Source organism: Molossus molossus, unplaced genomic scaffold (assembly GCF_014108415.1).
Source record: "Molossus molossus isolate mMolMol1 unplaced genomic scaffold, mMolMol1.p scaffold_m16_p_10, whole genome shotgun sequence".
NCBI lineage: Eukaryota > Metazoa > Chordata > Mammalia > Chiroptera > Molossidae > Molossus > Molossus molossus.
The window spans coordinates 109,134,759-109,391,815 of NW_023425345.1; the positions used below are offsets into that span (position 1 = coordinate 109,134,759).

Below are 257,057 nucleotides of genomic sequence, written 5' to 3' on the forward strand. Positions count from 1 at the left end.
TACTATACATAGAAAACCCCAAAGACTCCATCAAAAATCTACTAGACTTAATACATGAATTTTGCAAAGTAGCAGGATACAAAATTAACATCAAGTAATTGATGGCATTCTTTTTTTTTTTTTTTATCCTCACCCGAAGACTTTTTCCATTTTTTGTACAGATAGAGTGGGAGGGAGAGAGAGAGGAAGAGAGAGAGAGAAACATCGATGCGAAAGGGACACATCGAGTGGCTGCCACCCGCATGACCATCCAAGGCTGGGGACAAACTGCAACCGAGGTACATGCCCTTAGTGGGAACCGAACCCGGGTCTCTCTGGACCGCAGGCGGACGCTCTAACCGCTGAGCCAAACCGGCCCGGGCAATTGATAGCATTCTTATACACCAATGATGAACTCACAGAAAGAGAAACTGAAGCAAAATCCAATTTACCATCACAGCAAGAAAAATTAAGATACCTAGAAACAAACTTAACCAAAGAAATAAAGGACCTATTCACAGAAAACTATAGGTCATTGAAAAAAGAAATAGAGGAAGATATAAAAAAGTGGAAGCACATACCTTGTTCATGGATTGGAAGAATCAACATCATTACAATATCCATACTACCCAAAGCAATCTATAGTTTCAATGCAATCCCCATCCAAATACCAATGACATACTTCACAGAAGTAGAACAAATACTTCAAAAGTTCATATGGAACCAAAAAAGACCTCAAATAGTCACAGCAATCTTGAAAAAGAAGAATAAAGTAGGAGGGATCACATTACCAGATTTCAGATTATACTACAAAGCCACTGTAATCAAAACAGCCTGGTACTGGCACAAGAACAGACATATAGACCAGTGGAACAGAACAGAGAACCCAGAAATGGATCAAAGGCAATAAGCTCAATTAATATTTGACAAAGGTGGGTAGAGCATACAGTGGAGTAAAGACAGCTTGTTTAAGAAATGGTGTTGGCTACGAAGAAAGAAAACTACAAGCCAATATCCCTGGTGAACATAGATGCCAAAATCCTGAACAAAATACTAGCAAATCGGATCCAGAAATACATCAAAAAAATTATTCACCATGACCAAGTGGGATTTATTCCAGGGATGCAAGGCTCGTACAATATTCGCAAATCAATAAACGTGATACACCACATCAACAAAATGAAGAATAAAAACCACATGATCATATCAATAGATGCTGAAAAAGCATTCGACAAAATCCAGCTTCCATTTCTGATAAAAACGCTCAGCAATATAGGAATAGAGGGATCGTATCTCGACATAATAAAGGCCATATATGAAAGACCTACAGCCAACATCATACTCAATGGACAGAAACTAAAAACATTTCCATTAAGAACAGGAACAAGAAAGGGATGTACACTTTCGCCACTCTTATTTAACATTGTACTGGAAGTCTTAGCCACAGCAATCAGACATGAAGAAAAAATAAAAAGGATCCAAATTGGAAAGGAGAGAGTGAAACTGTCATTATTTGCAGATGACATGATATTGTACATAGAAAACCCTAAAGACTCCATCAAAAATCTACATCAAACTCAAAAGCTTCTGCACAGCGAAAGATACAATCATCAAAACGGAAAGGCTACCCACTGTATGGGAGAACATAATTGCCAATGATATATCAGATAAGGGGTTAATTTCCAATACATATAGTGTGCTCATACAACTCCACAAAAGGAAGACAAAGAATCCAATTATAAAATGTGCAGAGGAACTAAATAGACACCTCTCCAAACAGGACATACAAATGGCTAAGAGACATATGAAGAAATGTTCATCATCACTAATCATCAGAGAGATGCAAATCAAAACATCAATGAGGTATCACCTCACACCTGTCAGAATGGCTGCCATCAACAAATCATCAAACAACAAATGTTGGCGAGGGTGTGGAGAAAAGGGGACTCTAGTACACTGTTGGTGGGAATGCAGACTGGTGCAGCCACTATGGAAAACAATATGGTGTCACCTCAAAAAATTAAAAATTGATCTCCCATTTGACCCAGTGATCCCACTTCTAGGAATATACCCTACGAAGCATAAAACACCAATCAGAAAGAATATATGTACCCCCATCTTTGTAGCAGCACTATTTACAATCGCAAAGATCTGGAAACAGCCCAAGTGCCCATCAGTAGACGAATGGATCAAAAAGCTGTGGTACATATACACAATGGAGTACTACGCAGCGGTAAGAAAGAAAGATCTCTTATCCTTTGAGACTACATGGAGGGACCTGGAAAGTATCATACTAAGTGAAACAAGCCAAACAGAGAAAGACAAATTTCATATGATCTCACTGATTTGTGGAATATAATGAACATAACAGTTTGAGGACAATCCCCTAAAGAGTGGGGAGGTGGGAGAGGGATGAACCACAGAACTTATATGCATGTATGCATGAACAGTGGATATGGACAACAATCTGGGGAAGGGGCAGGGAGGGAAGGGGGAGGGGGGAATCACTGGGGGAAAAAAGGAGAATCATCTGTAACAAAAATTAATCAATAAAAAAAAAATCTACTAGACTTAATAAATGAATTTGGCAAAGTAGCAGGATACAAAATTAACGCCAAGAAATCGACGGCATTCTTGTACACCAATGATGAACTCACAGAAAGAGAAACTGAAAAAACAATCCCATTTACCATCGCGCCAAAAAAATTACGATACCTGGGAATAAACTTAACCAAAGAAGTAAAGGACCTATTTGCAGAAAACTACAGGTCATTGAAAAAAGAAATAGAGGAAGATATAAAAAAGTGGAAGCACATACCCTCTTCATGGATTGGAAGAATTAACATCATTAAAATGTCCATACTACCCAAAGCAATGTATAGATTCAATGCAATCCCCATCAAAATACCAATGACATATTTCATAGAACTAGAACAAATACTTCAAAAGTTCATATGGAACCAAAAAAGACCCCGAATAGCCACAGCAATCTTGAAAAAAAAGAACAAAGTAGGTGGGATCACAATACCAGATATCAGGTTATACTACAAAGCGACTGTAACCAAAACAGCCTGGTACTGGCACAAGAACAGGCATATAAACCAGTGGAACAGAACTGAAAACCCAGAAATGGACCCAAGGCAATATGCTCAATTAATATTTGACAAAGGTGGAAGAGCATACAGTGGAGTAAAGACAGCCTCTTTAATAAATGGTGTTGGTAAAATTGGACAGCTACATGCAAAAAAATGAAACTAGACCATCAACTTACACCATACACAAGACTAAACTCAAAATGGATAAAAGACTTAAATGTGACCCCTGAATCCATAAAAATTCTAGAAGAAAATGTAGGCAACAAAATTTCGGACATCATACGGAGCAGAATTTTCACTGATACATCACCTAAGGCAACAGAAATAAAGGAGAAAATGAACACATGGGACTACATTAAACTAAAAAGCTTCTGCACAGAAAAAGAAACAACCATCAAAATGGAAAGGCAACCCACTGTGTGGGAGAACATCATTGCCAATGATGTATCAGATAAGGGGTTAATTTCCAATATATAGAGAGTGCTCATACAACTGCACAAAAGGAAGACAAAGAACCCAATTAAAAAATGGGCAGAGGAGCTGAATAGACACCTCTCCAAACAGGACATACAAATGGCCAAAAGACATATGAAGAAATGCTCCACATCACTAATCATCAGAGAGATGCAAATTAAAACAACAGTGAGGTATCACCTCACACCTGTCAGAATGGCCACCATCAACAAATCTTCAAACAAGTGTTGGTGAGGGTGTGGAGAAAAGGGGACTCTAGTGCACTGCTGGTGGGAATGCAGGGTGGTCTTTGTCTCCCTGGCCTCCCCCTGGCAGGGAGGGCTTCTTGTCCCCTTGCCCTTCCCCTTTCCAGGGTTCCCTGTGCTCCTTGATCTGCCCCTTTGTAGTGCCCCTCACCCCTGCCTTGCCCCCTTCAAAAAGTTGTTCTGTCCTTTCTGCCCTTCCCATTTCACGTAGGGTCCCCTTGCCTCTCACCTTGCCCCTGCTCAGACTTCTCTATAGAGGGTGCTCAGTACCTTTGCTTTGGCCTCTCCATAAGGGATCCCATGTCCATGTGGATTTTCCCCCTTTGCAGGGTCCACGGTCTCCCTGCCCTACCCCCAGCATGGACAGTTTCCAGTCCCCCTTGCTCTGCCTCTTTCCAGGGTTCCCTGTGCTCCTTGTTTTACCCCCTTCTAGGGCCACTTGCACCCTTTATGAAGTGTGTCCAGTTCTTTCTGCTCTTCACACTTCATGGAGTGTCCCCTTGCCCCATGCCTACCCTTATAATGGCCCATTTCCCACCTGCTCCATGCCTCAGTAAAGGGTCAGCTGTCTCTCCAGCCTGCCCCTGCCTTTAAGTGTCTTCTGTCTTACTGGCCTGGACAGACCCTGAAGGGTGCTGTGTCCCCATGCCCTGCCTTCCATAGAGGGTGCTTTGACCTTTTTGTTCTGCCCCTTCCATGGAGGGTCCCGTCCCACCTGCTCACTCTATGGAAAGTGCCCTGCCCTCCTGACTTGTGTCTTACATTCAGGGTCTTTATTCTCCCTGACATGCCCTTGCCATGGAGGGTCTCATCTCCCATGTCCTACCTACTTTCATGGTCTTCTGTAGACCAGCCCTTCCCCTTCATGAGGTCACCTGTCCCTCCTGCCTCATCCTCAATGTTTGACTATCTACCCAACTTGTCCTTGCCATAGAGGTTTTTTGTCCCCATGCCATACCTAATCTCTAGATACCCTTGTGCCATGTGCCATGCCCCTAAATGGAGGATGCTTTGTCCTGATTGTTTTGCTTCCTCCATGGAGTGTCTTCTATGCCCCTGTTTTGTCCCCTGTTAGAGTCCCCTGTATCTCTTGCCCTGTCTCTTTCATGTATGGGCTTCTGTTACCCTCATCTACCCCTGCCATGGAGGGTGTCTTGTCCCCATACCCTGTCTACTCTCAGTCCTCAGTCATCCTGCTCTGCCCCTCCATGGAGGGCACTCTGTCCTTTTTGTACTGCTGCCTCCATAGAGTGTCCACTGTCACCCACTTTGCCTCCTCTAAGTGTCTCCTGTATCTCCAGCCCGGCCTCATACGGCGAGTCCCCTAAGCATTATGGGGGGTTTTCTCTCTCCCTGGCCTGATCCTGCCATGGAGGTTTTGTCTCCCACGCCCTGCCTACTCCCAGGTCCCTGGTCAACCTGCCCTGCCCCTCCATGGAGGGTGCTGTGTACTTTCTCTTCTGCCCCTATGGTCTGTCCCTTTCCCCCTGCTATGGCCCCTCCTTGGGGATTCTTTGCCTCCTGCCATTTGCCCCATATGCAAAGCCCCCTGTGCTTCCTGCCCTGCCATTTTATTGTGGGTCCCCTTACTCTCCTGCCCAACCCCCATTAAAGGGTCAACTTCCTCCCTATGCTGGCCCTGCTATGTAGGGCTTTTTGTCACCAGACCCTGTCTACTCCCAGGATATGATGTACTTGTCACCAGCCCTTCCATGGAGGGTGCCTTGTCCTTTGTGTTCTGCTCTCTCCATGTACCCTTGCCTTGCTCTGCTTAGGATCCTCCATCTCTCCTGCCCTCTCTATGGGTAGTGCCCTGTCCCTCCTGCCCTGACTCCTGCATGGAGGGGCTTCTGTCCCTCTGGCTCACTCCTGCCATTGAGAGTCACTTGTCCTCCATACCCTGTGGAATTTCAGGGTCCCTGTAAAACAGCCCAGCCACTGCATACACATTGCTCTGTGCATCTTCTGCCCTCTCTGTGGACTGTCCCCTCTACCCCTGCTTTGCCCCCTTTAGGAACCCCTGTCCCTCCTGCCATTTCCCTTTTATGCAGAGTCCCCAGTGCCCACAGCCTGGCCCCTCATGGAGGGATTTCTGTCTCCCTGGCCTGATCCTGCCATGGAGGTTTTGTTGTCTCCCCTGCCCTGCCTGCTCCCAGGTCTGCTGTCACCTGCCTGTCCTACCATAAAGTGTCCCCTGCTCCTTTAGATTTTACCATCTATACAGAGTCCCCATTCTCTCCTGCCCTTCCTGCTCCATTTAGTGTTTTCTGTCCCCCTACCTTCACCTGTGTTGGTTTTCTTTTTAAATATTATTGTACTTTATGTGCTGCATTGTCCCAGGTTCTCATGTCCAACTGCCCTGCCCACCCAGGGAGGGTCTCTGTCCTTTTGGTTCTGCCCCCCATGGATTGTCCATGTCCCTCTGCCTTGTCCCTCTTGGGGTCACCTCGACATCCTGCCCTGCACCCTCAGTGCAGAGTCCCTTGCGCATTCTGTTGTGTCACCTTTCTGGAGAGTCCCATCCCTCCTGCCCTACCTCCTCCATGGAGGGTCTGTCTTCCTGCCATGCGTCATCCGTGGACGGTCTTCTATCTCTCTGTCCTGCTCCTGCCATGGGGGGTTTTGGGTCTCCCTTGCCCTGCCTACAAGTAGTGTGCTCTGTCTGCCTGCCCTGTCCCTTCTTGGGGCCCTTGGTCCCCACTACTTACCCTTCTATAGGGGGTGGTGCCATCCCTCCAGCCTTGGTACCTCCATGGAGTATCCCATATTGAAGCAGTGTTTCCCCCATGGAGGGTCCACTGTCTCCCTGCTGTGCCCCAGCCTGGAGGGTTTCCTGTCCTCCTTGCAGTGAGCCTTTCCAGGGTCCCTAATGCTTTTTGTTCTGCCCCCTTCTGGTGCCTCCATCCCCATCTTGCATCCTTCAAGGGGTGTGTCCTGTCCGTTCTGCCCTTTTCCTTTCAGGGAAGGTCCCCTGGCCCCAGTCTTGCCTCCTCTCAGTGTCCCCTGTACCTCCAGTCTTGCCTCCTCTCTGGAGTGTCCCTGGTGCCTGGCACCCTGCCCTCTCCATGAATGGTCCTACCATTCTGCACTGCCCATCTATGGACAGTCCTGTCCCTTCTCACTGCCACCTCCATGGAAAGTACTTTCCCTTCTCTTAGCCCTTTCCATGGACAGTCCCATCCTCCTGCAATGTGCAGTGTCCCTCCATGGACTGTCCTGTCCCTTCTTACTACCCCTCCATGGACTGTCCTGTCCCTTCTTACTACCCCTCCATGGACTGTCCTGACCCTTCTTACTACCCCTCCATGGACTGTCCTGTCCCTTCTTACTACCCCCTCCATGGACTGTCCTGTCCCTTCTTACTACCCCCTCCATGGACTGTCCTGTCCCTTCTCCCTGCCCCCTCCATGGACTGTCCTGTCCCTTCTTACTACCCCTCCATGGACTGTCCTGTCCCTTCTCCCTGCCCCCTCCATGGACTGTCCTGTCCCTTCTCCCTGCCCCCTCCATGGACTGTCCTGTCCCTTCTTACTACCCCTCCATGGACTGTCCTGACCCTTCTTACTACCTCTCCATGGACTGTCCTGTCCCTTCTTACTACCCCTCCATGGACTGTCCTGTCCCTTCTCCCTGCCCCCTCCATGGACTGTCCTGTCCCTTCTTACTACCCCCTCCATGGACTGTCCTGTCCCTTCTTACTACCCCTCCATGGACTGTCCTGTCCCTTCTCCCTGCCCCCTCCATGGACTGTCCTGTCCCTTCTTACTACCCCCTCCATGGACTGTCCTGTCCCTTTTACTACCCCCTCCATGGACTGTCCTGTCCCTTCTTACTACCCCTCCATGGACTGTCCTGTCCCTTCTTACTACCCCTCCATGGACTGTCCTGTCCCTTCTTACTACCCCTCCATGGACTGTCCTGTCCCTTCTTACTACCCCTCCATGGACTGTCCTGTCCCTTCTTACTACCCCTCCATGGACTGTCCTGTCCCTTCTTACTACCCCTCCATGGACTGTCCTGTCCCTTCTCCCTGCCCCCTCCATGGACTGTCCTGTCCCTTCTTACTACCCCCTCCATGGACTGTCCTGTCCCTTTTACTACCCCCTCCATGGACTGTCCTGTCCCTTCTTACTACCCCTCCATTGACTGTCCTGTCCCTTCTTACTACCCCTCCATGGACTGTCCTGTCCCTTCTTACTACCCCTCCATGGACTGTCCTGTCCCTTCTTACTACCCCTCCATGGACTGTCCTGTCCCTTCTTACTACCCCCTCCATGGAAAGCCTGACCCTTCTCCCTGCCCCTCATGGACAGTCCTGACCCTTCGCCCTGCCCCCTCATAGACAGTCTTGTCCCTTCGCCCTGCCCCCTCTACAAACTGTCTTTCCCCTCTGCCCTGCGCCCTCCACAGATTGTCCCATCCCTCAGCCCTGCTTTCTCCATGGACTGTCCTGTGCATCTGCCCTGCCCTCTCGATGGTCTGTCCTGTCCCTTCTCTCAGGCGTCTCCACAGATTGCCCCATCCCTCAGCCCTGCTTCCTTCATGGACTGTCCTGTTTATTTGCCCTGCCCCCTCCATGGATGATCCTGTTTCTTCTCTCTGTCCCCTCTATTGACTGTCCTGTCCCTTCTCCCAGCTACTTCCATAAACTGTCCCCTTTCCCTCCACAGACTGTTCTTTAATTCTTCCCTGCTTCCTCTATGGACTGTCCTGTCTTTTCTCCCTGCCCCCTAAATGGACAGTCCTGTCTCAGCCTGGCCCCCTCCACTGATGGACCTTTTTATCTGCCCTGCCCCTCTATGGACTGTCCTGTCCCTCCAGGGACAGTCCTGTATCTTCTTCCTGACCTCTCCATGGATTGTCCAGTTTTCCTGCCCTGCCCCTTCATGGACTATTTTATCCCTCTGCCCTGCCCTCTTTATGGGTGGTCTTGTCCCTTTGCCCTGCATCCCCAATATGCTGACCTGTCCCTCCACCCTGTCACCTCCATGAACGATCTTGTCCCTCCGCCCAGCCTCCTCCGTGAATGGTCCTGTCCCTCCACCGTGCCCCATCTGTGGATGGCTGCAGTTTCCCTGCCCTGCCCCTTCATGGATGGCCCCGTTTCTCAGCCAAGCCCTTCACAAACTGCCCTTTCCTTTCTCTCTGCCCCCCATGGACTGTCCTGCCCCTTCTCCCAGCTACTTCCATGAACTGTCCCCTTTCCCTGCTCTGCCGCTCCACAGACTGTTCTTCAACTCTTCCCTCTTCCTCCATGACTGCTCTGTCTTTTCTCTCTGCCCCTCCGTGGACTATCCAGTTTCCCTGCCCCTCCATGGACAGTTCTGTTCCTCCACCCTGACCCCTCAAGGGACAGTCCTGTGCCTTCTCCCTGCCTCCTCTATGGACAGTCCTGTGCCTTCTCCCTGCCTCCTCTATGGACAGTCCTGTGCCTTCTCCCTGCCTCCTCAATGGACAGTCCTGTGCCTTCTCCCTGCCTCCTCTATGGACAGTCCTGTGCCTTCTCCCTGCCTCCTCAATGGACAGTCCTGTGCCTTCTCCCTGCCTCCTCTATGGACAGTCCTGTCCCTCCACCCGGCCCCCTTAGGAACTGTCCTGTTCCTTCTGCTGCCCCTTCCACAGACTGTCCAGTTTTCCAGCCCTGCCCCTTTTTGGACTGTCCTGTCCCCTATTTCTGCCCCTTCCACAGATGATTCTGTCTCCCCACTTTGCTCCCTTCATGGATGGTCCTGTCCCTTTTCCTGATCACCTCCTTGGACTTTCCTGTTTCTTTGCTTGGCCCCCTCCATTGACTGTGCTGTCCCTTCTCCTTGCCCCTTCCATGGACTGTCCAGTTTTCCAGCCCTGCCCCTCCATGGACTTTCCTGGTTCTTCTCCCTGCTTCTTCCATGGACTATCCTGTCTTTTCTCTCTGCCCCTCCACGGACAGTCTTATCTCTCCGCCTGGCCCCTTCATGAACTGTCCTGTTTCCCTGTGCTGCTTTCTCCATGGACTGTCCTGTCCCTTCTCCCTCTCCCCTTGATGGACTCTGGTGTTTCTTTGCCCTGCCCCCTCCAAGGACTGTCCTGTTTCCCTGCCCTACCTTTTCCATGGATTGTCTTGTCCCTTTGCCCAGTCCCCAAATAGGTGGTCCTGTCCCATCCCTACTCTCTCCTATGATGGTCCTGTCCCCCTGCCCTGCTCCTTCATGAACGGTCCTGTCCCCCTCATGTAATGCCCCATCCCCCTATGTGCCACCTTAATGGACGGTCTTGTCCCCCTGCCCCTCCATGGACTGTTCTGTTTTTCTGCCCTGTCCTTTTAGTCACAGGCTTCTGTGGGGCATGTGGTCCATTCTCTGGCCTTCACCTCTCCTGCCTCCAAAATGGGTCACAATCTCTGTATCTGAAGTACTTTTCTCATCCTCCTTATCTGTCCCAATTCCATTTGTGCTCTCAAGGCACATCTCAAATATCATTTCAAATGTCAAATCACAAAGTGATCTTTAAGAATTATAAATCAGATTATGTCATTCTTGTGACTGGAGCTCTTCATGGTTCTGATACATTTTTAAGCTCCTGGAGGACCCTTTACCCACCCGTCCTCATTTGCACCTGCCAGCCTGGCTCTTCTGCCCACGGGCACTTGCTGTTCCATTGGGGTGACTTCCTTGGTTCTCCATGTGGTCGCTCTGACTCAGCAGCTAAGTCTGAGTTTACATATGACAGGATCTAGGGGAGCTCTTTACTGAGTTTGCTGGGGAATCACCCTGAAGTGGCCCACACTTAGCCCTTTGGGTATCCTGTGGCAACAGGTCACAGAGGTGAGACAGATCACAATGGCAAGACAGGTCATAGAGGTAACCCAGTGACCATCTCAGTTCAGCTAGGTGGGCCAAGGTAACCATGTGTTTTGCTTTGTTTTTTAATTCTCACCTGAGGATATATTTATTAATTTGAGGGAGATATAAACCATTGATGTGAGACAGAAACATTGATTGGTGTCTTCCATATGTGTCCTGACTGGGGATCAAACCCAGAACCTATTTATGTGCCCTGACCAAAAATTAAGCCCACAACCTTTTGGTGTATGGAATGATATTCCAAGCTACTTATCCACCTGTCCAGAGCAGGGTAACCAGGTGTTTTTGAAAGTGGGAAGGCGGTTAGGTGGGGTCAGAAGTGCTGTAAAAAGGAAAGCCCATGTTGCTGGCTTTGGGGCTGGATAAAAGGACCCTGAGCCAAGGTCTGTGGAAGCTCCTGGAAGCTGAAAGTAGCTTTGGCAGAGACATGGAAGGGAACTGTCCCATGGGAGCAGATGCTCCCAGCACCCATGAGTTGGGCATGGGGAGGGGTGCAGCCCAAAGAACCAACTAGTTTCTGCCCCACAGCGCCTGTGATCACACTGGTGTAAGTCACTTTGTTTGAGGTCATTTGTTAGGACGCAGTAGAAAACCCATATGGTCCCTGTCTTTCCCAGGTCACATCAGCTGGGTCTCTATTCTCCATGGCTCCTAGTATCTTCTCATATAAAGTTTTGTGTCCACCTGTCTGTCTCCCAGTCCTCTCCATACCTGAAAGTTTACCTGTAGAGGCCCCGCCCCTGAGGCACAAGCCCAGTTCTACCACAGAGGAGCAGAGGGCACACACTTTACACTATGTTGAAAGAAATGTTGAATGAGTCTGGGAGTAAAGGGTTCTTTTCTGACTTTATAAAATTTAATTTGTGTAATCAATCCAACTCATTAACATATAAATACATATGATTTCTTATACCTCTTTAGGGCATCCAAATAAACTCACAAATAAAAAATTCTATTTATTTGTCAAAATTTATGTCTGTTTTTCATTCAGGAATGCAGTTGCTGCTTTGTGAGCTGCCTTATGGAGGGAGGGGTCTAACTGCAGCCCAGCCTGTCACCAGGATTTTCCTCCTGTCCCTCCCCCCACAAAACAGCCCTGTGGCCCTGGTGACCAATTGACCCATGGTGCTCCTGACACATCATCTCATGTTCACCTGCTGGTGGTGTTCTGGCAGGGCCAGGGGACTCCTAACCCAGGGCTGTGGCAACCTGGTGGTCTTAGTCCCTGGAACTCTTGTTCATTTCTTACTTGGGATCAGGAATTGCAGACAATGGAAGATAAAGCAGCTCAGATGCTGTTTGCTCCTGGCTGAAGGTAGGACATGAATGCGACATCCTCACTGCCTGACCAGCCTGACAGCAGGGTCGGCCCAGTGATCATGGTGGAGTGGAACTCTGTGACCACAATGCACAGGGAAAACACCAGATGGGCCAGAGGGAATGTGACCCCAGGACTGTCTAGTGCGTCGACTTCACCGAGCCTTTGGTGAGGCCACCACCAAGGTACAGAAAGAAGGCCAGAGGATTGCTGTCTTGTAGGCATCTTGTCAGCAGGGTTAAGAAGCTTTTTTGGAAATGCAGTTTCCATGCTCCTCCACTCACACTCCTCCTCAAAACCTGCCTTGGGGACAGTTCTGCACCTGGTCCCATTTTACAGCTGGAAAAACTGAGAACAGGGCTAGTGGCTCTCAGGCCCCAGCCTTTTCATGCCTTCAGCAGAGCCTGAGATCTCAAGTTGGTGTAGTCCACCAAAGTCAGCACAGGTCAGTAAGCAGCCCTTCCCCCTCAGGTGTTGGGGGGTACTTTGGAAACTGTGACTTCCAAAGACTTTGAGCTCCCAGGGGACCATCTACCCCCAAATCCCTGAAGCACACCTGTCCATGCACTGAGGGTGTGGCTGACAGGCACAACATTTCATTGGCCACTGGTACACCAGGTGACCAGCCCCACCCCCTCAGGGAGCTGATTGGCCAACCTTAGGTATTTGAGCTGGCACTGGCCAATGGACTCTGGGACACCACACCTCCTGCTCCATCCTCAGCTTCCAGGTACCTGGGCTCTACCCCAGACTGTGTTCTCTCCAGCAGCAGGGCTGACTCTCTGAGCCTGCCCAGGGTCGTTGCAACACAATGAACTACAAGCTTGGATAAGGGGAACATCACAACGGAGCAAATGCTCCAGATCCCTGGATGCAGCCCAGTTTATTTGCAAAGTGGTTCCCTGAGTTCCATGGTGCTTTAGGTAATTAAGTCCTTGAGACATCACAGCCAAGCCCAGCATACTTCCTGTTTCAGCTGTCTCTCACTGTTTCCAGTGCAGATACATAACACATACATTCACGCTTGGGCGATAAGCCCATTGGGCATGTTCAGGGTGAGTTCCAGCTCATCATGCAGACCTATCTATTCACATGTACACTGTACATTCAGGCGGCATTCCAGCCCTTATCATGCACACTCAGATGGATACTTTCAGGGCTGCTTTCCAAACCCACCGTGCAGACCTTACCTATTCTCATGTATACTTTGGTCCTTGGCTGGCCAGACCACATGAATACATACCTCCAGGTTATATTTTGTTCATCCACCAAACCCCAACCCTACAGGCAGGTGGGTGCCAGCTGACATTGACCTGTAATGTGAACTACCCCTCCTGTGGCTCCTTCTAAGGGGCAGCTGCTGGTCGCAGGCCTCCTGGCTCCTCTATCTCCTCAGGATGGTTGGTCCCTGGAGCACAGTCCATGGACCTCCTCTTCTCTCCCCAGACCTTGTGCAGTCTTATATTCCACAAGGAGCTGCTACTTGTGAAGACATGTTGCTGACCCACCACCAGCCCCTTGCCTATGCACCTGACCCACCTCCTCACCTAGGGGCAGCCTCACCTGGGAGTCATCCCCCATCACTGGCTCCACCTGCACCCACTGAGACACTGGGGCTCTCCATCCCCACTGGAACACGCAGGTGGCCTCTGCTGGGGAGCCACCCCCAAGGTCCCTTTGAACAGCTGAAGCCAAACCTGACAGAGGCCAGCAGCACTGTGCTGCCCCCTCTCCAGGAGGGGAACTACCAGAAAGGGGCCCCTGCCCATGTCACCCAGTTGCCCAAGACAAAAACATGTCACGCTTGATGTATCTTTCCTGCTCTACATCCAGTGTGGAGGCCCTCTGGCCAAGCCAGGACTGAACCCTGTTCCCCTGCTACAGGACCCAACCCCTGAGAACTATCCTCTGACCAGCCCCCAAGTTCTCCAAGTCATCCTGTCCAGCCACCTCCCAGCCAGTATTATATAGTAGTCTTCTTTGTCTCTAGTTATGGCCTCCATTTTGAAATCTATTTTATCAGATATGAGTATTGCTACCCCAGCTTCTTTTCCTTTTCGTTTGCTTGGAAGATTTTTTTTTCCATCCCTTCACTTTCAACCTATGTGAGTTTTATTGTGAGGTAAGTCTCTTTCCAGGCCTCCCTTGCTTCCTCTTCCCCAGCCACCTGGATTTGCCCCTTTAGCCACACAGTGCCTGGGTCCCCCACCAGACCACCAGGTACCTGTGACACCCCCCCACACCGCCAAATTCAGGTCAATATGCAGTGCTCTGGTGGCCCCTAATTGGAAATGCATGTTGATGACCATCACAGGGACTGTGGGAAGGAAGGGTGGGCTGCTCTAGAACCTTTTGAGTCTGACTGGAGGCCCCTGGTGTGTTTCTCAGACTCCAGGCCCAGATGTAGGAGCACCTGGACTCCCAGCCTAGTAACCCTGCCCCTCACTGCTGGTTTCCTTCTCTAGGCCAAGCCCTCCTGCTGCCCTCTCTGGTCCCCACTTTCCAGCCCCATGCCTTTCAGTTCTCTGCTGACTTGGCCGCCTCCTCCAGCCTCCTCAAGAAGATTTCAGTCTTCTTGAACTTGTGGAGAAGATTTCGTTTGTGTACTAACATATGGTCCATCTTTGAAAATGTCCATGTACACTTGAGAAGAATGTGAATTCTGCAGTTTTGGGGTGTAATTCTCTGTAGATATCTGTTAAATCCATTTGATCTAGTGCTTCATTTAGAGTCTCTGTTTCCTTGTTACTTTTTTGTCTAGAGGATCTATCCAGTGATGTCAGTGGAATGTTGCAGTCCCCTGCTATGATTGTATTGCTGTTGATTTCTCCTTTGAAGTCCTCCAGAAGATTTTTAATATATTTTGGTGCTCCCATATTGGGTGCACAGATGTTTACCAAGGTTATATATTCTTGTTGGATAGATCCTTTCAATACTATGTAGTGGCCTTCTTTGTCTCTAGTTATGGTCTTCATTTTGAAATCTATTTTTATCAGATATGAGTATTGCTACCCCAGCTTTTTTTTCCTTTTCATTTGCTTGGAAGATTTTTTTCCATCTATTCACTTTCAACCTATGTGAGTCTTGTTGTGAGGTGGGTCTCTTGTAAACAACATATAGATGAGTCATGCTTTCTTATCCAATCAGCTACTCTGTGTCTTTTGATCAGTGTGTTTAATCCATTTACACTTAAGGTTATTATTGATATGTACTTATTTATTGCCATTTTTGTTTACTGTCGTTATATTTTTCTTTCTATTTCTTCTACTAATTATAGCAGTCCTTTTAACATTTCTTGCAGTGCTAGTTTGGTGCTAATATATTCCCTTAGCCTTTTTTTTGGTCTGGGAAGCTCTTTATTTCACCTTCTATTGTGAATGATAGCCTTGCTGGATAAAGTGATTTTGGATTCAGATCCTTGTTTTTCATGACCTAGATTACTTCCTGCCACTCCCTTCTGGCCTGTAGTGTTTCTGTTGAGAAGTCAGCTGAGAGCCTTATAAGGTTTCCTTTGTAGGCAACCTGTTGCTTATCTCTTGCTGCATTTAAGATTCTCTCTCTGTCTTTAATTTTTGGCATTTTAATTATTATGTGTCTTGGTGTGGGCCTGTTTGGGTTCTTCTTACTTGGGGCTCTCTGTTGCTTCTTTTTTTCTTTTAATTTTTTTAATCCTCACTTGAGGACATTTTTGCATTTATCTTGAGATAGAGTGATAGGGAGAGAGGAAGGAAGAGAGAGAAACATGGACATGAGAGAGACACATTGAGTGTTCCCCACCCACATGACCCCACTAGGGCCAGGGACAAATGGCAACCAATGTACATGCCCTTAGCAGGAACCGAATCTGGGCCTCGCTGGTCTATAGGCCAATGCTCTAACTGCTGAGCCAAACCAGCCAGGGTGCTCTGTGCTTCTTGAACTTGAATGCCTTCTTCTTTCACCAAGTTAGGGAAATTTTCTGTCACTATTTCTTCAAATATATTCTCTAACTCTTGCTACTTTTCTTCTTCTGGAACTCCTCTGATGCAAATGTTGCTATGTTTCCAGCTGTACCACAGTTCTCTTAAGCTGTCTTCCTGTTTTGTAATTGTTTTTCCCTTTTGGTTTTCTGATTGGTTGATTTTTTTTCTACCCTGTCTTCTAATTCACTGATCCAGTCCTCAGTTTCCTCTACTTTGCTGGTTATTCCTTTCAGTGTGTTCTTTATTTCTGCTATGTCATTCTTCATTTCTTCCTGGTGATTTTTCATTTCTAATTGGTTAATTTTCAATGTTTCTATATCGTTACTCATGCTGTTGAGCTCCTTACTCATGCTGTTGAGCTTCCTCAAGATCATGGCTCTGAACTGTACCTCTGATAACTTGCTAACTGCATTTCATTTATCTCATCTTCAGTGATTCTCTTGTTCTTTTATTTGGATTTATTTCTTTGTTTCACCATTTTGGCTCTCAGTGGGTTTTGAAGCCTGTCAAATTTTCCCTGTGGGTGTTAGTGTTCTGCAGTTTGTGGTTCCCTCTACTGGGTTTAGATGAGTGTGGGAGAACCCACATTAAACACCATTGTCAAGTCTTACTTTCCTGGGTAGATTTGCAAGCCCAGGAAAGGTTCAGATATCCTCTAGCTTTTGGCCTGGAGGCTATTAGTCTCAATTACTTGATTAGCCTTGGGTTGTAGCTCTCAGCTGAATGAAAAACTTCCTCGGGTGTTCAGTGTAAAAGGATTTCCAGAGGGTCGAGTAGATGCTGGTTGTTAATGAGCCTCAATTTGCATTTCTCTGGCCCAGCTTAATGGGGTTAAATCTTTGATGAAGGGACTTCTGTTTCTCCCCAGAGCTCCAGGAAAGAGCTCCCCATGCAAGATGGCACTGTTCTTTGTGGCCATGACTCTGCAAAAACTCTGAGCACCCTTCAAATCTTGAGTGTCCCCACAAGGTTCCAGTCCAGTCCACCTGCCCTCTGCCAGAACCCAGTGGGCTATAGCTAATTTAGTGCTCTGTCCCAGCCCTCTGAACTGTGGAGCCAGCTTGAGATTTTAACCCTCAGGGAGCTGCTAATGGCTAAATCAGCTGCTGTTTATGGGCTTCCAGCCTGCCCTCTGGCACCTCTGCAGACCTAGCAGGCTTGATTCAGTGTCCTTTTTCTTGTTCATGGTTATATGGGTCCTCTCCAGCTTTTTTTCTGTTGGTTTTTCCTGAAGATTTGTCTTTATTTTAATTGTAATTCCAGTTTGGTCCTGTGTAGCTTCCATTCACTCCACCACCATTTTGGAATTTTGCAGTGTGATGCAGGTGAAGGCTGGGCACATCTCTGAAGTGAGAGCCACTGCTTTCCTGGAGAGGAACTGGGACCAGCCAGTCAGCAGGAGCTTTCCCAATGGCATGCTCTCTGCTCAGCAAGAAAGTACCCTCACTGCTCTGCTTGGCTTCCCCAGAGGAGTGGCACTTCAAGAACTCTACTCACAGCATCTCCTCCTCCCCACTTCCACCCCCTTCCAGAACACATGGCCCATTCTAACTAGTCCACATATGTCTTTCATAACCTTAAAACATTTAAACACAAGAAATCTGTAATACCATAATTTTTATTTTAGTATTGTTTGTTCATTAAAATAATCAATTCTGTTTCCATTTATTTTTAAGTGACTTATTGCTACATTTGATAAAATCATAATCAAATTTCATTATAGGTATCTATTAATATTATTATTTTATGGATAGAAGCATGAAAAAAGCTTAAAATACAACTTCATCTGATTCAGCCTTGACCACAATTAAGAGCTCTATAAAGAGGAGAGCTGGTGTTCATTGGTTGGATTCCCAATAGTTGTTTAGTGGCACAGTCCCAGTCTTGACCCAATTCAAGCCTTTGGCAGATAGATGGATATTGTCCTTCAGTTCTTCTTACCCATTCGCTTGCTTTCTTTATTTTCTCAAAAGCCCAGGGAGTATTTCTAGATTTAAAAAACAATGTTTCCATCAATTTCAGAATATAATTACATGTGAAATGCAATTGGTACCAAATCTAGTACGTTAGCTCCGACAGAATAATTCTGTCAAAATTAAGATATTTAAGAAAAGCAGTTCTGCCCTGGCCAGTTTGGCTCAGCGGTTAGAGCGTCAGCCTGTGGTCCCAAGAGACCCAGGTTCGGTTCCTGCTAGGGGCATGTACCTCGGTTGCAGTTTGTCCCCAGCCCTGGTTGGGTCGTGTGGGTGGCAACCACTTGATGTGTCCCTTTCATGTCGATGTTTCTCCCTCTCTTTCTCTCTCCCTCCCACTCTATCTGAACAAAATATCAAAAATTGTCAAGTGAGGATTAAAAAAAAAGACATGCATTGAAATCCTTCTTCTGCAATTACACAGTATTGCCTGTGTGATATTAGGCAGCTTTCATTCCATACTGAAGTCTGTTTCTTCAGTTATGGTAACAATATGAGATGCTGTAGGTTTGTTGGGGGATTAACAAAATTCATGTTTAAGAGTCCCTGGCACAGAGGCAGTCAATGAATATTGGCTGAATATCATGATGACATGAACATACCAATTAGCAACAGGCTTAAAGTGGTTAAAAGATTTGTTTCTCAGTAGTTATTAGTTTACTTATAGTTACTAACTGCTGAAAGCAACAAAACTGATTTTAACTATTCTCACTAATTCAACTGGCCTTCCTTTAATCCAGGTGGCCTTGAGACTTCCGACTGACCCAACTGCTAGTATGAAATTTTGTTCCTATACCTCCATGCCATGTGCTACTGCATTAACATAATGTACATCATGAAAGAAAGAAGTTTTAAGTGGACGTTAAATAGGAAATAAAAACTATTAAAAAGTTTTTTTTAAGGTTTATTTAAATTTATATATTTTTATTATTATTGATTTTTTAGAGAGAGATAGAACACCGATGCGAGAGACACTGATTGGCTGCCTCCTGCACACCCCCTATTGGGGATCGAGCTGGAAACCCAGGCATGTGCCCTGACCAGGAATCCATCTGGGACCTCTCAGTCCATGGGACGATGTTCAATCCACTGAGCCACAATGGCCGGATTAAAAGTTTTATTTATTGCCCTGGCCAGTGTAGCTTAGAAGTTAGAGCATCAACCTGAGCACAGAAGGGTTGAGGGTTTGATTCCAGGCAAGAGCACATACCTGGGTTGCAGGTTCTATCCCTGGTTCCAGTCAGGGTGAGTTTGGTAGGCAACCAATCAATGTGTCTCTCTCACATCGATGTTTTTCTTTCTTTCTAACCCTCCCTTCCACTCTAAAAATCAATGGAAAAAATACCTTTGGGTGAGGATTAACAACAACAAAGAAAGTTTTATTTATTAAAGTACTAAACCATTCTGCTCTCACAGTAACAGGAATATAGTAAGAGCCATATTTTTCTTTTTAAAATCTTGCTTTAATACTTTGTGATTTGCAATTCAAAAGTAGGTTCAAAGTTGTTAATACTTGATTTAGAGGCTATCATAGTTGGAGAAGATCAAAATAGAAGTGTCTCTTTGTGAGAGGGTAAAAATAGGTCTACTTGTTCATTTTAATTTAATGTGTAAATATATATCTCTAAGGGTTAAGAACTTTTTCTTAAACATGACACTTAAAATAGTTACAAATAATTCTTTTTAAAATTTTTTATCATCACCCGAGGACTTTTTTTTTTTTTTTTTGCATTTATCTTCAGATAGAGCAGAAGGGAGAGAGGGAGGAAGAGAGAGAGAGAGAAACATTAATGTAAGAGAGACACATTGACTGGCTGCCACCCTCAGAACCCCAACTGGGCCCGGGGAAAAACTGCAACCGAGGTACGTGCCCTTAGCAGGAACCGAACCCGAGACTCTCTGGTCTGCGAGCCAACACTCTAACTGCTGAGCCAGACAGGGCAGAGCAGTAATTCTTTATTTATTTATTTATTTATTTAATTGATTAATTTTTGTTACAGATGTTTCTCCTTTTTTCCCTTACTGATTCCCCCCTCCCCCCCCCTCCCTGCCCTTCCCCAGATTGTTGTACATGTCCACTGTTCATGCATACATGCGTATAAGTTCAGTGGTTCAACCCTCCCCCACCTCCCCACTTTTTAGGGGATTGTCAGTCTGTACCCCGCTTCTGCGTCTCTAGGATTACCCCATTCCTCAAACTGTTATGTTCATTATATTCCACAAATAAGTGAGATCATATGAAATTTGTCTTTCTCTGTTTGGCTTGTTTCACTTAGGATGATACTTTCAAGGTCCCTCCATGTCATCTCAAAGGATAAGAGATCTTTCTTTCTTACCGCTGCACAGTACTACATTCTGTATATCTACTGATGGACACTTGGGCTGTTTCCAGATCTTAGCTATTGTAAATAGTGCTGCTACAAAGATGGGGGTGCATATATTCTTTCTGATTGGTGTTTTATGCTTCTTAGGGTATATTCCTAGAAGTGGGATCACTGGGTCAAATGGAGGATCAATTTTTAATTTTTTGTGGTGACACCATATTGTTTTCCATAGTGGCTGCACCATTCTGCATTTCCACCAGCAGTGCACTAGAGTCCCCTTTTCTCCACACCCTCGCCAACACTTGTTGTTTGATGATTTGTTGATGGCGGCCATTCTGACAGGTGTGAGGTGGTACCTCATTGTTGTTTTGATTTGCATCTCTCTGATGATTAGTGATGATGAGCATTTCTTCATATGTTTCTTAGCCATTTGTATGTCCTGTTTGGAGAGGTGTCTATTTAGTTCCTCTGCCCATTTTTTAATTGGATTCTTTGTCTTCCTTTTGTGGAGTTGTATGAGCACTCTATATGTATTGAAAATTAACCCCTTAACTGATTGGCAATTATGCTCTCCCATACAGTGGGTAGCCTTTCCGTTTTGATGATTGTATCTTTCGCTGTGCAGAAGCTTTTGAGTTTGATGTAGTCCCATGTGTTCATTTTCTCCTTTGTTTCTATTGCCTTAGGTGATGTGTCAGTAAAAATTCTGCTGTGTATGAGGTCTGAAATTTTGTTGCCTACACTCTCTTCTAGGATTTTTATGGATTCATGAGTTACATTTAAGTCTTTTATCCATTTTGAGTTTATTATCATGTATGGTGTAAGTTGGTGGTCTAGTTTCATTTTTCTGCAAGTAGCTGTCCAATTTTCCCAGCACCATTTATTAAAGAGGCTGTCCTTACTCCACCGTATGCTCTCGCCACCTTTGTTAAATATTAATTGAGCGTATTGCCTTGGGTCCATTTCTGGGTTTTCAGTTCTGTTCCACTGGTCTATAAGCCTGTTCTTGTGCCAGTACCAGACTGTTTTGATTACAGTGGCTTTGTAGTATAACCTGAAATCTGGTATTGTGATCCCTCCAACTTTGTTCTTCCTTTTCAAGATTGCTGTGGCTATTCGAGGCCTTTTTTGGTTCCATATGAACTTTTGAAATAATTGTTCTAATACTGTGAAGTATGCCGTTGGTATTTTGATGGGGATTGCATTGAATCTATAGATTGCTTTGGGTAATATGGACATTTTAATGATGTTAATTTTCCCAATCCATGAACAGGGTATGTGCTTCCATTATTTTATATCTTCCTCTATTTCTTTTTTCTTTTTTTAAATAATTTTTTATTTATTTTTTTGTGACAGATATTTCACCTTTTTTACCCCATTGGCACCCCCCTCCCCACCCCACTCCCTCCCCGTCCCCGGCTTGGTTGTCCATGTCCATTGGTCATGCATACATGCATATAAGTTCTGTGGTTTATCTCTTCCCACCCCCCACCCCCTCTCCTGAGGTATGTCAGTCTGTGCCCTACATCCATGTTTCTGGGTCTACTGTATTCCTCAGACTGTTATGTTTATTATATTCCATATATAAGTGAGATCATGTGGTATTTGTCTTTTTCTGCTTGGCTTCTTTCACTTAGGATAATACTTTCCAGGTCCCTCCATGTCGTCTCAAAGGATAAGAGATCTTTCTTTCTTACCGCTGCATAGTACTACATTGTGTATATGTAGCACAGCTTTTTGATCCATTCGTCTACTGATGGACACTTGGGCTGTTTCCAGATCTTAGCTATTGTAAATAGTGCTGCTATGAACATGGGGGTACATATATTCTTCCTGATTGGTGTTTCAGGCTTCTTAGGGTATATTCCCAGCAGTGGGATCACTGGGTCAAATGGAAATTCAATTTTTAATTTTTTGAGGTAACACCATATTGTTTTCCATAGCGGCTGCACCAGTCTGCATTCCCACCAGCAGTGTATTAGAGTCCCCTTTTCTCCACACCCTCACCAACACTTGTTGTTTGATGATTTGTTGATGGCGGCCATTCTGACAGGTGTGAGGTGATACCTCATTGTTGTTTTAATTTGCATCTCTCTGATGATTAGTGATGTGGAGCATTTCTTCATATATCTCTTGGCCATTTGTATGTCCTGTTTGGAGAGGTGTCTATTCAGCTCCTCTGCCCATTTTTTAATTGGGTTCTTTGTCTTCCTTTTGTGCAGTTGTATGAGCACTCTATATATATTGGAAATTAACCCCTTATCTGATACATCATTGGCAATGATGTTCTCCCACACAGTGGGTTGCCTTTCCATTTTGATGATTGTTTCTTTTGCTGTGCAGAAGCTTTTTAGTTTGATGTAGTCCCATGTGTTCATTTTTCCCTTTGTTTCTGTTGCCTTAGGTGATGTATCAGTGAAAATTCTGCTCCGTATGATGTCCGAAATTTTGTTGCCTACATTTTCTTCTAGAATTTTTATGGATTCACGGGTCACATTTAAGTCTTTTATCCATTTTGAGTTTATTTTTGTGTATGGTGTAAGTTGATGGTCTAGTTTCATTTTTTTGCATGTAGCTGTCCAATTTTCCCAACACCATTTATTAAAGAGGCTGTCTTTACTCCACTGTATGCTCTTCCACCTTTGTCAAATATTAATTGAGCATATTGCCTTGGGTCCATTTCTGGGTTTTCAGTTCTGTTCCACTGGTCTATATGCCTGTTCTTGTGCCAGTACCAGGTTGTTTTGGTACAGTTGCTTTGTAGTATAACCTGATATCTGGTATTGTGATCCCACCTACTTTGTCCTTCTTTTTCAAGATTGCTGTGGCTATTCGGGGTCTTTTTTGGTTCCATATGAACTTTTGAAGTATTTATTCTAGTTCTATGAAATATGTCGTTAGTATTTTGATGGGGATTGCATTGAATCTATAGATTGCTTTGGGTAGTATGGACATTTTCATGATGCTAATTCTTCCAATCCAAGAACAGGGTATGTGCTTCCACTTTTTTATATCTTCCTCTATTTCTTTTTTCAATGACCTGTAGTTTTCTGCAAATAGCTCCTTTACTTCTTTGGTTAAGTTTATTCCTAGGTATTTTAATTTTTTTGGCGTGATGGTAAATGGGATTGTTTATTCAGTTTCTCTTTCTGTGAGTTCATCATTGTTGTACAAGAATGCCATCAATTTCTTGACGTTAATTTTGTATCCTGCTACTTTGCCAAATTCATTTATTAAGTATAGTAGATTTTGGATGGAGTCTTTAGGGTTTTCTATGTATAATATCATGTCATCTGCAAATAATTACAGTTTCACTTCCTCCTTTCCAATTTGGATCCCTTTGATATTTTCCTCATGTCTGATTGCTGTGGCTAAGACTTCCAGTACTATGTTAAATAAGAGTGGCGAAAGTGTACATCCCTGTCTTGTTCCTGTTCTTAATGGAAATGTTTTTAGTTTCTGTCCATTGAGTATGATGTTGGCTGTAGGTCTTTCATATATGGCCTTTATTATGTCGAGATATGATCCCTCTATTCCCACACCGCTGAGCATTTTTATCAGAAATGGATGCTGGATTTTGTCGAATGCTTTTTCAGCATCTATTGATATGATCATGTGGTTTTTATTCTTCATCTTATTTATGTGGTGTATCACATTTATTGATTTGCAAATATTGTACCAGCTTTGCATCCCTGGAATGAATCCCACTTGGTCATGGTGAATAATTTTTTTGATGTATTTCTGGATCCGATTTGCTAATATTTTGTTCAGGATTTTGGCGTCTATGTTCATCAGGGATATTGGCTTGTAGTTTTCTTTCTTTGTAGTGTCTTTTTCTGGTTTTGGAATTAGAATTATGCTGGCCTCATAGAACGTGTTTGAAAGTCTTCCTTCTTCTTGAATTTTTTGAAATAGTTTGAGGAGAATGGGTGTTAGTTCTTTTTTGAATGTTTGGTAAAACTCCCATGTGAAGCCATCTGGGCCTGGGCTTTTCTTTGCTGGGAGAGTCTTGATTACCTCTTCAATTTCCTTAGTTGTTATTCGTCTGTTCAAGTTTTCTATCTCTTCCCGGTCCAGTTTTGGGAGACTGTGTGTTTCTAGAAATTTGTCCATTTCACTTAGATTGTCGAATTTTTTGCCATATAGTTTTTCATAGTAGTTGTTAACAATCTTTTGTATTTCTGTGTTGTTGGTTGTTACTTCTCCTATTTCATTTCTGACTGTGTATTTTGGTTCTCTCTCTTTGTTTCTTGGTGAGTCTAGCTAAGGGTCCATCAATCTTGTTTATCTTTTTGAAAAAGTAGCTCTTTGTTTCATTGATCCTTTGAATTGTTTTTTTTTGGTCTCTATGTCTTTTATTTCTGCTCTGATCTTTACTATTTCCGTCCTTCTACTTGCTCTGGGGTTTTCTTTCTTTTGATTTCTAATTCTTTTAGTTGTGAGGTTAGACAGTCAATTAGAAATTTTTCCTGTTTTTTTGAGGTAGGCCTGTAGTGCTATGAACTTCCCTCTCAGAATTGCTTTCGCTGCATCCCATAGATTTTGTGGTGTTGTGTGTTCATTTTCATTGGTATCCATGAAGTTTTTAATTTCTTCCTTGATCTCCTCGGTGACCCCTTCATTGTTTAATAACATGCTATTTAGCCTCTATGTGTTGAAATGTCTTTGCACGTTCTTGTTGCAATTGATTTCTAGTTTCATGCCATTGTGATCTGAGAAGATGCTTGATATGATTTCAATCTTCTTGAACTTGTAGAGATTTTGTTTGTGCCCTATCATGTGATCTATCTTTGAGAATGTCCCATGTGCACTTGAGAAGAATGTGTATTCTGTAATTTTGGGGTGTAATTCTCTGTAGATATCTATTAAATCCATTTGGTCTAGTGCTTTATTTAGAGTCTCTGTTTCCTTGCTAATTTTTTGCCTAGAGGATCTATCCAGTGCTGTCAATGGGGTGTTGAAGTCCCCTGCTATGATTGTATTGCTATCGATTTCTCCTTTGCAGTTCTCCAGAAGATTTTTAATATATTTTGGTGCTCCTATATTGGGTGCATATATGTTTATCAAGGTTATATCTTCCTGTTGGATAGATCCTTTCAATATTATGTAGTGGCCGTCTTTGTCTCTAGTTATGGTCTTCATTTTGAAATCTATTTTTCAGATATGAGAATTGCTACCCCAGCTTTTTTTTGCTTTCCATTTGCTTGGAAAATTTTTTTCCATCCCTTCACTTTCAACCTATGTGAGTCTTTTGTTGTGAGGCAGGTCTCTTGTAAACAACATATAGATGAGTCATGCTTTCTTATCCAATCAGCTACTCTGTGTCCTTTTATGGGAGCATTCAATCCATTTACATTTATGGTGATTATTGATATGTATTTATTTATTGCCATTTTTGTTTAGTGTGGTTCTATTTTTCTTCCCATTTCTACTGCTAATTACAGCAGTCCTTTTAACATTTCTTGCAGTGCTGGTTTGGTGTTAATGTATTCCCTTAGCCTTTTTTTTTGTCTGGGAAGCTCTTTATTTGACCTTCTATTTTGAATGATAGCCTTGCTGGGTAGAGTAGTCTTGGATTCAGATTCTTGTTTTTCATGACTTTGATTACTTCATGCCATTCCCTTCTGCCCTGTAGTGTTTCTTGTGAGAAGTCAGCTGCAAGCCTTATGCAGTTTCCTTTGTAGGTAACCTGTTGCTTATCTCTTGCTGCTTTTAGGATTCTCTCTTTGTCTTTAATTTGTGGCATTTTAATTAATATGTGTCTTGGTGTGGGCCTGTTTGGGTTCTTTTTACTTGGGACTCTCTGTGCTTCTTGAACTTGAATGCCTTCTTGCTTCACCAAATTCGGGAAGTTTTCTGTCACTATTTTTTTGAATATATTCTCTATCCCTGGCTCATTTTCCTCTTCTTCAAGGACTCCTATGATGCGAATATTATCACATTTCCAGTTGTCCCACAGTTCTCTTAAGCTGCCTACTTGTTTTTTAATAATTTTTTCGTTTTGTTTTTATGATTGGTTAATTTTTTCTACCCTGTCTTCTAATTCACTGATCCGGTCCTCAGCTTCCTCTACTCTGCTTTTTAAACCTTCCAATGTGTTTTTCATTTCTGATATGTCATTTTTTATCTCTTCTTGATGGTTTTTAATTTCCAATTGGCTTATTTTCAGTGTCTCCATGTCCTTACTCCTGCTGTTCAGCTTCCTCAAGATCATGGCTCTGAATTCCAGCTCTGTTAACATGCCTAATTGATCCACATTGATCTCATCTTCGGTGGAGGTTTCTTGCTCTTTCATTTGGCTTCTGTTTCTATGTTTCACCATCTTGGCTATCACTGTGGGCTTTGGAGCCTGTCAAGTTTTCCATTGGGTGTTGGTGTTCTGCTGTTTGTGGCTCCCTCTCCTGTGTTTAGATGAGCGAGGGAGGACCCACGTTAAACACCACTGTCAAGTCTTACTTTCCTGATTAAAGTTGCTAGCCCAGGAAAGGTACTGTTATCCTCTAGCTTTGTGCCTGGAGGCTAGCAATGAGGTTACTTGATGAGTTTTGGGTTGTCAGTTGATTGAAAAACTCCCTCAAGTGCTCAGCACAAGGGTGGGGCAGATGCTGGTTGTTAATGAGCCTCAATTACCACTTCAATGGCTCACAGGGTAGGGTTGGATCTCCCAGTGAGGGGCTGCTGCCTCTCCTCAGAGCCCTGGGAAGGAGCAATATGGCCACTGTCCTGTGTGGCTGCAACTCAGTGAAAGCTCTGAGCGCCCTCCAAATCCCGATTTTCCTGACACAGTTCCAGTCCAGTCTGCCCTCCCTCTGCCGGAGCCCAAGGTGAGTGGCTGTGCCTTTTTTAGCCTCTGTCCTGGCTCTGCGTTGTGGAGCCACCTGGGAGTGTAACCCGAGGGTGCTGCTCACAGCTAAGGCTGCTGTTGAGCTGCTGATCATGGGCTCCCAGCCCCCGTCTCACGCCTTCACAATCCTACCAGGATCGAGTCAGTGTCCCTGCTTATATGGTCCTCGCAAGCTGCTTTTCTGTTGGTTTTCCCCATCGATTTGTCTGTGTTATAGTTGTAATTCCAATTTGGTTCTGGGAGATGGTCTGTGTAGCTTCCATTCACTCCGCCGCCATTTTTCTCTTGATCTATTTCTTTTTTCAATATCTGGTAGTTTTCTGCGAATAGGTCCTTTATTTCTTTGGTTAAGTTTATTCCTAGGTATCTTAATTTTTTTGCAGCAATGGTATATGGGATTGTTTTCTTAGTTTCTCTTTCTGTGAGTTCATCATTGGTGTATAAGAATGCCATCGATTTCTTGATGTTAATTTTGTATCCTGCTACATTGCCAAATTCATTTATTAAGTCTAGTAAACTTTTGATAGAGTCTTTGGGGTTTTCTATGTATAGTATCATGTCATCTGCAAATAATGACAATTTCACTTCCTCCTTTCCAATTTAGATCCCTTTTATTTTTTCTTCCTGTCTGATTGCTGTGGCTAAGACTTCTAGTACTATGTTAAATAGGAGTGGTGAAAGTGGGCATCCTTGCCTTGTTCCTGTTCTTAAGGGAAATGCTTTTAGATTTTGCCCATTGAGTATGATGTTGGCTGTAGGTCTTTCATATATGGCCTTTACTATGTCTAGGTACGATTCCTCTATTCCCACACTGCTGAGCATTTTTATCAGAAATGGATGCTGGATTTTGTTGAAGGCTTTTTCAGTATCTATTGATACGATCATGTGGTTTTTATTCTTCATTTTATTTATGTGGTGTATCACATTTATTGATTTGCAAATATTGTACCAGCCTTACATCCCTGGGATGAATCCCACTTGGTCATGGTGGATAATTTTTTTGGTGTATTGCTGGATCCGATTTGCTAGTATTTTGTTCAGGATTTTGGCATCTATGTTCATCAGGGATATTGGCCTGTAGTTTTCTTTCTTTGTTGTGTCTTTTTCTGGTTTTGGAATTAGAATTATGCTGGCTTCATAAAACGAGTTTGGAAGTCTTCCTTCGTCTTGAATTTTTTGAAATAGTTTGAGGAGAATGGGTATTTGTTCTTCTTTGAATGTTTGGTAAAACTCCCATGTGAAGCCATCCGGGCCTGGGCTTTTGTTTGCTGGAGAGTCTTGATTACATCTCCAATATCTTCTGTTGTTATTGGTCTGTTCAAGTTTTCTATCTCCTCCTGATCCAGTTTAGGGAGACTGTGTGTTTCTAGAAATTTGTCCATTTCGCTTAGAGTGTCAAATTTGTTGCCATATAATTGTTCATAGTATTTGTTAACGATCTTTTGTATCTCTGTTGTGTCAGTTGTTACCTCTCCTCTTTCATTTCTGATTTTGTGTATTTGAGTTCTCTCTCTTTGTTTCTTGGTGAGTCTAGGTAAGGGTCCATCAACCTTGTTTATCTTTTCAAAATACCAGCTCTTTGTTTTATTGATCCTTTGAATTGTTTTTTTGGTCTCTATGTCATTTATTTCTGCTGTTATATTTACTATTCTTTCCTTCTACTTGCTCTGGGGTTTTCTTTTTGTTTGCTCTCTAGATCTTTAAGTTGAGGTTAGATAATCTATTAGAGATTTTTCTTTTTTTTCTTTTTTTAGGTAAGCCTGTAGTGCTATGAACTTCCCTCTCAGAACTGCTTTCGCTGCATCCCATAGACTTTGTGTTGTTGTGTCTTCATTTTCATTCGTTTCCAGGAAGTTTTTGATTTCATCCCTGATCTCCTCGGTGATCCATTCATTGTTTAATAACATGCTATTTAGCTTCCATGTGTTCAAATGTTTGTATGGTCTTCTTGAAATTGATTTCTAGTTTCATGCCATTGTGATCTGAGAAGATGCTTGATATGATTTCAATCTTCTTGAACTTGTAGAGACTTAGTTTGTGCCCTAACATGTGGTCTATCTTTGAGAATGTCCCATGTGCACTTGAGAAGAATGTGAATTCTGTAGTTTTGGGGTGTAATTCTCTGTAGATATCTATTAAATCCATTTGATCTAGTGCTTCATTTAGACTCTCTGTTTCCTTGCTAATTTTTTGTCTAGAGGATCTATCCAGTGATGTCAGTGGGGTGTTGAAGTCCCCTGCTATGATTGTATTGCTATCGATTTCTCCTTTGAAGTCCTCCAGAAGTTTTTAAATATATTTTGGTGCTCCTATATTGTGTGCATATATATTAAGGTTATATCTTCCTGTTGGATATATCCTTTCAATATTATGTAGTGTCCTTCTTTGTCTCTAATTATGGCCTTCATTCTGAAGTCTATTTTATCAGATATGAGTATTGCTACCCCAGCTTTTTTTTCTTTTCTGTTTGCTTGGAAAAATTTTTTTCCATACCTTCGCTTTCAATCTATGTGAGTCTTTTGTTGTGAGGTGGATATATATGTAAACAACATATATATGAGTCATGCTTTCTTATCCAATCGGCTACTCTCTGTCTTTTTATGGGAGCATTCAATCCATTTACATTTTAGGTAATTATTGATATGTACTTATTTATTGCCATTTTTGTTTAGTGTGGTTCTATTTTTCTTCCCATTTCTCCTGGTAATTAGAGCAGTCCTTTTAACATTTTTTGCAGTGCTGGTTTGGTGCTAATGTATTCCCTTAGCCTTTTTTTTTTTTTTTTTGTCTGGGAAGCTCTTTATTTGTCATTCTATTTTAAATGATAGCCTGCTGAGTAGAGTAGTCTTGGATTCAGATCTTTGTTTTCATGACCTTGATTACCTCATGCCATTCCCTTCTGGCCTGTAGTGTTTCTTGTGAGAAGTCAGCTGAGAGCCTTATGCAGTTTCCTTTGTAGCTAACCTGTTGCTTATCTCTTGCTGCTTTTAGGATTCTCTCTATGTCTTTAGTTTTTGGCAGTTTGATTACTATGTGTCTTGGTGTGGGTCTGTTTGGGTTCTTTTTACTTGGGGCTCTCTGTGCTTCTTGAACTTGAATGCTTTCTTCCTTCACTAAATTTGGGAAGTTTTCTGTCACTATTTCTTTGAATATATTCTCTAACCCTTGCTTATTTTCTTCTTCTTCAGGGACTCCTATGATGCGAATATTATTCCGTTTCCAGTTGTCCCACAGTTCTTTTAAGCTGTCTTCCTGTTTTTTAATAGTTTTTTCCTTTTACTGATTGGTTGTTTTTTTTCTAGCCTGTCTTCTAATCACTGATCCCGTCCTCAACTTCCCCTACTGTGCTTTTTAGACCTTCCAATGTGTTTTTCATTTCTGATATGTCATTCTTCATTTCTTCTTGTTGGTTTTTATTTTCCAACTGGTTGATTTTCAATATTTCTATGTCTTTACTCATGGTGCTCATATCCTTACACATGCTGTTTAGCTTCCTCAACACCATGGTTCTAAATTCTAGTTCTGTTAACTTGCTTAACTGCACCTCATTTATCTCATCTTCCGTAGAGGTCTCTTGTTCTTTTATTTGGCTTTTGTTTCTGTTTTTCACCATTTTGGTTATCACAGTGGGCTTTGGAGTCTGCCAAATTTTCCCTGTGGGTGTTGGTGTTCTGCTGTTTGTGGGTCCCTCTCCTGTCTTTGGATGAACCAGGGAGGACCCACTTTAAACACCACCATCAAGTCTTAGCTTTTCTGGTTAGTGTTGCTAGCCCAGGGAATGGTAGTTATCCTCTAGCCTTTTTTGCCTGGATGCTATTAGTAGAGGTTACCTGAAGACCCTTGGTTTCTGAGTTGCCTCAAAAACTCCCTCAGGTGCTCAGTGTAATAGGATTTCCAGAGGGTGGGGCAGCTGCTGGTTGTTAATGGGCCTCAATTAGCATTTCAATGGCCACCATGTGGGGTTGAATCTCTGAGGGAGGGACCTCCGCCTCTCCCCAGGGCCCTGGGAAGGAGTAAAATGACCACAGTCCTGCATGGCTGCACCCAGCGAAAACTCTTAGCACCTTCCAAAACCCCAGTGTTCCCACACAGTTCCAATCCAGTCTGCCTTCACTCTGCCGGAGCCCAAGGGAGTGGCTGCTGCCAATTTAACCTCTGTCTAGACTCTGTGTCGTGGAGCTGCCTGGGACTTTTAACCCAAGGGTGCTGCTTTCAGCCAACGACATTGCACTCAGCAGAAACCCCAGGACTAAGCCGCGGTAGCTTCAGCTTCCAGCAGAGTCCCCTGGTCCCTGTGAGTCTGTGCGGCACCAGCCGAGGTCTTAGTACGCAGAGTTCGCAGGACTCAGCCTCGGTAGCAGCGTCCTGCCAAGTCCCCTGGTTGCAGCCACTCTGTGCCGGTCCATGCAGCACCATCTGAGGGCTTAGCAGGCAGCAGAGTTCACAGGACTCAGGTGGGGTCGCAGCCGAGGCAGCAACTTCCTGTCGAGTCCCCTGGTCCCTGCCCAGGCTGCTGCGGACAGTGGGCTCCCGGCCCCCTCTCTCTTCCTCGCAAGCCTTCCAGGATTGAGTCAGTGTCCCTGGTTAAGTGATCCTCTAAGTTGTCTTTTGGTTGCCCCTTCCTGAAGATTTGCCTTTATTTTCGCTGTAAATCCAGTTTGGTCCTGGGAGATGGTCTGTGTAGCTCCTTTCACTCCGCCGCCATTTTTCCTTCTCAGTAATTCTTTATTATCACAAAATATCTAGGAAATGTTTAAGTTTCCCTTATTGTGGGTTTTTTTTTCAATATAGGGGATTTTGTTCAAATCAGGATCCAAAGTCTACACATTGCCTTTGGTTCATATTACCATTAATTTATAGGTTCCAACTCTCTCCTCTTTTCTGTCTTGCCATTTATTTCCTGACATCCCTGATACTGCTGAGCACATACCCATGCATAATTTACCATGTTCAAGCTCTATTCTCTGATGTTTGATCTTTATTATGTAAAATATTTACAGTTTCTAAGTCAAAACTATAAAACAAGGCACATTAGGCCCTGGCTGGTTTAGCTTAGCAGTTAAAGTGTCAGCTCGTGGTCTAGAGAGTTCCGGCTTCAGTTCCCGCTAAGGGCATGTACCTCAGTTGCAGTTTGTCCCGGGCCCCGGTTGGAGTCATGTGAGTGGCAGCCGGTCGATATGTCTCTCTCAGATCGATGTTTCTCTCTCTCTTCCTCCCTCTGTCCTGCTCACTCTATCTGAAGATGAATGCAATAGTGTCCTCAAGTGAGGATAAAAATAAAAATAATTTTAAAAAACAACAAGGTACATTAGGAGAAACCTAGCTTTCATTCTTGTCTCCTTTCCCTCCTCCTATAGATAATATTTTTATTAGTTTTATTAGTTTTCCCTCTACCTAGCCTTTAAAATATACATATAAGCAAATTACATTCGTGTGTGTGTGTGTGTGTGTGTGTGTGTGTGTACACACAAGGGGAGCCATTTGCATGGGGTAGGGATGAAGTTTTGATGGGTAAGGAAGGGGTATTCATACATGCACTTGAGGCCTCTTGTGGTACCAGGGGTCAGTCAAGGGCTATCAGTCAGAGCCTGAGAACTGGATCTCTCTACACTGCAACATTTTGGCATAAAATGTCATGTGATCCCAGAATTCTAAATTTCAGTCTGGTCTTCTAGGTGGTTATGAAGTTAGATTTGTCAAGGTAAAACTTTAGAACATACTTTATTTAACAACTTCCTACTTTAACTTTTAAAGATGTAGACTTATAGCATGTAGGTTTGCATTTGTATTGTTGGACCTTTTCAAAAACACACAGAATCTACACACCATAGTGAAGAGAGTTCTAAGCCAGGAGCCAAAGCTCTGGGCCCCAGTGTAAGCTGCACTTCAGCTCCCTGAGTTTCCCTGTGCAACCAAAGAGGCAGAAATACTGTGTCTGCCCCACCCACAGAAGAGTGAGGGCAAGTCAGGCCCTGTGAACAAATTCTCCTTGTACTTCCAGTTCCATGTGGCTTCTTATTAGATTTAGTTAAGAAATGGTTGAAAATAGAAGTCATTTGCTTAGTAATAGAAAAATGGAAATAACTTATAAATATAAGTTAAATGGAAAAATATAGTTAAATATTAAATAATATTTAAAAATAAAAATATACAGTTAAATGGGTAAAGAAAACACCTGTAAATGGAGGCATCATCCAATTTCATCAGGGATTTGAAGACTACTCCTGTTTGTTCCAACCAGGTGCGAAGAAACTGCAGAACCAGCAGTGTGGCAATCAGGTCCAGAAGACGTTCTCTTCCTTTTATACCTGAAAGTAGAAAACACTTTTATGTCTGTGGAAACCCTGCACCTCAAACTATGCCCATTTATGAAAGTTCAGTGAAAGAATTATAATACTGTGAAGCCATACCACAATAGCAGACCATAAAACTCTATCATTTTTCAAGGTCCTTATTAGTATGCTCTTTAAATAAAAAATGAGGACAATTTGGAACATGTGCCTGTCATATTATCCTGAAGGTTGTCAGGAAACTGAATTAGATCCAGACCTCCCCTCCCTTCCCATCTTTAATAACCAGAGAGGCATGAACTATGCAGAGATAAATTCCATTTCTAGGCTCCGGCTACAAATAGCTCAGAAGAGAAAACCTAAATACACAACACATAATCAATATGGCTGATTAGATCAGTGTATCAAATTATTTCAAGCTCTGGACTCTATACTTTGACCTTTCTAAAAAAGGTCATACATGCACCCCCAGCCAAACCAAGTACTTCTTCCTTGTTTCCTGCTCGCCTCTTGCTACAAAAGCCTGCAGCCCTTGCCCCTGACTTGCAGTTCTCTGGACTCGCGAGGGGAGGCGGCCTCTTCATCAAGCAGGAAATTTAAAAATTTTGTTTTATTCATTGAGTTTAGAGAGAAGGAGAGAGAAAGAGAGAGAAACATCAATTTGTTGTTCCACTTATTTATGCATTCATTGTTTGATTCTTGTATGTGCCCTGACCGGGGATCGAACCTACAGACTTGATGTATCAGGATGACACTCTAAACTAGTTACCCAGCCATGGCTCTGAAATAAAATCTAAAAATCCTCATCTGAGATTATTTTTATTTCCATTTATCTTCAGATAGAGTGGGAGGGGGAGAGAGAGAGAGAAACATTGATATGAGACATCAATTGGTTGCCTCCCGCACAACCCCAACCAGGGCGGGGGATTAAACTGCAACTGAAGTACGTGCCCTTGACCAGAATCGAACCCGTGACTCCTTGGTCAGCAGGCCGATGCTCTAACCACTTAGCCAAGCCGACCAGGACTGAAATAAAATTTTTTAGATCAAATCAGTTGTTCTGTTTGATTATTTTAATAGTACCTACAGGTAACTCGTGTGATTTATCCAAATCAAGATATTTTACTATATTATGAAATACCAAAATTGAAAATGGAAGTTAACACATATTGGACCCAGAACAAGCCACCCCAGAATGTGTCACTTTGGCTTGTGGGTAATTTTGAGCTGAAGGTAATCAAACCCGAGCAGACTCAGGAGAGCTTTGTACCTCCTCCTTAACTGCTTAAAAGAAATTGGGAAGGGGCCTGTATCAGGACCAGAGTTACTACCAGAACTAACTTTTCATCTGAGAGACTTACCTCCAAGTCTGGGCAAACATCTGTTTACCAGACATTGCCTCCTGCCACCTGTAGGTGAATTGCCTCCCCCACTGTGAACACCCAGACCACTGTCCCTTTCCTCAGCTCAGCTGCCTGGCTATCTTTTGTCTCCTATCTTTGTGGGATTTCCATTGGTATAGGAAAATATGTGTGTATATAATAACAATGTCTTTTATTATGGAGGTGGGGGTGGGGGTCTAGAATGGTACAGGGAAAATTGTTTCCTCCTCCACAATTTTCATCAATAGAACACAGTGAGTCATCTGATAATTTCCCAGGTATAAATTATCTTTATTTCCATCTAAGATATTTGATACATAGTATCAATGTTTACATGACTACAACACAGGCACTGAATTTTTTTTTTATTACGAAATACTTTAATTATGAAGAAAAGTAAAGTCAAGTATAAATATCCCTATCACTGCATAGCAGATCAACTTTTCTTTTAAATCCTCACCCAAGGATATGTTTTTATTGGTTTTTAGAGAGAAAGGGAGAGGGAGAGAAACAAACACTGATGTGAGAGAGAAATATCAATCGGTTGCCTCCCATATGCACCCTGACCTGGGGGTGGAACCTGCAACTTGGGTATGTGCCCCAACTGGGAATCCAGCCTGAAACTTTTTGGTGTACAGGACAATGCTCCAACCAACTGAGCCACACTGGCCAGGACAACAGGTCAACTTTTAAGTTTCCTACATATGCTTCAGATTTCTCTCTTTTCTTTAAAAGAAACAAGATATTACAAAGTTGAAGCCCCACTTTGTCCTTCAACCCATCCCCCAGCTCTTCAAAGGTAAACAGTATTCTGATTTGGGATTGGCCATTGCTTTTGAAAGTGATCTTCAATAGGCTCCTTAAACAGTATTCAGCTCCTGCAACTTTCAATTCATTTTCCAAGAAATATGTAATAAACTGTGTTAAATTCCTTTTACTTCCTTTTTAGGATTTCTGTTAGTAACTTCCCTAAGTATCGAAAATAAGGCTGTTTCAGGCTGAGTGCTCTCCTCAAGAGAAACCTTATTATAAAAAATAAAATAAGAGAACACTTTACAATACAAAATATCTGTAGATGCATAATTAGTTAGTTATTAATATGAATAGTAGAAAAAGAGCAAAAAGGAGGCCAGAAACTATGCACATGGTCATATGGGCAGCTTCACCAGGAAGCTGCAACTCCACACTCCCCAGGAAACCACCAGTCCATTTCCTCCAAATCACTGGGGAAAGGGGTCAAAGAGAGAAATGGACTCATGCACAATGAAGTCAGTGTGATGTAGGGAAGGTACTTACTGTCAGTTTAACCTGGGGAACAAAGATAACTGACTAGATGAGGTGGAGCCACTGCAAGCCCCGAAATCCTGAAGGCTTAATTGGATAAGCTCCTGGTGAGAACTCCAAGACAAACAAAACACATCTCACTCTCCTTGTTCCTCTTGCTTCACTCCTGCTTCTTTTCACTCACTTGCTCCATGACCCACACTAGCCCACCATGTGGCCCCAAAAGCCGCATGGCCCCCACACACAATGGACTTCAGGTAGGAACACAAGCTAAGCCAGCCAGATGCTGGACTGGACTGTGCTTTAATATAAAGTGAAGACTCTGGGCAGTGGCTTTGATCCTAGGGAAGGAGGGAGATGGGACTTTGGAGGGAAACTCCCTTAATGTTACATGATCAATAAATCTTTCCATGATACCGCACCTTCCCCTCGGGGCATCAAGAAACTCTTGTTCCTGAGGCACCCCACCGATAACAAAATATGTCTCCTTTTCTGGGTGACTGATTTGAACAAAGTCCTGTCTTATAATTAAGAATATACAACTTATGATTTTGGAAGATCCTGGGTCTTCCCTGGGAAGAGGCAGTGGGAGCAGCTAGCGCCCAGCAACCTGAGCCCACCAGTGCACCTGGCACCATTGGACCAGTGGACACTCTGTGTCAACACAGACCAGTGCACAATAGTGGAGCTCCCAAGTGACAGTCGCAGAAGCTGCAGACAGCCCAGAGCCCAGCACCATCCCCCATAGTAGCAGCCCAATCAGAGTCAAGATATACCCCCAGCAACAGAGGCTGGGGAGCAGACATCCATCCCCAGGCAACAGCAGCACAGACCAGCAACTGAGACCCATCCCCAAAAACTACAGCAAAAGCGGAACAGGAGTTGAGCTCCATGGGGCAACAGCACTCCCCAGCTGCCAGCGGTGGGACCTGGGGCTCCAAAGAGGCCTGTGCGGTCCAGTAGCCCACAAGAGCAGTGGAAAGCCGGAGCCCAAGAGAGACTGGTGCTATCCAGCTGCCCGCCCATGGGACCTACAAGGTGCGGGGGCACCAGAGAGGCCTGTGCGACCCAGCAGAAACTGTGTGATCCAGTTACCCTCCGGACCTGCGGGGTGCTGAAGAACCAGAGAGGCCTGTGCGACCCAGCAGCCCGTAACATAGGCAGAGAGCCCAGTTTCCAAAGGGACTGTGCGATCCAGTTACTGTCTGGACCTGCAGGGTGCGGGGGAACCAGGAAGACCTGTGCGACCCAGTTGCACATAAGATAAGCTTAGAGGATGTGAAAATGGAGGTAGACTGAATAGAAGCTACACAGACGATCTCCCAGGACCAAACATGAATTAAAACTGAAACAAAAACAAATCCTCGGAAAAAAGCCACAGAAAAGTGGCAGGACAGGACCATATAATCAGGGACACTGGTAGGATCTGTGGAAGTGTAAGAGGTTGGCAGACTGTGAGCCCATGGACAACAGCAGTCTTACCTGTGAGCAGCACCCTTGGGGAAAAAAGACCAAGCCTGCTCCACAGCGCAGAGAGCCAGGACAAAGCACTAAAATAGCCACAGCCACTCACCTGGGGGCTATGGGAGAGGGAGGGCAGAATGGGCTGGAACTCTGAGGGGACACCCAAGATTTGGAAGGCACTCAGAGTTTTTGCTGAGTTGCAGCCACAAGGGACGGTGGCCAGTGTGCACCTTCCCTGAGCTGTGGGGAAAAGCAGCAGCCCCGCGCCCTCGAAAATTCAACCTTTCCCAGGTGAGGCAAAGAAATGCAAATTGAGGCTCATTACTAACAACATCTATCCCACCCTCTGGAAATCCTCTTATGCAGAACACCAGGGTTACATTCCAAGGCACTGAGCAACTGAGACTACTAGCCACCAGGAAAAAGGTAGAGGATAACTGAACCTTTCCTGGGCTTGCAAATCTACCCAGGAAAGGAAGACTCGACAGTGGTGGTTAACATGGGCCTTCCCAGGCCCATCCAAACCCAGTAGAGGGAGCCACAAACAGCAGAACACTAACACCCACAGAGATAGCCAAAATGATGAAACAAAGAAACAAATCCCAAATGAAAGAAGAAGAGAACTCTATTGAAGATGAGATCAATGAAATGCAATTAAACAAATTATCAGAGGTAGAGTTCCGAGCCATGATACTGAGGAAGCTCAACAGCATGAGTAAGGACATCAGCACAATGAGTAAAGATATAGAAACATTAAAAACCAACCAAGTGGAAATGAAGAATGACATAGCAGAAATTAAGAACACATTGGAAGGACTAACCAGCAGAGTAGAGGAAGCAGAGGACAGGATCAGTGAATTAGAAGACAGGGTAGAAAATATCAACCAATCAGAAAACCAAAAGGAAAAAACAATTAAAAAACAGGAAGACGGCTTGAGAGAACTGTGGGACAACTGGAAAGGTAATAACATTCACATCATAGGAGTCCCCGAAGAGGAAGAAAATGGGCAAGGGTTAGAGAATATATTTGAAGAAATATCAGTGGGGGGAAAAGGAGAAACATCTGTAACAAAAATAAATGAATTATGGAAAAAAAAAAAAAGAAATAGTGACAAACTTTCGTAACTTGGTAAAGGAAGAAGGCATTCAAGTTCAAGAAGCACAGAGAGCCCCAAGTAAGAAGAACCAAAACAGGCCCACACCAAGACACATAGTAATTAAACTGCCAAAAATTAAAGAAAAAGAGAGAATCCTAAAGGCAGCAAGAGATAAGCAACAGGTTACCTACAAAGAAAACCCCTTAAGGATCTCAGCTGACTTCTCAACAGAAACACTACAGGTCAGAAGAAAGTGGCAGGAAGTAATCAAGGTCATAAAAAACAAGGATCTGAATCCAAGACTACTCTACCCAGCAAAGCTATCATTCAAAATAAAAGGTCAAATAAAGAGCTTCCCAGACAAAAAGAGGCTAAGGAAATATATTAACACCAAACCCGCACTGCAAGATATGCTAAAAGGACTGCTTTAATTAGAAGAAGAAACAGGAAGAAAAATGTAACCACACTAAAGAAAAATGGCAATAAATAAGTACATGTCAATTATCACCTTAAATGAAAATGGTTTGAATGCTCCACTAAAAACACACAGAGTAGCTGATTGGATAAGAAAGCATGACTCATCTATATGTTGTTTACAAGAAACCCACCTCACAACAAAAACTCACATAGGTTGAAAGTGAAGGGATGGAAAGAAATCTTTCAAGCAAACTAAAAGGACATAAAATCTGGGGTAGCAATATTCATATTTGTTAAAGTAGATTTCAAAATGAAGGCCATACCTTAGCTATAAGCGGCGCCCGCAGGTTACACTCCCAGGCGGCTCCACAGCGCAGCCTGGACAGAGGCTGAAACAGCCACAGCCACTCACCTTGGGCTCCGGCAGAGGGAGGGCAGACTGGACTGGAACTGTGTCGGGACACTCGGGGTTTGGAGGGCGCTCAGAGCTTTGGCTGAGTGCAGCCACTCAGGAAGGTCGCCACATTGCTCCTTCCCAGAGCTCTGAGGAGAGACAGCAGCCCCTGCCTCGGAGATCCAACCCCACCCTGTGGGCCATTGAAGTGCTAATTGAGGCTCACTAACAACCAGCATCTGCCCCACCCTCGTGAAAGCCCCTTGGCTGAGCACCAGAGGGAGTTTTTCAATCAGCTGACAACCCAAAACTCATCAATTAACCTAGACTGCTAGCCTCCAGGCAAAAAGCTAGAGGATAACAGTACGTTTCCTGGGCTGGCAACTTTAACCAGGAAAGTTAAGACTTGACAGTGGTGTTCAACGTGGGTCCTCCCTCGCTCATCTAAACACAGGAGAGGGAGCCACAAACAGCAGAACACCAACACCAACACCCACAGGGAGAACTTGACAGGCTCCAAAGCCCACAGTGATAGGTAAAATGGTGAAACATAGAAACAGAAGCCAAATGAAAGAGCAAGACACCTCCACCGAAGATGAGATCAATGTGGAGCAATTAGGCATGTTAACAGAGCTAGAATTCAGAGCCATGATCTTGAGGAAGCTGAACAGCATGAGTAAGGACATAGAGACACTGAAAATAAGCCAAATGGAAATTAAAAACCAACAAGAACAGATAAAAAATGACATATCCGAAATGAAAAACACATTGGAAGGTTTAAAAAGCAGAGTAGGGGAAGCTGAGGACCGGATCAGTGAATTAGAAGACAGGGTAGAAAACATCAACCAATCAGAAAAACAAAAGGAAAAAACTATTAAAAAACAGGAAGACAGCTTAAGAGAACTATGGGACAACTGGAAACATAATAATATTCGCATCATAGGAGTCCCCGAAGAAGAAGAAAATGAGCAAGGGATAGAGAATATATTCAAAAAAATAGTGACAGAAAACTTCCCTAATTTGGTGAAGGAAGAAGGCATTGAAGTTCAAGAAGCACAGAGAGTTCCAAGTAAGAAGAACCCAAACAGGCCCACACCAAGACACATAGTAATTAAAATGCCAGAAATTAAAGACAAAGAGAGAATCCGAAAAGCAGCAAGAGATAAGCAACAGGTTACCTAGAAAGGGAACCCCATAAGGCTCTCAGCTGACTTCTCACAAGAAACACTACAGGCCAGAAGAGAATGGCATGAAGTAATCAAAGTCATGAAAAACAAGAACCTGAATCCAAGACTACTCTACCCAGCAAGGCTATCATTCAAAATAGAGATCAAATAAAGAGCTTCCCAGACAAAAAAAAAGCTAAGGGAGTACATTAGCACCAAACCAGCACTGCAAGAAATGTTAAAAGGACTGCTGTAATTAGCAGTAGAAATGGGAAGAAAAATAGAACCACACTAAACAAAAATGATAATAAATAAGTACATATCAATAATCACCTTAAATGTAAATGGATTGAATACTCCCATAAAGAGACACAGAGTAGCTGATTGGATAAGAAAGCATGACTCATCTATATGTTGTTTACAAGAGACCCACCTCTCAACAAAAGATTCACATAGGTTGAAAGTGAAGGGATGGAAAAATTTTTTCCAAGCAAATGGAAAGCAAAAAAAAGCTGGGGTAGCAATTCTCATATCTGAAAAATAGATTTCAAAATGAAGACCATAACTAGAGACAAAGACGGCCACTACATAATATTGAAAGGATCTATCCAACAGGAAGATATAACCTTGATAAACATATATGCACCCAATATAGGAGCACCAAAATATATTAAAAATCTTCTGGAGGACTTCCAAGGAGAAATCGACAACAATACAATCATAGCAGGGGACTTCAACACCCCGTTGACAGCACTGGATAGATCCTCTAGGCAAAAAATTAGCAAGGAAACAGAGACTCTAAATGAAGCACTAGACCAAATGGATTTAATAGATATCTACAGAGAATTACACCCCAACACTACAGAATACACATTCTTCTCAAGTGCACATGGGACATTCTCAAAGATAGACCACATGATAGGACACAAACTAAATCTCTACAAGTTTAAGAAGATTGAAATCATATCAAGCATCTTCTCAGATCACATTGGCATGAAACTAGAAATCAATTGCAACAAGAACATGCAAAGACATTTCAACACATGGAGGCTAAATAGCATGTTATTAAACAATGAATGGGTCACCGAGGAGATCAAGAAAGAAATCAAAAACTTCCTGGAAACCAATGAAAATGAACACACAACAACACAAAATCTATGGGATGCAGCGAATGCAGTTCTGAGAGGGAAGTTCATAGCACTACAGGCCTACCTCAAAAAACAAGAAAAATTTCTAATTGACTGTCTAACCTCACAACTTAAAGAATTAGAAAGCAAACAAAAAGAAAACCCCAGAGCAAGTAGAAGGAAGGAAATAGTAAAGATCAGAGCAGAAATAAATGACATGGAGACCAAAAAAACAATTCAAAGGATCAATGAAACAAAGAGCTGGTTTTTCGAAAAGATAAACAAGATTGATGGACCCTTAGCTAGACTCACCAAGAAACAAAGAGAGAGAACCCAAATACACAAAATCAGAAATGAAAGAGGAGAAGTAACAACCAACACCACGGATATACAAAAGATCGTTAACAACTACTATGAACAACTATATGGCAACAAATTCGACAATCTAAGCGAAATGGACAAATTTCTAGAAACACACAGTCTCCCAAAACTATTCCCGGAAGAGATAGAAAACTTGAACAGACCAATAACAACTAAGGAAATTGAAGAGGTAACCAAGACTCTCCCAGCAAACAAAAGCCCAGGCCCAGATGGTTTCACGGGGGAGTTTTACCGAACATTCAAAAAGAACTAACACCCATTCTCCTCAAACTATTTCAAAAAATTCAAGAAGAAGGAAGACTTCCAAACACGTTCTATGAGGCCAGCATAATTCTAATTCCAAAACCAGAAAAAGACACTACAAAGAAAGAAAACTACAGGCCAATATCCCTGATGAACATAGACGCCAAAATCCTGAACAAAATATTAGCAAATCGGATCCAGAAATACATCAAAAAAATTATTTACCATGACCAAGTGGGATTCATTGCAGGGATGCAAGGCTGGTACAATATTCGCAAATCAATAAACGTGATACACCACATAAACAAAATGAAGAATAAAAACCTCATGATCATATCAATAGATGCTGAAAAAGCATTCGACAAAATCCAGCATCCATTTCTGATAAAAACGCTCAGCAATGTAGGAATAGAGGGATCATATCTCAACATAATAAAGGCCATATATGAAAGACCTACAGCCAACATCATACTCAATGGACAGAAACTAAAAACATTTCCATTAAGAACAGGAACAAGACAGGGATGTCCACTTTCGCCACTCTTATTTAACATTGTACTGGAAGTCTTGGCCACAGCAATCAGACATGAGGAAAAAAATCAAAGGGATCCAAATTGGAAAGGAGGAAGTGAAACTGTCATTATTTGCAGATGACATGATATTGTACATAGAAAACCCTAAAGACTCCATAAAAAATCTATTAGAATTAATAAATGAATTTGGCAAAGTAGCAGGATACAAAATTAACGTCAAGAAATCGACGGCATTCCTGTACATCAATGATGAACTCACAGAAAGAGAAACTGAAAAAACAATCCCATTTACCATCGCTCCAAAAAAATTACGATACCTAGGAATAAACTTAACCAAAGAAGTAAAGGACCTATTTGCAGAAAACTACAGGTCATTGAAAAAAGAAATAGAGGAAGATATAAAAAAGTGGAAGCACATACCCTGTTCTTGGATTGGAAGAATTAACATCATTAAAATGTTCATACTACCCAAAGCAATGTATAGATTCAATGCAATCCCCATCAAAATACAAATAACATATTTCATAGAACTAGAACAAAACTTCAAAAGTTCATATGGAACCAAAAAAGACCCCGAATAGCCACAGCAATCTTGAAAAAGAAGGACAAAGTAGGTGGGATCACAATACCAGATATCAGGTTATACTACAAAGCGACTGTAACCAAAACAGCCTGGTACTGGCACAAGAACAGGCATATAGACCAGTGGAACAGAACTGAAAACCCAGAAATGGACCCAAGGCAATACGCTCAATTAATATTTGACAAAGGTGGCAAGAGTATACAGTGGAGTAAAGACAGCCTCTTTAATAAATGGTGTTGGGAAAATTGGACAGCTACATGCAAAAAAATGAAACTAGACCATCAACTTACACCATACACAAAAATAAACTCAAAATGGATAAAAGACTTAAATGTGACCCGTGAATCCATAAAAATTCTAGAAGAAAATGTAGGCAACAAAATTTCGGACATCATACGGAGCAGAATTTTCACTGATACATCACCTAAGGCAACAGAAATAAAGGAGAAAATGAACACATGGGACTACATCAAACGAAAAAGCTTCTGCACAGCAAAAGAAACAATCATCAAAATGGAAAGGCAACCCACTCTATGGGAGAACATCCTTGCCAATGATATATCAGATAAGGGGTTAATTTCCAATATATATAGAGTGCTCATACAGCTCCATAAAAGGAAGACAAAGAACCCAATTAAAAAATGGGCAGAGGAGCTGAATAGACACCTCTCCAAACAGGACCTACAAATGGCCAAGAGACATATGAAGAAATGCTCAACATCACTAATCATCAGAGAGATGCAAATTAAAACAACAATGAGGTATCACCTCACACCTGTCAGAATGGCAGCCATCAACAAATCATCAAACAACAAGTGTTGGCGAGGGTGTGGAGAAAAGGGGACTCTAATACACTGCTGGTGGGAATGCAGACTGGTGTAGCCGCTATGGAAAACAATATGGTGCTACCTCAAAAAATTAAAAATTGAATTTCCATTTGACCCAGTGATCCCACTGCTGGGAATATACCCTAAGAAGCCTGAAACACCAATCAGGAAGAATATATGTACCCCCATGTTCATAGCAGCACTATTTACAATAGCTAAGATCTGGAAACAGCCCAAGTGTCCACCAGTAGATGAATGGATAAAAAAAGGTGTGGTACATATACACAATGGAGTACTATGCAGCGGTAAGAAAGAAAGATCTCTTATCCTTTGCGACGACATGGAGGGACCTGGAAAGTATTATCCTAAGTGAAAGAAGCCAAGCAGAAAAAGACAAATACCACATGATCTCACTTATATACGGAATATAATGAACATAACAGTCTGAGGAGTACAGTAGACCCAGACACATGGAAGTAGGGCACAGACTGACATCCCTCAGAAGAGGGCGATGGGGGGTGGGGGGGTGGAAAGAGATAAACCACAGAACTTATATGCATGTATGCATGACCAATGGACATGGACAACTAAGCTGGGGACAGGGTGGAGGGGGGGTGGGGTGGGGGGTGCCAATGGGGTTAAAAGGTAAAATATCTGTAACAAAAAAATAAAAAATAAAAAATAAAACAAACAAAAAAAACCAAAATGAAGGCCATAACTAGAGACAAAGAAGACCACTACATAATATTGAAAGGATCTATACAACAATTGGTAAACAATATGTACCCAATATAGGAGCACCAACATATATTAAAAATCTTCTGGAGGACTTCAAAGGAGAAATCAACAGCAATACAATCATAGCAGGGGACTTCAACACACCGCTGACATCACTGGATAGATCATCTAGACAAAAAATTAACCAGGAAACACAGACTCTAAATGAAGCACTAGATCAAATAGATTTCATAGATATCTACAGAGAATTACACCCCAAAACTGAAGAATTCACATTTTTCTCAAGTGCACATGGGACATTCTCAAAGAGACGACATGTTAGGGCACAAACTAAGTCTCTACAAGTTCAAGAAGATTGAAATCATATCAAGCATCATCTCAGATCACAATGGCATGGAACTAGAAATCAATTGCAACAAGAACATGCAAAGACATTTGAAACAATGGAAGCTAAATAGCATGTTATTCAACAATGAATGGGTTACCATGGAGATCAAGGAAGAAATTAAAAACTTCATGGAAACCAATGAAAATGAACACACAACAACACAAAATCTATGGGATACAGCAAAAGCAGTTCTGAGAGGGAAGTTCATCGCACTACAGGCCTACCTCAAAAAGCAAGAAAGATCACTAATAGAATATCTAACCTCACAACTTAAGGAACCAGAAAGCAAACAGAAAGAAAACTCCAGAGCAGGTAGAAGGAAGGAAATAGTAAAGATCAGTGCAAAAATAAATAACATGGAGACCAAAAAAAAAAAAAAAAAAAAACCAATTCAGAGAATCAATGAAACAAAGAGCTGGTTCTTTGAAAAGATAAACAACATTAACGGACCCATAGCTAGACTCACCAAGGAACAACGAGAGAGAACCCAATTACACAAAATCAGAAGTGAAAGAGGAGAAATAATAACTGACACTACAGAAATACAAGGGATCGTTAACAGATATTATGAACAATTATATGGCAACAATTCAACAATCTAAGTGAAATGGATAAATTTCTAGAAACACATAGTCTCCCAAAACTGAACCAGGAAGAGATAGAAAACTTGAACAGACCAATAACAACAGAAGAAATTGGAGATGTAATCAAGTCTCTCCCAGCAAACAAAAGCCCTGGCCCAGATGGCTTCACAAGGGAATTTTACTGAACATTCAAAGAAGAACTAGTACCATTCTCCTCAAACTATTTCAAAAAATTCAAGAAGAAGGAAGACTTCCAAACTCGTTTTATGAGGCCAGCATAATTCTAATTCCAAAGCCAGAAAAAAACACTACAAAGAAAGAAAACTACAGACCAATATCCCCGATGAACATAGATGCCAAAATCCTGAGCAAAATACTAGCAAATCGAATCCAGCAATACATCAAGAAAATTGATCACCATGACCAAGTGGGATTCATCCCAAGGATGCAAGGATGGTACAATATTCGCAAATCAATAAATGTGATATACCACATAAACAAAATGAAAGATAAAAATCATATGACCATATCAATACATGCTGAAAAAGCATTTGACAAAATCCAGCACCCATTTCTGATAAAAACGATCAGCAATAGAGTGATCATATCTTGATATAATAAAGGCCATATATGAAAGACCTAGAGCCAACATCATACTCAATGGGCAAAAACTAAAAGCATTTCCCTTAAGAACAGGAACAAGACAAGGATGCCCACTTTCGCCACTCCTATTTAACATAGTACTGGAAGTCTTAGCCACAGCAATAAGACAGGAAGAAACAATAAAAGGGATCCAAATTTTGGAAAGGAGGAAGTGAAACTGTCATTATTCGCAGATGACATTATATTATACATAGAAAATCCTAAAGACTCCATAAAAAAACTACTAGACTTAATTAATGAATTGGGCACAGTAGCAGGATACAAACTTAACGTCAAGAAATCAGTGGCATTCTTATACACCAATGATGAACTCAGAAAGAGAAACTAAAAAAAACAATCCCATTTGCCATCACGGCAAAAAAATTAAGATACCTAGGAATAAACTTAACCAAAGAAATAAAGGGCATGTTTGCAGAAAACTACAGGTCATTGAAAAAAGAAATAGAGGAAGATATAAAAACGTGGAAACTCATACCTTGTTCATTAATCGGAAGAATCAACATCATTAAAATGTCCACACTACCCAAAGCAATCTATAGATTCAATGCAATCACCATCAAAATACCAACAACATACTGCACAGAGCTAGGACAAATACTTCAAAAGTTCATATGGAACCAAAAAAGAGCTCAAATAGCTACAGCAATCTTGAAAAGGAAGAAAAAAGTTGGAGGAATCACATTACCAGATTTCACATTATACTACAAAGCCACTGTAATAAAAACAGCCTGGTATTGGCACAAGAACAGGCACATAAAACAGTGGAACAGAACAGAGAACCCAGAAATGGATCCAAGGCAATATGCTCAATTAATATTTGACAAATGTGGCAAGAGCATACAGTGAAGAAAAGACAGCCTCTTTAATAAATGTTATTGGGAAAATTGGACCGTTACATGCAAAATAATGAAACTACACCATTAACTTACAGCATACACAAGAATAACCTCAAAATAGATAAAAGACTTAAATGTGACTCATGAATCCATTAAAATCCTAGAATAAAATGTAGGCAACAAAATTTCAGACATCATACACAGCAGAATTTTCACTGATACATCACCCAAAGCAACAGATAGAAAGGAGAAAATGAACACATGGGACTACATCAAACTCAAAAGCTTCTGCACAGCAAAAGATACAATCATCAAAATAGAAAGGCAACCCACTGTATGGGAGTTGCCATACGATATCTCAGATAAAGGGTTAATTTCCAAAATATATAGAGTGCTCTTACAACTCCACAAAAGGAAGACAAAGAATCCAATTAAAAAATGGGCAGAGGAACTAAATAGGCACCTCTCCAAGCAGGACATACAAATGGCTAAGAGTCACATAAAGAAATGCTCAACATCACTAATCATCAGAGAGATGCAAATTAAAACAATGAGGTATCACCTCACACCTGTGAGAACAAATCCTCAAACAATAAGTGTTGGCCAGGGTGTGGAGAAAAGGGACTCTAGTGCACTGCTGGTGGGAATGCAGACTGGTGCAGCCACTGTGGAAAACAATATGCTTTTACCTCAAATAATTAAAATTTGAACTTCCATTTGACCCAGTGATCCCACTTCTAGGAATATATCCTAAGAAACCTGCAGCACCAATCAGAAAGAATATACGTACCTCCATGTTCATAGCAGCACTATTTACAATAGCTAAGATCTATAAATAGCCCCTCAGTAGACAAATGTCCATCAGTAGACAAATGGATAAAAAAGCTGTGGTACATATACACAACGGAGTACTATGCAGCTGTAAGAAAGGAAGATCTCTTATCCTTTGAGACGACATGGAGGGACCTGGAAAGTATTATTCTAAGCGAAACAAGCCAAGCAGAAAAAGACAAATATCACATGATCTCACTTATTTGTGGAATATAGTGAACATAACAGTCTGAGGAATGGAGTAGTTAGTCCCAGAGATGTGGAAGTGGGGTACACACTGACAATCCCCAGAAGAGGAGGTGGTTGGGGATAGATAAACCACAGAACTTATATGCAGTTATGCATGAACAATGAACATGGACAACAATGCTGGGGACAGGGGGAGGAGGGTGAGGGAGGGAGGTATCAGTGGGGGGGGGCATCTGTAACAATAATTAATTAATTAAAATAAAATTAATTAATTAATTAAATTAAAAAGCATCAGCTTGTGAACCAAAGAGTTGGGTTCAATTCCAGTCAAGGGCACACACCTCAGTAGGCAATCAGTCAAGGTGTCTTTCTCACATTGATGTTTCTCTCTCCCTCCCTCCCTCCCTCCCACTCTAACTGAAGATAAATGAAAAAGTATCCTCGGATGAGGATTAAAAAACAGAATATACAATTTTGAGGGTAAAGACAAAAGGACCTGAGCATATGTACATAGCTGCACATACGCCATCAATTTAAATCAGCAAGAGAGCCGAAACTACTTACAAAATGATATTTTCTTAACACAGAAACAAGGGCTAAATACCTTTTTAAAACAAAACAACACTATGAAATCAATTCATTATCTCAGGAAAAATGGAGACAGTTTAATTTATTGGGTCCTTTTTTTTTTTTTTTGTATTACATATAAAATCTTAGACTAATTTTTTAAAATTAATTTTAGAGAAAAGAAGAGAAAAAGATAGAGGCAGAGACAGAGAGACACTGATGCAAGAGAGAAGCAGCGATCAGCTGCCTCCCTACACGCCCTGACTGGATCAAACCCTCAACCTGGGTACATGCCCTGACTGGATTGGACCCTCAACTCGGGTACACACCCTGACTGGATCGAACCCTCAACCCAGGTACACGCCCTGACTGGGGATCGAACCCTCAACCTGGGTACACACCCTGACTGGATGGAGCCCTCAAGCCGGGAACACGCCCTGACTGGGAATTGAACTTGTCACCTTTCAGTGTAGGGATGACGCTCCAACCAACCAAATCACACCGAGGCTTAGGCTAATTTTTAAATGATATTAATAATAAGTAACATATAACTCATGAATATCATATTTATGATATTCAAGAATATCGTAAATAACAAAATTATAAAATATCTAGTATATGAAAGTCACTTAAATTCAGAAGAAAGAAGAAAGACAAGAGAAACAAGGAAGAGTATAAAAGAGAAAGGACGCTGAATGGAGAAATTAAAAACAAATCAGAAAAAAATTAGACATCTTGAGACCACATATGGAGGAAAAGGCAGAAAAGCCCACACATACAGGAAAATAACGTGGATAATGTGGAGGTCCACAGAGCAGCACCAGAAAACCCACATGAAAAGTATACCCATAAAAAAATTTCAACTCTTGGCATCTGGGACACCATATTTTCTAGCTTTCCTCTTATTTCTGTGCCATTCCTTCTCGGTCTGTTGTGGTTGCTGTTCTGTCTGACCACTAAACAGTGGTGTGCCCAAGGATGGCCTGATGTCCTCTTCTCTGTCCTAGGCTACACTTTCTTTTTATTTTATTTTTTCACTTTGAGGGTATGTTTATTAAAGATGGGGACAGTGACCCCGGCCCTGGTTGGTTGTGCGGGTGGCAGCCACTCGATGTGTCCCTTCACGTCGATGATTCTCTCTCTCTCTCTCCCTCCCACTCTATCCGTACAAAAAATGGAAAAATATCCTCAGGTGAGGATTAAAAAAAAAAAAAAATGGGGACAGTGAAACAAGGAAGGACTTAGCTCTAGAAGAACCAAACAGGAGAGACCCAGGAGGGGCTGCTTTAGCTCAGTGGAAGTCAGAGTAAAGGGGGCCTTGGAGACAGCTTCAGCAGGTCAGCCAGGGATGAGCTGCCGCTGCCCATTGCTCCCTTGGTTGCAAGTCTGGTGGGGACCCTAGCATTTAGGAAATGCGTGCCTGTGGGGGGAAAAGAGGGGAGGGGAAAGCATGGGCAGGCATGCTCCCACAAGGGAGACCATGCGCAACCCTCTTTAGGTGTTTCATACAAGCCCATAGTCCATGGCTTCAAATACTATTCTGACCTCTTTCTGAGTTCTAGCCTTATATCACAACTACATATTTCTTTCCAATGTCTAAGCATCTCAACCTCTGAATGTCCCAAACCTAACTCTACTAGCATTTTTCCAGGCTCGGTGTCCAGTTGATGTTTTGTTCTTCCCATGGTCAACCCTCTTTCCTCTCGACTGTCCACCTCCAGTCAATCACCAAGGCTTGATGTTCTTTCTAAAAAATGTATCTCTTCCTGGCTGGTTTGGCTCAACAGTTAGAGCGTCAGTCCACAGACCAGGTGAGTGTCCAGTTCAACCCCTGGCCCCTGGTTGGAGTCAGAGTTGTAGTCATGTGGGAGGCAATAACTTGATGTGTCTCTCACATTGATGTTTCTCTCTCATTCTCCCTCCCTCCCTCCCTCCCCCCTACCACTCTATCTAGAAAAATATCCTCTGGTGAGGATTTTTTTTTAAATGTATCTCAAATCTTGTCAAGTATACACTTACATTTTAAAAATTAAATATTGAGTAGATACACCCAACAATAATATATACATTTGTAGGGTATAAATAATATAACAAATACTGAAGTATGAACTCTGTACCCATTAAACAATAACCCTTCATCCCCTACTCCCCACATCCCATAGCAACCACCATTCTACTTTCTGTCTCTATGAATTTGACTATTCTTTTTTCTTTATTTCTTTTTTTCCTGGCTGCTTGTCATTTATTTTCCATTTGGTACAAGGCACACGGCTATGGGGTGTCAGAAAGGCTCGTATATGGCTTGGGTAGTAAAGAGCGGGGCTCTCTCAACTTCCTTTTTGGTGTTTTGCTCTTTTGATATAAAGGAATGCCACTGCTTCTGCTTGCTGCAGGCTGCCTAGTCTATGGGGTGGGGTGAGGAGGGGGAAGGGGAGAAGGGAGAGGGGGATGGCTCAAGAGAGCCCAGCACCTCCAGAAGTCTGGTGGCTGGTGACGTTCAGGATGGAGTCCTGCTCTGGCTTTGCTGGGCTGGCGGACAAGCTGCTGCCCGTGGCTCCCGCTCCAGGTCGCAGGTGACCATGTGTTGGTGGCCTGGGGAGATCCAAGTGCCCTGGGGATTCCACATTGTGGCCACGAAAGGGAGAGTGGACTTCCCAGAAAAGAAGCTTGCCCACCAGTGACCCGAGTCGGCCTTAGGGAGACCAGGGTGGTAGGGGATGGCTCCCCCAGGGTATTCAGCACTTCCACAGGAGCTGTGACTGGAAGTGGAGCCCAGGCGGCTGGTAGTAGTTGTGGGTGGCCACGTGTGAGCCGCTAAGGGGATGGCTGCCTTGCTCTTGCTTGTGGACTGGTGGAAACCTCTGTGGCAAACCCTTGTGGGCTTCAGTGCACCATCCAGTGGCAGGAACAAGGGCACTGAGGCACGGATCCCGTATGCAGAGATGGTGGAAGGCCACTCTACCACCCATAGGCAGGTGCTAAATTAGACTATTTTTGTTCCTCATATAAATGGAATCATACAGTACTTGTCCTTTTGTTACCGGCTTATTTCATTTAATATGTTTCTTTCCTTTAAAAAAATTTTTTTTCCTTCATTGATTTTAGAGAAAGAAGAAGGGAGAGGGAGAGAGAGAGAGAAACATTGATGAGAGAGAACATCGACTGGCCACCTCCTGCACGCCCCCCACTGGGGATCAGGCCCACAACCTGGGCATGTGTCCTGATTGGGAATCCAACCAGCGACCTCCTGGTGCGTGGGTTGATGCTCAACCACTGAGCCATACCGGCCAGACTGTTTCCTTACTTTTTAAGGCTGAATAATACTCCACTATATGCATATACCACATTTTCTAACATCTGGGTCACTTCTATTTAACTATTGTGAATAATGCTGCTATGAACATAAGTGTACAAATGTCTCTTTGAGTCCCTGCTTTCAGTTCTTTGGGGTATAGTCCCAGAAATGGAACTGCTGAATCATATGTTAATTCTATTTTTAACTTTTTGATGAACTGCCATGTTGTTTTCTATAGCGACTGCATGTTTTTACATCCCCACCTACAGGGAACAAGGGTTTCAATTTATATCCTCACCAACACTTGCTATTTTCTGTTTTTTTGATAGCAGCCATTCTGATGGGTGTGGGGTGGTGGCCTCTCCCCTTTGCAGGAAACAGAACCTGAGTCCTTGGCAGTGTGTGAGCCGTGGGCTGGCTCCCTCCGAGACAAGCCCTGCGCTGGCGTCTGCGCTCCTCAGTTCTGCCGTAGGTTTGTGCCTGGTTTATACGTTGTTCACTGCACTGCCAATACTGCATCCCAGTCTGTGGCATGTATTGCTCACATTTTAACTATTATTTATTTACTTATTATTTTTTAACAATCCTCACCTGAGGATAGTTTTTCATTTGTCTTCAGATAAAGAGAAACATTGACATGAGAGAGAAACATCGACTGGCTGCCTCCCACATGACTCCGACCTGGGCCGGGGACCAAACCGCAACCGAGGTATGTGCCCTTGACCAGAATTGAATACGAGACTCTTGACAGTGGCTGAAATTTCTGTTCAACTCTTGCTTTTTCCTGGGTTCCTTAAAATCATGCCCTGTGACTTCAAGGCTAGCAGACAGCCTAGGGTCTGAGAGAATTTATATGCAGATTTCAGAGTCCCCCCTCTCTAGGGATTTTACCCTTTGTGTCCAGCCACTCTGGCAGCCTAGAACTCCAAATGTATGTCGTCGTTCCACTGAGACTTTGTTTCAGTTCTCACCTCCATGTGCCTCCACAACTGAGAAGTGCCTTCAAGTGAAAAGCCAGATACTGGCATTTGCCTCCCTTCTTTCAAGGACTGTGCCGTCTCTAGTTCTGCCTGCTTTTAATTGCATGCCAGACCTTCAGAGAGAGGCTTTCAAATAGATGTCCAGGGCTAGTAAATGTCATTGGCAGGAGCATTAGTCAGATACAAGCTCTTCTATTGTTCCAGAAACCAGAACTTTCTCAATGTGTAAATTTTCATTATTCCTTTTTAGTCTAGTGCAGGTCAAATAGGTGAACATTCTGCTGACCTGGGAATGGGCCTGGAATATGAAAACCTTGGCACTTCAGAGGTGATGCAAGGGAATTAGACACTGCTATTAAATGAATACTAGCTAGTTGTTTAATAATGTTTCTTTTTATTTAAAAAAATCTCTTAACCTAGGGCTAATTTTGGCCCTCAAACAACTTGCTGGTTTGAGGATGCCCAGGATCTCCTCATCCATCTAGATCATTATCATAAAAAGAAACAGGTCCTATTGAATAACCTGCTCTGGCAGAGAGAGACTGGCTGTCCATCAAAGCTGTCTTCTCTTCCTGGGCACAGAGCCCTATCTCTGAGTGGGGCTCTGTGACTAGTTCTTGCCACATTTTTTCTCTCTCTTTCCTGTCTACCTGGTAAATGATGCCTTTTTATTCTTTTCTTTCACCACAGTAAATTAAAAAATATGTTCTTATTGATTTTTTTTTAGAGAGAGAGAAAGGGAGCAAGAGATAGAAACATCGATGTGAGAGAGAAACATTGAGTGGCTGCCTCCTGCACGCCTCCTACATGAGCCTGCAACCTGACCATGTGCCCTGAGCAGGAATTAAACCAGGACCTCACAGACTGTGGGATGATGCTCAATCCACTGAGCCACACCAGTTGGGCATCAGAGTAAATTTTAAAGACACATGTTGATGAGCCGCAATATAGAAAGAGCCTGGGTCTCTAAATGACTATGTGGAGTAGAACTTCCAGACTGATATTTGATTGTGATGTGGGCAAGAAAGTAATCTTTGTGTTAAGTGACTTAAGATTTGGATTTTTTAAAATAGCAGTTATTGCTACTTAAGCTAGTAAATTTGCACAGGTGATAACCCAATTACTGGTAAAGATATGACAAAAAATTAGTCCCCTATTTCCTTTGATGATTAACAAATATAATTTTATTTATATGTAACTTACTAATTAGTAATTCTATTAGTACACTATCTTACCAGAAAAATTATAATTAGAGCTTGTCATTTAATGAGTAGAAAAATAGTTGACTTACCTAGAGATCGAATGCCTTTTTGTTCAAGAAAATGATTTAATATAGTTGTATTAAGGTTTAACATAAGTCCTAGTGCTGCAGTAAGTTTCCAGAAGCCATCCTGTGAAGTGTAGAAAACAAGTAACATTCTTAAAAATTTCATCCATAAGAAGTTGTGGGATGAATAAGTTTCCAATTATTTCAGTTCAGTTTACTAAGACATGAAACTGATAATTTTTTACTCAATATAAAATTATGTTGAATATGCTTTTTAAAACTCCTTCCTTGTGCTCACTGTCCCCCATCTACCCCAGCAAAGGGTCACTGCTTTTCAGGCTGACCTTTGTCTCATGCTGTGGGAGTGAGGTGAGCCTCCATGTGGGGACCCTAACCTTGAAGTAGACAGAGTCTGGGTCTCAGGGGACCCATACAGGGAGCAGAAGGTGGTGCCCCAGGCAGTGCACATGTTGAAGGGTCTGTGGCCATAGTTTAACAATGCCAGCAGAGGGGATATGCGCCGACCAGCACTGCACAGATGGCAGGTTGCATTTCATCTGTTCAGCCATTCCTTGTGGAGCTATTACTACTATTACCCACTTTGCAGACTGAGCACACTGGGGCACAGCAAGGTTAGGCACTTGTCTAAAGTCACACAGCTAACAACTGGCACAGGATTTAAGTCCCAGCAGTCTGGCTCCAGGGTCCACACAGAGCAGTGGCTGCTGCACTGCTCCCCACACTGCTCCTATGTGCACCTTCCAGGGGAGGGCAGCTGTCACATATGAGTTAGACACTGTTATATTCCCATTATATGGAAAAGGAAACCGAGGCTGAGAAAGGTTATCTGACTTGCCCCAAATCACCAAGCAGCAGGGCTGGGACTCAAACGTAGTCTTATACTAAATCAAGTTGGTTTTGCTACTGAGCTACTTTACATCAAAAGAAATAATTACAGATGTGAGAGAGGGCCTGTGCAGGAGGTAAGTTTTTAGGGTATTTATTAGCTTCACAAATGGAATGATTTGTGAAGTTAATAAAGACAGTCATGGATGCTGACACATATTCTAACACAGTCTTACATGAGGAGTTATATCCCCAGCACTTCTGTAGAAATATTTAGAGTATGCTTACAGTATCTGTGCTTAGCATCACAATGGGAAATTCACCTGACTTACAGTTCATCAGTTCTAGAACTTAGAAAATTAAGGTCTTTCTCTTGACCCATTCAGGAATGCTCATTTTCAACTGAGGAATATTACCATTCACTAGCATGATATTCTGGCCTAAGAGTTATAAGTAAATAGATAAACAACAGTCATCATCAGGCACAATGTTTTGTGCAATTGCCTTTTATTTATTTCTTAGCAAGATTTTCTCAATGAAGGAAGCAGTGTGTCGATTACACTCTGGCACAAGCCCCTTAACTCACTGTGACTGGTCATACACAGTTCAACGACCAGCTACTTTGAGTAGCACTGTTCTCAACTATGAAGTAAATTCCCCACACACGTTGGTGAAATACGACTAATACCTCGGTTTGCAGACTGAAGAGTTCAGGCCCGGGCACAGAATTCCTCCAGCTTTCTCTGCCGCCCATGTCATCCCCATCGTTGCTTAGTCCCAGGAAGCTTTCAGGAAAGTCTCTTGTTATATCAGATTTTTCTACCTCTTTAAAAACCGTGCTAGCCAGAAATCCTGGTGTTTCATCACTTTCTGTTTCAAAAGAACTTGAGGCAGCCAAACATGTATGCGGGAGAGACTCTGATGATGCAGTTCGCACAGAAATAGCTGATGGAGAAGCCCCATAGTGAGCAAGGCCAATTTGATGTATTGGCTGCTTGTAACTGGTGCTCAAGGGAGCTGAAGATTTTTGAAAAGGAAGAGGAAAGGAACCAGGAAAAATATGAAAGCTAGAGCCTCTGGGTGGATCAGAGGGAGCAAGTCCAGGAGAAGAGAACAAAAGATTCTGCTGAGGGAGAGAGTCCAACTCAAGGGAATTGTCAATATAAGGGCAGACCTCAGGGCCTTCATATATTTTAGGTAGATCAGACTGTCTGGAGCTAAACAAGTCACCTGAAAAAGCTGAACTATTGAGAGATACAAAAGATGGGTTCTCTAGGAAAGAACCCTCTAGGGGAGACCTTATAGAAGAAGAATCCCACCCAGGGGAAACGCCAGTAGAACGGCCTGTCTTGAGGCCTTGGTCATTCTTAGATGGACCACACTGTTTGGGACTATCAAGAAAACCAAAAAGAGAGTGTTCAGAAAGTAAGTTGGGAGGAGAGAGGCTAGCAGAACCAAAAGAGGGAGCAGCTAGGGAACTGGCTGAAGCAGGGGCAGCAAAAGAGTTGGAAACATCCAATTTTGCTGAAATGGCTTTTGCAGATACTGGTTTAATTCTTGCGTATTTCAGTGAATCTATCTGACTTAAATCCAATGGCCTTTCCACATCTCTACAATCAAAACTGTGTGTTAAAGGTTTTTCTGGGAGGTGGGAACCTAAGCCAAATACTTGAAAGCCTTCAAAAACTTCCAGCTTAGGTGATTCACGTTTTTTTTTAGTCAAACGTCGAAGTTTCTCTTGTTCATGCCATCCAGAGAATGCTGAAAGATCCTGCCCAGAAGAAAAAAGTATGATGTCAGGGAAAACAGAATAAAATGAACACTCAAGCAAATGTCCTTCCTAGTAGCTGACTTCCCAATAGTCAAGCATTTGCTTATCTCAGAGCTTTGTAAAGAGAAGCTATTCAAGATCATTTAAATGAACGCCCTCATATTATAGATATAGAATCTGAGATTTGGAGAGGATATTAGCAATAAATATATTATAGATCTTAATCTCTCTTAGTTCTCAGAATCGTGGAATTTTTGAACACCCCTTATTTTACATAATAGGAAACTGAGGACCATAGCAGTGACTTGCCCAAGATTTTACAATTAGCAGTATCATGGTTTGTAAATTAGTTCTAAAATAAGCTGGTACGTTGAAATAAATTGTTCTAGTCCATTTTACTGCTTTATAGCAATATTAAGAAAATGAAAAAACTGAAAAAAATTTTCAAAAGCTTTAAAGTAACTAAATGAATATATCTTTATACCAGAATATAAACAAAGTATATAACAAAAAGGATTGAAGGGCACTATGTTACTATTATTGTTTGAATATGATTTACCGTATTCCTTAAAAAGTTGCATGGAAATATAATGCAGTTTTATATGAATTACAAGCCCTTAAGGTATTTTGGAATTGGCTAGCCTCTAATTTTACCAATGTAAATGAGCTATTCAAAAAAGGGAATAGCTCTTTCCCACTCAGCCCAGTTTTAAGTATACATTTAAGTAAGTAATATTGAAGAACATGTGACAAGGTACACATTCCAAAATAATAGTTAAGAGAATTCAGGAGAAGATGGCAGCAGGCAGGACCGGAACAAGGGTGAGTGTGAGAGAGAGTGAGCAAGTGTGAGAGAGAGTGTGGGTGGACATGAGTATGGATGAGCAACCTTAAGCAGGGCAGAGATGCAGGGCAGAGGGTTCCTGTGATATGGACGGAAAGCATCCGGCTACTATGGTAAGCAGCTCTTCAGCGAGCTTCTCCCTGCACAGTAGGAAGAACCCGCCATTTTGGAAGATCCCTGGTCTTCCCTGGGAGGATGAAGCAGGGAGTAGCTAGGGCCAAGAGACCTGAGTCCACCAGAGCACGTTGCACCATCGGACCAGTAGACCTTACTGTGTCAAGATGGACCAGTGCACAGTAGCGGGCTATCCAGGTGCCTGCTGCAGTAGCCACAACCAGCCAGGAGTCGAGCACCATCCCCCACAGCAGAGCCTGACTGAAGCCCAGCACCTCCCCCCACAGCAGGAGTGACTTGGAGGGAATGGAGCACCATCCCCAACAGCAGCTGAGGCTCAGGAGCCAAGACACACCCCCAGCAGCAGAGGCTCCGGAGCACACATCCATCCCCATCCAGCAGCAGCACAGATCGGCAGCTGAGACCCATCCCCAGTGGCATCAGCAGAGGCTGATCAAGAGCAGTGCCCCAACCCAAGCAGCAACAAGACGCAGACAGCCAAGACCTGCATGACAGACCTGTACCAGCCACCAGTTGTCAGTCCTCCAGGACCCACAGCAGGGAAGAGGCACCACACACCAAAACAGTTTGGGAGGCACAGCAACCTTATTTGATACACACCAACCACCTGCCTACACATTCCAACATTCCTCACTGGGCCTAGAACTACAAGATTGCTAAGATGGTGAGACAAAGAAATAATACACAAATGAAAGAATAGGAGGAATCACCAGAAAAGGAACTACATGAAATGGAAGAAAGCAATTTGTCAGATAAAGAATTCAAAGCAATGATGTAAAGGGTGCTCAAAAATTTAGTGAGAACTATAAGCAACTTAAGAAGAATTATGAAGAGCTCAGTGGGAACTACATCAGCTTAAAAAAAGAGGTAGAAGCTATGAACAAAAATCAAGAGGAAATAAAGAATGACATAGCTGTTATGAAAAATACCTTAGAAAGATTCAATAGTAGATTAGAAGAAGCTGAAGACCGAATCTGCAATTTAGAAGACAAGGTAGAAAAAAACCACCCAAATAGAGCAGCAAATGGGAAAAGAAACTTAAAAGCAGGAGGAGAGTTTAAGGGACTTTTGGGACAATACAAAACATAAAAACATTTGTATTATAGGGGTACTGGAAGAAGAAGAATCAGAGAAAGAAATAGAGAACCTGTTTGAAGAAATAATGACAGAAAACTTCCCTAAAATGGTGAAGGAAAAAGTCACACAAGTCCAGGAAACACAGAGAGTCCCAAGCAAGATGAACCCCAAAAGACCCACAGCTAGATACATCATAATAAAAATGGCAAACATTAAAAGACAAAGAAAGAATTTTAAAGGAAGCAAGAAAGAGACAGAAAGTTACCTACAAGGGAGCTCCCATTAGACTGTCAGCTGACTTCTCAATAGAAACACTGCAGGCCAGAAGGGAGTGACATGAAGTATACAAAGTGATGAAAGGCAAGGGTCTGAATCCAAAGACTACTCTATCCAGCAAGATTATCATTCAAAATTGAAGGAGAAATAAAGAGCTTCACAGACAAAAAAAGCTACAGGAATTTACCACCACCAAAACAGCACTGCAAGAAATGCTGAAGGGACTGTTGTAAGAAGAAGAAGAAAGAGAGAGAGAGAGAGGGAGAGAGGGAGAGAGAAAGAAACACAGGCATAAAATAAAAATGGCATCTAATAAGTATCTATCAATAATAACCTTAAATGTAAATGGCTTAAATGCTCCAATCAAAAGACATAGAATAGCTGATTGGATAAGAAAACACAACCCATATATATATACTGCTACAAGAGACCCACCTCACAAGAAAAGACTCACACAGGATGAAAGAGAAGAGATGGAAAAAAAATTTCCAAGCAAATGAATATGAAAAACAAGCTGGTGTAGCAATACTCATATCTGATACTGTACTAGAGACTTCAAAACAAGGGCCATAATAAGAGACAAAGGAGGTCACTACATAACGTTAAAGGGATCGATCCAACGAGAGGATATAACCCTAGTAAACATATACGCACCAAATACGGGAGCACCAAAATATATTTAAAAACTTCAGGAGGACTTCAAGGGAGGGATCAATAACAACACAATCATAGTGGGTAACTTTAACACTCCACTAACACCACTGGATAGATCTTCTAGATGAAAATTAACAAGGAAACAGAGTCCTTAAATGACGAAATAGATCAGTTGGACTTAACGGATATTTACAAAACATTTCACCCCAAAGCTGCAGAATATGCATTCCACTCAAGTGCACATGGGACATTCTCAAAGATAGACCATATGTTAGGACACAAAGTAAGTTTCTACAATTTCAAGAAGATTGAAATCATATCAAACATCTTCTCAGATCACAATGGCATGAAACTAGAACTCAATTACAACAAAAACATTCAAACACATTGAGGCTAAATAGCATGTTATTAAACAATGAATGGGTTACCAAGGAGATCAAGGAAGAAATTAAAAAATTAAATTAAAATGAACACACAACAACACAAAATCTATGGGATGCAGCGAAAGCAGTTCTGAGAGGGAAGTTCATAGCACTACAGGCCTACCTCAAGAAGCAAGAAAAATTTCTAATAGATTATCTAACCCCACAACTTAAAGAACTAGAAAGCAAACAAAAAGAAAAACCTAGAGCAAATAGAAGGATAGAAATATTGAAGGTCAGAGCAGAAATAAATGACCCAGAGAGTAAAAAAAAACAATTCAAAAGATCAATGAAACAAAGAGCTGGTTCTTTGAAAAGATAAATAAGATTGATGGACCCTTAGCCAGACTCACCAAGAAGCAAAAAAAAATGGACACAAATAAACAAAATCAGAAATGAAAGAAGAGCAGTAACAATGGCCACCACAGATATAAGAAGGATAATTGAAACATATTATGAACAATTATATGCCGACAAATTGGACAATCAAGGCAAAATGGACAAATTTCTAGAAACACACTGTCTACCAAAACTAAATGGGGAAGAGATAGAAAACTTGAACAGACCAATAACAACTAGGGAAATTGAAGATGTAATCAAGACTCTCCCTGCAAACAAAAGCCCAGGCCTGGCCAGCTTCATGGGGGAGTATTACCAAACATTCAAAGAAGATCTAACACCCATTCTCCTCAAACTATTCCAAAAAATCCAAGATGATGGAAGATTTCCAAACTCATTTTATGAGGCCAGCATAATGCTATTTCCAAAACTGGATAAAGACACTACAAAGAAAAAAAAAACTACAGGCCAATATCCCTGATGAACATAGATGCCAAAATCTTTAACAAAAGGTTAGCAAATCAAATCCAGTGATACATCAAACAAATTATTCATCATGACCAAATGGGATTCATCCCAGGGATGCAAGGATGGTACAATATTCGCAAATCAATAAATGTGATATACAACATAAACAAAATGAAAGATAAACACCTTATGATCTTATCAATAGATTCTGAAAAAGCATTCAACAAAATCCAGCACCCATTTCTGATAAAAACACTCAGCAATCTGGGAATAGGGGGGTCATATCTCAACATAATAAAGGCCATGTATGAAAAACCTACAGCCAACATCATATTCAATGGGCAAAAACTAAAAGCATTTCCCTTAAGAATGGGAACAAGACAGGGATGACAACTTTCACCACTCTTATTTAACATAGTACTGGCAGTCTTAGCCAAAGCAATTAGACATGAAGAAAAAATAAAAGGGATCCACATTGGAAAGGAGGAAGTGAAACTGTCATTATTTGCAGATAGCAGGATATTGTACATAGAAAACTCTCAAGACTCCATCAAAAATCTACTAGATTTAATAAATGAATTTGGCAAAGTAGCAGCACACACAATTAACATCAAGAAATCGACAGCATTCTTATCCACCAATAATGAACTCACAGAAAGAGAAACTAAAAAAAAAAAAAAAAAAAAAAAAAATCCCATTTACCATCATGACAAAAAAATTAAGATACCTAGGAATGAACTTAACCAAAGAAGTAAAGGACCTCTTTACAGAAAACTACAGGTCACTGAAAAAAAATAGAGGAAGATAAAACAAAGTGAAAGCATATACCTTATTTATAGACTGGAAGAATTAACATCATTAAAATGTCCATACTACCCAAAGCAACCTATAGATTCAATGCAATCCCCATCAAAATACCAATGACATATTTCACAGAACTAGAACAAATACTCCAAAAGTTTATATGGAACCAAAAATCCCGAATAGTCACAGCAATCTTGAAAAAGAAGAACAAAGTAGGAGGGATCACAATACTGGATATCAGGTTATACTACAAAGCCATTGTAATCAAAACAGCCTGGTACTGGCACAAGAACAGGCATACAGAACAATGGAACAGAACAGAGAACCCATAAATTGACCCAAGCCATAATGCTCAATTAATATTTGACAAAGGTGGCAAGAATACACAATGGAATCAAGACAGCCTCTTTAATAAATGGTGTTGGGAAAATTGGACAGCTACATGCAAAAAAAAAAAAAAAAAATTAAGCTACACTTCCAACTTACACCATACATACAAAAGAATAAACTCAAATGGATAAAACACTTAAACTTGACTGATGAATCCATAAAAATCCCACAAGAAAATGTAGGCAACAAAATTTCAGACATCACCTGCAGCAGAATTTTCTCTGATAGAATGCCTAAGGCAAGAGAAACAAAGGTAAAATTGAACATATGGGACTACATCAAACTAAAAAGCTTCTGCACAGCAAAAGAAACAACCATCAAAATGGAAAGGGAACCCACTATATGGGAGAGCATAACTGCCAATGATACATCAGATAAGGGGTTACTTTCCAAAAATATAGATTATTTACAGAGCTCAACAAAAGAAAGACAAAGAACCCAATTAAAAAATGGGCAGAGGACCTAAAGAGACACCTCTCCAAACAGAACATACAAATGGCCAAGAGACATGAAAAAATGCTCAACGCCATTAATCATCAGAGAGACGCAAATTAAAACAACAATAAGCTATCACCTCATGCCTGTCAGAATGGCTGCCATCAACACATCATCAAACAACAAGGGCTGGTGATGGTGTGGAGAAAAGGGGACTCTAGTACACTGCTGGTGGGAATGCAGACTGGTGCAGCCACTACAGATAACACTATGGTGTTACCTCAAAAATTTAAAAATTGAACTGCCATTTGACCCAGTGACCCCACTTTTAGGAATATACCCTAAGAAGCCTAGAACACCAATCAGAAAGAATATATGTACCCCTATGTTCATAGCAGCACTATTTACAATAGCTAAGATCTGGTAACAGCCCCAATGTCCATCAATAGATGAGTGGATAAAAAAGCTGTGGTACATATGTAAAATGGAATATTATTCAGACGTAAGAAAGAAAGATCTCTTATCCTTTGAGTAAACATAGAAGAACCTCAAGAGTATTATACTAAGTGAAACAAGCCAATCAGAGAAAGACGAATATCACATGATCACACTCATTTGTGAGATATAATGAACAAAACAAACTGATGAACAAAATAGACCCAGAGACATAGAAGTAGGGTACAGAGTGACAAACCTCAGAAGAGGAGATGGAGGGGAGGAAAGAAATAAACCACAGAACTTATATGCATGTATACATAACCAATGGACACAGTCAACAAAGCTGGGGATGGGGCAAGGGGGATGGGGAGAAGGGTGTCTAGGGGGGGAAAGGAGAAACATCTGTAACAAAAATAAATTAATAAAAAATCAATTAATTAATTAAAAAATAATAGTTAAAAATAATGTTTATCTGGTAAAAAAATAACTTCTGAATTAGATAAGTAAACTAAAAAACAATAGTGATGGGCTTATTAAAGCATTTTGTGAAATTACAGTAATGAAAACAGACAGACCAACTGGACAGAACACATGGTCCAGCGATAGATCCTAAAACATGTGGAAATCTAATAGATGATAAAGAGGGCATTCAGGCCAATGGGAGGAAAACGAAAATTATTCAATAGATGGGTTTGAAAACATTGGCAGCCACCTGCAAAAGAATAAGGTTGGTTTCAGACTTATACCAGGATAGATTCCAATTGGGTGAAAAAGAAAATGTAAACGTGAAACCATTTTAAGATTAAATAAGGGGAAAAATTTAAAACATAATCTCTGAAGAGTAAAGGTGATTCTAAATATGACAAACAAAACAAAAATAATACAAAACAAAACCAAGAACCCCAAAGATTTAAAAATCTGACTGCATTAAAAATCTGTGACACCCTGGCCAGTTTGGCTCAGCGGTTAGTTAGTGTTGGCCACAGACTGAAGAGCTGAGGGTTCAATTCCGGTCAAGGGCACGTACCTCGGTTGTGGTTCGGTCCCAGGCTCTGTTTGGAGCCATGCAGGAGGCAACCAATCGATGTGTCTCTCTCACTTCGATGTTTCTCTCTCTCTCCCCTTCCCACTCTATCTGAAGATAAATGGAAAAACATTCTTAGGTGAGGATTAAAACAAAAAAACCTGTATGACAAAAAGATGATAAGTAACATCAAAACACAAATGGCAAGTCAAGTTTTTTTTTTTTTTTTTTCCCTATTTATCTTCAGATAGAGTGGGAGGGAGGAAGAGAGAGAGACATCTAAGTGAAAGAGACACATGGACAGGCTGCCTCCCGCATGACCCCGACCAGGGCCGGGAACGAACCACAACAGAGGTAAGTATCCTTCACTGGAATTGAACCCACGACCCTTTGGTCCTCAGGCCAACACTCTAACTGCTAAGCCAAACAGGTCAGGGTTCAAGTTGGTTTTATATAAAATTTCCAGCCCTGGTCGGTTTGGCTCAGTGGTTAGAGAGTTGGCCACAAGTTCGATTCCCGGTCAAGAGCACGTACAAGGTTACAGGTTCATCCCCGGCCTCTATGTCAGGGTTGTGCAGGAAGCAACCAATCAATGTGTCTCTCTCACATTGATGTTTCTCTTTCTTTCTCCTTTCCTCCCTTTCACTCTATATAAAAATCAACGAGCCCTGGCTGGTTTGGTTCAGCAGTTGGAGTATCAGCCTGCAGTCCAGAGAGACCTGGGTTTGGTTCCTGCTAAGGGCATGTACCTCAGTTGGGTTGTGTGGGAGGCAGCCACTCGATGTATCCCTTTCACGTTGATGTTTTTCTCTCTCTTTTCCTCTTTCTCCCGCTCTATCTGAACAAAAAATGGAAAAATGTCCTCAGGTGAGGATAAAAAATCAACAGAAAAATAGCCTCAGGTGAGGATTACCTAAAAATAAATAAATTTCTAGGAAGATTACTTTCCAAAGCATGGCTATTACATCTGTGACATTCTCCTTAATTTCCATGTAGCCACTTGGAAAACAATATGGAGTTTCCTCAAAAAATTAAAAATTAAACTTCCATTTGACCCAGTGATCCCACTGGGAATATATCCTAAGAAGCCTGAAACACCAATCAGAAAAAATATATGCACCCCTATGTTCATAGCAGCACTATTTACAATTGCTAAGATCTGGAAACAGCCCAAGTGTCCATCAGTAGATGAGTGGACAAAAAATCTGTGGTACATGTACACAATGGAATATTATGCAGCTGTAAAAAAGAAAGATCTCTTATCCTTTGAGATGACATGGAGGAACCTGGAGAGTATTATGCTGAGTGAAACAAGCCAGTCAGATCTGGCTCATGATCTCATGTATTTATGGTATATAATGAACAAAATAAGCTAATGATCAAAATAGATCCAGAGACAAGGAAGTAGGGAACAGACTGACAAACCTCAGAGGGATGGTGGGCGGGAGGGCAGGAAGAGATAAACCAAAGAACTTATATGCATATATGCATAACCAGTGGACACCTCACTCTTGTTAAGGGTAGTGCAGATGTTGTACTACACTGCACAGAGGTGGCACTGACCTCCTGGGCCCTCAACACTCTTTCTAATGAAAGTGACAGCTCATACTTACTGAAGACCTCCAAAGAGGCAGGCGTGCTCTACAAGCCCTATGTGCGTTAGTCCCTTCACCCTTCACAACAACCCTGTGCGGTAGGTTTTCTTACTACCTTCAATCACCTCCCTTTTTTTTATCTTTGTCAACCTGACAAAAGAATACACCTTACCTGGCCGGTGTGGCTCAGTGGTTGAGCATCGACCCATGCACCAAGAGGTCACTGGTTCGATTCCCAGTCAGGGCACATGCCCAGGTTGTGGGCCAAATCCCCAATGAGGGGCACACAGGAGGGGGCCAGTCGATGTTCTCTCTCATCAATGTTTTCATCTCTCTCTCTCTCCCCCTCTCTCTAAAAATCAATGAAGTAAAAAAAAAAAAAAAATAGACCTCAATGCAGTTTTAATTTGACTTCTCTTAGCCACAATAACACGGACCATTTTCTCTTATGTTTAAGAGCCACATTATTTTCTTTATTCATGGTGATCAAACGCTTTGTCTCTTTTTTGCTTGAATGACTGATCTTATTCTTAATTTATGAAACTCTTTATGTATTAAGGAAATCAACCTGTCTTTGGTGGAAATTTTTTTTTTCTCAATTTATCACTGTCAGGATTTTATCTATCATATGCCAAAAGCTTCTTCACCTTTTGGAAACACCATTCAAAGACCTCCTGGATGTTAGCCTTTCAGTACAGTGTTGGTTTATTTACTGCCCTGGCTCATGTGAGGAAACATTTGTGGTTTCGTTTTATTGATGTTGTATTTTATTTCCCATCTTAAAACATACTGAACATTACTGTAATGTATGTTGCCAGGTTGGTACTAGACTTATCAGGGTGATCACTTCATAAGTTACGTAAATGTCTAATCACCATGCTGGACACCTGAAACAAATATAATATTGTATGCTAAATGTAATTAACAAATAAAAAATATTTAAAACATATACTAAACATGACTTTATGAGCAAAGCAAATGACATCTAATGTGTTTTTATGTTCTTAGCTGACATCATAGCTTTAAAATTGATCCAAGAAAATGAATGTTGCCTATATTGTATTTTCCAAAAATTCCTCTCCTCACAAATTTTTCCCCTTAAATTCTAAATTCTTAGAATTTAGTAATTTTACTTCTCTAACCTGGATACCTGAAAGCACTGTCTTGTTCCTGTGCTTTTGAATATGCCTTTCAATTTATAGTTAAGTCACATTTCTCAATTTCTATTATGTCTCTGGCTGTAAAGGCCACAGAATAAAGCACTGTAAACTGGAAGACATAGTGATGAATACTTTCAGTCAAGATGGCGGGCAGGTAAACAAGGTCTTGTCTCTTCCCACAACCACATCAAAATGACAGCTAAACTACAAAACAACCATCATTCAGAACCGCCTGACATCAAGCTGAATGGAAGTCCTACAACTACGGAATTAAAGCAGCAGCCACATCCAGACTGGTAGCAGGGGCGGAGGGGGACAGGCTGGGCCCACACCCATGTGTGGCGGATAAAAATCAGGAGGACACCTCGGCTGGGAAGGTCCTCCCTGAGGACTGAGGGGTTCCCATCCCACACCAGGCGCCCTGCTCAGGGTTCCAGTGCCAGGAAGAGAATCCCCATCACTTCTGGCTGGAAAACCAGCAGGAACTGAGGCTCAGGGAGGCTGAGGCCCCTGGAGCCCCAGGCAGGTCCTCTTAAAGGGCCCGCACATGGACTTACTCAGACTTGCATCCTCCAGGTTCCAGTGTCAGAGACATACCTAAGTGGCCCCAGGCCTGGCACCAGAGACCTACAAGGAAGAACTGAGTTGTTTGGCATTGGAGAGAGAGCTGGAGGGACAGCTTTCTCCTGGACAGATGTGCTGGATGAGGCCCTTGCTCCTTCAGTGAGCCCTTCCCCCATGGGGCAGGCAGGCAGACAGGAACCATACCTGGGACTCCAGCAACCTGGCCCATACTGTTCACCTCGCCCTGGTGATTCCCTGAGGCCCTGCCCCACCCAACTTTCAGGCCCACTCAAGCTGTTTCCAGTGGCTTTACCTTAGGAATGGCCTGTCTTGGTTTCTGTTTCAGATTTTCCTAAATTCTCTCAAATAAACAGCATCTGGCCTCAGAAAGTCCCATACCTCTGGCTAAGTGGCCCCAGCCCTGGTTCACAACTTGACTTTGCTGGGGCATCTCCAAGCCCAGCACAAGAAGCAGCCATCTGCAGATCACTTTGTAGCTTATGCCTGGTGGACCCAGGCAGAACAGAGGCAGTGGCTGATCTTGCCCCAGAGCCTGCACACCCAGTGGAGAGCTTCAGACCATGTCAAAGCACCACCACCCAACCACCTCCACAATTGATACACTCAAGGAGTGGACTCAGTGGGTACCAGAGCCCTGATGAAGTAAGTCTTGCTCTGTGTGGTGGGCCCTGCACAGTTGATCCTCCAAGGTGGTCAGAGGTCAGTGGTCAGTGGGCACAGACAGTCCTTGCAGCTGATCAGCCTGAGTAAGTCCCTCCCATTGATGTGCCAATAGCAATCAAGACTCAATTACAACAGAAGGGTGGACAGTCCACACGAGGGGTGCACCTCAAGGTCACAGCTGAAGTGATCAGGGAGGCTGTGCCACTGGACCCTACAGGACACCTACTACAACAGGCCATCATTGTAGAACCGCCTATGTAGCCTAGGAGACTGAGCAACTCTACCTAATACATAGAAACAAACACAGGGAGGCAGCCAAAATGAGCAAAGAAACATGTCCCAGATGAAAGAACAGAACAAAACTCTAGGAAAAGAACTAAACAAAATGGAGATAAGCAATATAACAGATGCAGAGTTCAAGACACTGGTTATGAGAATGACTTGATGAACTTTGTGAGGACCTCAAGAGCATAAAAAAGGATGAGTCAGAAATGAAGGAGGCACTAACTGAAATTAAGAATAATTTACACAGAATCACTAGTAGAGCAGGTAAAGCCAAGAAGCAAACCATCGGTTTGGAATATAAGGAAGCATAAAAACACCCAATCAGAACAGCAAAAAGAAGAAAGAATCCAAAAAAATGAGGATAGTGTAAGGAGCCTCTGGGACAACTTCAAGTGTACCAACATTTGCATCATGGGAGTGCCGGTAGGAGAAGAGAGAGAGCAAGAAATTGAAAACCTGTTTGAAAAAATAATGACAGAAAACTTCCCTAACTTGGTGAAGGAAACAGACATACAAGTCCAGGAAGCACAGAGAGTCCCAAACAAGATGAACACCAAGACACATCATCATCAAAATGCCAAAGGTTAAAGACAAAGAGAATCTTAAAAGCAGCAAGAGAAAAGCAGTTAGTTACCTACAAAGGAGCTCCCATAAGATTGTCAGGCAATTTCTCAAAAGAAACTTTGCAGGCCAGAAGGGAGTGGCAAGAAATATTCAGAGTGATGAAAAGCAAGAACCTATAACAATTACTCTATCCTGCAAAGCTATCAATTAGAATCGATGGACATATAAGGAGTGTCTCAGACAAGAAAAAGCCATAGGTGTTCATCACCACCAAACCAGTATTATATGAAATGTTGAAGGGTCTCCTTGTGGAATAAGATAAAAATATGAACAATAAAATGGCAATAAAAACATATCTATCAACAGTTGAATCTACAAACAAAATGAGCAAGCAGAACAAAAACAGACTCATAGATACAGAGAACTTTTTGATGGTTGCCAGATGGGAAGGGGGGTGGGGATGTGGGTGAAAAGAGTAAAGAGATTAAGAAATACAAATTGGCCCTGGCCAGTTTAGCTCAGCGGTTGGAGCATCAGCCCAAGGACCAGAGACTCTCAGGTTGGATTCCGGTCAAGGGCAGGTGTCTTGGTTGCAGTTCAGTCCCTGACACTGGTCAAGGTCATGTGAGAGGCAACCAATCGATGTGTTTCTCTCACATTGATGTTTCTCCCTCTCTATCTTTCTCTCTCTCTTCCCCTCACATTCTATCTGATGACTAAAAAAAAAAAAAACAACAACAAAAAAAATACAAATTGATTGTCAGACTGATAAACCTCAAAGTGAAGGGGGAGATAAACAAAAAAACTTCTATGCATATATGCATAACCAATGGACACAGACAACAGTATGGGGAAGGCAAGGAGGGGGGTGGGAGCAGCGATGAGAAGGTCAATAGGGGAAAAAGGGGTGTATCTATAACATATTCAACAATAAAGATAAGTTTAAAACAGGACATATTAGTGGTGAATTTAGATTAGGTAAGACTTTATCACTACTTTCGTGACGAACCTATGATATTACTGAGAATAAATGGCTTTAGCTTTTTATGTGACAGTTTACTTGTCTATGAATGAGCAGAACCACACTTGTTCTGTTTTGTCCGCCATAGCTACATTTATACATGGTGACTTCCTTAGTCATGTAACAGCATTTTTATAAATGTACAATTGTTTGTATGTGTGATCTGCACACACAAGTAACAAAGGTACTATTTTAGCAGAGGGTTCCCCTCACCATAAAAATATGGAAATACAATACCAACCTCTGTGGTGACTAGTGTTTACCTGGGGCAGGCTGGCATCTGGGTGCTCTTCCTGCCAGCTCATGTATGGCAGGAAATCCACATCTTCTTTGGCAATAAGTTCCAAAATATTTGGAATATTAGGAAAAGGTGACTCATTACCATCCTATATTGAATCATAATCAAGTAAAAGAACAAAAGAGACGTTATCAAATGAAATGATTATCATATATTCTAAAGCCCTGTGAACGGTCTGGGACATGTGCAGGTGTCCGAGCGGGTCCTGGGTCCTGGGCCACAGGTGAGAGAGACAGAAAGAGGCCCCTCCTGGACATGGCACTGCACTGAGTGCCTTACACTCAGGGAGGAGAAGGGCTTTTCAGAGCTCGGCTAGGGGAGCCCAGCCTTTTCTATTTTTTGAAGGTCTTGGATTAATAAAAGATGAGAAATGCAAAAAAGGTAACAAAACTGTAGTAAATCTTAAAAGTACACATGTAAGTAATTAATAATTATAACATTAAAAATAATAACATATGTATCTCATTTATAGAGGTTACCATGAGCCCTCCCGCTGAAGCCCTGGCTCGATGATCCTCCAGCCCTCCCTTCCCTGTTCATCACAGGCCAAGGATGCAGATGTTGTCAGCGACAGAGTGAGAGTGATTTTGTTAATATGTAAACACAAAGAAAATAGCCATGAATTAACAAAAGTACATACCCTTTTCTCAATTGCCACAAAGCTTGTAAACTGTGATATGAGAGAGTTTTCTTTACTGAGTTGAATAATCAGAGATTTTAAGATTTGCTTCTTCATCTAGGATAGAATAAAACAAATGCAAACATGTCCTGTTTTATTTTTCATTAAATAAGTATTAAATGATCTAAAAGGTTTTTTCTATAACTAGCAAATGATTTCATAACTAGAATTTCAAACTAAATATTGAATCAATGGCCCTATCTAAATATCTCAAGTTGGTGTCTAAATGTTCTCTACTCAACTGAGGGGCCAAGTCATAGAAGGATTGATTCTATTTATTTATTTATTTTAGTAATCCTCACCTTGGGGTATTTTTCCCATTGATTTTCAGAGAGAGTAGAAGAGAGAGAGGGAGAGAGAGAGATCAGTTGCCTCCCACACAACCCTGACCAAAGCCAGGATTGAACCTGCAACCCAGCTTCATGCCTGACTAGAATCAAACCCAGGACACTTCCAGGCCCACTAACTGCTGAGCCAGGGAGGAATAATTCTATTTATAGAGCCCTTTGTAAATTACAAAGAAGTCTCACTCTGGAGTATGCTGAGCTTCCAAAATCTTTTAGACAGTCTGTGCCTCCCATTTTCTAGGTGAGACTCTAAGGGTAGACAGGTGGAGTGACTTGCTCAGGACTGTCTGATGGCAGAGCTGGTTGTGACCCCAGAGATAAGAGGGACATAAGCACAACAGAACTCCAGGCTGCTAACAGAAGGGCAGTGAAGGAGGGCAGTGAAGACACAGGCCACTCCTTACAAGCTGTCATTGTTTGCAAGAAGTCGGTGGCCCGTGTGGCATGCTGGTTCCTCCCTTTGAGGATGGCACTGAGTCTTAATGCTCCTAACTTCTCTGAAAACCAGAGCCTCAGAGGCACCAGCAGGGCCATGGTGGCAGAATGGCTGAGTGGGACCCCAGCCAGGCGCCTCGTCAGCTCAGCTGAGAGGGAGCATAGTGGCTTTGTCCCCGCTGTGTGTCCTTAGGCAAGTGATCCCCGACCCTGCACCTGGCTCTTCTTCAGAAAGAGGACAATATGACTGTCAACAATACACCAGTGACAGACGCCCGAGCCTCCTACAGCCCCTCTGATGGCACATCACCAGAGTTCGAGGCAGCTACAGAGCTCCTGCACCCCAGATGTGACAGCACGTGCCCGGAATGCGCACCACTCTCCACGTCCATGGATAAGTCAACTTAAGAAACACCACGTACAAAACACAATAGTTTTTGCTATGAACAGCGCAAACCTCGTGATGCGTTGCATTTTCGTGGAGAATGCCGTCTTCATAATCTCTGATCAGAGCCCGGGCAGCCAGCCTGTGAATCATCTGTTTAAGTAACAAAGGAAAAGAAGATTTCAATGTCTGCTAATTACAGTCATACATAGAAAACTTTTAAAACTGAGGTGTAATTTACAGACACTAAAATTCACCCGTTTTAAAGTGTACAGTTTGATAAGTTTTAAATGTATCCAATTGTGTGACCGCCATGGAAATAAAGACACAGAGCAGTTCCTTCACCTTAAAAACCCCTCCAGCTCCTGGCAACAGCTCATCTGTTTTCTGTCCCTGCAGTTTTGCCTTTTCTATAAAGGGTCATTTTGCCAATTCGATTTATTTCAAAAAATGTGAACTGCTCTACCGTAGGAGGGGCCAGCTCAGTGCCATGGTGCCCAACCATGACTGTGGGCTCCGTGCTGAAGGGTTCTCTCCTCCTTTCAAATGGCTGCAAAAGAGACTGATCTTAAATGGCAATGTCCGCTTTCCACGCAGTCCAGCTCTTACCATCGTGTTGTTGGTCAGACCACAGTTCATAGAGGAAGTACAATTATAAAAATTGTGACTTTATGAAAAATGACATCTTCCCAGGTAAAATCCTTTTACTTTATTTCTGCCTTAGATTCCATTTTTTAAACAATATGGAAATTCCCTCAAGTTCTATACAAAGTCACTGGCAATTAATAATTATAATTATTGAGTCAGTGTAAAAAAAGCCACATTGTATTTTAAACATCTAAAAAAATCACCCAAAACTCAGCAATGTCTGGGAAGTAGTTTCTCTGGCTTTACAAATACTCCCATGAAAAGCAAGCTACATATAATACAGCAGAGACAGGCCAGGAATTTCCAGATCTTACTATAGTAGATTCAATACTAATGGAAATACTCCAAACTTGTTGGTGCTAATTTATCTGCTTTTTATTTTTAAATCCTCTCTCAACGATAGGTTCACTGAGTTGAGGGGTGGGAGGGAGAGAAACATTGATTGGTTGCCTCCTATATATGCCCCTCCAGGGATGAAACCTGCAACCTAAGTATGTGCCCTGACCAAGAATCAAGCCTGCAACCTTTTTGGTATATAGGATAATATTCCAACTAACTAAGCCATCCAGCCAGGGCTCATTGCTTTTAATTCAAAAGTAGAAAAATCAAATACAGCCTCAAAAAATGTTTTATTTAGGCTATTACTGTTATTTACTATTTACTGTTATTTACTATAGGTAGTCCAGTGGTACTTAACTTTTATTGAGTCATGGACATCTCTGAGAATCTCCCTGAAAATGTTGCATGCATAAGATACACACTTTAATTGCAGGTATTCACACCCACTGATGCCTATACAAACGTGGCTAAACTCAAGAACACAGATGAAGAACTGCTACGTTAGAAACTGAAGTGTCCTCATTGTGCTGAAATGTCAACACAGGAAGCACATTGAGCATTCTATATGAAAACATAAAATTATTATTAGCTTTCAAGCACTAGGTCCACAGTTTACATTTTGAATCTTACAATTCCAGTTGTCTTCTGTAGTTCAGTAGTTGACACCATCGTAGAAAATTCTTTCTCATGAATTAATGCACATAGAGTTGCCTGAAATAGAAAAAAAAACAATCTTTATTAGCTTTTCTACTCCACGGTGCTTTGCTCAGGGCCCCTGGTTAACCATCCATTGTATCCCGGGAAGAGAAAACCTGCCAGGATATTATGATTCAGGGAAGAAGGAGAGGGGAAAAAACAGAAAGAAAAATTACTAGCAAAATACCTCATTCTTCCCACAGTAAAACAAACTGGGTGCCTCCTTACCTGAGTACAGTGAGGAATAAAGCCATAGACCAAGAGCCGGTCATTGTGGAACAAGGCCTGCACCTGAGCCGGGGCCTGCAGGGGCTCAGGTGCACCAGGACTGAGCTGCTGCCACTTCACAGAGATTGAGTGGCAGCTCGGGGATCGTGCCCGAGTCATCTGGTCTTCTATCTATTAATAAAAAAGGAATTATTTCTCTTTCAGTGTGGTGTCCAAAAAATAGTTACTGAGCACAGAAACATGACATTCTGGCCTTTGAGATTTGTAGCTCTCTCCCCTGACCCCTTCCTGCTACAGGACACTTTTCCAAAAAGATTTTAAGTAGAATTTTTAATAATAGCACTAGCACATAATTTAAAGGTACAAAACACCCTAAAAGTGTTGCATTAGTTAATTCCTAGTATACAGCTCTGATATGGAGTAGATTCTAGTTATAAAAATTAATCCTACAAAGACTTGAGCAGACATTTCCCCAAAGAAGATGCACAAATGGCTAATAAGCACACGAAAAGATATTTAACATCATATGTCATCATGGAAATGTACGTCAAACCCCCAGGGAGATACAACTGCACACCCATTAGCATGGTTGTTATAAAAAACAAAAAAAAAGGAAAATAAGGATTGACCAGAATGTAGAAAAACAGTACATTGTAGAATCCTAGTACATTGCTGGGGATGTACAATGTGCAGCCATTGTGTGAAAATGGTGTGGCAGTTCCTAGAAAACTAATCATAAAATTACCATGTGATCTGGCAGTTCCACTTCTGGGTGTATGCCTAAAATAATTGAAATCAGGGTCTCACACCATGCTTGTCTACCAATACTCATAGCAGCATGGTTCATAAGAGCCAAAGGTGGAAACGACCCAAATGTCTACCAACAAATGAATGGACAAAATGTGGTAAATATAGGCAATGCGTATTATTTAGCCATTAAAAAGGAAGGAGATTCTGACACAGGCTACAATGTGGATGAACCTTGAAGACATTATGCCAGGTAAAATAAGCCAGGCACAAAAGGACAAATACAGTATGATTCCACCTATACGGGGTATCCAAAGTCGTCAACTTTATAGAGAAGATAGTAGAAGGGTGGGTGCCAGGGGCTGGGGAAGGGAGAGTCGGGAGTTGTTTTATGGGGACAGGGATCTGTTTGGGAAGATGAAAAGTATGGGATGGATGGTGCTGATGGCTGCTTAACATTGTGAATATACTCAATGTCACTGAACTGCATGCTTAGGTATGATTGAAATGATACATTTTATGTATATTTTGCCACAATAAAAATTTATTTGAGGTACTCTCCCTCCCGTGAGCATGCCCAGGCACACTTCTTGCCTCTCTCTCCTAAGCTCCAGGCCCTTCTTCTGCCTCTGTAACTTGTTTCCTGTGCCCATTTCTTCAACTGCTCATTTCTTCCACCTCTGTGACTTTCTAAATAAACTTTCTCTTACAGTTTGAAAAAAAATTAACTTTAGCAAAACATGTATAATACTTTCCTTTAAAAAAATCAATCCATGACATTTTATAAAGCAGAAATCAAACTATTAGCTAGGAGAAGGACCCAATTTCTTCTCCACTGTGCTCCTGCCAGGTAGAAAGTCAGTGGGCACCAAGGTGGGGGGCACGCCGGGGTGCCTTTGCCTCTTTCTAGCCCCCATTCCCATTAGTAAAAACACAGATGTATTGGTTACTGCTGATACATCAGTACAAAGATAACATTTCCATATGTAAACATAAGACTAGAACTAAGATGTTTGAGAAATGTACCTGTTTTTTCCAACTGTGTTTGGATTTTGAGTTAAAATATTCAAATAGTCCAGCACCACACTGGGACAGCATCCTTAAGATGTGACGATTTGCTGTAGAACTGATCACATTTCACAGGTATTACTTTTTAAAAAATTTTAGAAAGTCCATGTAGTTAACAAGGTTGACACAGTTCAAAACTCAACAAAAGACATCACATGCAGAAGAAGCTACTCTCTGTCGCTGAGGCTCAGGAGATTAAACAGGACAGACAGTATGAAACATTGAAAGGTTTGGGTAACTTAAGCTCCCACACATCAGAGGGCTAAACTCTCACAACAGAATAAAAGCACAAATTCTTGACTTCTGATTTATTGAAGGAGGGAGCAGATGATTCTGAAAACCCCCCCAAAGGGTACCAGAATGCTGATTCAGATCGACCTACTTTTAAGGACTGTCAAAGCTGCTCAAATTTGACTCCAAAGCCAAGAACTGGCAAAGGGTTATAAAGTCTACATCTTGAAATTTGCCCCACATCTACATAGCAAAAGGTATAAAGAAGTAACTTTCATTCTAGCAAAGATAATCTCTGATATTTAAATGACAATGTCCTATTAAATTTCTCTTGATAATAATTCTACACCTATCAAGAATGACTTTCTTACAGAGTTTCCTCCTCAGACATTAAAGAAATAATAACTTTTCAGAAAAACAGCTTAAGAAAGTTATCTCTGACACTTTCTCATGGATCAAGACCAGATTTGTCCTCAGCTCTCGAAATCAACTGGTAGTGATCACAACACTGATTAGAAAACCCTTCAGCTGGGTTTCTCTGTATTTTATAAATTCCATCAGTTAGTAAGGCTACTTAGAACTTTTTCTGTGTGTGGATTCAGAAGACAACGTGTTACATGGCGGGAGGAACAGCCTCTGCTCCTGGAGAACTCACAGCATCTTGCTGGAGTTTTCGAACACAAGTGAGGCAGAAATATTTAGAAAGATCCTAAAACTGGACAAAAAGTCAGTAATAATTCAGCTGTCACCCAGCACAGTCCCCCTCACATTCCCTTTCTTTCCTTCGAGGTTCTGGATTGCTGTCTGCCTGTCTGTCTATACCCCACACAGGACTGTGGCCTGAGCTGAGCAGGGTCTGTCCCATGACAGATCCTCAGCAAGGACACAGCAGCCTCCGCTCTGAGGGTCTGAGCCCAGCTGGGCCCCGCATGGGGGAGGGGGGACAAGTGTTGCTGTGACCAGGAGATGAAGCAGGGTGCCGACTGCAGGGGGAGAAGACACCTCCCATGGCAGGCTCATGGCTCCCACCCCGTGTCCACAAGTGCACACTATTCAGACGACATTCTGTGAGGAACAATTCCTGGGGGAGTCCGCCATGGGTTGGACACATTTCCTGGCTGGCCTGTGATGCCCTGTTAGGCCTCAGGTTCCAGAGAACAGGAGTAGGAGCTGGGACTGAGGAGGGGCAGAGAGAAGAGCCCTCTGGGCAGGCAGGGAGGGCCACCCAGGGTCATCGAGGGCCCTGGATCACGGCAGAAGCCCAGGGCCTAGGATAGCAGTGTGGGGAAGGGGAGACCTGATGGCCACGCCAGGGCGGTGACTATAGGGGGAGCACAGGAGGCGCAGACTGGCAGTGTGTGCAAACCCCGTCCAGCCCCTTTGGTTTGGTATGTCCCTTATATGTACAGTACATGCCTCAGCTCAACCAGAAAAGCTGACTATAACTGGGGAGGGGCTGATTCCAATAGTCACTGGGTCCGGCCTCCCCAGAGACAGATTCTCTGTGCATCTCAGGGTCTGACAAAGCACACCTCCCAGGAAGCTCAGCGACAAGGTGTCCTACGGAGCAGAGCAGGCGGTGGGGCCTCAGGCAGCAGACCCTCTGTCCCGCCAGAAACTGCTATGGGCTTGCTTTTCAGAATAGGCTGGACATTTGGATTTTTATGCAAAATGACAGACATTGCTTTGGTGTCTGCCATGGGCCAGTCTGTTCTAAGTGCTTTCCATTTGTAAGGTTCACTCAATCCCCAGTGTTTCTGCGTCGACGCCTTCATTTTATAGAGATGAAGCAAGTTGGCCAAGGTCATAGCTAATACGAGGCCAGCTCTCGGCCTGAGATCCAGGCAGCCTGGCACACAGTACAGAGCTCCGCATCTGTACACTAAATGGCTTCTGTACACAGGTGTCAACCTCGCAACTGCCAGGAAGCCCATGTGGGACAAGATGCCTGCTCCTAGGCTGCTCTTGGCGGCCTGGTGGTGCAACTCACCCCACACCACAGCAGAACAGCCGGGTGTGCCCCACGTGTCTCCGCACGAGCTGCAGCGTCAGGCCCTCCTCCCGGAGGTGGCCGTCAGACACCAGGAGGATGTTCCGCGTCCCTCGAGAAGGGGGCAGCAAACTTAGATAGCGGAGCGTTTTCCAGAAGTCGGTGTTCCCCATGGTGGGCGAGGCAGACTGCAGAGAGTGAGAAGAACAATCTGTCCCTTTCTGGGACCTTCACCATTCACTCTGGTCATTTACTGAGCAAGTCTCTCATGAGGGTTTATCATGAAGTATCATCCCTGAAAAGGTCTTTTCCCTAATTACACATTTGTGGAACCTCATTTACATCCTTGGAGTTTATTTCACGTCACACTCATCTGCTTTTTTATGGTTTGCAAAGGATTGTTAGATCGAACACCTCCTGCCAGCCTGGACTGAAAGGTGACTGGTCATTCTGCATTCGCTCCATTTAACACAAAGAGGAAAAGGGACAGAAGAAAACACTGCAAAACTGTTCATGCTGGTTAGACCTGGGTGGTGCAACAGTGGGTGATTTTTTTCCTACACGTTTTAATCTCCAAATTTTTTTCAATGAGTTCATATTGGTTTTGTCAGTGAAATAAAAGAGCCCACCCACACACATGGAAGGCCAGGGAGCTCTGACTGGTCTCGGGCAGCGCTGGTGGGACTGGACAGAAACAGACTCGGGAGACGAAGGGCGGCGCTTTCACTCACCGCAATGAACTCGGCGGGCACGTTGCTGCTTGTGCTGTACTTAGGGAATGAAAATAACTCCTGGTAACCTGTGTAATAAGACTGGAGTGAGTTGCTATTAAATATTCACTTTATTGACCACTAACAAGTAAAAATGTTTGATCAGTATTCCTTTCAATAATACATTCTGGCGAAAGCCATGCACTTCACTGTGCAAAAGGTTCTGAGTGAAATTACGTGTGAGCTGTTTGGTAGCAGATTGCGGTCAGATGCGGGCATCATGAGTTAGAGGCAGCGTGGCCACAGGGACACACTCTCCTTCCATGGCCTCTGCCTCCAGCAGTAGCAAACCCTGGCTCCTTCATAAAGGGGCTGGGCCTTCTGCTAAATGACATGGAAGAACCAACAGGACATGATGTCCCCTCACTCCACTCTGTGTGCCTTCTCTCATCTCTCAAGTGCCTCCTGCTGGTGCCTGAGATGGCCCTGGGCCCCCACCTGGAGAAGGCATTACCTGTCTTCTGATAGGGCCAATCTGATGCTTGCTGAGATCATTCCTTATAAACTTCTACTACTGTGCTCATTTCATGTGTTCTGTCCATATCCTTGGACCCTCATACTTGTCAGACCTGGGGTCTTGCCTTTGGTTCAACTGGTGATAACTGTAATGTTTATAAAGCACTTACTATGAACGAGGCTGTTGCAAGTCCTTCGCACACATTAGTTCACTCCTTACAACAGCACTGTGACGTAGGGACTATTACCTCCAGAATACAGATGAGGAAACGGAGGCACAAAATGTTCAAGTAACTTGCTCCAGGTGACACCTAGAGCTAGTATGTGGTTGATCTGGGATTTGAACCTAGGAACCTGGGTCCAGAGTTCCTAAACACTATGCTATGCTACTTCTCACTCCAAAGATGAAGCCAGGAATGCAGACAGCCATCACCTCTACCCCCAAATATGCTGAGAGTCAGGAGGAAGCACACTGTGGCCAGGTCAAAGAGCACTCACCTGAGCCAAACTTGACAACGTTCATCTTCTGCCTCTGACCCACCAAGGACAGTGCATATAAGGCGATCTGCTTGGCTTGCAAGAATGTCGCACCCTCCATGGAGCTGGAACAGTCGAGACAAATGATCACTTCACACTCCTCAGCTCTGTCGGGGGCGGTGATGCCAAGATCTGGGTGGAACACAAGCATGCAGGCCTGAAAGAAGAAAAAGGCGCTGGACTGATGCTTCTTACAATTTACACGGTCTGGCTTGTTCAAATTGACATGAGTTCATGTGTCAAAAGACCACAACATTTTGATCCAAAAACCTACCCACACAATCTCTCTAAACAATGGATGTGATTGGGACAGAGCACTGGGGGTAAAGGAGGCGCCCTGCAAACTGGATAAGGCCCCTGGGCTAAGGCCCGTGCTTCTCCCGAGGTCTCCAGCTCTAGTGGCAAGGTGTCACCTGCCATGGGAACAGCTGACACAAGAACTCCAAAAGCCTCACAGGGAGAGGTAGAAGCACAATGATGGGGGCATGTGTGTGTATTTCATTTAAAGCACACACAATGTACAAAAAACCATGTTTACAGAAAAGGTGAATTAAATCGTGCTTATTCCTGAAACTACAGGGGTCATCAGTTTACCATGCTCAACTGTGGCATTTGGAAGAGAATTTAGTTTATGTGTTACCAATATTTCAGGCATCCCTCCAAGGTACAAAGCAAGATATACATAGAGCTAGGGTTTGTAGGATTTGGCATAAATGTGTCATTTTTATTAGAAAAGACCTACTTGTAAAAGTAGAACATGAGCCCTGGCTGGTTTGGATCAACTGCTGGAGCATCTGCCCACAGACAGAAGAATCTTGGGTTCGATTCCCAGGCAAGGGCATGTACCATGGTTGTGGGATCAATCCCAGCCCCGGTTGGGGTACTGCAGGAGGCAACCAATTGATGTGTCTCTCTCACATTGATGTTTCATTCTCTCTATCTGTCTCTCTCTCCCTCCCTCCCACTCTATCTAGAAGTCAATGGAACAGGTGAGGACTAAAAAAAAGAAAAGGAGAATGTGAGATCTGGCGATCCCAACATATAGTCCATAAATCCCTGAGAGGTCAAAAATTAATATAGAATTAATATCTGAAAATTTATATGGTATCAACACTATCTGAAGAATGAACAAATAATGTGTCTGTTTCTCTCACATATATCACGTGCTATTCTAAAAGGAATAGCTACTATTGTGATTAAAATATACATAATTCTATATATTTTGGAAATTAACCCCTTATCTGATGTATCATTGGCAGTTATGCTCTCCCATGCAGTGGGTTGCCTTTCCATTTTGATGATTGTTTCTTTTGCTGTGCAGAAGCTTTTTAGTTTGATGTAGTCCCATGTGATCATTTTCTCCTTTGTTTCTGTTTACTTAGGTGATGTATCAGTAAATATTCTGCTGCGTCTAATGTCCGAGATTTTGTTGCCTGCATTTACTTCTAGGATTTTTATGGAATCAGGAGTCACATTTAAGTCTTTTATCCAGTTTGAGTTTATTCTTGTGTATGGTGTTGATCATCTAGTTTCATTAAATGCATGTAACTGTTCAATTTTCTCAGCACCATTTATTGAAGAGGCTGTTTTGACTCCAGTGTGTGCTCTTGCCACCTTTGTCAAATATTAATTGAGCACATTGCCTTGGGTCCATTTCTGGGTTCTTTGTTCTGTTCCATTGATCTATGTGCCTGTTCTTGTGCCAGTACCAAGCTGTTTTGATTACAGTGGCTTTGTATTATAACCTGAAATCTGGTATTGTGATCCCTCCTACTTTGTTCTTCTTTTTCAAGATTCCTGTGATTATTCAGGGCCTTTGTTGGTTCCATATAAACTTTTAGAGTATTTGTTCTAGTTTTGTGAAGTATATCATTGGTATTTTGATGGAAATTGCATTGAATCTACATATAGCTTTGGGTAGTATGGACATTTTAATGATGTTCAACAAAAGGAAGACAAAGAAGCCAATTAAAAAATGGGCAGAGGACCTAAAGAGACACCTCTCCAAACAGGACATACAAATGGCCAAGAGGTATATGAAGAAATGCTCAACATCACTAATCATCAGAGAGATGCAAATGAGGTATCACTTCACACCTGTCAGAATGGCCACCATCAACAAATTATCAAACAACAGGGCTGGCAAAGGCATGGAGAAAAGGGGACCCTAGTACATACACTGCTGGTGGGAATGCAGACTGGTGCAGCCACTATGGAAAACACTATGGTGTTACCTCAGAAAATTAAAAATTAAACTGCCATTTGACCCAGTTCAGTTTTTACTGAATATACCCTAAGAAGCCTGAAACACCAATCAGAAAGAATATATGTACCCTTATGTTCACAGCAGCACTAATTACAATAGCTAACATCTGGAAACAGCCCAAGTGTCCATCAGTAGATGTGTGGATAAAATAGCTGTGGTACATGTACACAATGGAGTACTATGCAGCTCTAAGAAAGAAAGATCTCTTATCCTTTGAGATGACATGGAGAGACCTGGAAAGTATTATGCTAAGCAAAACAAGTCAAGCAGAGAAAGACAAATATCACATGATCTCACTTATTTCTGGAATATAATTAACTAAACAAACTGATGAACAAAATAAACCCAGAGATGTAGAAGCAGGGTATGAACTGACATTCCTAGGAAGAGGGGCAGGGGATAAACCACAGAACTTATATGCATGTATGCATAATCAATGGACATAGACAAGAAAACTGGGGATGAGGTGGGGGGGGGGATGGGGAGGAGAGAGTCAATGTGGGGAAAAAGGAGAAACATCTGTAACAAAAATAAATTAATAAAAATAAATAAATAAAGTATACATAATTATCTTTTATTTTATTTATTAATCAATCAATACTTAAAGTACAAGCACTATCATATAAGTTTCCATTTTCTAAAAAGGTCCCTTAGCCCTGGCCAGGTAGCTCAGTTCCCTGAAGCATCATCCCAATATGCCACAGTTGTGGGATTGCTCCCCAGTCACATATGAGAACTGACCAATGAACACATAAAGAAGTGAAACCACAAATCAATGTTTCTCTCTCTCTCTCTCTTCCTTTCTCTCTCTAAAATTAATAAATATTACAATATTCCCTTAGCTTTATTGAGATACAGTTGATTTATAATACTGAGCAAGCTAAAGATGTACAATGTGATGATTTGATGCACGTAAATATTGTGAAGTGATCAGCAAAATAAGGCTAGTCAGCATATCCATTACCTCACATAACTATTTTTTTGTAGTGAGAACATTTGAGATCTATTCTCTTGGCAACTTTCAAGTATATAACTCAATACTGTTAACTACAGTCACCACGCTGTGTATTAGATACTCAGAACTTATTCCTCTTATAACTAGAAGTTAGTTCCCTTTGACAAACATCTCTCCATTTCTACCCCCTAACCTCAGCCCCTGGCAACCACCATTCTACTGTTTCTATGAGCTCAACTTTTTCAATTCCATACATAAGTGAAATCATACAGTATTTGTCTTTATCTGATTTATTTCATTTAACATAATACCCCAAGGTTCATCAATATTTTTGCATATGGCAGGATTTCCTTTCTTTTAATGGCAGAATAATTATCTGTCTATCTATCTCACATTTTCTCTAACCATTCATCTGTCGATGGACACTTAGATTGTTTCTATGTCTTGATTGTGAATAATTTCTATGTCTTGATTGTCAATATGGAGGTGCAGATATCTCTTTGAGAGTGATTTTACTTTCTTTGAATATATGACCCAAAGTGCAATTGCTTCATATAATAGTTTTATTTTTAATGTTTTGAGGAACCTCTGTTTTCCACAGTGGCTGTACCAATTTGCATTTCCACCAACAACACACAAGAATTCCTTTTTCTTCGCATCCTTTCCAATACTTCCTGTCTTGTCTCTGAAGACAGCTGTCCACACAGGTGTGAGGTGGTACCTCTTTGCGATTTGATTTGCATTTCCCTGTTTATTAGTGATATTGTGTGTTTTTCTCATGTACCCTTTGGCCATCTGTATGTTCTCTTTGGGAAAATGTCTACTCAAGTCCTTTGCTTATTTTTAAATCAGATTATCAGTGTTTCTGCTATTGAGTTTATGAGTTTCTTACATCTTTTAGATATTAACCCCTTATATGATATATATATAGTTTGCAAATATTTTCTCCTATTCCATAGGCTGCCTCTTCATTTTGCTGATGGTTTCCTCTGCTGTGCAGAAAAAAAAACTTTTATTTTTATGGAGTCCCACTTGTTTATTTTTGCTTTTGTTGCTGTGCTTTTGGTGTCATACAAAAACTTGTTAGCAAGACTAATGCCAAGGAGCTTTCCCCCTATGTTTTCTTCTAGAAGATATAGTTTCAGAACTTACATTTAAGTCTTTAATCAATTTTGAATTATTTCTGTGAGTGGTGTAAGATAGGGGTTCAATTTCAAAAGGTATGTGGATATCTAGTTTTCCCAAAACCATTTACTGAAAAGACTATCCTTTGTTCATTGAGTATTCTTGGATCCCTCATCAAATGAATATTGACTGTATAGGTATGAGTTTACTCCTGGCTCTCAATTCTGTTCCATTGGTCCATGTGTCTGTTTTTAGGCTAGTGCCATACTGTTTTAATTACTATAGCTTTGTATTATAATTTGAAACCAGGAAGTGTGATGGTTCCAGCTTTGTTCTTCTTTCTCAAGATTTCTCTGGCTATTTGTGGTGTTTTATAGTTCCATCATGGGATATCTTTCCATTTATTTGTGCCTTCTTCAATTTCTTTTATCAATGTCTATAGTTTTTAGTGTACAGATCTTCCATCTCCTTGATTAAATTTATTCCTAAGTATTTTATACTTTTTATTTCTTTTTCAGAAAAGTTGTTGTTAGTGTACAGAAATATGACTAATTTTTGTATGCTGACAAAATTTGGTGGCCTTACCTCCAGGGGGTCCCAGACCATAGCTGACAGTGACTAGAGCCAGTTCACTGGCCACATCAGCATCCACAGCTGGCACCAAGTCTTATATGCCTGACTCCCCCTGGGTTCCATGGCATATGGTCCTGATGACAGGACCAAGCCAAACAGAGCTGTAGATAATTGCTCAGGGATATAAAGCTGTGTCTATTTCATCAGCTGGAACTATGGTCAGTGAGTCTGTGGCTTGGGTGTGAGACTGCTTGGTCAAAATGACTATCCTCAGGTGTTGGCCTGTACTGGGGCTTCACAGTCCCCTACCTGGATCCCAAAGCTCTTACACAGGCAGGATGGCTAGCTGGATGGATGGCTGAATGGCTGGCTGGCTGGCTGGATGGCTGGCTGGCTGGCTGGATGGATGGAGAGATGGATGAATGGATGAATGGCTCGGATGGATGGATGGATGGATGGATGGATGAATGGATGGATGGATGGATGGCTCGGATGGATGGATGGATGCCACATTATTGTTGGCAGGAAAAATACATTCAAGGAACATCTTATTCAACCATCTTGCTGATGTCACTCTTGATTTTTATTTTGATAACAAGAGATTCTTCATCACAGCCATATGGCCATAATAACTTTGTATCTCTTTTTTACAGTATCAATATTTAAAAACTATACAGACAAATCAGTGTAGCATGTGAAGGCAGATGTTCCTTTCGTTGGGGATTAAGGTAAAAATTACAATATTTACAAGGAACTAAGCCACCTGGGAATTTTGGTTGAAACCTCCGAAGTTTGTCATGCTTGATATCACCAATATTTTTAGCTGTAGAATCTTGGGATGCAGTGAGCTCATTTATTAATGCTAGCTTTCAAGACTAGCAATAATTTACAAGTTTAAATAATTTATTCAGAAATACTTTTTCAACAGTCTCCTACTTTAAGTAAGAAGGACAATACCTCGCTGTCTTTCTCTGGATGTTTTTCAACCCACATCCTTGGGAGATATGCATCAGACAAACCGATGTGGAGAGAAAATCCACTGCTATCCAAGGAGCTCCCGTCCACGGTGCTAATCACAGCTCTGCAGTCTGTGCTCTGCAAACCAACAGCCACGACAACAAGTGTGAGGACGAGAACACCACATAGTGTCAATGTGCACTTACCTGTCTGGTAGCATACCTCGCATAATTCACATAACTCCACTAAGAATCAACAATCTAGTGACACAGTCTAAAATTATGAACTGTATGTTTTAGACGTGTAACCAGTATCTTATCATTTACCCTCCAGAAATTCTAGGGTTGATATAAATAGTTAAATTTAGGTAAGTTTGAAACAGTTTTAAACAGTCTTAAACCCATTCAAAGATGACAGATCTGTGAATTCAGTTAGAGTTCTCTGCAGACACTAGACAGTACATCAGAGGGTCCTAACTCAGAACAGCAAAATGGAAAAATTCAACCAAGGTCTTAGAATTATACCTTCTTTTAAAATTATATACATATATGTGTGTGTGTATTTATATCTTTTTTAATCTTCACCCGAGGATATTTTTCTATTTATCTTCAGATAGAATGGCAGGGAGGGAGAGAGTGAGAAACATCTACATGAGAGAGACACATCGACTGGTTGCTTCCTACACGACCCAACCAAAGCCAGGGATGAACCTCAACCTAGGTACGTGCCTTTGACTGGAACTGAACCCACAACCCATTGGTCTGTGGGCCATTGCTCTAACCGTTGAGCCAAACTGGCCAGGCCTAAAATTATATTTTTATAAATATAAAATCACTTTAAACTTTAAAAAAATTTTATTGCTTGATTTTAGAGAGAAAAGAAGGGGGAGAGAGGGAGAGAGAGACAGAGAGAGAAACATCTATTTCTTGTTCCAGTTATTGATGCACTCATTGGCTGCTTCTTGTATGTGCCCTGACCGACTGAACCTTCACCCTTGGCATATCAGGATGACACTCTAACTAACTGGGCTACCCGGCAGGGCCAATATAAATCCACTTTAAGCCCTGGCCAGTGTGGCTCAGTTGGTCAGGCGTCGTCCCGTGCACCAGGAGGTTGCAGGTTTGATTCCCCGTCAAGGGCACATGCCCAGGTTATGAGCTTTATCCCTGGTAGAGAGCATGCAGGAGGCGGCTGATCAATGCTGCGCTCTCACATCAATATCTCTCTCTCCTCTCCCTTCCTCTCTCTCTAAAAATCAATGAACTATTCTTTTAAAAAATCACTTCAAAAATGTAGATGCTAAGCTTTAAAGTCATAAAGGCAATGTGGTAATTTATGAAATGGCCACAGTGTTTCCATTCTGGTGGCGCTGGTGCGCTCACCCCTTTGCAAAAGGGTCTGTAGCTCCTCCTGTCAGAAGGCGCCCTCCCTGTCATACTTCAGAATATCCTAGAGGTGTTCTGAAGAACCACAGCAGTGGTTAAAACACCACACAGTGCACTCACCCAGCCGCCGGTGGCCTCTGGCGCAGGCCTTGGCCCACTGCCCACTCACCTCAGAGCTTCGCACTGCTTCTCACATCTCAGCACAGACAGGGGAGAAAAAGGCTTTAACCTGACAGATGTAGACCAAACCCACAAAAATCCAGAAAGAGCTCAAAGGAGACACCACACAGAATAGAAGAAGAAACATATTACAAATGCTTTCAGAGAGCTGAACGAGATGGTACATCTGCGAAACACAGAATGCTGTAAATGGGACACATGGAACAGCATTCTTACCCAAAAATGTGCGAGAACTAACTAAACATTTCAGCAGAATTTAGAATTGAGAAAACCATCCCAAAAAAACTCAAGAAGACAATAAAATGGGCAATAGGAATGGGAGATAAGAACATCACTCAATGCCCTGGCCGATTTGGCTCAGCAGTTAGAGCATCAGCCTGTGGTCCAGAGAGCCCTGGGTTCGGTTCCCACAAAGGGCACGTACCTTGGTTGCAGTGTGTTTCCGGCCCTGGTTGGTCGTGCGGGTGGCAAACACTCGATGTGTCCCTTTCACATCGATGTTTCTCTCTCTCTCCCTCCCACAAAAAATGAAAAAAAAAAAAAAAAAAAAGTCCTTGGGTGAGGATTAAAAAAGAAAAAAACAAACATCATTCAGCCTCTCAGAAGTAACCCTGGAAGTGACAAGACAGTGTCGTCAGTGCTCTGGGGAAGGCGGTTTCCAGCCCGGGGCTGAGCACCTCACCGAGAGCAGCACGGAGCACAAGGGTGTCTCTGCCGTCACTCTCACTCTGCAAGGAAATGAGGCTGTGCCCTCCAAATGGGGGGAACAAAACAAGAAGCAGGATAAAGACAAAACCCCTACAAAATAGAAGATTCAAGGGCAGCCCTCGGACAGCAGCTGCCAACAGTAGCCAAGCTGGGGTGGGGGATGCATGAACGGTTCTCTGAAGCACTCTGCAGTGTGAAGAGTAGGAGAGGAGTTTTAGTCTCCGTGTTAGAGCACCTGTGAAGAACTGTCCTAGAAGTCTAAGCAAATGAAAATGCGCTCCCCACCCAGGAATAATATATAAAGAGGTTAAAAAAAAAAGAATATGTAGCCCTGCCAGGCATGGCTCAGTGCTTAGAGCATCAATCCATGCACTGAAGGGTCGCAGGTTCCATTCCTGGTCAAGTGTATGTATCTGGGTTGCAGGTTCAACCCCTGACCCTGGTCAGGGCGCATGTGTGAGGCAACCAATCGATTCTCTCACATCGATGTTTCTCTCTCTCTCACACCCCCGTCTACTCTCTCTACAAATCAATGGAAAAAAAATATCCTCAGATGAAGATTAACAACAACAAAGAATATGCAATCATAAGACATTTCTTGGTTCAACAGTAAACATCATTTACACAGTCATAATAACGTAAACACTGAATTGATTTAACTTTTGGAATGAAGGGAGAGAAAAAGTGGGGAGTGAGGTGAGCACAGAAAGCGAGAGAGTTAAATTTTCATCAACCGTAACAGGAAATAAAAAATTTTTTTCTGAAACAGATGACTCAAGAACAAGCAGGAAAATCAACGTTTTAATTTTTAAAAAAATTAATTTTAGAGAGAGAAGAAGAAAGAGGGAGACAGAAACATTGACTGGCCACCTCCTGCATGCCCCTCACTGGGGATTTGGCCCACAACCTGGGCATGTGCCCTGACTGGGAATCGAACAGGTGACCTCTTGGTGCATGAGTTGATGCTCAACCACTGAGCCACAATGTCTGGGTGGGAAAAAGTTTTTATTTAGAATTTTGGAGAGCCCTGGCCAGTTTGGCTCAGTGGTACAGCATTAGCCCGTGGACCAATGAGTCATGGGTTCGATTCCAGCCAAGGGCACGTACCTCCATTGCAGTTTGTCCCTAGCCCTGGACATGGTTGTGTGGGAGGGAACCAAATGATGTGTCCCTCTCACGTCAATGTTTCTCTTTCTCTCCCTCTCTCTCCCTCCAGCTCTATCTGAAGATAAAGAGAAAAATATCCTCAGGGCTCACTTCGCTGTTAAACCAGATGCATGTGATTCTTTTGTAACATAAAATTTATGTCAAAATAAGAGCTCTTAAGAAATAAAGCAAGATGTACTGACCTTCTTTTTTAGTTCATGTGTATCACTAGAAATGAACTCAATCACATATGGCATCTCGATAGACATACTCAGAGAGAAGCTACCAAAAATGAAGAGAAAGTTGTCTTAGTCTAATATCTTAAACATTAAACAGCTACCTATAATTGTTTTACATAATTTTAAATGAAAATTTAAGCCATAAAAAAACTTATGCCCACTGAATGATTATCAGGTTTTATATTTTAGGTACTAACCTTTGCTTTGTTCCTATTTCCTTTATACAAATCTTTTCCACAGTATCCTGTTTAAAAAAAAACAAAACGTGTAAGTATCAAGTTTCACAAAGAGACTAAGCCGAATGCAGCCACCGAGGCTGCAGACTGCAGCCGCCAGGCAGCTGGCCTCACTTTGGAGCAGTGAGACCCTGAGCACTTGTTCACAGTTCGTGTACACACACCTCCATACCTATGGATGCATATAAACACACACATAAATATACATACAATTTATAAATACATACAAAGCAGGAAGTCTGAACAGATCTATACCAAAGCATTAACCAGTAGCCTTGGGCTACTATGTCTGGGGATGGAATTAAGGATGGTTTAAATTTTCCTCTTTGGTTTCTTTGCATTCTGTAGGCTTATGTGAATTCTTCATGATGAACATATAGCACAAATGTAAACTTTTTAAAGTGACAAACAGAATAAAAATATGCCCATTGAGCCATGGCCGGTGCGGCACAGTGGTTAAAATGCTGGCTGTGCACCTATAGGTCTCAGGTTCGATTCCCAGTTAAGGGCATGTACTTGGGTTGTAGGTTTGATCCCAAGCCCTGGTCGGGGCACATGTGGGAGGCAACCAATTGATGTGTCTGTCTCACATCAATGTCTGTCTCTCTCCCCCACCCTCCCTCCCACTCTATCTGGAATTCAATAGAAAAAATATCCTCAGGTGAGGATTAACAACAAAAAAAGCCCATTGAGCATATCTGTCTTGATTCTTTTTATTTTACAAATATCATATGTGTCTAAATGCATTATGTGTCAGTAACATTAATTTTATGCCAAAAAGATTAGATGATTTGGGATATTTTTTCTTCCTTATGCATAAATCACACACAAAAAGGTTCTTTAAATCTTATGTTAAGCACACAAACCTGGATGTTCTCTTTCAAAGCGTTGTCCTGTTGCCAGGGTGCAACGGTGGCAGGCATGAAGAAGACAGCCACGGTGCCTTGGATGCTGAGCTCCGTGATGTAGGTAATTTTGATAAGAACTTTAGCCTTGGGGGGTAAGTTTCCAACACTTACAGTAAAGACATCCTGAGACAGAAATATGTGACTTAGCTTGTGACTCAAATGCACACCCACTCTATGTTAGTTAACTCTGTTACATGAACTACTAGAACTTCAAACTGTCAGATTCTTCTTCAAAAAATTAAGTCAAGCCCTGGTGGTGCTCAAGGGGACTCGGAGCCATTCCCTAGTGGTGTGACGTCTACAGGAGCACAGGGGGAGGAAGCCCCTTGGCAGCAGGACCCTGCCCGGACAACAGTGTCACCCAGTGGCCAGTCTACACCAGAGGCCCCAGGGGCAGGGGCCCCTCCACGCTGTCCTTTCTGGGAGAGCTGAGGAGGTCTCCACTGAGCTTGGCCCTCACGTCATTTTTTCCCCTATAGTAAATCCGTCACTTTATTTTTCAGAAAGAGGTATTTCATTTTCTGACAATGGGATGTTGATAATCACTGCGTAAAGAGACACCTTCATGACTAACCAGGGCAGAAAAAAGAGAGGCTAGATGTATTTTTTCTGATACACAGACAACCTCTTAACCTCCCCAACCAAACCTTCCATTCTCCATGCTGCCATGAAAATATAACCTGTGGGTGGGGAGTGTAGAACACTAATGATTAGAAAGATGTAAGGGACAGGTGATTACTTTTGGCATCAAGGATATCCATTTGCAGGATGGGAATAAACAATGAAGAGACGATAATTAAACAACCAATAGTGTTCACTCTTTTTAAAATGTATTGGGGTGACACTGGTTAATAGATTGTACAGGTTTCAGGTGTACAAGTCTATAATCCATCATCTGTATATCATCTTGTGTGTTCACCACCCCAAATCAGTCTCTTTCTGTCACCATAGAGGTCACCCTGTTACCCTCTCCTACCTCCCCCTACCCCCTCTCCCTCAGCAACCACCACACTGTTTGCCCTTAGAGAGGTGACGGAAGCCGGGGGCTCATCTGAGGGACTGCCACTGGGTCATGTGGGATTGTAGTGCTGCTTCTGTGCAGGACATACAACACAGATGACAGATGTCACTTCCATTATAACAAGTCAGAGAGTCTGTGAAATTGTATAGACATAAACTATTATTTTTCTGATACTTAGGAACACTGTACATATAAAAATGTATATTACTATATTATATTATCCCATATAATGTTATATACAGTATCCCATACAATAGTATATATTCATAACAACTATATGTTATATATGTAACATATAGTGCTATATATGGTATATATAGTGCTATATATGTAATATGTTCCTAACTATCAGAAGACTAAAAAATATATAATATATCCAGAGTGGGTCAAAAGTAGATTTACAGATGTTCATATAAAAAATAATAAAATAATTAATAGTCCTGGCTGGTTTGACTCAGCAGTTAGAGTGTCGGCCGGCAGACTGAAGGGCAGAGGGTTTGATTCCTGGTCAAGGGCATGAACCTGGGTTGTAGGTTTGGTCCCCAGCCCCGGTCGGGGTCATGCAGGAGACAATGGATAGATATTTCTCTCTCATATCAATCTTTCTCTCTCTCCCCACTTCCTCGCTCTAAAATCAATATTTTTAAAAATGAAGCAATGTGGAAAAGAATTCATATTTATTCGCAGGGCTAAGATCCATGCATCGATGCTGAAGCAGCAACATGATAGCCTCATGGTGGCCAGTGCAATCGCTTCACGGCAGCCTGGCCACACACTGCTGGATGAGCCGCGTGAAATCTATTTCACGTACAGCAATATAGTCATATTCATAAGACAGTATTAGAGATTTTGTCACACTTTTTAAAAAACCTCTTCCTGCCTGGCTGGTGTGGCTCAGTGAACTGAGCGTCATCCCATGGACTGAGAGGTCCTGGTTCAAGTCCCGGTCAGGCCACATACCCGGGTTGTGGGCTCCATCCCCAGTAGGAGGCATGCAGGAGGCAGCCAATGGATGTTTCTCACATCAATGTTACTATCTCTCTCTTAAAAAAACAACAACAAAAACTCAATAAAAAACATTTAAAAACAAAAACAAAAAAAGTTACCTGCCCAGGCTGGTTTGGCTCAGTAAGTTAGAGCATCTACCAGCAGACCAAAGGGTCACAGGTTCTATTCCTGGTCAAGGGCACATACGTGGGTTGCAGGTTTAATCCCTTGCCTCAGTTGGGGGCATGCTGTCTCTCTCACATCAATATTTCTTTCTCTCTCTCTCCCCCTCCCTCCTTTCTACTCTATCTAACATAAATCAATGGAAAAATATCCTCAGGTGAGGAGTAACAAAAACAAAACAAGACAAAACAAAAATATAGTTCCCTGTGACAGGCTGATATGCAGTTTCTCAGATTACGAGAGGTGTACTATACAGCAATGTAATTCTTTAAAAGCCAACTGATAAAACAGGAAGAAAACAATCACATGATTAACTTTACATGAAGTGTCACTAACCACATGCCTATGTAAAGACAGGCTATCTCCTCATCCTCAGCTTGCACATGGTGCTCTGCCCGATGGACACTGCAGCGATGACAGACATGAGCACGTCTCATGGTTGTGGCCTATAGGGTTAGATTTTCACCGAAGACACACACACACACAGCAAACAGCTTTATTGATTGCACCACTTGTGATTATTTACTGTTCATTAAGTGGAAGTGGGTCATCACGAAGGTTTTTATCCTCATCGTCTTCGCGCTGAGCAGGCTGAGGAGGAGAAGGGGACAGAAGGCCGAGAAGGTGGAAGGAGATGTAGGCACATGGGTGCAACTTTAAGGAAATACATCATAATTTCTGTCTGACTTTTTAGAGGAGGGGGAAGCAGAAACATCAATGTGTTGTTCCACTATTTATGCGTCACTGGGTGCTTCCTGCAGGTGTCCTGAAGAACGGACCTGCAACCTTGGTGGATCGGGATGATGTTCTAACCCAGAGAGTCACCTAGCCAGAGCTTCTTGCTTTTTCATTTCACTAAAACTGCTTCTGCACAGTCCCAATCCTCCTTCACTGTCTGCTTTACTTTCTGTCTGCATCATAGACGGGTCCATGTCGTAAACAAGTCAAAAGCAGTCATGAGTAATTGGAATCCTTCTGCCAGACTAATTTTACTGTTTGTGGGCAATGCTTCTTCTACATGTTCTTCCTCACATCTGGCTCTGGTTCAGAAGGACTCATCTCCGTCAGGTCATCTTCTGTGAAATCCTCCAGTGTGGTGTCTGTTAGTTCTTCAATTTCTTGCAGATCTGCATCTTGAGACCCTTCACCACTCATCTTGTGTGTGTGTGTGTGTGTGTGTGTGTGTGTGTGTGTCACGTGCCCCGAGCGGGAACCAAACCGGGGACTCTCTGGTCCGCAGGCCAACGCTCAACTGCTGAGCCAAACTGGCCAGGGCATCTTTTTTTTTTTTTTTAAATCCTCACCTTAGGACATGCTTAGAGAGAGGAAGGGCGGGTGAAGGGGAGAGAGGGGAACAACGATGTGAGAGAGAAACATGGATCAGTTGCCTTCCATATTCCCCCCAACCAGGGATCAAACCTGTAACCCAGGTATGTACTCTGACAGGAATCGAACTGGCAACCTTTCGGTGCACAGGAGACACTCAACCAGCTGAGCCACTCTGCTGGGCACCACCCTCCTTTTTTGCCATGTCCAGTCTTCCGTGGTTCCCTTGAATGACTCCATCGTATAGCCTGTGAAGTCCCACACAGCATCTAGATAGAGTTCCTCCCATGAGGAACTTACTGTTTGGGGCTTGATGGCTTTCACAGCTTTTCCCGTAACAAGGACCCATCTTCAGTAGTGTAATCCTTCCAGACTTCCATGATGTTGTGGCTACTGGGGTTCTCTTCCACAGTGTTGACAACCTTTTCCATAGAGACCATGTGTAATGAGCCTTAAAGGTCCCTGTGAGCCCTGATCTGGAGGCTGACTTAGGGACAGTTTGTCTGGGACAAGGAAACCACTTTGACACCTGCTGAACGCATGGGGTTCTGAGTGGCCAAGGGCATTGTCCAATGTCAAAAGGACTTAAAAGGCAGCTCCTTTGTCACTGAAGCAAGGTACTTCCCAACCTCAGGGACAGGGCGGTGGAGCTGACCCAGAGAAAGCACGCTCCTTGTCCAGGACGTCCTTCTCTTGTAAACCCAGCGCTGGCCATTGGGTCCATCCCCCGCAAGGCTCGGGGGTGAGCCGCTCTATGACAAGGGCAGTGCTCATCGTAAACCCAAAGGCGTCTGCACAGAGCAGTGCAGTCAACCTGTCACTTCCTCAAGTCCTGGTGTTCACTCGCTTCTCTTCCATATATGTTATGCACTCATGGCATATCTAAGTTTTTCTTAATTTTTTCTATACTTCTAGGTTATATGGTTACTCTGTGAGTTTCTTCAAATTGTCACAAGCCTCCAAATTTTTTAAAAATATATTTACTAAAAACTAAAATCCACATACAAGTGGACCTACACCGTTCAAAGTTTAAGGGTCAACTGTAAAATAATATGTAATATGAATATATTATATATTATTATGTTATTAAAATAACATAGTATGAGAACATTATATAGTAGTCACTGGATGGCAAAATACATTCTAGGGTACCCAAAGGCTTGGGTTGGCAATGGTCTGACCAGACTTCACTCTAAGTAATATCCTTTGTAAAGACTTTTTTTTGGGGGGTCATATTCCTAGGGAAACACGTTAGCATCAAGGCGGAAATATGCAGACCAATTCACTTATGACAACAGCCCTACACTGCTCAGTGGCAGCCTGTCAAATGAAGCAAGGCTTTTTAAATACATGCAATTCAGCATGGGGACTGTAACTGGTTAACAATGACGTGCTTACCCCCCGTTCTGCAAATGGATATCTCTGATGTCAAAGTAATCATTTATCCCTTAAATCTGTATTACTCTTAATAATGCTCCCTTCCAAACATCACATTCTCATACTACTACAGCAATGTGTCATACTCAGAGGTGAAACCTGAAACCTAAGCCTATCTTTAAAAACAACTAGACATCTGAACTAGAGACAGTAGTTAGAAACTGACTGCTTGAAATCTAGGCAATCCAAGGGCACATTCAAAACATCTTCTATAAGAAGAGAAACCCAGTGGACACAATAGTTGTTCCTTCTTCCAGATTCTCCACATTTAATTCCTCTGAAAGCGAATAATCGGAACAAACAGACCTGGGCATACCTCAGGACCCTGCAGAAATGCCTCCCTGGGTTATGATTTGGTGAAAATAGAATAAATTGCTGGGTGAGTTTAATTCCAGGAAACACATAAATATATTACACGCTTTTATCAGAAGGTAAAGATTATGTATCCCAAATGTTTTGTTTTTGTTTTCACTTCTGGGAAACTTCTGGGAAACTCAGTCACCAATGACAGAGATGGTCTTACTTGTTTGGTCACATTATTTAGATAAGTCTGAGGGTCTGACCAGCTTGACCCCCCCCCCCCCCCCCCCGCTAATAGCAAGTGAAAGCCTAGAGCCAAAATAATTTAAATTATCCTAGTTCCTAGTCTGAATCTTATATTTCAAATAATTTCCAACTCCTCTTCCCTTTCTCATAAGTGTGCTAGAACACAGGGTTCATGTCCAGCCTCACCGGTGCATCCTGGTCCATCAGGTAGGCGCCATGGCCTTGACTTAGGGCTTCGCGGTACTCCCGGTGGGCAGTCTCCTTCTCTTTGATCTGGAAAAGATGATTTTTATACCAGTCATAATATGAATAGTGATTTCAGACTTTACTAAGAAAAATTTCATCATTAGAACTTATGCATAAAGAGCCCTGGCCAGTTTGGCTCAGCAGTTAGAGCATCAGCCTGCGGACCAGAGAGATCGGGTTTGGTTCCCGCTAAGGGCACGTACCTTGGTTGCAGTTTGTCCCCGGCCCTGGTTGGTCATGCGGGTGACAGCCACTCGATGTGTCCCTTTCACGTCGATGTTTCTCTCTCTCTCTCTCTCTCTCTCTCTCTCTTTCTCTCTCTCCCTCCCACTCCATCTGAACAAAAAATAGAAAAATGTCCTCAGGTGAAGATAAAAAAAAAAAAGAACTTATGCATAAAGAGACTGTCTAAGATAAATAGAAATACATAAAATGATCATCAAGGATCATTCTCTCTCTCTCTCTCTTTTTTTCTTTTGTTAATCCTCGCCTGAAAATATTTTTTCCATTTATTTTTAGAGAGTGAAAGGGGGGGAGGGAGGGAGAAAGGGGGAGAGAAAGAGAAAGAGAGAGAAACTCTAATATGAGAGAGACACACTGATTAGTTGCCTCCACATTTGCCGTGACCCAGGACGGCAATCAAACCTGCAACCCAGGTATGTGCCCTTGACTGGGAATCAAACCTGTGACCCTTTGGTGCTCAAGCCAAAGCTCTAACCACTGATCCACTCCAGCCAGGGCAGAGGATCAGTTTTTACAAAAATATATAAGGGTTTCACCAATTTTCCAATGTGCCTCCCTTAAATTTTTGATATTGAGATCACTCTTTCTTGAAGTGCCCAGACAAACAATTTACAAGGCACTGACCAATGAAGAATAAACAGGTAGGTACAAAAACGAGGTAATCAGGGAGGGATTTTTGAATGGAGGCTAACTGTATAAATACTTAGTTCTTCAAAGAATACTTTTGTTTTATGATAAGGCTGCTACTCAGCTCCACACTGTAGGGACTCCATACTGAAGATTCAGGTAAATGGGAAATTGACTTGAGAACCAGAGAGCAGTCGCAATGCATTTCCTCCTCACCTCTCCCACTAGGTGCTTCCCGTTGATGAACACTTCAAAACCACACACTGCTGCCTTATCATCCAAAGGAAAAATGTACTTTGCCTCGATGGGTGTAGGGCTCTGATTTGTGTATGTCTGAAAAACAATGACCTGAAGAAGAAAAAACATCCATGAACTTGATGAAACCATATGGTACAACCATTTGCAGAACAACTATGAATGAAAACTATTATGCATATATTTTTCGTATGATTGGGCATTCAAAAAGTAATTTTAGATAACATTGATAAAAGTATTTTTACCAGGACTTAGAGCTAATATATTGAACACATTTTTTACATCTTTTCCTTCATCAGATGAAACCATTATATAAGTAAACTGAAAACTTGGAACTCATTCCAAGAAGAGTCAATGTGCCAGCCATTGAAGACACAAGGTCTCTGCAGCTAGACTTCTGCCTGGAGATGCAAGGTCAACTTATGGCCAGCTGTCCCATCACAAAGTAGTGAAAAAGCCACCGCTACATCATGAGTTAATTTTGGGGCAAACTTCCCCCAGGAAAAAACCCTTATGAGGTTGGAAATATCAGATGGGACAAGTCACAGTCATCATTTGTTTTGTGTCTACTGTATGTGAAAAAAATGCCCTGGGTTCTTGCATCTAATAGTCACAACAATGACTTGCAGATGCTATTATTTCCATTTTATACACGAGGAAACTGAGGCACACAGTAGTGAAATCACTTCCCCAAGGTCGCAGTGCTAGAAAGGAACGAGCAGGGATTCACAGCTAAGCGTCTCAAACTCCAAATCCCTTGCTTTCTCCAGTCCACCCCAGGCTGCATTATAGCATGGTGGTTAAGAACCCGGACTCTGGAAGGAATTCAGGCTGATGACAGGGTTCTACCTCAGGGAAAGGATGGACCATCTCAAATTCACCCAGTGTCTTTTCACTCTTTCCCACCCAATCCATTTCAAACAACTGTTACGGCCCAGAGTTACACCAGCACTCAGTCTTCCATGTACAACACTTGCACCAACATTTAAACAATGATCAGTTGTTTACACCTTAGCAAAAATATAGTCTGGACTCTAGAATCAGTTCAATTTGTGCTTTACCATATCATTTTACATCTCTGAGCACCAGCATCCTCACCTAAGGTGGGTGTGGATCCCAGTGGGGCCAGTGAAAAGGTTAGGTAGATGTGAACTGGTACACATTTGGGAAGCATGCTCTGCCCACCACACTACACCCCTTTTCCCCAGGTTAGAGCAATCACTAAATTCAACTTAATTTCCTTCTGAAGGGACAGCAATACCACAGCTCTGGACTCAGGTGTTCTTATTCTCCTAAGAGGTCTTTAGAGTTGTTCAAGGTCATCTTTAGTGTTAGAAGCCAATGGTGTGGTCAACTCTTAGAAAACAAATAGTTTTAGAAAACAGAATGCTTTCGAAGCTCCACCACCACGTCTGGCCAAACTACGTACATGGGAAGTCATGCTCGACTCCTGTCTTTCTCTCATGCTCCATATCCATCAGCAAACCATTGGTTCTACCTTCAGTCCTCTGCCAAACCCAATCACTTCTTACCATCCCCACTACTAACATTTTGGTCCAAGTCACCATCACCCTTGACTGAATTACTCAACAGGCACTACACTTGATGCTATGGTGTGCCCCAGATGTCCTTTCAGGACCAAGGCTGCAGGGAGTGCTAGCTGCCGAGTACCTCTCATCAATGTCCTCTCCAAAGATGACCTGCCTCATTCAGGTAATGACCACACCCCAGGGGCAGCACCATCCAATGGCTGGTCCCTGTGGGCTACACGGCCTGCCCCCTGCATCGCATCAGAAGCCTCTGAAAGGCCAGCATGCCAGTGTCCCAGTCCATGTGTCCTTCTGCCAGGGTCTGCCTCCTGCGCTCTTTTACGGGTGTCGCTCCAGAGAGCGATTCCCAACAAGCATTCTGAAAACAGATTTCCATCAGGAGTCTGTTTCCCAGAGAACCTGACCTAAGACATCTCTCACTGGGCCTCGTCAGTCTATTGTCAACATGGTGGCCAGTGTGCTTCCAATCATATCCTCTGCCAAACATCTTTTAGAGGTTCCCATTTTGCTCAGAGTTAAAGATAGCATGTCCTGCCTCCGAATGTGAGCTGCTCTCCCCCAACCTAACTCTCTGACCTCGCCTCCTCCATGCTTCCTCAATCCATGCTGCTCCAAACACTCTTCGGGTCCCTTGACCATATCAGGCTCACTCCAACCTCAGGTCCTTTGCATGGGCTGCCTCCTCTGCCTGGAGTGAGCACCCCTCAGAGGTCCACATGGTTTAGTCCCTCACTTCCTACACATCTGTACTCAGCTATCACCACAGTGAGGCCTTCCTTGGCCATCCAACTTCCAATGTGAAATCCTTCCAACCTGCACAGCTCCCACACCTTCCCACTTCGATTTTGTGTCTATCACCTACCACCATCTAACATAGTAGGCATTTTGTTTATTGACCTTGTTTGTTGCCTGGCTCCCCAGTGCAATGGGTGCTCTGTGAGGGCAGATTTTTCATATCATTTCATGCCGTATGCCCAGAGCCTAGAACAGTCCCCAGCTGTAGTAGGTCCTCAATGAATAAACAAATTTTAGAAATATACATGAGTTCATGCAACTGTAATTCAACTCTCATTCATGATTGACATCCCTTTGGTTTAAGTATTGTAAAAACACAAAGAGCTCACCTGGGCCACAAAGTCTATTATTTTCCCCTTGATATGCAGGTCTTCAAGGGGAACTAAATTTCCAGAGATGTCCTGGAGGCCGGCCTGGATGTTACTGGAAAGTCTGGTATCTGGTAACTGGTAATCTATACATTAAAAATATTAATATTAGCTTTTAAAACCATCCTTGCACTCTCCATTTTTGTTACCTTGATCTTTATATCTTTTCCTCCCCTTCATACATGATATTTTAGGAGAAATGGACAAACTTCATTCTGTGACTTTCAGTAGCCAATTCTGAAGAGTCAGTGACTCCACATGAAAAGAATGGGGGTAGCGTCGGCAACAGACACTCTGCCTTCTAAATCCACAGACGCCGAGAGATTGGCTTGAAGCCCCGAGTCACACCACCATCTGAAAGGCACACATTGAAGCATCCACAAAGTAATGAAGATCTTAAGGACATCTGAATACAAGCATCTTAGGCCAACTCTAGATATCTGTACTCCTGGGCTTGTACTTTTGAACTAGTCACTATTATTTATTGTGCTACAAAAGCATGTTGGCAAAATCTGAGAATCCCTAGACTTTTTGTTGTTGTTAATCCTCACCTGAGGATGTGTTTTCCATTCATTTTTAGAAAGAGTGGAAGGTAGGGAGAAGGGGAAGAGAGAGAGAGAGGAACACTGATGTTTCTCTCATTACACATCAGTTGGTTGCCTCCAGCATGTGCCTTGACAGGCCAGGGATCCAACTGAATGACACTCTAACCACTGAGCAACACTAGCAAGGGTAAGATTTCCCAGACTTTTGATCTGAGGAAGACTAGATCAAACTCTTAATACAGCATATTGAAAAAAAATGTTCACATACTATATTAAGTAGTACAAAAATACTACTTAGAGGTATAAATATATACTCTTCCCACAATCATCATTTAAAGACCCCAGAGAAATAATCGGAGTATTCTTCCTGAATACACAGGAAGCCAAACATAGGTTTAAAGTGTACAGTTTTGTAATACAGCATCTGTGCGTTACATTGCATGTTCACCACCTAGAGCAAGTCCCATTCCAGCACCATTCACCACCCTTCCACCTTTAAACACGGCATCAAAGTGCGTTGTAAATGGCCAATTCTGAATCCTTCACAAGCACGCTCGACTCTGGTTCTTTTGATTAAACTGTTTCCTACAGTTTACCTTCTGTTTCCAAACATAAGACATTTTCCTTGATCTACAATATGTTAACTCTCAAAAAGCAGGGACCATTATTCACCCTCCATTTTTGCTACCATTTCTGCCATTCCTAATAACCACATTCTAACATGAAAACTCCTCCTTCAGGGTCCTGGCCTGCTCTGTTTCATGGTCACCTGATGGAGTAATCCTTTCCTCTGATCATCCACAGAGACCCTCAGTCATACCAACAAATCTAGGGAAGAGGCTGTCACCACAAAATGCACTATGATTTAGCTAATAGTTTTACATTTATGCTTTGCCACTCCCCAGATTCTCAAATTTACACCATATTGTATCTTAAAATCAGTGTTTTAATTTTTCCAGGTTACACGGATCTGAATAAACTCCACCTGGTAAAGTAGGTCCTTCCATCCCTGACCCTGAGACTATCATTGAGAAATGAAAAGCATGTAATAAAAGCGTAACATCACCAGATCTCAAACTTCACGCTGTAAGTCATCACTGCAGCGTAGCCTTTGCAAGAAGCCTCAAATAACTGGAAAGCACTGTACAAACTGAAGATGATTAGACCTTTCCACAAACTTCCTTGCTCCTTTGACAGACAACATTCTCATGAGTTTAAAATAATTTCAACTTTTAATTATCTGTGGACTTTAATATCTGATATTGGTTAATCCTCAAGAGCAATTAATATAAATTCTCTTGTGTCATTCATTGAGAGAACTGATTAAACATATCGCCTTCATCACATATGTAATGTTTCTGTGCAATAGGAATTCTTTGCCATACCCAGGTCATTGCTAAGGGCCCTAACATATGTGTATGGTTTCAATCATATATGAATTCTGTCTTGACCACAAAGTTGCACATTTTTTATACAGTTGATCACACTCAATACATTTGTAAGTTTTCTCCCAGGTAAGAATTCTGTTATGCTCCATGAGGCTTAAAGCTCGCCAAGCCTGCCATACCTCTGTCTGCTTTCTCTGAAAGACGTGTGTTCTGATATCCAGTGAGGTGTGAGCCCTGGCGATAGGCTTTGCCTCACACACACGCTACACATGGTTTCTCTCCACGATGGAGTCTCTGACGTTGAGTAAGGCTTCAGCACTTGCACAGGTTTTATCTCAATAAAATTCCTTCTACTTGAATTCGTCGATGTTCCCCAAAGCTTGAGCCTTGGAGAGAAGCACTGCCACGTAAATCGGGTTTATAATGTTTCTATTTCGTGTGCATTTGTGAGGCATCTCTCCAGTGTGGGTTTTCTGATGTTGACCTCTGTCTAAAGTTTTTACTGCACTCAATACATTTTTCAGTTTTCTCTCCTACATAGATTCTCACATGACTCCAAAGTTGTGAATGTCTAGAAAAAACTTTCTCATATTTCTTTCATTTATAAGGTTTTCTCCTGTATGAGTTCCTCGATGATCCAGAAGGCCTTTATGTTTAATAAAAGCCTCATCACACAATTACATTTATGTGGTTTCTCTCCAGTATGTATTCTCTCACAAATCCAAAGTTGTGAATATCGAAAAGAAAACCTTCCCACACTCACTGCATTGCTACGGGTTCGCTGGTGAACTGCAAGGCATGAATGTCCACCACATGACTTCCACGCACGCTGCAATTACACGGCATCTCCCTGGGTGGTCTCCGGACGTGCGCAAGGTGTGAGCACTGACTACAAGCTCTGCCACTCGCTGTCTGTAAGGTCTCTGTCCAGAGTGAACTGTCTCTTGATACCTGATGCTTGAGCGTTTGCTGAAAGTCTTCCCACAGTCCTTTCATTGGTAAGAATTTTCCCTAACGTGTGTTCTTCTGTACCATATAGGTAACAATAAATCTTTTTTTTTTTTTAATCCTCACCCGAGGACATTTTTCCATTTTTTTGTACAGATAGAGTGGGAGGGAGAGAGAAAGAGAAACATCGACGTGAAGGGACACATCGAGTGGCTGCCACCCGCACGACCAACCAGGGCCGGGGACAAACTGCAACCGAGGTACATGCCCTTAGCGGGAACCGAACCCGGGTCTCTCCGGACCGCAGGCCGACGCTCTAACCGCTGAGCCAAACTGGCCAGGGCGGTAACAATAAATCTTTTAAAATCGTTCTACATTTATTAGAAATGTTTTGAGTCTGAGGAAAAAATCTGAAGTGGTGACACGGAGGAACGAGCACTAGCAGATTTCCGAGGTGACTGCAGCCACAGGTTTCTCCTCGCTGTGAACCAGCTGCGCTCAGCAAGCTGCACCTGCAAATGGAGCCCAACCTGCTTTCCAAGTACTTCATAGACACGTTTCCTGCATCATGTTAGTTTTAACTAATTCCTTGTACATGGCTTGGCATGCATAAAATATTGGTGTGCATTATTTCTTACAAAAACACTGTGTTTTGAGGAAAATTTATTGAGGGTTTATGATGTTGATCTTTTGTACAGCTGAAACTTTTGCTACAGAGAAAAGGCACCCTCTGTAATTTCCCACATCGTATTACCACTCGCTCTCAAACTCATGCATATTCTCCCAGAGGTGGACACCCTTGGTGCCATGTTCATATCTTTCCAACATCAATGGGTTGAATGATTCTCCTCTGTTCATTTCCACCTGGTAACAGTTACTATAACAAAACCCAGCAGGACATCTTCCTGTAAAACCGCCCTTCCTTCCTGACTCTCCTCTTCCTGGGGCTTTTGGTCAGGTAAGAGTATTCTGACTGCCAGTTTCTCCCCACCCTGAAGTCGTAAGTTTCTGATAAAAAAGACGTTGATCACAGTTAAAAATGTCTGTGTTTTTACAATGCTATAATAAACACAGTGGTTGGGGCTTATGATTTCCTAGGAAGCTTGCATCCCCTACTTATCTGCACTACTGCTGTGTGAGGGGCAGGACGCAAAGTGGGGCGTCCACACTTGTCCCGAGCAGTCCTCTCAGCAGCACTGTGGGGTGGCCACTGGTCTCAGGCCCCAGAGAGGCTGATGCCTGGGGACATGAGGTGCTTTGTCACAGATCGCAGATCGCACAGCCTGGTGAGCAAACCCAAGCTCCCGATTCCAAAGCTGAGCCTTCTGCCTGTCCCACCAGCCTCCACCACACCTGCTGCGCACTGACATCTTATGTGTCAGTGGGTTTTCGTGATTAGCCTGAGGTGGATGAGCTCAACGTTGGTGTGTCAGTGAAGTAACGTAATTCTGGGATCCCTTAAACTCTCTCAAGCATCCTGGTTTTCATTTTTACAAAATAAAAAAGGAAATGAAACATTTATATCTGAGGCCATATGTATAGTTACCAAACATGAATATACATTCCATGGAAAATATAATATTGAGTTTTATAAATAGCATATGAAACAGCATTCAAGAAAATTGTCTTACCTTCAACCTTTGAAAAACCTGAAACCTCAGGTGTGTGTTCCTCTAAGTCAACATTATTACAAGAATGAAAGTCCTTTACTTCATCCCCAGGTATGCAAAATTTAATAATATATTTCATTTTAACCTGACTGGTTTTATAGACCACAAATTCATCATCCTAAAACAAACAGAAACAGGTGGAAAAAACCATTATTGGCACGTTTTCATAAAAGCAAAGTTTCGTGTTTGCTAGTTTCTGAATATGAAAATATTGAATTCAGACACTAGATAAACAATAATTATTTAAACTTCAGCATATTTAGTAAACACAGGAGTCTCTCTGCCTGTTTCTTGATACAAATACCTCAAAGTCTGTGGTGACAGTGGCTGTTTTAGGAACCCCATGGACACTGTCATGACCAGGTGGCGCTTCTGCCAAGGAGGGGTCTTTCTTGTAAAAGTCCATGCACTTCCCAAGGGCGACATCACAAATGGCCAAGAGTCTGGTGCCGTCTGTCCCTCCCGGGTGTGAGTACTTAATACTTGTACTGCATGTGAGAGAAGTAAGTACAAATGTATAGTTCATTGTAACATGGCAATAACATTTTATTATATACATAGAAGATAGTATTTGAAAAGACCTTGCTAGTAGATCATTCCAAATTTTACTGTTATTAAAATATCTCTGAAGATTCATTTAGAATTTCATTGTTCATTTATTTATTTAACAATCCGATGTGACAGACACATACACTGCTCTTCTACTGTGCTAGGCAGTGCTGAAAGCACTGTGTTCCCAGGGGAAGAATTCCACTGTTCCCAAATCTTCATTAGCTACTAAAATATCCATATTTCAATCCAATAAACACAAGAGTGGTTCAAGAGAAGGACAAAAACACACCTTATTAATTAAGAAAAAGTAGATTAATTCTCTGCACCAAAGCTCAGAAAGGACATTAAATACCAAGTGAGTAAGAACTGATCAAAGGGAAAGACGGGTGCTATATTGTCATGAGTCTTCTGAATCCAAAAGGAAAAACAAAAATTTCCAATCCGCAGTTTTAATAAAAACAGCTTTTACTATGAGGAACACAGATTGGGAAACCTCTATTTTCTCAAAGATCAAGACCAAAATGTAAAACATTGCCTAACGACCATTTGTTCCATCCTCTCTGACTTGTACTTTAAAAAAGATCAATGTCCCCCATTCCTCTTACACACCTGACCCATCTATGGGGTCTTCCTCTCACTACAAACATGCTAACTCCTTCCCATGGAACCTGGACCTGGACTTAGCCCTCTGGCCCTCTCCCGATTGCTCCCTCACTGCCCCCACCCTTCCCACCACCCACCACAGAGTCTGTGACCACTCTCCTGGCTTGTTTGCTGACCACTTCTCAATCCACTGCAGTTGGCTCTGTTCATACATCTTCACTGAAACCATTCTGTCGAAAGTCATCAAGAACTTCAATTTGGTTCAATTCGTTTGAATGCCAATTAATTTTTTAATACAATTTCTTTATTATTTTTTAATTGTAAAAATCCAATTAAAAATGGGCAGAGGAACCCTAGCTGGTGTGACTCAGTTGGTTTGGGCATCGTCCAGTGTACCGAGAGTCCACCAGTTCGATTCCAGGTAAAGGGCACATACCCGGGTTTCAGGCTCCATCCCCAATAGGGGGCATGCAGGAGGCAGCTGGTTGATGGTTCTCTCTCATCGTTGTTTCTCTCTGTGTGTCCCTTTCTCTTCCTCTCTCTCTCTCTGAAAATCAATTTAAAAAATATTTAAAACAAAAGGGCTGAGGACCTGAATAGACACTTCTCCAAAGAGGGCATAAGGCAGTTCCATTTTTTATTTTTTTGAAGAACCTCCACTCTGTTTCCCAAAGTGGTGCTCCAGTCTGCATTCCCATCAACAGTGCATGAGGGTTCCCTTTTCTCCACATCCTCACCAACATTTGTTTGTTGATGTATATTGATGACAGCCATTCAGTAGGTTGTCTGTTCATTTTGTTGGTGGGTTCCTTTACTGTGCAAAACTTTGTAGTGTGACATAGTCCCATTTGTTTATTTTCTTTTGTTTCCCTTACTCAAGGAGATATATAAGAAAAAATATTTCTAAGAGAAATGCCAGAGATCTTACTGCCTGTGTTTTCTTCTAGGAGTTTTATGATGTCAGGTCTCACATTTATGTCTTTGATCCATTTTGAGTTTATTCTTGCATATGGTGTAAGAAAGTGGTCTGGTTTCATTTTTTTGCATGTTATCTGCCCAGTTTTCACAGCTTGTTTGCTGACCACTTCTTGAGCCACTGCAAATCGGCTCTGTTCATAGTCTTCACCAAAACCACTCTGTCAAAAGTCACGACGGACTTCAATTTGGTTAAATTCAACTGAATGCCAATTAAATATTTTAAAAATATTTAAATATCTAATAATTTTCACTTTGAAATATTTTGTACATAAAAGAGCACTTGTAATATAAATGTTAAGTTTCAATAATTATAAGACACCCATATAACTGCCACAATATACATGAAGCACTTAGCCAGTGCTTAGCACAGGGCAGGTATGAAATACACTATGGCTATTATGAGGACAGATTTAATTATTAACAAGGATACTGAAGATAAAACAGCCCTGGCCGGTTTGGCTCAGCGGTTAGAGCGTCGGCCTGCGGTCCGGAGAGACCCGGGTTCGGTTCCCGCTAAGGGCATGTACCTTGGTTGCAGTTTGTCCCCAGCCCTGGTTGGGTCATGTGGGTGGCGACCACTCGATGTGTCGCTTTCACGTCGATGTTTCTCTCTCTCTCTCTCCCTCTCACTCTATCTGAACAAAATATCGAAAAATGTCCTCGGGTGAGGATAAAAAAAAACAAACACAAAAACAAAAAAAAAACATTATTCCAGGTATATGGAGTTCATATAAAATAAACTGTTTAGAAGAGAGGTCATGTGCTGTAGAAGTCAAGATTCCTGGCTCAGGAGAAAGACAAAATACTGTGTGGCTATGGGCAAGACACCCTCCCTGCCCTGTGTTCTCCCTGTGATAAGATGATGACAATGAGACAATCGGGATCAAGGAGTTGTCTAAGGATTAAGAGGGCACATATGTGTAAAAGATCTTAAGGCAGAAAAATCACTAAGATGATTTCAAATACAATTTTCCTACTATCCACCACAAAAGACATGCTCGCACGTGCTTCTACCGTATGTGCTTACACTGTACATGCTTACACTGCATGTGCTTATGCTGTACATGCTTACACTGCTCATGCTTACACTGTACATGCTTACACTGTACATGTTTACATTGCACAAGCTTACACTGTACATGCTTACATTATACGTGCTTCCACTGTACATGCTTCTACTATACACGCCTACACTGGCTGCTCTCCATGCCCTGTTTTTTTCTTTTCTTTTTTTTTAAGATTTCATGAATTTTTAAAATTAAATTCATTGGGGTGACATTGGTTAATAAAATTATATAGGCTTCAGGTGTACAGTTCTATGGTACATCATCTGTATATTGTGTTGTGTGTTCACCACCCCAAGTCAAGCCTCCTTCCATCACCATTTATCCCCCATTTACCCTTTTATACCTGCCCTACCACCTTTCCTTCCAGTAATCACCATACTGTTATCTGTGTCTATGAGTTTTTGTTTGTTTGTCATATTTGTTCATCGGTTGCTTTCAGTTTTATATCCCATATGTGAGTGAAATCACGGTTCTTAACTTCTTCCGTCTGACTTTTGTTGCTTAGCATGATATTCTCAAGATCATTCATATTGTTGCAAATTGCGGTATTTCATCCCTTCTAATGGCTGAGTAGTATTCAATTGTATATATGTACCACATCTTCTTTATCCAGTCGTCTGTCTAAGGACTTTTTGGTTGTCTCCATACCTTGGCTACCATGAATAATGCTGCAATGAACATAGGGGTGCATATATCTTTGTGAATAAATGTTTTCAAATTTTTCAAGTACATACCCAGAAGAAGGGTTGCTGAGTCATATGATAACTATTCTTAATTTTTTGAGGAGCCTCCATACTGTTTTCCATAGTGGCTGTACCAGTTTACATTCCCACCAGCAGTGAATGAGGGTTCCTTTTTCTGCACAATCTTTCTAACACTTATCATTACCTGTCTTGTTGATAATAGCCATTATAACAGGTGTGAAGTGGTATCTCATTGTAGTTTTGATTTGCATTTCCCTAATAGCTAGTGAAGTTGAGCATCTTTTTATACATTTTTTGGCCATCTGTATGTCTTCTTGGGAGAAATGTCTGTTCAGGTCTTCTGCCCAATTTTTAACTGGACTGCTTTTTTGGTGTTGAATTGTATGTGTTCTTTATATATATTGAATATTAAGCCCTTGTCGGATCTATTGTTTGCAAATATCTTCTCTCATTCGATTGGTTGCCTTTTTTTTATTGGCAGTTTCTCTTGCTGTGCAGAAGTTTTTAGTTTGAGAAATAAATGAGTTACCTATTTCCTGAGTGAGAAATTCCTCACCAGGGTAAGACAGAAAAAAGCACACAGCAAGCATTCAGCAATGATTCCCTGATAATGGGTATGAGTAACACGATTAAGGATATAATCATACGAACCTGAGTGAATTGCTGAAATATATACCACTCCCAAGATTTCCAATGTCTGTTCTTTTCACACCACGATCTTCAACTACTTTGGGCAAAAGCAACCCCCTAAAAAGAAAAGGGCATTATAATGTTTACTAGAAAATAATAAATTTTTTATTATAGCCTCATAATTCTAGCAGAGGCAGGTGCTATTTAAAGGGTATTACACAAAGTCAAGTAAGCCAGACACAGAAATACTGTATGACCTTCTTATATGTGAAATCTTAAAAAGTCGAGTTCATAGGACTTCTAGTCAAGATGACAGCATAGGTAAACGTGGTATCACCTCCTCCCACAACCACATCAAAATAACAACTAAACTACAGAACAATCATCATTCAGAACTGCCTAAAATCAAGCTGAATGGAAGTCCTACAACTACAGAATTAAAGAAGCTACATCAAAACTGGTAGGAGGAACAGAGGCCCAGACAGGGTGGTCCTACACCCATGTGTGTTGGATAAAAACTAGGAGATACCTAGGCTGTGAAGGTCCTCCTGAGGAGCAAGGGGTCCCTGTCACACACCAGGCCCCCAGCTCAGGGTTTCAGTGCCAGGAAGAGAAGTCCCATAAATTCTGGCTGTAAAAGCCAGCAGGAATTGAGGCTGAGGGAGGCTGAGGCTGCTAGAGTCCAAAGACATATGGGGAAGAACTGAGTTTTCTGGACAGATGTGCTGGTGGAGGCTGTTGTTCCTTTGTTGAGCCCTACCCCATGGGGCCAGCAGACAGGTGCCACATCTGGGACTCTAGCAACCTGGCATCCACTGTTCGCCCCGCCCTGGTGCTTCCCTGAGGCCCTGCCCCACTCAACTTTCAGGCCCATCCAAGTTGTTTCCAGTGGCTTTACCATAGGAATGGCCTCCCTGGGCTCATGCTTCGTATTTTCCTAAAATCTCTCAAAGAAGCCGCAGCTTGCCTCAGCGAACCCCATACCTCTCTCTAAGTGGCCCCAGGCTTGGCACCAGCAGCGGCCAGCCTTAGTTCACAGCCTAGCCTCTCCTGGGCACCTCCAAGCCCAGCACAAGAAGCAGCTGAGCACCTCCAAGCCCAGCACAAGAAGCAGCCATCTGTAGATCACTTTGTAGCTTATGCCTGGTGGCCCCAGGTAGAACACAGGCAGTGGCTGGCCTTGCCCCAGAGCCAGCACACCCAGTAGACAGCTTCAGTCCACATCGAAGAACTACAACCCAACCATCTCCACAAACAACACACTCAAAGGTGGACTCAGTAGGCACCAGAGCCCTGCTGAAGTAAGTCTTTCTCTGTGTGGTGGGCCCCTGCACAGCTGATCCTCCAAGGTGGTCAGAGGTTGGTGGTCAGTGTGCACAGCCAGTCCTTGCAGCTGATCAGCCTGAGTAAATCCCTCCTATTTATGTGCCAACAGTAATAAAGACTCAATTACAACAGAAGGGTGTAAAGTACACACTAGAGGTGCACCTCAAGTGCTCAACTGGGGTGATCAGGGAGGCTGTGCCACTGGACCCTACAGGACACCTACTACAATAGGCCACCCTATGAAGCCTAATACATAGAAACAATCTCAGGAAAGCAGCCCAAATGAGGAGACAAATGTCCCAAGTGAAAAAAACAGAACAAAACTCCAGGAAAAGAACTAAACAAAATGGAGATAAGCAATCTAACAGATGCAGAGTCCAAAAAATTGGCTATAAGGATGCTCAAGGAATTAGTGAGAACTTCAAGGAAGTTAATGAGAACTTCAAGGAACTTAGTGAGAACATCAACAACATAAAAAAGGACCAGTCAAAAATAAAGGAGGCACTAACTGAAATAAAAAGTAACCAATAGCCCGGCTGGCGTGGCTCAGTGGTTGAGCATCGACACATGCACCAAGAGGTTGCTGGTTCAACTCCCGGTCAGGGCACATGCCCAGGTTGCGGGCCAAATCCCCAGTTAGGGGTGTGCAGGAGGCAGCCAATCGATGTTCTCTCTCATTGATGCTTCTATCTCTCTCTCCCTCTCCCTTCCTCCCCTTCTAAAATCAATAAAGAAAAAAAATTATTTTAAAGAATAATTTACAGGAAATCAATAGTAGAGTAGGTAAAGCCAAGAAGCAAACCATCAATTTGGAATATAAGGAAGCAAAAAACACTCAATCAGAACAGTAAAAAGAAAATAGAATTAAAAAATGAGGACAGTGTAAGGAGCCTCTGGGACAACTTCAAGTGGACCAACATTCACATCATAGGGGTGCCAGAAGAAGAGAGAGAGCATGAAATTGAAAACCTATTTGAAAAAATAATAACAAAAAACTTCCCTAACTTGGTGAAGGAAATGGACATACAAGTTCAGGAAGCACAGAGTCCCAAACAAGATGAACCCAAAGAGGCCCACACCAAAATACATATCATCAAAATGTAAAAGGTTAAAGACAAAGAGAGATTTTTTTTTTTTAATCCTCACCCAAGGATATTTTTTCAAATATCTTCAGATAGAGTGGGAGGTAGAGAGAGAGAAACATTGATGTGAGAGAGACACACATCAATTAGTTGCTTCCCACACGACCCTGACCAGGGCTGAGGATGAACTGTAACAAAGGTACGTGCCCTTGGCTGAAATCAAACCCGTGACCTTTGGTCCACAGGCTGATGCTCCATACCCTGAGCCAAACCAGCCAGGGCCAAAGAGAAAATCTTAAAAGCAGCAAGAGAGAAGCAGTTCATTACCTATAAGGGAGCTCCCATAACCCTGTCAGCTAATGTCTTAAAAGAAACTTTGCAGGTCAGATTGGACTGGCAAGAAATATTCAAAGTGATGAAAAGTAAGGACCTACAACCAAGATTATTCTATCCTGCAAAGCTATCGCTTAGAATTGATGGATGTATAAAGATCTTCCAAGACAAGAAGCAGCTAAAGGAGTTCATCACCAGCAAACCAGTATTACATGAAATGTTGAAGGGTCTTCCTAAAGAAGATAAAAAATATGAACAATAAAAAGGCAATAAATACATATCTATCAACAACTGAATCTACAAACAAAATGAGCAAGCAGAACAGAAACACACTCATAGATACAGAGAACTTTTTGTGGGTTGCCAGATGAGAGGGGGCTTTGGGGATGGACAAAGCAGGTAAAGGTATTAAAAAGTACAAATTGGTTGTTAGACTGACAAACCTCAGAGGGCATGGGGGAGGGGGAGCAGGATAAACCAAAGAACTTCTATGCATGTGTGCATAACCAGTGGACACAGAAAATAGCTGGGGAAGGCAGGTGGGGACAGGAGCAGGGAGGAGGGGAAAAAAGACAGACATGTCTAATACTTTCAACAATAAAGATCTTTTTTTTAATGTCTAACTGGTAGACCCAGAGAATAAAATGGAGGTTTCCAGGTACTGGAAGAAATGGGGAGATGTTGGTCAAAGGGTATAAACTTTCAGTTATAAGATGAATAAATTCTATAGCTGTAATGTACCGCATGATATTACAATTAATAATACTGTGTTTTCACCATTAAAAAAAAGTAACTGTGAGATATGGAAATGTTAATTTGATTGTGGTTATATTTTTATAATGTATACCTTTTAAAATCATGTCGTACCACATAAATACATACAATGTTTATTTGTCAATCTCATACCTCAATAAAGCTGGATAAAGATAAATACACCAATTAAAAGACAAAAAACAAATAGCATGAAATGAAAAAAGAAATGTGTTTCAAAGTAACCCCAGAGAAGGAGTTTCTGGGGCCATGAAAATAACCCCAGGCTACAGCCTGTTTCTTGTCACAGTCTTAAGTAGCCCCAGGTGTCTAGCTGCTCCTCCTGTCCCTGGGCTCAGCCTCCTTCAGGCCCAAGCCCCACAGTGCTCAGTGGGACAGCGTTTAAGCTCAACACCAACTGCGTTTCACCCCTGCCCAAGGTCACATGCAGTTAGTATTGACCTGTGACATTCAGACACTTCACATTTATCTCTGGGAAGGTGGGAAAAGGAGGTATCTGCCTTTTATTATATAAACACCTACTCTTTGAATTTTGTATTATGAGAGGGAATTACTTTTGTAAAATGTCTTTCGGTTTTAGTCCTCCTTAGAAAGTGCATTCCCACTCAAAGGTTACTATTTTTTTATATTCTCCTATGCTTCCTTTAGTAACTTACAGTTTATTTTTTTTATTTTTATTTTATTTTATTTTTTATTTTAATTTTATTTTATTTATCCTTACCCAAGGATATTTTTACATTTATCATCAGATAGAGTGGGAGGGAAGGAGAAGAAGAGAGGGAGAAAGAGGAACATCAATGTGAGAGAGACACATTGGCTGCCTCCTGCACGACCCGACCAGGGCCGAGGACAAACCACAACCAAAGTACGTGCCCTTGACCAGAATCGAACCCCAGAGTCATTGGTCCGAGGGCTTTAACCACTGAGCAAAACTGGCCAGGCTACCACCTCACTGTTTTAATTAATATAGCTTTGTAATGTATGTTTAATGTGTACGCTGGTTAATCCTTCTTCCAGAACTATCCTGGTAATGTCGAATTTTAAGAAAAATGTGTGCTGTAGAATCAGTTTTTTATTTTTTATTAATCCTCACTTGAAGATATTTTTTCATCTATTTTAAGATAGGGAGGGAGTGGGGGAGAGAGAGAAAAACATCGATTTAAGAGACACATTTTGATTGGTTGCCGCCTGCATGACTCCAGCTGGGACCAGGGATCAAACCTGCAACCCAAGTACCAGCCCTTGAGTGGGAATTAAACCCCCAGCCCTTTGGTCCACAGGCAGACACTCAAACTGCTGAGCCAACCTGGCCAGAGCAGCTTTTTATTTCTTTTAAGAAAATCTTCTTGCACCCAGCTGGCTGGTGGGGCTCAGTGGTTGAGCACTGACCCTGCACCAAGAGGTCACCAGTTCAATTCCTGGTCAGGGCACATGCCCAGGTTGTGGGCCTGGTCCCCAGTGGGGGGCATGCAGGAGGTGGCCAATTGATGTTCTCTATCATTGATGTTTCTCTCTCTCTCTCCTCCCTTTATCTCTCTCTCAAATCAATAAAGAAAAAAAAATTTTTTTAAAGAAAATCTTGTTGGTACTTTTACTGTGATACCACTAAATTAAAGGTTAATTCAAGAAAAATTGGCATCCTTCTAATTAGTACAAGTGTCTTCTGAATCCCTCAGTGGCCATGGAAAGTCTTTTCCTGATAGATCTTGTCTGTTTCTTTTTAGTTTCTTATTAGCTATTTAATTAAGGATCTAGATTCAATCATATTTTTCCCTGCTTCCTAAGACTTCTGTTTCAGCACTAATATTAAGTAGTTATTCAAAGCAAACAGAAAACTGTAGTGATGTATTAAATAGTATCTGAACACTGTAATTAGACCTTTCGCTAAGTTTTGGACTATTCCTAGATTAGATAGATACACATGGACGACTCATAAAATACATAATCACCTTTCTTTCTATTTAAACATTTTTATTTATTAATTTTTAAGGGGCGGGGGTTGAGAGTGAGATGGATTTGTTTTTCCACTTATTCACTGGTTGATTCTTATATGTGCCCTGACTGGGCATCGAACCCACAATCTTGGTGTATCAGGATGATGCTCTAACCAACTGAGCTACCCAGCCAGGGCTGATAATCACCTTTCTTGATATGATACTCTCTTCAAGAAGCAATTCATACCCATACACTACACTTAAAATATATATAATAATAAACACATCATTTAAATCATATATTTATAATTTAAAGTGTTTGATTTCTTTGGAATGAAGTTAGCTGGCTGATTTTAACTGAAAAGACCCATCTCATATGTTAAAAAAAAAACAACTAAAAGTCAGACACTTCACATTTGGAAGGATGGAACCCTGGCGAGCGAAGACGGCACGCACTCACCGGGACAGGATGCCCACAAAACTCCACGCAGCAGAGCCGTGCAGCAGGGTCTTCACATTGCCAAGTTGGCTCATAAACTCGATGGTTTCACTCACTCTGCCAACTCTAAATATCTGCAGGATGTCCACTGGACTTTCACTGTAAGAATCAGCAGAAAAACCTTGAGGTTACATAATTGAAAGCAAAATGAAAAATCATTATCAGCACAAACCACAAACAGCCCAAATGTCTGATGCAATGAATCAGAACACATTATATCTTTGAAATATCATGCAGCCATTACAGCCATTAAAAAATCACATTCTAAATTCCAAAATGGCAGCAGAGTGAATGGAAGCTACACAGACGATCTGCCAGGACCAAACTGAAATTACAACTTAAATAAAGAAAAATCATTGGAAAAAGCAACAAAAAAGCAGTTTACGGGGACCATATAACCAGGGACACTGAATCAATCCTGGTAAGATTGTGGAGGCCGAGAGGGGGTCTGTGAGCCCACAGATAGCAGAGGTCTTAGCTGTGAGCAGCACCCTCAGGGTTACACTCCCAAGAGGCTCCATAGCAGAGAGCCGGGACAGACCCTAAAATAGCCACAGCCACTCACCTTGGGCTCCAACAGAGGAACGTCAGACTGGACTGAAACTGTGTGGGGACACTCAGGATTTGGAGAGTGCTCAGAGCTTTTCCTGAGTTGCAGCCACACAGGACAGTGGCCATTATACCCCTTCCCAGGGCTCTGGGGAGAGGCGGTGGCCCTTCCCATGGAGATTCAACCCCACCCAGGTGGCCATTGAAATACAAATTGAGCCCTGGCCAGTTTGGCTCAGCTGTTAGAGTATCTCCCTGTAGTCCAGAGAGATCCGGATTCAGTTCCGACTAAGGGCACGTACCTTGGTTGCAGTTTGTCCCTGGCCCTGGTTGGGTCATGTGGGAGGCAGACACTCGAAGTGTCCCTTTCACGTCGATGTTTCTCTCTCTCTCTCTCTCTCTCTCTCTCTCTCTCTCTCTCTCTCCTTCTCTCTCCCTCCCACTCTATCTGAACAAAAAATGTCCTTGGGTGAGGATAAAAAAATAAAATAAAATAAATACAAATTGAAGCTCATTAACAAACAGCATCTGCCCGACCCTGAGGAAATCTTCCTACCCTAAACACCTGAGGGAGTTTTCATTCACCTGAGAAACCAAGGCTATTCAAGTAACCGTGATTAGTACCCTCCAGGCAAAAACCTAGAGCATAATTGAACCATTCCTGGGCTTGCAAATCTACCCAGGAAAGTAAGCGTTGAGAGTGGTATTTAATGTGGGTCCTCCCACTCTCATCCAAAACCAATAGAAGGAGCCACAAACAACAGAATACCAACACCTAAAGTAAAAATTTGGTAGGCTTCAAAACACATTGAGATAGCCAAAATGGTGAAACAAAGAAACAAATCCCAAATGAAAGAACAAGAGAACTCTACCAAAGATGAAATAAATAAAATGCAGTTAAGCAAGCTATCAGGGGTAGAATTCAGAGCCATAATCTTGAGGAAGTTCAACAGCATGAGTAAGGATATCAGCAGCAAGAGCAAAGAGAGAAACATTGAAAATCAACCATTGGAAATAAAAAAAACAGCAAAAAGAAATGAAGAATGACATAGCAGAAATAAAGAACACATTGGAAGGATTAAACAGCAGACTAGAGGAAGCTGAGGACAAGATCAGTGAATTAGAAGACAGGGTAGAAAAAAATCAACCAATCAAATAATTAGAAAAAAATGATTAAAAAAACAGAAAGCCAGCTTAAGACAACTGTGGGACAACTGAAAACATAATAATATTCACATCATAGGAGTCCCCGAAGAACAAGAAAATGAGCAAAAGTTAGAGAATATATTTGAAGAAATAGTGACAAAAAACTTCCCTAATTTGGTGAAGAAAGAAGGCATTCAAGTTCAAGAAGCACAGAGAGCCCCAAGTAAGAAGAACCCAAAAAGACCCATACCAAGACACATAGTAATTAAAATGACAAAAATTAAAGACAAAGAGAGAATCCTATAGGCAGCAAGAGAAAAGCAACAGGTAAACTACAAAGGAACCCCCATAAGGTTATCAGCTGACTTCTCACAAGAAACACTACAGGCCAGAAGAGAGTGGCATGAAGTAATCAAGGTCATGAAAAGCAAGGATCTGAATCCAAGACTACTCTATCCAGCAAGGCTATCATTGAAAACAGAAGGTCAAATAAAGGGCTTCCCAGACCAAAAAAAAAAAAAAAAAAAAAAAGGCTAAGGGAATACATTAGCACCTAAACATCACTGCAACAAATCTTAAAAGGACTGCTGTAATTAGTAGAAGAAATAGGAAGAAAAATATAACCACACTAAACAAAAATGGCAATAAATCAGTACATATCAATAATCACCTTAAATGTGACTGGTTTGAATGCTCCGATAAAAAGACAGAGTACCTGATTGGATAACAAAGCATGACTCATGTATATGTTTTCTACAAAGGCTCACCTCAAAACAAAAGACTCACGTAGGCTGAAAGTGAAGGGATAGAAAAAAGTCTTCCAAGAAAACAAACAGAAAAAAGCTGGGGTAGCCATACACATATTTGAAAAAATAAATTTCAAAATGAAGGCCAAAACTAGAGACAAAGAAGGTCACTACATAATATTGAAAGAATCTATCCAACAGAAAGATATAACCTTGGTAAACATATATGGACCCAATATAGAAGCACCAAAACATCTTCTGGAGGACTTCAAAGGAAAAATCGACAGCAATACAATCATAGCAGGGGACTTCAACACCACATTGACATCACTGGATATATCCTCTAGACAAAAAATGAACAAGGAAACAGAGACTCTAAATGAAGCACTAGACCAAATGGATTTAATAGATATCTACAGAGAATTATACAGCAAAACTGCAGAATTCACATTCTCAAGTGCACATAGGACATTCTCAAAGATGGACATGTTAGGACACTAACTAAGTCTCCACAAATTCAAGAGATTGTAATCATCTCACCAGATCAAAATGGCATGAAACTAGAAATCAATTGTAACAAGAACATGCAAAGACATTGGAACACATGGAGGCTACATAGCATGTTATTAAACAATGAATGGGTTACCAAGGAGTCAAGAAAGAGATTTAAAACTCCTGAAAATCAATGAAAATGAACACACAACAACACAAAACCTATGGGAGGCAGTGAAAGCAGTTCTGAGAGGGAAATTCATAGCACTACAGGCCTACATCAAGAAATAAGAGAGATTTCTAATAAACTATCTAAACTAAAATCTTAAAGAACTACAAAGCAAACAAAAAGAAAACCCCAGAGCACGTAGAAAAAAAAATATAGTAAAGATCAGAGCAGAAATAAATGGCATAGCAACCAAAAAGTTCATTCAAAGGATCAATAAAAGAAAAAGCTGGTTTTTCAAAAAGATAAACAAGATTGATGGACCCTTAGCTTGACTCATCAAAAAACTAAGAGAGAGAACCCAAATACACAAAATCAGAAATGAAAGAGGAGAAGTAACAACTGAAACCACAGAAATACAAAGCATGGTTAACAAATACTATGCACAATTATATCGCAACAAATTCAACAATCTAAGCAAAATGGACAAATTTCTAGAAACACATAGTCTCCCTAATCTGAACCAGGAAGAGATAGAAAACTTGAACAGACCAATAACAACTAAGGAAACTGAAGATGTAATCAAAACTCTCCCAGCAAACAAAAGCCCAGGCCCAGATGGCTTCACGAGTTTTACCGAACATTCAAAGAAGAATGAACACCCATTCTCCTCAAACTATTTCAAAAATTCAAAAAGGAGAAAGACTTCCAAACTCGTTTTATGAAGCCAGCATAATTCTAATTCCAAAACCAGAAAAAGACACTACAAAGAAAGAAAATTACAGGCCAGTATCCCTGATGAACATAGACACCAAAATCCTTAACAAAATACTGGCAAATCTGATCCAGCAATACATTAAAAAAATTATTCACCATAACCAAGTGGGATTCATCCCAAGGATGCAAGGCTGGTACAATATTCACAAATCAATAAATGTGATACACCACATAAACAAAATGAAAGATAAAAACCACATGATCATATCAATAGATGCTGGAAAAGCATTCAACAAAATCCAGCACCCATTTCTGATAAAAACAAACAAACAAAAAACTCAGAAATGTGGGAATAGAGGGATCATATCTCGACATAATAAAAAACATACATGAAAGACCTACAGCCGACATCATACTCAATGGCGAAAACTAAAAGTATTTCCCTTAAGAACGGGAAGAAGACAAGGATGCCCACTTTCTCCACTCTTATTTAACATAGTACTGGAAGTCATAGCCACACCAATCAGACAGGAAGAAAAAATAAAAGAGATCCAAATTATTAAAAAAGGAGTGAAACCGTAATTATTCACAGATGACGTGATACTATACATAGAAAACGCCAAAGACTCGATCAAAATTTACTAGACTTAATAAATGAATTTGGCAAAGTAGCAGGATATAAAATTAACATCAAGAAATCGATGGCATTCTTATACACCAATGATGAACTCACAGAAAGAGAAACTAAAAAAAAACAATCCCATTTACCATCGCAGCAAAAAAATTAAGATACCTAGGGATAAACTTAAACAAAAAAAATAAAGGACCTATTCGCAAAAGACTACAGGTCATTGAAAAAAGATATAGAGAAAGATATAAAAAAGTGGAAGCACATACCTTGTTCACGGATTGGAAGAATAATCATTAAAATCTCCATACTACCCAAAGGAATCTATAGATTCATGCAATTCTCATCAAAATACCAACGACATACTTCACAGATCTAGAACAAATACTTCAAAAGTTCATATAGAACAACAACAACAACACAAAAAACCTGGAATAGCCACAGCAATCTTGGAAAAGAAGAACAATGTTGGAGGGATCACATTACCAGATTTCAGGTTACACCACAAAGCCACAGTAATCCAAACAGCCTGGTACTGGCACAAGAACAGTGAAACAGAACAGAGAACCCAGAAATGGACCACAGGCAATATACTCAATTAGTATTTGACAATGGTGGCAAGAGTATACAGTGGAGTAAAAACAGCCCTTTAATAAATGGTATTGGGAAAATTGGACAACTACATGCAATAAAATAAAACTAGATCATCAACTTACACCATACACAAGACTAAACTCAAAATGGATAAAAGACTTAAATGTGACTCATGAATCCATAAAAATCCTAAAAAAAATGTAGGCAACAAAATTTCAGACATCACACGCAGCAGAATTTTCACTGATATATCACCTGAGGCAACAGAAACAAAGGAGAAAATAAACAGATGGGACTACATCAAACTCAAAAGCTTCTGCACAGCCAAAGATACAATCATCAAAATGGAAAGGCAACCCACTGTATAGGAGAGCATAAATGCCAATGATATACCAGAAAAGGGGTTAATTTCCAATATATAGAGAGTGCTCATACAATTCAACAAAAGGAAGACAAAGAACCCAGTTAAAAAATGGGCAGAGGAACTAAATAGACACCTCTCCAAACAGGACATACAAATGGCCGAGAGACAAATGAAGAAATGCTCAACATCACTAATCATCAGAGAGATGCAAATTAAAACAACAATGAGGTATCACCTCATGCCAGTCAAAATGGCCGCCATCAACAAATCATCAAACAATAAGTGTTGGCGAAGATGTGGAGAAAATGGGACTCTAGTTCATGCTGGTGGGAATGCAGAATGGTGCAGCCACTATGGAAAACAATATGGTGTTACGTCAAAAAATTAAAAATTGAACTTCCATTTGACCCAGTGATCCCACTTCTAGGAATATACCCTAAGAAGCCTGAAACACCAATCAGGAAGAATATATGTACCCCATGTTTGTAGCAGCACTATTTACAATAGCTAAGATCTGGAAACAGCCCAAGTGTCCATCAGTAGATGAATTGATAAAAAGCTGTGATATATATACACAATGGAGTACTATGCAGCTGTAAGAAAGAAAGATCTCTTATCCTTTGAGACGACATGGAGGGACCTGGCGGTATTATACTAAGGAAAACAAGCCAAGCAGAGAAAGACAAATATCATGTGGCCTCACTTATTTGTGGAATATAATGAACACAACAGTCTGAGGAATGGGGTAGTTCCAGGAACAGGGAAGTGGGGTACAGACTGACAATCACCTGAAGAGGGGGTGGCGGGGGAGAAAAACCACAGAACTTATATGCATGTATGTATGAACAATGGACATAGACAACAAAATTGAGGACAGGGTGGGGAGAGAGGAGGAGGGGGGAATCACTGGGTGAAAAAGGGGAAACATCTGTAACACAAATGAATAAATTAATTAAAAATTATATATGGCTCTTAGCACTTTGTTTGTCCTGTTTGGAGAGGTGTCTGTTTAGTTCCTCTGCCCATTTTTTAATTGGGTTCTTTGTCTTCCTTTGTTGAGCTGTATGAGCACTCTATATATATTGGAAATTAACCCCTTACCTGATATATCATTGGCAATTATGCCCTCCCATACAGTGCATTGCCTTTCCATTTTGATGATTGTATCTTTTGCTGTGCAGAAGCTTTTGAGTTTGATGTAGTCCCATGTGTTCACTTTCTCCTTTGTTTCTGTTGCCTTAGGTGATGTATTAGTAAAAATTCTTCTGCGTATGATGTCCAAAATTTTGTTGCCTACATATTTTTTTAGGATTTTTATGGATTCATGACTCACATTTAAGTCTTTTATCCATTTTGAGTTTAGTCTTGTGTATGGTTTAAATTGATAATGTAGTTTCATTTTTTTGCATGCAGTTGTCCAATTTTCCCAACACCTTTTATTAAAGAGGCTGTCTTTACACCACTGTATGCTCTTGCCACCTTTGCCAAATATTAATTGAGCATATTGCTTTGGGTCCATTTCTGGGTTCTCTGTCCTGTTCCACTGGTCTATATGCCTGTTCATGTCCCAGTACCAGGCTATTTGGATTACAATGGTTTTGTGGTATAACCTGAAATCTGGTAATGTGATCCCTCCAACGTTGTTCTTCTAGTCCAAGATTGCTGTGGCTATTCGAGGTCTTTTGGGGTTCCATATGAACTTTTGAAGTATTTGTTCTAGTTCTGTGAAGTATGTCGTTGGTATTTTGATGGGGATTGCGTTGAATCTATAGATTGCTTTGGATAGTATGGACATTTTAATGATGATAATTCTTCCAATCCATGAACAAGGTATGTGCTTCCACTTTATTATATCTTCCTCTATTTCTTTTTTCACCGACCTGTAGTTTTTTGCAAATAGGTCCTTTATTTTTTTGTTTAAGTTTATCCCTAGGTATCTTAATTTTTTTGCTGCGATGGTAAATGGGATTGTTTTTTTAGTTTCTCTTTCTGTGAGTTCAACATTCGTGTATAAGAATGCAATTGATTTGTTGACGTTAATTTTGTATGCTGCTTCTTTGCCAAATTCATTTATTATGTCTAGTAGATTTTTGATGGAGTCTTTGGGGCTTTCTACGTATAATATCACGTAATCTGTGAATAATTACGGTTTCACTCCTTTTTTTATAATTTGGATCTCTTTTATTTTTTCTTCCTGTCTGATTGGTGTGGATAAGACTTCCAATACTGAGTTAATATTTAACTTCCAATGTTAAATAAGAGTGGGGAAACTGGGCATCCTTGTCTTGTTCCTGTTCTTAAGAGAAATGCTTTTAGTTTTTTCCCACTGAGTATGATGTTTGCTGTAGGTCTTTCATATATGGTCTTTTTTATGTCGAGATATGATTCCTCTATTCCCAGATGACTGAGCATTTTTATCAGAAATGGGTTCTGGATTTTGTCGAATGCTTTTTCAGTGTGTATTGAAACGGTCATATGATTTTCATTTTTTATTTTGTGTATGTGGTGTATCACATTTATTGATTTGCAAATATTGTACCAGCCTTGCTTCCCTGAAATGAATCCCATTTGGTCATGGTGAATAATTTTTTTGATGTATTGCTGGATTCGATTTGCTAGTATTTTGTTCAGGATTTTAGCATCTATGTTCATCAGGAATATTGGTCTGTAGTTTTTTTTCTTTGCAGTGTTTTTTCTGGTTTTGGAGTTAGAATTATGCTGGCCTCATAAAACGAGTTTGGAAGTCTTCCTTCTTCTTGAATTTTTTGAAATAGTTTGAGGAGAATGGGTATTATTTCTTCTTTGAATGTTTGGTAAAATTTCCCTGTGAAGCCATCCAGGCTTGGGCTTTTGTTTGCTGGGAGAGTCTTGATTATGTCTTTAATTTCTTTTGTTGTTATTGGTCTGTTCAAGTTTTCTATATCTTCCTGTTCCAGTTTTGGGAGGCTATGTGTTTCTAGAAATTTGACCATTTTGCTTAGATTGTCGAATTTGTTGCCATATAATTGTTCATAATATCTGTTTACAATCCTTTGTATTTCTGTGGTTTCAGTTACTATTTCTCCTCTTTCATTTCTGATTTTGTGTATTTGGGTTCTCTCTCTTTGTTTCTTGGTAAGTCTAGCTAAGGGTCCATCAATCTTGTTTATCTTTTCAAAGAACCAACTCTTTGTTTCCTTGATCCTTTGAATTGTTTTCTTGGTCTCCATGTCATTTATTTCTGCTCTGATCTTTACTATTTCCTTCCTTCTACTTGCTCTGGGGTTTTCTTTCTTTTTGCTTTTTGGTTCTTTAAGTTGTGAGGTTAGATAGTCTATTAGAAATTTTTCTTGCTTTTTGAAGTAGGCCTGTAGTGCTATAAATTTCCCTCTCAGAACTGCTTTTGCTGTATCCCATAGATTTTGTGTTGTGGTGTGTTCATTTTCATTGGTTTCCAGAAAGTTTTTAATTTCTTCCTTGATCTCCATGGTAACCTATTCATTGTTCAATAACATGCTATTTAGCCTCCATGTGTTGAAATGTCTTTGCATGTTCTTGTTGCAATTGATTTCTAGTTGCATGCCATTGTGATCTGAGAAGATCTTGATATGATTTTAATCTTCTTGAACTTGTAGAGACTTAGTTTGTGCCCTAACATGTCGTCTATCATTGAAAATTTCTCATGTGCACTTGAGAAGAATGTGAATTCTGAAGTTTGGGGGGGTGTGCAATTCTCTGTAGATATCTGTGAAATCCATTTGATCTCGCACTTGATTTAGAGTCTGTGTTTCCTTATTAATTTTTTGACTAGAAGATATATCCAGTGATGTCAGCGGGGTGTTAAAGTCCGCAGCTATGATTGTATTGCTGTCAATTTCTACTTTGCAGTCCTCCAGAAGATTATTAATATATGTTGGTTCTCCTATATTGAGTGCATATATGTTTACCAAGGTTATATCGTCCTCTTGGATATATCCTTTGAATATTATGTAGTGGCCTTTTTTGTCTCTAGTTATGGCCTTCATTTTGAAATCTACGTTATCAGATATGAATATTGCTACCACAGTTTTTTTTGCTTTCTGTTTACTTGAAAGATTTTTTTTCTTTTTCCTTTTTTTTTATTAATTCATTTTTGTTACAGATGTTTCTCCTTTTTCCCCCACTGTTTCCCCCCATCCCTCCCTCCCTGCCTTTTTCCCACTTTGTTGTCCATGTTCACTGTTCATGCATACATGCATATAAGTTCTGTGGTTTATCTCTCCTCCACCACCCCCCTATTTAGGGGATTGTCAGTCTGTATCCCACTTCCATGTCTCTGGGACTACCCCATTCCTCAGACTATTATGTTCATTATATTCCACTAATAAGTGAGATCATATGAAACTTGTCTTTCTCAGTTTGGCTTGTTTCACTTAGGACGATACTTTCCAGGTCCCTCCATGTAGTCTCAAAGGACAAGAGATCTTTTTTTCTTACAGCTGCATAGTACTCCATTGGGTATATGTACCACAGCTTTTTTATCCATTCGTCTACTGATGGACACTTGGGCTGTTTCCAGATCTTAGCGATTGTAAATAGTGCTGCTACAAACATGGGGGTACATATATTCTTTCTGATTGGTGTTTTAGGCTTCTTAGGGTATATTCCTAGAAGTGGGATCACTGGGTCAAATGGAAGTTCAAATTTTAATTTTTTGACGTAATACCATATTGTTTTCCATAGTGGCTGCACCATTCTGCATTCCCACCAGCAGTGCACTAGAGTCCCCTTTTCTCCACACGCTCGCCAACACTTGTTGTTTGATGATTTGTTGATAGTGGCCATTCTGACCGGTGTGAGGTGATACCTCATTGTTGTTTTAATTTGCGTCTCTCTGATGATTAGTGATGATGAGCATTTCTTCATAGGTTTCTTAGCCATTTGTATGTCCTGTTTGGAGAGGTGTCTATTTAGTTCCTCTGCCCATTTTTTAATTTTTTTTTTTTTTTATCCTCACCCGAGGATATTTTTCCATTTTTTGTACAGATAGAGTGGGAGGGAGAGAGAGGAAGGGAGAGAGAGAGAGAGAAACATCGATGTGAAGGGACACATCGAGTGGCTGCCACCCGCACGACCAACCAGGGCCAGGGACAAACTGCAACCGAAGTACGTGCCCTTAGCGGGAACTGAACCCGGGTCTCTCTGGACCGCAGGCCGACGCTCTAACCGCTGAGCCAAACTGGCCAGGGCCCTCTGCCCATTTTTTAATTGGGTTCTTTGTCTTCCTTTTGTGGAGTTGTATGAGCACTCTATATGTATTGGAAATTAACCCCTTATCTGATATATCATTGGCAATTATGCTCTCCCATACAGTGGGTAGCCTTTTCATTTTGATGATTGTATCTTTGGCTGTGCAGAAGCTTTTGAGTTTGATGTAGTCCCATGTATTCATTTTCTCCTTTGTTTCTATTGCCTTAGGTGATATGTCAGTAAAAATTCTGCTGCATATGATGTCTGAAATTTTGTTGCCTACAGTCTCTTCTAGGATTTTTATGGATTCGTGAGTTACATTTAAGTCTTTCATCTATTTTGAGTTTATTCTCGTGTACGGTGTAAGTTGATGGTCTAGTTTCATTTTTCTGCAAGTAGCTGTTCAATTTTCCCAGCACCATTTATTAGAGGCTCTCCTTACTCCACTGTATGCTCTTGCCACCTTTGTCAAATATTAATTGAGCATATTGCCTTTTCTGGGTCCATTTCTGGGTTCTCTGTTCTGTTCCACTGGTCTATATGCCTGTTCTTGTGCCAGTTCCAGGCTGTTTTGATTATAGTAGTGGCTTTGTAGTATAACCTGAAATGAAAGATTTTTTTCCATCCCTTCACTTTCAATCTATGTGAGTCTTTTGTTGTGAGGTGGGTCTCTTGTAAACAACATATATGTGAGTCATGCTTTCTTATACAGTCAGCTACTCTATGTCTTTTTATCAGACCATTCAAACCATTCACATTTAAGGTGATAATTGATATGTACTTATTTTTGCCATTTTTGTTTAGTGTGGTTCTATTTTTCTCCCTATTTTTTCTACTAATTACAGCAGTCCTGTTAGCTTATCTTGCAGTGCTGCTTTGGTGTTAATATATTCCCTTAGCCTTTTTTTTTTTTTTTTTTTTTTTGTCTGGAAAGCTCTTTATTTGACCTTCTATTTTGAATGATAGCCTTGCTGGATAGAGTAGTCTTGGATTCAGATCCTTGCTTTTCATGACCTTGATTACTTCATGCCACTCCCTTCTGGCCTGTAGTGTTTCTGTTGAGAAGTCAGCTGAGAGCCTTAAGCAATTTCCTTTGTAGGTAACCTGTTGCTTATCTCTTGCTGCCTTTAGGATTCTCTCTTTGTCTTTAATTTTTGGCATTTTAATTACTATGTGTCTTGGTGTGGGCCTGTTTGTGTTCTTCTTACTTGGGGCTCTCTGTGCTTCTTGAACTTGAATGCCTTCTTCCTTCACCAAGTTAGGAAAGCTTTCTGTCATTATTTCTTTAAATATATTCCCTAACCCTTGCCCATTTTCTTCCTCTTCGGGGACTGCTATGATGCGAATGTTATTCCATTTCCAGTTGTTCCATAGTTCTGTTAAGCTGTCTTCCTGTATTTTAATTTTTTCCTTTTGGTTTTCTGACTGGTTGATTTTATCTACCCTGTCTTCTAATACACTGATCTGTTCCTCAGCTTCCTGTACTCTGCTGGTTAGTCCTTCCAATGTGTTCTTAATTTCTGCTATGTCATTCTTCATTTCCACTTGGTTGGTTTTCAATGTTTCTGTATCTTTACTCATGGTGCTGATGTCCTTACTCATGCTGTTGAGCTTTCTCTAGATCATGGCTCTGAACTCCACCTCTGATGATTTGCTTAGCTGCATTTCATTTATCTCATCTTTGATAGAGTTCTCTTGTTCTTTCATTTGGGATTTGTTCTTTTGTCTCACCATTTTGGTTATCTCAATGGGTTTTGGATCCTGCCAAATTTTCCCTGTGGGTGTTGATGTTCTGCTGTTTGTTGCTCCCTCTACTGGGTTTTGATGAGCCTGGTGGTCCATGTTAAACACCACAGTCAAATCTTACTTTCCTGGGTAGATTTTTAAGCCCAGGAAGGGTTCAGTTATCCTCTACCTTTTTCCCAGTGGCTAGTAGTCTCAGTGACTCAGTGCCTTGAAATGTAGCCCTGGTGTTCTGCATAAGGACATTTCCAGAGAGTGGAATAGATGCTGGTTAGTAATGAGCCTTAATTTGCATTTCTTTGCCTCACCTGGTAGTTTGTATCTTGGGGGTGGGGGTGGGGGTGGGGGAGGGGCTGCTGCTTTTTTCCACAGCTCTGGGAAGGAGCACACTGGCCATTGTCCTTTGTAGCTGCAACTCAGAAAAAAGTCTGGGTGCCCTCCAAATCCCAGGTGTCTCCACAGAGTTCCAGCCCAGTCTGCCCTTCCTCTGTCTTAGCCCCAGTGAGTGCCTGTGGCTATTTTAGTGCTCTGTCCCAGCTCTCTGCACTGTGGAGCGGGTTTGGACTTTATTCCGCAAAGGCACTGCTCACAGCTAAGGCTGCTGCTGTCTGTGGGCTCCCAGCCCACCACCCTCTCCACCTCTGCAGTTCCTACCAGTGTCCCTGGTTATATGGTCCTGTCCTGCTGCTTTTCTGTTGCTTTTTTCCAAGGATTTGTCTTTAGTTGTAATTCCCGCTTGTTCCTGGGAGATCATCTGTGTAGCTTCTATTCACTCCGCCTCCATTTTCACATCCCCAAACACCATTTATTGAAGAGTCTATCTTTTTTTGTTTGTTTGTTAATCCTCACTCGAGAATATTTTTCCATTTATTTTTTAGATAGAATGCAAGGGAGGGACGGAGGGAGAAAAAGAGAAACATCAAAGTGAGAAAGACACAACAATTGGTGCCTCCCACACAAACCTGACTGGGGCTGAGGATTGAACCTGCAACCCAAGCACATGCCTTTGACCTGGAATCTAACCTGTGTCTCTTTGGTCCAAGGGCTGCTGCTCTAACCATGAGCCAAACTGGCCAGGGCTGAAAAGACAATATTATTCCATTATATGCTCTTGCCTCCTTTTTCAAACATTACTTGAGCATAATGTCTTGAATTGATTTCTGGGTTCTCTGTTCTGTTCCATTGATCTATGCCTGTTCTTGTGCCAGTACCAGGCTGTTTTGATGACAATGGCTTTGTAGTATAACCTGATATCCAGCATTGTTATCCCTCCAACTTGGTTCTTCTTTTTCAAGATTGCTGTGGCTACTGGGGGTCTTTTTTGGTTCCATATAAACTTGTGGAGTATTTGTTTTAGATCTGTGCAATATGCCATTGGTATTTTAATAGAGATTGCATTGAATCTGTAGATTGCTGTGAGTAGTATGGACATTTTAATGATGTTGATTCTTACAATCCATGAACATGGTATATGCTTCCACTTTCTATATCTTCCTCTATTTCTTTTTTCAATATCCTGTTTTCTGAGAACAGGTCTTTTACCTCCTTAGTTGAGTTTTCATTCTCTTCATGTTTTTATGTAGTTTCTAAACTTTCAGCAAAGAATATAAATTTTAGAACAGCAAAAAATATATATTAAAAAATATTATTAGTGAAATGAAATGGAGAAAATCTAATTTTTCCCAGCAGTATTATCTCTCCCTAGGAAGAAGCTCGCCTTTGTTGTATGAATATTTGAGTGGGGGTGGGGGTGGTGAGATCTCCAAGGGCCTGATTAGATGGTTGAACTGCAATCCCCCTCCTCCCCCCTGCTTCAGGTCTTAGGGTCATAGCTCTTCTTTCCCTCTGACTCCCTAGAGAAAACCAATCACTCCCCTCCTGATTCTACCTTCAGTATCATTAGTCGCCTCATTAGGGTTAGATCCCAGAAGATACCAAAGGGAGAGTCAAAAGTCCCAAAAGAAATAAAAATAATGTGATTTTATATAAAAGCAAAATCTAGAAAAGATTTATAGAATAGATTTTTTTAAATTGAAGTAAAATTCACATAAATAAAATTAACTATCTTGATGTGTACAGTTCACTGGTATTTGGTATGTTCAAAATGTTGGTGTAACCACCACTCTATCTAGTTCCTAAACAGTCTATGACCACAAAAGCCACATACCCTTTTAGCAGTCAGTCTCCATTCCTCCTTTCCTGGGACCATGCAATTTGTCCCTTGTCTTCATGGGTTAGATTTGTCTAGTGTAGACATTTCATATAAATGAAATCATACAATATGTGATCTTTTCTGTTTGGTTTCTTTCACTCAGCATCATATTTTCAAGGTGCATCTGTGTTGCAGTGTGTGCAAGTGCTTCGTTCCTTTTCATTGCTGAATAATATTCCATTACATGAATATACCATATCTGGGGAAATTTCTGTTGTTTCCACCTTTTGGCTTTTCAATAGTGCTGCTATGAACATTCATGTACAAGGATCTGTTTGAGTTCTTGTTTTCAGTTCTTTTGGATCTATAACTAGCAGTGCACTTGCTGAGGCATATAACCATTCTGTGTTTAATGTTTTGAGGAATTTCCAAATAGCAGCTGCACCATTTTACATTACACAAGCAATATGTGAGGGTTCCCAATTCTCCACATCTTCATCAACACTTACAATTTTCCATTTTTTAAAATATAATCATCTTAGTGGGTGAGAAATGATATTGGGACTGGAATTTGAGGATGATCACCCAAGGGAGACAGAACATATTTTCAGATAGGTCTGAATCCATCCACGGGGAGGCATGGCTAGCTTTGGTTCTAGCACAGTGCTAGGAAACCAACTGTTAATAACAACAAACCTATACACGACCCTGATTTGTAGCATTTCTGATTTCCATGGTGTAAATTCTTCTACAAGAGCTGATTTCAAGTTACTAATTGTTTAACAATCAGTTAATAAAATTCCAAACAATTTAACCACTGGCCTCTATAAGCTGGTGAGAGTCATTGCCCTTCACCACCATTGGCTTTAAGCATGTGTGAGGAGGATGCAGATTTACCTGGATGTTATCTCAGATCCTAGATGCCAGCAATGCCCAAAAGAGAGACTCAGGCTGCCCTGGTTGAACGACCGAGCCAATAAAAGTCATTTCCATCCTTGAGAACAGTCAGTAAAAGTAGTTTCTGAACCTCTGAAACCAGGTCCAGGCTCTCAGCCAGAGTATTCCACAGAGGCACTAACACCACTCAGGGCTTGTCTGAGCAGCTGATCATGTGTCTACTATTACTGATGCTGCCCCAGGCTGCAAAATGCACACCAGCACAAGAAGCAGGGATGTGCACAGTCAATGAGACTGCAGATGCACCTGACATGGAGGGGCGCCATAGCTTTTGACAAGTTTTCCAGGTGTTTATGCCAGAGTGGTCATTTTAGAAACTGTCACACACATATTTTTGTATTTAAAATCTTAATTCAAGGGTACTTTGTTTATGTAACACCCTTCGAACACAAATTTAAATATCCTTTTATTTAAATTTTTTAAATATAATTCTCATTAAAATTCGGTAATGTTGAAGTCTGAGTAGAATAGTAGGGAGTGTTCTCAAGTATAGCATATGGTCAAATGCCCTATTATAAACATGGAAGAAAATAACTGGTCATCACAACACAGTTATCTTGTTGCTGACAATTTTTTTTTAAATCCTCACTGGAGGATATTTTTCTATTTATCCCCAGATAGAGTGGGAGGGAGGGAGACAGAGAGAGAGAGAGAGAAACATCAATGGGAGAGATACATTGACTGGTCGCCTCCTGCACGACCCCAACCAGGGCCGGGGACCAAACTGCAACCGAGGTATATGCCCTTGACCAGAATTGAACCTGAGACTCATTGGTCTACGGGCTGACGCTCTAACCGCTGGGCCAAAATGGCCAGGGTTTGTTACTGAAAATTTATGTATCTAGGTAATTGTAACATCAGCTCTGTATCCAAATCTGAAATAGCATTAGAGAAGAACAAATTCAAATGCATTTCCTTATGCTTACCTGCAATTATTCTGCAATACCTCTTCTCTAACTCTTAAAAATTCCTCCGAGTTCTGTTCCACATGTTCAATCTTGCATCTCAAAGCTCGATATTTGGCAAGAGATGGCGGGTTGGGTTTGGACAGATTAGTTTCACAGACATTAACCATGTCTCTTATTAGCTGTGGATGGAAAGGATACACAGACATTAGAATTACCACCTATGCAAATATCATGTTACACTTTTTCAAAAAGGTTTGAAAAATAAGCTCTATTCTCCGAAGCTTTTGATCAATATCTGCCTGTACTGTAAGTGGCAAATTAAAGGTAATAGTTACCTCAGTGAAAGCAAACTGCATGATGATAATAACAGTGTACATGAGGATAACACTTCATTGTTCACAAAGTATTTTCAGGTACATTATTCCTGTAACCTACACTACAACACTGGACTTATTATTGTTAGATCTTATTGCCCTCATTGTATAGCTGAAGAAAGTGAGGCTCTGAGAAGTTAAAAAAATTGCTCAAAATCCCACAGTGAGGAAGGGATAGTGGCAAAACAGGAACTCAGCCCACAGACTCAGATCCAAAGGTCAATTCTGCTTAACAAAATGCACTAAGTATGTTCTGTATGCCAGGCATTGTATTAGATTCAAAAGATTCAAAAATGCATAAGACACAGGCCCCTTCCCCAAGCAAAAAGCCAAGAGGATTACTATACTCATAGGCCATGAAGTTTAAGAAGGGAACACAGCTCCTGCATGCTCTGAATTAGGGTTAACAGAGGAATGTGTTGCCTTTAGTATTGTTGAGACTAAGGGCTATCAAAGGAGAGCAGCAGGCATTCTGCCCCACGTGTCTTCGTGATGAAGGGGAGGGGCTTCCAATCACAATTCAGATCCACCAGCCATGAAATAAGGGATTGGGAAGTTCAAATCGCCACTTACGAACAGCCACAGGATGTCAAGTAGAACACAGGGAATATAGTCAATAATAGTATTATAACCATGTATGGTGCCAGGTGGACACCTGACTTATCGTGTGATGACCCAGTAAGTTATACAAGTCTAATCACTATGTTGTGCACCTGAAACTAATACAATATTATATGGCAATGGTAACTGAAAAATACATTTTTAGAAAATTGATGCATTTTTCTAAATAAAAGTAAAAACTTTGTGTGGTAAAAAAGAACAAAGTAACCACCACCCACAAATTCACCATAACCAAAGTAAAATAACCAAAGAACTACAGACAATATTCACAACTCACATCAAAGACAAAGCTCCTCAACTTATAAAGAGAACCTAAACTCATGAAGAAAATGACTAACACCGAAGAGTAAAAAAAGCAAAGGCCATGAGTAGACAGTTCACAGAAAAAGAAACACGAATGTCCCTTAACCATTTGAAAAGAGGCTCAGGCTACCACCTGGAGGGACCACTTCTTATCCACAGATTGGTAAGGTCTAACACTGACCAATACACTGTTGGTACAGATATAGGAAATAGAAACTCATGCACTGGTGGTGGGAGGCTGACTCATCAAAGTCTATCAGTCACATCCGTAAAGCCAGCGCTCTGACTGCGGGGGCCGTAGCCCAGAGAGACCCCTGCACAAGTAGGAGATGACAAACATACAAGGGTACTCACTGTGGTTGTGATGGCAAAGTCCAGAAATAATCAAAATGTGTGGAGCTAGGGAAAACCCACCCACGTGGCACCCCCCAGTGGAATACTCCAAGGATAATCTCTGTGTACAGGGTATAGTGCATGAGGGGAGTAGGTGCAGAATGGCAAAAGTAGTTCACTACTTTTATATAAAAACAGAGGGGAGAATTAGTATTATTATTATTACTTATTGTTATAAATATTATTCTACCATCTATTTTTACATAAAGTAATATGCTATGTTCTTATTCATATTGATTTGCATAAAGAAACTGCAGAGACAAACAGGAATCTAGTAGAAATGGTTATCTATCAGGGTGGGGAGTGGGAAGAGGTTTGAGGGGATGGTGTGGAATAGAAATGTTCTGAGTATACTTTTGTAGTATAATTTTAACTTTTAAATTACGCAGATATCGTATCTATTGAAAATATAAAATTTAAATTAAAAAGTATCTGCATGGGCAGCATAGGTGTCCTCTGCAGCAAAACCAGCGACTGAGGCTCTCCATGCCAGATGTGAGACGAATCATGTGACTCAGCTGGAAGGGTCCTGTCATCTCATCCACTGGCTCATCTCATTTGTTCATTCCTCACTTATTTTGGATTACTGACTCCTCTGAGAACCCGTTCAAAGCTATACTTTCCCCCAAATGTGCAAAATTTCACATCTACCAATGCCTCTGAAATCTAGGTCATGCATCTCTGACCTTGTCCCAATGCCTTCATGCATAAATAAGGCAACTCAGAGCCAGAGAGCGACCTGCATCTCAGCCAAGATGGGGTGGACACTATGGCTGCCTTCCTGCCTTCCTCTTTGCTAACTGAGCCCTGCTCCTCCCCCAACAGTTCAAGGAAGATGAGCCATTTCCAAGCAGTCACAGTAACTTTTCTGGCCAGGGACATCCCCCCACTCCCACCCCAGGAATGCACATAACTCAATTCTGACCAAAGAAATAAAAGTCTGCCAGGGGCTTCCTCTAAGAGACACCAAAAAACATATTCCTTGCCCTGGACAGTTTGCTAAGTGGTTAGAGCGTTGGCCCACAGACCAAAGAGTCACAGGTTCCATTCTGGTCAAAGGCATGGACCTCGGTTGCAGTTTGGACCCAGCCCTGCCTGGTCCAGGTCGTGCGGGAGGCAACCAATTGATATGTCTCTCACATTGATGATTCATTTTCTCTCTCTCTCTCTCTCTCCTCCCCACCCCACTCTCTCCCACTCTATCTAAAGATAAATGGAAAAATGTCCTCAGGTGAGGATTTTTTAAAAAATCAACATATTCCAGGTGGGATGCTATGAACTACTACAGCTGTGAGCTGATGGCACAGTGAGCAGGCAAGGGAAGCCGTCCCATTACAGGTAGGTCAGAGATGTACCTTGGGGTGAACTGGATCAGCAGTCACCCTGCATCTGGACTTCTTGTTATATGAGGGGATAATATTCTCATTGTTCAAGTCAGCTGCAACTTTCTGTTTCTTTGCAGAAAGAATCCTAACTCATCTGACCTGGAACATTATTTTACAGGGTAGCAATTCTAAACACACTTGCAGCTGTGCTGCTACTCCAACACATTCCAGTTTGGGAATATGGTTCAGATGACTTCCATGAGGACCCAAATCATTCTGAAATGGCTCAGCAATTTATTTTTTGAGCAAACTCTAGAGATAGCTTCTGTGAGTCAGTGTTACCTTATTTTTTGGGTCACAAAAGACCTCTCTCCCAACATACTTTACTTTTATTTTGTTAATCCTCACTGAAGGACATGATCAGAGAGGGGAAGGGAGACAGAGAGAGAGAAACGTTGATGTGAGAGAGAAACATCCGTCAGGTGCCATCTCCATGCACCATAACCAGGGATCAAACCCCCAACCCAGGTACATGCTACGACCAGGAACTGAACCGACAACACTTTCGTGCCCTTCTGTGCCACGGATGATGATCCAACCAACTGAGCCATTCTGGTCAAGCTCCCCCAACATATATATTTTTAATTTTTTAAATATGGTTTTGTTGATTTTTCAGAGAAAGAGAAACATCGATGTGAGAAAGAAACTTGATCGTCTGTTTCTTGCACGCTGATGTTTCTCATGGATCGTCATCCGTGGCACTGAAGGGCACGAAAGTGTTGTTGGTTCAGTTCCTGGTCGTAGCACATACCTGGGTTAGGGGTTTGATCCCTGGGGATCAAGCCTACAACCAGGAATCCAACCACCAACCTTTGGGTTCATGGAATGACACCCAACTAACTGAGCCACACCGGCCAGGCTCCACCAACATGAAACTCTATATTCCAGAATTAAATACAATTCTATATTCCAGAGATTTACCTGGCAGAGGTCCTCTTTCTTGGCTAATAGTCTCAGGCTAACTTCTTCCATGGCTGTACCTCTGTGAGGTATTAATCTGTAGAACTCACTCATCATCTTTTGCAGTTGTTCTTCTGTCTCTCCATTTTTCAGGGCTGCCTTTACTAGGAGGAGAATCCCCTCTGCCCTGCTCACCTTTAAATAGAAGATGATGTATGCTTATTAAAATTAGATCTTGATAATCATAGAAAAAGTGAAGAAATAAAAATAGCTAAAACAGTTGTTAGACATGTTGCAACTGTTTTCTGCACAAGTCATAAAACAAATGCAATGTTTACTGGAGAAGTATCTTGGTTGTGATGATAATGCCATGAGTTTCCCCAAACAGGCCTGGGCTTAACTAGAGGAAAGAGCCAGAGTCTTCAATATCTATAATCTATATGTCTATATTTATATCTATATCCACAGAGAGAGGAATACTCATGCAATGTTAGGAGACTTGCTTTTCACAGAAGATATTTAGAAAGAGTCAGAATCAAATTAGGGGCAAAACCCACCAGAACATGTTTCAAATTACACAAGTACTCTTTGGATTTACCCCAAGAGATCTTTTTTTTCCCTGAAATAAATTCACTTAATTCCACAAAGGAAATATCTTATTATTTGACTATGACAACGTAGTTGCACAAGTTGGAACGTTGGGAGCCTTTTCTCTCATTTGCTCTTTCAACAGCATATACCTAAGAAGAGCGAGTTCTGGAGGGCTGGGAGCCTGCCTGCCTTTCCCTTGATGGTCAGAAGGTACCAGGCTCTGAAGCAGGAACTGCAGGGGCGATTAGGGTCTGAGTGTCTAACAGAAAACCAAGAGCGTCCACATGTCTCTCGGGCCTGCTGCAAACCTCTGGACCCAGAGGAACGGGCCTCCCAGTGAGCCAAACTTTGATCAGCTCTCGTGTCTGACATTTTACACGTGGGGATGTCTGGTTTTCTTAAAAGCTTACTCCCTCAGTGCTTTTGGTGTCCCCTGCTCCAGGACAAGAAGAAAGAACAGGAATGCATCCAAAGACAACCGAACCAGCACTCACACAGAAGTGGTACCTCTGAAGCTAAGAAACCAGGAGAGAGAGTTTGTCCGGTTGGAGGCTCTGTTTCAAGGACACAGGTAACTTACATCGTTAAGACTGATTCTGCTCAGGGACTGGAGGAGTGTGTGCTCCAGGTGGCCGAGCGCCTCTGCCCAAATCATCTCCACGAGATGGCTCACCTCTTGGCTCAGAGTGCTTGAATGTATTACCTCCTCCAAAAGCAACTGCAACAAAATGGCAAAACAATACCAACAGAAAGTGTTCAGCAGTAGGTTTATTTTAAATGGAGATGATCAGAAGCATGAGAAGAAATAGTGATAGCCCAGAGAGAGCCACCTGCACCCAAGTAACTTAATACTTGGGGCCTCCTCTTTCTGCTCAGCTCTCCCTCCACCCCTGCCCTCCACCTTTTCTCTGTTCCCCCTTCTCTCTTTAGTCCCATTTGATTTTCCCTTTTGCCTTTTTCTTCACCCTACCAGCTATAGGCCTGCTGACGGAATTAGAAGTTAAGGGTAATAAGGGTTAAGAACCTGACTCTTGGCCTAGGTTATAATGAAATCTTTTGAAAGCTGTGATGGTTTGTTACTGGAATAAGCCATAAGTTTGGGGGCTCATCCTGGAACTCACCCCTCTCTCAGCTTCCATGCCTTTCTGTGGGTTCACTGTTCCTTTTCCCAACTCCCATTCTACTCTCTTGCCAAGTTTTTATTTGCCATAAAGAAAACATTTCTCTTAAAAATATTCAACCAGTAACACAAAATAACATGGATAAATGAATCTTACTGCTTGCAATTTTTCTGATGCTAACTGGGTAGCTTCAGGGGTAAATGATTCTCTTCGTAGAAATCCTTGTCTCTCCAGGTCTTCTATGTAATTTTCATAGTACTCACTTGCATCTTCAGAGGTTTGCTTTACAGAGAATTGCTTTCTACGCTGTGAATATGGTATGTAGAAAAGTATAGAAAAAGGATATGAGGATACAGTAGCTTAGTATCAATATTTATTGAACAACTACTATGTACCAGGGGAACAGGAACATACAAGGCATTAGATCCCTGCTACTGTCAAGCAAGTCATGACATAGACCAACCTCTTCCCGGACTGGTGGCTACTGGACTGGTGGCTATAGGACACCTCTCAAACTTGGCAAAAAGAAGCATGTCATGTTCAAGTGACTTCACTTAAGAGGTAGAATTAAACATCATCTCCATTGAAATGGTTTAATAGAGGAAAAGGGCGAGATAGAAGAGTCTCTTCTGGAATAGCTCCTTCTCTGCTGGGTAAGTGAGGACATTTCTATCAAGGTGAACAGACTTGCAAAGGAGACTCAGGCTTTTGAAAGGAGGAAGTCACCAGCAACAGCTCTCTGTACAGAGAGCAGGAATGGACAGGTTGACCTGGGCAGCTTCACTGTTTTCTTTCTCAGTGAAGAAAAAAAAGTAATATATCCAGCATGGTTTTCAACATGATTTTTAGTTTTTACCTACACAACTAAATCCTCCACCAAATATAGTCTACGTTTTGGGGTAAAAGGTTAACAACAAAACCCTTTCTTCTTCTTGGACACATTTGGCCTTAGATTAAATTTTTATAGCTGTTCCCATGGAAACCTGAAAAGGGTGGAGTGTCAGCTGTTAATATTAGGCAAAATTGTTTGGGCAATAGTGACCTGTCATTAATCAATTGCATTGGGACTGGGAGTTCAATAAATGAACCACAAACAGAAGGTGGGAAACCTGCACCTTGGGCTCCCCTGGCAGCAGGGGCCCTGATAATGGGCACTTCCCTTAGGGCATCTCGACCCCAGGCCCCTTGTAAGAAGTATGGGCTCCTGTGGGTGGGCTTCTAAGCCAGGTGGATCTGTGCCCACCTGATGTTAGCCTCCTTCCTTGCCCAGAGCTGACCCTGCATGGGAGGAAAGCGAGCATGTCCACAGCCTGAGTGGACTGCTGGGAGGACCCCCACCCCTGCACAGCGCCTGCACCCCTGCTGTTTCCTGTCTGCATGCAGAATGTCTGGACAGAAAACAGCCTGGTGGTTTTGTAGCATTTTCTGGGAACTTTAGGTATTAGTTCTGAATTTAATTTTGTTTCACGACTGTTTCAGATTGGTCTCTGCAAAGCCTTCCTTGCTGCACAGAGCCTATAACAGTCCATAAACATTTCACTGCCACAGTGGGTTGAAATCATGAATGTGTTGTTTCCTCTCAGATGGTGATTTCTGAGGGGCAGGTATGAGTATGTTTTATCTTTGGGTTCAGTCTCTAGCACACAGCTGGGTCCCCAGGAGGGCTTGCTGAGGTGTGTGACCAGATTGTTTTGAGAGGCACATATATCAGTCAAGTTTCTCTAAGTGACTCAGAACAGGGGCTTCTCTGATGAGCCTCCTGTGCGGCTCTGGTCAAGGGGCACTGGGCTCACCTTGCTCCCCACACCGGCCACTTTCCAAAAGGGAATACATTTCCACTTTGAAGCCTATTGACCAGGCAAATGAGAAATATGAAGAGGTTGTCTGGTTCACTGGCCAGTGCTCAGGGCACCAGTTATGCACAGGGTGGATAAACACGGAATCCACATAAAGACCATTACCTCGGTGCCAGCGTGGGCGAGGAAGTGTGCGGCTATGAGGAAGGCGGGGTTCTCGGTGTCCTGGGAGCACTGCAATTCCACCACAGCGGTCTCCTGGCCTCCCTCCATCCCCACCTGGAAAAGAGCTTGTCTCCCATAAAGTGCATTCACTACACAACAAACTGCACATGTCATTTGAAAAGGTTGATGAGCCCTGGATGGACGGCTCAGTTGGTTGGAGCATCGCCCTGTGCACCAAAGGTTGCCAGTTTGATTCCTGGTCAGGGCACATGCCTGGGTTGTGGGTTGGATCCCTGGTCAGGCGCATACAAGAGGCAACCGATAGGTGTTTGTCTCTTTCTCATTCCCTTCCTCTCTCTAAAATCAATAAAACACATCCTCGGGTGAGGATTAAAAAAAAAAAAGCTTAAGTATAAAACTAGTATATGCTCATTTGGAAATGTAATGTAGAAAATACAGAAAGTGCCCAGCCAGTGTGGCTCAGTGGATTGAGCATCGTCCCATGCACCAAGAGGTCCTGGTTCAATTATCTGTCAGGTCAAGGCACATGCCTGGCTTGCAGGCTCAACCCCCAGTAGGGGGCGTGCCAGAGGCAGCCAATCAATGTTCTCTCATCGTTTTGCCTCTCTCTCTAAAAAATATATATTAAAAAAAAAGAATGTACAAAGAAAAAACAAAAATGATCTGAAATCGTACTACAGATATATAATCACTATTAATATTTCAGTATTTTTCCCTCCTATATTTTTACTATAGATACATCTGTATGTTAAACAGTACCGCTTTTCATATCTTCTTCATCACAGAAGGAATGTCATTTTCAAGTTACATTTTATTAAAATACCTAAAAAATACAAATGGAACATCATTTTGAATGCTAAAGTTAGCTTACATTTGTGTGATGTTGGAGAAAAAGTTTTTGTTTTTCTTTTAAATGAAAAGTATGGAAATACAAGTGCTGTAAATACTTCTGTCAAATCTACTCTTGAAGTATAAGAAACTGTTCAAAACAGAGAAGACCTTTATTTTATGTACTTATTTTTAATTGAGCCTAGAGAGAGAAAGGGAGGGAGAGTGAGAGAGAGAGAAATTGATGTGAGAGAGAAACAACGATGAGTTGCCTCCCTGGGATCAAACCCGCAACCTGGGTATTTGCCATGACCGGGAATTGAACTCATCACTGCTTGGTGTATGGAATCATGCTCCAACCAACCAAGCCACATCAGACAGGGTGGGGCATTTATTTAATATATCATATTAATACTTTGTACCATTTACTTTTATTATGAGCAGGTATTACTTTTACAACAATTATGAGCAATTTTACACTAAAAAAATTAACCATTAAATTTTTTAAAATTAAATTTGAGAGAGAGAGAGAAACATCAATTTGTTGTTCAACCTGTTTATGCATTCACTGGTTGATTCTTACATGTGCCCTGACCAGAAATCGAACTTGCAACCTTAGCATATCAGGGTGATGCTCTAATCAACTGAGCTACTGGCCAGGGCCATTAAATTTTAAATGTAAAAACTTTCTTGATTATTAAAATCAACTCATATATTAAGAAATATTATTCTGGATATGCACAATTTTTTAAAACAACAAGAAAATTATCAAACAGGAAGAATAATCACAAGATATTTAGACAGCTTTTTTCCCCAAATAGAAATCAGACTTACTTTTTCTAAGATATCATATTTTGCAACTTCAAAATCTTGAGGAAAATGAGGAATTTCAACATTCTCTGTATAAAACCTGAAATTTGTATAATTAAAATTTTAATATTAAAATTAACTATTAGACTAACCAGGATTTTTATAAAATTTTTCTTTTTTTTTTTTTTTTTTGGTACATGCCCCTAGCCACTAGAGCCCAGCAGGAACTGAACTCGGGACTCTCTGGTCCGCAGGCCGATGCTCCAACCGCTGAGCTAAACCGGCCAGGGCTATAAAATTTTTCTTGCACTTCTCCTAACTCCATTCAAAATGTATTATAAGTCCTTAATGCCTCCTTAGATATTCTAAAAATGGCTGAAAGATCTTGTGGAATGAGCTGGATTCCTCCTTTATGTAATTCTGAGTTCTGATGCCGAATACTGTGTGTCTACACTGGACGGCAGCGGGCAGAAAGGACAGACGGCCACGTTCACTCTGGCACAGACCCTTCCACACTGCATCACTCCAGACAGGCCACACCTCTCTGAACTAGTCAAGTCCCTTTGAAACAAAGGTGTCAGACTTCTCATAATCTGTACTTTTAATTTTGATATTTGTTCACTCATTTAGCACTACTATTAACAAGTAAAATAAGGCAAAATGTGATGCCTAATTGATATGCAGTCTTGATCACGCTTTAAGACGCCACGTAGAGCTTCAGACTCACATACTCCATTTTGGAAGGTTGTTATTATTTTTTAAAATATGAGGTAGAGAGTAGCAAACTATTTCTAAAGGCTGTTCAATAAGGTAACAGAGTAAATTTCCACAATATCATCTCCAGTGGTTTTTTTTCCAAATCAATGTCACAATTACATCCAATCTCATGTAATCTGAGAAGATAAAAATAATCATCACTACACTATCTGAAGTAAAAAATCTTAAATAAAAACTTATAAAGAGTTATATAAGCAACATAAATTTTAAAACTACCAAAAATACTGATGTACTAATAGCATTGTAATACTGTGTTGAGATTTATAAAACATTTCCCAAACTCTGTCTAGTCTTAATGAGCAGATGTAGATTACTTAGTAAGTTTCTCCATGTTTTCTGTCTCTGTGGCATTGTCCAGGGTTAGCGTGTCTGTTTTCACCTCTAGAATTAAAACAAACAAAACAGTTGTTAACTACTCAAAGATTTATTAAAATGGGCTAAGAATAAATGCTGGAACTGCTAAGATACTTGAACATGGTCATAGTTGCTATGCTATTCTATTCTTTTTTTTTTTTTATCCTCATTCGAGGACATTTTTCCATTTTTTGTACAGACAGAGTGGGAGGGAGAGAGAGGAAGAGAGAGAGAGGGAAACATCGATGTGAAAGGGACACATCGAGTGGCTGCCACCCGCACGACCAACCAGGCCCGGGGACAAACTGCAACCGAGGTACATGCCCTTAGCGGGAATCGAACCCGGGTCTCTCCGGACCGCAGGCGGACGCTCTAACCGCTGAGCCAAACCGGCCAGGGCCGCTATTCTATTCTTTAAGGTGTCCTGAGATTAGCTAGAGTTATTAGTGATCTAAGGACCATACAAGTGGGAAGGGAGGGTGCCAGATTAAAAGGCAGTAGAACAGATCGTTCTGATTCTGTTTTAATAGCCATGTGAGAATTCCCATGTAATCTGTATTATTTGAAACTCACTAACAGGCATACGATTTCGAATGGCATTTTTCTCTTCTGAAGATGATGGTGAGCACAGTTATGAAATGCATCTCTAACACAACACAGGATCAGAACGAGCTCCCAAGTGCCATCAGGTCACTAGACTGGCTCTAGTTCAGAGGAAGAAAACGCAGGGCTCCTCGGTGAGGCTGAGCAATGCTTGCTTCACCCTTTCCTTATAGAAGAATCGTGCCACTACAGCATTATGATAGATTGAAATAACCCTTCTTGTTTTTTCCTTTTTCAAATCCTTCCCAGAGGACATTTTTCCATTTATCTTCAAACAGAGTGGGAGGGAGGAGAAGAGAGAGAGAGAGAGAGAGAGAGAGAGAGAGAGAGAGAGAGAGAGAGAGAGAAACACCCATGTGATGTGAGAGAGACACATGGATTGGCTGCCTCCCACACGACCCGAGCAGGGCCAGGGATGAACCACAACCGAGGTACATGCCCATGACCAGAATCGAACCTGCAACTCCTCAGTCTGCAGGCTGATGCTCCATCTGCTGAGCCAAACCAACCAGGGCTGGAATAACCCTTCTAATGTGACTATTTCTTTTCAGATTTCATTACGCTATCAAGATTTCAAAAGTCATCAGTATAGCCCTGGCTGCTTTGGCTCAGCAGTTAGAGCGTCAGCCTGTGGATCAGGAAGTCATCAGTATATCTGTGGTAATTCTGAATCTGATTGTATTATTCTGGATGTTGGAAAATGTTTTCAGTGTAAAAGGAGTTTATCATTCTGCCTTTTTGTTTCATCTACCATTTTCTGAGACAGCAAGGAAGTCTGATGACAGTATTTTGGGACAAGCATTTGTCTAAAGAAGCTGAACCACACCAAAACACTTAGATGTCTAAGATTTTATAAATACAATTAATATTGTATAGGACAGTATCTAACATGTCATGGCTTTATTAGTATTTATCAGAGCTGCTTGACTATTTTTAATCCTCACCCAAGGACATGCTCATTGATTTTAGACAGAGGGGGAAGAGGAGGGAGAGAGACAGAGAGAAACATTGATGTGAGAGAGAACATCTATTGGTTGCCTTCCGCATGTGCCCCAACCAAGATCAAACCCATAATCTAGGTATGTTCCCTGATCAGAAATGGAACCCACAACCCTTTGGTATACAGGATGATGCTCCAACCAAGACACACCAGCCAGGGCAGAACTGCTTGACTTTTGATGTATCTCATGAGGAATGTATTTCTCTAGGTCCAAAGGCTTTCTTTTCCACCAGGGTTCAAAATAAAACCTGGATTTATGCTGCTTTTGGAGACATCATCTTTTTTTTTTATCCTCACCTGAGGACATTTTTCCATTTTTTGTTCAGGTAGAGTGGGAGGGAGAGAGAGGAAGAGAGAGAGAGAGAGAGAGAGAGAGAGAGAGAAACATCGACATGAAAAGTACACGTCGAGTGGCTGCTACCTGCACGACCCAACCTGGGCGGGAGACAAACTGAGGTCCGTGCCCTTAGTGGGAACTAAACCTGGGTCTCTCTGGACCACAGGTTGACGCTCTAACCGCTAAGCCAAACCAGCCAGGGCTGGAGACATCATCTTTTGCAAAAAACTTCTTTAGCCAAATGCTGGTCATATAATTTCCAGTCATTACGTTGTGATGAAAATTATTTAACAAAAAGATTCTTCCTTCTGCCAGCTGAAATTACACGTCAAGTTTTCTGAGACTATCCGTGTTTTTTTATTTTTTTTATTTTATCAATTTTTAGAGAGACAGAGGGGGGAAAGAAGAGGGAGAGAGAGAAAGAGAGATAGACAGGGAGAGATCCACTAATTTATGCATTCATTGGTTGATTCTTTTTTTTTTTTTTTTTTATATCCTCATCTGAGGACATTTTTCCATTTTCTGTTCAGATAGAGTGGGAAGGAGAGAGAGGAAGAGAGAGAGAAACATTGACGTGAAAGGGACACATCGAGTGGTTGCCACCCACACAACCCAACCAGGGCCGGGGACAAACTGCAACTGAGATACATGCCCTTAGCGGGAACCGAACCCGGGCCTCTCTGGACCGCAGGCCGACGCTCTAACTGCTGAGCCAAACCGGCCAGGGCCATTGGTTGATTCTTTATGTGTCTTGACCGGAATCAAACTTGAAACCTTGGTGTATCGGGACGACTTGGTGTATCTAACCAACTGAGCTATCCAGCCAGGGAAGACTATTAGTGTTTTCTGCAGTCATTTTGATTCTGACCACACCAGACTGGATATTGACAAATCTATGTCTATTGCTAAACTAGTCTCTGTCCTTCACTATTTTGCTGCCCATTTCCTGAGATAACGAGCTTAATTATTTTTAATTTTTTTTTCCTTTATTGATTTTTAGAGAGAGAGGAAGGGCGAGGGAGAGAGATAGAAACATCAATGAGAGAGAAAATCGATTGGCTACCTCCTGCATGCCTCCCACTGGGGATTTAGCCCACAACCTGGGCATGTTCCCTGACTAGGAATCGAACCTGTGACCTCTTGGTGCATGAGTTGATGCTTAACTGCTGAGCCACAACGACCGGGAAAACCTAATTTTTGTGTAGTATTTCTGGACCATACTTTGGTATAATATTTTTGACAAACCAAAACGTTTACTGTAGCACCTATAATACACTGAGTGCTTGATATGAAATACTTACCAGAACTGCTTGCCTCTTGACAAGGAGGTGGTGTGCTGTCCAGTGACTTGTACGGTGTGTAACTCTTTATGTCCAGCAGTCTCCTTTCTTTGATAGATTCCCGTATAAAATCCAGGTTTGCAATATGAACATGGTTCTTTTGGACCGAGTTCAGTTGGTACTGACTGAGAACATCAGCACTGTCTAAGATTACATGTGTACACTAAGAAAAAAATCAATTCATTATGTATTAGTAGAAATAAAATTTTAATGATTTTGTATCTGTAATTTTCACCCTTGAAAAGTCTTACTTTCGACAATAAAGATAAATTTTAAATAAAAAAATAAAAATTAATATTAAAATTTAAAGTTTTTTATTAATAAATTTATATTTTTATAACAGATGTTTCTCCATTTTCCCTCGTAGACACCCTCCTACTGCTCCCACCCTGCCCCCAGCATTGTTGTCTATGTCCACTGGTTATGTATATATGCATGTAAATTCTTTAGCTTATCTCTTCCCTACCCTTCACCCCCTCTTCTGAGGTTTGTCAGTCTGAATCCTACTTCTATGTCTCTGGGTCTATTTTGCTCATCAGCTTATTCTATTCATTATATTTCAGAAATAAGTGAGATCATGTGATACTTGTCTTTCTCTGACTGGCTTATTTCGCTTAGCATAATATTCTCCAGGTCTCTCCATGCCATCTCAAAGTATAAGAAATCTTTCTTTCTTACAGCTACATAGTACTCCATTGTGTATATGTACCACAGCTTTTTTATCCATTTGTCTACTGATGGACATTTGGGCTATTTCCAGATCTTAGTGATTGTAAATAGTGCTGCTATGAACATAGGGATACATATATTCTTTCTGATTGGTGTTTCAGGCCTCTTAGGATATATTTCTAGAAGTGGGATCACTGGGTCAAATGGCAATTCTATTTTTAATTTGTTTTAATTTTTAATTTAATTTAATTTTTAATTTTTTCAAGGTAATTTATAACAATTTTTCTCAGATTTCTAAAACTCTCATAAGTAATACAATTTCTTGTTAAAGTTTAAAAAATCAACAGTTTTAAAGAGTATGAATATGGATGTATCATAATTAATTAACCAGTTCTAGAGGTTGTTTCCAAGTTTTCACTCATCTAAAAAATGTTGAGTTGTTTTTTCCTTAGGAGAGGAATAAGAGGTTTAAAGGGTATTAATTGTTATTTATTTTAATTCGTTAATTTGCAATTTTATTCACTTATTTTTAAATAAGTAATGTGTGGGAGGAATCGAAAAATGGCGGCGGAGTGAACGGAAGCTACACAGACCGTCTCCCAGAACCAAATTGGAATTACAACTATAACACAGACAAATCGACGGGAAAAAGCAACAGAAAAGCAGCTTGGAGGACCATACAACGAGGGACACTGACTCCATCCCGGTAGGCTTGCGAAGGCGCGAGACGGGGGCTGGGAGTCCACGGTCCGCAGCTCGGCAGCGGCCTTAGCTGGGAGCAGTGCCCTCGGGTCACACTCCCAGGCGGCTCCACAGCGCAGCCGGGACAGAGGCTGAAACAGCCACAGCCACTCACCTTGGGCTCTGGCAGAGGGAGGGCGGACTGGACTGGAACTGTGGGGGACACTTGGGGTTTGTAGGGCACTCAGAGCGTTTGCTGAGTGCCAGCCACGCAGGACGGTGGCCACATTGCTCCTTCCCAGGGCTCTGAGGAGAGGCAGCAGCCCCTGGCTCGGAGATCCAACCCCACCCTGTGGGCCATTGAAGTGCTAATTGAGGCTCATTAACAACCAGCATCTGCCCCACCCTTGTGAAAGCCCCTTGTGCTGAGCACCTGAGGGAGTTTTTCAATCAACTGACAACCCAAAATTCATCAAGTAACCTCACTGCTAGCCTCCAGGCAAAAAGCTAGAGGATAACAGTACCTTTCCTGGGCTGGCAACTTTAACCAGGAAAGTAAGACTTGACAGTGGTGTTTAACGTGGGTTCTCCCTCGCTCATCTAAACATAGGAGAGGGAGCCACAAACGGCAGAACACCAACACCCACAGGGAAAACTTGACAGGCTCCAAAGCCCACAGTGATAGCCAAGATGGTGAAACACAGAAACAGAAGCCAAATGAAAGAGCAAGAGACTTCCACTGAAGATGAGATCAATGTGGAGCAATTAGGCATGTTAACAGAGCTAGAATTCAGAGCCATGATCTTGAGGAAGCTGAATAGCATGAGTAAGGACATAGAGACACTGAAAATAAGCCAACTGGAAATTAAAAACCATCAAGAAGAGATAAAAAATGACATATCAGAAATGAAAAACACATTGGAAGGTTTAAAAAGCAGAGTAGAGGAAGCTGAGGACCGGATCAGTGAATTAGAAGACAGGGTAGAAAACATCAACCAATCAGAAAAACAAAAGGAAAAAACTATTAAAAAACAGGAAGACAGCTTAAGAGAACTGTGGGACAACTGAAAACGTAATAATATTCGCATCATAGGAGTCCTTGAAGAAGAAGAAAATGAGCAAGGGATAGAGAATATATTCAAAAAAATAGTGACAGAAAACTTCCCTAATTTGGTGAAGGAAGAAGGCATTCAAGTTCAAGAAGCACAGAGAGTCCCAAGTAAGAAGAACTCAAACAGGCCCACACCAAGACACATAGTAATTAAAATGCCACAAATTAAAGACAAAGAGACAATCCTAAAAGCAGCAAGAGATAAGCAACAGGTTACCTACAAAGGAACCCCAATAAGGCTCTCAGCTGACTTCTCACAAGAAACACTACAGGCCAGAAGGGAACGGCATGAAGTAATCAAAGTCATTTAAAACAAGAATCAGAATCCAAGACTACTCTACCCAGCAAGGCTATCATTCAAAATAGAAGGTCAAATAAAGAGCTTCCCAGACAAAAAAAGGCTAAGGGAATACATTAGCACCAATCCAGCACTGCAAGAAATGTTAAAAGGACTGCTGTAATTAGCAGTAGAAATGGGAAGAAAAATAGAACCAGACTAAACAAAAATGGCAATAAATAAGTACATATCAATAATCACCTTAAATGTAAATGGATTGAATGCTCCCATAAAAAGAGACAGAGTAGCTGATTGGATAAGAAAGCATGACTCATCTATATGTTGTTTGCAAGAGACCCACCTCACAACAAAAGACTCACATAGGTTGAAAGTGAAGGGGTGGAAAAAAAATTTCCAAGCAAATGGAAAGCAAAAAAAAGCTGGGGTAGTAATTGTCATATCTGATAAAATAGATTTCAAAATGAAGACCATAACTAGAGACAAAGATGGCCACTACATAATATTGAAAGGATCTATCCAACAAGAAGATATAACCTTGATAAACATATATGCACCCAGTATAGGAGCACCAAAATATATTAAAAATCTTCTGGAGGACTTCCAAGGAGAAATCGACAACAATACAATCATAGCAGGGGACTTCAACACCCTGTTGACAGCACTGGATAGAACCTCTAGGCAAAAAATTAGCAAGGAAACAGAGACTCTAAATGAAGCACTAGACCAAATGGATTTAATAGATATCTACAGAGAATTACACGCCAAAACTACAAAATACACCGTCTTCTCAAGTGCACATGGGACATTCTCAAAGATAGACCACATGATAGGACACAAACGAAATCTCTACAAGTTTAAGAAGATTGAAATCATATCAAGCATCTTCTCAGATCATAATGGCATGAAACTAGAAAACAATTGCAACAAGAACATGCAAAGACATTTCAACGCATGGAAGCTAAATAGCATGTTATTAAACAATGAATGGGTCACCAAGGAGATCAAGGAAGAAATTAAAAACTTCTTGGAAACCAATGAAAATGAACACACAAAAACACAAAATTTATGGGATGCAGCAAAAGCAGTTCTGAGAGGGAAGTTCATAGCACTACAGGCCTACCTCAAAAAACAAGAAAAATTTCTAATTGACTGTCTAACCTCACAACTTAAAGAATTAGAAATAAAAAAAAAAAAAAAAGAAAACCCCAGAGCAAGTAGAAGGAAGGAAATAGTAAAGATCAGAGCAGAAATAAATGACATAGAGACCAAAAAAAAAAAACCAATTCAAAAGATCAATGAAACAAAGAGCTGGTATTTTGTAAAGATAAACAAGATTCATGGACCCTTAGCTAGACTCACCAAGAAACAAAGACAGGGAACCCAAATACACAAAATCAGGAATGAAAGAGGAGAAGTAACAACCAACACCACGGAAATACAAAAGATCGTTAACAACTACTATGAACAATTATATGGCAACAAATTCGACAATCTCAGTGAAATAGACAAATTTCTAGAAGCACACAGGCTCCCGAAACTGGGCCCCGAAGAGAGAAAACTTGAACAGACCAATAACAACTAAGGAAATTGAAGAGGTAACCAAGACTCTCCCAGCAAACAAAAGCCCCGGCCCAGATGGCTTCACGGGGGAGTTTTACCGAACATTCAAAAAAGAACTAACACCCATTCTCCTCAAACTATTTCAAAAAATTCAAGGAGAAGGAAGACTTCTAAACACGTTGTATGAGGCCAGCATAATTTTAATTCCAAAACCAGAAAAAGACACTACGAAGAAAGAAAACTACAGGCCAATATCCCTGATGAACATAGACGCCAAAATCCTGAACAAAATATTAGCAAATCGGATCCAGAAATACATCAAAAAAATTATTCACCATGACCAAGTGGGATTCATTCCAGGGATGCAAAGCTGGTACAGAATTCGCAAATCAATAAACGTGATACACCACATAAACAAAATGAAGAATAAAAACCACATGATCATATCAATAGATGCTGAAAAAGCATTCGACGATATCCAGCATCCATTTCTGATAAAAACGCTCAGCAATGTGGGAATAGAGGGATCATATCTTGACATAATAAAGGCCATATATGAAAGACCTACAGCCAACATCATACTCAATGGACAGAAACTAAAAACATTTCCATTAAGAACAGGAACAACACAGGGATGTCCACTTTCACCACTCTTATTTAACATTGTAATGGAAGTCTTAGCAACAGCAATCAGACATGAAGAAAAAATCAAAGGGATCCAAATTGGAAAGGAGGAAGTGAAACTGTCATTATTTGCAGATGACATGATATTATACATAGAAAACCCTAAGGACTCCATCAAAAATGTACTAGACTTAATAAATGAATTTGGCGAAGTAGCAGGATACAAAATTAACGTCAAGAAATTGACGGCATTTTTGTACACCAATGATGAACTCACAGAAAGAGAAACTGAAAAAACAATCCCATTTACCATCGCTCCAAAAAAATTAAGATACCTAGGAATAAACTTAACCAAAGAAGTAAAGGACCTATTTGCAGAAAACTACAGGTCATTGAAAAAAGAAATAGAGGAAGATATAAAAAAGTGGAAGCACATACCCTGTTCATGGATTGGAAGAATTAACATCATTAAAATGTCCATACTACCCAAAGCAATCTATAGATTCAATGCAATCCCCATCAAAATACCAACGACATATTTCATAGAACTAGAACAAATACTTCAAAAGTTCATATGGAACCAAAAGAGACCCCGAATAGCCACAGCAATCTTGAAAAAGAAGAACAAAGTAGGTGGGATCACAATACCAGATATCAGGTTATACTACAAAGCGACTGTACCAAAACAGCCTGGTACTGGCACAAGAACAGGCATATAGACCAGTGGAACAGAACTGAAAACCCAGAAATGGACCCAAAGCAATATGCTCAATTAATATTTGACAAAGGTGGCAAGAGCATACAGTGGAGTAAAGACAGCCTCTTTAATAAATGGTGTTGGGGAAATTGGACAGCTACATGCAAAAAAATGAAACTAGAGCATCAACTTACACCATACACAAAAATAAACTCGAAATGGATAAAAGACTTAAATGTGACCCGTGAATCCATAAAAATTCTAGAAGAAAATGTAGGCAACAAAATTTCGGACATCATACGGAGCAGAATTTTCATTGATACATCACCTAAGGCAACAGAAACAAAGGAAAAAATGAACACATGGGACTACATCAAACTAAAAAGCTTCTGCACAGCAAAAGAAACAATCTTCAAAATGGAAAGGCAACCCACTGTATGGGAGAACATCATTGCCAATGATACATCAGATAAGGGATTAATTTCCAATATATATAGAGTGCTCATACAACTCCACAAAAGGAAGACAAAGAACCCAATTAAAACATGGGCAGAGGAGCTGAACAGACACCTCTCCAAACAGGACATACAAATGGCCAAGAGACATATGAAGAAATGCTCAACATCACTAATCATCAGAGAGATGCAAATTAAAACAACAATGAGGTATCACCTCATGCCAGTCAAAATGGCCGCCACCAACAAATCATCAAACAACAAGTGTTGGCGAGGGTGTGGAGAAAAGGGGACTCTAATACACTGCTGGTGGGAATGCAGACTGGTGCAGCCGCTATGGAAAACAGTATGGTGTTACCTCAAAAAATTAAAAATTGAACTTCCATTTGACCCAGTAATCCCACTTCTAGGAATATACCCTAAGAAGCCTGAAACACCAATCAGGAAGAATATATGTACCCCCATCTTTGTAGCAGCACTATTTACAATAGCGAAGATCTGGTAACAGCCTAAGTGTCCATCAGTAGACGAATGGATTAAAAAGCTGTGGTACATATACACAATGGAGTACTATGCAGCGGTAAGAAAGAAAGATGTCTTATCCTTTATACGACATGGACGGACCTGGAAAGTATTATCCTAAGTGAAATAAGCCAAGAAGAAAAAGATAAATACCACATGATCTCACTTACATACGGAGTATAATGAACATAACAGTCTGAGGAATACAGTAGACCTAGAAACATGGAAGTAGGGCACAGACTGACATTCCTCAGAAGAGGTGGTGGGGAGTGGGAAGAGATAAACCACAGAACTTATATGCATGTATGCATGACCAATGGACATGGACAACTATGCCGGGGATGGGGATGGGGGGAGGTGGGGAGGGGGGTGCCAATGGGGTAAAAAAGGTGAAATATCTGTAACAAAAAAAATAAAGAAAATTTTTTTTAAAAAAAAGAAAGAAAAAAGAAATAGAGGAAGATATAAAATAGTGGAAGCACATACCCTGTTCATGGATTGGGAGAATTAACATCATTAAAATGTCCGTATTACCCAAAGCAATCTATAGATTCAACACAATCCCTATCAAAATACCAATGGCATACTTCACAGAATTAGAACAATTATTTCAAAAGTTCATATGGAACCAAAAAAGTCCTCGAATAGCCGGGGACGGAGCGGGGGTGGGTTGGGGAGGGGTCTGCCAATGGGGTAAAAAAGGTAAAATATCTGTAACAAAAAAATAAATAAATAATTAAAAAAAAAAAAAAGAAGAAAGAAAATTAAAATCTCTTTGGAGATCAAGGAAAAAAAAAAAGAAATAGTTTGTCATGAACTTGACAATAAATTTCACAGCTGGATGAAAAAAAAATAAGTAGTGTATGTATATTGTAGAATATCTAAAAACTAAAGTTATATTGATAAATTAGTTTATTCCCCACCATTTCTCCAGGTTTCTCTCCCCAGAGGCACCTGCTGTAACCTGTGCTCAGGTATCCTTCCAGAGCTATTCTATGTGTACAACACACACACAAGTACATAGCCCTCTTTGTAGCCACAGATGGCAGCATACTCAACACACTGCTTTTCCACTTGACAAATTACTTTGGAGATTATTCCTCATCATTAGATGTTGTGCTACCTCCTCCATTACAGTGGCTGTTATGTGCATTTCAAATGCTTATAGACACTGGGAAAACACCTACTGAGAGGCTGCAGTCCTGTGTGTGAGATTCTAACAGTGAGACCCGTGTTGCATTCTCTATGCAGAAGGCAAACTGAGAGGATATAAGAGGCATGGATTATTCATCACCCACAGAAATGGTGAGACAGGGCAGTGCCTGACCTGGAGGAAACAGGGCCGTTCTGTTTCTGATTCTCATGGGTAAACTACCAAATGCCAGAGCAACACCCAGCATCCAAGCTGGAGCTGCCCGTGCTTCACAGAGCAAACCCAGCGTTCGTGGGCAAGCCCAGGGCTGTGGGCCAGGAAGGGGCAATCCCATCAACCAGGCAACACAGGGAAGAGCATGCACAAGGCAGGCCCTGCACTTGCAAGCCTGGCACCTAACGACCTTGAACTTCAATTTTTTTTTTTTTTTTTTTTTTTTTTTTTTTTTTGTTATCCTCACCCGAGGATATTTTTCCACTTTTTGTACAGATAGAGTGGGAGGGAGAGAGAGGAAGGGAGAGAGAGAGAGAAACATCGACGTGAAGGGACACATCGAGTGGCTGCCACCCGCACGACCAACCAGGGCCGGGGACAAACTGCAACCGAGGTACATGCCCCTAGCGGGAACCGAACCCGGGTCTCTCCAGACCGCAGGCCGACGCTCTAACCGCTGAGCCAAACTGGCCAGGGCTTGAACTTCAATTTTTACTTCATATGATGAGGTGATTAAAACAGAGCAGGGTAACCTTCATTATATTCGAGATTTCATCCAGCTGTGAAATTTTATATCTACATTTCATTTCAAGAGAGGAGATGGCTTCTTTCTACCTTTACATAAACAAACAGTACACACATCAGTTTATAGTGTGTGGTTTATTCTGTCCTACAGGAGCCACCCTTACAGGTGTCACTCCAGTGCTGACAGACTGGTGACTAGAGTGCTTTTGGCAAATGCGGCACATTCTAACTTTTCTCCTTCAAAAACAGATTTGGATGGCCCTTGCCAGTGTTACCCAGTGGTCAGAGCCTCAGCCCTCGTACCAAAGTGTCGTGCGTTCAATTCCCAGTCATGGGCATGTACCTGGGTTGCAGGTTCGGTCCCTGGCCCCAGTCGGGGCACATTGGGGAGGCAACCAAATGATGTGTGTCTCTCACACTGATGTTTCTATTTCTCTCTTTCTCCACCTTCCTCCCTCCCTTCTACTTTCTCTAAAAATTCATGGAAAAAATATCCTCCCGTGGGGATTTTTTTTAAAAGAAAAGATTTGGCTGGTCTGGTGTTACTTCTATCAATGTCCCCAATTGTGCTCTAAGGATATCAGATTCACAGGGCAGCAGGATTGTCCCACATCTCACAGGAACGGGAGCAGATGGGACTAGGTGGCCTTCCCTCCCCCGGGTCTCCCCAGCCCAGGTTCCCTGTGGCAATGTCACCTCCCTGCCTTCACTGACTTCCCTGCTGCCAGTTTCCTAGCTCGCTCTCCTCACCCGGACCTGCGCTTCCTCAGGCACAGCTGTCTAGCACAGAAGAATTCTCAGGAAATTTGCAGATACCTGAGGATTTAATGAAAGGGAAACATTTCCACCATTTTCCTTAATGTCAGTTTGTAGCTTTTTCTTCTGTTGACGACCTAAGTGCTTGACTTTCAGATAGAAAGTACAATTTGCAAAGACTCCCACAGTCATCCTGTAAGGAAAAGAAGTTTCAAGTCATAACTTTTACGGATTTTATTTTCAGTGAATATAAATGACAGTGACTTTAGAATTGTTCTACAAACTATGGGAAAAGTTGGGCATTTTTTTTTAAGAAAGATACTGCAATCATACTATAATCACAAAAGCTGGATATTACTCAAGTTTGCAATATGTATGTTGGTTTTAGAATCATTTGTAGCTTTTATGGTTGCTATTGTAACACCCAAAAATCCTTTTGTATAGACTCATATTATACATTTTAAAGAAAACATGACAGATTTCAGTTACAGATCAAATGTGATTTAGGAATATAGCAGCATTGCCCTAGCTGGGTAGCTCAGTTGGTTAGAGCGTCTTCCCAGTCCACCAAGGTTGTGGTTTCAATCCCGGGTCAGGGCACAGACAAGAATCAACCAGCAAAAGCAAGAATAGGTGGAACAACAAATCAATGTCTCTCTCTTGCTTTTCCAAACTCTCTCTAATCAATAAATAAAGATTTTTGTAACAGAATATAGAAGCATTAATTTCTAAATTAAAAAGTAACATTATGTGATAGTGAAACCATGGATTTTTATATATATCTTCTATAAATTCAAAGAGACTGATCAGTTACATGGGTTTCTGTTAAGCCATTCTACAGGTAAATTAAACAGTTAGTAATAAAAACATACAATCGATGTTTAAATGGAAGTTAATTTAATTTCCTTTACATTTCCACATATAGAAAAGAATTACTTTTAAGAAAAATGGAAAGCTCTGGCCGGTTTGGCTCAGCAGTTAGAGCGTCAGCCTGCGGTCCAGGGAGACCCAGGTTCGGTTCCTGCTAAGGGCACGTACCTTGGTTGCAGTTTGTCACCGGCCCTGATTGGGTCATGCGGGTGGCAACCATTCGATGTGTCCCTGTCACGTCAATGTTTCTCTCTCTCTCTCTCTCTCTCTCTCTCTCTTTCTCTCTTCCTCTCTCTCCCTCCCACTCTATCTGAACAAAAAACGAAAAAAATGTCCTCTGGTGAGGATAAAAAAAGAAAAATGGAAAGAAATATTGTGTGTATTTTACAACAAACTAATAAGCAGTGAGATACTGGGTTTAATTCACAGTAGCTGTCAATTTTTAAAAAATGAAGTCAATTCTAACAGATGAGCTTCGGTAAAAAGTGGTTCCTGGGTCTGATGTTCCTTTAAGGAAGGTCAGCTGGTAGGTTCCTTGCAGGGTGGCTGGGCCTGCCATCTCCAAGGGTGCATACCAGGCAGGACATGGTTAGGGTCTTGTTCCTCCTGCTCCCCCCACCCCAAATGTCCTGTTCTCCCAAACTGACCTGAGCCCCCTACTCTAGTCCCTTTACCTGAGCAATGGTGCCCATTCCTTAAGGTCCTAAATGCCATCTATATGCAGACAACCTGAACAAAATGCCCACTGCCTCCCAAATGCCCACATATCAGACGTGCCAGGTCCCCAGTGTAGGCCTCTCCCTGTTACCCTCTTGGCAGGTGGCTGCTGTGTCCTGCTGGCTACGCAAGCCACTGGATGTTACCCTTGATTTCGCCCCATTTGAGGGTAACCCTTCAGCCATCAGCATCTTGTCATCACTGCCACTAAATATAGCCAGAATCTATCCACATCCTCCATCTCCAATGCCACTGGGGCCCATGCCCCATCAGTAGAGTCCTGACTCCTCTCCCCACCTCTCTCCTCTCTGCCTCTAATCTCTTCTCCATACTATAGCTTTGTTACTAGAAGGTGGACCTGGCCCTGAGCAGGTCTGCCTAGGGGTAGCTGGTAGTGTGTGAGTTCTTGACTTAGTGCAGGAAAAATTTCACCACACGAGTCCAGGTGAAATTTATAGGACATTTATTAAAGCTGGGGACAATGAACCAAGGAAGGTCTGGGGATTTGAGCCTAGGCTGGTCTGCTTCGGCTCACTAAGAACTCAGAGAAAAGGGGGCCTTGGGGACAGGTTCAGGGGGTTGCCCAGAGTGAACTGACACTGCCATTGCTGCCCTGTTTGTAAAGCATCGTGGGTCCCTTAGAGTTTAGGAGATTCAAACTTGCCGAGGAGAAGAGAGCATGCTGGGTCCTTTGTCTTGAGGTTCCCTTGCCCGATCCCCTCCTTATGGGTCAGGAGAGGTCTCAGGGGAGGGTTTCAACAGAATATTCATCAGTTTTCTAGGTGTGCCCCTTCAGGGTCCTGGCCTTCACTGGTTGGTCAGTGTCAGGGCAGGGGGTTCCTTAGTCATTGCAGCTGGTCCTGGTGTTGCCCACCTGATTTTGCTGCTGAGACCTAGATGTTATTTCTAGGGAGGTGACCTTCTGAATCTGCTGTAAATTACTCTATCTGTTAAGCTCTCTGTCTCAGATTCCCTATTCCACTTGTCCTGGCTTACTGGCCTGCAGGGCTGTGCCTTGTTGACCTTTATATCCCTAGACTCTAGGGTACACAATAGGCATTCCGTAAATGCTTGCTTACTGAAAACACCTCCATCCATTAAAGCCAACGATTACAGAAGAGCCTCTGACACTATTTGCATACTTGGACTCAAATAACATCAGCGCTGCACCTCCCTAATGGGTCTATTGAACCTGGAAAAGAGAGGCCACCCAACATGGTGATGCTCCAACTCCGGTGGCATGTCAGCTCTGAGCACACAGACGGCTCACTGAATACGGATCCAGTCAGCGCACAGAAAGGATCTGCAACATGCACACATTCGGAGTGAATTTCTCCTTTATTTTAACGCTACATCTTACAGATCTCCATGTTACAGTCCTTTTGCAACCCAGAGCGTAAAGGCTGAACACTGGGTAGCGCCCTATTTTTCTAGAGCCTGCGATTTAATGACTCAGCTCCGCAGGAATCATCAAACTCATTTTCAGGTTTTCGACTTTGGACTTCAACTGACTGTAAGTGTTATATCACGCACGATGTTCCCTTATCATTCACCAACGTCCCGAACTGTTTGCAAAAGTTTGCTTTGCAACCCAACTTTCAGAAGACAGAGGCGGCCTTTGGCACTCAGAAATGCGGAAGGCAGAACCCCAGTGCGACGTGCTCCCCCACTGGCTCCTTGCGGTAGACGAGGCCCTGAGTGCCGCGCCCAGGCGGTCCCACTGCGTCCCTCTCCCGACCCGCGGCCCGCGAGTGCACCCGGCTAACGCCAAGGAGGACGAAGAATACCCCGCAGTGCCCACGCACCTGCCAGAGGATCCCGCTGCTCCCTGTGCCTCCGTATTCTGGGCTCTCAGCTCCCGGCGCCTCCCAGCTCCGAGCTCCGGACTCCCCTGGGCGCTGACCTGGGGCAGGAGCCCAAGAGGACGCCGCAGCCCCGCCCCCGCCGTCTCCAGGCCCGGTGGCACCCTCTGCTCCCTGCCGCCAAGTCCCAGCTGCGCAGGCGTGCTTTCTTTTCCCGGACCAGCCTCAGGGTTAGAATAGGTTGTTTCATCTTTCAGGTGGGATTTGGCCATTGAGGGGTGACTCCAAATTTGGAGTTTGGGGCCTGTGGGTGTATGGGCTGCCATTTAACTGAGAAATGAGGGTGGTTCCCGGGACCTGGAAACAAGCAAATTTCGGGAGGGATTGGAGAAATGAAACAGGAGGGTAAGTTAATGAATTTAGTTTGGGACTTCCTGAGTCTAAAGTTCTTGGTAGTGTTAATAAGTAGTTAGAAAATACAGATCTGCCCTTCCAGAGAGGTGAGGCTGGAATACAATTTCCCAGAAATGAAGAAAAGAATGGAAAAGATGTAGAAAATTTAGGAATCCATACTCTACTACAGGCATACCTCAGTGATTTTGCAGGTTGGGTTCTGGACCACTTCAATAAAGCCAGTCTTATAGTAGAGCCAGTCACATGAATTTCTTGGTTTCCCAGTGCATGTAAGTTATGTTACAGCCCTGGCGGGTTTGGCTCAGCAGTTAGAGCATTGGCCGCCTGACCGAGACTTCCCGCTAAGGGCAGGAAGCTCGGTTGCAGTTTGCCACCCTGCCAGGTTAGGGTCCTGCGGGTGGCAACCATTATATGTGCCTCTCTCCAATAGATGTGTGTCTCTCTCTTTTCCTCCCTCCTGCTCTATCTAAAAGATAAATGAAAAAAAAAATAAAGTGTGGCCTACTGCCTTTCCCCCCCCTTTACTAAGTCACACTCAGTCAAAGCAGAAAACAATGAAAAGCCCAGCCTCCCAAACGGGCCCAGGGAAGCAAAAGGCCCCTCCCCCACCCCTCTATAAGTGTCCTCCATGTGATTGCTCCGCCTCCGCCACCCTGCGGGTTTCTCCTCCAGTCTGGACCCTCGTCTAGTTTTCATAGGGGAGGGGCGTCCGATCTACGCCCAAGTTCACTCTAGGAACCGCTGTCCCTACGCCCCGTGGCCTGTGCAGCCCGGGGGACGTGGCCCCGTGCGGAATCCCCAGGTGTCGTGCCCGCTGTGATGTCTCCGGGAAAGGGCCTGGCGGCGCCGCGCGCAGGCGCAGAGGGGCCTGTGGGCACTCCATTTCCCAGGGGCCTTGGTTCAGGGGCGGACTCCGCCCGGAGGCGGGGTTGTGGCGGCTCCGCCTCGAGTCTGCGTAGACTGAGGCCGTGACGCCGAGCGCTAATATTTGGGCGAAGGGAGCGGGACCCGGGTCTTGGGGTCTGACGCTCTGCTCCCAGAGGGCCTGCGACGCGCAGGAGGACCCGCTTCGCCCGGGGCGCCGCGTCGGGGGGCGGCCCACACCTGCTCCAGGTTGACAGGTGTCGGGAGCCTCCGCGGGCTCCCGCCGAGGTCTCGGCCGTGCTCCGAGCAGCTGGCACCCGCGGGGACGCAGCCTGTCGGCGGGAGCGTGTGGAGCGGCGTTGCTCTCCCCCGCCAGGGCCCCTCGGTCCCTGTGCCCGGCCTCGTCTTTGCCGCTCTGCCAGGACCCGGGCTGCCTGCCCAGGGGTGCGATTCGGGGCACTGAGGAATCGGCGCTTCTCCACCGTCTGAGGGTGGTTTTCAGTGAACCGTGCCCGCTTTCCCCTGCTTCGGAAAACGGGGCACAGGTATTTTATTTTTAACATCTCCAGAAAAGTCACATTCACTATTTTACGTGAACGTTGCGGAGCTTGAAGAGAACGGTGTCGTCGTGTCTCGCACTGGAAGGTGACAGTGATTTCTGCCTTCCCAAACCTCGTCCTCTGCGGAGCCAGGCCAGTGCGGAAGGCGCTGAATTGTAAGATCTTCGGTTTATCCTGTTGAATATTCACGGTACTGACATAAATCCCTTCAGATAAATGTGGATTTAATGCTTGCCATATTCTAGCATACTTGCAAAGTCTTTCCCACAAACATGAGGAAAAATTTTAGTATGTTCAATAGCAACTTGCCTGTTCACACTTGTTCGGCGGCTCCTGGGAAAACCACATACTTGAACCAGGAAGAATTTTTTACATTTGTCAAAGGTAATTGTGCTAGAGGGGCCGTACTGTCCATGTTGTCCATTGTTGCACTAGTCACTTAATTTACATGCACGTTCATTTACCGCGTGGCAGTGCGGGTCTTCTGGATCATTTATTTCATGTTCACAGAACTGACACAAATACTGTTCATCACATTTGGGAGCACAGGTGTTTTCAGTGTGTCATACAATGCAATGAAGTGGCAAGGGAAACTGCAGTCTCATTTTTGTTGTTGGTTTTTGTTTTGTTTTTTTATCCTCACCTGAGGACATTTTTTCGTTTTTTGTTCAGATAGAGTTGGAGGGAGAGAGAGGAAGAGAGAGAGAAACATCACGTGAAAGGGACACATTGAGTGGCTGCCACCCGCACGACCCAACCAGGGCAGGGGACACAGTGCAACCGAGGTACGTGCCCTTAGTGGGCACCGAACCCGGGTCTCTCTGGACCGCAGGCCGATGCTCTAACCGCTGAGCCAAACCAGCCAGGGCTGCAGTCTCATTTTTAAAGTCCCACTAAATCCCTGCGGGTGTGGTTCAGTGGATTGAGCATCATCCCAGGGACTGAGAGGTCTGGGTTCAATTCCCATCAGGGCACGTGCCCGGGTTGTGGGCTCCATCCCCAGTAGGGGGCGTGCAGGAGGCAGCCAATGATGTTTCTCTCTCATATTGGTTTCTCTCTCCCTTCCTCTCTCTGAAAAATCAATAAAAACATTTAAAAAACGAAAATAAATTAAATCCATATTTTTGACTGAATAAAATGGCACTGTCTATCTTAGTTCTTCAGTCACATTAACCACACTTCAAGTGCTCAGTAACTATAGTGACTTGTGGCTACCATATTGGACTGCACAGGTGTATGTAATTCCGTTTTTTCTTTCTCTCTAATACAGTGCTCTGCATTTTGTTTTGTGAGCTAACAGTATATATTCCGTTGGGTATATTCAGTACTTCCATATCAGCACTTAATGAACTTATTTGTTCTCTTTAATGACTGCTTAATATGAATACCATAATTAGCTGGGCCCCTGTTAATGGGCGTTTAAGTTAATTTTAGTTACAAACGTGAACTTGTGCCAATATAGCCCAAAATGCCTAAATGTGAAATTGCTGAGTCAAAATTTTGCATTTACAGTTTGGAGAGAGATTGTCAGATTGCCTCCAAAAAGTTGTACCAGTTTACCTTCCCAGGTAATACTTTATAAAGGAGTTTCCCCTTTCTATACTGTACTGAGTATTATCAGGTTTGTAGTCTTTGCCAACCGAATATGTGAAAAATGGTATGTTGTTACTGTTTCAATTTCCATTCAATCAAGTGAAAATGAAGATATTTTAATGTTTGGGCCTCTGTATTTTTCTGTTTATATCTTTTGTATGTTTATGTTTTTCAGACAGTAGGTATGAGGCTAAATACATGTTTGTTGTCTCCCAATTGCCACTTTTCGTTTCCCTTTGGTTTATATATATTTTGTTGTATTATATTGATTAAGTCTAGAATTATGTATGAAAAATAGTGGGAGATGTCATTCCATTTTGATGCTAGATCTCTCAGCTGCCCTCTCAAAGACATGGCTATGGCAGGTCTCCCCTCTCTCCATTGTCATCAGCCTACAAACATGCTTTTCTTTTTTCTTTTTTTAATCTTCATTTGAAGATATATTTATAAGGATGCTCAATGAACTTAGTGAGAACCTCAGTGAACTTAGGGAGGGCCTCAAGAGCATAAAAAAGGACCAGTTAGAAATCATGGATACACAGTTAGAATTAAAGGAGGCATTAACTGAAATAAAGAATAATTTACACAGCTTCAATAATAGAGTATGTAAATCCAAGGAGCAAACCATCGATTTGGAATATAAGGAAGCAAAAAATCCCCAATCAGAACAGCAAAAAGAAAAAAGAATCCAAAAAAATGAGGATAGTGTAAGGAGCCTCTGGGACAACTTCAAGCGTGCCAACATTCGCATCTTGGGGGTACCCGAAGGAGAAGAGAGAGAACAAGAAATCAAAAACCTGTTTGAAACAATAATGGCAGAAAATTTTCCTAACTTGGTGAAGGAAACAGACATACAAGTCCAGGAAGCAGAGAGAGTCCCAAACAAGATGAACCCCAAGAGGCCCACACCAAGACACATCATCATCAAAATGCAAAAGGTTCAAGACAAAGAGGGAATCTTAAAAGCAGCAAGAGAAAGGCAGCTAGTTACCTACAAGGGAGTACCCATTAGGCTGTCAGCTGATTTCTCAAAAGAAACTTTGCAGGCCAGAAAGGAGTGGCAAGAAATATTCAGAGTGATGAAAACCAAGAACCTACAACCAAAATTACTCTATCCTGCAAAGCTGTCATTTAGAATTGATGGACATATAAAAACTTTCCCTGACAAGAAAAAGTTAAAGGAGTTCATCACTACCAAACCGTTATTATATGAAATGATGAAGGGTCTTTTTGAAGAAAAAGATAAAATGTATGAACAAACAAAATGGCAATGAATACATATCTGTCAACAATGGAATCTACAAACAAAATGAACAGGAAGAACAGAAACATTCTCATAGATACAGAGAACATTTTGTTGGTTGCCAGTTGGGAAGGGGGTTGGGGGAATGGGTGAAAAAGGTGAAGGGATTAAGAAGCACAAATTCATTGCTAGACTGACAAACCTCAAAGGGAAAGGGGTTGGGGGGGTGGGAAGAAATAAACCAAAGAACTTATATGCATAACCAATGGACAGAGACAATAGTGTGGGAAAAGGTGGGAGGGGGGCAGGAGTGGGGAGGAGGGGGTCAATGGGGGAAAAATGTGGAACATCTGTAATACATTTTACATCCAACAATAAAGATTTGAAAAAAAATATCCTAAATTTATCTATGATCTCTCCCCCAAACTTGTTTCATCCCAGTTTTCTCCATTTCAGTTAATGGCAACTCTGTTCTTTCAGTTGCTCAGCCAGGAAACTAAAGAATAAAGGGGAGAATCCGAGTGACATCTGGATGTTTCATAGACTGTAAAGGAGCAGTAGTGAGTCATATAGTTTGATCATGTGAGGTTCAAAATTGGGTGCTTTTAAAAAAAATTGCTGATTATTGGAGAGAGGAAGGAGTGGGGGAGACAGAAAGAGAAAGAGAAACATTAATTTGTTGTTCTACTTATTTATGCATTCATTGATTGCTTCCTGTATGTGCCTTGACCGGAGATTGAACCCTCAGTATTGTTAAGCATCCTTTTAAATTAATAAATGTGTACACAATGAACTATTTTTGAAATATATTTTAAAGTTATATAAGAAATAGGTTACTTTAAAAGTTAATCTGAGGTCTACAGATGGACTTCAGAAGGCTTTTTTCCTAAATCCTGTAGAGTACTGTGTATATATAGAATGGGATTGTAGCTTTCATTAAATTTTCAAAGGGGGAGGTACTCCATTACCAAGGGACAGACAAGTAGCCTGCAGCATTTGCTCAGTTGTGATGAGATTGCCTCTCAATCCAAACCTTTCCTCAATAGATTAACAAGAAAGCCAGTAACGCTGAGACTTAAGTGGGGAATGAAGTATAAAGGCTGTATGAAGATGCAGCTTGCAAACACAGAAGAATACAAAGATGTAGCCATGTCTGGACACCAGGGCAAAGTTTTAATAAGGTGTAATAATGTCCTTTATATCAGGGTGTTGGATGAAGAGGAATGAGATGGAGAAATGAGAGAATAGCATCTTTTGGGGGCAATTTTTAAAATATGTTTCTAGACAATAAAAATTTGTTTTCAACTTGAAAAAAATGTTTTCAAAGGGAGGTGGGTCTGTGACTTTCAAACAGGTTAGTTTTCAGTATAGTTAGGAGTGTCTGTATCAGGCACACTAAGTGTAAAATATTCACCACATCATGCTTTGCATGTTAAAATTAATTTTTTTGTTAATAGGCCTATTAAAGGTGTTATTAGAGAAAAGAAATAGACATTTAAAGACTACTTGGAAGAACAAATTTGGTTGGAAGAACTAGAATTGAAATAGAAACAGCTAAGATTTAGCATCACCACTATTTGATTAAATTATCCCAGATTGTGTAGAGATTTTGTTCATAATTTGCTTTTTTTTTAAAACACTTTTTTTTTTTTAGAGAGAGGGGAAGGGAGAGGGAGAGAGAGATAGAAACACTGATGACAGAGAACATCAATTGGCCCCCTCCTGCATGCCCCCCACAGGGTATTAAGCCCGAAACCTGGGCATGTTCCCTGACCAGGAATCAAACCGCTGACCTCTTGGTCCATGGTTTGATGCTCATCCACTGAGCCACACTGGATGGGCAGTATGGACATTTTAATGATGTTAATTAGTCTAATCCATGAATAAGGTATATGCTTCCACTTTTTTATATCTTCCTCTATTTCTTTTTTCAATGTCCTGTAGTTTTTTTGAAAATAGGTCCTTTACTTCTTTGGTTAAGTTTATTCCTAGGTATCTTAATTTTTTTTTGTCGCAGTGGTAAATGGGATTATTTTTTTAGTTTCTCTTTCTGTGAGTTCATCATTGGTGTATAAGAATGCCATCAATTTCTTTTTTTTTTTGGTTTATCCTTACCTGAGGACATTTTTTGTTCAGATAGAGTGGGAGGGAGAGAGAGGAAGAGAGAGAGAGAGAGAGAGAGAGAGAGAGAGAGAGAGAGAGAGAGAGAGAAACATTGATGTGAAAGGGACACATCGAGTGACTGCCACCTGCACGACCGACCAACCAGGGCCGGGGAAAAACTGCAACCGAGGTACACGCCCTTAGCAGGAACCGAACCCGTGTGTCTCTGGACCACAGATGGACGCTCTAACCTCTGAGCCAAACCAACCAGGGCAAGAATGCTGTCAATTTCTTGATGTTAATTTTGTATCCTCCTACTTTGCCAAATTCATTTATTAGCTCTAGTAGATTTTTGATGGAGTCTTTAGGGTTTTCCCTGTACAATATTATGTCATCTGCAAATAATGACAGTTTCCTATCCTCCTTTCCAATTTGGATCCCTTTTATTTTTTCTTCATGTCTGATTGCTGTGGCTAAGACTTCCAGCACTATGTTAAATAAGAGTGGCGAAAGTGGGCACTTAAGGGAAGTTCTTAAGGGAAACACTTTTAGTTTTTGCCCATTGAGTATGATGTTGGCCATAGGTTTTTCATATATGGCCTTTATTATGTCAAGATTACCACATTGCTGAGCATTTTTATCATAAATGGGTGCTGGATTTTGTTGAATGCGTTCTCAGGGCCTACTGATATGCTCATAATGTTTTATCTTTCATTTTATTTATGTGGTATATCACATTTATTAATTTGCAAATATTGTACAAGCCTTGCATCCCTCGGATGACTCCCACTTGGTCATGGTGAATAATTTTTTTAATGTATTGGTGGATTCGATTTGCTAATATTTTCTTAAAGATTTTGGCATCTATGTTCATCAGAGGTATAGTTTTCTTTCTTTGTAGTGTCTTTATCTGGTTTTGGAATTAGAATTATGCTGGCCTCATAAAACAAGTTTAGAAGTCTTCCTTTCTTCTGAATTTTTGGAATAGTTTAGTTCTTCTTTTGAATGGTTGGTAAAACACCCCTGTGAAGCCATCCAGGCCTGGGCTTTTGTTTGCTGGGAGAGTCTTGATTATATCTTCAATTTCCTTAGTTGTTTTGGTCTGTCCAAGTATTCTAGCTCTTTCTGGTTCAGTTTTGGGAGACTGTGTGTTTCTAGAAACTTTATTTCACCTAGATTGTCCAATTTGTTTGTATATAATTGTTCATAGTATTTTGTAAGGATCCTTTGTATTTCTGCGGTGTGAGTTGTTATTTCTTTTTTTTTCATTTCTGATTTTGTTTATTTGGGTCCCCTCTGTTTCTTGGTGAATCTGGATAAGGGTCCATCAATCTTGTTTATCTTTTCAGAGAACTAGCTCTTTGTTTCATTGATCTTTTCAATTGTTTTTTTACCCTCTATGTCATTTATTTCTTCTCTGACCTTTACTATTTCTTTCCTTCTATTGGCTCCGGGATTTTCTTTTTGTTTGCTTTCTAGTTCTTTAAGTTGTGAGGTAAGATAGTTAATTAGATATTTTTCTTGTTTCTTGAGGTAGGCCTGTACAAGTCCCTCTCAGGACTGCTTTTGCTCCTCCCATAGACATTTTGTTGTTGTGTGTTCATTTTCATTGGTTTCCAGGAAGTTTTTAATTTCTTCCTTGATCTCCTTGGTAACACATTCATTGTTTAACAACATGCTATTTAGCCTCCATGCGTTTGAATGTTTCTGAGTATTTATATTGTAATTGATTTCTAGTTTTATGCTTGTGATTTGAGAAGATGCTTGATATGATTTCAGTCTTCTTGAACTTGTAGACACTTAGATTGTGTCCTAACATGTGGTGTATTCTTGAGAATGTCCCATGTGCACTTGAGAAGAGTGTGAATTCTGCAGTTTGGGGGTGTAATTTTCTGTGGATATATATTAAATATATTTGATGTAGTGCATCATTTAGAGTGTCTGTTTCCTTGCTCATTTTTTGTCTAGAAGATCTATTCAGTGATGTCAGCGAGATGTTGAAGTCCTCTGCTATGACTGTATTGTTGTCAATTTCTCCTTTGTAGTCCTCCAGAAGTTTTTTAAATGTATTTTGGGGCTCCTCTATTGGGTCCATATATGTTTAGCAAAGTTATATCTTCCTGTTGAATAGATCCTTTCAATATTATGTAGTGGCCTTTTTTGTTTCTACTTATGGCCTTCATTTTGAAGTCTATTTTATTGGATATAAGTATTGCTACCCCAGCTCTTTTTTCCTTTTTGTTTGCTTGGAAGATTTTTTTGTACACCTTCACTTTCAACCTATGTGAGTCTTTTGTTGTGAGGTGGTTCTCTTGTAAACCACATGTATATGAATCATGTTTTCTTATCCAATTAGCTACTCTGTGGTCTTTTGACTGGTGCCTTTAATCCATTTACACTTAAGGTTATTATTGACATGTACTTATTTATTGCCATTTTTTTGTATATTGTGATTCTATTTTTCTTTCTATTTCTTTTGTGAATTATAGCAGTCCTTTTAACATTTCTTGCAGTGCTGGTTTGGTGCAAATGTATTCCCTTAGCCTTTTTTGTCTGGGAAGCTCCTTACTTCACCTTCTATTTTTTTTTTTTTTATCCTCACCCGAGGACATTTTTCCATTTTTTGTTCAGATAGAGCGGGAGGGAGAGAGAGGAAGAGAGAGAGAGAGAAACATCGATGTGAAGGGACACATCGAGTGGTTGCCACCCGCACGACCAACCAGGGCCGGGGACAAACTGCAACCGAGGCACATGCCCTTAGCGGGAACCGAACCAAGGGTCTCTCTGTACCGCAGGCCGACGCTCCAACCGCTGAGCCAAATCGGCCAGGGCTCACCTTCTATTTTGAATGATAGCTTTTCTGGATAGAGTAATCTGGGATTCAGATTACTTCATGCCTTTCCCTTCTGGCCTGCAGTATTTCTGTTGAGAAGTCAGCTGATAGCCTCTTGGGGGTTCCTTTGTATGTAACCTATTACTTATATTTTGCAACTTTTAAGATTGTCTCTTTGTCTTTAATATTTGGCATTTTAATGATTATGTGCCTTGGTGTGGGCCTCTTTGGGTTCTTCTTCCTTGGGGTTCTCTGTGCTTCTTGTACTTGTATGCCTTTTTTTTTTTTTTTTTTTTTTACCAAATTAGGGAAGTTTTCTGTCACTATTTCTTCACATTTATTCTCTAACCATTGCTTATTTTCTTCTTCTTCTGGAACTCTTATGATGCAGAGGTGGTTATGTTTCATGTTGTCCTGCAGTTCTCTTAAGCTGTGTTCCTGGCTTTTAATCATTTTTGCCTTTTGGTTTTCTGTTCGGTGTCCCGTCCTGCAGGTCGAGCAATGAGGACTCTAGAGGGGGAGTGAGGATGAGGAGGGACAAGAGACATGAGAAATTGAGACAAGACAGGGTTCTGATCAAGTCTCGTTTATTCAGGGGAAATTCACACAATATATAGGGCAGGAAAAACAGGAAGCACTGTTTGTCAAGCACCACGCTTGCCCGAAGCAATTCCAGGAAAAACCACAAAAGGAACAAAAGGTCAGCAAAGACTGGCTTGTTGAGTAAATGGTTACTTAAAGAAATGATCCTGCCTTGGGGCAGGAGATGGCAGAGCAGATTTTACTTAAAGAAATGCAGAATGCAGAGATATCCTGCCTTGGGGAAGGAGATGGCAGAGCAGATTTTAACAAAATGGATGCCATGCAAAAGGTCTCCCACAGTTTGGGAGATTTTTTTCTACCCTGTTTTCTATATCACTGATTTGGTCCTCAGCTTCCTCTATTCTGCTGGTTATTCTTTTCATTGTGTTCTTTATTTCTGCTATGTCATTCTTCATTTCCACTTGGTGGTTTTTCATTTTCAATTGGTCGATTTTCAATGTTTCTATATCTTGACTCATTTTGTTAAGCTCTTTCCTCATGCTGTTGAGCTTCCTCATTATCATTACTCTGAACTCTACCTCTGATAACTTGCTTAACTGCATTTCATTTATCTCATCTTCTGTAAAATTCTCTTGTTCTTTCATTTGGGATTTGTTTCTTTGTTTCATCATTTTGGCTGTCTCAGTGGGCTTTGAAGCCTGCCAAATTTTCTCCATGGGTGTGGGTGTTCTGCTGATTGTGGCTCCTTCTAATGAGTTTGGGGGTGTGAGGGAGGACCCATGTTAAACACCACTGTCATTTCCTGGGTAGATATGCAGGGCAATCAGAGGTTCAGTTTTCATTTAGCTTTTGCCTGCAGGTTATTACTCTCAGTTGCTTGATGAGCCTAGGGTTATAGCCCTCAGCTGAATGAAAAAAATCCCTTAGGTGTTCAGGGTAAGAGGATTTCCAGTGGATGGGGCACATGCTTGCTGGCTGTTAATGACCCTCAATTTGCATTTCTGTGGCCTGGCCTGGTGGTGTTAAGTTCCTGATGGAGGGGTTGTTGCTTCTTCCTGGAGCTCTGGGAAGGGGCTCTTTGAGTAATATGGATTCTGTCATTTGAGGGAGTGATTCAGCACAAAACTCCCATTGCCCTCTCAGCTTTCCAAACTCCTGAGTCTTTCCACACAGTTATAGTCCAGTCTGCCCTCCTTCTGCTGGAGCCCAAGGTGAGTGACTGTAGCTAATTTAGTGCATGATCCCAGCACTCTATGCTGTGGACCTAGCTTGGGATTTTAACTCAGAGGTGACTGCACACAGCTAAAAGAGCTGCTGTCCATGGGCTCTCAGCACCCACTCTCACACCTCCACTGTTCCTACCAGGCTCAATTTGGTGACTTCTTTCCGTCCCTAGTTATATGGGTTCTCTCCCACTGCTTTTCTCTCTCTTTTTTTTTTTTTATGATTTGTCTTTGTTTTAGTTGTAATTCCAGTTTGGTTGTGGGAGACAGTTTGTGTAGTCTCCATTCACTCCACTGCCATTTTAAAATCGCTGATGACACTCTTAATAAGATATTTTTAAATGTGTATCTGGAGAAGCCACATGTCGGTGCTCTGCTTACCAGCTCCTGTTGAACATCAGCTGCTGCAACCCATGTGACTGAGCCATTTCAGATGTCCAGCCCAGTGAATCTTTCAGATGACTTCAATTCAGTCCAAAATCTGACTGGAACTGTATGAGAATGTCAAAGGAAGAACTGCTCAGCTAAGTCCATCCACCCACTGGAACTTAGACTATGTCAGGGCCTCAGACCTTTCTGTGCTGCCCTATTTCTAGGCATTTCAGTCTTTTAGTTGCAACTGCAAAAGGATTTTTTTTTTTTCATTTCTTTTTCTGAAGTTTTGTTGTTAGCGTACAGGAAGATATTGGATTTTTGTACATTGATTTTATATCCTGCAATTTTATTGTATATGTTTTTTGTTTCTAATAGTTTTTTTTTTTTTAATGGTGGAGTCTTTGGCATTTTTCTATGTACAGAATCATTTCATTTGCAAAAAAGTGACAATTTTACTTCTCCCTTCCTGACTTGGATGCCTTTTATTTCTTTCTCTTGCCTATTGCTCTGACTAGGACTTCCAGAACCATGTTGAATAAGTGATGAAAGTGGGCATCCTTGTCTTGTTCCTGATTTTACAGGAAAAACATTTAGTTTTTTGCTATTGAATATAACATTGATTGAGGGTTTGTTATATATATCCTTTATTATGTTGAGGTACTTTCCTTCTATTCTATTTTATTGAGTGTCTTAATCATAAGTGGATGTTGTGTCCTATCAAATGCTTTCTTTGTATCTTTTAGTAAGATCAAAGGATTTGTATCTTTTGTTTTGTTAATGTGATGTATTACATAGATTGATTTGGATATGTTGAACCATATTTGTACTCCTAGAATGAACCCTATTTAATTGTGATGTATTATTATTATTTTTTTTATGTATTATTGTATTTGGTTTGCTAGTATTTTGTTTAGGATTTTTGCATCTGTATTCACCAGAGATATTGGTCTGTAGTTTTCTCTTTTTTATTAATTAATTAATTTATTTTTGTTACAGATGTTGCTCCTTTTTTTCCCCACTGATTCCCCCCTACCCCCTCCTTGCCCTGTCCCCAGCTTTGTTGTCCATGTTTATTGTTCATGCATACATGCATATAAGTTCTGTGGTTTATCTCTCCCCATCACCCCCTCTTCTGGGGATTGTCAGTCTGTACCCCACTTGATGTCTTTGGGACTACCCCTTTCCTCACACTGTTATGTCCATTATATTTCACAAATGAGTGAGATTATATGATACTTGTCTTTCTCTGTTTGGCAAGTTTCACTTAGGATAATACTTTCCAGTTCCTCCATGTCATTTCAAAGGATAAGAGATTGTTCTTTCTTACAGCTGCATAGTACTGCATTGTGTATATGTACCACAGCTTTTTGATCCATTTGTGTACTGATGGACATTTGGGCTGTATCCAGATCTTAGCTATTGTAAATAGTGCTGCTACGAACATGGGGGTACATATATTCTTTCTGATTGGTGTTTCAGGCTTCTTAGGGTATATTCCTAGAAGTGGGATCACTGGATCAAATGGAAGTTCAATTTTTAATTTTTTGAGGTAACACCATATTGTTTTTTATATTGGCTGCCCAGTCTGCATTCCCACCAGCAGTGTACTAGAGTTCCCTCTTCTCCACACCTTCACCAACACTTGATGTTTGATGATTTGTTGATGGCGGCCATTCTGACAGGTGTGAGGTGATACCTCATTGTTGTTTTAATTTGCCTCTCTCTGATGATTAGTAATTTTGAGCATTTCTTCATATGTCTCTTAGCCATTTGTATGTCCTGTTTGGAGAGGTGTCTATTTAGTTCCTCTGCCCATTTTTTAATTGTGTTTTTTGTTCTCCTTTTGTTGAGTTGTATGAGCACTCTGTATATGTTGGAAATTAACCTCTTATGTGATATATCATTGGCAACGATGCTTTCCCATAGAGTGGGTTGCCTTTCCATTTTGATGATTGTATCGTTTGCTGTGCAGAAGCTTTTGAGTTTGATGTAGTCCCATCTGTTTATTTTCTCCTTTGTTTCTGTTGCCTTAGGTGATATATCAGTGAAAATTCTGCTGCGTATGATATCTGAAATTTTGTTGCCTACAGTTTCTTTTAGGATTTTTATGGTTTGATGAGTCACATTTAAGTCTTTTATTCATTTTGAGTTTATTCTTCTATATGGTGTAGGTTGATGGTCAAGTTTTATTTTTTTCATGTAGCTGTCCAATTTTCCCAACACCATTTATTAAAGAGGCTGTCTTTACTCCACTGTATGCTCTTGCCACCTTTGCAAAATATTAATTCAGCATATTGCCTTTGGTCCACTTATGGGTTCTCTGTTCTGTTCCACTGGTCTATATGCCTGTTCTTATGCCAGTACCAGGCTGTTTTGATTACAGTGGCTTTGTAGTATAACGTGAAATCTGGTAATGTGATTCCTCCAACTTTGTTCTTTTTCAAGATAGCTGTGGCTATTTGAGGTCTCTTTTGGTTCCATATGAACTTTTGAGGTATTTGTTCTACTTCTGTGAAGTATGTCGTTTCTATTTTGATGGGGATTGCATTGAATCTATAGATAGCTTTGGGTAATATAAACATTTTAATGATGTTAATTCTTCCAATCCATGAACAAGGTTAAGTTTATTTCTAGGTATCTTAATTTCTTTCCTTTGACGGTAAATGGGATTGTTATTTAGTTTTTCTTTCTGTGAGTTCATGATTGGTGTATAGGAATGCCATCAATTTCTTGATGTTAATTTTATATCCTGCTACTTTCCCAAATTCATTTATGAAGTTTAGTAAATTTTGTTGGCATCTTTGAGGTTTTCTACATATACTATCATGTCATCTGCAAATAATTACAGTTTCACTTCCTCCTTTCCCATGTGGATCCCTTTTATTTTTTTCTCCTGTCTGATTGCTGTGGCTAGGACGTCCAGTACTATGTTAAATAAGAGTGGCGAAAGTGGGCATTTTTGTCTTGTTTCTATTCTAAGGGAAATGCTTTTAATTTTTGCCCAGTGAGTAAGATGTTGGCTGTAGGTCTTTCATATATGGTCTTTATTATTTTGAGATATGATCTCTCTATTCCCAGATGGCTGAGCATTTTTATCAGAAATGAGTGCTGGATTTTGTCGAATGCTTTTTCAGCATCTATTGATATGATCATATGACTTTTATCTTTCATTTTGTTTATGTGGTGTTATCACATTTAGTGATTTGCAAATATTGTACCAGCCTTGCATCCCTGGGATGAATCCCACTTGGTCATGGTGAATAATTTTTTTGATGTATGGCTGGATTTGATTTTCTAGTACTTTGTTCAGGATTTTGGCATCTATGTTCATCAGAGATATTGGTCTGTAGTTTTCTTTCTTTGTAGTGTCTTTTTCTGGTTATGGAATTAGAATTATGCTGGCCTCATATAATGAGTTTGGAAGTCTTCCTTGTTCTTGAATTTTTTGAAATAGTTTAAGAAGAATATTAGTTTTTCTTTGAATGTTTGGTAAAATTTCCCCATGAAGCCGTCCAGGCATGGGCTTTTGTTTGCTGGGAGAGTCGTGATTACATCTTCAATTTCTTTTGTTGTTATTGGTCTGTTCAAGTTTTCTATCTCTTCCTGGTTCAATTTTGGGGGACTATGTGTTTCTAGAAATTTGACCATTTCATCATATTGTGAAATTTGTTGCTGTATAATTGTTCATAATATTTGTTAATCCTTTGTTTTTCTGTGGTGTCAGTTATTACTTCTCCTCTTTCATTTCTGATTTTGTGTATTTGGGTTCTCTCTTTGTTCCTTGCTGAGTCTAGCTAAGGGTCCATCAACCTTGTTTATTTTTTCAAAAAACCAGCTCTTTCTTTCCTTGATTCTTTGAATTGTTTTTTTTTTTGTTTTGGTCTCCATATCATTTATTTCTGCTCTAATCTTTACTATTTCTTTCAACTTGCTCTGGGGTTTTTTTTTTTGTTTGCTTTCTAATTTTTTAAGTTTTGAGGTTAGACACTATATTAGAAATTTTTCTTGCTTGTTGACGTAGGACTGTAGTGCTATGAACTTCCCTCTCAGAACTGCTTTTGCTGCGTCCCATAGATTTTGTGGTTTTGTGTGTTCATTTTCATTGGTTTCCAGGAAGTTTTTATTTTCTTCCTTGATCTCCATGGTAACCCATTCATTGTTCAATAACATGCTATTTAGCCTCGATGTGTTCAAATGTCTTTACATGATCTTGTTGTGATTGATTTCTAGTTGCATGCCATTGTGATCTGAGAAGATGCTTGGTATTATTTCAACTTTCTTGAACTTGTAGAGACTTAGTTTGTGCCCTAACATGCGGTCTATCTTTGAGAATGTTCCATGTGCACTTGAGAAGAATGTGAATTTTGCAGTTTTGGGGTGTAAATCTCTGTAGATATCTATTAAATCCATTTGATCTAGCGCTTGAGTTAGATTCTGTGTTTCCTTGTTAATTTTTTGTCTAGAAGATCTATCCAGTGATGTCAGCGGTGTACTGAAGTCCCCTGCTATAACTGTATTGCTGTCGATTTCTTTTTTGATGCCCTCCAAAAGATTTTTAATATATGATGGTGCTCCTAAATTGGGTGCATGTATGTTTACCAAGGTTATATCTTCCTGTTGGATAGATCCTTTCAATATTATGTAGTGGCCTTCTTTGTTTCTAGTTATAGCCTTCATTTTGAAAAGTACTTTATCAGATATGAGTATTGCTACCCTTGCTTTTTTTGCTTTTAATTTTCTTGAAAGATTTTTTTTCATCCCTTCACATTCAACCTATATGAGTGTTTTGTTGTGAAGTGGGTTTCTTGTGAACAGCATATATGTGAGTTATGCTTTCTTATTCAGGCAGCTATTCTGTGTCTTTTTATCGGAGCATTCAAACCATTCACGTTTAAAGTGATATTTGATATGTACTTATTTTTGCCATTTTTGTTTAGTGTGATTCTATTTTTTTCCCTATTTTTTCTACTAATTACAGCAGTCCTTTTAGCATATCTTGCAGTCCTGCTTTGGGGTTAATATATTCCCCTAGCCTTTTTTTGTGTGTGTGTGTGGAAAGCTCTTTATTTGACCTTCTATTTTGAATGATAGCCTTGCTGGATAGAGTAGTCTTGGATTCAGATCCTTGCTTTTCATGACCTTGATTAGTTCATGCCACTCCCTTCTGGCCTGTAGTGTTTCTATTGAGAAGTCAGCTGAGAGCCTTATGGGGTTTCCTTTGTAGGTAACCTGTTGCTTATCTCTTGCTGCCTTTAGGATTCTCTCTTCGTCTTTAATTTTTGGCATTTTAATTACTGTGTGTCTGGGTGTGTGCCTATTTGGGTCCTTCTTACTTGGGCTCTCTGTGCTTCTTGAACTTGAATGCCTTCTTCCTTCACCAAGTTAGGAAAGTTTTATGTCACTATTTCTTCAGATATATTTTCTAACCCTTGCCCATTTTGTTTCTCTTTGGGTACTCCTATGATGCGAATGTTATTATGTTTCCAGTTGTCCCACAGTTCTCTTAAGCTGTCTTCCTGTTTTTTAATTGTTTTTCCCTTTGGTGTTTTGATTGGTTGATGTTTTCTACCCAGTCTTCTAATTCACTGATCCGGTCCTCAGCTTTCTGTACTCTGCTGGTTAGTCCTTCCAATGTGTTCTTAATTTCTGCTATGTCATTCTTCATTTCCACTTGGTTGGTTTTCAATGTTTCTGTATCTTTATTCATGGTGCTGATGTCCTTACTCATGCTGTTGAGCTTCCTCAGGATCATGGCTCTGAATTCTACCGTTGATGATTTGCTTAGCTGCATTTCATTTATTTCATCTTTGATAGAGTTATCTTATTCTTTCATTTGGGATTTGTCACTTTGTTTTACCATTTTGGCTATCTCAGTGTGTTTTGGAGCCTGCCAATTTTTCCCTTTGGTGTTGGTGTTCTGCTGTTTGTGGCTCCCTGTACTGGGTTTTGATGAGCCTGGTGGGTCCATGTTAAACACCACAGTCAAATCTTACTTTCCTGGGTAGGTTTGCAAGCCCAGGAAGGGTTCCATTATCCTTTGCCTTTTTTCTGGTGGCTAGTAGTTTCAGTTACTCAGTGCCTTGGAATGTAGCCCTGGTGTTCTGCTAAGAGGATTTCCAGAGGGTGGGATAGATGGTGGTTAGTAATGAGCCTCAATTTGCATTTCTTTTCCTCACCTGGGAAAGGCTGAATCTTTGATGTGGTGGGGCTGCTCCTTTTCCCCATAGCTCTGGGAAGGAGCACACTGGCCACTGTCCTTTGTTGCCGCAACTCAGCAAAAACTCTGAGTGCCCTCCAAATCCCGGGTATCCCTACAGATTTTTAGCCCAGTTTGTCCTCCCTCTGCTCTAGCCCCCAGATGAGTGGCTGTGGGGCTCTTTCCTGGCTCTTTAGCCTGTGGGTTGGGCTTGGTCTTTATACCCCAAGGGCGCTGCTCACAGCTCAGACTGCTGCTGTCTGTGGGCTCCCAGACCACCACCTTTTCGTGCCTCTGCAGATCCTACCAGTGTCCCCTGCTGCTTTTTTTGTTGCTTTTTTCTGATTATTTGATTTTATTTTAGTTGTAATTCCCATTTGGTCCTGGGAGTTCGTCTGCATAGCTTCTATTCACTCCGCCTTCATTTTCACATTCTCTAAGCCTATCTTGTGCGTAGCTGGGTCACACAGGCCTTCCTGGTGCCCCCACATCCTGCAGGTCTCATGGGTAACTGCATGGAACAGTCCCTTTGGGTCCAGGCTCTATGCCTATGTATGGGCTGCTGGGTCGCACAGGCCTCTCTGGTGCCTAGCACCCTGCAGTTCCTTTGGGTAAGCAGCTGGATCGTGCCAGTCTCTCTCTGGCTCTGGCTTCCCACTCCTTTTGTGAGCTACTGGACCACACAGGCCTCTGTGGAGCCACAGGTCCCATCGCTGGTGGCTTGGGAGTGATGCTGCCCCATGGGGCTCAAGTCCTGCTCAGCTTTTGCTGTAGTTTTGGGTGATGGGTCTCAGCTGGTGGTCTGTGCTTCTGTTGCCTGGGGATTGATGTCTGCTCCTCAGCCTCTGTTGCTGGCGATATATCTAAACGCTGATCTGGCAGCTACTGTGAGGGATGGTGCTGGGCTCTGGGCTGTCTGTGCTTTAGCGACCTGTTTCTTGGCAGCTCCACTACTGTGCACCGATTTATGTTGACACAGTGTCCACTGGTCAGATGGTGCCAGTTTCGCTGATGGGCTCAGGTTGCTGGGCCCTAGCTGCTCCCACTGCCTCCTCCCAGGGCAGACTCGGGATATTCCAAAATATTGGGACCTCCCTGTGGCACAGGGAGAAGCGCCCTGAAGGGCCGCTTACCATGGTAGCTGGCTGCTCTGTCCATAGCCCAGGAACTTACTGCTTCGTGGCTCTGCACTGCTCGGATTTGGTCATCCACCTTCACGTTCACTCACACTCTCTCACACACTCACTCACTCTCTCACACACTCACCCTCCCTCCGGTCCTGCCCACCACCATCTTCTGTAATTTTCTTTTTTTGTGTTCTTGTTAGGTTTTGACATCAGGGTTATGTTGGTCTCATAAAATGTTTTAGGAAGTATTATCTCTTCTTCAGTTTTTTGGAAGAGTTTGAGGAGGATATGTTTTAAATTGTCTTTGAATGTTTGGTAGAATTCACTGGTGAACCTATCTGGTCCTAGACTTTTATTTTTTGGGAGGTTGTTTCAATTTCCGCACCGCTGATTGGCCTATTTAGATTTTCCAGTTCTTCATGATTTAGTCTAGGAAAGTTATTTATTTCTAGGGATTTATTCATTTCCTCTAGGTTACTGAATTTAGTGGCATATAGTCTTTCATAGTATTCTAGTATCATCCTTTATATATCTATGATGTCTGTGGTGACTTCTCTTCTTTCTGATTTTATTTATACAGGTCTTTTATTTTTCCTAGTGAGTCTAGACTGGGAGTTGTCAATTTTATTAATCTTTTCAAAGGACCAGATCTTTGTTGTATTTTTTTTTGTACTGTCTTTTTGTTCTCTATTTTATTCGTTTCTGCTCTAATTATTATTATTTTCTTTCTTCTGCTGAGTTTGGGTTGCTATTGTTCTTAGTACTTTAAGATGTAATATTAGGTGGTTTACTTGGGATTTCTTTTGTTAATTGAGATAGACCTGTAATGACATAAATTTCCTATTATTACTGCTTTGGCTGCATTCCAGAAGTTTTGATATGTTGTACTATCATTCTCATTTGTCTCTCTGTCTTTTTTATTTCACCTTTTATTTCTTCTTTGACCCAGTCATTTTTCTTTTTTTCATCTGCACCCAAAAACATTTTTGCATTTATCTTCAGATAGAGTGGGAGGGAAAGAGGGAGGAAGAGAGAGAGAGAAACATCGATGTGAAAGAGACACATCAACTGGTTGCCACCCACACAACCCCAACCGGGGCTGAGGACAAACTGCAACCGAGGTACATGCCCTTAGTGGGAACCAAACTCAGGTCTCTTGTCCGCAGGCTGACTCTCTAACCACTGAGCCAAACAAATGGGCGACCCATGTTTTTAGCAGTATGTTGTTTAATCTCCACATGTTTGTAGTTTTCTTTACTTCCTTTCTGCAGTTGATTTATAATTTCAAGGCATTGTGGTCAGAGAATATGCTTGGTACAATTTAAGTGTTCTTGAACTTATTGAAACCAGTTTTGTGACCCAACATATATTCTGTCTTTGAAAATTGTCCCTGTGCACTGGAGAAAATGTATAATCTGATGTTCTTGAATGAAAGGCTCTGTAAATGTCGGTTATCCACTTGGTCTAGTGTGTCATTTAAAACCTATAGTTCTTTATTCATTTTCTATTTGGATGATCTGTCTAGAGCTATCAATGGAGTATTAAGGTCCCCAATAATTGTGTTTTGATCTGCTTCTTCCTTTAGTTCTGTGACTAGTTGCTTTATATATTTAGGTGCTCCTTGATTTGGTATATTTGTACTAAGAAGTGTTATGTCTTCTTGATGTACTTCTCTCCTTTATCATTATAAAATGTCCATCTTTGACTCTTGTTACCTTTGTTATCTTTTTTATTTTTTATTATTTTAACTTATCTTTATTGTTGAATGTATTACAGATGTTCCTCTTTTTCCCCCTTAAATCCTTAGTCTCCAATCCCGCCCCCCTTCTGCTTTCCCCACACTATTGTCTGTGTATATTGGTTATACATATGTGCATATAAGTTCTTTGGTTTCTCTTTTCATATAAGTTCTTTGGTTTCTCTTTTCCTGCTCCACCTCTCTCCTTCCCTTTGAGGTTCATCAGTCTAACAACCAATTTGTACTTCCTAACCCTGTCATCTTTTTCACTCAACTCCCCTCTCATCTGGCAACCAACAAAAAGTTCTCTGTATCTATGAGTCTGTTTCTGTTCTGCTTGCTCATTTTGTTTTTAGACTCAATTATTGATAGATATATATTTATCGCCATTTTATTGTTCATCTTTTTTTATCATCTTTTTCAAGAAGACCTGTCAACATTTTATATAATACTGGTTTGGTGGTGATAAACTCTTTTAGCTTTTTCTTGTCTGGGAAACTCTTTATATGGCCATCGATTCTAAATGATAGCTTTGCAGGATAGAGTAATCTTGGTTGTAGGTCCTTCCTTTTCATCACTTTAAATATTTCTTACCACTTCTTTCTGACCTGCAAAGTTTCTTTTGAGAAATCAGCTGACAGCCTTATGGGAGCTCCATTATAGGGAACTGCCTTTCTCTTGCTGCTTTTTAAGATTCTCTCTGTCTTTAACCTTTTGCATTTTAATGATGATGTGTCGTGGTTTGGACCTCTTTGGGTTCATCTTGTTTGGGACTCTCTGTGCTTCCTGGACATGCATGTCTGTTTCCTTCACCAAGTTAGGGAAGTTTTCTGTCATTATTTTTTCAAATAGGTTTTCAATTTCTTGCCCTCTCTCTTCTACTTCTAGCACTCCCATGATGCAAATGTTGGTATTCTTGAAGTTGCCCCATAGGCTCTTTATGCTATCCTCATTTTTTTAGATTCTTTTTTCTTTTTGCTGTTCTGATTGGGTATTTTCTTTCTTCCTTTCTCTCTCTCTCTCTCTCTCTCTCTCTCTCTCTCTCTCTCTCCTTCCTCCCTCCCTCCCTCCCTCCCTCCCTCCCTCCCTCCCTCCCTCCCTCCCTCCCTCCCTCCCTTCCTTCCTTCCTTCCTTCCTTCCTTCCTTCCTTCCTTCCTTCCTTCCTTCCTATTGATAGTTTGCCTTTTGGCTTCACCTACTCTACTATTGATTCCATGTAAATTTTTCTTTATTTCAGTTAGTGCCTCCTTCATTTCTGACTGCTCCTTTATTATGCTCTTGAGGCCCTAACTAAGTTTATCGAGTGTCCTTATAAGCAGTGTTTTGAACTCTGCATCTGTTAGATTGTTTATCTCTATTTCATTTTGTTCTTTTCCTGGAGTTTTGTTCATTCTTTTATTTGGGGCATGTTTCTTTGTATCCTCATTTTGACTGCCTCCCTGTGATTGATTCTATGTATTAGGTAGAGTTGCTATGTCTCCTAGGCTTCAGTTGTAGTAGTTTTCCTGTAGGATCCAGTGGCGCAGCCTATCTGATCACCCAGCTGGACTCTCAAGGGGCACTCCTTGTGTGGACTTTATACCCTTCTGTTAAGTAATTGAGTCTTGATTGCTGTTGGCATGTCACTGGAAGGGTTTTACTCAGGCTTATCAGCTACAAGGACTGGCTGTGCCCACTATCCACTGACCTTTGACCACCTTGGATGATTAGCAGTGTAGGGGCCCACCACACAGAGCAAGACTTACTTCAGCAGTGCTTTGGTACCTTGAGTCCATTCCTTGAGTGTGTCACTTGTGGAGGTGGTTGAGTGGTGGTGCTTCGATATGGTCTGAAGCTGTCCACTGGGTGTGCTGGCTCTGGGGCAAGGTCAGCCACTGCCTGTATTCTACCTGGGGCCACCAGCATAAGCTACAAAGTGATCTGCAGATGGCTGCTTCTTGTGCTGGGCTTGGAGGTGCCCAAGCGAAGGCAAGCTGTGAACCAAGGCTGGCTGCTTCTAGTGCCAGGCCCTGGGCCACTTAATGAGAGGTATGGGGCTCACTGAGGCAGATGCTGCTTGTTAGAGAGAATTTAGGAATTCTGAAGCAGGAGCCAAAACAGGCCAATTCTATGGTAAAGCCACTGGGAACAGTTTGGGTGGGCCTGAAAGTTGGGTGGGGAAGGGCCTCAGGAAGTCATCAGGGCAGAGCATACAGTGTGAGCCAGGTTGCTGGAGTCCCAGATATGGTGCCCATCTACCTGCCCTATGGGAGAAGGGCTCAGCAAAGGAACAAAGGCCTCTGCCAGCACGTCTGTCCAGGAGAAAGCTGCCCCTCCATTCCTCATGCCAAACTCAGTTCTTCCCTGTTTCTGATGCCTTTCAAATTGCCTTCCCTCTGGGCTGGAGCTCAGAGGGAGTAAGTCCGAGCAAGTCCCTGCTTGGGCCTGTTAAGAAGAGCTGCCTGGGGCTCCAGCAGCCTCAGCCTCCCTCAGCCTGAGTTCTGGTTGGTTTAACAGCCAGAATTATGGGGACTTCTCTTCCTGGCAGTGCAACCCTGAGCTGGGTGCCTGCTGTGGGATGGGGACCCCTCACTCTTCATGGAGGACCTTCACAGCCAAGGTGTCCTCCTGATTTTTATCCACCACACATAGGTGGATAAAAATCCACACATAGGTGGAAAAAAAGCATCCATACTTTCACCCCTCCTTCCAGTCTTGACTCTTTAATTTTGTAGTTGTAGTTGAGCTCAGTTTCAGGTGGTTCTGAGGGATGTTTGTTCTGTAGTTTAGTTGTAATTTTGATGTGGTTGTGGAAGGAGGTGATACCACATTTACCCACCTTTGTATCTTGAAATCTATTTTGTCAGATATAAGTATGGATACATCTACTTTTCTGTGGATATCATTTGCTTGGAAAATCATTTTCCACCCTTTCACTTTGAATGTACCTTTGTCTTGCAGCTTAGATGTGTCTCTTGAAGACGGAATATGGTTGGGTTTTGTTTTTGAGCCAATTTGTTACTCTTTGCTTTCTTTATTTGTGAATTCAGTCCATTTAAATTTAGGGTAATTATTGTTGTTTGATCATTTCCTGTAGCCATTTTATCCTTTATTTTCTGGTAGCTGTATGCCTCCATTGATTCTTTGCCATTGTGTTTCTGTCTGTTGTTTTTGTTTGGTTGTATTCCATACTTCTTTCTTCTGTTTCCTCTTTTTTTAAAATTGTGTGTCTCAGGTTTAGGGTTTTTGCGTGTAGTTACCATTAGGTGTGTGAAAAAGAAAGTTGCATATACACAGTAGTTTCTTTTCTTTTGAATGTATCTGATCTCCATCCTCCTTTGCCAATTCAGATTGTAGCCCCTCCCCTTTTTATATTTTTGGTGTCACAAATTATTCCTGTTTATGCTGAAAGTTTTTAGTGATCTTACAGTATTGTGCCCTTATGCTCTTTGTTTCTGGTAGAATAACCCCTTTGAATATTTTCTACAGTGGGTTTTCTAATGACAAATTCCTTCAGCTTCTGTATGTCTGGGAAAGTCTTTATTTCTCCTTCATATATAAAAGATAACTTTGCAGGAACTATTATTCTTGGCTGGTAATTTCTCTCTTTCAGTCATTTAAACATTTGGTTCTATTCTCTGCTGGTTTGTAGAATTTCTGCTAAGAAGTCCAATGATAACCTAATGGGTTTTCTTTATAGATCACTTTCTTCTTTTCCTTGTCTGCTTGAGAATTTTTTTTATTATTAATTTTTGACAGTTTTAATACAATGTGCCTTGGAGAGGAACTGTTTGGATTGAGGTAACTAGGTGTTCCGTTTACTTGGATTGGAAGATATAGTTCTTTGCGTAGGTTTGGGAAGTTCTCATTCACTATTTATTTGAATAGGCTCTCTGTTCTCCTCTCCTTTACTTCTTCTGCTGTGCTTATTAATTTTTTTCTTAAAAATGTGTTGTTATTTCACTTATCTTTGTTAATCCTCACCCAAGGATATTTTTACATTATTTTTTTTTTTAGATAGAGTGGAAGAGAGGGAGAGAGAGAGAAACATCAATGTGAGAGAGACATATTGATTGGTTGCCTCCCACACAACCCCAACCAGGGCCTGGGATGTAACCTGCAACCCAGATGTGCCTTTGACCAGGAATCAAGCCCCTCTCCCACTGGTCCACAGGCCAACACTCTTAACTGCTGAACCAAACATGCCAGAGCTGTTTTTATATATTTTAGAGAAAGAGGAAAGGAGAGGGAGAGAGAAACATCTATGTGAGAGGAAACATTGATCAGCTGCCCTCTGCATGCCCCCTACCAGGGATTGAGCCTGCAGCCTGGGCATGTGCCTGACCTGGTGGAATTGAACCAGCAGCCTCTCATGCATGGGACTATTCCCAATTAACTGAGTGATACCCACCAGGGTCTTATTATTTTTATATTGCTTTTTATGATGGATTCAGATAGTTCTTGTAGAGCTCTTTATTTCTTTTTGCTGAGGTCTCTCTCTCTCTTTCCTCTGTGTCATTTCTAGATACCTGTCTTTGATATCACCAATTCTTGCCTCTATTTGGTCAGCTCTGATTCCTATGCTCAGTAGTTCACTTGTAATCTCCTTAATTGAATGTTTCATTTTCAGGATTTCTGATTGATTCTTTTTTGAAGTTTCAGTCTCTTTGGTAAAGTACTCATTTTGTTCATTAATTTGTTTTCTGAGTGATTTAAATTTTTTTCTTTATTGATTTGAGAGAGAGAAGAAGGGAGAGGGAGAGAGAGAGAAACATCAATGAGGGAGAACATCAATTGGCTGTCTCCTGCACGCCCCCACTGGGGATTTGGCCCTGGGAATGTGCCCTGACCGGAAATTGAACCAGCAACCTCTTGGTACATGGGTCGATGCTCAACCACTGAGCCACACCGGCCAGGCTGTTTCTGAGTGCTTTAAAATGCCCGTCTGTGTTTTCTCACATTTCATTGACTATTTTCGGAACTGCAATCTTGAATTCTCTGTCATTTATTTTATTTTTTTTTACATTTTTTTTTTATCCTCACCCGAGGATATTTTTCCATTTTTTTGTACAGATAGAGTTGGAGAGAGAGAGGAAGGGAGAGAGAGAGAGAAACATCGATGTGAAGTGACACATCGAGTGGCTGCCACCCGCACGACCAACATGGGCCGGGGACAAACTGCAACCGAAGTACGTGCCCTTAGCGGGAACCGAACCCGGGTCTCTCCAGACCGCAGGCTGACGCTCTAACCGCTGAGCCAAACTGGCCAGGGCGAATTCTCTGTCATTTATAGCACATATTTCCATGTGTTCCACTTTGCTTTCTGAAGATTTTTCATTTTCTTTCTAAGCTGCCTCGCTGCCTTAGTTATTCAAGGTATTTGCTAGTCTTTTCTGTCTAGGCATCTACGTATTATTATTGGTCCTTCCCTAGCAGCTTACTCTGAAGAGGTCTTTCTACTCTTTTCCTGTAGGTGGCGCTGAATCACAAGATTTTAATCTTTGCCAAATCCTACAGCTGATTTATGGCTGCTCTCAGTACAGCTGTGCTGCTTGGAGGTGGGGTATGTTTTTCCCTTTGGTAAATGGTGACCCCAGACCTCCAGAAGTTGCCCCCCCCCCATGCCTCCAACTGGGGATCAGTCACAGAGGGAAACAGCGATTCTGTTGCAGTCACTCTCAGTTTGCAGATAATGTGTTTCCTCACCAGACTCCAAAGGCGATGAGAGGCACGTTTTGGGAGTCCAAGTGGCATCAGGGCTCTGTGGCTCTGTTTCTTTGTTTGAAACACTGACCACCTGACAGCAGACAGCTGAGGAAGGACCGCCACGCCTTGTCCTTGCCCAGACCTCTGTGCTGGCTCAGCTGCAGTCCCACTGGGCGCTCCTGTAGGGGTGCTTGCTGAGACTCTGTTCCTCGTCTAGAAGGAAGGACCTGCGAGCTGAGTCCATGGCTGTCTGAGCTCTGCTCCCTTCTTGCCGCCCCATCTGTTCCCGTTCACCCACCTCCAGATCCCTCAGTGTGCGGGTCTCTCAGCCATGCCTCTGTATTGAGCAGGGAATCCTTTGTTGAGTTATTACTGCATTTTTTTTTTAATTTTATGAATTTTTATTTATTTTTTTGTTACAGATATTTTACCTTTTTACCCCATTAGCACCCGCCACCCCACCCCATCTCCGCCCCGTCCAAGGCTTAGTTGTCCATGTCCATTGGTCATGCATACATGCATGTAAGTTCTGTGGTTTATCTCTTCCCACCCCCCCACCCCCCCATCCTCTCCTCTGAGGGATGTCAGTCTGTGCCCTATTTCCATGTGTCTGGGTCTACTGTATTCCTCAGACTGTTATGTTCATTATATTCCGTATATAAGTGAGATCATGTGGTATTTGTCTTTTTCTGCTTGGCTTCTTTCACTTAGGATAACACTTTCCAGGTCCCTCCATGTCGTCTCAAAGGATAAGAGATCTTTCTTTCTTACCGCTGCATAGTACTCCATTGTATATATGTACCACAGCTTTTTTATCCATTCGTCTACTGGTGGACACGTGGGCTGTTTCCAGATCTTAGCGATTGTAAATACTGCTGCTACGAAGATGGGGGTACATATATTCTTTCTGATTGGTGTTTTATGCTTCGTAGGGTATATTCCTAGAAGTGGGATCACTGGGTCAAATGGGAGATCAATTTTTAATTTTTTGAGGTGACACCATATTGTTTTCCATAGTGGCTGCACCAGTCTGCATTCCCACCAACAGTGTACTAGAGTCCCCTTTTCTCCACATCCTCGCCAACACTTGTTGTTTGATGATTTGTTGATGGCGGCCATTCTGACAGGTGTGAGGTGATACCTCATTGTTGTTTTGATTTGCATCTCTCTGATGATTAGTGATGATGAACATTTCTTCATATGTCTCTTAGCCATTTGTATGTCCTGTTTGGAGAGGTGTCTATTTAGTTCCTCTGCCCATTTTTTAATTGGATTCTTTGACTTCCTTTTGTGGAGTTGTATGAGCACTCTATATGTATTGGAAATTAACCCCTTATCTGATATATCATTGGAAATTATGCTCTCCCATATAGGGGGTAGCCTTTCCGTTTTGATGATTGTATCTTTTGCTGTGCAGAAGCTTTTGAGTTTGATGCAGTCCCATGTGTTCATTTTCTCCTTTATTTCTGTTGCCTTAGGTGATGTATCGGTGAAAATTCTGCTCCGTATTATGTCCGAAATTATGTTGCCTACATTTTCTTCTAGAATTTTTATGGATTCACGGGTCACATTTAAGTCTTTTATCCATTTCGAGTTTATTTTTGTGAATGGTGTAAGTTGATGGTCTAGTTTCATTTTTTTGCATGTAGCTGTCCAATTTTCCCAACACCATTTATTAAAGAGGCTGTCTTTACTCCACTGTATGCTCTTGCCACCTTTGTCAAATATTAATTGAGCGTATTGCCTTGGGTCCATTTCTGGGTTTTCAGTTCTGTTCCACTGGTCTATATGCCTGTTCTTGTGCCAGTACCAGGCTGTTTTGGTTACAGGCGCTTTGTAGTATAACCTGATATCTGGTATTGTGATCCCACCTACTTTGTTCTTCTTTTTCAAGATTGCTGTGGCTATTCGGGGTCTTTTTTGGTTCCATATGAACTTTTGAAGTATTTGTTCTAGTTCTATGAAATATGTCGTTGGTATTTTGATGGGGATTGCATTGAATCTATAGATTGCTTTGGGTAGTATGGACATTTTAATGATGTTAATTCTTCCAATCCATGAACAGGGTATGTGCTTCCACTTTTTTATATCTTCCTCTATTTCTTTTTTCAATGACCTGTAGTTTTCTGCAAATAGGTCCTTTACTTCTTTGGTTAAGTTTATTCCTAGGTATCGTAATTTTTTTGGCGCGATGGTAAATGGGATGGTTTTTTCAGTTTCTCTTTCTGTGAGTTCATCATTGATGTACAAGAATGCCATCGATTTCTTGACGTTAATTTTGTATCCTGCTACTTTGCCAAATTCATTTATTAAGTCTAATAGATTTTTTATGGAGTCTTAAGGGTTTTCTATGTACAATATCATGTCATCTGCAAATACTGACAGTTTCACTTCCTCCTTTCCAATTTGGATCCCTTTGATTTTTTTCTTCATGTCTGATTGCTGTTGCTAAGACTTCCATTACAATGTTAAATAAGAGTGGCGAAAGTGGACATCCCTGTGTTGTTCCTGTTCTTAATGGAAATGTTTTTAGTTTCTGTCCATTGAGTATGATGTTGGCTGTAGGTCTTTCATATATGGCCTTTATTATGTCAAGATATGATCCCTCTATTCCCACATTGCTGAGCGTTTTTATCAGAAATGGATGCTGGATATCGTCGAATGCTTTTTCAGCATCTATTGATATGATCATGTGGTAAATATTCTTCATTTTGTTTATGTGGTGTATCACGTTTATTGATTTGCGAATATTGTACCAGCCTTGCATCCCTGGAATGAATCCCACTTGGTCATGGTGAATAATTTTTTTTTTTTTATTGATTAATTTTTGTTACAAATGATTCTCCTTTTTTCCCCCAGTGATTCCTCCCTCCCCCTTCCCTCCCTGCCCCTTCCCCCGATTGTTGTCCATGTCCACTGTTCATGCCTACATGCATATAAATTCTGTTGTTCATCCCTCTCTCAGCTCCCCACTCCTTAGGGGATTGTCCTCAAACTGGTATGTTCATTATATTCCAGAAATCAGTGAGATCATATGAAATTTGTCTTTCTCTGCTTGGCTTGTTTCCCTTAGGATGATACTTTCCAGGTCCCTCCATGTAGTCTCAAAGGATAAGAGATCTTTCTTTCTTACCGCTGCGTAGTACTCCATTGTGTATATGTACCACAGCTTTTTAATCCATTCGTCTACTGATGGGCACTTGGGCTGTTTCCAGATCTTAGCGATTGTAAATAGTGCTGCTACAAAGATGGGGGTACATATATTCTTTCTGATTGGTGTTTCAGGCTTCTTAGGGTATATTCCTAGAAGTGGGATCACTGGGTCAAATGGGAGTTCAATTTTTAATTTTTTGAGGTGACACCATATTGTTTTCCATAGTGGCTGCACCAGTCTGCATTCCCACCAACAGTGTACTAGAGTCCCCTTTTCTCCACACCCTCGCCAACACTTGTTGTTTGATGATTTGTTGATGGCGGCCATTCTGACCGGTGTGAGGTGATACCTCATTGTTGTTTTGATTTGCATCTCTCTGATGATTAGTGATGATGAACATTTCTTCATATGTCTCTTAGCCATTTGTATGTCCTGTTTGGAGAGGTGTCTATTTAGTTCCTCTGCCCATTTTTTAATTGGATTCTTTGTCTTCCTTTTGTGGAGTTGTATGAGCACTCTATATGTATTGGAAATTAACCCTTTATCTGATATATCATTGGCAATTATGCTCTCCCATACAGTGGGTAGCCTTTCCGTTTTGATGATTGTACTTCCGCTGTGCAGAAGCTTTTGAGTTTGATGTAGTCCCATGTGTTCATTTTCTCCTTTGTTTCTATTGCCTTAGGTGATGTGTCAGTAAAAATTCTGCTGTGTATGATGTCTGAGATTTTGTTGTCCACAGTCTCCTCTAGGATTTTTATGGATTCATGAGTTACATTTAAGTCTTTTATCCATTTTGAGTTTATTTTGGTGTAGGGTGTAAGTTGATGGTCTAGTTTCATTTTTCGGCAAGTAGCTGTCCAATTTTCCCAGCACCATTTATTAAAGAGGCTGTCCTTACTTCACTGTATGCTCTTGCCACCTTTGTCAAATATTAATTGAGCATATTGCCTAGGGTCCATTTCTGGGTTCTCTATTCTGTTCCACTGGTCTATATACCTGTTCTTGTGCCAGTACCAGGCTGTTTTGATTATGGTGGCTTTGTAGTATAACCTGAAATCTGGTATTGTGATCCCTCCAACTTTGTTCTTCCTTTTCAAGATTGCTGTGGCTATTCGAGGCCTTTTTTGGTTCCATATGAACTTTTGAAGTAATTGTTCTAATTCTGTGAAGTATGCCGTTGGTATTTTGATGGGGATTGCGTTGAATCTATAGATTGCTTTGGGTAATATGGACATTTTAATGATGTTAATTCTCCCAATCCATGAACAGGGTATGTTCTTCCACTTTTTTACATCTTGCTCTATTTCATTTTTCAAAGACCTGTAGTTTTCTGCGAATAGGTCCTTTATCTCTTTGGTTAAGTTTATTCCTAGGTATCTTAATTTTTTTGCCGCAATGGTAAATGGGATTGTTTGCCTAGTTTCTCTTTCTGTGAGTTCATCATTGGTGTATAAGAATGCCATCGATTTCTTGACGTTAATTTTGTATCCTGCTACTTTGCCAAATTCATTTATTAAGTCTAGTAAGCTTTTGGTGGAGTCTTTGGGATTTTCTATGTACAGTATCATGTCATCTGCAAATAATGACAATTTCACTTCCTCCTTTCCAATTTGGATCCCTTTTATTTTTTCTTCCTGTCTGATTGCTGTGGCTAAGACTTCCAGTACTATGTTAAATAGGAGTGGCGAAAGTGGGCATCCTTGCCTTGTTCCTGTTCTTAAGGGAAATGCTTTTAGTTTTTGCCCATTGAGTATGATGTTGGCTGTAGGTCTTTCATATATGGCCTTTATTATGTCTAGGTATGATCCCTCAATTCCCACACTGCTGAGCGTTTTTATCAGAAATGGATGCTGGATTTTGTCAAAGGCTTTTTCAGCATCTATTGATATGATCATGTGGTTTTTATTCTTCAATTTATTTATGTGGTGTATCACATTTATGGATTTGCGAATATTGTACCAGCCTTGCATCCCTGGGATGAATCCCACCTGGTCATGGTGGATAATTTTTCTGGTGTATTGCTGGATTCGATTTGCTAGTATTTTGTTCAGGATTTTGGCATCTATGTTCATCAGGGATATTGGCCAGTAGTTTTCTTTCTTTGTTGTGTCTTTTTCTGGTTTTGGAATTAAAGTTATGCTGGCTTCATAAAACGAGTTTGGCAGTCTTCCTTCTTCTTGAATTTTTTGAAATAGTTTGAGGAGAATGGGTATTAGTTCTTCTTTGAATGTTCGGTAAAACTCCCCTGTGAAGCCATCTGGGCCTGGGCTTTTGTTTGCTGGAAGAGTCTTGATTACATCTTCAATTTCTTCTGTTGTTATTGGTCTGTTCAAGTTTTCAATCTCTATCTGATCCAATTTTGGGAGGCTATGTGTTTCTAAAAATTTGTCCATTTTGCTTAGATTTTCGAATTTGTTGCCGTATAATTTTTCATAGTAGTTGTTAACGATGTTTTGTATTTCTGTAGGGTCAGTTGTTATCTCTCCTGTTTCATTTCTGATTTTATGTATTTGGGTTCTCTCTCTTTGTTTCTTGGTGAGTCTAGCTAAGGGTCCATCAATCTTGTTTATCTTTTTGAAAAACCAGCTCTTTGTTTTATTGATCCTCTGGATTGTTTTTTTGGTCTCTATGTCGTTTATTTCTGCTCTGATCCTTACTATTTCTTTTCTTCTACTTGCTCTGGGGTTTTCTTTTTGTTTACTCTCTAGTTCTTTAATTTGTGAGGTTAGGTAGTCTATTAGAGATTTTTCTTCTTTTTTGAGGTAGGCCTGTAGTGCTATAAAATTCCCTCTCAGAACTGCTTTTGCTGCATCCCATAGATTTTGTATTGTTGTGTCCTCATTTTCATTGGTTTCCAGGAAGTTTTTGATTTCTTCCTTGATTTCCTCGGTGACCCATTCATTATTTAATAACATTCTATTTAGCTTCCATGTGTTAAAATGTCTTTGTATGTTCTTCTTGCAATTGATTTCTAGTTTCATACCATTGTGGTCTGAGAAGATGCTTGTTATAATTTCAATCTTCTTGAACTTGTAGAGACTTAGTTTGTGCCCTAACATGTGGTCTATCTTTGAGAATGTTCCATGTGCACTTGAGAAGAATGTGAATTCTGTAGTTTTGGGGTGTAGTTCTCTGTAGATATCTATTAAATCCATTTGGTCTAGTGCTTCATTTAGAGTCTCTGTTTCCTTGCTAATTTTTTGTCTAGAGGATCTATCCAGTGATGTGAGCGGGGTGTTGAAGTCCCCTGTTATGATTGTATTGCTATCGATTTCTCCTTTGAAGTCCTCCAGAAGATTTTTAATATATTTTGGTGCTCCCATATTGGGTGCATATATGTTTATCAAGGTTATATCTTCCTGTTGGATAGATCCTTTCAATATTATGTAGTGGGCTTCTTTGTCTCTAGTTATGGCCTTCAATCTGAAGTCTATTTTATCAGATATCAGTATTGCTACCCCAGCTTTTTTTTCTTTTCCATTTGCTTGAAAGATTTTTTTCCATCCCTTCACTTTCAATCTATGTGAGTCTTTTGTTGTGAGGTGGGTTTCTTGTAAACAGCATATAGATGAGTCCTGCTTTCTTATCCAATCAGCTACTCTGTGTCTTTTTATGGGAGCATTCAGTCCATTTACATTTAAGGTGGTTATTGATATGTACTTATTTATTGCCATTTTTGTTTAGTGTGGTTCTATTTTTCTTCCCATTTCTCCTGGTAATTACAGCAGTCCTTTAACATTTCTTGCAGTGCTGGTTTGGTGCTAATGTACTCCCTTAGCCTTATTTTGTCTGGGAAGCTCTTTATTTGACCTTCTATTTTGAACGATAGCCTTGCTGGGTAGAGTAGTCTTGGATTCAGATCCTTGTTTTTCATGACCTTGATTACTTCATGCCATTCCCTTCGAGCCTGTAATGTTTCTTGTGAGAAGTCAGCTGAGAGCCTTATGAGGGTTCCTTTGTAGGTAACTTGTTGCTTATCTCTTGCTGCTTTTAGGATTCTCTCTTTGTCTTGAATTTTTGGCAGTTTGATTACTATGTGTCTTGGTGTGGGCCTGTTTGGGTTCTTCTTACTTGGGGCTCTCTGAGCTTCTTGAACTTGAATGCCTTCTTCCTTCACCAAATTAGGGAAGTTTTCTGTCACTATTTCTTTGAATATATTCTCTAGCCCTCGCTTACTTTCTTCTTCTTCAGGGACTCCTATGATACGAATATTATTACATTTCCAGTTGTCCCACAATTCTCTTAAGCTCTCTTCTTGTTTTTTAATCTTTTTTTCCTTTTGGTTTTCTGATTGGTTGATTTCTTCTAGCCTGTCTTCTAATTCACTGATCCGGTCCTCAGCTTCCCCTACTCTGCTTTTTAGACCTTCCAGTGTGTTTTTCATTTCTGATATGTCATTCTTCATTTCTTCCTGTTGGTTTTTTATTTCCAGATGGTTTATTTTCAACATTTCTATGTCTTTACTAATGTTGCTCATGTCCTTACACATGCTGTTGAGCTTCCGCAACATCATGGCTCTAAATTCTAGTTCTGTTAACTTGCTTAACTGCACCTCATTTATTTCATCTTCTGTAGAGGTCTCTTGATCTTTCATTTGGCTTTTGTTTCTGTTTCTCACCATTTTCGTTATCACAGTGGGCTTTGGAGTCTGCCAAGTTTTCCCAGTGGGTGTTGGTGTTTTGCTGTTTGTGGCTCCCTCTCCTGGGTTTGGATGCACCAGGGAGGACCCACTTTAATCCCGCCAAGTCCCCTGTTCTCCGGGAGTCTGTGTGGCTCCAGCGGAGAGTTTAGCAGGCTATAGCGTTAGGAGGGCCCATGCAGGGTGGCAAGGGAGGCGGTGGGAATAATTTCCCGTCGAGTTCCCTGGTCCCGCCCAGTTCCCTGGGGGCCGTGAGTCTGTGGGGCTTCAGCGGCTACAGAGTTTCCAGGGCCCCTCAAGGCGGGGAGGGAGGCGGTAGAATGAACTTTCCGCCACGTTTCCCGGTCCCGCCGAGTTCCCTGGGGTCTGCGAGTCTGTGGCTTCAGCGGCTACAGAGTTTCCAGGGCCCTGCACGGCGGGGAGGGAGGCGGTAGAATGAACTTTCCGCCACGTTCCCCGGTCCCACCGAGTTGCCTGGGGTCTGCGAGTCTGTGCGGCTTCAGTGGCTACAGAGTTTCCAGGGCCATGCACGGCAGGGAGGGAGGTGGTAGAATTAACTTTCCACCGCGTTCCCCCGGTCCCACCGAGTTGCCTGGGGTCTGTGAGTCTGTGTGGCTTCAGCGGCTACAGAGTTTCCAGGGCCCTGCACGGCGGGGAGGGAGGCAGTAGAATTAACTTTGCACCGCGTTCCCCGGTCCCACCGAGTTGCCTGGGGTCTGTGAGTCTGTGCGGCTTCAGTGGCTACAGAGTTTCCAGGGCCATGCACGGCAGGGAGGGAGGTGGTAGAATTAACTTTCCACCGCGTTCCCCCGGTCCCACCGAGTTGCCTGGGGTCTGTGAGTCTGTGTGGCTTCAGCGGCTACAGGGTTTCCAGGCTGTGCACAGCGGGGAGGGAGGCGGTAGAATTAATTTTCCGCCGCGTTTCCCGGTCCTGCCGAGTTCCCTGGGGGCCAGGAGTCTGTGCGGCTTCAGCGGCTACAGGGCCTTGCACGGCAGGAGGGGAGGCAGTAGAATTAACTTTCCGCCTAGTTCCCCGGTCCCTCCGAGTTCCCTGGTCCCGCCCAGTTCCCTGGGGGCCAGGAGTCTGTGCGGCTTCAGCGGAGAGCCTAGCCTAGCTGGCTACAGAGTTTCCAGGGCCGTGCACGGTGGGAAGAAAGACGGTAGAGTTAACTTCCCCTCTAGTTCCCTGGCCCCTGCCCAGGCCGCTGCGGACCCTGGGCTCTTGGTCCCCTCTCCGGTCCTCGCAAGCCTACCAGGACTGAGTGGGTGTTTCTGGTTAAGTGGTCCTCCAAGGTGTCCTTCAGGTGCCCTTTCCTGACGGTTTGCCTTTGTTTTCGTTGTAAATCCAGTTTGGTCTTGGGAGACGGTCTGGGTCCCTCCATTCACTTCGCCGCCATTTCTCCTCTGAATAATTTTTTTGATGTATTTCTGGATCCGATTTGCTAATATTTTGTTCAGGATTTTGGCATCTATGTTCATCAGGGATATTGGCCTGTAGTTTTCTTTCTTCGTAGTGTCTTTTATTGGTTTTGGAATTAGAATTATGCTGGCCTCATAGAACGTGTTTGGAAGTCTTCCTTCTTCTTGAATTTTTTGAAATAGTTTGAGGAGAATGGGTGTTAGTTCTTTTTTGAATGTTCGGTAAAACTCCCCCATGAAGCCATCTGGGCCTGGGCTTTTGTTTGCTGGGAGAGTCTTGATCTCCTCTTCAATTTCCTTAGTTGTTATTGGTCTGTTCAAGTTTTCTATCTCTTCCGGGAATAGTTTTGGGAGACTGTGTGTTTCTAGAAATTTGTCCATTTCGCTTAGATTGTCAAATTTGTTGCCATATAGTTGTTCGTAGTAGTTGTTAACGATCTTTTGTATTTCCGTGGTGTTGGTTGTTACTTCTCCTCTTTCATTTCTGATTTTGTGTATTTGGGTTCTCTCTCTTTGTTTCTTGGTGAGTCTAGCTAATGGTCCATCAATCTTGTTTATCTTTTCGGAAAACCAGCTCTTTGTTTCATTGATCCTTTGAATTTTTTTTAGACACTATTTATTTATTTTTTAGACACTGTCATTTATTTCTGCTCTGATCTTTACTATTTCCTTCATTCTACTTGCTCTGGGGTGTTCTTTTTCTTTGCTTTCTAATTCTTTAAGTTGTGAGGTTAGACAGTCAATTAGAAATTTTTCTTGTTTTTTGAGGTAGGAATGTAGTGCTATGAACTTCCCTCTCAGAACTGTTTTTGCTGCATCCCATAGATTTTGTGTTGTGTGTTCATTTTCATTGGTTTCCAGGAAGTTTTTAATTTCTTCCGTGATCTCCTCAGTGACCCATTCATTGTTTAATAACATGCTATTTAGCCTCCATGTGTTGAAATGTCTTTGCATGTTCTTGTTGCAATTGATTTCTAGTTTTATGCCATTGTGATCTGAGAAGATGCTTATATGATTTCAATCTTCTTGAACTTGTAGAGATTTAGTTTGTGTCCTATCATGTGGTCTGTCTTTGAGAATGTCCCATGTGCACTTGAGAAGAATGTGTATTCTGTAGTTTTGGGGTGTAATTCTCTGTAGATATCTATTAAATCCATTTGGTCTAGTGCTTCATTTAGAGTCTCTGTTTCCTTGCTAATTTTTTGCCTAGAGGATCTATCCAGTGCTGTCAATGGGGTGTTGAAGTCCCCTGCTATGATTGTATTGCTATCGATTTCTCCTTTGAAGACCTCCAGAAGATTTTTAATATATTTTGGTGCTCCTATATTGGGTGCATATATGTTTATCAAGGTTATATCTTCCTGTTGGATAGATACTTTCAATATTATATAGTGGCCTTCTTTGTCTCTAGTTATGGTCTTCGTTTTGAAATCTATTTTATCAGATATGAGAATTGCTACCCCAGCTTTTTTTTGCTTTCCATTTGCTTGGAAAAATTTTTTTCATCCCTTCACTTTCAACCTATGTGAGTCTTTTGTTGAGAGTTGGGTCTCTTGTAAACAACATATAGATGAGTCATGCTTTCTTATCCAATCAGCTACTCTGTGTCTTTTTATGGGAGCATTCAATCCATTTACATTTAAGGTGATTATTGATATGTACTTATTTATTGCCATTTTTGTTTAGTGTGGTTCTATTTTTCTTCCCATTTCTCCTGGTAATTACAGCAGTCCTTTTAACATTTCTTGCAGTGCTGGTTTGGTGCTAACGTATTCCCTTAGCCTTTTTTTGTCTGGGAAGCTCTTTATTTGATCTTCTATTTTGAATGATAGCCTTGCTGGGTAGAGTAGTCTTGGATTCTGATTCTTGTTTTTCATGACTCTGATTACTTCATGCCATTCTCTTCTGGCCTGTAGTGTTTCTTGTGAGAAGTCAGCTGAGAGCCTTATGGGGTTCCCTTTGTAGGTAACCTGTTTCTTGTCTCTTGCTGCTTTTAGGATTCTCTCTTTGTGTTTAATTTGTGGCATTTTAATTACTATGTGTCTTGGTGTGGGCCTGTTTGGGTTCTTCTTACTTGGGACTCTCTGTGCTTCTTGAACTTGAATGCCTTCTTCCTTCACCAAATTAGGGAAGTTTTCTGTCACTATTTTTTTGGAATATATTCTCTATCTCTTGCTCATTTTCTTCTTCTTCAAGGACTCCTGTGATGCGAATATTATTACGTTTCCAGTTGTCCCATAGTTCTCTTAAGCTGTCTTCCTGTTTTTTAATAGTTTTTTCCTTTTGTTTTTCTGATTGGTTGGTTTTTTTCTACCCTGTTTTCTAATTCACTGATCCGGTCCTCAGCCTCCTCTGCTCTGCTTTTTAAACCTTCCAATGTGTTTTTCATTTCTGATATGTCATTTTTTATCTCTTCTTCTTGGTTTTTAATTTCCAATTGGCTTATTTTCAGTGTCTCTATGTCCTTACTCATGCTGTTCAGCTTTCTCAAGATCATGGCTCTGAATTCTAGCTCTGTTAACATGCCTAATTGCTCCACATTTGTCTCATCTTCAGTGGAGGTCTCTTGCTCTTTCATTTGGCTTCTGTTTCTGTGTTTCACCATTTTGGCTATAACTGTGGGCTTTGGAGCCTGTCAAGTTCTCCCTGTGGGTGTTGGTGTTCTGCTGTTTGTGGCTCCCTCTCCTGTGTTTAGATGAGTGAGGGAGGACCCATGTTGAACACCACTGTCAAGTCTTACTTTCCTGGTTAAAGTTGCCAGCCCAGGAAAGGTTTTGTTATCCTCTAGCTTTTTGCCTGGAGGCTAGCAGTCTAGGTTACTTGGTGAGTTTTGGGTTGTCAGTTGATTGAAAAACTCCCTCAGGTGCTCAGCCAAGGGGTTTTCAGGAGGGTGGGGCAGATTGTGGTTGTTAGTGAGCCTCAATTAGCACTTCAGTGGCCCACAGGGTGAGGTTGGATCTCCGAGGGAGGGGCTGCTGCCTCTTCTCAGAGCCCTGGGAAGGAGCAATGTGGCCACGTCCTGCGTGGCTGCACTCAGCCAAAGCTCTGAGCGCCCTCCAAACCCCGAGTGTCCGGACACAGCTCCAGTCCAGTCTGCCCTCCCTCTGCCAGAGCCCAAGGTGAGTGGCTGTGGCTGTTTCAGCCTCTGTCCCGGCTCTGCTCTGTGGATCCGCCTGGGAGTGTGACCTGAGGGCACTGCTCCTTGCTAAGGCCGCTGTCGAGCTGTGGACCGTGGGCTCCCAGCCCCCGTCTCGCGCCTTCGCAAGCCTACCGGGATGGAGTCAGTGTCCCTCGTTGTATGGTCCTCGCAAGCTGCTTTTCTGTTGGTTTTTCCCATCGATTTGTCTGTGTTGTAGTTGTAATTCCAGTTTGGTTCTGGGAGACGGTCTGTGTAGCTCCATTCACTCCGCCGTTATTTTTCGGGTCCTCCTGCATTTGTTAAAGTTTCATGAGGAAAGGCCAAGGTAATCTCTCATGTTGTCATTCCTCTGACATCACTCCCAAAAGTTATAAATATATTCTATATGTTCAAGAAGGCAGAGGAAAGACAGCATGTTAGCTAGCCATAGTGAAAATTTAAAAAGACCTAAATTGGACCTCTAAAGATAAAAAATATGGTGTCTGAGATAACATACACTGGATGTGACGCCTAACAAATTAGACACTTTGGAAGCTGTTTGTGATATGAGTTGTAAAATTAGTTTCCCAGTTTGCCTTTTGTGTTTTTTCTTTAGAATTGTTTTTACTGCCCTGGATGGTTTTGCTCAGCAGTTAGAGCATTGGCCCGCGGTCCAGAGAGACCCGGGTTTGGTTCCCACTAAGGGCACATACCTCAGTTGCAGTTAGTCCCCAGCCCTGGTTGGGTCGTGCAGGGGGCAGCCACTCTATGTGTCCCATTCACGTAGATGTTTCTCTCTCTCTCTCTCTCTCTCTTCCACTCTATCTGAACAAAAAATGGAAAAATTTCCTTGGATAAGGATTAAAAACAATTTTTTTTAAAAAAACAAATAGAATTGTTTCTATTGTTAGCTTAAGTTTACAAAGAACAATTTCAAGCTGCCATGATTTTATTTTTTTATTACTTGAAACTCAAGCTACTTTCAAGAAGAAGGTGAAGTCAATAAAATAGAGATTTTAAAAAACAACATATGCCTTGGCCAGTGTGGCTTAGTTGGTTAGAGCATGGTCCTGTACATCAAAAGGTGGCAGGTTCAATTCCCATTTAGAGCACATACCCAGGTTGCAGTTTGACAATTACCACCTCACCCCACCCTGTCAGGGCCCCTGTGGGAGGCAACTGGTTGATGTTTTTCTTTTACTTGAATGTTTCTCTCTTTCCCTTCCTCTCCCTAAGATCAATAAGTTAACAAAGAAACAACAACAAAAACACTGTAGTATACCCTGGCTTGGTGGCTCAACTGGTAGGAGCATGGCCCATATACTAAAAGGCGGTAGGTTTGATTCCCAGTCAGGGCACATACCTAGGTTATGGGTTCATTCCCCCATTGGGGTGGGCATGGGAGGCAACTGATTAATGTCTCTTTCTCTCTCTCCCCCCCTCTCCTTTCCTCTCTCCTCCTCTCTTCTCTCTTTCTCTCTCAAATCAATTAAAAAACTTATCTCAGGTGAGGATCAGGTAAGGATCAAACACAAAAACCCCACTATAGGCAAATAATACCTTGAAGAGTACACAAAACAAATCATTCCTTTCAGATTCCAAAGAAAGCTTTTGAACATTAAAAAAAACACACACCACATGTGGCTATTTATTTATTTATTACTGACTTTTTTTTTAGAGAGGAAGGGAGAGGGAGAGGGAAACATCTATGTGAGAGCAAAAACATGGATGGGCTGCCTTCTGCTCGCCCCTGTACTGGGGATTGAGCACATAATGCAGGCATGTGTCCTGACTGGGAATTGAACTGGCAACTTTTTGGTACACAAGACGATGCCCAACAAAGTGATTCACACCAGCTATTTAAATGTGCTTTGGTTTCATACAACCTTGCATTGAGGTTTTGAGTTGAGCAAACAATATCCAAATTTTAAAATTTACTTTTGAAAAAGCAGAAACTACACTTAAAATTAATTGACCTCATATAAAACATAGAAGAAAAACAATCCTAGAAACTGCTTCAGCACTGGCCAGCATGGCCCAGTTGGTTTGGAGAGTAGTCCCATATACCAAGTCAGGGCACATACCTGGGTTGTGGTTTCAATCCCTGGACAGGGTGGGTGTAGGGCTACCTTTCCCCCTCTCCCCCTCTTGCCCTCTCCTTTTCTCCCTCTTTCCCTCTCTCCTCCCTACCTCTCTCTAAGATCATAATTTTTAAAAAATCTAAAAACTGCTTCAGAGATTTGACACCAAAGACTCAAAGCCTAAGCTGGTGTGGTGAGAATACAGCTAACCTCTAGGATAAGGCACTGAGCCTCACATTTGTAGACTTTTGAGATTTCCAGGGCATTGTCTAATTAAGATTTTTTAAATTGGTAGATATCAATTTATATGACTCATCCTCAAGAACAGAGTATCTTTTGTATTAAACATTGTGGAAATTAAATAGAGTGCAATAGATGTAATAGCCATGCTTTGGAAAGTAACCTTCCTGGAAATTTTGTTCATTCATTTATTCATTCATTCATTTGTTGTTAATCCTCACCCAGGGGTATTTTTCCATTGATTTTTAGATGGTGTGGAAGGGAGGAAAGGAGAGAGAGAGAGAGAGAGAGAGAGAGAGAGAGAGAGAGAGAGAGAGACATGGATTAGTTGCATCTTGCAGGACCCTGACAGAGGCCAGGAATGAACCTGCAACCCAGGTACATGCCCTTGAATGAAAATCAACCTGAGACCCTGTGGTTCTACGGCCAGCATTCTTAACTACTGAGCTAAACTGGCCAGGGCCTGACTTTCAATTTGTAATTTCAGAGTGATTCTTAGACTTTATCTTTTATTATTTATATTATGATGTCTTAAACACATCCCTAATCAAGTTCTGTGAGTTATCTTATTTTGCTTGAGAATACTGAAACCAACTCCTGAAAAGAAACAATTCTAGATTGTAATTTCTACTGTTAAGTATTACCAGGACACCTTTTATTATGGTGGTACCCTGGAGGTAGTAATTCAGTCACATATTTTATACCTGCTTATCTCTCTTTGCTTCACCAGGCTGTTTAAGAAATGAAAGCAGTTGGAGCTGGCCAGAAATGTAGTTCATAAAGACTGTTACTTCTTTGTTAAAGTTGGTAACAGACCTAAGCAGGCATTGCAGAAAGAACTTTTTTATGGTAGCAATTGATTTTTTTTCAGACACTGCCTTATGTACATAAGGAAAAGAATACTCTCTAAAGTTATTTTCAGAGTAATTTAGTCTTCAGAAATAGATATAAAAAAGCAAATAAGCTATTATATATCAATAAATGTTATGATGGAAAAAAGAAATATGTGTAAAACTTAAAAGGTAGGATTATTCTAATAAATTTACATTGTAATCATAGGAAAAATTATTAAATGTTATTTTTAATAAAATTAAGTAATAGAAAGGTATCTATCTTACATTCATTCAAGCCACATATATTTTAGGAGATATGGAATTAAACTGAAATATAATTAGAAATTAATTATACAAATAATTTCAATTTATCAAGGCATTTTTTCTCAATTACCTAAATATTTGAGTAACTTATCTTGAAAATTGTCACATTTCTCTTTAGGATTTTATTTGAGTTAAATTGATATTTCTTGCCACTTTGTGAATTTTTACAATATTGAGATGCACTTTGGTATATACTCTGAGTGTCTTCAATTTTGAATGATGAATATTATAGCTTTTTATGGAAATTTTAATTTACTCTGCAAACATTTCTGGATAAGGAAATCATCCTAGGGAGAGATACTGATTAGAACTGAATGTACAGAAAAACATTTACACTACATAAGTATTTTATGTAAAAAAAAAAAAAAAGCTTATGAATTTTATTCTGAAAGTGTAAATGGCTTAGAGTAGTCCTCAAATATTTCCCTTATATGATATGCATCACGAGTAAAAGGTGAAACTTTATTTTAGAAAATGTTCTCTAGGAATAAGTGGTTAAAAACTCCTGAGAACATAAACTTCCCATTGATTCTTGACTCAGTAACAGTGGCTTTAGCTTCAAGCACTTGTAAGCTTTCTCTCTCTCACACATACACACACACACAACACACATTATATCCTCACACACAGGCAATAAAACAGCTTATATTGTACTCAGAAGTTACTTTCACATTTTGAATTTAAAATAGCAGTGTTCCTAAGGCTGCAATTTTTTTTTTATCCTCTCCCGAGGACACTCTTCCATATTTTGTTCAGAGAGAGTAGGAGGGAGAAAGAGAGAGAGAAACATCGACATGAAAGGGACACGAGTGGTTGCCACCCGCGCGACCCAACCAGGGCCGGGGACAAACTGCAACCGAGGCACGTGTCCTTAGCGGGAACCGAACCCGGGTCTCTCGGGACTGCAGATCGACACTCTAACCACTGAGACAAACCAGCCAGGGCAAGGCTGCAATTTTAATTCTGGTATTTCTATTTTCTCATCCTATGTAAAATTAAAATGTGTCTTTATTAAAAGAATTTATCAGCATAACTTGGTGCATATTATTGTAAGATGAAAAGAAATGTAATCATAAAGTACTATTTTCTAACAATGTTTACTCTCAGTTCGCTTTATTTCTTATTTTCATAGACTAAAAGAAAAATAACTTTAATATCTTTCCTTGAGTATCATTTCAGTTATTTTGTAATGGTATAAATTATTTATAATCTTATATTATTAAAATTCCTCTTTACTTTAGATGCATGGACTCTACTTAAAACTCTTTTATCTTTTTTAGCTTGGGATGGCTAGCTACTCCCTCCCTGACTCAGCAAAAACTAAGCAAAAAACCTTAACTTAAAAGAGACAAACAAAAAGAGAAACTTTCCTTCCAGGATCTCATTATTTTGCTCTGTTGCATCCTGGTGGTAGATTATATTATTTCTGCCTATTCATTATCAGAATCTCTACAATACTAGTTTCCAAAAAAGTTCCACATTTTGCTTTACAAAGCAGAAAACTTCCAATTCTTATTCTATATTTCTCTATTTTTTCACACTGTGTTAACTTTTGTTGATTGAATTAGAAAAGCTGTAAGTTTTCAGGAATTTGTAGATAACCTTTGCAGCAGACTTGTTTTAAGTGTTCATATCTCTCAATAGAATATAATTTACTTTTTTTTTTTTTTTTAATCCTCACCCGAGGGTATTTTTCCATTTTTTTGTACAGATAGAATGGGAGGGAGAGAGAGGAAGGGAGAGAGAGAGAGAGAAACATCGATGTGAAGGGACACATCGAGTGTCTGCCACCCGCATGACCAACCAGGGCCGGGAACAAACTGCAACCGAGGTACATGCCCTTAGCGGGAACCGAACCCGGGTCTCTCCGGACCGCAGGTCGACACTCTAACCGCTGAGCCAAACTGGCCAGGGCATAATTTACTATTAAAAAGTGAAACAGCTCTGGCCATTTTGGCTCAGCAGTTAGAGCATAGGCCTGCAGATGAGAGAGTCCTGGGTTCGGTTTCCGCTAAGGGCACGTACCTCGGTTACAGTTTGTCCCTGCCTTAGTTGGAGTTGTGTGGTTGGCCACCACTCAATGTGTCTCTCTCTCTCACATCAATGTTTCTCTCTCCATCCTCTCTCCCTCCCGCTCTATCTGAAGATAAATGCAAAAATGTTCTTGGGTAAGGATAAAAAAAAATTTTTATAAAGTGAAACAAAATTACTTGATGTCGTGAAATCAAATAATTATTACATATTTAATTAGCCTTTATATGTTATGAAAATATTTATGCATATTTGCATAACTCATAGTGTAAGAAATCTTTTAGGTAGTTAGAAGATTCAGAAACAAAAAAAAATTTAAATCTCATTATTCTTTTCTTGCCATGATTTCTAATAGTTTGCATGTCTTTTAAAGTCTATAAAAGTTAAAAATCAGTTGTTGTACATGGATGGATTGTTCAAACATTTGTTTCAGAACATAGGAAAAAAGATTTTCTGCTTGAGTTTTAGGCAAAGGTAATTATGGCAGAGACAAAGCACCACCAAAATGAGCAGGAGAAAGAGTTACAGACCAAGATCCTTAGCTGCTGTGTTTCTGAAGTAGCCTGCCAATAGCAGACATCCTGTTGCCATTTAGAACCTGTGCAGCAGGAAGTCATGATGTTTGGTAGGTGTTGGGTGAATGTTGGAAGACTGCTGTGCCCTAAATTAGTTTTATCCTTCCTCTTAGTAAATCAAGAAAAACAAGAGTACATAATATAGGGAGAGAGATGATGTGAATAATTCTGTATGTTGCTATATGTAACCCATGAACATTGTTAATTAAAATACATGGATTAGCCCTGGTTGGTTTGGCTCAGCTGTTAGAGTGTTGGCCCGTGGACCAGAGAGTCCCGGGTTCAGTTTCCGTTAAGGGCACATACCTCGGTTGCAGTTTGTCCCCAGCCCTGGTTGGGATTGTCTGGATGACAACCAATCAATGTGTCTCTCTCACACTGATGTTTCTGTTTCTCTCTTCCTCCTTGTCTACCTCCTGCTCTATCTGAAGATGGATGCAAAAATGTCCTCAGGTGAGGATAAAAAATATATAAATAAATAAATAAAATAAAATACATGGATTATTTTATATGCATATGTTATTTTATATACATATACTGTATAAATTTGTGATGGGAATGTATCATGTTATTTTGTTATTTATGTATAGTTATGCTATTTTATTGAGTTGTAAAGGGTATTCAGAGCTAGGATAGTCCACTTAAAAAGATAAGCAATGGCATTTTGGGATTATGATACTATAGAATATAGTCATTATTCTTTCCAGCAAGATGGACTATCATTAACCTGACAAACTAGAGCCTGAGGAAATATGTAACAAAAGAGGAAGGCAGTGGAATAAAAGAAGAAATGAAGAGTGCAGCAGGACTAATTATCCTTAATGAAGGTGAGCCAAGTGACTGCTCCTTGAACATCATTTTACCTACACAGAACACAGGAAAGTTAATCAAGAAGATGTGGTAAACAGACAAGTACAGAGGAACAAGGACCAGGAGCACAGGAAAGTCTGGCTTTTCCCTTCACAAAGTGACTGCAATAATCACATAGCTATTTTTTTTCTTTCCCTGTTCCACTCAATAATATCTTCCTTTTATTCTCTGTCCTTTTTAAATCATTTGTTGAGGACTTCACTTTACATCCACCATTGTTTTAATATACAATTTACCTATATTGCCATCCACACCTTTAATATTTTCTGCTCCTTATTTAATCTTGCTTTCAAAATACAATACAAAAGAGCAAAATTTGTTGATTTATAAATATTTTGCCAAATCATGTGAAAAGAATTTAATTTGAAAGAATTTTTTCTAATTCCAGTTTACAGTTTTATATTATGATAACGTATTCTGAGATACAATTTATAATATTTGAAACTCTAAGTTAGTAAGGACTGCCCAAAAAAGTCATACTTGTACTGAATTTTGTTTTATTGTGTAGGTGTAACACATCATTATTTAAAAATAGGGTAATGCTGCCTAGCTGGTGTGGCTCAGTGGATTGAGCATCATCACATGGACTGAGAAGTCCCAGTTTTTATTCCCAGTCAGGGCAAATGCCTGGGTTGTGAGCTTGATCCCCAGTGGAGGGTATGCAGGAGGCAGCCAATTGACGTTTCTCTCTCACATCATTGTTTCTATCTCTCTAAAAAATTAAATAAAAATATATTTAAAATATAGGGTAATTCCAAATAAATTGTCCCTGTAATATATGTTCTCCTATGATGTAAATTTTCATAGTTAAAACAGGACATAGGTGCACTTAAATCAATGTTTAATGAAGAAAACACAGGCCCCGCAGGGTGGCTCAGTGGGTTGAGCATTGTCTGGTGGACTGAGAGGTCCCAGTTGGATTTCCAGTCAGGGCACATGCCTGGGTTGTGGGCTTGATCTCTGGTGTGGGGAGTGCAGGAGGCAGCCAATCAATGAATATCTTTCAGATCGATGTTTCTATCTTTCCCTTTTCTCTCTCTAAAATATTAATTTTAAAAAATTTAAAAAACAACCATAGCATCTATGTTAATTTTTTTACCATAATAATTAGTCACTGTTCAGATTGATATTATACAAAAATAATATTAATTTTACTTGAGTGTTATATTTTCCCCTTAATTATTCTTTGGATATCATATACAGCATAAGAATTTTCAGTAAGTTTCAATTTTATATGATGTTGCCTCAGATGATTTATAAACTAAGACTTAAAGTCTAACAAAAACAATAAAAGTGAAAGTCAAATAACAAAAAAAGGACATAATTCAGTGTCAAATTAAGTTTATATAAGTAGGAAGGGCTAATGAGAAAATACATAGCCCTGGCCAGTTTGGCTCAATGGTTAGAGTGTTGGCCTGCGGTCCAGAGAGAACCGGGTTCGATTCCTGCTAAGGGCGCATACCTCTGTTGCAGTTTGTCCCCGGCCCTGGTTGGTCGTGCAGGTGGCAGCCACTCGATGTGTCCCTTTCACGTCGATGTTTCTCTCTCTCTCTCTTCCTCTCTCTCCCTCCCATTCTGTCTGAACAAAAAATAGAAAAATGTCCTCGGGTGAGGATAAAAAACAAACAAACAAAAAGAAAATACATAAACATACTTCACACACAACATACTTAACACATAATAGACACTTCATGTTTAGTAATAATAATTATGAAGATGAAGATCATGATCATGATCAGAGATCAACCATTAATATTCAAGTTAATCACCCTTAAAGGCGATGAGAACTATTTTAGTGATGAAACCAATTCTGTTGGGTGGAGGATATAATCTACATCTCTAAATAAATGGCATACCTAATAAAATGGAGTAATATCAAGAAATGTGAGAATTTAACATGTTCCTGAACTACATTTTGTTTTATTTTCTAGGTATCATGCTTCACTTTTAAAGTTTATGTATAAGCACATATATCTGAGTTTTCTGTTCTATATGTCTTTAGTAAATTTTTTTTCCTCATTATTTGGAAAAGTTGTATTACAAAACTGAGAATCTGGATCTATTTTTTCCAATATTATAACAATGATATAAATTTCAACATTAAAATAATATATCAGATACTTTTAAAATTCATACAACTGCTTAATTTAATACATTAAATAAGTGACAAGAAAATATTACTAATCATCATTTTGCTATGCCTGCTTAGGTCTCTAATATTTCAAATGTAGAATTCTCTACTGTCTTTTCTTCAAAATAGAAAGTAATTTTGTTTCATAAACTAGCATCTTGTTGATTTTTCTCTAATAAGGAAGCCAGGTGCTGTCCTTAATTGCTTTATATTTAAAGACTTAATGGGGTTTCTGGTGACCAATCTTTACTGTTTATTATTGATTAAATTGGTGTTATTTATCTTTTTCTAATTAGTTTTAACACTACTAGCCAGGGAAATAAGTTGGTGTGGATTTTTAAGTCAAATGTATAAAGTGGCTTGTTGAACATTTCATTAAAACTATACAATGCCTTAGCCCTGGCCAGTTTGTCTCAGCAGTTAGAGCATTGGCCTGCGAACCAGAGAGTCCTGGGTTTGGTTCCCACTAAGGGCACCTACCTTGGTTGCAGTTTGTTCCTGGCACCGGTTGGGGTTGTGTGGATGGCAACCAGTTGATGTATCTCTCTCACATTGATGTTTCTCTCTCTCTCTCTCTTTCTTCCTCTCTCTCTCCCTCTCGCTCTATGCAAAAAAAGTATCCTCGGGTGAGGGTAAAAAAAAACAAAAACACTATACAATGCCTTAGAATTAAGATTATATTATGGTATGTATAGTTTGGAATTATGCTATTCTTTCTTTCTTTCTTTCTTTTTCCTTTTTAATGCTCACCCAAGGATACATTTATTAATTTGAGAGAGAGAGAGAGAAAGCGAGAGAGAGAAAGAGACATTGGTGTGAGAGAGAACATCAATTGGTTGTCTTCTGTACATGCCCCAACCAGGGATCAAACCAAAACCCAGATATGTGCCCTGATCGGGAATTGAATCCACAGCCTTGCATTATGTGAGATGAAGAAGCTCCAACAACTGAGCCACCCCAGCCAGGGCAAAATCATGCCATTATTTGAAGCAATTACTTCTCATGGAATAAAATGTCTAACTGATAATGACTATTATATCATGATAAATGTAAAATAATGATAAGAATATTTGTGTTTATTTTATTGTGGCAATGTCTTTCTAATTTAGTTTCCAAATTTAAATGTGCAACTTAAAGTCTGGAGCATAAAATGAAAACTAGACCACTAGCAATTCAGAAAAATTCTGAGTCTACAAATGAGAAAGAAAACACTTTAAATTCAAATTGTACCCTTGAAAATCTTAAAGTTATTTCCAAATTAATTATGTCAAATATAACATTAATCACCTATTCATCAAATGACTAAATGATACCTAATATCAAATGATATTTAAATGTAAGTCATAGGAAGATAATAAACAAACCACTTATGCCTTCATACATGCCACACCCCTCCCTGCCTTGGTGCCTTTTATTCTCCTTCATCTCAGTGCACTCTGCCAGGGAGGCCTGTCCTTCAAGGCCCACTTCACTGACAGCATTTCTATTAGTCTTTCTGGATTTTCTTCCCTGAAATTAATTGCTTCTGTTTCTCTGCTTTGGTAAAACCTTGTGTTCAGCCTCTGTTACAACATTTCACATTGTATTGTAAGTGTCTGTAGGCATTTGCTTCTCCATAAGATTTCATGTATCTTGAAGAGAGGTCTAATTCTAACAGATTTTGTCTCCCCCATGCAAGGCACATAGTCTAACATACCTTAATTACCAAATACATATTTGTTGAATGAGTGAAGACTACAGTCAGTCAAGGAAGTTGGCCAATCCCAGATTTAAAGCAAGAATGGGCAATCATGCTGTGACCTAGAAAGGCTGTTCAGCAAGATGCTGACAGACCATGTGCGATTGTAGGTTTTTTTTTTTTTAAATCCTCACCTGAAGATATTTTTCCATTTATTTTCAGACAGAGTGGGAGGGAGGGAGGGAGGAACAGAAAGAAGGGGAGAAAGAGATACATCGATGTGAGAGAGATACATGACTGATTGCCTCCTGCACAATCCTGACAGGGCCAGGGACCAAACCACAACCAAGATACGTGGCCTTGACCAAAATCAAATCTGGGAGTGCTGGGTTCATGGGCCAATGCACCACCCACTGAGCTAAACCAGCCAGGGCTCACATGAGATTGTTTGCTGATGGTTTTTCTCCAGCTGTTTGTGGTGGTTGTCTACCTGAACCAGGGCCTACACTGCACACACCTGGCCCTGGCTTCTTCTGTGGTGCCTGAAAGTGTCCTGAAGTGTCAAATGTGACACTTGCTTCTGTGCCTGAGAGTGTCCTGAAGTGCCAGGTGTGACACTTCCTTCTGTGCCTGAGAGCGTCCTGAAGTGCCAGGTGTGACACTTCCTTCTGTGCCTGAGAGCATCCTGAAGTGCCAGGTGTGACACTTCCTTCTGTGCCTGAGAGCGTCCTGAAGTGCCAGGTGTGACACTTCCTTCTGTGCCTGAGAGCGTCCTGAAGTGCCAGGTGTGACACTTCCTTCTGTGCCTGAGAGCGTCCTGAAGTGCCAGGTGTGACACTTCCTTCTGTGCCTGAGAGCGTCCTGAAGTGCCAGGTGTGACACTTCCTTCTGTGCTGCCTCAGAGCGTCCTGAAGTGCCAGGTGTGACACTTCCTTCTGTGCCTGAGAGTGTCCTGAAGTGCCAGGTGTGACACTTCCTTCTGTGCCTGAGAGCATCCTGAAGTGCCAGGTGTGACACTTCCTTCTGTGCCTGAGAGCATCCTGAAGTGCCAGGTGTGACACTTCCTTCTGTGCTGCCTCAGAGCGTCCTGAAGTGCCAGGTGTGACACTTCCTTCTGTGCCTGAGAGCATCCTGAAGTGCCAGGTGTGACACTTCCTTCTGTGCCTGAGAGCATCCTGAAGTGCCAGGTGTGACACTTCCTTCTGTGCTGCCTCAGAGCGTCCTGAAGTGCCAGGTGTGACACTTCCTTCTGTGCTGCCTCAGAGCGTCCTGAAGTGCCAGGTGTGACACTTCCTTCTGTGCCTGAGAGCATCCTGAAGTGCCAGGTGTGACACTTCCTTCTGTGCCTGAGAGCATCCTGAAGTGCCAGGTGTGACACTTCCTTCTGTGCCTGAGAGCATCCTGAAGTGCCAGGTGTGACACTTCCTTCTGTGCTGCCTCAGAGCGTCCTGAAGTGCCAGGTGTGACACTTCCTTCTGTGCCTGAGAGCATCCTGAAGTGCCAGGTGTGACACTTCCTTCTGTGCCTGAGAGCATCCTGAAGTGCCAGGTGTGACACTTCCTTCTGTGCTGCCTCAGAGCGTCTTGAAGTGCCAGGTGTGACACTTCCTTCTGTGCTGCCTCAGAGCGTCCTGAAGTGCCAGGTGTGACACTTCCTTCTGTGCCTGAGAGCATCCTGATGTGCCAGGTGTGACACTTCCTTCTGTGCTGCCTCAGAGCGTCCTGAAGTGCCAGGTGTGACACTTCCTTCTGTGCCTGAGAGCATCCTGAAGTGCCAGGTGTGACACTTCTGTGCCTGAGAGCATCCTGAAGTGCCAGGTGTGACACTTCCTTCTGTGCCTGAGAGCGTCCTGAAGTGCCAGGTGTGACACTTCCTTCTGTGCCTGAGAGCATCCTGAAGTGCCAGGTGTGACACTTCCTTCTGTGCCTGAGAGCGTCCTGAAGTGCCAGGTGTGACACTTCCTTCTGTGCCTGAGAGCATCCTGAAGTGCCAGGTGTGACACTTCCTTCTGTGCTGCCTCAGAGCGTCCTGAAGTGCCAGGTGTGACACTTCCTTCTGTGCCTGAGAGCATCCTGAAGTGCCAGGTGTGACACTTCTGTGCCTGAGAGCATCCTGAAGTGCCAGGTGTGACACTTCCTTCTGTGCCTGAGAGCGTCCTGAAGTGCCAGGTGTGACACTTCCTTCTGTGCCTGAGAGCATCCTGAAGTGCCAGGTGTGACACTTCCTTCTGTGCCTGAGAGCGTCCTGAAGTGCCAGGTGTGACACTTCCTTCTGTGCCTGAGAGCATCCTGAAGTGCCAGGTGTGACACTTCCTTCTGTGCCTGAGAGCGTCCTGAAGTGCCAGGTGTGACACTTCTGTGCCTGAGAGCATCCTGAAGTGCCAGGTGTGACACTTCCTTCTGTGCCTGAGAGCATCCTGAAGTGCCAGGTGTGACACTTCTGTGCCTGAGAGCGTCCTGAAGTGCCAGGTGTGACACTTCCTTCTGTGCCTGAGAGCGTCCTGAAGTGCCAGGTGTGACACTTCCTTCTGTGCCTGAGAGCGTCCTGAAGTGCCAGGTGTGACACTTCCTTCTGTGCCTGAGAGCGTCCTGAAGTGCCAGGTGTGACACTTCCTTCTGTGCCTGAGAGCGTCCTGACGTGCCAGGTGTGACACTTCCTTCTGTGCCTGAGAGCGTCCTGAAGTGCCAGGTGTGACACTTCCTTCTGTGCCTGAGAGCATCCTGAAGTGCCAGGTGTGACACTTCCTTCTGTGCCTGAGAGCGTCCTGAAGTGCCAGGTGTGACACTTACTTCTGTGCCTGAGAGCGTCCTGAAGTGCCAGGTGTGACACTTCCTTCTGTGCCTGAGAGCGTCCTGAAGTGCCAGGTGTGACACTTCCTTCTGTGCCTGAGAGCGTCCTGAAGTGCCAGGTGTGACACTTCCTTCTGTGCTGCCTCAGAGCGTCCTGAAGTGCCAGGTGTGACACTTCCTTCTGTGCCTGAGAGCGTCCTGAAGTGCCAGGTGTGACACTTCCTTCTGTGCCTGAGAGCATCCTGAAGTGCCAGGTGTGACACTTCCTTCTGTGCCTGAGAGCGTCCTGAAGTGCCAGGTGTGACACTTCCTTCTGTGCCTGAGAGCGTCCTGAAGTGCCAGGTGTGACACTTCCTTCTGTGCCTGAGAGCATCCTGAAGTGCCAGGTGTGACACTTCCTTCTGTGCCTGAGAGCGTCCTGAAGTGCCAGGTGTGACACTTCCTTCTGTGCCTGAGAGCGTCCTGAAGTGCCAGGTGTGACACTTCCTTCTGTGCCTGAGAGCATCCTGAAGTGCCAGGTGTGACACTTCCTTCTGTGCCTGAGAGCGTCCTGAAGTGCCAGGTGTGACACTTCCTTCTGTGCCTGAGAGCGTCCTGAAGTGCCAGGTGTGACACTTTCATTGAGTTAATGAGGAAACCACAATATATAGATGGGATCATGCATCTGATGGTTTTAAATTTACTGATTTAAAATTCAAAATAAAACCAGTTCAAACTGCATTTTAAATAACGTATGGCCATCTGTGTGTGGCCATTGGAATAAACTTATCCTAGGAGGCCGAAGTAAAAGTTGCTTCTGGTGGAAGCCTTTCTCCAAGCTGTTTTACCTCCTGCTGGTCTCCAGGACAGCATTTACAGAACTGACGTCGTAACCCTTCTTCTGGGCTAACAAACCTACTGATGTGTTTGCTATGCTGACACATCACCTCTTTGTCTGGAATATATGGGGTCAAAATATTTCTTCCCCAAAGGCTTCCCTTTATCTGGATATAACCATAGTTGGTCAGGATTTCCTTGAAAAGCCACTTGGGTATAGAAATCCTATATTTCTGACAGTTACTGGGTCCTCATGTAGGCCCAGGTCAGTCATATAACTTTTCTATACCTGGATTTGTTCTGTGTTGGAATGTGTAGTATAGTGTAAGAATATCTGTGGATTCACAAATTAAAAATGTTTACCGAGTAAAACCGTCTTAGGTTACTTCCATGCAAGAGAACTTTAGACCTGCTGAGGTGAGTGGAGTCAGCTCTGTTCACCAGCAACCTCAAGCCGGACCTCTCCAGGTGGGCCCTGGCCTGCTTTGCTCTCTTTCAGTTCATGATTTTCACTTCTGTCTGTTACATGACCATGTAACATTTACTCAAAAATAAAGTAATTAATTTATCACTCAGCCATTTATCCAAAAGACATTTGTCAAATGGCAAACATCAGCCTACTGACAAGAGTTTCACATTCCATTAATTCTAAGGTTTACTTTTTACCCAGTGTTTTAAGAAGTAAATTAGTAATTGGTTTTTCAGCAAATATTGAATACTCTTGACAAATTCTACACAAAAAAACACTTGATGATTTCCAAATATGCAAAATGACAATAGTAAAATAATAACAATGTATGTGTTGATCATTTATTATATACAAAACTCCCTGGTGATGTTGATAACATAAATATATTGAACATATTTTGGTACAACATGACTTATGAGATGTATACAGATAAAGAAACTGAAAATGTGAAGAATTAAGTACTGAACTAAGTCCATACAATATGTGATGGTGTTAGGACTGGTAGTCAGGTAGCCTAAATATAGGTTTAAGATGTTAATAATCACAGTTGGGAGAGTGTTTCTATTCCCAGAAATTTTGTTAATACTCATTTGTGTATATAGATATATGTAAGCTTCACAGTTACTCTCTCCAACTGCTAATACTTCGTGAGACAATCAGAATGTACTTCAACCTGGGTGGTTAATAGAACAGAGCAACCTCTTCAAACTTTACCCTTTAGAAAAAAGACTAAGTGTAATTAATTGGAGGTAAAAATTTTCAAGATTGGAATAGGCCTTAATAAGCATTACCAGGTTAAAATTGAGTAAAGAAATGAGACATTATAAAAACTAAAATTAACTAAAGAGTTTTTTGGAAATAGAAAAGAATGTTTTAGTTTCTTAGTGAAAATTTAGATTGAAGTTCTCTATATTTTATCAGATAAAACAGAAATTGTGCTTTTCTTCTAGTTGATTAATACAGAGACAGAGTTAAAAATATTCCAAATGACTGCTGTAATCCTACAATAAAGAGTGTATATCTGTCAGAACAGGTACTTTGTGATATTAATAAAAATTCCCCAGGTCTTAAGTTTATAACAACTAATAATCCAGGTTTGTTTCTGGCTCCTGCTGTGTGCCCCTGGTGGTCAGCCATGGACTGTGTTCTCTCTTATTCTGGCTTAGGGGTGCAGACTGAGGTAAGCTCTAGCTGTTTCCATGATCAGAGAGGCAGGAGGCAGGAGGCAGGAGGCAGGAATGAAGTGACCACAATCTCGCTTTTAGAGTCTCTTCTGGAAAGGACCATGATCATTTCCCACCACATCTATTGGCCAAAACAAGAAATATTGCTGTTGCAAACTTTAAAGAATGTAGATAAATCTCACTAGATACTTAAAAGATGAAAGCTGGGGGTGTTTGGGGAACAGCACAGATGACTGCCTCATGGTGCCAATTCCAAAGAGCATGAGGGACAAAGAGGTCAAGTTAAAGAAGTTTTTTAAGGTCAACAGAGAAGTTCCTTCAACCAAGACATCTAGGCTGCCACCTGCATTTTATAATTCTTAGAGGATTTTGGATGTTAATTTCTAAAACTTCCCACTCAAAAGTAAAATTTATAATAGAAAACTATTATACTTTCACAAAATTATCAGAATAGCCATCTGTCATTTTTCACTTTGGTTCAAACTGTTTCCAACACCCCCACCCCCACCCCACCCCACACCCCACCACACCCTGGAGCACACACCTTCACAAACATGCAGGTTCCATAGTAGAGAAGTAGACAGACGTAAGGTGGCCTTCAATTATATAGTTTTTAGGCTCTAGTTATCATTTTCATCTGTGTTTCACAACTGATGGGTGTACATTGGTGCTTTTTTACTGAGATATAGTTGTCATACAACATTATATTAGTTTCAGGCGTAGAACACTATTGAATATTTGTATGTATTTCAAAATGATTGTCATAATAAATCTAGTCAACATCTTTCACCATACATAGTTATAATTTTTTTATTGTTGACATTGCAGTTGTTCCCCATGTCCCTCCCCCTTTGTTCACCTCCACTCAAACCCCACCATTCCCTCCCTCTGACCCTCACCATACTGTTGTCTGTTTCCACAGACTATGCATATATGTTCTTTGGCTATTCTCTTCACCTTCCTTTATCTCTTCCACCCCACCCACCTCCGCTCTGGCATCTGTCAGTCTGTATCATGTATCCATGTCTCTGGCTCTATTTTATTCATTAGATACAATTTTTTTATAAAAATTTTTAAGATTTATTTTCTAAACTTTCAAATACACAATACAGTGTGATTAGCTGTAGTCATTATGCTGTACAGTACATCTCATTACTCATTTATAACTGGAGGTGTATAGCTTTTGACCCCCTTAACCCATTTTGCCCATCCCCCCACAACCACTTATGGCAACCACCAATCTGTTATCTATATCTATGAGCTCATTTTTTTAAAAAAAGTCCATATAGGTGAGATAATATATTTGTCTTTCTTTGTCTGATTTATTTTACTAAGCATGATCCTTTAAGGTCCACCCATGTTGTAGCAAATGGAATGATTTTCATTCTTATTATGATTGAATAATAGGCCAGTGTTTATATACATCACATTTTCTTTATCTGTCATCCATAATGGACACTTGGGTTGCTTCCATATCTGGGCTATTGTAAATAGTGCTGCAATGAACATGGGAGTGCACATATCTTTTGAGTTAGTGTGTGTTTGTTTTTTAATATGTTTTCATTGATTTTTTAGACAGAGAGGAAGGGAGAGAAAGAGAGAAATATCAATCGGCTGCCTCCTGCACACCCCACCAGGGATTGATTTCACAACCCCGGGCATGTGCCCTGACCAGGAATGGAATAGGGACCCCTCAGTCCATGGGATGAAGCTTAATCCACTGAGCCATACCAGCAAGGCTAGTGATTTTGATTTTTTAAAATAAATACCCAGAGTGGATTTGCTGAATTAATTTGAGAAACCTTCATACTGCTTTCCATAGTGACTGTACCACTTTACATTCCCACCGACTTTGCACGAGAATACCCTTTCTCCACATCCTTGCCGACACTTGTTATTTTTGTATGTTATTATAGTAGCTATCCTAAGAGGTTTAAGGTGATCTCTCATTGTGGTTTTGACTTGCATTTCACTGAGGATTAGTGTTGTTAAGCATGTTGTCATGTTCCTGTTGGCCATCTTTGGTAAAATGTCTATTCATGTCTTCTGTTTATTTTTTTTTATCCTCACCTGAGAACATTTTTTTTCCATTTTATGGTCAGATAGAGTGGAAGGGAGAGAGAGGAAGAGAGAGCGAGAGCGAGAGCGAGAGAGAGAGAGAGAGAGAGAAACATTGATGTGAAAGGGATAAATTAAGTGGCTGCCACCTGCATGACCCAACCAGGGCCAGGGACAAACTACAACCGAGTACATGCTTTTAGTGGGAACCAAACCCGGGTCTCTCTGGACCTCAGGCCAACACTCTAACTGCTGAGCCAAACCAGCCAGGGCTTCTGTCCATTTGTTAATCATATTTTTTTACTTCATTTTTGTTATTAAGTTGTATGAGTTCATCATATATTCCAGATATCTAACCTTTATCAGATATATGATTTGTAAATATGTCTTCCTATTCAGTAGGTTACCATTTTTATTTTGTTGATGGTTTTCTTTGCTGTGCAGAAGTTTTTCAGTTTCATTTAATACCATTTATTTATTTTTTCCATTGTTGCATTTCACAACTGATGGATGTAAACCTGGTGTTTTCTTGCCCAAGAACTGCTGGTCAATGAAGTTCCTACCTTTTTATATTTTAAAAGTAATATTGTGCCCTGGCCAGTTAGATTCAGCAGTTAGAGCATCAGCCTGCAAACCAAAAAGCGTGTGGCTATTCTTAGTCAAGGGCAGGTACCTTGGTTGGGGTTGTGCAGGAGGCAACCAATTGATGTGTCTCTCTCACACTGATGTTCCTCTCTCCCTCTCTCTCTGTCTCCCCCTATCTCCCTACCTCCTACTGTATCTGAAAATCAATGGAAAAATATTCTCAGATGAGGATTTTTTAAAAAGTAACATTATAAATGAAATAATGTATGCAATTCTTTAATCAATATCATGTTTTTTAAATTCATGTTTGTGTTATCCAAATATAAGTATGTGCTAAAATGGACTTTTTCGGTTAGCTACTTAGTATATTATGTGAAACAATTCCACATAAGTCTATTTTTTTTATTTTTGGACTTAAAAAAATTTTTTTAGTCCTTACCAGAGGATATGCTTACATTGATTTCAGAGAGGGCGGGGGGGAGAAGGGGGAGAGAGAGAAACATCGATGTGAGAAACATCCATCTGTTGCCTCCTGTACAAGTTTTGATCAGGAATTGAAGCCACAACCTAGGTATGACCTAGGTATGTGCCCCAACTGGGAATCAAACTCGAAACCTTTTGGTGTACCAGATGGGCTCCAACCAACTGAGCTCTTCGTTCAGGCAGGGCTAGGCTTTTTTTCTAAATCTTCACCCGAAAACATTTTTTCATTTATCTTTAAATAGAGTGGGAGAGAAAGAGGGAGAAAGAAACATCTATGTGAGAGAGAGACCAATTGATTGCTTTCTCCATCACCCCAACCAGAGCGGGGAACTGAAGCGCAACCGAGGTACGCACCCTTAGCAGGAACCGAACCCAGATTTCTCTGGACCACAGGCCGATGCTCTAACCACTGAGTCAAACCAACCAGGGCAGGACTAGGCTTTTTTCAAAAGCATGTTTATATTCATAGAAAAATTGAGCAGAGAATACGGAGAGTTCCCAGACTCCCTCTGCCATTGCCAAATCTCCAACCATATAGTTTCCCTGTTATTGTCTCGCATAGGTGAGGTATTATAATGTGTCAGCAACCAACAATAACACATTGTTACTAACAAAATACCATGGTTAATACTACAGTTCATTTGTACATTTCTTTGGGTTTTGTTAGAAGTACGCACCATTATATATTGGTATGGATTGAATGTTTAAGTTCCCTCAATATTCATATCTTGAAATCCAGAACTTGTCCTATGTATCTCTTCATCTGGCTGCTTATTTGTATCATTTCAGATGTTTTCCATAATAGGGCCACAGACAGAGGACAGATGGAAGACTACCAGGCTGCGAAGGAGACTCCTTTTTTCGTTGATGAAGTGACAACACTGAAGAGGCTGTAGCAAGGGCCATCAGTGGCAGCGCCCATCCATACAGCAAGTCAATCACTGGGCCACAGATATAGTGGGACAAACTTGAAGCCAATTCAGCAAGCTGGGAAACCATTTAAATGTATTGTGACATGTGTAATTACGCAGAAGGACAGGGCAGGACTACACGCAGCGGGTTCTTATATGGGAACGTGGCACCCAGGGCTGCACCTGCGGTGGGAGGACACGACCATGTGCTGCGTCTTCAGCACCTTCTACTGGCCACCCGACCTCCTCAGCTGGGCTTTCCCCTTCCGCCTCGGCGTTTCTCTTCCATCTTCTGACCACCAGCCGTGCATTCAGTAAACATCTTTCCCGTTCTGTTTTTCGTGGCACTCTAGCAATGTAGAGAAAACATCCACGTGAGCTCATCCTTCCATGCTCCGCGCCCCCTCCCTCAGTCGGAAAGCCTGCACGGCCATTTGTCCTCGCTCTGAGTGTCTCTGCTCCATAGGTGCTAAGAGCTCTGTCTGCTAGTGTGAACCTTTCTCTACCCTCTGGCGTGATTCAAACACACGAATTTTCCATATTTATGCTTCTGTTAGAATAAATTATTCCAATTAAAAAAATAAATGAAATGTTTTCTGTAATAAATTGGCAATAGTAAGTAAACCATTTCCTTGGGTTCTGTGAACTACTTTAGCAAATTGTTGAACCACCTTGGGAGTCTTGGAGACCTCCAATTTGTAGCCACATTGGGCAGAAGTTGTGGGTAACCTGGAGACCACTACTGGTGACTGGCATCTGAAGTAGAGGCCAATCTCCTGAAACTGAGACCTTTACCTGGGAGTTCACACTGACTTTAGCATCAGAATGAAATTGTAGAACCCCTGGCTGTTGTCAAAGAACTCCTTGGTGTGGGGAAATCTCCTGTATCTCCGGTCATAGAAGTAGAAGAGAAACGTGAGATTTTTATATTTACAATGTGAAAAGAAAACAGTGGAAGCTGTGAATAAGCCAGGTCTACATTGAGTCAGGTATTAGCTGTGCAACATTGTATACATAAATGAATGTCCCTAAATTTCCATCTTTTTACAATTAAAGGGTATTGAGAAATAGGACTATTTTATGAAAATCCCTGGCATATCGTAAATATGCAATAAACGAATGCTATCATCGTTTTTCACTGATGACAATGCAATAAATTGTCAAGTTATAACAAAAAAATTGTTAAAACTTTCTTTTCATGTCACAGAACTTGCAATGGTTTTAGCATATGTCTTCATAAATGATTCTTAACAATCTGTACTTTACAACATTATGTGTACATGGAGCAGTACTATCTTTTCCTCCCAGACTGAAATAAATAACTAAATTTAATTCTGTTTGACCAATTCAGAAAACCTTCAAGGCATTGTTTCTGCCTAGCATCTGTGTCCTCCACATTAGATGAGCTTGCTTCTTCCTGCAATGTAACAGTGAAGTCCCAAACCAGTTAATACTGCTTTCAGGTTGAGAGTTCACTTCAGTTTTCTGCCTAAACAGCATGAGTGCAAATCAGCTGACCTGCCCACATGAGTACAGTGTCATGGAGCTTGTTGTTTAACTACAGCAATTACAGAATTTCAGCCATTCTTTTATTCATTCTAGAGACACATCGCTTTCATGGGATTTCAATGAATGGTGTACCAAACGCATGCTATTAAAAGCAAAAATGTGCTGCTCTTTTTTTAAAATTAATTAATTTATTTTTGTTACAGATGTTTCTCCTCCCCCCCTCTACTGATTCCCCCCCTCCCTCTTCCTCCCTGCCCTGTCCCCAGCTTTGTTGTCCATGTCCATTGTTCATGCATACATGCATATAAGTTTTATGGTTTATCTCTTTCCCATCACCCCCTCTCTTGAGGATTGTCAGTCTGTACCCCATTTCCACATCTCTGGGACTACCCCATTACTCATACTGTTATGTTCAATATATTTCACAAATAGGTGACATTATATGATACTTGTCTTTCTCTGTTTGGCTTGTTTCACCTAGGATAATACTTTCCAGGTCCCTCCATGTCGTCTCAAAGGATGAGAGATCTTTCTTTCTTACAGCTGCATAGTACTCCATTGTGTATATGTACCACAGCTTTTTTATCCATTTATCTACTGACAGACACTTGGGCTTTTTCCAGATCTTAGCTATTGTAAATAGTGCTGCTATAAACATGGGGCTACATATATTCTTTCTGATTGGTGTTTCAGGCTTCTTAGGGTATATTCCTAGAAGTGGGATCACTGGGTCAAATTGAACAATTTATAGTTTTTTGAGGTAACACCATATTGTTTTCCATGAAAGAGGAAGGCCATCAGGTAAAATGGTACCTCAAAGAGGAGGCAGAGCAGGAGGCATAGGGGACCCTAAGAGGGGGTTAAGCTGAATACAGTGAACACTTTATGGTGGAAGCTGAACAAAAAGGAAAGAGCACCCTCTATTGTGGAGCAGGGCAGGTGGACAGGGAACCCTGGCTGTAAACAGGGCATGGGGTACAAAATATTCTCCAAGATAGAGTCAGGCCAGGGAGACTGTAAACCCTCCATGGGGGAGACAGGGCTGGTGGGAGGAGAATAACTTACTGAGGCAGAGTAGGAGATGCACAGGGAATCTCCACAGATGAGTAGGGCAAGAAGGACATGGGACCCTCAGAGGGGGCATGGAAGGGGACAGGGGACAATCCATGGTGGGAGCAAAACAAAAATGACAAATCACCCTTCATGGAGGGGCAGGGCAGGTGGACAGCACACCCGGAAGAAGGCAGGGCATGTGGGACAAAAAACCCTTAGCGCACGGCAGGAGCAGGAAAGGGAGACAGAAGACACTTCATAAGCGGGCAGGGCAGGAGGGAAGAAGGACCCTCCACAGAGGTGGCAGGGCAGGACAGAAGGGGGACCCTAAGAAGGGGCAAAGCATGGGGACAAGGGACACTCCATGGAGAGGGAAGAACAAAAAGCAAACATCACCCTCCATAGTCTGGTGGGGCAGGACAGGAGTCCCTAGGTGTAGGTAGAACATGGGGGACAATACAAACTAGGTGGCACTGCCAGGAAAGGCAACAGAATAACCTCCATGGAAAAGGCAGGGCAGGAGGGACAGTGAACCCTCCACAGAGGGGACAGGGCAGACACAGGAGACTCTCCATAGACTGGGCAGGGCAGGAGGGACAGGGAATTATAAGAGGGGGAAAGCAGGGAGACAAGGGACTCTTTATGAAGGGGGCAAAAGGACTCTGAGAGGGGCAGGCAGGAGGGACAGGGGACCCTGCTGGAGGGGGCAAGTGAGGAGGATTGGGGCACGGGGAGGGGGCATAACAAGGGTGATGGAGTATACTGAAAAGGGGCCAAGTAAGAGGAACAGTAAATCCTGTCATGACAGCAGGGAGATACTAGACTCTCCAAAGGGGAATTAGCTGCATGGACATGTGATCCTTTATTTATTTTTTTTATTTTTTATTTTTTTAAATCTTTATTGTTGAATGCAAAATGTATTACAGATGTTTCACATTTTTCCCCAATTGACCCCCTCTTCACCACTCTCACCCCCCTACCGCCTTTTCCCACACTATTGTCTGTGTCCATTGGTTATGCATATAAGTTCTTTGGTTTATTTCTTCCCACCCCCCCAACCCCTTTCCCTTTGAGGTTTGTCAGTCTAGCAATGAATTTGTGCTTCTTAATCCCTTCACACTTTTCACCCATTCCCCCAACTCCCCTACCATCTGGCAACCAACAAAATGTTCTCTGTATCTATGAGAATGTTTCTGTTCTGCCTGTTCATTTTGTTTGTAGATTCCATTGTTGATAGATATGTATTCATTGCCATTTTGTTTGTTCATATATTTTTTTTTTCTTCAAAAAGACCCTTCATCATTTCATATAATAACGGTTTGGTGGTGATGAACTCCTTTAACTTTTTCTTCTCTGGGAAAGTCTTTATATGGCCATCGATTCTAAATGACAGCTTTGCAGGATAGAGTAATCTTGGTTGTAGGTTCTTGCTTTTCAGCACTCTGAATATTTCTTGCCACTCCCTTCTGGCCTGCAAAGTTTCTTTTGAGAAATCAACTGAAAGCCTTATGGGAACTCCCTTGTAGGTAACTAGCTGCCTTTCTCTTGCTGCTTTTAAGATTCTCTCTTTGTCTTGAAGCTTTTGCATTTTGATGATGATGGGTCTTGGTGTGGGCCTCTTGGGGTTCATCTTGTTTGGGACTCTCTGTGCTTCCTGGACTTGTATGTTTGTTTCCTTCACCAAGTTAGGAAAGTTTTCTGCCATTATTGTTTCAAACAGGTTTTCGATTTCTTGTTCTCGCTCTTCTCCTTCCGGCACCCCCAAGATGCGAATGTTGGTATGCTTGAAGTTGTCCCAGAGGCTCCTTACACTATCCTCATTTTTTTGGATTCTTTTTTCTTTTTGCTGTTCTGATTGGGCATTTTTTTGCTTCCTTATATTCCAAATCGATGGTTTGCTCCTTGGACTTATGTACTCTATTATTGAAGCTGTGTAAATTATTCTTTTTTTTAATCCTCACCCGAGAACATTGTTCCATTTTTTGTTCAGGTAGAGTGGGAGGGAGAGAGAGGAACAGAGAGAGAGAGAGAAACATCAATGTGAAAGGAACACATCAAGTGGCTGCCACCCACACAACCGACCAGGGCCGGGAACAAACTGCAACCAAGGTTGCGCCCTTAGTGGGAACCAAACCCGGGTCTCTCAGGACTGCAGGCCGATGCTCTAACTGCTGAACCAAACCGGCCAGGGCTGTGTAAATTATTCTTTATTTCAGTTAATGCCTCCTTCAATTCTAACTGTGCATCCATGATTTCTGACTGGTCCTTTTTTATGCTCTTGAGGCCCTCACTAAGTTCACTGAGGTTCTCACTGAGTTCACTGAGCATCCTTATAAGCAGTATTTTGAACTCAGCATCTGTTAGGTTGCTTATCTCCATTTCGCTTAGTTCTTTTCTTAAAGTTTTGTTCTGTTCTTTCATTTGGGACCTGTTTCTTTGTCTCCTCATTTTGGCTGCCTCCCTGTGTTTGTTTCAGTGTATTACTTAATGAGAGGTATGGGGCTAGCTGAGACCAGATGCTGCTCGTTTGAAATAATTTAGGAAAAACCTGAAGCAGGATCCAAGACAGGCCAATCTTATGGTTAAGCAAGTGGCAACAGCTTGGGTGGGTCTGAAAGTTGTGTGGGGCGGGGCCTCAGGGAGTCACCAGGGTGGGGCTACCAATGTGAGCCAGGTTGCTGGAGTCCCAGATATGGCTTCTGTCTGCCGCCCCAGGGAAGGGCTCACCAAAGGAACAAAGGCCTCTGACACATTTGTCCCGGAGAAAGCCCCCTCTCCAGCCCTCACTCCAGTGCCAAACAGTTCAGTTCTTCCCTGTATGTCTCTGGTGCCCCTTGAGCTGCCTCACCTCCACGTTTAGAGGGAGAGAGTCTGATAAGTTCGTGCGCGGGCCCTTTAAGAGCTGCCTGGGGCTCCAAATGCTTCAGCTTCCCTCAGCCTCAGTTCCCGCTGGTTTTTCCAGCCAGAAGTTATAGGGACTTCTCTTCCTGGCACTGGAACCGTGAGTGGGGTACCTTGTGTGGGATGGGGACCCCACAGTCCTCAGGAAGGACCTTCCCTGCCGAGGTGTCCTCCTGATATTTATCCACCACACGTGGGTGTGGGACCAGCCCGTTGCGCCGCTGCCACCCCTCCTACCAGTCTGGATGTGGCTGCTGCTTTAATTCCTTAATTGTAGGACTTCCATTCAGCTTGATTTCAGGTGGTTTTGAATGATGGTTGTTCTGTAGGTTAGTTGTAACTTTGATGTGGTTGTGGGAGGACGGGATACCACATTTATCTACGCCGCCATATTGACTGGAAGTCTTGGCTCTGTTTCTTTTGGAGTGTGAAGAGAAGGTAGAGTGGGGCTCAGTAGGTGGCTGTGGGTCTCTGGGCTCTTTGTGAGTGGGCAAAGAAATTCTGGAGGCGACTTGCTGTCTGGGGACAACTGGAGAGGACTACAAGCCCAGAAGTCTCCTTTCCAGCTGCTCAGACAATCTGGAGCTCCTGCTCCCCAAGCCCCAGGGACAGGCTCAGCTCTGGCAGCACTGAATGCAATGTCAGTTCTCCTGGTATTCCTGTCACTGGAAGACCCTGTGGTTTGTTTAACATCATCAGTGGTCCTTTCTGATCCACCACAGATGCCTTTAGCACATCAACCAGCTCCTCCCAATTGAGGTTCTCTGGCTGCAGCAGCCCTGGGAAGGGCTGGTTTCCCAGGGACCCTGATCGTTTTCTGGAGCCTCGAGGTTGCAGCTGACGCCTGGCCTCTGTGCCAAAGCCTGTGACCTTGTGAACTGAGCAGACCGCTGGCCCCCGCCACCAGCCATCCCAGACATTGCCCAATATATGGTAGCCACCCATGTCCCGTATGAAATCAACATGTGATCCTTTATGAAGGGGCCAAGACAAAAGGGACTGGGCACCCTGTATGAAAAACTCTGGACAGGAGGACACTAGAAACTTCATTGAGGAGCAGATCTAAAAGGTCAGAGCACCCTCCATGGCAGGGCTGGTCTACAGGGGACTGTGAAAGTAGGCAGGGCATGGGAACAAAGAGACCCTTTATTGCAGGAATAAAATAGAAAGACAGTCAAACCTTTATTGAGGGTAGAGCAGCAGGGACAGGTGACCCTCTGTAGAGGGGACAGAGCAGGAGGCAGAAGATTCTAAAACAGGACTTTGCATAGATGGGCTGGAGGGACAGGGGATCCTAAAAGGGCAAAACATGGGGATAGAGGACACTCCATGAAGGGTGCAGAAGAAATAGTACAGAGTACCCTCCATGGCAGGGCAATGCATGTGGACAGGGGATCCAAGGAGTAGGTAGGGCATGGGGACAAAAATCCCTCCATGTTATGGGTTGTCTTGGGAAACAATCAGCCCTTTATTGTGGGGTAGGGCAGGTGGGAGAGGTGGCCCACCCTAGAGGGGGCAGGGCAGGAGGCATAGGGGACTCTATGAATAAAGAGGGAAGGGAGGAGACACAGAGAACCCTAAGAGGAGAAAAGCATGACAGAAAACACTCCATGGAGGGGCAGAACAAAAAAGACTGAGCACCCTCCATGAAGGCGCAGGGAGGGTTGACTGGGGACCAGGGAGTAGACAGGGCATGGTGGACAAGAAACCTTCTGTGGTTGGAGCAGACCACTGAGACAGAAGGCCCTTCATTAAAAAGGCAGGACAAAAGGCACAGTGGACTCTCCACAGAGTAGAAAGGGCAAGAGGGACAGGGGACCCTAAGAGGGGTCAAACAGAGGGACAGGGTAGTTAGATCATAAGGATGGAACCCCCATGAATAGGGTTAAAATAATAAAAAGACCCATAATGAACAAAATAAGCTGTGAAGCAAAAGAGCTCCAGAATCATGAAAGTAGGAAACAGACTGACAAACCTCAGAAAAATGGGGGAATGGAAGGGTGGGAAGAGATAAACCAAAGGACTTATATGCATATATGCACAACCAATCAACATGGACACTAGGCTGGAGAAGGCAGGAGGGTGGTGGGAGCGGAAAGAAGGGGACAATAGGAATAAAAGGAGGACATCTATAATACTTTCAACAACAACAAAAAAAGGTGTTTAGGAGAAAAAATAATAGTAAAATAAAAGAGACCCTATAATAGACTTAGCAAGGGGATCACTTTATAAATTATAGAAATTATTTCTAACCACTATGCTGTACACCAAAATTAATATTGAATATGAACAATAAATTAAAATTTTAAAAATGTATACAAATTAAATAATATAAAAAAGAAAAAGAAATAAATATATAAATCAGAGTTATCTTTTAGAAATACAAACCAGTTTATGTCATTCTTATGTCTGAAAGCCTTAATGGCCCCAGCAGAGGTCACCTTCCAGACAGATGCATTGTTATGATGGTTACACTGCTGGGAGAGGAATGTCCTCTTCTTCCTCCAGTTGCCTCTAACAGTGTTCTGGTGGCATGTGGCACTGGTTCAGGGCAGAACTGTGCTTCTTTAAGATCGTGCTAAGCATTCACTTTGGCTTAATTTTAGTGTGGGAGTACACACATAAAAATATTTTAATTTAAAGGCTTAATTATTCTGATAGCATTTTCAACCCCCCTGAGGGAACTTTATCCTCCTGGCTGTTTTTTTCTGCTCCCCAGCTAGCCTGGCTCACCTAGCCCTGGAGGCAGAAGGCTGGCACAATCAGTGCTGCCCAGGCAGCCAGTGAACATGCACCTGGTTAAATGCCTAAACAGAACTTCAGTTCTCTTAGGAAAGAAATGTCCACCTGAGAGATTTTTCATTCAGGTGAGGGCTACAACCTGAGGATCATTAAGGAACTGAGACTAATAGCCTGCAGGCAAAAGCTATAGGATAACTGAATTTTTGGCCTACAAATTTACCTAGAAAACTAAGATGTGACATTTCATGTGGGCCCTCCCTCAGTCATCCAAACCCAATAGAGGGAGCCTAAATCTGTGGAACACCAACTCCAATAAGGAAAAGTTTGCAGGCTTCAAAATCCATGGAGACAGCCAAAATAGTGAGACAAAGAAACACATCCCAAATGAAAGAACAAGAGAATTTAAGGAAGAAGAAATAAATGAAAAGAAATTAAGCAAGCTATCAGAGATAGAGTTCAGAGTAATGATTATGAGGAAGCTCAACAGCATGAGTAAAGAGCTGAACAGCATGAGTAAAAATATAGAAACAAAGAAAATGAACAAACTGGAAATGAAAACCACCAAATGGAAATGAAGAATGACATAGTAGAAATAAGGAACACAATGGAAAGTATAACCAGGAGTATAGAAGAAACTGAAGATTGGATCAGTGAATTAGAAGACAGGGTAGAAAAAAATCACCCAATCAGCAAACCAAAAAGAAAAACAAAACAAAACAACAACAATAATGAATACACAGGAGAACTGCTTAAGAGAACTGTGGTACAACATTAAATGTAACAATATCCACATCATAGGAGTTCCAAAAGAAAAAGAAAATGATCAAGGGTTAGAGAATATAGCTGAAGAAATAATGACAGAAAATTTCTCGAACTTGGTGAAGAAAAAAGGCATAGAAGTTCAAGAAGCAGAGAGGGCCCCAAGTAAGAACCCAAACAGGCCCATTTTAAGACACATCATAATGAAAACGCCAAAAGTTAAAGAAAAAGACAGATTCTTCAAGGCAGCAAGACATAAGAAACAGGTTACATATAAAGGAGTTCCAATAAGCCCAGCAGCTAATTTTTCAACAGAAACACTACAGGCCAGAAGGAAATGGCATGAAGTATTCAAGGTAATGAAAAACAAGGACCTGAATCCAAGACTACTCTAACCAGCAAGGCTACGACTCAAAATAGAAGGTGACTCAGAGATGCCCAGACCAAAAAAACAAAAACAAAGAAAGAAAGGCTAAGGGATAATATTAGCACCAAACTATCACCACAAGAAATGTTAAAAGGGCTGCTGTAGAAAGCAGAAGGAATAGGAAGAGAAACAGAACCATAATAAATAAAAATGGCAATAAATAAGAACACATCAATAATAACCTTTAAAGTAAATGGATTAAAATATCCAATCAAAAGACACAGAGTAGCTGAATGGATAGAAAAGCATGACTCATATATACATTGGTTACAATAGACCCACCACACACCAAAAGACTCACATAGGTTGAAAGTGAAGGGAAAGAAAAAATCATCTAAGCAAAGTGAAAGAAAAAAAAAAAACAACTAGGGTAGCAATACTTGTATCTAATAAAATATACTTCAAGAGAGGAAAAATGGCGGCGGAGTGAATGGAGCTACACAGAACATCTCCCAGGACCAAAGTGGATTTACAACGAAAATAAAGGCAAATCGTCAGGAAGGGGCAACCGAAAGACAACTTGGAGGACCACATAACCAGGGACACTGACTCAATCCTGGTAGGCTTGCGAGGACGGGAGAGGGGGCCGGAAGCCCACGGTTTGCAGCGGCCTGGGCAGGGAACAGGGGACTGCCGCCGCCTCAGTTGTGACCCCGCATGAGTCCTGCAAACTCTGCTGCCTGATAAGCCCTCGGCTGGTGCCACATGGACTGGCACAAACTGGCTGTGACCAGGGGACTCAGCGGGAGGCTGCTGCCACCTTGGCTGCGACCCCAGCAGAGTCCTGCGGACTCTGCGTGCTAAGACCTAGGCTGGTGCCACATAGACTCACTGGGACCCGGGGACTCTACTGAAAGCAGCTGCCACCTCAGCAGCGTCCTGCTACCATGGCTTAGTCCTGGGGCTTCTGCTGAGTGCAACACCCTCGGCTGGTGCCACAGCCACGGTTGTCCTTGGCTGGAAGCAGCGCCCTCGGGTTAAAAGCCCCAGGAGGCTCCACGATGCACAGTCTAGACAGAGGCTAAATTGGCAGCAGCCACTCACCTTGGACTCTGGCAGAGGGAAGGCAGAATGGACTGAAACTTTGTGAGGACACTCGGGTTTTGGAGGGTCCTAAGAGATTTCACTGAGTGCAGCCACGCAGGACTGTGGTCATTTTACTCCTTCCCAGGGCCCTGGGGAGAGGCAGTGGGCCCTCTCTCAGAGATTCAACCCCACCTGGAGGCCATTTCAATGCAAATTGAGGCCCATTAACAACCAGAAGCTGCCCACCCTCAGGAAATCCTCTTACACTGAACACCTGAGGGAGTTCTTCAGGCAACTCAGAAACCAAAATTCTTCAGATGACCTCTACTAATAGCCTCCAGGCAAAAAAAACCTAGAGGATAACTACCATTCCCTGGGCTAGCAACACTAACCAGAAAAGCTAAGACTTGAAGGTGGAGTTTAAAGTGGGTCCTCCCTGGCTCATCCAAACTCAGGAGAGGGACCCACAAACAGCAGAACACCAACACCCACAGGGAAAATTTGGCAGACTCCAAAGCCCACTGTGATAGCCAAAATGGTGAAAAACAGAAACAAAAGCCAAATGAAAGAACAAGAGACCTCTATGGAAGATGAGATAAATGAGGTGCAGTCAAGCAAGTTAACAGAACTAGAATTTAGAGCCATGATGTTGAGGAAGCTCAAAAGCATGTGTAAGGATATGAGCACCATGAGTAAAGACATAGAAATGTTGAAAATCAACCAGTTGGAAACTAAAAACCAACAGGAAGAAATGAAGAATGACATATCAGAAATGAAAAACACATTGGAAGGTCTGAAAAGCAGAGTAGGGGAAGCTGAGGACCGAATCAGTGAATTAGAAGATAGGGTAGAAAAAAATCAACCAATCAGAAAACCAAAAGGAAAAAACGATTGAAAAACAGGAAGACAGCTTAAGAGAACTGTGGGACAACTGGAAACGGAATAATATTCGCATCATAGGAGTCCCCGAAGAAGAAGAAAATGAGCAAGCGTTAGAGAATATATTCAAAGAAATAGTGACAGAAAACGTCCCTAATTTGGTGAGGGAAGAAGGCATTCAAGTTCAAGAAGCACAGAAAGCCCCACGTAAGAAGAACCCAAACAGGCCCACACCAAGACACATAGTAATCAAACTGCCCAAAATTAAAGACAAAAGAGAATCCTAAAAGCAGCAAGAGATGAGCAACAGGTTATCTACAAAGGAAAGCCCATAAGGCTCTCAGCTGACTTCTCACAAGAAACACTACAGGCCAGAAGGGAATGGCATGAAGTAATCAAGGTAATGAAAACAAAGATCTGAATCCAAGAATACTCTATTCAGCAAGGCTATCATTCAAAATAGAAGGTGAAATAAAGAGCTTCCCAGACAAAAAACGGCTAAGGGAATACATTAGCACCAAACCAGCAATGCAAGAAATGTTAAAAGGAATGCTGTAATTAGCAGTAGAAATGGGAAGAAAAATAGAACCACACTAAACAAAAATGGCAATAAATAAGTACATATCAATAATCACCTTAAATATAAATGGATTGAATGCTCCGATACAAAGACACAGAGTAGCTGATTGGATAAGAAAGCATGACTCATCTATATGTTGTTTACAAGAGACCCACCTCACAACAAAAGACTCATATAGATTGAAAGTGAAGGGATGCAAAAAAATTTTCCAAGCAAACGGAAAAGAAAAAAAAGCTGGGGTAGCAATACTCATATCTGATAAAATAGATTTCAGAATGAAGGCCATAATTAGAGACAAAGAAGGCCACTACCTAATATTGAAAGGATCTATCCAACAGGAAGATATAACCTTGATAAACATATATGCACCCAATATAGGAGCACCAAAATATATTAAAAAACTTCTGGAGGACTTCAAAAGAGAAATCAATAACAATACAATCATAGCAGGGTACCACAACACCCTGCTGACATCACTGGATAGATCCTCTGGACAAACAATTAGCAAGGAAACAGAGACTCTAAATGAAGCAGTAGACCAAATGGACTCAATAGATATCTACAGAGAATTACACCACAAAACTAAAGAATTCACATTCTTCTCAAGTGCACATGGGACATTCTCAAAGATAGACCACATGTTAGGGCACAAACTAAGTCTCTACAAGGTCAAGAAGATTGAAATCATATCAAGCATCTTCTCAGATCACAATGGCATGCAACTAGAAATCAATTGCAAGAAGAACATACAAAGACATTTGAACACATGGAAGCTAAATAGCATGTTATTAAACAATGAATTGGTCACTGAGGAGATCAAGGAAGAGATCAAAAACTTCCTGGAAGCCAATGAAGATGAAGACACAAGCACACAAAATCTATGGGATGCAGCGAAAGCAGTCCTGAGAGGGAAGTTCATAGCACTACAGGCCGACCTCAAACAAAAAAACAAAAAACAAAAATAAAAACAACAAGAAAAATCTCTAATATATAATCTAACCTCACAACTTAAAGAACTAGAGAGCAAACAAAAAGGAAACCCCAGAGTAAGTAGAAGGAAAGAAATAGTAAAGATCAGAGAAGAAATAAATGACATAGAGACCAAAAAAACAATTCAACGCATCAATAAAACAAAGAGCTGTTTTTTTTTATATGAATTTTTATTTATTTTTTTGTTACAGGTATTTTAACTTTTTACCCCATTGGCACCCCCCTCCACTCCCCACCCCCGCCCCCATCCCCGGCTTAGTTGTCCATGTCCATTGGTCATGCATACATGCATATAAGTTCTGTGGTTTATCTCTTCCCACCCCCCCACCCCCCATCCCCTCTTCTGAGGGATGTCAGTCTGTGCCCTACTTCCATGTGTCTGGGTCTACTGTATTCCTCAGACTGTTATGTTCATTATATTCCGTATATAAGTGAGATCATGTGGTATTTGTCTTTTTCTGCTTGGCTTCTTTCACTTAGGATAATACTTTCCAGGTCCCTCCATGTCGTCTCAAAAGATAAGAGATCTTTCTTTCTTACCGCTGCATAGTACTCCATTGTGTATATGTACCACAGCTTTTTTATCCATTCGTCTACTGGTGGACACTTGGGCTGTTTCCAGATCTTAGCTATTTTAAATAGTGCTCCTATGAACATGGGGGTACATATCTTCTTCCTGATTGGTGTTTCAGACTTCTTAGGGTATATTCCCAGCAGTGGGATCACTGGGTCAAATGGGAGTTCAATTTTTAATTTTTTGAGGTAGCACCATATTGTTTTCCATGGCGGCTGCATTCCCACCAGCAGTGTATCAGAGTCCCCTTTTCTCCATACCCTCGCCAACACTTGTTGTTTGATGATTTGTTGATGGCAGCCATTCTGACAGATGTGAGGTGATACCTCATTGTTGTTTTAATTTGCATCTCTCTGATGATTAGTGATGTTGAGCATTTCTTCATATGTCTCTTGGCCATTTGTATGTCCTGTTTGGAGAGGTGTCTATTCAGCTCCTCTGCCCATTTTTCAATTGGGTTCTTTGTCTTCCTTTTGTGCAGTTGTATGAGCACTCTATATATATTGGACATTAACCCCTTATCTGATACATCATTGGCAATGATGTTCTCCCATAGAGTGGGTTGCCTTTCCATTTTGATGATTGTTTCTTTTGCTGTGCAGAAGCTTTTTAGTTTGATGTAGTCCCATGTGTTCATTTTCTCCTTTATTTCTGTTGCCTTAGGTGATGTATCAGTGAAAATTCTGCTCCGTATGATGTCCGAAATTTTGTTGCCTACATTTTCTTCTAGAATTTTTATGGATTCACGGGTCACATTTAAGTCTTTTATCCATTTCGAGTTTATTTTTGTGTATGGTGTAAGTTGATGGTCTAGTTTAATTTTTTTTGCATGTAGCTGTCCAGTTTTCCCAACACCATTTATTAAAGAGGCTGTCTTTACTCCACTGTATGGTCTTGCCACCTTTGTCAAATATTTATTGAGCGTATTGCCTTGGGTCCATTTCTGGGTTTTCAGTTCTGTTCCACTGGTCTATATGCCTGTTCTTGTGCCAGTACCAGGCTGTTTTGGTTACAGGCGCTTTGTAGTATAACCTGATATCTGGTATTGTGATCCCACCTACTTTGTTCTTCTTTTTCAAGATTGCTGTGGCTATTCGAGGTCTGTTTTGGTTCCATATGAACTTTTGAAGTATTTGTTCTAGTTCTATGAAATATGTCATTGGTATTTTGATGGGGATTGCATTGAATCTATAGATTGCTTTGTGTAATATGGACATTTTAATGATGTTAATTCTTCCAATCCATGAACAGGGTATGTGCTTCCACTTTTTTTATATCTTCCTCTATTTCTTTTTTCAATGACCTGTAGTTTTCTGTGAAAAGGTCCTTTACTTCTGTGGTTAAGTTTATTCCTAGGTATCGTAATTTTATTGGTGCGATGGTAAATGGGATTGTTTTTTCAGTTTCTCTTTCTGTGAGTTCATCATTGGTGTACAAGAATGCCGTCGATTTCTTGACGTTAATTTTGTATCCTGCTACTTTGCCAAATTCATTTATTAAGTCTAGTACATTTTTGATGGAGTCTTAAGGGTTTTCTATGTACAATATCATGTCATCTGCAAATAATGACAGTTTCACTTCCTCTTTTCCAATTTGGATCCCTTTTATTTTTTCTTCATGTCTGATTGCGGTGGCTAAGACTTCCAGTACAATGTTAAATAACAGTGGCGAAAGTGGACATCCCTGTCTTGTTCCTGTTCTTAATGGAAATGTTTTTAATTTTTGTCCATTGAGTATGATGTTGGCTGTAGGTCTTTCATATATGGCCTTTATTATGTCGAGATATGATCCCTCTATTCCTACATTGCTGAGCGTTTTTATCAGAAATGGATGCTGGATTTTGTCGAATGCTTTTTCAGCATCTATTGATATGATCATGTGGTTTTTATTCTTCATTTTGTTTATGTGGTGTATCACGTTTATTGATTTGCAAATATTGTACCAGCCTTGCATCCCTGCAATGAATCCCACTTGGTCATGGTGAATAATTTTTTTGATGTATTTCTGGATCCGATTTGCTAATATTTTGTTCAGGATTTTGGCGTCTATGTTCATCAAGGATATTGGCCTGTAGTTTTCTTTCTTTGTAGTGCCTTTTTCTGGTTTTGGAATTAGAATTATGCTGGCTTCATAGAACGTGTTTGGAAGTCTTCCTTCTTCTTGAATTTTTTAAAATAGTTTGTGGAGAATAGGTGTTAGTTCTTTTTTGAATGTTTGGTACAACTCCCCGATGAACCCATCTTGGCCTGGGCTTTTGTTTGCTGGGAGAGTCTTGATCTCCTCTTCAATTTCCTTAGTTGTTATTGGTCTGTTGAAGTTTTCTATCTCTTCCGGGAGTAGTTTTGGGAGACTGTGTGTTTCTAGAAATTTGTCCATTTCGCTTAGATTGTCGAATTTGTTGCCATATAGTTGTTCATAGTAGTTGTTAACGATCTTTTGTATTTCCGTGGTGTTGGTTGTTACTTCTCCTCTTTCATTCCTGATTTTGTGTATTTGGGTTCTCTCTCTTTGTTTCTTGGTGAGTCTAGCTAAGGGTCCATCAATCTTGTTTATCTTTTTGAAAAACCAGCTGTTTGTTTCATTGATCCTTTGAATTGTTTCTTTGGTCTCTATGTCATTTATTTCTGCTCTGATCTTTACTATTTACTTCCTTCTACTTGCTCTGAGGTTTCCTTTTTGTTTGCTTTCTAATTCTTTAAGTTGTGAGGTTAGACAGTCAATTAGAAATTTTTCTTGTTTTTTGAGGTAGGCCTGTAGTGCTATGAACTTCCCTCTCAGAACTGCTTTCGCTGCATCCCATAGATTTTGTGTTGTTGTGTCTTCATTTTCATTGGTTTCCAGGAAGTTTTTAATTTCTTCCTTGATCTCCTCGGTGACCCATTCATTGTTTAATAACATGCTATTTAGCCTCCATGTGTAGAAATGTCTTTGCATGTTCTTGTTGCAATTGATTTCTAGTTTCATGTCATTGTGATCTGAGAAGATGCTTGATATGATTTCAATCTTCTTCAACTTGTAGAGATTTAGTTTGTGTCCTATCATGTGGTCTACCTTTGAGAATGTCCCATGTGCACTTGAGAAGACGGTGTATTTTGTAGTTTTGGCGTGTAATTCTCTGTAGATATCTATTAAATCCATTTGGTCTAGTGCTTCATTTAGAGTCTGTTTCCTTGCTAATTTTTTGCCTAGAGGATCTATCCAGTGCTGTCAATGGGGTGTTGAATTCCCCTGCTATGATTGTATTGTTGTCGATTTCTCCTTGGAAGTCCTCCAGAAGATTTTTAATATATTTTGGTGCTCCTATATTGGGTGCATATATGTTTATCAAGGTTATATCTTCCTGTTGGATAGATCCTTTCAATATTATATAGTGGCCTTCTTTGTCTCTAGTTATCGTCTTCATTTTGAAATCTATTTTATCAGATATGAGAATTGCTACCCCAGCATTTTTTTGCTTTACATTTGCTTGGAAAATTTTTTTCCATCCCTTCACTTTCAACCTATGTGAGTCTTTTGTTGAGAGGTGGGTCTCTTGTAAACAACATATAGATGAGTCATGCTTTCTTATCCAATCAGCTACTCTGTGTCTTTTTATGGGAGCATTCAATCCATTTACGTTTAAGGTGATTATTGATATGTACTTATTAATTGCCATTTTTGTTTAGTGTGGTTCTATTTTTCTTCCCATTTCTACTGCTAATTACAGCAGTCCTTTTAACATTTCTTGCAGTGCTGGTTTGGTGCTAACGTATTCCCTTAGCCTTTTTTTGTCTGGGAAGCTCTTTATTTGATCTTCTATTTTGAATGATAGCCTTGCTGGGTAGAGTAGTCTTGGATTCAGATTCTTGTTTTTCATGACTCTGATTACTTCATGCCATTCTCTTCTGGCCTGTAGTGTTTCTTGTGAGAAGTCAACTGAGAGCCTTATGGGCTTTCCTTTGTAGGTAACCTGTTGCTCATTTTTTGTTGCATTTAGGATTCTCTCTTTGTGTTTAATTTGTGGCATTTTAATTACTATGTGTCTTGGTGTGGGCCTGTTTGGGTTCTTCTTACTTGGGACTCTCTGAGCTTCTTCAACTTCAATGCCTTCTTCCTTAACCAAATTAGGGAAGTTTTCTCTCAGTATTTTTTTGAATATATTCTCTATCCCTTGCTCCTTTTCTTTTTCTTCGGGGACTCCTATGATGCGAATATTATTACGTTTCCAGTTGTCCCATAGTTCTCTTAAGCTGTCTTCCTGTTTTTTAATAGTTTTTTCCTTTTGTTTTTCTGATTGGTTGATTTTTTCTACCCTGTCTTCTAATTCACTGATCCGGTCCTCAGCTTCCTCTACTCTGCTTTTTAAACCTTCCAATGTGTTTTTCATTTCTGATATGTCATTTTTCATCTCTTCTTCTTGGTTTTTAATTTCCAATTGGCTTATTTTCACTTTCTCTATGTCCTTACTCATGCTGTTCAGCTTCCTCAAGATCATGGCTCTGAATTCTAGCTCTGTTAACATGCCTAATTGCTCCACATTGATCTCATCTTCGGTGGAGGTCTCTTGCTCTTTCATTTGGCTTCTGTTTCACCATTTTGGCTATCACTGTGGGCTTTGGAGCCTGTCAAGTTCTCACTGTGGGTGTTGGTGTTCTGCTGTTTGTGGCTCCCTCTCCTGTGTTTAGATGAGTGAGGAAGGACCCACGTTGAACACCACTGTCAAGTCTTACTTTCCTGGTTAAAGTTGCCAGCCCAGGAAACGCACTGTTATCCTCTAGCTTTTTGTCTGGAGGCTAGCAGTCTAGGTGACTTGATGAGTTTTGGGTTGTCAGTTGATTGAAAAACTCCCTCTGGTGCTCAGCCAAGGGGCTTTCACGAGGGTGGAGCAGATGGTGGTCGTTAGTGAGCCTCAATTAGCACTTCAATGGCCCACAGGGCTGGGTTGGATCTTTGAGGGAGGGGCTGCTGCCTCTCTCAGAGCCCTTGGAAGGAGCAATGTGGCCACCGTCCTGAGTGGCTGCACCCAGCCAAAGCTCTGAGTGCCCTCCAAACCCCGAGTGTCCCGAGACAGTTCTAGTCCAGTCCACCCTCCGTCTGCCAGAGCCCAAGCTTAGTGGCTGTGGCTGTTTCAGCCTCTGTCCCAGCTCTGTGCTGTGGGTCACCTGGGAGTGTAACCTGAGGGCGCTACTCCCAGCTAAGGCTTCTGCCGAGCTGCCGACTGTGGGCTCCCAGCCCCGTCTCGCACCTTCGCAAGCCTACTGGGATGGCGTCAGTGTCCCTCATTGTATGGTCCTCGCAAGCTGCTTTTCTGTTGGTTTTTCCCATCGATTTGTCTGTGTTATAGTTGTAATTCCAGTTTGGTTCTGGGAGATGGTCTGTGTAGCTCCGTTCACTCCGCCGCCATTTTCATCATTCAAGAGCTTTTGTTTTGAAAAGATAAACAAATTGATGGACCCTTAGCTAGACTCACACAAGAAACAAAGAGAGAGAACCCAAATACACAAAATCAGAAATGAAAGAGGAGAGATAACTGACAGAACAGAAATACTAAAGATCGTTAACAACTACTATGAACAATTGTATGACAAGAAATTCAACAATCGAAGCGAAATGGACAAATTTATAGAAACACATAGTCCCCCTAAACTGGATCAGGAAGAGATAGAAAACTTGAACAGACCAATAACAACAGAAGAAATGGAAGATGTAATCAAGATTCTCCCAGCAAACAAAAGCCCAGGCCCGGATGGCTTCATCGGGGAGTTTTACTGAACGTTCAAAGAAAAACTAATACCCAATCTCCTCAAACTATTTCAAAGAATTCAAGAAGAAGGAAAACTCCAAACTCATTTTATGAAACCAGCATAATTGTAATTCCAAAACCAGAAAAAGACACAAAAACAAGAAAAAAAAAACTACAAGCCAATATCCCTGATGAACATAGATGCCAAAATCCTGAACAAAATATTAGCAAATTGGATCCAGCAATACACTAAAAAAAATTATACACCATGACCAAGTGGGATTCATCCCCAGGATGCAAGGCTGGTACAATACTGGCAAATCCATAAATGTGATACACCACATAAATAAAATGAAGAATAAAAGCCACATGGTCATATCCATAGATGCCGAAAAAGCCTTAGACAAAACCCAGCATCCATTTCTGATAAAAACGCTCAGCAATGTGGGAATAGAGGGATCATATCTAGACATAATTAGGGACATATATGAAAGACCTACAGCCAACATCATACTCAATGGGCAAAAACTAAAAGCATTTCCCTTAAGAACAGGAACAAGGCAAGGATGCCACTTTAGCCACTCCTATATAACATAGTACTGGAAGTCTTAGTCACAGCAATCAGACAGGAAGTAAAAATAAAAGGGGTCCAAATTGGAAAGGAGGAAGTGAAATTGTCATTATTGGCAGATGACATGATAATATACATAGAAAACCCCAAAGACTCCATCAAAAGTTTCCTAGACTTAATAAATAAATTTAGAAAAGTAGCAGGATACAAAATTAATGTCAAGAAATCGATGGCATCCTTATACACCAATGATGAACTCACAGAAAGAGAAACTAAGAAAACAATCCCATTTACCATTGCAGCAAAAAATATTAGGATACCTAGGAATAAACTTAACGAAAGAAATAAAGGACCTATTCTCAGAAAACTACAGGACATTGAAAAAAGAAATAGAGGAAGATATAAAAAAGTGGAAGCACATACCTCTTCATAGATTGGAAGAATTAACATCATTTAAATGTCCATATTACCCAAAGCAATCTATAGATTCAACGCAATCCCCATCAAAATACCAACGGCATACTTCACAGAATTAAAACAATTACTTCAAAAGTTCATATGGAACCGAAAAAGGCCCCGAAAAGCCACAGCAATCTTGAAAAGAAAGAACAAAGTTGGAGGGATCACAATACCAGATTTCAGGTTATACTACAAAGCCACTGTAATCAAAACAGCCTGGTACTGGCACAAGAACAGGCATATAGACCAGTGGAACAGAACAGAGAACCCAGAAATGGACCCCAGGCAATACGCTCAATTAATATTTGACAAAGGTGGCAAGAGCATACAGTGGAGTAAGGACAGCCACTTTAATAAATGGTGCTGGAAAAATTGGACAGCTACTTGCAGAAAAATGAAAGTAGACCATCGACTTACACCCTACACGAGAATAAACTCAAAATGGACAAAAGACTTAAATGAAGCTCATGAATTCATAAAATCTTAAAAGAGACTGTAGACAACAAAATTTCAGACATCATATGCAGCAGAATTTTTACTGACACATCACCTAAGGCAATAGAAACAAAGGAGAAAATGAACACATGGGACTACATCAAACTCAAAAGCTTGTGCACAGCGAAAGATACAATCATCAAAACGGAAAGGCTACCCACTGTATGGGAGAGCATAATTGCCAATGATATATCAGATAAAGGGTTAATTTCCAATTCATATAGAGTTTTCATACAACTCCACAAAAGGAAGACAAAGAATCCAATTAATAAATGGGCAGAGGAACTAAATAGACACCTCTCCAAACAAGACATACAAACGGCTAAGAAACATATGAAGAAATGCTCATCATCACTAATCATCAGAGAGATGCAAATTAAAACAACAATGAGGTATCACCTCACACCTGTCAGAAGGGCCGCCATCAACTAATCATCAAACAACAAGTGTTGGCGAGGGCGTGGAGAAAAGGGGACTCTAGTGCACTGCTGGTGGGAATGCAGACTGGTGCAGCCACTATGGAAAACAATATGGTGTTACCTCAAAAAATTACAAATTGAACTTCCATTTGACCCAGTGATCCCACTTCTAGGAATATACCCTAAGAAGCCTAAAACACCAGTCCGAAAGAATATATGTACTTCCGTGTTTGTAGCAGCACTATTTACAATAGCTAAGATCTGGAAACAGCCCAAGTGTCCATCAGTAGACGTATGCATCAAAAAGCTGTGGTACATATACACAATGGAGTACTATGCAGCTGTAAGAAATAATGATCTCTTATCCCGTGAGAGTACATGGAAGGACCTGGAAAGTATCATCGTAAGTGAAACAAGCCAAACAGAGAAAGACAAGTTTCATATGATCTCACTTATTTGTGGAATATAATGAACATAATAGTCTGAGGAATGGGGTAGTCCCAGAGACGCTGAAGTGGGGTACAGACTGACAATCCCCAGAAGAGGGGGTGTTGGGGGAGAGATAAACCACAGAACTTATATGCATGTATACATGAACAGTGGACATGGACAACAAAGTGGGGAAAGGGCAGGGAGGGTGTTGGAAGGGGGAATCAGTGGGGGGAAAAGAAGACACATCTCTAACAAAAATTAATAAAAAAAAATATTATTCAAAATGAAGGCCATAACTAGAGGCAAAGAAGGCCACTGCATAATTTTGAAAGGATCTATTTAAAAAGAGGATATAATCTTGGTAAACATATATGCTCCCAATATAAAAACACCACAATATATTGAAAAACTTCTGTAAAACTTTGTAAAATAAATAGACAGGAATACAATCTTACCAAGGGACTTCAACACCCTGCTGACATCACTGGATAGATACTATGGAGAGAAAATTAACAAGGTAACAGATATTCTAAATGATGTAATAGATCCACGGGTTTTAATAGATATCTACAGAGAAATACACCACAAAACTGTTGAATCTAGGTTCTTCCCAAGTGCACATCAGACATTCTAAATGGCAGACCACGTCAAGACACAAACTAAGTCTCTAAAAATTTGAAGAATATTGAAATCATATCAAACATCTTTTAAAATTACAATGGTGTAAAACTATAAATTATTACAATAAAAACACTAAAAAACATTCAAATGCATGGAGCCTAAATAGCTTGTTATTAAAACAATGAATGGGTCACCAAGGAGATCAAGAAAGAAATGAAAACCTTCCTGGAAATCAATGAAAATAAACACACAATAACACAAAATTTATGTGATGCATTGAATGCAGTCCTGAGCACTACAGGCCTACCTCAAGAAACAAGAAACATTTCCAATTGTATATCTAACCTTACAATTTAAATGAATAGAAATTGAACAAAAATAAAAACACAAAGCAAGTACAAGGAAAGTAATAGTAAAGTCAAAGTAGAAATAAATGACTCAGAGACTAAAAAAACAATTTAAAAGATCAATGAAACATAGCTGGTTCTTTGAAAAGATAAACAAGATTGAGGAAAACTTAGCCAGTTTCACTAAGAAACAAAGAGAGAGGACCCAAGTAAACAAAATCAGAAATGAGAAAGGAGAAATAACAATAGACACCACAGATATACAAAGGATTGTTAAAGAATACTATGAACAATTATACGCCAACAAATTGGACAATCTAGGCAAAATGGACAAATTTCTAAAATCACTCCATCTTCCAAAACTAAATGGGGATAAGACAGAAAACTATAATAGACCAATAACAACCACGGATATTAAAGATGTAATGAAGGAACTTCCAGCAAACAGATTCCTGGGCCTGGATGGCTTCCTGGGAAGTTTTACTGAACAGTCAAATAATTAACATCCATTCTCCTCAAAGTATTTCTAAAAATCCAAGAAGAAGGAAGACTATGAAACTCATTTAATGAGGCCAGCATAATTCTAATTCAAAAACCAGATAAAGACACTATGAAGAAATGAAACTACAGGACAATATTCCTGATGAACATAGATGCTAAAACCCTTAACTAAATAGTAGCACATTGGATCCAGCAATACATTAAAAAAATTATTTACCATCACCAAGTAGGATTCATCCAAGGGATGCAAGGCTGATACAATATTCTCAAATCAATAAATAAGATACACAACATAAACAAAATGAAAGAATATAACCATATGGTCATAACAACAGACATTGCAAAGCATTTGACAAAATCTAGCACCCATTTCTGATTGAACAAACACACTCAGCAATGTGGGAATAGAGGGTTCATATCTCAACATAATAAAGGCCATATATGAAAACTCTACAGACAGCATCATACTCAATGGGCAAAAACTAAAAACATTTCCTGTAAGAACGGGAACAAAACAGGAATGCCCACTTTCACCACTCTTATTTAACATAGTACAAGTCTGAAACAGAGCAATTAGACAAGAAGAAAAATGAAAGCAATCCAAATCAGAAGGAAGGAAATGAAACTCACCATTTGCTGATGACATGATATTGTACATAGAAAACCCTAAAGACTCAAAAAAAATATACTGGATTTAATAAATGAATTTGCAAAGTAGCATGATACAAAATTAACATCTATACATTGATGGCATTGTTACAGACCAAGAATGAACACTCAGAAAGGGAATCAAAAGAAGTTATCCTATTTACCATTGCAACAACAACAAAAAATACCTAACAGTAAACTTAACCAAGGAAATAAAAGACCTGTTCTGAGAAAACTACAGTACATTAAATTTAAAAAAATATAGAAGATATAAAAAAGTGGAAACATACACAACATGATTAAAATGTCCATAATACCCAAAGAAATCTACAGATTTATTGTAATCTCTTTTAAAGTACCAAAAGTATATTTCACAGATCTAGAACAAATGCCCCAAAAGTTTGTATGGAACCAAAAAGACCCTGAATAGCCACAGCAAATTTTCAAAAGAAGAACAAAGTGGAAGGATGACAATACCTAATATCAAATTACACTACAAATCCATCGCAATTAAAACAGATGGGTACTGGCACAAGAACAGATATATAGATCAGTGGATCAGAACAGAGAACCCAGATATCAACCCAAGACAGTATGCAGAATTAATATTCAGCAAAGGAGGCAAGAGCATACAATGGAAAAAAAGACAGTCTCTTCAATAAATGGTCCTAGAAAACTGGACAGCTATATGCAAAAAAAAAAAAAAAAAAAGGATAAGAGACTTAAATGTAACCTGTGAAACAATAAAAATTCTACAAGAAAATGTAGGCAAAAATATCTCAGACATCATAGGTAGTGGAATTTCACTGATACATCACCTAGGGCAAGATAAACAAATGATAAGATTAATAAACAGAACTACATCAAATGTAAAAACTTCTGCAAGGCAAAATGGAAAGGGAACTCACTCTCTAAAAGATTGTATTTGCCAATGATACATTGGATGAGAAGTTAATATTTAAAATATATAGAATACTCATAAAACTCAACAAAAAGTAAGACAAAGAATCCAATTAAAAAATGGGCAGAGGCCTTGAAAAGACACTTCTCCAAACAGGACATACAAAAAAGTTCAGGAGACATATAAAAAAGTGCACAACATCTCTAATCATTAGAGAGATGTAAATTTAAATAACTATGAGATATTACCTCACACCTGCCAGAATGGTGGCCATAGACAAATCCTCAAACAACAAATTCTGGCCAAGATGTGAAGAAAATGGAACCCTTGAACACTGCTAGAGGGAATGTAGACTGGTGCAATCACTACAGAAAACAATATGGTGTTTCCTCAAAAAATTAAAAATGGAATTGCCATTTGACCTAGTGATTCCACTTCTAGGAATATATCCTAAGAATCCTGAAACACAGTCAGAAAGAATAGATGCACCACTATGTTCATAGCAGTACTACTCACAATAATTAAGATCAGAAAACAACCTACGTGTCCATCAGTTGATGAGTAGATAAAAAAGTTGTAGTACTATACAGCTGTAAGAAAGAAAGATCACTTCCCTTTTGAGAGGACATAGAGAGACCTGGAGAGTATTATGCTGAGCAAAATAAGCCATTCAGAGAGAAAGAAAAAAACACAACATGGTTAAAAAATAATAAAATGGCCCAGATTATATACCTATAAATATGACTTTAAATGTGAATGGCTTCAATGCACCAATCAAAGATACAGGTAGCTGAATGGATAAGGAAACAAGACCTATATATATGCTGTCTACAAGAGACCCACCTCAGAATGAAAGATCCACACAGATTAAAAGTAAAGAAATAGAAAATAATATTTCATACAACTGTAAATAAAAAAAATAAAGCTTGGGTAACAATACTCATATCTGACAAAATAAACTTTAAAACAAATGTTATAGTAAGAGACAAAGAAGGACATTATGTAATAATAAAAGGAACAATCTAACAAGAGCATATAACCTTTGTGAACATTTGTGCACCCAACATAGGAGCATAAATATATAAAGCAAATATAGAGAGAAATATATAAGGCAAATATTAAAGTGGATATAAAAAAGAGATTGACAGTGATATAGTCCTGGCAGGGTTTTAAACACTACAATGAAATCAATGGGCAGATGTTCCAGAGAGCCAAAAAGAAAATAGTTGCCTTAAATGACAAACTAGATCAATTGCATTTAATTGATATTTTCAGAGCATTGCCCCACAAAGCAGCAGAATACCAATACTTTGAAGTTCACATGGAATATTTTCTTTTTTTTTAAGTTTCTAGTTTTTTATTTTATTAATTAATTTTTGTTACAGATGTTTCTCCTTTCCCCCCCACTGGTTCCCCCCTCCTCCTCCCTTCCTGCCCTGTCCCTAGCTTTGTTGTCCATGTCCACTGTTCATGCATACATGCATATAAGTTCTGTGGTTTATCTCTCCCCCAACACCCCCTCTTCTGGGGATTGTCAGTCTGTCTTCCACGTCTCTGGGACTACCCCATTCCTCAGACTGTTATGTTCATTATATTCCACAAATAAGTGAGATCATATGATACTTGTCTTTCTCTGTTTGGCTTGTTTCACTTAGGATGATACTTTCCAGGTTCCTCCATGTAGTCTCAAAGAATAAGAGATCTTTCCTTCTTACAGCTGCGTAGTACTCCATTGTGTATATGTACCACCGCTGTTTGATCCATTCGTCTACTGTTGGACAATTGGGCTGTTTCCAGATATTAGCGATTGTAAATAGAGCTACTACAAACATGGGGGTACATATATTCTTTCTGATTGGTGTTTTAGGCTTCTTAGGGTATATTCCTAAAAGTGGGATCACTGGGTCAAATGGAAGTTCAATTTGTAATTTTTTGAGGTAACACCATATTGTTTTCCATAGTGGCTGCACCAGTCTGCATTCCCACCAGCAGTGCACTAGAGTCCCCTTTTCTCCATGCCCTCGCCAACACTTGTTGTTTGATGATTTGTTGATGGCGGCACTTCTGACAGGTGTGAGGTGATACCTCATTGTTGTTTTAGTTTGCATCTCTCTGATGATTAGTGATGATGAGCATTTCTTCATATGTTTCTTAGCCATTTGTATGTCCTGTTTGGAGAGGTGTCTATTTAGTTCCTCTGTCCATTTTTTTAATTGTGCTTTTTTGTCTTCCTTTTGTGGAGTTATGTGGGAGACCATTTGCATGGCATCCATCTTGTTAAAGTCTGCTCTGCTGTCTCCGGCCCCAGGGTGGGGTTTCTCTGAATACAGTGTCTGCATTCTTCTCAATAATTGTTTACTCCATTCTTTGCTTATCATTTGTTCCACCTGGGGTATTTACTGGAATTTACTTCAGGTGGGATACTCATTAACTGTTTCACCTGTTTTCCCCCTATATATTATGTGAACTCCCCCTGAATAAATGAGACTTGATCAGAATCCTGTCTTGTCTCCATTTCTCGTGTCTCTTGTCCCTCCTCATCCTCACTCCCCCTCTGGAGTCCTCGTTGATCGACCTGCGTGCTGGGTCAGAGTTATATGAGCACTCTCTCTATATATTGGAAATTAACCCCTTATCTGATATATCATTGGCAATTATGCTCTCCCATACAGTGGGTAGCCTTTCCGTTTTGATGATTGTATCTTTCACTGTGCAGAAGCTTTTGAGTTTGATGTAGTCCCATGTGTTCATTTTCTCTTTTGTTTCTATTGCCTTAGGTGATGTATCAGTGAAAATTCTGCTGTGTATGATGTCTGAAATTTTGTTGCCTACAGTTTCTTCCAGGATTTTTATGAATTCATGAGTCACATTTTAGTCTTTTATCCATTTTGAGTTTATTCTTCTGCAGGGTGTAAGTTGATGGTGTAGTTTTATTTTTCTGCATGTAGCTGTCCAATTTTTGCAGCACCATTTATTAAAGAGGCTGTCCTTATTCCACTGTATGCTCTTGTCACCTTTGTCAAATATTAATTAGCATATTGCCTTGGGTCCATTTCTGGGTTCTCTGTTCTGTTGCACTGGTCTATATGCCTGTTCTTGTGCCAGTACCATGCTGTTTTGATTACAGTGGCTTTGTAGTATAACCTGAAATCTGGTAATGCGATCCCTTCAACTTTGTTTTTCTTTTTCAAGATTGCTGTGGCCTTTCGAGGTCTTTTTTGGTTCCATATGAACTTTTGAAGTACTTGTTCTAAATCTGTGAAGTATGCTGTTGGTATTTTGATGGGGATTGCATTGAATCTATACATTGCTTTGTGTAATATGGACATTTTAATGATGTTAATTCTCCCAATCCATGAACAGGGTATGCACTTCCACTTTTAAATATTTTCCTGTATTTTTTTTTTCAATGACTTGTAGTTTTTTGCGAATAGGTCCTTTATTTCTTTGGTTAAGTTTATCTCTATGTATCTTAATTTTTTTGCCGCAATGGTAAATGGGATTGTTTGCTTAGTTTCTCTTTCTGTGAGTTCATCATTGGTGTATAAGAATGCCATCGATGTCTTGACGTTAATTTTGTATCCTGCTACTTTGCCAAATTCATTTCTTAAGTCTAGTAAAGTTTTGATGGAGTCTTTAGGGTTTTCTACATATAGTATCATGTCATCTGCAAATAATGACAGTTTCACTTCCTCCTTTTCAGTTTGGATCCCTTAAATATTTTTTCCAGTCTGATTGCTGTGGCTAAGACTTCCAGTACTATGTTAAATAAGAGTGGCAAAAGTTCGCATCCTTGCCTTGTTCCTGTTCTTAAGAGAAATACTTTTACTTTTTGCCCATTGAGTATGAAGTTGGCTGTAGGTCTTTCATATATGGCCTTTATTATGTCAAGATATGATTCCTCCATTCTCACATTGCTGAGCGTTTTTATCAGAAATGGATGCTGGATTTTGTCGAAGGCTTTTTTGGCATCTATGGATATGATCATGTGGTCTTTATTCTTCATTTTATTTATGTGGTGTATCACATTTATTAATTTGCAAATATTGTACCAGCCTTGCATTCCTGGGATGAATCCCACTTGGTCATGGTGGATAATTTTTTGGTGTATTGCTGGATCCAATTTGCTAGTATTTTGTTCAGGATTTTGGCGTAATGTTCATCAGGGATATTGACCTGTAGTGTTCTTTCTTTTAGTGTCTTTTTTTGGTTCTGGAATTAGAATTCTGCTGGCTTCATAAAATGAGTTTTGAAGTATTCCTTCTTCTTGAATTTTTTGAAATAGTTTGAAAAGAATGGGTGTTAGTGTTTCTTTGAATGTTCGGTACAACTCTCCCGTGAAGCCATCCGGGCCTGGGCTTTTGTTTGCTAAGAGAGTCTTGATTACATCTTCAATTTCCTCTGTTGTTATTGGTCTGTTCAAGTTTTCTATCTCTTCCTGGTCCAGTTTTGGGAAACTATGTGTTTCTAGAAATTTGTCCATTTCGCTTAGATTGTCGAATTTGTTGCCATAAAATTGTTCATAGTATTTGTTGACAATCTTTTGTATTTCTGTGGTGTCGGTTGCTACTTCTCCGTGTTCATTTCTGATTTTGTGTATTTGGGTTCTCTCTCTTTGTTTCTTGGTGAGTCTAGCTAAGGGTCCATCAATCTTGTTTATCTTTTTGAAAAACCAGCTCTTTGTTTCATTGATCCTTTGAATTGATTTTTTGGTCTTTATGTCATTTATTTCTGCTCTGCTCTTTATCTTTTTTTCCTTCTACTTGCTCTGGAGTTTTCTTTTTGTTTGCTCTGTCGTTCTTGAAGTTGTGAGGTTAGATATTCTATTAGAGATTTTTCTTGTTTTTTGAGGTAGGCCTGTAGTGCTATGAACTTCCCTCTCAGAACTGCTTTTGCTGCATCTCATAGATTTTGTGTTGTTGTGTCTTCATTTTCATTGGTTTCCAGGAAGTTTTTGATTTCTTTCTCGATCTCCTTTAAAGTCGCGAACAACACAGGGATGTCCACTTTCTCCACTATTATTCAACATAGTACTGGAAATCCTAAGGACAACAATCAGACAAGAAGAAGAAATAAATGCATCCAAATTGGAAAGAAAGAAGTAAAACTGTCATTATTTGCAGATGACATGATACATACTAAAGATGTCAACAAAATCTACCAGAAGGAAAATTCAATTCAGTATGGTAGCAAAATACAAAATACACATCCAGATATCAGGAATATTTTTATACACCAATAATGAGCTACCAGAAAGAAAATTTAAGAGAACAATCCCATTTACATTTGCATAAAAAAGATTTACTAATAAATATAACTAAGGATGGAAAAGACATTCTCAAAGCTGGGCTGGCTTCTGGCAGCTGTCACAGGCACAGTGCCCATGAGTGACACTACTCAAGGACATGCTTAATCAGAGAAAAGATGGCACCATCAAAGGAAGCTATTTAATTAATTATCCACAGATTACAACCACAGAAATGAAGGTAAGAGATGATTAATAATTTTTCTCTGTGTAGTTGGTGGAATGGTACTCAAAATTATGGTAATAATAATACCTTATCTTTGTATGTTCTCTCCTAGAGATGGCTCCAATTTCTCTTTCAGCATGGCTGCCTGGAGGGAAAAGTAATGCGGGGGTGAAATTAACACACCCCATTCAGCAAGGGCTTAAACAGAAACTGACTCATTAAAAGCCTGACACTCATTGGTCAAGCCAGGGACATCCTAATAGCCTATCAAAGACTCTGTCCATTAGGGTAATAATGTCAAGCTGTAGTAGCAAACTTTTCAGTGTCTGAATCCAGTGAAATCTACTTGCTTCTGTGTCTGATGATATGGGACAAGGAGCCACTGTGGCTCTTCTTCTTTACATAGTGAGACTCAGGACCCAGGGCTTCTCCAACATGTGGCTCCACCCAGAAAGTTAGCTGACCCTCTGCACTCAGCTGGAAGTGAGCACAGACCAAAGGCTTGCAGGATAAATAGTGGGCGGTGTCAGGAAGGCATAGGAGGAGCCACTCATGACTGGTCTTGCTTCCAGCCAGACCTGAACCACACAGCGAGAGAGGCTTGAAAATGCAGAATGTTATGAACACTGTGCCTCCTGGAACCATGAAGAGTATCCACACACTCTTGTCTCCATATCTGTGCAGCCAACTCCATCTACCTTCCTCAGGAAAAATACTGAGAGAGAAGAATAAACAAAAGCATGTCATGCCAACCAATATAACACTTCAAAGGACTTGCTGTCTAGACTCACAATTTTCTTCCTTTCTCCATCAAAAAGAAGAACACATCATTCTGGAGACACCATGATGGAGCAGGTCCATGACCAGCCGCCCCTCATTGGTGAAAACCATGGGGTTGAGGTTGAATGTATGTCAGTATCTGTGGATTCTGGAACAAAGCAGCAGCAGCAGATTAGGGACACAAGCCAGAGCTTGACAACTTCATGAATGACCAACACAATGGTGATCTGACTGGTTTTCCCTCCTTGATCTCAGAATGGTCCTAAAGGTGGTGAGTCTCAGCACCACTCCATGGCCAGGACAAGAATGACAGAGAGGATCAGAAAAAAATGGTGGTGGAGTGAATGGAAGCTACACAGACCATCTCCCAGGACCAAACTGAAATTACAACAAAAATAAAGACAAATCATCAGGAAGGGGCAACCAAAAGTCAGCTTGGAGGACCACATAAGCAGGGACACCGACTCAATCCTGGTAGACTTGTAAGGATGCAAGAGGAGTCTGGGAGCCTATGGTCTTCAGAAGCCTGGGCTGGGAACAGTAGACTTGGCTGGGACCAGGGAACTTCGCTGGAAGCTGCTGCCACCTTGGCTGCACCCAGCGACCGTGGCTGAGTCCTGCAAACTCGGCCGGGTGCTCTGCCCTCGGCTGGTGCCCCAGACTTGGCCACCCTTAGCTGGGAGCAGCGCACTCGGATTAAAAGTCCTAGGTGGCTCCACGACACAGAGTCTGGACAGAGGCTAAATTGGCAGCAGCCAATCACCTTGGGCTCCGGCAGAGGAAAGGCAGACTGGACTGGAACTGTGTGAGGACACTCGGGATTTGGAGGGTGCTCAGAGCTTTTGCTGAGTGCAGCCACGCAGGACTGTGGTCATCTTACTCCTTCCCAGGGCCCTGGGGAGAGGCAGCTGGCCTCTCCAATAGAGATTCAACCCCACCAGGCAGCCATTGAAATGTTAATTGAGGCCCATTAACAACCAGCATCTGCCCTACTCTCAAAAAATCCTGTTACACTGAGCACCTGAGGGAATTTTTAAGGCAACTCAGAAACCAAGGTTCTTCAGGTGACCTCTACTAGCAGCCTCCAGGCAAAAAAGCGAGAGGATAACTACCATTTCTTGGACTAGCAAATCTAACCCGAAAAGTTAAGAATTGACAGTGGTGTTTAAAGTGGGTCCTCCCTGCCTTCAACAAAACCCAGGAGAGGGAGCTACAAACAGCAGAAAACCAACACCCACAGGGAAAATTTGGCCGATTCCAAAGCCCACTGTGATAGCCAAAATGGTAAACAACAAAAACAAAAGCCAAATAAAAAAACAAGAGACATCTACTGAAGAAGAGTTAAATGAGGTGCAGTTAAACAAGTTAACAGAACTAGAATTCAGAACCATGATCTTGAGGAAGGTCAACAGCATGTGTAAGGACATAGAGATGCTGAAAATAAGCCAATTGGAAATTAAAAACCACCAAAAAGACATAAAAAATGACATATCAGATATGAAAAACACATTGGAAAGTCTAAAAAGCAGAGTAGAGGAAGTTGAGGACTGGATCAGTGAATTAGAAGACAGGGTAGAAAAAATCACCAATCAGAAAACTAAAAGGAAAAAATGATAAAAAACAGAAAGACAGCTTAAGAGAACTGTGGGACACCAGGAAATGTAATAATATTCACATCATAGGAGTCCCCAAAGAAGAAGAAAATGAGCAAGGGTTAAAGAATATATTCAAAGAAATAGTGACAGAAAACTTCCCTAATTTGGTGAGGGAAGAAGGCATTCAAGTTCAAGAAGCACAGAGAGCCCCAAGTAAGAACACAAACAGGCCCACAAGGCACATAGTAATCAAACTGCCAAAAATTAAAGACAGAGAGAATCTTAAAAGCAGCAAGAGATAAGCAACAGGTTACCTACAAAGGAAAGCCCATAAGGCTCTCAGCTGACTTCTCACAAGAAACACTACAGGCCAGAAGGGAATGGCATGAAGTAATAAAAGTCACGAAAAACAAGGATCTGAATCCACGACTACTCTACTCAGCAAGGCTATCATTCAAAATAGAAGGTCAAATAAAGAGATTCCCAGACAAAAAAAGGCTAAGGGAATACATTAGCACCAAGCCAGCACTGCAAGAAATGTTAAAAGGAATGCTGTAATTAGCAGTAGAAATGGGAAGAAAAATAGAACCACACTAAACAAAAATGGCAATAAATAAGTACATATCAATAATCACCTTAAATGTAAATGGATTGAATGCTCCGATACAAAGATACAGAGTAGCTGATTGGATAAGAAAGCATGACTCATCTATATGTTGTTCACAAGAGACCCACATCACAAAACAAAAGACTCACATAGGCTGAAAGTGAAGGGATGGAAAAAATTCTTCCAAGCAAATGGAAAGGAAAAAAAAGCTGGGTAGTAATACTCATATCTGATAAAACAGATTTCAAAATGAAGGCCATAACTAGAGACAAAGAAGGCCACTACATATTATTGAAAGGATCTATCCAACAGGAAGAGAGACCGAAAAATGGCGGCGGAGTGAACGGAGCTACACAGACCGTCTCCCAGAACCAAACTGGAATCACAACTATAACACAGACAAATCGACGGGAAAAACCAACAGAAAAGCAGCTTGCGAGGACCATACAACGAGGGACACTGACTCCATCCCGGTAGGCTTGCGAAGGCGCGAGACGGGGCTGGGAGCCCAAGGTCGGCAGCTCGGCAGCGGCCTTAGCTATAAGCGGCGCCCGCGGGTTACACTCCCAGGCGGCCCCACAGCGCAGCCGGGACTGAGGCTAAAACAGCCACAGCCACTCACCTTGGGCTCCGGCAGAGGGAGGGCAGACTGGACTGGAACTGTGTCGGGACACTCGGGGTTTGGAGGGCTCTCCGAGCTTTGGCTGAGTGCAGCCACTCAGGACGGTGGCCACATTGCTTCTTCCCAGGGCTCTGAGAGAGGCAGCAGCCCCTCCCTCGGAGATCCAACCACACCCTGTGGGCCATTGAAGTGTTAATTGAGGCTCACTAAGGACCAGCATCTGCCCCACCCTCGTGAAAGCCCCTTGGCTGAGCACCAGAGGGAGTTTTTCAATCAACTGACAACCCAAAACTCATCAATTAACCTAGACTGCTAGCTTCCAGGCAAAAAGCTAGAGGATAACAGTACGTTTCCTGGGCTGGCAGCTTTAACCAGGAAAGTAAGACTTGACAGTGGTGTTCAACGCGGGTCCTCCCTCGCTCATCTAAACACAGGAGAGGGAGCCACAAACAGCAGAACACCAACACCCACAGGGAGAACTTGACAGGCTCCAAAGCCCAGAGTGATAGCTAAAATGGTGAAACACAGAAACAGAAGCCAAATGAAAGAGCAAACCACCTCCACCGAAGATGAGATCAATGTGGAGCAATTAGGCATGTTAACAGAGCTAGAATTCAGAGCCATGATCTTGAGGAAGCTGAACAGCATGAGTAAGGACATAGAGACACTGAAAATAAGCCAAATGGAAATTAAAAACCAACAAGAAGAGATAAAAAATGACATATCCGAAATGAAAAACACATTGGAAGGTTTAAAAAGCAGAGTAGGGGAAGCTGAGGACCGGATCAGCGAATTAGAAGACAGGGTAGAAAAAATCAACCAATCAGAAAAACAAAAGGAAAAAACTATTAAAAAACAGGAAGACAGCTTAAGAGAACTATGGGACAACTGGAAATGTAATAATATTCGCATCATAGGAGTCCCCGAAGAAGAGGAAAAGGAGCAAGGGATAGAGAATATATTCAAAAAAATAGTGAGAGAAAACTTCCCTAATTTGGTGAAGGAAGAAGGCATTCAAGTTCAAGAAGCACAGAGAGTCCCAAGTAAGAAGAACCCAAACAGGCCCACACCAAGACACATAGTAATTAAAATGCCACAAATTAAAGACAAAGAGAGAATCCTAAAAGCAGCAAGAGATAAGCAACAGGTTACCTACAAAGGGAACCCCATAAGGCTCTCAGCTGACTTCTCAGAAGAAACACTACAGGCCAGAAGGGAATGGCATGAAGTAATCAAAGTCATGAAAAACAAGAATCTGAATCCAAGACTACTCTACCCAGCAAGGCTATCATTCAAAATAGAAGATCAAATAAAGAGCTTCCCAGACAAAAAAAAGCTAAGGGAATACATTAGCACCAAACCAGCACTGCAAGAAATGTTAAAAGGACTGCTGTAATTAGCAGTAGAAATGGGAACAAAAATAGAACCACACTAAACAAAAATGGCAATAAATAAGTACATATCAATAATCACCTTAAACGTAAATGGACTGAATGCTCCCATAAAGAGACACAGAGTAGCTGATTGGATAAGAAAGCATGACTCATCTATATGTTGTTTACAAGAGACCCATCTCTCAACAAAAGACTCACATAGGTTGAAAGTGAAGGGATGGAAAAAAATTTTCCAAGCAAATGGAAAGCAAAAAAAAGCTGGGGTAGCAATTCTCATATCTGATAAAATAGATTTCAAAATGAAGACCATAACTAGAGACAAAGACGGCCACTACATAATATTGAAAGGATCTATCCAACAGGAAGATATAACCTTGATAAACATATATGCACCCAATATAGGAGCACCAAAATATATTAAAAATCTTCTGGAGGACTTCCAAGGAGAAATCGACAACAATACAATCATAGCTGGGGACTTCAACACCCCGTTGACAGCACTGGATAGATCCTCTAGGCAAAAAATTAGCAAGGAAACAGAGACTCTAAATGAAGCACTAGACCAAATGGATTTAATAGATATCTACAGAGAATTACACCCCAAAACTACAGAATACACATTTTTCTCAAGTGCACATGGGACATTCTCAAAGATAGACCACATGATAGGACACAAACTAAATCTCTACAAGTTCAAGAAGATTGAAATCATATCAAGCATCTTCTCAGATCACAATGGCATGAAACTAGAAATCAACTGCAACAAGAACATGCAAAGACATTTCAACACATGGAGGCTAAATAGCATGTTATTAAACAATGAATGGGTCACCGAGGAGATCAAGGAAGAAATCAAAAACTTCCTGGAAACCAATGAAAATGAACACACAACAACACAAAATCTATGGGATGCAGCGAAAGCAGTTCTGAGAGGGAAGTTCATAGCACTACAGGCCTACCTCAAAAAACAAGAAAAATTTCTAATTGACTGTCTAACCTCACAACTTAAAGAATTAGAAAGCAAACAAAAAGAAAACCCCAGAGCAAGTAGAAGGAAGGAAATAGTAAAGATCAGAGCAGAAATAAATGACATAGAGACCAAAAAAACAATTCAAAGGATCAATGAAACAAAGAGCTGGTTTTTCGAAAAGATAAACAAGATTGATGGACCATTAGCTAGACTCACCAAGAAACAAAGAGAGAGAACCCAAATACACAAAATCAGAAATGAAAGAGGAGAAGTAACAACCAACACCACGGAAATACAAAAGATCGTTAACAACTACTATGAACAACTATATGGCAACAAATTCGACAATCTCAGCGAAATGGACAAATTTCTAGAAACACACAGTCTCCCAAAACTATTCCCGGAAGAGATAGAAAACTTGAACAGACCAATAACAACTAAGGAAATTGAAGAGGTAATCAAGACTCTCCCAGCAAACAAAAGCCCAGGCCCAGATGGTTTCACGGGGGAGTTTTACCGAACATTCAAAAAAGAACTAACACCCATTCTCCTCAAACTATTTCAAAAAATTCAAGAAGAAGGAAGACTTCCAAACACGTTCTATGAGGCCAGCATAATTCTAATTCCAAAACCAGAAAAAGACACTACGAAGAAAGAAAACTACAGGCCAATATCCCTGATGAACATAGATGCCAAAATCCTGAACAAAATACTAGCAAATAGGATCCAGAAATACATCAAAAAAATTATTCACCATGACCAAGTGGGATTCATTCCAGGGATGCAAGGCTGGTACAATATTCGCAAATCAATAAACGTGATACACCACATAAACAAAATGAAGAATAAAAACCACATGATCATATCAATAGATGCTGAAAAAGCATTCGACAAAATCCAGCATCCATTTCTGATAAAAACGCTCAGCAATGTAGGAATAGAGGGATCATATCTCGACATAATAAAGGCCATATATGAAAGACCTACAGCCAACATCATACTCAATGGACAGAAACTAAAAACATTTCCATTAAGAACAGGAACAAGACAGGGATGTCCACTTTCGCCACTCTTGTTTAACATTGTACTGGAAGTCTTAGCCACAGCAATCAGACATGAAGAAAAAATAAAAGGGATCCAAATTGGAAAGGAGGAAGTGAAACTGTCATTATTTGCAGATGACATGATATTGTACATAGAAAACCCTAAAGACTCCATCAAAAATCTATTAGACTTAATAAATGAATTTGGCAAAGTAGCAGGATACAAAATTAACGTCAAGAAATCGACGGCATTCTTGTACATCAATGATGAACTCACAGAAAGAGAAACTGAAAAAACAATCCCATTTACCATCGCTCCAAAAAAATTACGATACCTAGGAATAAACTTAACCAAAGAAGTAAAGGACCTATTTGCAGAAAACTACAGGTCATTGAAAAAAGAAATAGAGGAAGATATAAAAAAGTGGAAGAACATACCCTGTTCATGGAGTGGAAGAATTAACATAATTAAAATGTCCATACTACCCAAAGCAATCTATAGATTCAATGCAATCCCCATCAAAATACCAACGACATATTTCATAGAACTAGAACAAATACTTCAAAAGTTCATATGGAACCAAAAAAGACCCCGAATAGCCACAGCAATCTTGAAAAAGAAGAACAAAGTTGGAGGGATCACATTACCAGATATCAGGTTATACTACAAAGCGACTGTAACCAACAGGAAGATATAACCTTGATAAAAATATATGCACCCAGAGAGTGAGGGAAATGGTGGCAAAGTGAATGGAGCTATACAGACCATTTCCCAGAACCAAACTGGATTTACAATGAAAATAAAGGCAAATTGTCACGAAGGGGCAACCAAAAGACACCTTGGAGAAACACATAACCAGAAACACCGACTCAATCCTGGTAGCCTTTTGAGGACACGAAAGGGGGCTGGGAGCCCATGGTCCGCAGGGGCCTGGGCAGGGACCAGGGAACTCCACGGGAAGTTGCTGCTACAGCCTCCCTTGCGACCCCTCCTGAGTCCTGCGAACTCTGTTGCCTGCTAAGCCCTCGGCTGGTGCCACACAGACTCGCTGGGACCAGGGGAGTCCGTGGGACCAGGGGGCTCTGCGGGAAGTTGCTGCTACTGCCTCCCTTGTGACCCAGCATGGATCCTGGGAACTCTGTTGCCTGCTAAGCACTCGGCTGATGCTGCATGGACTGGCACAAACTAGCTGGGCCCGGGGGACTTGGCGGAAGGCTGCTACCAAGGCTGAGTCCTGCAAACTCTGTGTGCTAAGCCCTCGGCTGGTGCTGCACGGACTCCCAGGGACCAGGGGACTCTGCTGGAAGCTGCTGCCAGCTCTGCAGTGTCCTGCTACCATGGCTCAGTCCTGGGGATTCTGCTGAGTGCAACGCCCTCAGCTGGAGCCACAGCCGGGCCGCCCTTGTCTGGAAGCAACGCCCTCGGGTTAAAAGTCCCAGGCGGCTCCACAATGCAGAGTCCAGACAGAGGCTAAATTGGCAGAAGCCACTCACATTGGGCTCAGGCAGAGGAAAGGTAGACTGGACTAGAACTGTGTGGAAACACTCGAGTTTTGGAGGTTGCTAAAAGCTTTAGCTGAGTGCAACCTCACAGGACTGTGGTTATCTTATTCCTTCCCAGGGCCCTGGGGAGAGGCAGTGGGCCCTCACTCAGAGATTCAACCCCACCTGGTGGCCATTGAAATGCCAATTGAAACCCATTAACAACCAGCAGCAGCCCCAACCTCAGGAAATCCTCTTACACTGAGCACCTGAGGGAGTTTTTCAGGCAACTCAGAAACCAAGGTTCTTCAGGTGACCTCTACTAATAGCCTCCAGGCAAAAAAAACTAGAGGATAACTACCATTCCCTGGGCTAGCAACACTAACCAGAAAAGCTAAGACTTGAAGGTGGAGTTTACAGTGGGTTGTCCCTGGCTCATCCAAACTCAGGAGAGGGAATTACAAACAGCAGAACACCAACACCCACAGGGAAAATTTGGCAGACTCCAAAGCCCACTGTGATAGCCAAAATGGTGAAAAACAGAAACAAAAGCCAAATGAAAGAACAAGAGACCTCTACGGAAGATGAGATAAATGAGGTGCAGTTAAGCAAGTTAATAGAACTAGAATTTATAGCCATGATGTTGAGGAAGCTCAACAGCATGTATAAGGATATGAGCACCATGAGTAAAGACATAGAAATGTTGAAAATCAACCAGTTGGAAACTAAAAACCAACAGGAAGAAATGAAGAATGACATATCAGAAATGAAAAACACATTGGAAGGTCTAAAAAGTAGAGTAGGGGAAGCTGAGGACCAGATCAGTGAATTAGAAGACAGGGTAGAAAAAATCAACCAATCCTGAAACCAAAAGGAAAAAACAATTAAAAAGCAGGAAGACAGCTTAAGAGAACGGTGGGACAACTGGAAACGTAATAATATTCGCATCATAGGAGTCCCTGAAGAAGAAGAAAATGAACAAGCGTTAGAGAATATATTCAAAGAAATAGTGACAGAAAACTTCCCTAATTTGGTGAGGGAAGAAGGCATTCAAGTTCAAGAAGCACAGAGAGCCCCAAGTAAGAAGAACACAAACAGGCCCACACCAAGACACATAGTAATCAAACTGCCAAAAATTAAAGACAGAGAGAATCCTAAAAGCCACAAGAGATAAGCAACAGATTGCCTACAAAGGAAAGCCCATAAGGCTCTCAGCTGATTTCTCACAAGAAACACTACCGGCTAGAAGGGAATGGCATGAAGTAATCAAGGTCAAGAAAAACAAGGATCTGAATCCAAGACTACTCTACACAGCAAAGCTATCATTCACAATAGAAGGTCAAACAAAGAGCTTCTCAGACAAAAAAAAAAGGCTAAGGGAAT

General features: G+C 41.4%; 1 protein-coding gene and 1 pseudogene across 1 annotated transcript; one reads left to right on the forward strand and one right to left on the reverse strand.

The window, feature by feature from the left end:
* Positions 1 to 17,577: 17,577 nt before the first annotated feature.
* Positions 17,578 to 159,007, reverse strand: PARP4 (poly(ADP-ribose) polymerase family member 4). Its single transcript, XM_036252164.1, has 35 exons — positions 158,856 to 159,007; positions 158,270 to 158,623; positions 154,938 to 155,070; positions 145,575 to 145,776; positions 142,294 to 142,360; positions 141,227 to 141,302; positions 139,544 to 139,657; positions 137,739 to 137,888; positions 137,042 to 137,179; positions 135,892 to 136,065; positions 131,913 to 132,073; positions 115,486 to 115,623; positions 109,601 to 109,696; positions 105,350 to 105,533; positions 105,007 to 105,163; positions 100,456 to 100,580; positions 97,743 to 97,874; positions 96,597 to 96,683; positions 90,869 to 91,033; positions 89,964 to 90,010; positions 89,731 to 89,809; positions 86,109 to 86,246; positions 80,194 to 80,389; positions 79,201 to 79,268; positions 78,470 to 78,657; positions 76,207 to 76,306; positions 74,434 to 74,604; positions 74,140 to 74,220; positions 72,595 to 72,675; positions 71,317 to 71,412; positions 70,642 to 70,764; positions 56,117 to 57,199; positions 54,607 to 54,706; positions 33,232 to 33,364; positions 17,578 to 17,902 (listed from the first exon to the last, which is right to left on the reverse strand). Exons 2-35 carry the CDS (start codon positions 158,590 to 158,592, stop codon positions 17,707 to 17,709), a joined length of 5,502 nt encoding a protein of 1,833 aa, XP_036108057.1. The 5' UTR covers positions 158,593 to 158,623; positions 158,856 to 159,007; the 3' UTR covers positions 17,578 to 17,706.
* Positions 159,008 to 163,949: 4,942 nt separating this feature from the next.
* Positions 163,950 to 164,188, forward strand: LOC118624251 (annotated as a pseudogene).
* The last annotated feature ends 92,869 nt before the right edge of the window (positions 164,189 to 257,057 follow it).

Coding starts and splice junctions, on each gene's coding strand:
- PARP4 (XM_036252164.1), bottom strand. CDS start 158,592: ATGGCAGCCCATACACCCACAGGCCCCAAACTCCAAATTTGGAGTCAC. Junction 142,361..145,574: donor TCAAGAGGCAAGCAGTTCTG/GTAAGTATTTCA, acceptor TTTTAATTCTAG/AGGTGAAAACAGACACGCTA. Junction 141,303..142,293: donor AACATGGAGAAACTTACTAA/GTAATCTACATC, acceptor TACAAATTTCAG/GTTTTATACAGAGAATGTTG.